Source organism: Thermobia domestica, chromosome 14 (assembly GCF_964235325.1).
Source record: "Thermobia domestica chromosome 14, izTheDome1.hap1.1, whole genome shotgun sequence".
Classification (NCBI taxonomy): Eukaryota; Metazoa; Arthropoda; class Insecta; order Zygentoma; family Lepismatidae; genus Thermobia; species Thermobia domestica.
The window spans coordinates 146,952,026-147,240,383 of record NC_137467.1 but is presented as its reverse complement, the minus strand read 5'-3'; the positions used below and the strand labels follow the sequence as shown (position 1 = coordinate 147,240,383).

At 38.4% G+C, this 288,358-nt stretch overlaps 1 long non-coding RNA gene across 1 annotated transcript; it reads right to left on the bottom strand.

Moving 5' to 3' along the window:
- Positions 1 to 228,078: 228,078 nt before the first annotated feature.
- LOC145670730 (uncharacterized) lies at positions 228,079 to 231,654 on the bottom strand. Its single transcript, XR_014128398.1, has 2 exons — positions 230,719 to 231,654; positions 228,079 to 228,509 (listed from the first exon to the last, which is right to left on the bottom strand). It is a non-coding gene; the product is annotated as an uncharacterized LOC145670730 (long non-coding RNA).
- Positions 231,655 to 288,358: the final 56,704 nt, after the last annotated feature.

Genomic DNA, 288,358 nt, shown 5'->3' with positions numbered 1-288,358 from the left:
GTTGTATTTGATTAACCCAGAAATTGTAAAGTAATCATTTACTGGAATACACAGAACTCACATATTTTTTTATTATTTTGCGTGGAAATCCTGGTTCGATGGCAGCCCGTGTCGAATGGACTTTTTGGTGAACAAACACCGCATGTGTGGGTTGTTCAGTTTCCTCCCACTTTCACTTCATCAATATTCATTTATTATCATAATTGCCGTCTGCTTTAACTTCGGTGCATATTCGTGAGGGGCTAATTTCATTTCATTTCATTTATTGTATGGGACGTTAAACTAAAAATTTAATTTCGTTTCGTTTATTGTATAGGACGTTAAACTAAAAATTTTGTTTCATTTATTGTATGGGATCATATTTCATTTATTGTATGGGGCCCTAACCTAAAATGTTATTTAATTTATGGGACTTAAACTAAAAAAATCATTTCATTCATTGTATGAGCCATTAAACTAAAATTTTCGTTTCATTTATTGTATGTTAATAAAACTTTTTGTATCCCAATTTTTATTGAAACTTTCTTTGTCTATATTAAAGAAAGGTTTCTCTTTAATATGAGACAAAAGCAGCAGAAATTATGGTATGTCTATTTTTATCACAATAGTTAATTACTTACAATTGAAACACTGAGAGGAAAAGGAGAACATTTCACAAAACATTACTTTTAGAAAACGAAAGAAGAAGAAAAAAGGAAACTGCTTAAACAGACACTAAGTATTGGGCATTTGTAGTGTGTGTTAAGAACTATATTTTCCCAAAATACAAAAAGTAATGAGTTCGGATATTCAGTTACACAAGAATTGCTATTGTGGAATATTCTCCTTTCTTCACTCCCTGATTCAATTATAAAGGTTATCAATTGTAACAGTTCATATTCTGACACGGATTAAAAAAATAAGTACAGGAAAGTGACACAACAAGATGTGGTAATAATACAAGTAATCATTCAGCATAGAAAATGAAATGATATGAAATGAAATTTTTGAGTTTGCGTCCCACGGTTATGCCGGTTAGGCTGAAGGAGACGATGATGATGAGAGATGAATGAGGAAGTGGAATGAAGAAAGTGGAAGGAAACGGGAGAACCACGAGAATACCCAGCCACACGGTATTTGTCCACCACAAAGTTCACTTGGCGGGAGCAGGGTTTGAACCAGAGACCCCAAGCACCAGAGGTGAACGCTTTACCACTGAGCCACCGCGGCCCCTCATTCAGCATAGTTGGTACAAAGAGTGTACATTTACAAGGTAGATTTCCTTACCTATAAACGGCTTATCCGGTTTGCTATAAGAATCAGACTGTGTCACGTGATCGGGTCACAAGTTACGTTGCTCGTGCTAAATTGTGTCTAAAGATTTCAAATCCAGATGTGAGATATTTCAAGCACATAACTCCCGCGTTGGGCGCCCTGGATTATTCACAGAAGATGCGTATACTTTATCTTCATTATTAATTTTACTCAACGAACTTGACTTCTGACAATGATCTATCCATATTTACCGTACGTGATATACATCGTTTTCAAGCTCATGATTATGTCTTTCTAATAATCTTGCCATTAGCCATTACCTTATTATAGTTTTTTTATATATGTGGACGGCTTTTTCTTTATTTGCTGATTTTCCATTGACTTTAATGTTCATGTTTCATGATTGTTTCTACTATGTTCCATCAATTTTAGGGCAATTTGCTTTTAAAATATAGAACGTACATAGTTTCTTATATATTTAAGTTGGTTTTTGGGATAAGTTGAGCAATTATTTGTTTGTCATTGATTTTCCATTGACATTAATGTTTGTTGTTTCGTGCTTTCCTATGTTCCATCCATATTAGGAAAATTTCTTTTTGGAATATACAATCTACATAGTCTCTTCTACATTTAAGCTGAATTTCAGCCATCTCCCCCAAAGTCTCTGTTTGCATCATTGCTACCGGATACACCCATTACATTATGTAACTTCTAAAAATTTAATAGTACATTATTTCTAATTCTTCTCATGGGAAGTTGACAGCTTAAAAATAGTTACTGACATATACGCAACAAAATACTCCATAGGTAAATTTGTAATGCTTTATACGTGTACTGTTTATGCACAACACCGTGATATTGAAATATTTAGTTCGATATTCGAATTTAAGCTCATACTTATTTCCTATTACATTACTTGTAAATACTCATTTTGTTTCGCATAATGAATTTCACTTCGGCTCAGTTCTTGATTTGAATATTATAAACATATCATCCCTGATATTTTCAATAAACCCACAAGGGACCATTCCGATTTGATGAATTCAATTGCTGAATATGATTGCTAGCACTGGATTCAGCACCAAAAGAAATAGAGAAAAAGAGGGTATTTATTGGCTGACCGTATACAGGGTGAGAGATAAGTGAGGGCAAAGTGCGAAGATAGAATGTAGAAAGTGTCTAGAAACACCATTTAATTTTGAAACGAGTAGAGGGATAGAGATCAAATGTTGAATACGGGGAATGCGTATAGAGCTCCTCTGAACAGACGTAATGTGAATAGTGTTCTAACTGTCAACTGTATGTAAATGGTTTTGAGAAGGGTCACCAGTGTTACAACCTGCACGTTTTGCTGGAGGGGTCATTAATATATCAGAACCCTGAATTTGACAGGTGTTTTTGTGCAAGATAACACGCCAGCATTCATCCACTGGAACTACTACTCATTACGTTACACGTTGGAAACAATCTTCTTGATTAATCCAATGTTCTCGGGATTGCTGCCAGAGTGAGTGTTGCTGTGCTGAGCTTTCGTTACCATACAGCGGCAACATCTTCATAACTATGTGTTGGAGTGTGCTGCTCGTACAATTTATATTGTGGTCTTTAGGAATTGCTGTGCTTCTATTGGTTGTTTTGTTGGCCAATGGCGTACTCTGATTTTGCTGGTGAAAACTGCTCTCTGATTGGCTTATGGTTCTTTTCGTACTGAGAAGCTGGATCCAGATGTCACATACAGGATCCAGATGTCACATCCAGATGTCTGATCCTGTACATGACAACCTTCGTCTCTGTTGATGGATGGCTTGTATGAACGGATGAATAGAGATTCATGTATTTTCCTGTCCCAGAACTGTTTGCTTTTCTTTGGTACTTCAATTTGGTCTCACATGGCTGTATGATTGTATTGTATGCAGTGTTCGGCTATTGCAGATTTTTCAGGTTGTTTAAGTCTGGTGTGTCGCTGGTGTTCTTTCATTCTGTCTTCAATGTTCCTTCTCGTTTCACCTATGTAAGTGGCGTTACATTCACAGGTGATCCTATAGATGCCTGGTGTCTTTAATCCCAATGAGTCTTTTGCAGTTGGTAATAAACTCCTGATCTTCGGTGGAGGGCAGTGTACAGTCTTGATGTTGAATTTCTTCAATGGTCTTGCTAGTTGATTGGAGGTTTTTCCCATATATGGAATAGCTGCAATATTTTCCTTGTCTGCCATGTTGTCCTCTTTTGTGGTGCCACTTCTGCTACTGTATTTTCTCATGGCTGTCTTGATCTGTTTCGACGAATATCCGTTGAATTTGAATACCGTTTCCAGGTGAGACAGTTTTGTGCTTATATTATCTTGCTCTGCTATTTGGTATGCTCTGTGTATTAGAGTATTTAACACCAGGGAATAGATACAGGAACTTCACAGAAGACTGGAGCGGCACGACAGGGGATTGAAGCATCTACTTCTGTATCTACCAACAGTGCTCCACTCCTGGGACTGGGAATGGGTAGATTCCATTACGTATGCTTATGGTAGCAGGCAGCATGAATTACACACAGTTCACCTTAAGAAGAAATTCGAAACGCTTAACCGAAGTCAAAACCCAGAGCCTTCTCATCCGAGCAGAGAAAAAACAGTGGTGAATCTCTCCAGCAAAAGACTAAGTGAAGCAACTACAAGTCTTCTATGCAAAGGCCTGAAATTCGCTCCAACACCAAAACAGATTCCAATCATGGAAACTGTAAGCTCTACTGAACAAACAATAAAACACTTAGACCAAGAAGCAGCAGACCACATACGCACACAAGCCGTTACGGTCCTTATGAGGGCCAAGCAGCAGAAGCCGAAATACAACCTATCCAGAGAAGAAAGGAAAGCCCTCAATTACCTACGAGCAGATGACCGCATCATAGTATTACCAGCAGACAAGGGGAATGTGACAGTCGTTCTCAACAGGGAAGACTACCACTCCAAATTGGCATGCCTTCTGGAAGATCCAGCATATAGGAAAATTGACAGAGATCCAACCAAGGCCATCGAAAAGAAAACCTCCAGATTAATACAAAGTTCCAGTCTGAATAAGAAGAAAAGAAGAGGCTTAAACCTTCCGGTTCAATACCACCAAGGATTTATGGCCTTCCGAAGATACACAAGAAAGAAGTTCTATTACGACCCATAGTCAACACCATAGGAGGCCCCACGTACAACCTGGCCAAGAAATTAACTGGACTGCTGCAGCCACTAACAGGAGAGTGTACACACCATATCAGAAACTCCTGCCATTTCGTACAACTACTACATAGCATCAAGACAAACGCAGATGACATACACGTCAGCTTTGATGTGGTTTCTCTCTTTACGAGGGTACCAATGGAAGATTCTATTAAACTCCTGGATTCGCATTTCAGCAAGCACATTGTACATCTCCTCAGACACACCCTAACGTCTATTTACTTCAGTTACCAAGACAATTTCTTTGAACAAAGCGATGGTGTGGCAATGGGCTCTCCTCTCTCTCCAGTAATAGCAAACTTCTATATGGAGTATTTTGAACACAAGGCGCTAGAAACAGCAACATACAAACCTAAAGTATTCTACAAATATGTAGACGACACATTCGTTATATGGCCCCATGGCAGACAGAATCTCGACGAATTCCTGCAGCATCTGAATTCTATACACCGCAACATCCAGTTCACTATGGAAACAGAAACAGAAGGAAGACTCCCGTTCCTGGACGTACTCGTATACAAGAAACCAGATGGAAGTCTAGGCCATTGAATCTACAGGAAACCCACCCATACTGATCTCTACCTCGATGCGACCAGTTTTCATCATCCTGCACAGAAGATGGGGATGTTAAATACTCTAATGCATAGAGCATACCAAATAGCAGATCCAGATAATATAAGCACAAAACTGTCTCACCTGGAAACGGTATTCAAATTCACGGATATTCGTCGAAACAGATCAAGACAGCCATGAGAAAATACAGTAGCAGAAACGGCACCACAAAAGAGGACAACATGGCAGACAAGGAAAATATTGCAGCTTTTCCATATATGGGAAAAACCTCCAATCAACTAGCAAGACCATTGAAGAAATTCAACATCAAGACTGTACACTGCCCTCCACCGAAGATCAGGAGTTTATTACCAACTGCAAAAGACTCATTGGGATTAAAGACACCAGGCAATTCCAGGCATCTATAGGATCACCTGTGAATGTAACGCCACTTACATAGGTGAAATGGGAAGGAACATTGAAGACAGAATGAAAGAACACCAGCGACACACCAGACTTAAACAACCTGAAAAATCTGCAATAGCCGAACACTGCATACAATACAATCATACAGCCATGTGAGACCAAATTGAAGTACCAAAGAAAAGCAAACAGTTCTGGGACAGGAAAATACATGAATCTCTATTCATCCGTTCATACAAGCCATCCATCAACAGAGACGAAGGTTATCATCTATCTGACATCTGGATCCAGCTTCTCAGTACGAAAAGAATCATCAGCCAATCAGAGAGCAGTTTCCACCAGCAAAATCAGAGCATGCCATTGGCCAACAAAAACAACCAATAGAAACACAGCAATTCCTAAAGACCACAATATAAATTGTACAACCAGCACACTCCAACACATAGTTATGAAGATGTTGCCGCTGTACGGCAACGAAAGCTCAGCACAGCAAGACTCACTCTGGCAGCAATCCCGAGAACATTGGATTAATAGTAGACGCCAGCAAAGTTTCAAGATCAAATCTTCTTGGTGTTCCATAATTCGATTCTATCTTTTTCTATCCCTCGTGCGTACAACGTACTCATGAAACGTACTGCAAGGTCTCTAGTTCCTTATTCACGTCACCTTTATGACAGTATTGATATATTTCCACTGCGTGGAACGTCTCCTGTTACAGAGGTCTCAAACTGTATTGACAATTATTGATTTCAATAGATGGTGTGCGTTAAGAGCTATAAGTTACATAACCGCTTTCCCGTATATTCTTCTTGCTCTAAGTCCAACTTGGCGGTTTCTCAGATGTCCCCCATGATTGACATTACGCCTATTCAATGGAGCTGTACATGCATTCCTCATATCCAACGTGACCTCAATTCCTCTACTCACTTCAAAATTAACACAGCATTTCTAGGCATTTTCTACGTTCCATTTTCGCAATTTGCCCTCATTTGTCTCCCACTCTGTACACGATCTGCCAATGAACACCCTGTTTATCTCTGTTTCTTGTGATGCTGAATCGAGTGTTAATAATCATTTTCAGCAATTGAATTCACCAAATTGGAATGGTCCCTTGTCATAAAATTTCAAAATTGAATCAACACATAACAACTTTAACTTCCCTTTCTTTTTCAAAGGAGTCCATTTTGTCAACAAATCATGATGTAATAAAAATAAACATTCGCCCCAGGAACAGAACACAACTCTGGCATGTTACAATGTATTTATTTCTTTTACATATATTTTATATATTTATGTATAGATATATCTTAATAATAATAATTATCATAATCATAATAATACAACTACAGAATGCTCTTACTAATAAACACATCACTTGCGTCGCTAATATATATTGCACATTTTTTCTTGATGTGATCATACCTCTATATATATAGATCTACAAATAAAAAAACAAAAAGGCTACCATGCGTATACAAAACACATCAAATAAATACAAATACATATACGCCTTTATAGATATATAATTTCTTTTTGTTAATATTTTTTATTTCCCTGAATAATTGTATAATGTTAGTCTATCAACGTACTTGCTCTTCTTCTGTATAGTATTACACACTTGTTTACTTTCTTAAATTTTTTTATTTTATGATTACACAGCATTAACTTTTTAACATATAAAAAGATTTATATTTTACAAAACTCATTTTGCCTTATAAATTATTTTTTATATATATTTGTACAAGACACTAATATACAAACATTCAGAGAAGTGTGCTCTTTCAAGAATCACATTATGTAATGACTATAGCATTCTTTTATGTTTTAAATATTTTTTAATTGATTACATTCTTTTTTCAATAACTACGAGGGGAGTAAGAAAATAAATTTCCCCAGAAAACCAAACAGGAGGAAATAAGATAGCGGTTGGACGCGCAACACACCCAGACATAAATGGATATCGTTCGTCCACAATCCTGGAGATTTCGCCGTCGCAAAGCAGAGAGGAGTCCCTCAGTCTGAGTCTGGTAGGTATGGAGAGAAGGAAAAATCACTGCTGCGCGTTAACTCTGTCGAAATTGAAGGATGTGATTTGGAATAGGCGGCCTGGCCTTCTCACATATGATGTTCTGTTGTTGGACAACAATGCGAGACCACACTCAGTGATCGCAACGCAAAATTACATTGCAACTCTTGGGTTGGAAGCGCCTTGCTCATCCACAATACAGTCTTGATCTTTCATCTGTTTTCGACTTTGAAAAAGACTCTTGGCGGCAAGCGCTTTGTAAGTAATGCTAAAGTCACAGCTGTTAGACACTTCTTCCGTATGCAGAGCCCTGAATTTTTCCTGGAAGAGTTTCAGAGTCGGTATGACAAATGTCTGAAAGTATGTGATACTTAGGTGAAAAAATAAAGGTACGTCTGATCTTTAAACTAACATGCTGTTTTTTGTCTTGCATTCCCACCTCTGTCCACAGTCCCCTGGAGTGGCTTGTTTTTGGACTCCCCGTCGTATAGTTTAAAAAAATATACAAAACACATATTGTGCTACCATACAGACCCGTCAGATTTTGTTTCATTTTTTCTCTACTTATCCCATCACATTCATATTTTTCTTAACCTGACACGTACCAACATGGAAGTATTTTTTTTTTTAATTTTTAAAAATAATTTTTCATATTTGTTTTGGAATGGATACATCAGCTGCCACATAAGGTTTAAGCTAAAGCTTGGGGAGCCTCAGATACAACATTAAAAACATTATTATTTACTTATTTTTTGGTTATTGTTTTTTCCTGTAATAATAATTACAACTACTTGATTATCAGCTAAACAATAACATAAATGCAGCACATTATCTTAACCACATTGTTTTTCTGTAAAATTTCTTCACTAAGAAAGACTACACTACGAGTCTTTGGAAAGCATATCCTGTAAAAGAGAAAATGTATATCGATTAATGCAGGAATTTGAATTGACTCATGGGGGGTGACTGCGGCTTAGTGGTAGAGTGCTTACGTCTGATGCGTGATGTCCCTGGTTCGATATCCGGCGAAGTAAGATTGTGGTGGACAACATCGTGCTCGTGGGTTTACTCGGGGTACCTCCTGTTTCCTTCCACTTTCTCATTCCACCAATTCTTCCATTATCATTCATTTGCTTTAATCATCGTCTCCCTAGCCTCAAGGGCATAATCGTGGGGCGTTAAACTCTTAATTTTTCATTTCATATTTTTGAATTGCATCAACAAAATGGTACGCTAAAATGTGTGTGAAGTGTTGGGACATGAACTTATTTATCTTTTACAGAGACGTTTTTTTAAATGATTAATATTTTCTTACCAAAGTATATGCTTATTTACTAAAATTAAAATAAGGTGTAGCAGTTCCAATTTTAATGTTATTAAAATTATACAAGCACATGAGAAGATGATTCAAATTAACGAAAAATTGGCTACTTAACAATAATCTCTTGGGAAGCATAAATATTTTTCATACGTTTCGGAACAACACGCTGGTTTTGTCTTTAGTTGCAAGGTAACAAGATAAAAACGGATTAGAGATAAAAGGTGTAAAACAAGGAATACATGCTCTAAATAAATGTAACGCAAAGAATGGATCCTGGAATGTCACGGGCAGAGCAAAGCGCAAAGAAAGTGGACTGAATCGAAGGAAGCCCGGTGTCTATGTTATGTCACTATTGCCCGTTTCATAATATGCATCAAAGGTTGGTAACCAAGTTCTATCAATCTTGGCAGTATCCATATTTAAAATGGGTTTATATTTATGAATAAAAAATGCACTTTGCTCCGCTCGTGAAGTTTCATGATCTATTCTTCACGTTACATTTATTTCGTGGTATGCTCCTCTTGTGACATTTCACGATCCATTCTATGCGTTACACTTATTTAGTGATATATATTATTTGCTTTTACCACTATTACCTCCTATCTGTTTTTTTCTTTTTACTTTGCCACTCAAGAAGGAACCAACGTTACGTTTCGAAACGTATGAAAAATATTTAGGCTTCTCAAGGGAGGGTTGATTCGTAAGTAGCAAATTTTTGGTTAACTTAACGTTATCTTCATCAGACGTTACCTGGAAAAGATATCATTATAATATTAAATTATTGTTATATAATTCTAATTCTTACAATTTATAATTTTAAATTTTAATATGAAACAATCAGATATTGTTATAATTTACTACGGCAGGGATTTACTGTCATAAAAGAAGTTTTGTAGATATTAGCACAAAAAGAAACTTCGTAAGGAGTACAGAGAGGAGAATAGAAGAAATAGATATTGACGAAGAAAGAAGAAAGAAAGACTACATACAGAAATTTCACAATCTACTAAAGAGCAATGGGTACACCGAAAACGAGATAAAGGAAAACGGAATAGAAAAAAAAAAGAAAGGAGACAAGACAGAAGCAGTGACGAACTCAATAAGAAAGAGCAGTGTGAAGCCATACAGAGAAGGAGAGTTCTAGAAGTGGGTACTAAAATGAGAAATAGGGGGAAAGACATGAATGGAGAAGAAGAGGAAGGAGTAGTATATGAAGTGAAATGTAAGAACTGTAATATGATACACATTGGAAGAACAGAAAAAAATAGAGTGAAACAACATGAGGATGATGTGAGGCTTAAAAGAGAGAATAACGCTATATACTAACATGATAAAGAAACGAGGCATGATATAAATCTTGAAGGAAAAAAGGGATAATAGAACCATAATAAGAACATGGAAAGAAGCGCGAAGGATTAAGAAAGAAAGAAATGAAATATTAATAAACTGTACCAATGAACTTCAAAATACACGAATTATTGAATAGATTATTAGAATGAAATGAATTGTAAAAATCAAGGATATAAGAAATTATTAGGAGAAGCAATAGAAATAAAATTATATGAAAGAACACTGAATAGAGACGAAACTTTAAATTTGACTGATATTTGGAATAATTTATTAAAAATAATAATAAAAGGAGTAGCGTGAGAATAATAATGATTAAGGAAACAGTTATAAATTTAAAAGGAAGCAGTAAATTATATCAATACGTAATTGTTTCACATTAAAATTATAAAATGTAACAATTAGAATTATATAAGAACGTGTAATGAAGATTACGTTAAGTTATTAAAATATTACGCCCATTTTAATTCTAATAAAAAATATATATATTAATTACTTACATAATAGTCCCCGAGTCAAAATCAGTGGAGTTACAGATGGTTTTGGTGTCATACAGTAGCAAAATAGATAAGTTTTGACTTACACAGTGATAGAACCGAATACCACCAATGCAAGTGCTAAGCGCCACTGGAGCAGCTAGTGACAGTATCTATTCAGCATATCAACACTATACTTTAAAATGCAACAAATGAGTTCTGTGATTGGTGTAATACTTGGCGACTCGGAATCAACTCCACTAAAACACAGACACTTGTCTTCATACCATCAGGACAAACTAGTTGGTTCGATGCAATAGATCTCTTATACATATTACTATAGCTTTCACACGCATTTCCGTCACACGTACAGCGAGATATTTGGGTGTTATAAGTGTTAGGACCCCTTTTGGGAAACTTTTCGCCCTGGGAATGTTTCCTGGGCACTGGGTTGCTAAGATGAATATCGTAGTTCATGATTGTTTTAAAACGTGTTGGATTCCATTGATTGAACGTAATCTAATAACGGAAGCTTATCATAGTATTTTATAATGTTTTCAGAACATAGGATGAAAATTTGTATACTCAAGTCAACAGGAGGCGCTTTTATTGCCTGTGAAAAGTGTGATATGAAGAATCACATTAACGAAATTATGACGATGATGTCTGTAATGGCTAGTACTTAAAATCACATATACAGAGAATTCAAAGATCAAATTATGTCAACGAATTTGCTGCTCATGTTGAAGCCGTGATGAGATATTGCTTTGAAACACTTTCCCATAGCATGAACAGCTGCATCATCGTAGTATTTATTGTATTTCCTGAGATATTGTTTTGAAACACATTCCCATAGAGATGCCTGTAGAAACAAAATGAAACATGATTTTCCCAAGTTTTGATGTGAAAGGTATTATGTGATGTCTGTATTGAAACCGTGATGAGATATGTTTTCGATGACTAGTATGCGACCCCGATTATTGACACGTGTGTGAACTTGTTATGACATGTTTTGTAGAAGGGATGCAAGATGGTACTGCGCTGCAGGCGGGAAAAGTAACGCGCTGATTTAGTTCCCGTGTGGGCCTAGATAATTTGATGCGATAAGCAATTCGGAAGGCATGGCGTTCTAAAATAAGAAGTTCGTGATAGAATTTGTCTGAAGTGGCAATTAAAACGGTGAAACCATAGGTGAGAGTAGGACGAAGAAAGATTTTGTAGGTGTTCAAGATTTGTGTGATTTGAGAAACCATGTCGTTCCTGCGAGACGTTTAAGAACGTTGAGACGATTGTATGGTTTGGTCGAAATATTTTTAAGTTGTTGCATCCAGGTGGTGTGTGTGTCGAACGTGATGATTAAGTATGTGACTGCTTTTGTAGCTTGCAGGGGAAACTGTTCTACGTGCAGAGGTAGGTAATGTCGATTTCGGCACATTTGGTTGTTTTCTTTGGTGGAATGAAGACGATAGCCTGTGTTTTTGTAGCATTGGTTGTGAGTTTCCAGTGTCGGCACTAAAGGCAGAAGTCAGAGATGGCTGTTTGTAAGATCTTGTTTATATGGTGGATGGATGTTCCTAGAGCGAGAAAAGCAGTATCATGTGTATACTGGAACGAATAAATTTTGTCTGGAAGGTGTGGCATGTGAGTAACAAACAAAATGTATAACAGGGATGAAAGTGCAGTACCCTGTGGAACTCCTGAAAGTAAGAAGATGGGATGAGACAAAGGTTTGTTAATGGAAACATAAGTGATACGACCTCTGAGAAAGATAAAGATAAGTCGTATTTATGCTGGAGGAAGCTCGGGCCTAATCAGTTTATAAATAAGAGCGAAATGCGACACCTTATCGAAAGCTTTCTCGAGATCGAATAAGAGTAGACATGATGGTTTCACTCTATTGTAATGCGTAGTGAAAAGGCTTGTGAGACGTAAGAGTTGATCGTTTATAAAGAAACAAGGACGGAAGCCTAATTGAGCTACAGGAATGATATTTCTGGTGTTGAGGTAAGTATGAAGCCGTTTAACGAGAATGTGTTCGAGAAATTTGCTAAATGTGCTTGTAAGCTTGATTGGCCTGTAAAAGATCTCATAAGTAGGCTTATGTGGTTTAGGAAACATAAGAGTTTTAGGTGTTTTCCAGGGCAGAGGAAAGTAAGTTGTACGCACTACGAGTAATGTAGGTGGAAACTCTTTGATCTGGCGATAGGTGATATTATTAAAGCCAGGCGCTGTGTTTCGTTTACATTTGACAGTATCTGTGACCTTTTCAACAGTGATAGGTGAAGTAACAGGTTGGTTTACACTGAGTTCATGCATGGTGTTGGGTTGCAAGAATGGAGAAGTCTAAGCTCTGTCTGCAACATGGGGTGTAGTTCCAGGTAGCTGTGGTGTCAAGATGTTCTGCAAATGATCTACGAAAGCATTTGCTTTCGCCGTATCTGTTTGAGCAGCAGAATTGTTGATCAGAATTCAGTATGGAGTTCTTGTGAACTTACCTTATAAAGCGTTAAACGTTTTCCAGAATTTGGTAAGGGGACTGATGGTAAACTGGTTATTGCAGGTTTTAACCCAACAACGAAGTTTATATGCCTAGATCTAGTTGTGCACAATTCTCTGCAATTGTTGATGATGGCGTAAGGCTTCAGGATTTCTGGTGCGAATATAATCTCGATAGAGTTGGCGAGAGCGCGAGATCACAATCAGATAATGTGGGAGGAGTCGAAGTTGATATGGGATGTTTTTGCTAGCGTGAATGTACAGAGTGCTAGCTTCCTGTATAGTTTGAGTGAGTGTATCAACCACGGTGTAGAAATCGTCTTCTGTGGTGGGAGATTTCAGGTGCTTGCTGCGTTGAGTGAGGTAAGAGCGATAGGTTAATCCAGTAAGCTTTATCAAATCGGAAGACATTGCGAGCGAGATGATGCTGAAAATGGAAATTTATGGTGAGTTTGACAGGAGCGTGATCACTACTTAGTATATCAAACACTGCAATGCTGCTACGAGCTAGGAGATTGGTAGATGCTATAACGATGTCAGGTGTGGTATTTGACTCTGGGCGAGTAGGTTTGGGCAACTGGCGAATGGCTCCAGTGGTGTGTGTGGTGATAAGAGCTGCAAAATTGGTACGATCGTGATCTGAGCGACTATGCATATTTAAATCTGCCATGATGATGTAATGGTGATAGCTGTTTGAAATGTACTTTACAAATTGTATCGCAAGGGAATGACCAGGCCGGATGTAGATGGTTGCAACAGTAGTCATAATAAATTTGAAATACAGAGTGGTAATGATATATTCGGGTAACGGAGTAAGAGCACAGTAGAACTGGCGATAAGGCAAATGAGGGGAAAACCCAACCGCTACACCCCATTATCTCGCTACTGCGAGTCGAGTCGAGTCGAGATTCGAGACATGTCTCGACTCGTGCGCATCCCTACTTCCGAACACAAACAATTGAAAAGGTACTTGAAAGGTGTTGTTTACTATTTATTACAAGGATGAAACATTTTATGAAGCACGTTCGACCTTCAAAGGAGGAAAAGGTTTTGCTATTGTTAAACGGACACGTAAGAAGTAAATGTTTACTCCTTGCATTAGATTTAGCTAAAGAACATGGTATTCCTATTGTTGTCACATGACGCATAGGTTACAACCTCTAGATATCTGATTCTTCGTACCTCTTAAGAAATATTACAACAGTACATGCCAGCAATATATGTCCGCCCATCCTGAATAATCCTTCACCAATCTTCATGTTGCTAAGCTTTCTAATAGCGTATATCTTCGTGCTGTAAAACTGGAAACTGAAGTGAACGGTTTTTTGCAATGTGGACTTAACCCAATATATGAAAATTTTTTTGATCACTCAGACTTCATGCCATGTCTAGCACCACCTAACACACTCACTGAGAACGAAATTACTCTCCCAAGTGACTCAGCTTCTACGTTTAGGGATCAAACTACAGCAATGAGAACTATCAGGAAAATCATCCGGTTGAGCCTTTTGTACCTATTTCAGGTAGGGATGCTCACGAGACGACGTTTGAAGCTGTCTCGTCTCGAAAATGTGCTATAAAAGTGATCTCTCGACTCGGAAAATATATAGTTCTCTATTGGAAGGGCTGTGTCACGACTCGAATTTGGTCACAAAAATTCCGTCTCGTCTCATCTCGAACGCATCCCTAATTTCAGGTGCGTCAGCTCAAGAAAGTCATTGTAATTCTCCGCTACCAGTCGTCAATGTTGCAGACGTCCCCAGTGCCACGCAAGCTAAAGGCAACATGGAAACATCAGGCAAACTACGTGGAAGTGCTAGCGAGTACTCCTGTGCAGTAGCTTTTTGAAGAACAACAACTCAAACGGACGAAGAAATCTCGCAACGATACACTATGTAATGTAACGCAACTGTCACTTCTACAGATATTGCTTACAATTGTCTTATTTGTGACGAGAAATATGTAGATCCTCCACGTGAAGACTGGCTTCAATGTATGATTTTTCTCCGGTGGGCTCACGAAAACTGTTTGCACATTTGAGATCCTTCCATGATAACTTGTGATTTGTGTAGGTAAATGTAAAGCTGTTGGATGATTCGTGCTTATGTAAAGAGGTAGTTTCTACACACGTACTGCAATTTTACATTCCGTAGTCTTTCGTTTGTTATAGAGATCTTGATATCTTACAGTGTATTATAGTTATGTAATTTCATACCGCCAACTTACCATGCAATAATTGCTACAGTGTGACTTCAATGTATGTTTTCGTTTTAGTGGGATCAAGATAATTGTTCGGAGAGTCAAGATTCTTGAGTAGTAAACTGCCACTTTTAGAATTACGTGAACATAATGAACTGTATTCTGAATATATTTAATGTCGTTTGAATAGACAAATATGGAAAAGCTGCTTGCATTTTCTTTTATTTTTAGTTTCTATTTCATTTCTTATAAATGTATTGTAAACACAGTCTTACAAATCCGTAACTTCATAATTTTGTTCTCCGAAGGTAATAGTTACGCAAATAATTTCTTAATTAAGTTTGCTATATTATCTAAACAAACAGCAGCTTTCATCCCAGTGCATTTTTTAAGAAATCGCTACTGGGTATCCAGGGACAAAAAGGGCCCTTGACACCATAACAAAATTCAAACGCTACACAACGTGAGAAAGGTTTACAATTTGTTACACTTTGTGACATAAAGGATTCTTTTTAACAATTTAACCATCGCAAACTTTCAATCATTTTGTGGCATCTCACTGATCGTAAAATTGCCATAGAAAAGTAAACATTTCTGGCAATATTTAAGAAGTTGAAGAAGAAACGGAAAAATAGACAGTGATCTATAATCTGAGTATTAGAGATCCTAATATCTGAGTATTAGGGAATAAGGAGATGGGCACAAAAGTAATCAGCGACAGATTTAGAAAATATTTTGATAGGGGCTTCTCTTACGAATACTTCATGTTTAGAAATCCCAGAAATTTAGGGGGCGGGGTTTGAAGGTTTATAAGTAACATTTGATTGGTATTCTATACAAATTCTAAAATTTTGGAGAGGTTCAGGCCCTTTCAGGAGTAAATCCGACACTGAAGGTAACTCTACAACAGAGTTAAAAATTGTTAGAAATAGCGCTTTGTACTTAATGGATAATGACTTACTTTCTTATATGTTTGTGCCATCTATTAATTATGTCAGAAAATGTGCCCGAAGAAATCTCAATTACCAATATTGCTCATAACAGACACGAAATGTTTGGTCGCCAGGAAATGTTAGGCCAGGATAAACCAGGTTACTTTAAAGAGAAAAATCTTTGAGAAGGCTGGAATTGGGCGATAATGAGAATTGGGAATCTCTGGAAAGCGAACCAAATTACGAATGCACAAGTTTAGCTCAGGAATAGCTGAAAGCTAATCTCAACAGACTTCTAAAATAACGACTCAAAATTATGTATGTATAATCAATGCACGGAATACTACCCAATCTAAGTAAAACGTCAAAATTAGTTTTATCAAAGTTTGTAAGTTAATATGCATCGCATCAAATGAATATCAGCAATATAGTGCTCAGCAGATCAGTGTGATGGTAGGTTGTGTGTAACAATCATGTGATGTTAAAGAATAAAAAGCAAGGTGACTTTAAAGGAAAAATCGTCTCTGATAGCTTCTTCTAATAAAACGGAAATGGATTCTAGGAAACTAGAAATTCAATTTTCCTCAGAAAACATACAAGCTGCAAAAGAAAACAAACATGGTAAGCCTAACTAATTCGGTCGCTCTAGTGCCTTCCTATTTACCATAGCCTCCTCTTCAAGAGAAAGGTTAGCTTAGCCTCAAATATGTTCTCTAACACGTGGACCTACCGTATTAGGGCGTGTCATTTTTGAGGGTGAAATATACTTTTTGCAATTTTTCATGATGAGGGGTCTTAAAAGTATGTTTTTAGGTATGAGAAATTCAAATCCGTAATTAGTTTCGTGATTAAAGAAATTCTAGCTAGGTAAATCAAGATTTGAATATAGGACCAGAGCAGTGGCGGCTCGTACTGTCATTAACAAAGAGTGCTACAATATATATATATATATATATATATATATATATATCCGTGTATTTACCCACTGAAGGAGGAAGTTGATATCCATCCTTCGATTCTGGCAAACTTTTCTATCACCCTGGAGTTGAAATCTAGCATGTTGTTTATCAAACTTTTTTCTATCGAGAGCATGGCAAGGGCAACCTTCCTGACCTACGGAAATTCCTTACGAATGTCTTAATTCTCTTTAGAGACGAAAAGCATCTCTCAGGCTCTGCTGTGGACATTGGTATGGTCACTATTATTTGCAAAAGGGTTGTTATTTCGCTAAAATTGTCCTGTAAGTTGTTTTTAAAGATAAGCTGACAGAACCAAAAGCTCAGTGCAAAGTCACTGCTTACCTAACATTGGATAGCTTTCAACAGTGTCCAGAATATGTTCCGGAAAATTTACTAAAATTTGCAGAATCCAGAATCCAAATGGTTTGTTTTCTCAAATCGATTTCGCACATCCGCAGAAATGAGATCACATACTTCTTTGGCATTGGGTACTCTGCAAGATATAATCCGCCCACATTTGTTTTCACCAACTGTTGGAAGAAACATATCACTTGTCCTAATATTGTCTGTATCATTCCGAATTTTCTCAATGGCTTCAATGAAATATTTAAGTGCTGTTTGTACTTTAATGGTAGGCCTGCACTGAATTCGATTATAGAAAATATTCACATGTGGCATTATTTTGTGGAAGAATTCTAACCAAAACATGAATTCCCTGTGTTGGATTTCTCTAGTTCTGAAAAGCACTCTTTCGAAACATTTTAATTTTCACAGACGGAATTGACGGTTCGTGACTTGAAATTCCACCGAGTAGCTGACCCACTCGGAATACGTCGTACAGCCACTTTTTCCAAAACAGATATACGCTGTGGGGAGCAGGAGGAAAAATGTGGAAAATCCTGAAAGACTACAGGAAAAAACCCTTGTCGATTGAATTTGAAATGCAGTTCTTTCCATTATCAAATTTAATTGGTTAACAATGGACACAGTGTGCCAAAGGAAAGTGTTCTTTAATTTTAGCTTGTACGCCATTAATTGATCCCTTATTACCGATGCCCCATTAAATGTATTTGCTATAATTTTGCTACGATCTGAATCTGTGTCAAAAATGTTCAATTCATTTAATATACACTCCCGACAATTCTGGGCTCCCGGACCTTTAGGATTAAAGAAAATAAAAAAGAGGAGAAAGGAGAGAACCGAGCGGCGAGTGCCGCCAGTAAGCAGAAGAAAGCGAGAAAGAGGAATACTTGGCGCTTGCGCAGAATGTCTTCGGGCTCAACCTAACTCAGCACGGTGGAAGCTATTCTGGGTGTAAAAAAAGGGAAGTGGACAAGGTATATTGAGTCTTTGCTCCATGCTAGAGATATGTTTGTTGTATAGTTCAAGCGGGCTCCATTCAGTACAGCCCGCTAGGTTCGTTAGTACAACTTTCACACTGCTGAAGGCGCTGATAATCTCGCTCCACGCTCGAAAAAGAAGATCGTCATGGGAAAGTTATGTATTTTGTTAATTGACGAACAGTTTAAACAAATGAATAGATGAAATTTTTTTGAACTAAAATTAGTCTAACACAAATACACAAACATGGGAAGCGTGCTGTAGCCCGGTAGCCCTACGTCAGAAACCGCTACTGGACCAGAGCAGTTTTCGGAATTTCATACTGAGATGCTTTCGAAAATGCCATGCAATGCTATAAAATAAATTATTTTTCCATATGAAACATTTTATTAATCATCAAACATATTAAGAAAGCTAGAGGTACAGTCAGAAAGAGTATATAACCAATACTTTAAGAAAACACTCAATAAAATTTCTCTATACTTAGACGTACGTATTGAAATACTATATTTAGACTTTATATTATTGCATTGCAGTTACTAAAAACAGAAAGCATTATTTTGATTACGTACTATTATACTTTATAATCGTTTTAGTCAGTGTTCGAAGTGGAAAAAAAACAGAGTCGGTATGTTTAATTACGATTTTGACTCAACATACCGGCTATCTAAATGTTGAAATGCAGTGAGGGTATGTTGTCTAAAAGATTGCATTTTTATTCACATAATGTCTGAAAACCACTAGAGAACTTGTTTGTAGTAACGGGTGAAGGATATGGAGAAACTTTGATTTCCTGCCAAAAACTTTCTGAAAAAAAATATTTAAAAAATCCCCTTATGTTGTATTATAGAGAATTATACACGAAAATGCTCAATAACAAAATGAAGATATTAATTTCCTGCGGGAAACCTCCCAGTTTCATACTCGATTGTGGGGTATTCCAACCCCCGGAAGGTCCGGCCCCACAGCAATTAACCCTTAAATCCGCCCATTCTCAAAACATGACATTTATATGCATTAATGGAAAAGGATACATACATATACATAAAAAAGAAACAATTCAATATGGGACATCAAAATATAAAATAGGTAACTTTCTTGAAGATACCTCATTTTAAAAACAAAAGGTAGGAAAAAGATAACAAAAATGTTGGTGCTGTCAACTTAGAAATTATTTTTACATAAGAAATAAAATCTTTTTATGTGCTAAGTTATTCGTCAATTACTATGTATAAATTTGGATTTATTAAAGGTATTTAGCATCTACTTTTCAGTGAAGGTATTTGTCATTTCATTTTCAGTGACGGTATGCCTTCATCACTCAAAAAACAGAAGTGGTATGGCCTACCACCGGATACCGTCTCACTTCGACCACTGGTTTTAGTAAAAACATGTAACATTCTCCATGTTTGAAGTGTGTAGCTTCTGTTTCAAATCTTGAGAAACACTTTTTTCATTGATTTTAAAAATACATTACTCAACCACATTGACAAACTACTAATTTTCAGTTATAATGAATTATTTTGTGACTGCTGCATCATACAGTTCATACACTTCTTACTTACTACTATAGTGTTATTATATATATATATATATATATATATATATATATATATATATATATATATATATATATATATATATATATATATATATGCTACATTTGTGTTACATTTTGTGATAAAGCTGTCCTTGTTTTACTTAATACAAATGTATTCAAGAAACAGCAACAAGTAAGCAATACTATTAATGCACAAGTTATTCACAAAACAAGTTTCATTATGTCCTGTTTTGATTCATTTTCGGACATCATCTGTGGACTTGCTCCTTGAACTATCACGCACCCCTCACGTTTCTCATGCGTATAGACTTTTGCTGCTGCCAGCCTCTGTGGCTTGTTTCATACCTTTCTATAGATTGAGCGTGATTTGGCCACTGTGGTACTTTCATTGGAACGTCTACAAATTTCTTTACTACTACTACTGTTGAAAGTTTTCATGTCAAGGGAGGTTCATTAGAACAGTCGATCATCTCTAGCACAAACGAGGCATTGGGGTCGATAGCAGGTGTTTTTCTCGGACGTACAGAGAGATTTCCTTGTACTGCCTCACTTCTCAAGTTAAGTATCTTTTGAAGTACAGCATCCACAACAATTTTCTGCATATTAAGTCACTGCAGTTGAAATAAGATGTGGCGTCGCCCTTTTTCCCAGCAATGCTTGACTCTGATGTTTAACCAGCAGGGTAATAGACACTAACAATGTATTTCACTATCCGCCTAAGATTTATGAGATATTTGACGTTAAGTTCATGTTTAAAAACCCACAAACGTGGCAGTCTATTTGGTGTAGTCAACCATCTTGAATGACTGACTGGACCAATTTCAAGAAGCGCCAGATCCCATGGAGGTTTTCCAGTGAGAATTTCCTGTGTAATCTGATATCCGTATGCTTGATCTGTAGATAAATCTTTTACGATATTTTCACTCAGCGCAATAAGAGGCTCACCATTCGGGAGTTTTGGTATAAAGGATCGGTTTCAAGTCCAGTAACTGCGTCTAGCATATCTCCAATAGTACCTTTCCACTGATTGCTAGACAAAATTATGCCATCCAGTGTTGTGATTAAGTGTCGCAAAGGTAACCCGCTGGTATGAAGAGCACACACTAACCAATTTAGCTTACGACCGAGTTTGACTTGTACCCAATGCATAGTAGGACCTTCCCAACCAGTGTTGACGTTGGTAGAATCACCCCCAATTGCTTGTAAGATTTTATTAATGCCCTTCTAAAATCTTCAAGATTATCAGCAAAAATTTCATTTTGTTTTTTATTGTCACGATCTTTCTGAGGAGTGAAATGATAAAGATAGCGTCCACCTGGCTTGCTTTAAACAGAATAGTGTTTGTTCTCATATAATCCCAGGGAACTGGTGATTTGAATTTTCTGCTACCAACATAACGTTCTAATATCTTCACGACCGTCAAAGAAGATGCAGTCGATTATACCTTGCTGACAGATCTCATCAAATTCTTGGTCCACGGATTTCATTATTTTTTTCTTGTGCTCTCTTCACTTTATTGTGATCAATCACAAGCCTTTGGTCTTTGTCGGTCTTCAGGCGAACATCCATAAGGGTGGCAGTAGATATGGCAACTGTGACACGTAAGCCGACACCATACCAAATGCTCTGCAAGACAACATAGCTTAATGATGGAAAGTTCAGAGGGTAACAATTCTCTGCCGGTTCCAATCAAATTACCCCTATGTGTAAATGTATTACATTTTGATTTTGTCTTAGAAGTCATTGCAAAGAAACATCAAGGAACCACGATGTTAATATAAAAAGTAGATGAAAACGTTTACACACTCATTTTTTTCTTTTTTTTAGTGCTAGCCGAAGGCTAGCTCCCTTGCGAGGGTTACGCCCTCTATCCGGGGTGAGGAGTGCAGAGACTGGGGAAGGAAGGATATTGGAGGTGGTCTATGGGAAGTAAGAGTAAGCGGAAAGAATCATTTATTTTATTTAGATCATAATTTCAGTTTACTGCTTTTATTGTATTTTATTCAATTTCATTGGACATTATGAACTTTGTTCATAATCATGAGGACAGGGAAAAAAAATGACAATGAAGTGCATATGACAGGACAACACAAGGATATGTTAGTGAGACGAATGCAGATTATCTTCTTGTCCAGGGGCTGCTCTGGACAGTAATGTAGACAAGTGGAGCCCTGTTAGCACAATAGGTTACGGTGCAGCATATGTAGGTGATATATGAAATGGAAGGTGATCAGAAGAATAAGCTGAAGCGACAAAATTATCTGGATGGTCTGGTGGAATGGTTTTGAGATATAAAGAGAAGAGTAGGGATAGAGGGCAAGTAGAAAATTGATATCCTAAATCATAGTGGCGGTCGGCATCCATAGTATCTAGAAGTAATGGATGACGTTGCTGAAACCGGTTTGTGATGAACTTTAGTCGGAACTGTTCAAGATGACGGAGAATGGTAGGAAAAGAGATACGGTCGTAAAGCTCCTGTGTCGGACTGGGAAGCTTGATCCTATAAGCCAGACGAAATGCGTGCCTTTCAAGAACTTGTAACTTTTGATAGAAAAAAGGTAGTGCAGCAACCCAAGCGGTATGACCATAAGTTAGAACTGGAGGTAAGAATACCTTATACGTATTAAGGATTGTAGTGGGTTGCAATCCCCATGTGGTACCAACTAGACGTTTTAGTAAATTGAGCCGAGCATACGCTTTACGAATGATTGCGTGAAGATGCGGCCGCCAAGTTAAGTGATGATCGATTATGATACCAAGATAGGTAACCTGTTTAGTAGGTGATATTCGTGTGCCGTGAACCTCTAGATTAAGTAGATCGGGGTTTTTCTGAACCCGAGAACGTTTTCGAGGTGGTATGAAAACGATAGCTTGGGTCTTAGTCGAGTTAATATGAAGGCGCCACTGAGTACACCATCGGAGGAAAGAATCTATTGCTAGGCGGAGAGCAGAATTGATTTGTTGAATAGTTCTGGCCGTGCAAAGAAAGGCAGTATCATCTGCATATTGAAAAGTATGAACATTGGGAAGAAGGGTTGGCATATCAGCTACAAACAGAAGGTATAGAAGAGGCGAGAGAGCGGAGCCTTGAGGTACACCAGAATGGATAAAGATCGGATGTGATGAGGAACTATTGATGGTAACATAAGATACGTGGTTAGAAAGAAAATGGAAAATGAAACGGAGGTAGCAGAGTGAAAGCCTAAAACGGTGAAGTTTGAACATGAGGGCTAAATGCCACACTTTATCAAAAGCCTTCTCTAGGTCAAAAAGAATGAGGCATGAAGGCCGAGCAGTGTTATAATGATTTGTGATTAGGTTGAGAAGTCTGAGCAATTGATCATTGATGCTGAAATTAGGTCTGAAACCAGCTTGGTGTACAGGCAAGAGATTATATTGAGAAAGATGGTGGTGTAGTCTGATGACAATGATGCGCTCAAGAACTTTGCTAAATACGGAGGTTAATTGTATTGGACGGTAAGAAGCAACAGAATCTGGAGGTTTTTTGGGCTTAAGAAACATGAGAGTGGAAGAAGTCTTCCAGTCACAGGGGATGTAGCCAGTCCGGAGAATAAAAGAATATATATATGAAAGAAGCAGAAGAAGACAATAAGGAGCCTCTTTGATATGACGATAAGTTATGTGGTCGATACCAGGAGCTGTGTTGCGCTTGCGGTTTACGACGGTGGCGATATCAGATGTAGAAATTGGAGCTGTGAGAGGATTGTCGTCTGGAAGAATGTGTGCTGCACTGGGTTGTAGATATGGAGATGATAAGTTCAAGCGATCAGTAGGATGTCTTTGAACAAAATCAGATGGGAATGGGGTGAAGGTAGTCTGCAGGTGGTCTGCAAAGGCGTTCGCTTTATCTTCGTCTGTGTGTAATGGTTGGTTATTTACTAACAGCGGATATGGTGTGCGAGTAAGCTTCCCAGTCAACATATGAAATCGCTTCCAATACTTAGTAGGGTATGAAGTTTCAGCTAAGTTGTTACACGTCTTCACACAGTTGCGAAGTTTATGTGCCTTGATGTAGTTATGCACAGTGCGCTGAAGTTGGCGATGTAGACGAAGAGCTTCTAGGTTACCAGTGCACTGATATTCGCGAAAGAATTCGCGAGAACGATGTATGAGAGGTAGGTAGTTTGGCGGTAAACGTGGTTGGTACCTGGTTATTTCAGTTGTGGGTATATGAAGGTCAGAAGCGTGATGAATGGAATGAGTGATTTCAGAGACCCGTGCGTAGAGATCATCTTCGGTAGCAGGAGGCTCGATGGTAACCAAATCTTCAGCAATAGTAGTGCGATAGTCATCCCACTTGGCTTGATCAAATACACACTCATTTTTTTTATTTTTTTAAAGCTAGCTCGTAAGCTAGCAACCTCTTAGAGGGGTACGCCCTCTTTTAGGAATGGGATGTAAAGAAAAATGGTTGGACTAGGATATTGGGAGAGGATCTAAGGGGTGCATGGTTACAGTTTCAATCTTTATTTTGCTTTATTTCGTCATTTATTTACATCACTATATATATATGATTATGGATGGACATTATGATCTGTGCGATCATAAACATACTGACAGGTGGATGCACAAGTAATAATATAAACATATAAGAGAAATCATAAAGAAAATGCAATCAAAAGAATGGAAATAAATTATGAAACTATAAACATAACACAGACGATAGAGGATGGTAATTATAAGTATATGCTATGAACGTGAAGGATGAAATGAAGTGCTAGCACGCCACAACACAAGGGAAAGGTTAGATCAACGAATGCTGTTATCTTCTGCCTAGGGGCGACGCTAGGCTGATGAAGACTGGGGGAGCCCTGTTAGTAAACAAAGGAAAATCACTGTGCAGTATATGAAGGAAATACGTGAGGGAGATGAGCATGAATACGATAGTCATCCAAAAGTTCTAGGTTGAGATGATTAGGGGGCAATGTATAACAATAGAGCGTGAAAAGGAGATGCAAAGGGGTATAGTAATAACGTGGTCGGCATGGGTGAAGTGAAAGGTAGTGCATAGTGTCGAAAAGTAGTGGGTGGTGACGAGAGTAGCGATCGGTGAGAAATTTACGGCGTAGCGTTTCTAGGTGAAATTGAAGAACAGGAAATGTAATAAGAGAGTAAAGATCACGGGTAGGACTGGGTAATGAAATGCGATAAGCGATGCGAAAGGCGTGTCGTTCGAAAACTGCGAGCTTGGCATAGTAGGATGGTGATGCTGATATCCAGGCTGGAGAACCATAGGTAAGCACTGGGCGAAGGAAGACTTTATATGTATTAAGGATAAGCTGGGAAGAGGGACCCCAAGTAGTTCCGGTTAGTCTTTTGAGTAAATTAAGTCTATTATATGCCTTAGTTTTAACAGAGTTGAGGTGAGGTGTCCAAGTGAGGTGACGGTCGAAAATGAGGCCAAGATAAGTGACAGTTTTAGAAGGATGTATTGGTACGTTATTGACTTGTAATGAAAGAAGAGATGAATTGCGATGGACTTTTGTGCGTTTACGAGGTGGGATGAAAACTATGGCTTGGGTTTTTCCGGCATTTATTGTTAAATTCCATTTCCGGCACCAGTGTGTAAAGCGATTGATAGCTTCCTGGAGTGCAAGATTGATTTGCGGAACGGTGCGACAGAGGGCAAGAAATGCCGTGTCATCGGCATATTGGAACAGATGGACGTTCCTTGGTAGATCTGGAAAGTCGGTAACAAATAGTAAATATAAAAGAGGTGATAAAGCAGATCCCTGTGGAACGCCAGATAACAGAAAAATGGGATATGAAAGCGCAGAATTTATTGCAACGTAAGTAAGACGGCAGACAAGAAAGTGATATATGAGCCGAATATAGGTCAGGAAACCGGAGTCTGACAAGCTTGTAAATGAGTGCTAAATGCCATACCTTATCAAACGCTTTTTCGAGATCGAATAGAAGAAGACAGGATGGCTGAATCGTGTTATAATGGTTTGTGATTAATGTCGTGAGACGAAGCAACTGGTCGTTAATAGAGTAACCAGGACGGAAACCAGCTTGATGGGTCGGGATGAGATGGCGATCGGTTAAATATGGATGTAAGCGTTTGACGATGATCCTTTCAAAGATTTTACTGAGTGTTGACGTTAACTGGATGGGTCTGTAAGATGAGACGGAACTGGGAGGTTTATTAGGTTTTGGAAACATGAGACATTTTGAAACTTTCCAATCAGTGGGGTAGAAACCAGTGCGTAGGATGAACGTAAATATAAGGGCCAGAAGTTGGAGCAGTATAGGTGGGCTTTCCTTGATGTGGCGGTAAGTTATGCTATCAAAGCCGGGAGCAGTATTTTTCTTACGCTGATACACACTCAATTTTTTTTTTTTACAGTCTACCCGTTTAAAGGGTTGCGCCCTTTCTTCGGGGAAGTGTTGCATTGATATTGTGGAGGCTATAACAATTATGGGTGGTCTAAGGGTTTTTCTCTTTATTCATTATTTTTAAAGACATGAACATATATACATTAGAAATAACTTGAACTGGTTATATACATAAATAAAATAATAATAACAGAAAATGTGCAGGGAGGCAATGAGTAATATGAAACAAGAAAATAACAAAATTAGTGCAGTGTATTAGGTTCAGTGCGTGAATATAACAACAAATATGAAAAACATTAAAAGGAATATCAAGTCAATAGCAAAACATAGCAGGAATAATAGAACTCATAGGAATAATTGTTTGAAATGATGATGAAATGAGGATGAATTGTTCTGGACGCCACAACACGAGGTTCTGTTAGTGAACAGATGAGGTTATCTTCTGTTCCTGGGGCTATTCAGGAACTGATGTAGACAGGAGAGGCCCATGTTAGTAGGTATTTACTGTGCATATGATGGATATATGGAAGATGACAGATGACGTGGATGATATATAACAAATACTTCTGGGTCGCGGTCGGCAGGATCTATTTGTAAGTGGTACAATGTAAGATAGTGCTGTAGCGGAGAATCAACGTATCGTGGTGGTGCATCATTGTCTCGGTCATAGCGTATTACGTCCTGAAGCATGGGGTGTTGTAAGTCAAAACGTTGCGTAATATAACGGATGCGAAGCTGTTCTAGATGGGTGAGCAATGGTGGAAAATCTATGAGGTCATAGAGGAGCCTAGTTGGACTTGGTAATTTAATTCGATAGGCCAATCTGAATGCATGTCGTTCCATTATTGATAATTGTTTATAAAATTTGTCGGGGGCAGCGGCCCAAGCTGTATGGCCGTAAGTTAAAGTACTCCTCATAAAAGCTTTGTAAGTATGGAGGACAGTAGGTGGTCGTAAACCCCAGCTGGTTCCAACTAAGCGTTTAAGGAGATTTAGTCTGTTCTTGGCTTGAGTAATAATTTTCTTAAGATGAGGTGTCCAAGTGAGCTTTGTGTCAAATATCACCCCAAGGTAGGTAAGAGAAGATAAAAGAGGAACTGGCGTGTTGTCCACATGAATGTGTAATAGATTTGGATTGCGAAGCACTCTGGATCGTCTACCAGGTGGTAGAAATATAATAGATTGTGTTTTCGCAGAGTTAATACTGAGTCTCCATACGTCACACCAGTGTACAAATGTGTCGATGGCTGGCTGCATTAGTCTGTTGATACTTTGGATAGTACGAGCCGTTGTTAGAAATGCTGTGTCGTCAGCGAATTGATAGACTTGGACGTGAGGAGTGACTCTGAGGTCAGCAACGTAAAGTAAGTACAGCAATGGAGACAAAGAAGAACCTTGAGGTACGCCAGAGTGTAAGAAAATTGGGTGTGATAGAGCGTTGTTGATAGAGATGTATGCAATACGTCCGGTTAAGAAGGCATTGATTAAGCGTATATAAGATATGGGTAGCAGATAATTATGCAATTTGTATATCAAGCCAGGATGCCAGACTTTATCAAATGCCTTTTCCAAATCAAATGTAACTAAACAAGAAGGAAATCCCGTATTGTATTGGTTATAAATGGCAGTGGTAAGTCGCAATAATTGATCTAGTGTGCTGAAACGCGGTCGGAAACCAGCTTGATGGATTGGCAGAAGATTGTATGTAAGGAGGTGTTCGTGAAGCCGTCGAACGAGTATACGTTCGAATACTTTGCAAAGACAGCTTGTTAAATGGATTGGACGATACGACTGGACATCAGATGGTGGTTTCTTTGGCTTAGGAAATAAAAGAACTTTGGAGTATTTCCAATCGAGCGGAAAGAAGCCAGTTCGAAGGATGAACGTGTAAATATGACTGAGAATCAGAATGAAAGAAGGAGGTGCATGTTTGATGAGAGTATATGTAATAGAGTCGAATCCAGGCGCCGTATTGCGTTTAGTTGCTAAAATAGTTCTGATGTCATCTGAGTCTATAGCCTGAGTTAGTGGATTATTAGGTTCCAGAACATGCTAGTCAGATGGTTGTAAATGAGCAGATGAAGGATCAGCGTGACGGTTGATCGAAGATTGAAGGCGTTGCGGTGTGTGCCATCCAGGAAGCGGAGTGAAGATATCTTGAAAAAATTCAGCAAAAAGATTCGCCTTGTCGATGTCAGTATTAGGAGCTTGATTGTTGTGAATAAGAGGATAGGGCGTGCGAGACGTTTTGCCAGTGAGTTGATGGAATTTACGCCAATATTTGCTGGGATGAGTTTCCGTGCTAAGGGTGTTACACGTGTGAATCCACTGTCTTTTCTTGTAGGCTATAATATAGTTGTGTGTTATTCGGAGATATTGACGGTGTAAACGAAGTGCCTCCAAGTTGCCGCTTGTTCGATATTCTCGATAAGCTCGACGTGAAGCAGAAATTAATGTAAGATACCTTGGCGGCAAGGTAGGTTTATTCGGATGGACATGAGTAGATGGAATGGAATGATCTGCTGCACCTTTAACTGCGTCAGTAAGTTCCGTGATGACGTGATCAAGACTATGTTGCGAGGTAGGTACAGTGAGTGCGGTAATGGCATCATCGATGGTAGATCGATATTGATCCCAATTAGCCTTATGATAGAGATAAATCTTCCTAGCTGGTAAGGGATTTGTTGGCTTTGCTGTACATTGTAGTTCCAGCTTAATAGGAACATGATCACTACCGATTGAGTCCAGTACAGTAATGTTGATAAGAGGAGATAAAGAAGACGAAGTTATTACTACGTCAGGAGTCGTGTTACTAGCTGGTCTTGTAGGCTGTGGCAAATTGTGAAATTCCCCAGTAGTGGATGTATGTATAAAATCAAGGAAGAGCTGCTTGTCGCGTTGTGTTCGACTATGGAAATTTAAGTCAGCCATGATAATATAATGCCTAGATTGTGTATCAATGAAACGAAAGAAATCGTAATTGATAATCTTTCCGGGGCGAACATAGATTGTAGCAAATGTGATTGTGCGACCGCGAAAGTAGATAGTTGCTATATTGTATTCAGGCAGATTGAAATCCTGGGGTATTGTAACAGTGCGGTATGGTATACGACTACTAATGCCGAGAGCTGTACCCCCATACAGTCGTGGTCCGGACGGAGCATCATGGCGTAGTATATTGAATTTTGGTATGTAACACCGTAGGTAAGGAGCCAGGTAAGTTTCATTAAGCGCAAAAACTGATATATGTTCTTCCTGTAATAACTGCGTAAACAGCACTTGATGTGTCAACAGAGAACGAATGTTCATAAATAATAAGTTGTAAGTCATCACGAAAATACAGAAATAGTAGCAAATAGGGGCTGCCATATTATACGTAGACTTCAAGAGGTTGAATTTGAAAATGGACTGTCGGTCCAGAATAGGTGGCATGTAGCTGGAGATTAAACAAGATTTTAGCTGCGTGAATGATTTGGTTGAGAATGTGGGTGCGCAGAAACGGATGGATATTCTGTAAACTAATTGTGAGAAAGCGGAGCAGATCTTCGACAGTGATCGGATGAAGTAAAGAATTAGCAGGTGGAGTTGGACGGTCAGCAGATCTTATTGGTGCTACAAGTTCTGGTTTGGATGGCTCAGGTTGTGGCTTAGCCTTACATCTGTAGCTATAAGTTGGATGCTTCTCAGGACATGTACTGCATTGAGGCGGTGCCTTTTGATTGGGACAATCCTTGGTAGAATGTTGTAAGGAACAATATCCACATTTAATATCATTTGTACATTCGGATGTGGGATGTGCATTATAGAGTTGGCATCTCTCGCATCGTAACGGGAGAGGAGGAGGTGTGCGAGAGGGTTCGACCTTATAACGTCGTCGATAAATGTAAGCTCCCGTGGATAGCAATTGGTCTATTAATTGTGGCTGATCTGTGAGTACCCTCACAAGATAAGTTGCACCATTGTTGTTCCTTATCCTGATACATCGTTTTACAGGGAATCCTTCCTGATGTAATTCCTCACAAATTTCCTCATCGGTGAGGTCCGGTTCTACTCCGCGTATAACTACTGAGAGCATTGGCGATCGTCTAGGAGGAGGAGGAGTTTTGCGTGTGGTAGGAGTGAGTGCTGTTAGTTTAGCCTTTGGCCCAAATATTTCAAAAGTGGCCTTGTTACGCACATGCGATACAAAGTTTGAATTGCTAGACTTTATGATTATGCCTCTGCGAGTTTTGACTATTTCACGTATCTCAGGACGAGGTACATATTTTGCAAGCTGCTGAAAAACTGCGCGAACTGTATCATACTTCTGGTCATAATCTGTTAACAGAAAATTGTATACGGGTTCTGGTTGGTTGCGTGTGTTAGAAGTATCGACTGAAGTTGATGCCCAATCCATGTTGGAGCTGCTACTACCCTGATCGATTATAGGATTAATGCGTTGTTTCTTGGGATCCAGAGATTGTTCTCCATCCGAGAGAGACCGAGATCGAATGCGATGGCCTTTACTAATGCAATCAGCGTAACTAAGCGAACCAGAGGTGTTGAGTCCTGATCGTGAAGTGCCGGTAACAATCCGGGGTTGAGTTTTCTGGCGTCCATTTGGTCCGATATTAACAGGAAGTGGTCCGGAAGCGTTGCCAAGGTCAGTCATGATGATTAACGAGCCTAGGGCCGAAGCCCAAATGAAGATGGAAGCGAAAAGGAAGATGATTAAATGATGTTCAAAAAGCAAGCTTGCCCTCCTAAAGTGAAAACTTTAGTCAATCCCCTAAGTGTCCTAATTGTGTTATGCTCACAAGTACGTGTTGCAATACTTGGTCCTCGCTGACACAGTAAGAAACACAAGAGAGGCTAGGCTTCTTGGTTAAGTTGTGTACACACTCAATTTTTTTTTTTTTTTTGAAATGCTAGCCCGCAGGCTAGCTACCCTGTAGAGGGCTACACCCTCTTTAAGGGAAGGGTTGTATAGGAAGTATATGGATGTGGAATAACGGGCGTTGGGCTATGAGACTTTCTTTATTTAACAATTACTACAGATCAGGTCATTATGGTCTTTGCGACCATAATCATCAATGAGGCAAAGGGTACACAAGACATAGGAAAATACATACCATACATACATTATAGATTACAGAACAAGTTGATTAAAAGAATTTTATTTGCAGAGATGATCATGAGGGATGGAATGAGTGCAGATGACGCCACAACACGTAGGAAATGTTAGCAGAACAAATGCGGGTTATCTTCTGCCTAGGGGCGACGCTAGGCCAATGAGGACGAGGGAGGCCCTGTTAGATACAGAGGGTAATCACTGTGCTTGATGCGAGGGAAAAATATGAGGAAGATGGACATGCAAGCGATGATCCTGTAATAGTTCTAGGTCGGGATGGTTTGGCGGCAAGGTATAACAGTATAATGTAAACAGCAAATTTAGAGGGAGATGGTAATATCGAGGGCGAGCAGATGAATTGGCAAGGTAGTGCATAGTGGCGAGTAGAAGTGGTTGCTGCTGCATATATCGGACAGTGATGAACTTCAGTCGAAGAGATTCGAGGTGGTAAAGTAATGTAGGGAAAGTAATGAGTGAATATAGGTATCTAGTCGGACTGGGAAGAGAAATGCGGTAGGCAATGCGGAAGGCATGACGTTCAAATGTTGCAAGTTTGTAGTAATACGAGGTAGGAGCTGAGAGCCAAGCGGTGAAACCGTATGTAAGGACAGGGCGGAGAAATGCTTTATATGTGTTGAGAACCATGGTTGAGGTGGGGCCCCAGGTAGTGCCAGTGAGACGTTTAAGAAGATTCAGACGGTTATATACTTTGGTTTTGATGTAATTAAGATGAGGAAGCCAGGTGAGATGATGGTCAAAAACAATACCAAGGTAAGTAACAGTTTTTGATGGACGGATCGCTGTATCTTGAATTTTTAGAGAAAGAAGTGATGGATTTCTGTGGGTCTTGGAGCGTTTGCGTGGCGGCAGAAATACTATGGCCTGTGTTTTCGAAGCATTTATGGTGAGGTGCCATTTATGACACCAGACACACTCAAATTTGAAGCTCTTAATCTTATACCCTTGGAGTTATTAAGTAATAAATGTGAAAATTTTAGCACCCGTTTAAAATTGAAAATGTAACTAATTTAATGATTGTAGAATATAAATTTGACATAATATTAAAACTGTAATTCAGCAATGTGCAAATAGATAAAACTAACCTTAACAAGCATGTATCTCTGCTCAATAACAGAAATACAACACTGGCGCCATCTATGAACAACAAAATTAAATTTGTAAAACAAAAATCGAAAATGACAAAACTTTGGACTGATATTTACCTAGCAAAACAACATTATATCGAATTTTTAAATATATACTTCGAAATACAATGTCAGGTTTCAACTTTTTAGCACCCCTCATTTAAGGATTTTGAAAGTTGAAAAAATCGACACGCCCTACTACCGTATAGATGATAGACAACAAGCCTGGCTTTGACTTCACTTAGCTACATTATTTATTCGACGTGAGAGATTTTCACTAAAAAGCCATCGGCGTCGAAACTCTGAATCAGCAGCTTTTTCTTGCTGTACATCTCGCCGTTTTTGATCGAAGGTTGTCACGTCAGAAGCACAATTGGCTATCGTCGTAAGGCAGTGTTCCAAAAAGTGTAAAAGTTCTATTCACAATATTTTATCAGAAATAATCATCCCGGCTTTAGGATTTTCATTTTGGGTAGGCCTGTTCCCTCGCTTATGAATACATATAAACATTAATGACAGTAGGAAATTATTTTTACAGTAGTGGTTGATGTTATTTTGTTAAATAATTATCTATCATTAATATAAATACTGGAAAATATATTTACTCTTTATTGTATGTTTTAACGTTTATATATTTATCAAAACTTTTGGGTAGGCCAGTGCCCACCCGACCTACCCGCTAAAGCCGCCACTGGAAATAATGTCTTAATTGTAACGAACCAAAACAATGTTTTAAGCTAAAGATAAGTAAAAATTCCATTACATAAAAATTAAATATACAAATAGCAAGTGTTTTACTTCTGTTATTTTCTCTCAGAGACTATTCAAAAGGTATATAAGCGAAATTTCATTTAGACCGTTACATGTGAGAATTCGGCTTCAATCTTTCTACTATTTTTGTTGGTTTATTTACTTTCTCTGCTTTAGAGTAGAATGAAAGTGCTATCATCTGGAGGTAGACAAATGAGTATGCGAAACGAAGAACAGAGGAATATTTGAAATTTCAAGAATGAAGCTCTCCAATTTTACACTTATCCACAGATAACAAGGTAATACCGGTACATATAGTCACAAAACCAAAATATATTGGAGTAATTTATGTTTACAGTAATTGAAGTAATTTATTGTTCAAGTACTCTTCCTGTAATTTAAATATTTATGAAGTACACTGGGTATCCAAACTGGTGGGCCTGGGTCATCTCTGGCGGGGGGGACGAGAGGGACGCGTCCCCCCAATATTTTGAAGTACAAAATATTACACATGTTATTCTAATTTAATTTATTTACTAACGACCGTATTTGAAATATAATATTCAGGCTGTGAAACGATTATAACACAGTTCGGAGTTCTCAGGTTGTCCGTGAAAGTAACAAATTTAATCGAAGATAATACATAGCTTGGGTTAGGTAGTATCATTTAAATACCTTTTTTTATGTCCCCCCCCCCCAAAAAAAATGTACATGCCAGAGACGCCAGTGTCCTGGGTATCCAAGTGCTGGGCCTGGGTATCCATTTGGATACAGAAAGGTAGCCCTGTTTCACCCTGTTTGATACATGTACATTCCAGTTAAGCGGGCAAAGTAGACTTTCTTGTAACATTAAATCTAGTCTATCATCAATATGTTTAATTGTTTATTTTCGTTCTGTTGCATGATATGTCAAAAGGTCCAAGCTTTCCGTACGTGTATCAAACATTCTGTTATTGTATTTTGTTCCGACAATATTACGCCACATATTAGATCTATTTGTGTGTCACTTTGATCGCCTTTATAAATATATATATATATATATATATATATATATATATATATATATATATATATATATATATATAGGGCCTATTTCAATTGCATCAATTGAATATATATATATATATATATATATATATATATATATATATATATATATTTCAATAGCAATATATATATTTCAAATGCATCTCCTCAGTGTTTGAGATATCTGTCTATCTATTTAGATAGATAGATATTTCAAACACTGAGGAGGTGCAATTGCAGTAATTAAATGGGCTGTTAGCCCGTTTCGAAACTTCAAATGACTACCATGAGGCTAGATTCCAGGTGTGAATTTTGCAGTTTATTTCAGAGATAAAATTTTACAATTTAATTAACAGTCTTATTGCTCAACACTAGGAAATTATGCAAAAATAAATTATCATAGTTTTTTTTTTTAAAAAAAAGCATATTAAAGGACATTTCTACTTATTAATAGTATTATTTCTGTCCCATAGATGGCAGAATGTTTGATTTGGAATAGAATTTTCAAATCTGTAATTTTTTTTACAAATAAAGAATTATTAACTTATTGAAACCGATTTTATTTAATAGACTACGTATAAAAAGATTAACAAAAACATTAATTCATGAGAGTTGTGGAAATATTAGAAATGTCTTTTAAAATAGCCGGTGTTCTAACGAGAAATTGAAGATACTAGTTGCCAGGACATTACTTGGCTACACGTCATACTCTCGATCGATGTTTCATTCGATCTTAACAGCTGTGACGTACCAGACGTCAGAACAGCTGCATTTTGATATCCTTCCTGTCCCTTATCCCGGACTTTTTTCTGCGTCATTCCTTTGAGCACTACGCTCCAGACTAATCAAGCCAAGGGTGTGTAGTGCTACGGGTTTGTCCAGAGAGCTGCTCCAACCTTGGTGGCTATCCAAACGGGTCACCTTACCTACATCAATTTTCATAATCATCACACACTGCATCTCGTTCATTTTTCAATCTAGGGGCTTCGGCCCGCTTCCTGCTCTCCATGGCGGATCCACCTCAGATCACTGAGGCATCGATGGATGGTCGGCATGGCGGACTACCTCCAGTATTCCTCGCTCCACCGGCTCAAGCCACAAAGGTGGAAAAGCGAAAGGATGGCACACGTCATCGCAGAGCTTCTGAACGCTCAACTGCCTCCACCGTCTCGATTGCCTCCAGTCGATCGCGATCGCCAATTCATTCAGAGACCTATGCTGAGCGTTTAGTGAACTCACCGCCAGCAAAGAAACAACATTTAAGTCGCACATCAACTTCCGTAGACATGGACGCCGAAATCGCTCACTCTTCATCTTCATATCAACGTCAAAACCAAGTCATTCCATCATTATCAAAACCAGAGCTTCATTGCTTTCTTCTTCAAAATTTTGATCCAAAATTCGATAACGTCAAATACGTAGTTCTTCAAATTCGTAAATATCTCCCAAGTATTAATCTCACTCAAGTTGTCAAATCCCGCAATGGGATAATCTTGAAATCTACGGACCCACATTTCGCTACTACTGTACGAAACAAGGCTTCTTTCGAAATCTTTGGGAAAACAGCCAAAATTGACACACTCAGTTCCTCTCGCCGTAAACAACCACCACCTCCGAAAAAGCCTCCTCTTCTCTCCGTTGTTATCAGGGGCGTTGATCCCACATACACGGATGAGGAAGTTTCTGAAGAGCTAAAACTAGAAGGCTTCACCATCTCCAAAGTACTCCGCATCCGGAACGATCAAGGACCCACTTACATGATGCGAGTCTTAACAACATCGCAAGAAACAATTGACACCATGCTCGCACATGGCGCCATGATCTATAAAAAACGTCATCGTGTAGAACCCTCCCGATCATCCCCGCCACTTCCAATTCGTTGCGAAAGGTGCCAAGCATACAATCAGCACACCACTACTAACTGTCGCAACACTGCTATCTGTGGCTACTGCACAGGCACCCACCCTACCCGTACTTGTCCGAATTTAGAACTTCCACCCCGTTGTGCTACTTGTAACGAACAACATCCCACATACAGTTACAAGTGCAAAGGGAAACCTCAACCTGAAAGTACTCGACCTGAATTAGTTGCTCCACTTCGCACTCATGATACTTCTACCAACACGGATTTCACCATTGACTCCACTCCTGTTACTATAGATAAACTTCTCGCTTTTACTACACTTGCCTTGCAAAACATCCACCCCTTTATCCGTCCTCACATCCTTCAACAAATCATTCACGCAGCCCGTATCATTTTTCACGTCTCTTTCAATGCAACATACTCGAATACCGATGCTCATTTTCATACGTCACACCTTCCGTCTTATTCTTAACAGCCAACTCTTACAGCATATCATCATGACTTTAGTGTTTCTATTTCTTAATATCCGGTCCTTTTTCAAAAACAAACTTCTCTTCGAAGCGCTTCTACTCGAGGAAAAAGTAAATGCATTTCTACTCAATGAGACCTTTTTCAAACTATCGGATACTTGCCATATAGCACGCTATAACATCCTCCGTTGTGACAACACTCTTCCAGCTCAGCGAGCAAACGGTGGGGCAGCAATTGGTTTTTACCACAACCTACCATATAGACGTCATTCTAGCGCAATACTCAATCTCCCTGAGTATGTAATAACTACATTATATTTCCCAAATATAGCCATCACACTCATTACCATTTACGTCAGACCAGGTCATCCGATTCCATTTCATTTTCTCCAAGATATATCCAATACATACAAACATTACATCATCATGGCAGATATCAATCTTCATAGTCGTACAGACAACGAACGTACCATGTTCACGCAATTTGTTGCATCAAATACAACAGGCATCATCCACGCTTTACCATCCCCATCTCGCCCTATTTCTCAGACAACTCCCGATATAGTCATCACATCCAATACTCTTGCTTCCCATTGCACTGTTGACGTTCTAGCACTACTTGGCAGCGATCACGCACCTATTAAGCTGACGTATCGTCATACCCAGGTCACTAAATCTGCTCATCTACCACCCCCACGGCCAACACTTAGATACGATAAAGCTGATTGGCAAAAATACCGTGACTACATTTCTCAGTCTTTACATCATCACACACCACCTGCTACCGAAGAGCAACTATACGACAGCCTCTCTACCATAAACTTGACTCTTAGCCATGCCTCCGAACTGTATATTCCAACTACCTACTCTACTCCCTATAAACCACATCTTCCACCTCAATATTTATCCATGATCCGTCGCTCCCGTCAGCTATACCGTGATTACCTCCGTACTAGGAACCCTGAAACCCTCCATCATCACACTCAACTACAACGCACTGTTCGCAATTACATCAAAGCGTACAAACTGCGGAATTGGGTTAAGACCTGCAATGACCTCAACGAAACCAGCCATCCAACCAGATACTGGAAACGATTCCATGCTCTCTCCATGCTAGGCAAGTACTCTAAGCCTTCTTACCCTCTTCTTCATAATAATGTACCACTCCAAACAGATCTTGAGAAAGCTAACGCCTTTGCAGACTACTTGCAAGATATCTTTACACCTGCAGCACCCTCCACTCCACATCCAACAGATCGCCTAAATCTCGCATCTCCTCACTTACAGCCCGACGTCACTCATTCACTTCCACATCATCCTCTTACCATATCTGTTACTACTGATGAAATCATGACTGTTGTAAATCGCAAACGAAATTCCGCCCCAGGCATTGATAATATTACATATCGCCACATTAAAGAAGGTCCATTATTGTTTCTCAATCTGCTTGCACTCATCTACACATTCATCTTTCGAACCGGCTTTTTTCCGACAGATTGGAAAACTTCCAAAACACTCATGTTTCTAAAGCCTAACAAGCCTCCTACTGCTACCTCATCTTACCGCCCTATTCAGTTGACATCCACTTTTAGTAAAATCCTGGAGCGCATCTTCGTTAAAAGATTACATCCATATCTCGAAACTAAACATCTTCTTCCCATTCACCAAGCAGGATTTCGCCCTTCATATTCAATTAACGATCAGCTTCTTCGCCTCACCAGTCTCATCACCTCACATTATAATTCCGTCAAACCTTCTTGCCTTCTGTTATTTGACCTCGAAAAAGCATTTGACAAAGTTTGGCACCTGGCACTTTTTCACAAGCTCATTCAGCTCAAATTTCCCGTTGCCTATATCCGTTTCATCTATCACTTTCTGGTTGGTCGCCTCTCTTACGTCTACATTAACGGTCAGTTGTCTCATCCCATTTTTCTTTTGTCGGGAGTACCTCAGGGTTCAGCTCTCTCACCGCTTTTGTACATCCTTTTTGTAGCAGATTTTCCTCCGCTTCCTCCTGACATATATCTTTTTCAATACGCGGATGATACTGCTTTGCTAGCCTTAGGAAAGACTATTCGCCAGATTAATCAGGACCTGCAAGAGGCTATTAATCGTTTTACTCGCTGGTGCACTAAGTGGAGTCTCTCTATAAATCCAAACAAAACACAAGCCATCACTTTCATTCCGCCACGCAAACGCTCAAAAGTCCACCGAAACCCGTCGTTACTCTCCCTCCACATCCACGATACTCCCATAGTTCCTACTCGCACCGTTACCTATCTTGGCATCATCTATGACCAGCATCTCACATGGAAACCATATCTTCAGAAAGTCGCTGCCAAAGCCTACCAACGCTTAAACCTCCTCAAGCGTCTTACTGGCACTACCTGGGGCCTCAAACCAGCTACAGTTCTCAATACGTACAAGGCATTTATGCGCCCCGTTCTTACGTACGGTTTCCCGGCCTGGCTTTCCGCTCCGCCCACCTTTTATGAAAAACTTCGCATACTAGAACGACATGCATTCCGAATCGCTCACCGCATACAACTCCCCAGTCCGACCCGAGCACTCTATGACCTTATCACCTTTCCAAGCATTACCCACCATATTGAATCTCTTAGGCAGAAATTCATCACAGCGCGATATAGTACTCAACATCCTTTACTCATGGATACTATGCGCTATCATGAACTCCATCCTGTCCGCCCTCGCTACGCTTATTCCCCACTATGTCTGCTTTTCACCTTATACTGCTATACTCTGCCACCTGACCATCCGGATTTATTTCTGCTCGAAGACTACCAACTTCATGCTCATCTACCACACATCTTTCCATCCTTCACTGCACAGTAACACCTTTTGTTTCTAACAGGGCTCCCCATGTCTTCATCAGCCTAGAGCAGCCCCTAGGCAGAAGATAACACGCATTTGTTTTACTAATGTACCCTGTGTTGTCTCGTGTATTGCACATCGCCCCATCTCTCACTCTCATTGTTCATTGAATCTCGTTTGGCAGTCTACCATTCCAAGATCACCTACTCAATAACCATATATATGTATTGTAACTCCATTCTTTATCTATTTATATCATCAATCTCCTTGAAACTATTGTGCTTATATTTTGCTTTATCATTTCCTTTTTTCTTTTGTGTACACTTATATTTATATTATGTTATTGTTGTTATGTTCTTATGTTTTTCAAATATTCCTACCATTCCCATATGATTATGATCGAAAAGATCATAATGTCCTCGTTCTAAAATACAAATTAAATAAATGAATTAATAAAAAACCCTTAGCCCACCTATGCCTTACTCCTATATAGATAACCATTCCTTCACTTCTGTCACCTAAGAGAGGGTATAGCCCTCTAAAAGGAAGCTAGCCTTTGGCTAGCACTAAAAAAAAAAAAAAACTTGGCTATAACATACTTCAAACCTAACTCCTCTTGTAGTTGGTTACTGTACTAAGCAGTGAACAAGTATTGCAGACGTACTTGGGAGGACAGTACAGATACTCTACATAGGAGACTGACAGAAGATTCTCATCTTCTGGAGGGTTATACTTAGATTTTTGAAGGTCATTGTGGTATTCATATCCTGACCAACTCTTTTGTTGTTCTCCGGGGATCGTATCACTCATCCGAACTTGCTGCTCGTTACCTGTATAAACCCTACCTTATGCGGTGCATATTCTTTATCGCACCATGCATAAGCTACCGGGATTAGTTCAAGGACCTACACCTAAACCAGTGGCGGATGCCAAACGAGACCCCCGAAGTAATAGGCGTAGCCGACAGCTCTCGGAGGGTAGCTTAGAATCTGTTGAGAAAAGATCTCGTTCTCGTTCTCCTACCTTTATCAAACGTCCGGAAGATCCAGAACCGATGCAGACTACCGCATCCAATCTTACTACATCTACTGTTGCTATGCAACAGTCATATGCAGTCACACTTGCACGACCGAAACTTTACTCATTTCTTCTAACCAATTTCGATCCTAAATACAGTAATACTCGTCACATATTTAATCAAATCATTAAATACCTACCACGAGCCAGTATTCACCAAATTGTTTTCACCAGGGGTGGTGTTATTATTAAGTCTGAAGATGAAAATTTCGGTACAACACTTCGTAATAAGGCGAGTTATGAAATTTTCGGTAAAGCTGCCCAGTTATCTAAACTGCCGGATAAAGTTAAACAAAATCCTCCACCTCCTAGAACTCCTATGATGTCAGTAGTTATTCGAGGTGTCTTACCGGAAATAACTGATGAGGAAGTGCTTGAAGAATTAAAAGCTGAGGGAATTGAAGTTTCAAAATGTATCCGAATTAGAAACAATAACGGCGCAACATACATGGTACGAGTTTTGACCACTTCTCAATCAGCCATTGATATTCTGTTGCAAGAGGGCGCATTTATATACAAAAAGCGTCACAGGGTAGAACCGTCTCGTACCAATCACCCTCTGCCAATTCGGTGTGAACGGTGCCAAGTTTATAATCAACATATAACTGCAAAATGTCCAAATGTTGCGAAATGCGGATATTGTACTGGCACTCACGAAACTAAAGATTGTCCAAATACGGGAAAGGCTCCGCACTGTTCTACTTGTTCCAGTGACACTCATCCGACCTATAGCTATAAATGTAAAGCTAAACCAGCAGCAAATCCAGAACATCCTGAGATGACTGTCCCACTACGGACTACGGACTCAGCAGTACCAGTGTCACAATCCATTACAACTCCATTAATTGTTGAAAACTTTCTCCGTTACATTACGCTTATCCTTCAAAATATATTTCCTTTCCAACGCCAACTTATTCTGGATCACGTTATTGCAGCAGCCTCAGCTATCTTTCAAGTTAATCTGTATGCTACATATTCTGGGCCCTATGTTCATTTCCACATTGTACCGAGAGACACCGCAGTCTAAGTTCATAATGTTTTATGCAATTATGGCTCTTGCGCTTCTTTTCATGAACATTCGCTCCCTACCGTCACATCGCATACTGTTTGAGCAATTACTACTTGAGGAGAATATAGACATCTTTCTTCTGAATGAAACAGCGCTCAAACCAACTACATATATTCGTTTTCCTCGATATAACTTTCTTCGATGTGATTACCCAGACCATAATGCAAGAGCTCAAGGCGGAGCTGCAATCGGAATACGTAATAAAATCACTCATAGAAACCACTCTATTGCACTGCATTATCAGTTACCAGAGCACCTAGTGACAACAGTTTACCTTCCAAATCTTGCACTAACAGTGGCTACAATCTACGTTCGTCCCGGTAATGTCATCCCTCTTGCTTTTTTCACTTACCTGTTTCATCAATTTAGACATCTCATAATATTAGCTGACATTAATATTCATAGTCGCTCTGTACGAGATCAAGAACAGTTTCACGATCATATATCACTTAATTTGCATGGACATGTTTATCAACTACCTAAACATACGCGACCAAGCAGTCAGACGACACCTGACGTTGTTATTAGTACTGTTTCAATTGTCGATAAATGCATCATACAGATTCTGGATTGTATTGGCAGCGACCACCTTCCAATAAAAGTGACTGTTAACCATAAAAGACAACAATCAGAACCAGTTTTAAGAACTATCAAGCTGTACGACAAAGCGAACTGGGATCAATATCGCTCTGATATAGATGTCGCTCTTGCTCCTTTAGAACCACCTACTACTGAATCAGAGCTTGAAGGTACCGTACAAAGCATTGTAGAGGCTATAAAAAATAGCGCTGACCAACATATACCTCAGTATCAAGGTAAAACATACCAGCCAATGTTACCTCCTCACTATTTGGCTCTCGTACGCAAATCTCGCTATTACTTTCGAGAATACGAAAAAACACGAAACCCGGAATACCTAACGCAAGCTCGTAGGTGGCAAAGGGCGGTGCATAATTATATTGTTGCTCACAAGCGGATTAGCTGGAGCAAAACCTGTAATCAACTGAACACAGAGTCACATCCAACGAAATATTGGAAAAAATTTCACCTTCTAACTGGGCAGAAAGTAAGTTCATCTTATCCCCTTATACAGAATGATCAACCTTTACATACGGACAATGAGAAAGCAGATGCTTTCGCCGGCCATCTCCAATCTGTCTTTACACCTCCTACCTGTATTCACCGCAGCAGTCCCAAAGTTTCCGAAGGAACAATAAACCAGCTATTACAGCCTTCCATCCATCACAAGTTAGACAGCAATAATCCTTTAACTCAGGAAATCACTTCTGGAGATATTCTATCCGTCATTAAACGGAAACGTAGCACTGCCCCGGCTTTGACCAAATATCGTACAGACTTCTGAAAGAATGTTCGGCCAACTTTTTCCTTTTTCTGGCTACAATATATACATTTATACTTCGAACAGGTTACTATCCTTCCGATTGGAAGGTATCCAAAGTCTGTATGTTTTTGAAACCAAACAAACCAGCACATTCTGTGCAATCATATCGTCCCATCCAACTAACGTCCACACTTGGGAAAGTCTTTGAAAAAATACTGGTCTTACGTTTACACCCCTATATCATTGAGCATCAACTTTTACCACTTCATCAGGCTGGATTTAGACCCTATTACAGTATAAATGATCAGTTACTTCGCCTAACTACCATCATAACCAACCACTACAATAAATCTCTTCCGTCTTGTCTCATACTGATGGACCTTGAAAAGGCATTCGATCGGATTTGGCACTACGGATTATTTTATAAACTGCTTAAATTGAGTCTTCCTCTCTCATACCTCAGAGTTATTTATTCGTTCATACTTAACCGTATTGCCTATGTCAGCGTCAATAATTCTTTATCCCATCCAGTATTTCCACACACGGGGGTACCGCAAGGTTCTAGCTTATCGCCTCTTTTGTACATCTTGTATGCTTCAGATTTGCCATCTCCAGCGCCTAATACTTACCTGTTCCAATATGCTGACGATACAGCCTTTCTAACACTAGGCAAAACAATACAACATATTAACATACATTTGCAGACTACGATTACAGCTTTTCTGGAATGGTGTCGTAAATGGCGACTATCAGTAAACGAAGACAAAACTCAGACACTAGTTATTCTACCAACAAAGTGTCGTAGTAAAGTTAGGCGTAATCCTAATTTGTTACAGATACGAGTAGGCGATCACCTTCTTCACCCGTCTAAATCTGTTACATACTTAGGTATCATCTTTGATGATAAGTTGCGATGGACACCTCAGTTATAAAAAATTGTTACGAAGGCTAAAAACAGATTACAACTTCTTCGTCGCCTTGTTGGTCAGAACTGGGGACTGAACTCTAAATTATTACTTAACACTTACAAAGCATTCATGAGGAGTGTCCTTACTTTTGGTCACGTAGCTTGGTGTTCAGCCCCACAAAAATTCTACAACAGACTAGAGATTCTAGAGCGACACGCCATTCGTCTAGCATATCGGATCAAACTTCCTTATCACAATACTGACCTATATGATAAAATTGACTTTCCTCCGCTCGTTCACCACATTGCCAACTTGCGTGAGAAATTTATAGCCAAGAATCTCCAGAATCGTAAGGATATATTTCTTGATACAATATTTACAGACTTACAGCAAGAATCCGCATATAAATACTGTTATACACCACTCAGCGTCCTGGTTACAATATATCTCCGCAATATTCCAGCAGATCATCATCACACAGCATTCTTTCGTCACCAACTTATCCAGCAGCACATTCCTCATCTTTTCCCATCATAGCACTGTTTCTCCACACCACTAATAAGGGCTATCCATATGTCTTTCATCAGTCCTGAGCAGCCCCAGGACAGAAGATTAATATGCATTTGTCTGTTCTAACATCCATCTACTGTGTTGTGACGTCCAGAGCACCTCACTCATCAACATTTATTTGTCATAAATTTGTACTATAATCTTTCAACAGTACCTTCTATACATTTCACAAAATTTTATTCTGCTTTACTTCTATTATCACTTTTTTTTTGCACTTATGTTATTTTTCTGCACTCGCACCTTTGTTTGCTAGTTTCATGCTTTGTTTAATATTGTTTTGTTTAATAACATTTTGTTTCATATTTCGTTTTCTTTATGATATTGATATATAAAATTAATCTTTTTCGATATAATCTTTGTATTTTGTTTTTGTTAATGAATAAAATAAATATTTGTTTCACAGCTCCTTGACCGACCATAATATGAATAAAGAATAATTGATGATCTCAAACCCCAGGCCAAGAGAGAGGGCGAAACCCTCTAGTGGCAGATTATATACAACTTATTTTTATTCAAATTTCCCAAAAATAAAGTTTGTTCCACCCATAATAAGATGCCCTCATAATTCCGTATATAGAAATAAAGTGTTAGCTCCAACCACTACTACTTGGCTACAAGAACTGACCACCTGGAATCTCTAACCAGGTAAAAAAATAGGGTATTCGTAGCTGGCGAAGAAAAATAACCAAGTCACTTAGGTATTCCATCCCCATTGGCTTATTTTAGTCGCGATCTTCGTACATACGGTTGGATTACTTATCTCCTAGAGGTGAAGGAAACAACCGTCGAATTATATTGAATACCTCCACGGAGGTTAACGCACCAAATTGATATTTTCTGTTGACGACCTTGCTATTCCTCTTGGTTTAACGATTTATTTTGGTACTCTCCTCTTCGGAGGTAGAGATAACTGAAGGAAAAAATAGTTGACGACTTGGGCACTTATACCGGCGAAAGATTAGTAGTGCTTCCTCTTCGGAGGAAAAGCACCTTCTTAAATTAAAACTTAGAGCATTGCTCTAAGATCATATCATTTATTGGGAACGCCATTACCCTTCTTCTAAGCTGGCGCCCTCCCCCACTCTAACAATAAAAATGCTTTCTCAGAAAACACCGATCAAACCAGAGAAAAAAGCACAATCTACCAAAATTCCCGGTACCAGGGGCAAACTAATAAGAGCGACATATAAACCGGAAGACTTCCTTCTGCCTTTAGGTAAAAAGGGCCAAACAACCACACCAGCAAAGCTGAAAATGAAAACACCTACACCTATGCAGTCAAGAAACTCACAGCCATCAACTTCAAATAAGCCTGAAGACATGGATTTCACAGTAGTGGGAACACTAAAACGACGTAGGTCTTCTTTGGAAAATCTCGACAAGGCAGAAAAACTAATCAATAAAACCCCAGAATTTCCACCTCTTCCCACTAGTAATAAGTTCGATGTACTGTCATCGGAACAAATGGACAATCCTAGTTGTAGTAACAACACCCCACCGCCTAAAAAGCCCTCCAGTTTCAAGCCACCTCCGATTTTCATATACGGGATTACCAACACGTATACCTTTATAAAGACCCTGTCACGTGCATTGAAGGAGCCTCCCTTAGCACAGCCCAACAAAGAACGCATTCGGCTTCAAGCGGCTAACAAAGACGATTATAACTCTATTAAGACTTACTGTGAACAAACGAAGACTCAATATGCCACAGGAGTAGCAAAAACTGAAAGGCCCATTAAGGTAGTTGTTCGAAAACTGCCTATTGATACAGAATTAGACGACCTGAAAGAAGATCTTATCAGATTGGGCTACAAACCGACAAGCATCCATCAAATGTCCCGCAAAAGTAAGACGGATGGCCAGAAAATACTAATGCCATTATTCTTGGTTGCTTTGGAGAGAACTGCAGCTGTTAAAGAGATCTATGCAATTAACAACTTACTACATTACAAGGTCCAAATCGAACCCTATAAGCCTCCGTCCGTGCTGCAATGTTACAGATGCCAACGGTTGGGGCATTCGCAAGATACCTGTCAAGCCCACCCGCGGTGTCTCAAATGTGGGCAGCTGCATTTCACACAGACTTGCAGTAAATCAGATACATCCACACCTGCCACTTGTGCAAATTGTCAGGGAGATCACCCGGCAAACTACCGTGGCTGTCCGGTATTCAAGTCCTATTCTGAGGCTCTTAAATTGCCAGCACAGCAACCCAAGAAACACCCAGATAAAACCAAGAAAAATACCCTAAACCCATCAGATGAGGAACTTTCCATTCCCACTATTGTCAATGTCCAACCTGTGGCTACAGATGGTGACGACGCTGAAGCTTCCACTTCATCCCACACCAATTCAGCTTCTACTCAACAACAGGAAAGCCCTAAAGAAGATCTGGACCTCAAGTCCGTTCTTTCATTCCTCAAGGGCTTAAATTTCCGTAAAATCATAACCCATATCAAACGTGGTATTACACGTTTCCGACAAGCTGCAGACTCAGCTTCCAAGGTTGCAGCAGTCATCGAAACAATAGCGGAAATGGTTGACGATGGCTGTTTCTAACTCCAGCGTCCTACATCACACACTTGTCCTCGCTACATGGAATGCAGATGGTCTCGAGGGGCAGAAACATACGCTGATTAGATTTCTCACACACCACAGAGTTGATGTCATGTTTATACAAGAAACTCACTTTACTGCTCGTATCCCTACTTGGCGACTACCCAATTACATTGTGTACCGACAGGATAGAGTGGGCAGACAGAAAGGAGGATTACTACTTATCATCAAAAAGGCATTCCCAGTCAAGTTGATTACAATACCACCCCTACTTACTTTGGAGGCACTTGCTGTTCAATTAATAACTCCAGGCGTTCCATTAATATTGGTTACCGGGTACAGGTCCCCGGCCACACAACTAGAGCCCACAGACTTCGATGTCATTGCTAACCTAGGGCCAAAAGTCATCTTAGCTGGAGATCTCAATGCTAAACATGGAGAATGGAACTCGATTACTCCAAACACTGCTGGAGATGATTTACATGAATATCTACTTACCTCCAACTTCATCATCAGTGCTCCACCTGACCCAACTCATTATCCAAAATTCGGCGGACAACCCGATGTTTTTGACGTCGCTCTTTGCAAAGATGTATCATTTAGTGTTCATCCTTATGTCATTTCGGATTTAGATTCTGACCACGATCCAGTCATTTTTCACGTCTCGCACCGCAGCATCGCTCATTCTGCCCCTATCTTCAAGCAAATAGAAACTGACTGGCATCTTTTCAAACAAGAACTGAACACTATGATTGATCTACGAGATCGGCCCGCCACCATTGAGGACATCGACCAAGCGGTCTCTCACATCACGTTAGCACTTCGCACAGCAGAGGCAGCGAGCTCCATCTCCATAATCTCTCCAACGCAAACCGGGCAATGTGACAGTTTCCACCTACAACTCTATATTCATCTAAAACGATGGGCTAGACGTCGATGGCAGCATACACTACATCCAGCATACAAAACGCTGTGGAACAAACTATGTGCAAAGCTCAAGTTGCTGACAACGCGACAAAATCAACAATACTGGGAAGACATTTTTCAAAATGTCACAGTAAATGACCGTAAAATTTGGGCATACTCCAAATCATTCCAACGAGCTACAAATGTTTCCAAAGCTAGAGTCATACAAGGACCTCAAGGTCTGACACAAGATCCTCAGACGCAAGCGAACATTTTCGCTGACTCTCTAGAAGAACAGTTCCAGCCTAACAGAGCACGCCTCGATCCCTACCTCAAACAGCACATCCGAACCACACTATATAGCATAAGGACACAAAACCCAACACATGACATCACCATAGTAACACCTCGGGAAATAGAAAAACATATCAAATGTCTGCCAGGAAAGACAGCATCTGGGCCCGATGGGATTCGATCTGAGATCCTTAAACATCCAACCAGAAAACTACTGGTCTTTTTAACCTATTTATTTAACGCCATATTTCAATTATGCTACTACCCCAAGACCTGGAAGGAAGCTCGTGTCATCACCACCCCCAAACCTGGAAAGAACCCACTGCTCCCGGAAAACTATAGACCGATAAGTCTTCTGTCGCATTTGAGTAAACTCTTTGAACGTGTGTTACTCTCGAGGCTGAAACAACATGTAGTTAATAGAGATCTCCTACCTTTCCATCAGTTTGGGTTTCGTGCTCAACATAGCACTACTACACAACTCGTCCGCGTAGTGGATCACTTAACAGCGGCTTTTAACAGGAAACAACACACTCTTGGAGTCTACCTAGATGTCTCAAAAGCCTTTGATAAAGTCTGGTTAGCAGGACTATTATATAAGTTATACACCCAAGGTTTTCCGGATCGTCTTCTACATTTACTTCGTTCATACCTCATTGACAGAAAATTTCATGTGTCTGTTGACGGTGTCAAATCCACGTCTAGATCTATCAAAGCAGGTGTTCCACAGGGTGCTGTACTTTCACCACTCTTATATAATCTATACACGGCAGATCTCCCAACTTTACCGCATTGCTTTCTCGCAACATATGCTGATGATACTGCCTTTTTCACGACCAGTAGCTCACTTGCACAGTGTTACATCTACATGCAACGACAACTAAACGGATTTCCGGAATGGGCAAGTCGTTGGAGGATTAAAATCAATCCAGACAAAAGCTGTGCTGTCATTCATAGTAAGAGACGCATCCGTGCTCCACGAAATTTAACCTATGAGAACGCTCGTATTCCTCACGCTATTCACGCCAAATATTTGGGTGTAACCTTAGACCGTGGTTTAACGTTCGCCGCTCACATCAGGGACATAAAACAAAGGGCCTTACGAAAAATTTCAGCGTTATATTCCATCTTTCGCTGCAGTTCTCTTTCCCATGAGGTTCGAGCTCACATCTTCAAGATGATAGTCCTGTCTACAATCTCTTATGCATGTCCTGCCTGGCAACATGCTTCACCCAGTCATATACAAACACTCGAAAGTGTACAAACTCGAGCTGGTCGTATAATCACTGGTCACGACAGATACACACGAAACAGTCAGATTCTGGAAGATTTAGAGCTACCCACTGTTAGAGAAGTTCTACGGCATTCGCACAGTAAGTTCTGGCGTACCTTACCCAGACATATTAATCCCGCCATAGCTAACATCGGCACTGAATGCACTCTCCGGAACGTCCATCGCACGCCACGTCTTTAATATCTTTCCAGAACTCGTAATGCACTCATAATCAGCTACTCTGCGACAGTTGCAGATGTAGACTTCCATCCATACCAAAACAATAGTAATTTCCAACTAACTACCAACATATCTTTATATATTTTTATACAGTCCTACTCATGGAGTCAGGGGCTTTGGCCCGATACTCTGTACAAAACTACAACATTACCGTGACCGTGACCGTGACCGTGACCGTGGCTACCGAACTCGACTCAGAATTCAGGATCGATTATCGATTCGACGTCTGGGAACGATTACTAACGCTCTGCGAGCATTTACCATCATTTTTGTTTTCGTTTAGGGAGGATTGTTCTGTTACAGACAATCGACATCCCCTTGTTGTCCGTATTGTTGACTCAAGTGGGAGCCCGTGGCCATAATCACATCGTCGTCTCATCACCTTTTTGTGGAGGGCCAGTGCTTGCACTGACCGACATCTCCGCGAGGACGTATTGTTGCCTCAAGTGAGAGCCACAGTGGGTTTCCACTCCGCATCTACTTCGTACGATTGTCTTGAAACACTCAGTTATCTCTACTTCATACACGGGCAACACTCCTTGAGTGACCCGTTTTTGCTATTGTAACTGTCTTCTGTTGTTTCAATCATGCATAAACTACCAGGAGTGTGTCGACCACCTTCTTCAAAACCTGAACCTAAAGAAAAACCTCATTTCACCGACCTCTCCCGCAAAACACGAACCTTATCAGGATCTTCTGAAAAATCCACAAGTTCCGAAAAACGAGCACGCTCAAGATCTCCAGTTTACACTTATCAGGTGCCAAATCAATCTTCTACGACAGACCAACCAACTGATATGGACTTGGAACATGTTCCTAATGAACCATCCGGATCTGCTTCTCTCAAACCTACCATTCATAATTTCCTGCTCACTAAATATGATACTAAATTTAGAACACCAAAACTTGTGTATTTTCAACTTCAAAAATATATGCCGAGAGCAGATATTGCTGACATAATCTTCACCCGGAATGGGATTATTCTCAAATCTCCAGACATCAACTTCCATACCAAACTTCGAAATAAGGCCTCTTTTGAATTTTTTGGCCCACAGGCTACTATGCAACGCCTTTCACCTTCCTCCAAAAAACAACCGCCTATTCCTCGGCGACCTCCACAACTATCAGTCGTCATACGAGGTGTACCTCCAGACTACACTGACGCAGAAATCGAAGACGAACTACGCTATGCTGGACATGAAATCACAAAATGTATTCGAATCATCAGCCAAAATGGACCTACCTATATGGTACGAGTGCTCACCAATTCTAAAGATACCATCGATGACCTCCTTCTTTACGGTGCTTCCATCTATTGTAAAAGACATCGCGTAGAACCTTCTAAAACTCCAGCTCCTTTATCAGTACGCTGTGCACGTTGCCAAGAATACAATCAACATACCACTGCTCAATGCACCAAAACTCCTATCTGTGGATACTGCACCGGCAATCACAATACCAAATCCTGCCCCAACCTACAAGCCGCTCCTAAATGCAATACCTGCTCCGAAACTCATGCTACCTATTCCTACAAATGTAAGGCTAAACCGCAACCTCTACCTGATAAACCAAATCTAACTGTATCTGTCCGTACAAATGACGAATCAACTCCTACCAATAACTCCATCAGTGACCCAATCACCATAGAAGACATGATACGATTTACTACCATCGTTCTTCAAAATGTTCATCCATTTCTTAGAGACCATATCCTACTACAAATCACAAACACTGCCAAGTCTCTTTTTAAAGTCCAGCTTCAAGCCACCTACTCAGGACCTCACGTACACTTCACTTTCCACCCAATTGAACCTCACCATGACTTGGACTCTTAGATTTATGGTTTTCACTTTCTTGTTCTTAAATATTCGATCCGTCTTAAAACACAAACTCGTTTTCGAACAACTCCTACGTGAAGAACAAGTATGTGCCTTTGCGCTCAATGAAACATTTCTTACACCCAGTTCACCATTCAAAATTCCTGGATATCAGTTATTTCGTTATGACTGTGCCAGAAATGTCCTCAGAGCGCAAGGCGGAACAGCAATAGGCTGCTACCGACATCTTCCTGTCCGCACTCATACTTTACCCCACAATCTTCTCCAGCCTCTACCAGAACATAATCTTAATACAATCTACTTTAAATCCCTAACCATAACAGTAGCCACTATCTATGTTCGTCCAGGACATCCAATTCCCTATGACTTCTTTAATTACATCAACAATCACTTTCGCCATTATATCATTATGTCAGATATCAACTTTCATAGCCGGTCGAATCGAGAACGTATACACTTCATAACCTATGTCCAAAATCACCTGACAGCTGAAATCAAAGATCTTCCTTCTGCCTCAAGACCAATCAGCGATACAACCCCTGATGTCATCATAACCTCTACCACGCTCAATATCGCAAACATTCGTGTTCTCCCGCCTTTTGGAAGTGATCACGCTCCAATTTTGATCGATATCACCTCACCTATACAACCCACACGACAGCCTGAGCCTATCAAATACTATGACTATCAGCATGCTGACTGGAACGCTTACCAATCAGATATTACTAGAGTACTGCATTCCGTACCTGCTCCTACTTCTGAACAGGATCTTTACCATCTCACCGACAAAATTCAAGAGACAATCTTACAAGCAGCTCAAGATCATATACCTGTTAAGATGCGTTTCCCCCATAAACCACCTGTACCACCTCAATATCGTCAAATCATTACTGCATCACGACAAGCCTTTAGGGACTATCAACGAACTCGAAATCCTGACGCACTACGCCTCCATCGCCAATGGAACAGAATGGTCTCTAATTATCTCTCTGCCTATAAACGCCGACAGTGGACGCGAGCCTGTAATTCTCTTTCCATTAAATCCAATCCTACTCAATATTGGCAAAAATTCAAATTACTTACTGGAAAATTCCAAAGACCTACTTACCCTATCATGCTCAATACCCATCCTCTTCACACCGATCTCGAGAAGGCAAATGCTTTCGCAACTTATTTTCAGCAAATATTCACTCCACCACCTCAACTGGTTAATAGACCAATGTATCGTCGCATAGCACGATTTTGTGACCCACATAACCGATTTCTCCAACCTGACTGTACACATATTTTGGAACCTGATAATAACCTAACTTCTGAAAATCTTCCGGCAGATATCCAAGCGATCATCCATCGAAAACGCTCCACAGCTCCGGGCTTTGACTCTATCACGTATAAGCTCATCAAGGCGGCTCCCCCAGTACTTTTACAGCTCCTAGCATCTATCTACACCTTCATATTACGCACAGGCTTCTATCCACCTGATTGGAAAGTCTCCAAGGTCCTTCTCTTCATTAAGCCCGATAAACCAATTCATGATGTTTCCTCATATAGGCCCATCCAACTGACCTCTTGCCTTAGTAAAATTTTTGAAAAAATTCTTGTTACACGTCTCCATGCTCATCTCACAGAACGTAATCTCATTCCTAATCACCAAGCAGGTTTTCGCCCTGGCATTAGTCTGAATGACCAATTACTTCGCCTCAGTAACACCATCACCAATCATTATAATTCTTCTCACCCATCTTGTCTTCTACTGTTCGACCTAGAAAAAGCGTTTGATAGAGTATGGCATCAAGGGTTTCTTTATAAACTTCACAAATTTCACTTACCCACTAGCTATGTCCGCCTTATACATTCCTTCCTTGCCAATAGACTCGCATATATCATCATAAATTCTACCACATCTCATCCTATATTCCTCCACACTGGAGTACCTCAAGGCTCTGTTCTCTCCCCGTTACTGTATATACTTTATGTGACAGATATGCCACCCTTACCGGCGAATATTCACTTATTTCAATATGCTGACGATACCGCTTTTTTGACTCTTGGAAAATCTATTCAACATATTAATCGCACTCTACAACCAGCCATAAATGCTTTTATCAACTGGTGCGACATATGGAGACTCTCCGTTAATGCCTCAAAAACCCAAACCCTCATTATTCAAAAACGTCCCTCCAAAATCCGTCGCAATCCTAACTTGCTACGCCTTTCAGTTCAAGGCACTCCCCTATTACCAACCTCCCATGTTAAATATCTCGGAGTGATCTTCGATAGTAAACTGACTTGGAAGCCCCATTTACAGAAGATTCAAACTCAAGCCACTAAACGACTAGGTTTACTAAAAAGCTTAGTAGGTACCTCATGGGGCCTCCATACACAAACTGTTCTTACAACATACAAATCGTTTCTCCGACCGGCACTCACTCATGGCCATACTGCATGGATATCTGCCCCACCACAACTGTATCAGCGACTAGAAATCATTGAACGCCACGCTTTTCGACTAGCTTTTCGCATTCGCCTTCCGTCCCCTACCGCACTACTCTACGAGAGAATTACCTTTCCTACCATTCTTCAACATCTCGAACAAACCCGCTCCAAGTACATCACCAAAGGCATTCAATCAGGTAATCCCCTTATTCTTGACGCCATTCATATTGACATTCTGCTAGACACCCCATCTCAATATCTTGATACCCCTCTTCAACATCTTCTCACGATGTACTCCAATACCCTTGATGACAACGATCCTACTAAACAAGATTTTGCCATCTACCACCCTGACCATTTATCACGGCACATCTATCCATCTTTGCACTAGTACTCATCATTGTGGTTCCAGAGGCTCATCTGTGCTCATTAGTTCTGAGTTGCCACAGAACAGAAGATAACCCTGCATTTGTCTCTACTAACCATCTTCCCTGTGTTTTGTCTTGTCTAATTGCACTGCATCCATCTATCATCTCATTATCCCGTGGATGAACTCCTAGCTACAATCTCTCGCCGATTATAGATACCTAAATGATGCCCTCCATATTTGAAGAGTACGATATATGAAATGGATGTCCTGAATAAATAAAGAAATAAAGAATATGTAAACCCAACTACATTAATCAATGCAAACCCCAAAATAAAATGCACTGAAAATGAATAAATAAATAAATAAATAAAAATAAATCACTTAGCCCTCACCTTCTCTCACCTATTCCTTAACTTTCCCTTCATCCCCTTCCCGAAGAAAGGGTGTACCCCTTGACCGGTTTAACCTTGTAAAAAAAAAAAACTTGGCTACCATACTTCGCTGGTTTCCAGCTTTCCCATTGGAGGCATTGTTTTTCAGTGTCAAGTCCAGGCTGTGATTATTACGTATTTGTGGACGCAAGTACGGCAAGTCTCAGCAACGGGCGAGAGAGTGGGAGAGATTAAGGGTTTCACTCGAGTGGAGACTGCGTTACTGCACACATCAGTGCACATATTTTTGGAAGCTTAGCTTCATCATTCATTCATTTCATCTTTCCATATCGTCACACTGTTTCACTCATTATCTTCACCGTGACTCATGGCGTCCCAACCTGTCATTGGACAACATTCTGGCTTGCCACCTATAGCACCGGAACCTTCTTGCTCCTCCGGGAAACCAATTAGACGGAGATGCCATTCTCTGGAACGCATTTCTACCAGCCAGGCCTCTGCTTCTCGTCCACGTTCTCCTGTCGCATCCACCAAGCTGCCGCCTGCTAAACGTCAGCATAAGTTAAGCGATGCAAGCTCTGAAGCATCAATGATTATCGACATACAGGATGATCGCCAGTTTCCTAACCTGCCTTCTCCGAATCGACCACCAATTTATTCTTTCTTATTGCAGAATTTTGATCCCAAGTTTTCCAATCCTAAGCTTCTTTTGGTACAGATTACAAAGTATATGCCTCGGGCTAATATTACCCAGATTGTCAGAACACGGAACGGCATGATTATTAAGACGCCGGATCCGGAATTTCTCCGTACGACCAGGAACAAATTCAGTTTTGAGATCTTTGGATCTAAATCAACTATGACCAAGCTCAGTGATCAACGCACGAAACAGCCGCCGCCACCGAGAAAAACACCCACACTGTCTGTTGTGATACGAGGGGTAGATCCGAGTTACACTGACGAGGAAGTTTTTGAAGAACTAAAACTCGAAGGTCATAATGTCATTAAATGCCTTAGGATCAAAAACGACCATGGTTTGACCTACATGGTGCGGGTACTAACTAACTCTCAACAGACTATCGATGAGTTACTAACTCGTGGCGCATATATATATAAACAACGTCATCGCGTTGAACCATCACGCACCTCTGCTCCTTTACCTCTTCGCTGCGAGCGGTGTCAAGTTTATGGCCAGCACTCTACTGCACAGTGCAAAAACCCGTTTAAATGTGGTTACTGTTCTGGACCACATCCTACACGCAGCTGTACCAATCTCAAACTACCTCCGACCTGCTCCACGTGTCAAGATCACTCTCATCCAACATACAGTTATAAATGTCGCTCGAAGCCAGCTCCAGAGCCATCGAAACCGGAGACTGTGGCACCCTTACGCATACCAGAACAAATTCAACCCCCGACAAATCCTGCTTTACAACAACCTGTCACCGTTCATCAGTTACTGACGTTTCTAACTCTCTCGCTACAAAACATCCACCCTTTTCTACGAGATCACATCGCTCAACAAATTCAATCCGCGGCCAAGGCAATTTTCCATGCCAACATCTGTCCGACGTATTCAGGCAATAGTGTATATTATCATTCAAATGTCCTTGAAACCGAAGTCTAACCGCTATCCAGTCACAATCCGTACTATTCTGCATTGCATTATGGCGCTCTCTTTCTTGTTTCTAAACATCCGCTCTTTACCACAGCATAAGCCGCCTTTTGAAGCACTTTTACTAGAAGAACACATAAATACCTTCATCCTTAATGAGACTCATCTCACCCCTAGACTGCCCTGCCGCATATCTCGCTTCCAATTGTTGCGCCGAGATAGCACGATGCCAGCTAGACGAGCCAATGGGGGAGTAGCGATTGGGTTTTCGCCCTCTATTCCGTTTCGAAGCCATTCTCCAGTTCTCCCAAATCTTCCTGAATACCTTATTACATCATTATATTATCAAGCACTGTACGTGACTGTGGCAACCATTTATGTTCGTCCGGGTCATGATATTCCACTCAGCTTCTTTCAATATATCTCCAATAACTTCCGTACTTACATAATCATGGCAGATGTAAATTTACATAGCCGGACAGTTACGCAGCGGGATTGTTTCCTCAATTACATTATCAGTCATACCACCGGAGTGATTTTGCCACTACCAAAACCGACTCGCCCCACGAGTCAGACTACTCCTGATATAGTCATTGTTTCGAGCAACCTATCACAACGTAGTTCTGTTAATGTTCTTGACCTCATTGGTAGTGATCATGCTCCAATCAAATTAGTTATTCAGACTCATAGCAATACCACTTCTCAAACGCCGCCGCCCCGTATTACCTACCGCTATGATAAAGCAGATTGGAATGCCTACCGATCATACCTTGAGAATCATCTTAATGATCTTTCTTCACCGACCACTGAATCCGACCTATCTCATGCTCTGGACTCTATCGTCACTGTTATGTAAAACGCCACAGAAAAATACATCCCCAAATCAACAGTTTCAAATTTTCGACCCTCATTACCTCCTCAATACTTACCGCTGATAAAACGATCCCGACAGTTTTATAGAGATTATGCAGCAACTGGCAACCTTGACTCTCTTCAGCATCACAGACAATTGCAATGAACAGTTCACAACTATCTTAAAGCTTACAAGTTGCGATGCTGGGTCAAAACATGCAATAATCTCGGCTCTCTTGCACATCCTACTCAGTATTGGAAACGTTTCCGGCAACTTACTGGTCTCAATACTCATACAACATATCCTCTCATCGACAACAATACTCCGCTTCATACTGATACAGATAAAGCCAATGCTTTCGCCAGGTATCTCTAGGACATCTTTACACCTCTCGCACCTGAATATCCCCATCAATCTCATCCAGTCGACAACCTCAATCTGGATTCGCCTCATCTGCAGGCTAATGTTCATCACACTTTACCCGAAAACAATCCTCTTACTGCACCGATCTCGATTTCTGAAATAACCTCAGTGGTAGCTCATAGACGTAACACAGCCCCTGGCATGGACTCTATTACATATCGACACATTAAAGAGAGTCCGTACGTAGTTTTATATCTTCTTTGTCTCATCTATACCTTTATTCTTAGAACTGGCTTTATACCTGCTGATTGGAAAACTTCAAAAACTCTAATGTTCCTAAAACCACATAAACCTGTTGCCTCTGTTAGCTCGTACCGCCCTATTCAACTAACGTCAACCTTTAGTAAAATACTGGAACGCATCATTGTTAAACGTCTTCATCCATACCTGGCACTACACAATGTCATTCCACTCGAACAAGCTGGTTTCAGACCTTCTTTCAGCATAAATGATCAGCTGCTTCGCCTTTCCAATTCCATCTATAATCACTTTAACACAGGCAATCCATCATGTTTGGTCCTGTTTGACCTCGAAAAGGCATTCGACAAGGTCTGGCATCCCGCCCTCATTTATAAACTCAAACAGCTCCGATTGCCTATTGCTTACATCAGATTCATTTTTAATTTTCTCTCTTGTCGACTGGCATACGTCTGTATCAACTCCAGTTTTTCATTTCCCATTTTTCTCCATTCCGGAGTTCCCCAGGGATCAGCTTTGTCGCCGTTATTATATATTCTCTTTGTTTCCGACTTTCCACCTGTTCCAGCTACAGTTAAACTCTTCCAGTATGCCGATGACACTGCTTTCTTTGCGACAGGGAAAACCATTCACCAACTCAATCTCGCTCTACAGGATTCTATCAATGCCTTTGTTGATTGGTGCTCTCACTGGAGACTAAAAATAAACGCTGGAAAAACTCAAGCAATTCTCTTTCTTGCTCCGAAGCATCGTTCCCGTGTCCACAGAAATCCAAGACTTCTGCACCTCACAGTGCAAGATGTATTGCTCAACCCTACTCGCAGTGTCAAATATCTTGGAGTCACTTTCGATCAGCATCTAACCTGGACAGCACACCTAAAAGATATCTCCAAGAAGGCTTACTCTCGCCTCAATCTTCTGAAACGTCTTGCTGGAACTACTTGGGGACTAAATGCTCATACAATTCTCAACACATACAAGGTCTTTCTCCGTCCTATTCTCACGTACGGATTTACGGCTTGGATATCTGCTCCGATCCTCTACTATGAGAAATTACGCATCCTGGAACGTCATGCTTTGCGAATCGCTTTCCGTATCAAATTACCAAGTCCCACTCAAGATCTTTATGACAGACTTACGTTTCCACACATCTTATATCATTTAGAAACACTCCGGACTAAATACATCACCCAGCGCCTGCACAGCAATCATCCACTTCTCCAGAAAACGTTTGAAGACCACGCCCGAAGCATCTCCCCTACTGCTGCTCTTTTCCCGCCGCTCTCATTACTGTTTGCTCTATACCGTTACACTCTACCTCCAGACCACCCTGACACCGCTTATTACGAACCATACTCTACAGACGCTCATCTACCTCACATATGGCCATCATATGCACAGTAATACCTTCTGTACTAACAGGGCTCCTCTGTCTTCATTGATGCCTAGCGCCGCCCCTAGGCGAGAAGATAACCTGCATTTGTTCAACTAACAGAACCTATGTGTTGTAGTGAGTTTCGCACTTCATTTCATCTTCTCATCTCATATCATATTATAGTTATGCTTTTCCTTCACTGAAGCTTATGTATTTCCTTTACCTCATGATTATGGTTAAAGGCCATAATGACCATCACAATTGAACAATAAAGTTTATGTATCAACCCATATCCCAACCACGGCTTCCTGAAGAGCACAATCTATTTTAAAAATCTCTTCCCCTACAGAGGGCGTAACCCTCTTCGGGTAGTAGCTAGCGTCGGCTAGCTGGCAAAAAAAAAACTTGGCTACCATGCATAACACGACTTACACGTCCGAAATAGCGCGTGTAAATTATTTTTGTAGGAGCAGCAATAGGTAATATATGCCTTTGCTCTGTAAGAGATATTAACATGCCTTGTTGTTAGAGGAACGATATTGTGAAATAAGTAATTTTTCCATAGCGCAGTAAATCAATTCTTACCCATATGCGATGATTTTTAATACTCTAAATTTGCTATTGAATTTCAGAATGTTACTCGTGTGCTTAAAACAATGACCGCAATGTTTGTTACACGTAATCTGTTGGTTCAGGGAAAACTGTGCCACTCAATAGGGAAACGGCTTTCAGAAAGATACTATGCATGTTTTTCAATTGTGTACGAAGTTGTTAATAGACCAAAGAATAAAAAGTACCAGTATTTAAGTTTTTTTTTTAAAAAAAGGAAACTATTTCTGATATTTATTTATTCGTGTATTGATTTATTGCCAGTTACTGAGTACAGTAGAATATTTAACGATAAAATTGTAGTGTACTAATTTAGGGTAACTGTACCAATATTTGACAGTATAAGAACAGTGTTTGACAAATTGCAAGTTTCTTCACCCTTTAAATGAGCCCTTTAAATGAGCCTGGTAGAGGTACGAAGGCATCTTTCCTTCATCTATATAGACCATCATAAAAATAATAGACTAATAATTATTATTTTTTACAATATGTATACGAAAAGTTGATCATTGTTCCAGTAATTGACACCTTGTGACCCAGTAATTGACATCTCCTAATATCTTATTCTAATGAACCATATAATTTTCTACCAACTTATCAAGCTGATTTATAAGTTTCCACCTGGATAAACATGTTTATTTCTTTCGCTAATATAGCTATTATAGTACTATTTTGCACTGTCCATCGATTTTCTGTTTTCTTTGGAGAACTACTACTTAGAGGCAAATATTAACAGTGGTGTGGGATTAACAACACTGCAAAGGAAGAAAAGGTGGCAGCATTTGCTTGTACCTAGTCCCGCAGTCTCGTTGCGTCGGAAAAAAGACGACAGTGACAATTACTGGTACACTGTCAATTATTGGGACAGTTACCCTACAAATGATACAGCTAAGCTTTTCACATATATTACTACTTTGTAATAAAGTCAATGCAGTGATTCAACTCAGTGGTTCTCAACCTAATTGCTATCACAACCTCATTTTAACACATCGTCTTGTCAACGACCCCCGTTTTAATTTCTGGCTTGCAATAAACTTGTGGATTTCAAATACAGATTTCTGTAAACCTATTGCGGATATCTCAGGATATTCATCTATTTTTATATTAGTAGAATCCATTTCTTGTATATAGTGGATAAAGTAATATCCATAAAAGCGAATAGATTAAAACAAAATTTGGTCAGTTCATTCATATTACAAACATCGAATCCGATTCGTCATATCGTTTTTACATGGAGGCTATTTTACAATTTTAAACTTCATAACCATCTTAATTTTGTGCCATAAGGTAACAAAAAACCTGCTGAAAATGTTCAATAGACTTTTCCTGTTTTGTTTTTGTTCTTACCAGTATGTATATAAATAAAAATATGCATATGAAAACAAAATTCAAAATAATATTTTAAAATATTTTTCGGTATTTGAACTTTATATTCACTACTCGCATGAAACCCTTTCGCGATCCCCAAGTTGAGAAACCCTGACTTAACTAAACTATTTAGGGGTCGTCCACATATTACGTAACACGGCAAAGGGCGGAGGTGGCTCGGCCATGCGTTACGAATTGTGACAAGGAGGGAGGAGGAATTTACGTTTTCGTTACGTAACGCATGTACTTTTTGCTGTAATTTTCATTTGTATTCTCAGTTTTGTATGCAGTCCTTCAGGCAAGTACTTTATTGAGTTTTTTTTAATAAATAAATAAATAAATATTACTATTGTTTTGGGAAATTCCGAGCTATAGCCTATATAAATTGAATCATGTAGAAGGGATTAGAAGTTGGTACTATAGTGCTGCCAAAATGTTTTGAGCCGTGGCAAAAATGTGAACTAAAGCTTGCACCCGCTACACACCCACTCATTGAGCCAATAAGTGTTCGCTCTTACTAAGCGAGAGAGCCTTAGCGAAAGGGAGAGGAATTCCTTCAGCCGATAGTAGCGCTTAGAATGGAAGACTAGGTTGTCAAGTCAATGAAGTATATTTACAGGTACCAGCATGACTGGTGATAAACCTTGCGGGTATTACAATGCAATAAAACTACGTGCACACGCTTTTCTGGAATTAGTTGTTAATGATTGTAAAATTCGTTTGAAAATGCCCTCCCGTTCTTACTCATATTGCTATTTCTGAGAATATTATTTAAAACTTTCATTTAAATCATTACACACTTTATTCTTCTAATGGGTTTCGCATGTGAAACAGAAGAAACTCTTTTTCGTGAAATATTTTCCGCAACGGAATGATCCATGATTTGCAGAACAAAATTACATATGAAAAACTTTATTCTTCGGATATTCATCTCTTACTGATTTATTATTATTATTATTATTATTATTTTTGGAGTTGAATATTTGTTAGAAATCGAGTTTATTCGCATTCTTGCACTGATTTAAGACAAAAATTTGAAAAGAGGTAAACTTAAGTGCAAAGAAGATACTCGAAAGCTTGTTCACAAACGAGATATCCCTCCCCCTTCACGTGTGCAGCCACTTCTATTCTCTGGTCGACAAGGAAGAGAACTTCTCTGCAACTTCGCCACTGGCGAACTTCAAATGCATGAAGCCTCCTGGATCCTAGAAAAAGAGGTCCATGTCAGTTCTTTAGGTCTTATTTCACCTGCATATTCGGGCGGTATGGGTGCTGGTCTCTGGGAAAACGACAGTATGCAATTTCGAAGAATTAAGACTGGTTAATTAAACAACTTTATGAGGTTAAAATATTATCACAGTACTACTATTTACTAACACCATTTGTTGGGTAAAAAATGCAAATACAAGCATTTTTGAGTAAATAGTTCTACCATTAAAAATAGCTTTTTATTGTAATAACCCTCAAAATAAGCAAAAATAGTGAAAAACCAAAATCGAAAAGCGTTACGTAAGAAACGGAGGAGGCGTTTGGTCTTGCGTTACAAAGTGTGACAAGGGGGCGGGAGGGGGTAGAGTGGGTCGAAGAAAGCGTTACGTAATATGTGGACAGCCCCTTAATACGCAACTAGTGTTACATTCCTTAGCAGCACAGCACTATCAATACCTACAGAAATTCTTGTTCATGAAGCTATTTTGAAAGTTACAACGTAAGCTACTCGTAAAAGCACACAAAGGCTGTTGTTATAACAAAATCATTCAGTAGATTTAAGGCTGCAGACTACTAAATATTTTTGAAAAAGTAATATATTTTCTTTTGCCCGTTTTTCGTAAGTGGAAAGAGGTAATAAAATGTAACTTACCACAGTAATAGATAATGTTATTCTACACCCGAAAATACGAATCGGAAGAATTTTCACTGTTTCCATCCATAGAAATTACAGTGTGACCAGAATTTGAATTACTCAAAAATCTAGGTTAAGGCAGCGAATAGAAAAATGAACTCAACGGTAATTGATGACTTATCATGCTATGTACGTTCCTTGTTTACTACTTTTTAAATAATATTTCTATTTAGTTTATAAACCTTACATAAATTATTACAAAATAAATAAGTCATTACAAAATAAATAGAAACATTATTTCAAAAGTAGTAAACAAGGAACGTAGACAGCATGATAAGTCATGAATTACCGAAGAGTTCATTTTTCTATTCGCTGCCTTTACCTAGATTTTTGAGTAAATCAAATTCTGGTCACACTGTAATTTCTATGGATGGCAACACTGAAAATTCTTCCGCTTCATATTTTTGGGTGTAGAATAACATTATCTATTATTGTGGTAAGTTACATTTTATTACGTCTTTGCACTTACGAAAAACAGGCAAAAGAAAAATTACTAGTTTTTCAAAAATATTTAGTAGTCTGCCCCCTTAAGTAAATGGACATTGTTTGAAGCCTGAGTTTACACAGTAACAATATGAACAGTGGCGAAGGGTGATAGTTTCAGGAGGGTAGGCCCAGTGTTCTACTACTAGTAATAATAATAATAATAATAACGATAATAATAATGATGATAATAATAATAATACTAAAATGAAATTGATTAGACATAAATATTTTACTACTGAAATACAAGAAGACGAATTCACATAAATTTAATGCAATTGTAGTTCATCGACAGCAATTATTCGATCCGGATCTCAATTTTCATAATGAAATTGACGTATGTGACTCATAGATGATCTTAATTCGCCATAATGCAATTTAATTGTTTTAATTGGCGTGATCGTGTGGGGAAGATGGACTATCACTTTATCTGCGCTTCACAAGAAGCATATGTTGTTTAGTTTACATGTACTGAAACAAACTCTGCTTGTAAAATTTTGTTTTCAATTATATTGTTCAAAACACATGACAAGCATTCAATCAAGATATTTTGTGTGTCACTTAATTCCCCTTTAAAAACAGAATCAGACTTACATAATTTTATACGCTGCTCTTTATTTCAACAACTACAAATATATATATATATACACAGACGGTTGATTAAATCGTGTGTCAATTTCATTTGTTCACTATGCAAAAGTGGTATGAGGTAAAGCCGTGCAATTTGGTGTAACTTTGGATGAAGGACATAAGTTTTGTTTCGCCATAGAAGCATGTCACTCGTACTAAAGATTGAATAGATATAGGGTCAAAGGTCAAATTTCGATTTTTTCCTTATGGGGCTGCAGTGGTAAATTCTGAAAGAGGCTGAAAAAACGTAAATCGAAGTGTTAACAAAGAAAAAGCTGTATGGTATGATTCTATGTCGCAAGCCGACCAAATATGCGTCAATCAAGTGTCATGGTCAGAGGTCACGGTCAGATCTAGGTCACAGGTCACGGACATTGCGTTGTTTTCAGTGTATGGTTTCTCAAGATGACCGGTGACCTTGATCTGACCGTGACCTCTGACCGTGACCGTGAAAGTATTCTGTAAAATTGAAGCGCAGATTATTTGGTTTAAAACAATGTAACACATTTCTTTCGCTTGTGCTACACTTGACTATGTGCTTGAAACAATTCTAATTTTGTTTCGACTTTACATTTCAGTGTCAATTAGCCCCAGAGATTCCTTCATTTTAGTAGTGAAGGCATATAAATATGATTGAACGTTTTCTGCATCCATATGAAGACTCTATGGTTGGTTATATAGAATATCTAGGTGTCTCATAACTAAGTGAAGAAAACAATAAAACAAAAACAAAGAAAAGTTTCCTGGTTTAGTGTTTTTCTGGTGTCTCTTTTCATTACAGGATTTAATTGCTATCAAGACAGTACATAATATAAGCATCAAGGTATATGTATATCTCTTTGGCCTGGACTCCATTTCTAACTCACTCGTTGTAACTGCGTCATCATAGCTTTGACCAATAACTTTACTTTCTTCTTTCGAGATTTGATTAATCTCAGAGAGTATTCATAGCTTCGGTTTAGAAAAGCACCAGAATGATTTGAAACTAACAATTTCAGTAGTGCCGTGCCGTAGAAAATCAGCGTTTGGGGCGAATTATACGACGGCGCCCCCGTACATAATGAGTGAGGTTGACAGACCAACCGCGAAGAGCCACCATGGTTGACCCGAAGCGTAAGAAAATTTTCAAAAATAAACCCTGATTCTCTTTGATTTTGAGCAGTTTTTATTACTTTTTCCCTTCCATGTGTACATATTTTTTGGTTTTCCTTCCGAATTTTTCGCCCCCTTTCTTTCGTGCCGGGACCGCCCCCTCCACCCGTAAGGGCACAGCATTGACCTTAAGACAATAACAAGATGAAACATATCTGCAATGTCAGTTGTCTCATCAACCATGAGACAAGTTTGGCAGCTTTAATATCTTCTATTATGTTTTCGCGGATGTCTTCTACCATACATTGCAATATTTCATTTTGAATTCCCTTTAAGGACTCCCTTCAATTCTGACGAACTGTCAAGATAGAACTTCAATAAGGAATCTAGTTCAGTTGTATATTGAATCATCCCGATGAACACTCCTTGATTTTTCGGACCTTCAGACTCATCATTAACTTAGAAACATAATGATTTAGAACCATGTATTTTAAACATATGATAGCTAAGTATATAAGGAAAACATTCATGTAAATGCGTTAGTAAACATTTAGTATAACCATGGTTATTAAAATATAAATTTGGGGCAAAGTAAACCCTTATATCCTACAGGTGACGATACTTTGCACAACGTCAAAAAATTGTGTTTCATCTACGAACATAATGTTTCTATCCAGTCTTTTCCCTCTAGTATTTACATACTTCCTCCCTGCACAAAAGAGAACGCAGTTTAGAATAACGATACTGGAAGCACTACTTAGTAGTCTATGAATTACCGATATTTGTTTTAAAAAAATGTATATTCTGTTTGTGCCACGGGAAACACATTCTGATAGTTTAGCACATGTCACAGAAAAATGCCAACTCAGGAATAAAAATTAAAATCCGTTCAAGTAATTTTCCTTCGTTGGTTTTTATCTCCAAAAATATGATCCCAATCGTAATCATTGAAGGATTTACAGAGTATGAGGCAATTTGAAGAATACCCAAATTTCAGGGTTTCTTTTTTAGAAAAATCTACAATTAGTCATTTCTATACATATAAGCTTCAAACCTCCAAAATGTCTATTGAGTTTGAAAAAAACGAAGCCTTTTTGAGCGAAGACCTTCTTAAACTATTTTTCTAGATCCGCCACTGTTCGTAGTTTATTTTCCAACATAAGATCCATTCTAGCATATACATAAATAGGAAATTTACCTACAATTAGAAGACAGAAGGTTCCGGTAGTAATAACTTCCAGTTTTAGGGGTTACTTTAGACCGGTGCAAAGTAACTGCGATTAGAGGTTGAAGCCGCCTACTAGCAGTTTTATTTTTTCTATGACTTTTATGCGTTTCACACTTCAGTTTCAACTATTACATCAAAGTCCCATTATACACAGTAGTGCTTTACGAAACTGACTTACTTCGGATGGAAATTCTTGCAGGTTATATCTTTCATATTTTGTCGGCCTTTAAAGTGACTGATTTCCATACGTCTAAAACAACAAACTCCCGGGTAATTAGAACTGATGCTAACAGCGAAAATTATAGCTAAAATACAGATAGATATTCTGTTTTACGATGGCAGTTGAAACTTTCACTTTAAATTTCATGTTTTTTATGACAGAGGACTGTGCTATTCTTTTTCATAATTTGTGCTAAGTAACCTCAGAAAGTGCAAAGTAACTCCATCTTACGGTAGTTTAAATAATATGTAGATAAAATATTTGTAGGCTCTACATGTCATTAACATTAGGTTTCACGCTTTTGTCATTGACGAAATTTTTGTTTTCAAGCGGAAAGAGAAATTTCGCGATTTTGTATTCACTATAGAATCTCTTCCCTAAAATCTTCCATTACAGTTTGTTTGCTGACTTTCGAGAAATGTGTCAAATACAATGCTTGTTCCTTTGAATTATTCTACGCCGTGTTTCTTATATGGAAATTGACATTTGATAAAATGTTGATGAATGTATCGCGCATTGTGCTTGATTCTTTTGTATCTGTATAAAAACTCCCCACACAGTATAACTATATCATATTTACAGATTCACTTAACAGTTGTTGTAGCTTTCTGAGAAATAGAAACCTTTGGAGTTTCAAGTGCGATGTACTATAATAATGTTTTGATTAATAATTTTGCTTGTTAATTCAATTGGTGTATATTCAAAGTGTCTAACAGCGTTTTCTATTCTATCAGTTACTTTGATCGTGAGCGGCTCAGCATTTTTTGCAATGAATACAAACACCTCTACAGTATTTAAACATCAGACTATATCCTCAAATAGTTTATTCGTTTAACACAAGCCAATATTCTAAAGGATATAACATATCTATATCATATATCTTCAATATAATTTCCAGATCATTTTGTTTATTCCGAACTGGTTTCACTATCAATACTTCATTGAATTCTTTAACCCTTTAGGACCCAGTTCATTTTTGAAGTTTTCCTACACTTTCAGTTAGTGACTTATTGCTCAAAAAGTATTTACCCGATTGATACGGTTAACATCTTATTTTCTAGAAGAAGGATATCGATGTTTTTTTGGTGTAAGTTACATTGCAGTGTTGCCACAAGGGGGAAATTATTATGGAAAATGTAAGGGTGAAAATTTACAAAAATTCCATAATCGAATTTCAAGATTTGTGTAGCCGGCACACTATTACCACACGGCTTCAAGTCACTTTTTTTTTTTTTTTGGTATTGACAAAGGACTACCATATAAAGAGAGAAAGAAATATTCAGTGACAGCATACACATGAAATTTTGACACATTTACGCATCAGAAGTAAAATCAAATATGCCGAGGCTACAGCTTATAAACATTATCCTATTGAAACTTTTTATGGTGCGTTCTGTAGATCAAAGAGAAGACTTTCAGATAGTGCGTGAATTCTCCCGTTTCTTTCCACTTTCTTGCCGTTCAACGATAAGCAGTGAGAGCTTCTCTTCGACACAGAAAGATATGATGGATCACCTCCAACCTCCATCATAATATTAGCACCTTCTGTGGGTAGATGTTGGTTTTGGAAACCGTGTTCCTGAAGTGATCACGATCCAACTACTGTCCTGACCGTTTTCAATTGTTGTCTTAAGTCCTGATTGTTTACAATTGCACATCTATTTTTCACAATCTTATGCTGGAAAACTTTCGGTTATTCCATACTCGGAGAGTGGCATACCTTTTAACGGCGATATTAGCCGATGTTACTCACGTAGCGATTAATCCAACTTTTTCTACTTGCTGATTGCGTGAAGCCACTAACGATAGAGTCATGATCTGTATCAAATTCGATTACAATTTTAGGAATACTTTTACGAAGGTCTGCTTTCACAGTTATCCTTAGGAGCTAATCAGAACATGCTGTTGGTCAGTGGACGCGGGGTTTATTTTTCAATATTTTCACTGGCATGAAAGTTCACAAACCAATACCATATAGTGTGTTTATTCACCACTCCTGGTGCAAACGCACTGTTTGTATTTCGCGGATGTGAAGAATGTTTTAACTTGAACTCTTGAACAAAAATACCAATCGCATTTATGCGTTCTCCATGGTGCATTTTCACACGATCCCGTTCAGCGACAAAGGACAGCGTGGCTCAGTGATAGACCATTCACTTTCGGTGCGTATGGGTGTTTGGTTCAATCCCAGCTCGCGCCAAGTGGCCTCTTGTGGTGAACAAATCTCATATGCATGGATTTTCTCGTTCCGTTTCTTTCCACTTTCTTTATACCAGTGTTTCACTTATTCTCGTTATCATCATCTCCTTTAGCCTAACCGGCATAAACGTAAAACTGAAAACTTTCATTTCGTATCTGTTCAACGAAAAGCTACCTCCATGCTTGTTTTCTGAACATGTACACATGATCTTGATTTGTTGATAATTTGAGCTGGAGAGAGTCTTTTTTTGAGCAGACGTAATATCCAATATTTCAATCGCGAGTATTATGTGAAATCTCTATAGTAGATAGATTTTAAAATGTAGCTAAAAGCTTATTACAACCAAGAGAGTCACTGACAAAAGGGTGTAATGAAAGGGTGATATGAAACAAGTTGAAAATTGCTAATCTACACTGAAATATTCTGTACCCATCGCTTTATAGTCTTAACAAGAATAAAATAAATGAAAGCTCAGTTCCAAAAAGTCTTAATAAATATATTATTACACAATTTTGAAATATGTTTAAAATCATGTTTTAAGCTGTTCAATATATTTAAAACTTTTTTCCTGTGTGTTTTAAAACATGTTTAAAACATTTTGAACACCTTTTTCATGTTTTAAACACATGTTTTGTTCTTTTTTAAAAAAATCTGTATTTTTCCAATCACGCTGGCAGAGCGTTCACTTCTGGTGTATGGAATCCCTAGTTCGATATCCGCTCAGGCCAAGTAAACTTTGCGGTGGACAAACCGGGGCTTCAAGTTTCACCTATTCAAGATTCGCCTAATACCTACTAGCTATGCAAACGTCCATGAAAACGATGACACAGAGCTAATTTTCTTATTAGGCGAAAGTTGATTTTTTCTTAAACCTTGGTTTACCTCGCATATGTTGATAGTTCTGCACCTCTTTCATAATTTCTAGTGTATAAAAGACACAAACCAATCCTTGACACTGTGCACTATTGGGACGTGAACGATACGGTTTGGGTTGGATCAGACCCACTGCTGCTTCAGATAAAAAAGGTCATTGAAACAATCCGTTTTAAGGAGAGGGTTTATATTTTAATATTTTAGGTTATATATAATAAACTCTGCCTCTTTCAGAACAGGAAAGGTATCTGTTACCTGAAAAACCAAAAAGAATAAGAAAGAAGCAACTTCGAAAGATTCATAAAAGCTATGCATAATTCGAGGGTAGTTCAACACTAAGATAACGCCAACATATCACTTTCATCTTGTTATTTGATTTCCAAAATGTGATTTCCCTACTATTAATGCACATGTCTGAGTAAAACAATCTCGAACAAGAACAGTTGAACTAAGGGCATAAGGGTTTTACATTTACAATACACTAGCTTCAGAAGAGAACTTGGTACTGATATGTCCAAACAAGTGATTGGTAGCATTCTTCATTTTCTCCTCCGATCCCCAATCAATTGCTGGAATATCTCCCTCCGGCCGAGTTTGCTTTTGATAGCACACCTTCAATACGTGTCGTCTGCTCGCACGCGTTTTTCGGTAGAACTGAGGGAGAGTGACCGGTGTGAAATAAGTCTTCTGTATGTGAAATACCGACAAAATGCCAGTGCCTTACTATCATGCTATGCATAAAGGTGTAATTGGAAAAATTATCCCACTTTTAAGAGTTCTTCAGGATTCATAGTAGATGCATCAATTGACCAAGCACCATTTTGCAATTTTCGAGATTTTTACATGAGTGAGTAAGAAACAGTGTAAATAATGTAAGAAAATGGTTTGAAACCCTATATATTTGTTTAAATGTTCAGAAATAGCTATTTGACCAAGCGCCAAGTACTGGATTGTAATGAGAACATGTTTTTATTTCCTTCATCTGAGAACCGTGTTTTGACGCTTGGTCAATTGAAGCATAACACCGTCCACTTAACTGTCTATCTCTCGAGTAGTTTCTTACAAGTTTTCTTCTCTTTCTGGAACAGACAAAATCGTGTCTCTTCCTAAAAAATTCATGTAAAACTATCACATCATCCATACTTCCCAATGTATTTTCATGGATTCGTTCCTGTTTTGCCTATTCCTGTTTATCCTACTAGCCTCCCAGCAATATTTATCATTATTTCTACGTTATCAAGATTATAGGCGAAATAGGAATTCCTGTTTTGCCTATTCCTGTTTCGCCTACTGTTAAGACAAAGGGAAATTTTTGAGTTTTTTTGGGGGGGATTTTAGCTTTATGTGAATCCAGGATATTGATCTAAAGCAAGTTACCAAAAGGAAGTAAAAACATTTTAGCATGAAATAAAACTAAGTGATCAGGATTAAAAGAAACGAAAAAAAGAGAAAAGCTATGTTATCGTACATGTTTATTTATTTGTATTTTTTTCTGTCACTCAGTTTTTCAAATGTATGCAATAGGATACAGTATCAACGTAATCCATTAAATCTATAGCTCTACATTTTAATCCCTCTTTCAAAGTATTAATTCGTTGATCTAAGCGTTTGTAGTTCAATTTCAGCAGTCTTTCCCGGTTCCCTAGCTCTAGCAACAACATTTTACTTTCATTCTCCTGCTGTTCTTGCTTCAATAACTCCAACTATGTAAATATATTGGGGAGGTCATGACACAATTTTTATTCAGTTTTCAATGTCATCCCTCAACACTGTTAGTTGTTCTTGCCCTTTATAACATTTGTTAATATTTCATACAAAACAATAAAAAGAAATAGGTGAGTTGGGAGACTATGAAATTTTCTTCACTCTTCCATTTGGCTATTCCACTGTTCATTGGTAAAATCTGACAAATCAACTCTGTGCTTATGATAATACAAAAGTCTGTGGCTTGCACTACGATAGCAATAACCCCATAATAAAAATAACGAAATGTCATTATGTTGTGCCTTACAACAAAGAAATGAACTTATCTGTAAATTTTTGGAAGTAGTTGAATTGGATCCTCGATTACCCTGTTCGTCATTTTATCCACAAAACGTCTGACTTCAATTGACGTTGGTTGCGGCTCGTGCGAATGTATACCTGACGATTTATGGGTTCATCTACAAGAACAACAACAGTGGCTTTGCATCCAAATGTACATTTCATGTAAGTCTTCTCACAATTACACCTTTAATTCGATATAAATAATCTTTATATTCAAACAGTTTGCGCCCACATTTAATGTAAACAAAGTTCGACATATCCTTGAGGATAAAGACACTTCTTACAAATATATTCTCACAAAACACTCAGAAGACAATTCTATCTATAATTTTAAAAGATGTGCGTCACGGGCCCAGGACAAAGCCTAGGAAATATCTGAGCTTCCACAATTCTGAGCTTTTGTGCGTACCTTGGCTACATATCTAAATGAATTCTGTCCGGAAAAGGTTAAAAGAACTACCATAAGGAAGCAAAAGTATTGAAACAATATTTAATTCCTATACGCCACATCTTAAATCACAACGGAATATAGTGATCATTTTGAATAATATTACCATCACTATAGAATTACCGACTGATAAATACAAATATAAAACTGTTAAAAAGATTATTCAAAATGATTAAAGCAGCAAAAATTACTGCAAATCAAAACTTGATGATTAATTCAAAGAATAAATGTGCAGCAGCTTGATCTAAAACTAATAAGGAAATTGGGTAACGCGCTGTCCGAGACCCCGTGCTAATGTCCATAAACGAGTTCAATGGATATTTTGTAAATAGTATAACAGAATTAAATGATAAATCAAAGGATGAAAATTGTTCCACCGAAAATCAAAATTGTGACTTGAGAAGTTATTAGCACAGCAAATTATAATTAACATTGAGTCAATTTTTCATGGACTGCAATTAATACTAGAACAGTTTTATTAATCCTTAGTAAACTGAAACCTTCAAACAATGAGGCTTTCTCTGGATTTTCTAACAACTTCTTTAAAAAAAGGTCAGTGATGGTATAATTGAACCTTTAATTTACCCATTTAACTGGATGCTTTTAGGGGAAATCTTCCCGACTGCCTTCAATTGACAACCACTGTGACCATACATAAGAAAAGCGATAAAAGTAAATCTAATAACAATCATCCTACATCTTTAGTGCCAATTATATCCAAAGTTTTTGAGCAATGTATTAAAAATCAATTATTAAACTATCTAGAAACGAGTAAACTGATCGACACTTCTCAATTTGGATTCCAACTAAGGCTGTGGAAAATATAGTAATACATGTTAGACAATTTTGAAAGTAATTTAAATACGTATGCTGTACAACACTGCTAGATCTGAGCAAAGCTTTCGATACAGTATCACACGATTCATTGGTTGCAAAGTTATATTATCATGGTATTAGGGGAATTGAATTGTCATTAATGAACTCCTATCTTAGTAATAGACGATAGGCTGTCCGTATTGCAAATATATGATCAAATTTTTAGAATGTAACATTAGCCGTGGCTCAGGGGAGTGTGATGGGATTTTTACTTTCTCTTATCTATGTAAATTACTTTCCAAGTTTTCTACCTTGTAAATCTGTTTTATATGCTGACGACACAAAACTTCTAAGTACAGATAAGACCTTAATGGGAGCTAAAATAACGAAAAGTTAGAAATGCCATCAATATGGTTAAAGTATAACAAACTTTATCTCAATGAATCTAAGACAGAAACCATTTATTTTTATATTTGGTAATCACGTGGCTGATTTAGATGCATGCGATTCTGTAAAACTTCTGGGAATCTTTCTAGATTTAAAGTACATGTTGAAAATGTATGTAAAAGACTATCTAGAATATTGTTTTTAATTCGCAAACTAAGGACAACTGTTACTGAAACCGTGCTTCTTAAAGCATGTTTTCTTTCATTGTAATTTAAACTACGGTATATTATTATTTGGTAATTCATAGGGTGCTCAAATTGTCTTCCAATGGTAGAAGAAAGCTATGAGAGCAATTAAAAGTTTGCCAGATACTGTATCATGTAGACCATTCTTTAAGGAAATTCAGATCATGACAGTTCCTTCTTTGTACATTTTTAGATGCCTTACGCACATAAGAGAAAATCAGGATGGTATTGGTTATCGCAATAATATTGACTCGTATAATACAAAACGTAAAGATGATTTAAACACCCCACATGTTAGGCTAAATACAACCTAAAGATGCTATAAATATACCGACGTCAAATTGTATAATGTATTACCAATATATTGTATATTCGAAAAATGTGTAATGTCGATTTCGAAAACTAATGTTAAGCATTTTTTGTAAGTAATATTTCTTCTAGTATTTAATGAATTCGAATAAAAATGTCACTTATGACCATCTGATTTTTGTATATTATTGACGCTGTCTATTACAACATTCGTTGTTTAATGGCAATGAAAAAATATTCTATTCTACTTATATGACACACACGAAGTTCAACACAAGACTAGCACATACGTCACATTCCCGTTGGCTAATTAAAAGTTTCTATTCAAACAAAACGCCAATTAGAGCAGAATACTTGTTTCAAATGGCTAGGATGACTTTTGGTAAAAGTGAAAATACGTACATTGACTGTTATTCGTACTGTAGTTGTTTAAATCGCGATTATTGATGCGTTTTCGTTAATATTAAATTATTTTAGGAAATAGGCCTAACTGAATTCACATTAAAAATAAAATTCCCAAGAAGAATCCCAAATTCAAAAATATCCCTTTATCTCAACAGTAGGCGAAACAGGAATTGACATAACAGGAATTCCTATTTCGCCTAAATTTTGATTGCGTAGGAATCCTGAGAAATATTGCTGGGAGGCGAGTAGGCGGAAAAGGAATAGGCAAAACAGAAAGATGCATTTTCCTGGTCATTATTTAAACATTTTGGCTTGTGACAATTACTCGCACACACTTGATTAACTAGTCATATATTAGATTAAAATAAATATTTAAATTCAATTAATGTTGAAATTAAAAAAATATATATATTATTTTGTGTCATTTCTTCTGCAAAGCGAAACCTTTATTTTTCGCAGGTAGAGAATTTTCTTTGCAGTTCAAAAAAAAAAAAAAAGAGAGAGAGAACTATTAAAGCAGCAGCCAATACTCTTCAATTTTTGCCTCTACTCGCTCAAAGACCACCCACTATAGCGCCTCTCGACTCATCGCTAATGGACTGCCATTATTAGTGAAAGTAGAGTTTCGCAGCACATAAGAATAGGAATCTTGTGGATCTCACGCAGTAGACAACCAGGAACCAAAAATTTTTATCTTGCATCTTCGCAAGTGTATATGAAGTTCATCAAAATCACGTAGTAGAAATAGCAAGAAAATGACGCTAGAAAGCAAAGCCACGCCGTTAACCGATTTTTTTTTTGAAAATGGTGTCACGTACCCACGACAACGAATCAGAAACAAAAATTCAAACTTCACAAAGAGAAGAAAAGAAGAGTGTATATCTTTTTTAGAAAACCTTGGAAAACGCCACTGCAGAGGGGGAGAACACTCCAAGATCGTCTTTCGTACCGACAATATCTATAGTACACCCACTAGCAGATCCAGAAGGATCGTTTGGGAGGGGCGGTTCGCTTTGTCGAAGATGAGCGTAGCTTCAAGGTGACCAGTATTTAATTTGCAAGAATGGGACTCATATGAATCCGGGGCTGGGAGGGGTTGGGAAAAAAAGATTCCCAGATTCCACTTTGGGACCCGAAATTGTATTTTATTTCTTTCCTTTTCTTTCTTTCTTTCTTTTTTTCTTTTTTTTGTAATGGGAGTATTTTTTCTGTAGATTTAAATTAAATACGTACTTCCATTTCCGAGACGTGACGGTGTCATGATTCACTTCACACACAGTCACCGCAACATATGAGATGCACTGTCTGGCACAGTACTTGCAGAAAAGAAAATAATGTATTGGCGATATCATTCATTTTAACGAAAGAGTGTACAATTTGCTCTAATGATTTATATTTTGAGTAACTTGCGGGACAGCAGTTAGAAAAATTAATACAAAATTAATCTATCTCTATAATTGTGTGGGGGTCCACGAAACATAGTATAATTATAGTTATGCTTACAACAACAATAAAATTACCTAGGTATATTATACTAGCCTTCGTCTAGGTGGGGCTCGCCCCAGATCCCCAATCTGGTCGACATACGGCCGTAGCAGATGTTCCTACGTGGTACTGTGGCACAATATTTCGCGTTCTTCCTTCTGCCTTTCATATACAATTGGATTGAGCTAAGACTGTGTCACGAAATTCAAACACCTCGTAAGGCATTTTAATGAACCAGCCCCACCTTTTTTCTTTCTCTTCTACGTTAAGTGAAAAAAAAACGTTCAAATAAACGTTGAATTATTTTAAATGAAAAATCAAACTACCAACTTTGATGTTTCTAGCCGCAAGGGATCCCGAGATATGGCATCTTATAATAATAATAATAATAATAATAATAATAATAATAATAATAATAATAATAATAATAATAATAATAATAATAATAATAATAATAAAATTAATAATAATAATCCCACCCCTTTTCTTCCCTTCTAGGTAAAATATAAAAAATGCTGCTATACGTATTGAATTATTTTAAGTGGAAAGTCCAATGCGAAATTTCATGTTTGTAACCTTCAAAGATTCTTAGATATTGATATCTTATAATATTTGCAATCGCCGCCACTTTTTCTTTCCATCTCTTTTTTCTCCGTTTTGCTATAATAGGGCCTATAAAAAAAAAGTTGAAACGCGTGTCAAATTATTTTAAATGAGAAATCCAAATGCCAAATTTCAAGTCTCTAGCCGTAACGGATTCGAAGAGATGGCCATCTTATTAAAGTAATTTCCACCGCATTCTCTCTTCCTTTCTTCGAATTTCAAAAAAAAAAAATCCTTCCTTAGTAATACCCTACGTAACAAATCTTATATACTGTCCTAATTTCAAGTTTCTAGCTTAAGTGGTTTGGCCTGTACGAAGTTACTCACTCAGGATTTCGTCTTTTATGTATGAAATAACAAACTTGTGTTATTTCTCAAGAAAATATGAAATGCCATTTGAAGTCATAATAAATCCCTGGTCCCTTCCTAATATTTCCGTGTTGAACCCCAAAAGTCACGGCTCTCTTTGTTGATCTAGTAGCTAGCGAACGTACCCTTGATCTTTGATTCAAGGGGTTCTGTGGTTTGATTCCCGGTGAGTGAGCATCGAACGTACTACAGTGGTTCAGATCCAACTTTAAACTCTAGTCCTCGTTCTGTAAAGCATCGCTTTTGGCAAACGACGTAAATACATATTAATCAATCAACCAACTGAAAAGTCTCAGTTTCAGAGAGCTTTCCGGTAAGGAGCGCTGAAGATTCTATATTTCTCTTTATTCAAGGTAAAGGTACTTGAAGTTTCAGGACCCGAATTCCATTCCCATATCCTTTTTCTAGGACACAATTTTAAAATATACGTTTTTAGTTCAAAGAGTGAGGCGTCTTACCCTCATTCTTAGAGCTGTTCGTCCAACGAATGAATCATATTCTCGCTCCTTTGGGGCTTATGGTGACCGCCCCAAGGAACTAGGGAGAAACGTATTCACAATTCAAGTATGTCTGTATTAAGTACTATTAAGTACCACACATTTTGATTAGACTCTGCTACGCTTGTCACACATATTGGATCGGTCGGGATAAAGACCATGTTAGTATTTCCCAATGATAAATGCTGAAAGTTCAAAAAACCCTTTGGAGGGGGCGGTCGCCCCCTCCGCCCTCCCCGTGGATCCGCCAGTGAGTACACCACATTATAATCGGGCATACACATATTTTTTTACGTGTTTAATACGGTGACAATGGCAGGCTAACACCTTATTAGATGCCGGTTCAGTGCCCGCACTTTCTCCACGATTACGGTCCGATATCGTTTTTTTGTAAATATTTTATACGTTATTACGGTCATATCATTATTATTATTTAATTGTGACGCCTCCTATTGTTATTTGAACTAAGTGAGTTGCTTGCATCGGAAAAGTTGAACACTATGCAATAAGTGAAAAAGGAATAGGCAAAAGGGTGTGGTGCTGTCGTGCTTAATAAAAACTGTGTTATTTTAATGAAGATTTACATGCAAATGGATAAATACTTGTAAATTCACGTATCGCTGCATCCCAACACCATGGAAATAGAGAGGGATATAGACACGAGTTTGAAGCCCGTCAACTGAGACAGATGCCCTACCATAAGAAGAGATACACGCTCCAGGCAGACGAGGACTTCTTCTCCGGGATTTGAACCCAGGAAACTCAGCGGGAGACGCTTCCGCAAGACTTGGAAATGGACACTAGTAACCACTGTGGTACTCAGGAAAGTAAAGTGCAGCTTTCATATAAACTGTGGATATATAAGCGGAGGAGGAAAGTCTTCATAAGGTAGGAAGTTCTAGTTCTAATATTTTTCGTTTTTGAGGAAAAACACAGGCCAATTTTTCCGGGACTCGCGATCTTCTCCATACCTACATTAAAAAAAAAAACTTTGGGACATTGTGTATCTGCACGTAACTATCCGTAAATTTTAAGAACATTATTATTTTTAAGATATAGGGAAATAACCCAATGCCTTGATTGCATTTCTAAAATTAATTTATTGGGTTAGGAATTATTAATTTAATTCTTCAATGAATTTTTGATTATTTTACTGTTGAAATCCGCACACCTTGATTTAATTTTTAATCGTGCAGTTATTTGAAATTGTCATTTGTAAATATTAAAATTCTATATGGTGCCATTACGATCATTAATATGTAACCGGATATTTATTCATATCAAATGTGAGTAATTTTCCATCTTTTTAATGTAAATTGCGTGTAAGATGTCTGCATATACTATAACTTCCATCTTAATAAAATCATAATCTAGTGTAAAAATATAGTTGTTCAGATTTTTATTTTTTGTGTAGGTTGTGCCATGGAAATTGGTTCTAAAGCATCAAGCAAGCTTAATATCATTTTATTGTAAATCGTCAATTATTATTATTATTAAAAATAACTATTGCTAATTAATTTCGAACGTCGTGCTATTTCAATCAAGTTGTAGGCAAATAAGTGTATGTCTTCTTGTCACGTAATATCTTAAGAATTCCGTAAATAATGTAAACAAGTTAAGATGTTCGAATAAAGTTACATTACATGCCATGCAAAAACAATTTTCTTATGTATTCGCAAATAAAGATGAAATAAATTAATAAAATCGTAATACTCATCTTCAATAGACCTACAACAATTAAATTGATCCTCATGGCCATAGAGAAGGCGTTACCTTCTACAGCCCGCCCACCCACCCAACACAAGTACATACTGATCATGTGTAAAGAATGTTCCTCGAGGTACATTGGAATGTACAATCCGCGGCAAAAAACCTGCAACATGAGCATATAAGTTTATTGTGAAATGACGAAGTCTTTTGCCCCAAAATAAGTGTGCACGGGAGAAAACCGAAGTTTATCCTGGCGTGATTCGTTCCACTTAGATGTTAGGTTCATTCCCTGTGCTGTTAGGCGTAGTTTCACAATAAACTTACATCCTCATGTTGCAGGTTTTTTGCCGCGGATTGTACATGATAGGTACGTGAATAGAGCAATCATGTGAAATACACATGTAAGGAATAAGGTTACTTCCGCCCAAAAGTACGTGCATGACACATACCGAGGAATGTATCTATTATGTGTATATCACGTACCGTGTATGTACTTGACACATTTACTTGGCATTGGCATGTGCCAGGAATGTACTAGGCATGTCAGTAATGTTCCTTAGGGCAGTGCTATGCAACTGGGGGTGCGAGTACTTAAATACTAAAACCTTAACGCTTCATTTTTACGTTCGAATTTAGAAGCTTGTACTTTTAAAAAAAGCCAAGCAACTAACTCTGAAAATATATGCCCTCCTCCGGCATCTGTGTGGCAACTTAACTATCTATTAAAATACGACAGTAACATTGACGAGCGTTTTTTTTTTTTTAAGGGGTACGGGAATAGGGTAACATATATACATCTTTATTCATCAATTTTAGTTTTATAAAATAACTTCCTACTCCCAGCCATTAGAGGGTTACGCCCTCTCTTTGGCATGGAGTTCAAAGTATCACTATTGATTTCAAGGTAATGATATATGGGCAAAGTGCAGTAATCATGAACACATAGATTAGTAAATGCAAAATATATCCATAGATTATTTCTGAAAAGAGAAAAGAAAAAAAAATATATATATATAATAGAAAAGTGCAGATATATGTTTGAGGTGCTAGGATACTAATAGGAATTACAGTACATAAGAAATATAATAGAATAAAGAATAATGATTATGAAAATGAGGTGAAGTGCTTACACGTCACAAACACAGAGTTTGATTAGTGAGACAGATGCAGGGTTAAATCTTCTGTCCCGGGGCTTCTCAGGACTAATGAACACATTGGGAAGCCCTTGTTAGTGATGAGGATATATGTGCTAAGATGGAAAGAGATGAGGAAGATGATGATTAATGACATATAATGCATATATTTCCCTTTCAGCCGCAGGAAGATGTTCGTGTTTTACATACATAGATACGAAGATATTTAATGGGGAGTGCTTGTATCGGTATGCTGCGTCGGTAAGTGCGTCAGTGTGAAGTATATCCAAGAAAAGCGGATGGCCTGTTTGGATGCGAGAGGTTATGTATCTATGGCGAAGTTGTGCGAGATGCTCGGTGATCTTTGGAAAGTCTATGTATTCATACGTGATCCACGTCGGATATGGAAGTTTAATTCGATGCGCCAGTCGAATGGCATGTCGTTCCAGGATGCTAAGCTTTTCATAGAAAGAAACGGAAGCATTGCACCAAGCGGTATGCCCAAAGGTAAGGATCGGACGAAGGAATGCTTTGTAAGTATGAAGCAAAATATCGGCTTTTAGTCCCCAAGTTGTTCCGGTGAGGCGTCGCAAAAGATTTAATCTAAGATTAGCTTTGTCCGTTAGTTTTTTCAAGTGAGCATTCCAACTGAGCTTTGAATCGAAAACCACGCCTAGATAGGTAGCAGTGGTGGAAGGGCGTACAGGGTACCCATCAACACTTAGGCGCAAGAGAGTTGGATTTCTATGGACTTGGGAACCACATTTAGGCGGTAGAAATACTAGAGCTTGCGTTTTCTCGGAGTTGATCATTAAGTGCCATTTCTTACACCATTTGACGAAATTATCGAGTGTTGCTTGTAAAGCAATGTTAAGCTGGTGCACAGTTTTGCCGAGTGCAAGAAAAGCTGTATCGTCAGCATATTGAAAAATAAAGACGTTGCGTGGTACAGAAGGGATATCGGACGCATAGAGGATATATAATAAAGGGCTGAGAGCTGATCCTTGTGGTACACCAGTTAGAGGAAAAATCGGCCAAGAGAGGGCTGTACCAACTGTAACATATGCAATGCGATTTGAAATGAAAGAATATATTAACCTAAGATAGCACACGGGAAGTTTGAACGACTGCAATTTTTTAATGAGGCCATAATGCCAAACCTTATCGAACGCCTTCTCTAAATCCATGAGAATAAGACATGATGGTAAAGCTTTGTTATATTGGTTAGTAATTATTGTACTGAGACGAAGTAGCTGGTCATTTAAAGAAAATCCAGGGCGAAAGCCCGCCTGATGGATAGGTAACAGAGAAGTTGTGTCAAGATACTTATGGAGTCGACAAACGATAATTTTTTCCAGTGGCTTACTGAAGACTGAGGTGAGCTGGATGGGTCTGTAAGAGGATACTGAATGTACAGGTTTATGAGGTTTGTGAAACATGCAAATTTTGGAGACTTTCCAATCTGAAGGGTAGAAACCAGTTTTAAGAATGAAATTGTATATTGTTACTAGGAGTAGCAGGAGTGATGGCGGGGCTTCTTTGATATGTCGGTAAGAGATCGAATCGATCCCAGGTGCAGTATTTCTTTTTCGTGCTAGTGCCGTACGGAATTCATCGACTGTGATGGGTGAAGTAAGAGGATGGTCTGGGTCAATGGCGTGCTCCGTGGAAGGCTGTAAGGCAGTAAGACATGATATGTCTGTCCGTTCACAACGCTTGGAAGCGGCTGATAGTGTAAAAACGGCCTGTAACTGGGTAGCAAATGCATTTGCTTTTTCAGCGTCAGAATAGAGAGGTGTAGCGTCAGCTATGAGAGGGTAGGTTATTGTAGTGCTTTTACCAACAAGCTGATGAAATCGCTTCCAATAGCGAGAAGGATGAGCTTCTTCGGATAAGGTGTTACAAGCTTTTATCCAATTTCTACGTTTATACGCAACAAGATAGTTACGTACCGTTCTTTGCCATTGATGATGAAGCCGTAAATATGAATCATTCCCAGTCCTATAATATTCTCGAAGATGTTTTCGAGCTTGCTGTATAAGTGGAATGTAGGTTGGCGGTAATTTCGGTCTGTGTGCGTGCACTTGCTCTGTTGGAATATGGTTCTGAGCACTTATTTGGATGGCTTTAGTGACATTTGTAACACAGGAAACTAACTCAGTTTCATTAGTTGGAGGCTTTTCACAATGAATAATGCGTTCAAGATCTTGCCGGAAAAGAGGCCAGTTAGCCTTATCATATCTCGGAACATGACGAGGGACGATTTCTTGGCGTGGTCGTTGCCCTCGAGTTAGTGTGAGTTTTACAGGATGGTGATCGCTCCCAATCGAGTCCAAAACTTCTAGCTGACAGTCTGAAAGAAGATTTAGAGAAGTAATGACAACGTCAGGCGTGGTCTGACTGACAGGTCTAGTGTGCGATGGAAGGACATGTAGATGAAGATGGAGATCGTTAATTAAATACTGTTGAAAATCTGCTTTCTCACGATCACTTCTACTATGGAGATTAATGTCCGCCATGATAATAATATTTCGATAATTATTGGCAATGTATCGGAAATATTCTAGCGGGATAGGTTGACGTGGACGAATATAAATCGTACTAAAATTGATGATTATAGACGGAAAGTATATGGAGTAAAGAAGATATTCCGGGAAAGTACTGAAAGCTGGCGGATTGTACGCTCTAGTTGGATATTTTGGAGAAAAGCCTATTGCAACTCCGCCTTGTGCACGAGCTAAGTGATTATGATAGTCTTGGCGTTGTAATTGATAGCCCGGAATGCGAGCTGGCATGTTTGGTTTTAAAGCGGTTTCATTCAGTGCAAAAACATTAATATATTCCTCCAACAACAGCGCCTCTAATAATAGTTTATGTTGCGAAAATGATCGGATGTTAACAAATAAGAAATTAATACCCATAATGAAGGATACTATGCGGATTGTATTAAACAGTAGTTTCCAGTGATCCAATATGAAAATGAACATAATTGTTTGAATAAGTGGCATGGAGATTGATGTGAAAATGGATTTTGCGGCTGTGATAATGTGGTGAAGGATATTGGTTCGCTGAAAGGGAAAGATATTTTGAAGTACCAAACTGATGTAGCGAAGAAGATCTTCGACTGTTAGCGGTGGTAAGATTGATTGGTTAGGTTGAGTTGTTGTATCGGTCGTTTTTAGTGGTACTGTTAGCTCCGGGTGCTCTGGTTTCGGTACTGGTTTCGCTTTGCAACGATAGCTATATGTAGGGTGATCTACACTGCCACAGGTGTTACATTTAGGTGGCCCTCGTAAGTTGGGACATGCTTTGGTTTCATGTAGACCAGAGCAATAACCGCACTTAGATGGGTTGGAACAAGCTGCTGTGGTATGGTCATTGTACGTCTGACATTTTTCGCAGCGAATAGGTAATGGTCCTTGTGTTTTGGATGGTTCAACGCGATGTATTTTCTTGTAAATGGGTGCACCAAAACGTAACAGGTAATCAATAGTGTCCTGTTGCTTAGAAAGGACACGAACCATGTACGTCGGACCATTATTATTCCTAATACGAATGCACTTTTCTACTGAGATTCCTTCTTGCTTTAATTCCTCTTGAATTTCTGCATCGGTAAGCTCTGGAGAGACACCTCTAATAACGACTGATAGAAATGGTGGTTTCCGAGGTGGTGGAGGTTGTTTCTGCCGCTTATCCGTCAATTTTGTTAGTTTTGCGTTTTTACCGAAGATTTCGTAGGAGGCTTTGTTGCGAATAGTAATTCCGAAATTCGGATCTTTAGATTTAAGAATGTAGCCGTTTTTAGTGGGAACAATTTGGACCAGAGTATCCCGTACCCGTGGAACATATTTCATGATTTGCAGGAAAATTAGTTTGGGATTAGTGTACTTTGCGTCGTAGTCTGTGAGTATGAAATGATAGACAGAATCGACATTCGATTGTACTGAGGATGTACCTTGAACCCCAGTAGCAATATTGGTATTCTGTGGAATGAGTTCTACATCCATTGTGACCGTTGGGGACCGTGACCGTATGCGTTTTGCTGACTGTGTTGAGTCATTAGATGGATGTCTTTCTCTAGATGTAGGCGGTAATGGTTGACTTCCCCAGGAGAAGTGACGAGTGCGGTTAGAAGGTGCAATGGGTGCCGTCTGTGCAGATTGAGCGCCTAGATTTGAAGGAACGGTAGCAGGTAATCCGAAATGCTTCCCAAGATTCGATTGCCGGTTAGTGTTGCTAGAGTCCGCCATCTTAATGAAGCTGCCCGGGGCCGAAGCCCAAACGAGGATGAAAAGGATGAACAAGATGATGAGATGAAGTTCAAAAAACAAGTTTGCCCTTCGAAAGTGAAAACTTCCGTCAACCCTCTAAGTGTTGTATGTGTGCTTTGCTCCCAAATGCGTATTGCAACACTTGTTCCTCGCTGGCACACTAACTAGCACAAGAGAGGTTAGGCTCCTTGATTCAGTATGATTTCTTGACGAGCACGGTCACGGTCACGGTCACGGTAATTTTGTGGTTATGTATAGAGTATCGGGCCAGAGCCCCTGACTCCATGAGTAATATGTTAGAAAGAATATATCAAGATGTGCTGGTGGTTTGTTGGATGTTACTATTGTTTTGTTATGTATGGGAGACTACATCTGCAACTGTCGCAGAGTAGCTGATTATGAATTCTTTACCAGTCCTGGAGAGATTTTAAATGCGTGGTGTTCGATGGACGTTCCGCAGTGCGCATTCGGTGCCGATATTAGCTATAGCTGGATTTATATGTCTGGGTAAAGTACGCCAGAACTTATTGTGGAGATGCCGTAGTACGTCTCTGACAGTGGGTAGCTCTAAGTCTTCCAGGATCTGGCTGTTTCGTGTATATTTGTCGTGACCAGTGATTATACGACCAGCTCGAGTTTGCACACTTTCGAGAGTTTGTACGTGACTATGTGAAGCATGTTGCCAGGCAGGGCATGCATAAGAGATGGTAGACAGGATTATCATTTTGAAGATGTGAGCTCGGACCTCATGAGAAAGGGAGCTACAGCGCAAGATGGGGTACAACGCTGAGATTTTTCGTAATGCTCTCTGTTTTATGTTTTATAATCTGATGTGTGCGGCAAACGTTAGACCACGATCTAAAGTTACACCCAAATATTTTGCGTGCGTAGCATGAGGAATGCGTGTGTTCTCATAGGTTAGATTTCGATGGACGCGGATGCGTCTCCGACTATGGACGACAGCACAGCTTTTGTCTGCATTTATTTTGATTCTCCAACGTCTTGCCCATTCTTGAAAACCTATGAGTTGGCGTTGCATGTATATGTAACACTGTGCAAGTGAGCTACTGGTCGTGAAAAAGGCAGTATCGTCGGCGTATGTTGCAACAAAGCAATGGGGTAAGGTCGGGATATCTGCTGTGTACAGATTATATAAAAACGGTGAAAGTACAGCGCCTTGTGGAACACCTGCTTTAATAGGTCTAGACGTGGATTTAACTCCGTCAACAGACACATGGAATTTTCTGCCAATGAGGTAGGAACGCAGTAAATGCAGAAGACGATCTGAAAAACCTTGCGTGTATAGTTTATATAAAAGTCCAGCTAACCATACTTTATCAAAGGCTTTTGAGACATCCAGATAGACCCCAAGGGTGTGTTGTTTTCTGTTGAAAGCCACTGTTAAATGATCCACTACTCGCACGAGTTGTGTAGTAGTGCTATGTTGTGCACGAAACCCGAACTGATGAAACGGTAGAAGGTCTCTAGTAGCTACATGCTGTTTCAGCCTCCAGAGAAACACACGTTCAAAGAGTTTACTTAGGTGTGACAGAAGACTTATTGGCCTATAGTTTTCCGGGAGAAGTGGATTCTTCCCGGGCTTGGGGATGGTGATAATACGAGCTTCCTTCCAGGTCTTCGGGAAATAGCATAAGTGAAAGATGGCATTAAATAAATTCTGTCGGGTCCGGATGCTGTCTTCGCCGGCAGACATTTGATATGTCTTTCTATTTCTCGAGGTGTAACTAAGATGATGTCATGTATAGGGTTTTGTGTAGTTAGGCTATGTAGTGTGGTTCGGATGTGCTGTTTGAGATAGGGATCAAGACGTGATCTGTTAGGCTGGAACTGTTCTTCCAGGGAGTCAGCGAAAATATCCGCTTGTGACTGTGGGTCTTGAGTCAGTCCTTGTTGGCCTTGTATAACTCTAGCTCTGGAAGCATTTGTAGCACGCTGAAAGGATTTAGAGAATGTCCATATTTTTCTATCATTTGGTGTGATATTTCGAAAGGTATCTTCCCAGTACTGTTGATTTTGTCGCTGTGTGAGCATCTTGAGTTTCGCACGCAGTTTATTCCATAATGTTTTGTATGCTGGATGTAGTGTATGCTGCCATCGGCGTCTAGCCCAACGTTTTAAATGGAGATAGATCTGCAGATGTAGACTGTCACATTGTCCCGTGTGTGTTGGAGAGATTTTGGTAGTGGAGCTCGCTGCCTCTGCTGTTCGAAGTGCTAATGTGATGTGAGAAACCGCTTGGTCGATGTCCTCAATGGTAGCTGGCCGATCTCGGAGATCTATCATAGTGTTTAGTTTTTGTTTAAAGATATCCCAATCGGTTTCTCTTTGCTTAAAAATAGGGGCAGAATGGGCAATGCTGCGGTGTGATACGTGAAAAATGACTGGATCATGGTCAGAGTCTAAATCTGACATGGCATAAGGATGGACAGTAAAGGATACGTCTTTACAAAGAGCGACGTCAAGCACATCGGGTTGTCCGCCGAACTTTGGATAATGAGTTGGGTCTGGCGGAGCACTGATGTTGAAGTTGGACGTGAGGAGGTATTGGTGTAAATCGTCTCCAGCGTCGTTAGGTTTAATTGAGTTCCATTCTCCATGTTTAGCATTAAGATCTCCAGCTAAAATGACCTTTGGCCCTAAGTTTGCGATGACATCGAAGTCTGTGGGCTCTAGTTGTGTGGCCGGGGACCTGTACCCGGTAACCAATATTAATGGAACGCCTGGAGTTATTAGCTCAACAGCAAGTGCCTCCAAAGTAAGTAGGGGTGGTATTGTAACCAACCTGACTGGGAAAGCCTTTTTGATTATAAGTAGTAATCCTCCTTTCTGTCTGCCGACTCTATCCTGCCGATATACAATATAATTGGGTAGTCGCCAAGTAGTGATCCGAGCTGTAAAGTGTGTTTCTTGTACAAACATGACATCAACTCTATGGTGTGTAAGAAATCTAATTAGCATTTGTTTCTGCCCCTCGAGACCATCTGCATTCCATGTAGCAAGGATAAGTGTATGATGTAGGACGCTGGAGTTAGAAACAGCCATCGTCAACCATTTCTGCTATTGTTTCTATTACTGCTGCAGCCTTGGAAGCTGAATCTGCTGCTTGACGGAAACGGGTAATACCACGTTTAATATGCGTTATGATTTTGTGCAAATGTAACCCCTTGAGGAATGAAAGAATAGACTTTAGGTCCAGGTCTTCTTTGGGGCTCTCCTGTTTTTCGGCAGATGCTGGTTGGATGTGGGAAGCAGGAGGGGCTTCAGCGTCTTCATTGTCCGTAGCCATAGGTTGGACATTAATAATAGTGGGATCGGGAATTGTCTCTGCTGCTGGTTTGTTGACAGTTTTCTCCGCTTTATCTTGAAGTTTTCTTGGTTGCTGTGCCGGCAATTTAAGAGCCTCAGAATAGGATTTGAATACGGGACATCCACGGTAATTTGCCGGGTGATCTCCCTTACAATTTGCGCAAGTGGCGGGTGTGGAGGAGTCGGATTTACTGCAGGACTGGGTAAAATGAAATTGCCCACATTTGAGACAGCGTGGATGCGCTTGGCAGGTGTCCTGTGAATGCCCCAAGCGTTGGCATCTGTAACACTGTAGCACCGAGGGAGGCTTATATGGTTCGATTTGGACCTTGTAATGAAGTAGGTTGTTGATAGCATAGATCTCTTTAATAGCTGCACTTCGTTCCAGAGCAATCAAAAACAGTGGCATTAGTATTTTCTTGTTATCTGTCTTGCTTTTGCGAGACATTTGATGAACGCTTGTTGGTTTGTAGCCCAGTCGGATAAATTCATCCTTCAGATCGTCTAAGTCAGTGTCAATAGGCAGCTTTCGCACAACCACCTTAACAGGCCTTTCGTTTTTTGCTACCCCTGTGGCATACTCAGTTTTCGTTTGATCGCAGTAAGCCTTGATAGAATTGTAGTCATCTTTGTTTGCCGCTTGAATCCGAATGCGCTCCTTAGTTGGCTGAGCTAGAGGGGGCTCCTTCAATGCTCGGGACAAGGTCTTAATAAATGTATAGGTGTTGTTAATTCCGTAGATGAAAATCGGAGGAGGCTTGAAACTGTGTGGCTGACTTGTCGTTGCAGTTTTAGTGCTAGTACTTGCATTATCTGATTGTGCTGGGGCCAAAACCTCGAACTTATTACTGAGTGGAAGAGGTGGATATTCGGAGACACTATTAGTGAGGTGTTCTGTCTTGGTGTTTGCTAAAGACGACCTTCGTCGCTTCAGCGTTCCTACTACCGTGAAGTCCATGTCTTCAGGCTTACTCGAAGCGGATGGTTGTGAAGCGCTGGACTGCTTAACTGCAGTGGATTTTAATTTCGCTGGGGCGGCTGCTTGTTTCTTTTTGCCTAAAGGCACTAGAAAATCTTCCGGTTTGTACGTTGGTTTTGTTATTTTGCCCCTGAGACCTGGAATCCGGGGTGATTGTACTTTTTTATCTGATTTTGCTGCTGGCTTCTGAGAAGCCATCTTTATTACTAAGGTGGGAGATGGCGCCAGCTTACCACAAAAGGGGTACTGACGGCCCCTGTGTATATTCTGGTGTTAGAGCAAAGCTCTAAGTTTAGAGTTTATTAAGGTGCTCTTTCCTCCAGAGAGGGAGCACGAAAGTAATCGATCACCGGTATTAGTGCCAAAGTCGTCAACTATTTTTTTTTTCTGCAGGTATCTCTACCTCCGAAGAGGAGAGTATCAAAATAAATCGTAAGCCTAGAGAATAGCAAGGTTGTCAACAGTTAAGACCAAATCAAAGTGTCAACCTCCGTGGAGGTATGAAAATACAATTCGACGGTTGTTTCCTAAGCCCCTAAGAGGCAAGTATTCCAACCGTATGTACGAAGATCGCGAATAAAAATAACAATTGGGGATGGACACACTAAGTGACTTGATTATTTTTCTTCGCCAGCTACGAATACCCTATTTTTTTTTACCTGGTTAGAGATTCCAGGTGGCCAGTTCCTGACGAGCGATTTTTTTTTAACAAGAGTTTCATTCCCATCCAATGGATGGGCGGGCCGTAGAAGGCAACACCTTCTCTGTGGCCAGAGATATTTTCAACTTTTGGAAGTAGATGACATGGAGAATGATTTCAGGCTATAGAATAATGTGGATTGAAGTAAGGAACTAATAGCAAATCAAGTTGACGAGGATCTGTAAGAGGTGGCTATTGTGTTAAAATGTTTCTTGGGTACATGTGCAGAGGTTATGAGCAATATATATGTGGATTTCGTTGGTAGATACGGCGGTCAGGATTATACTGATCTATGGCTTCGGTGTATTCGTATATTGCTAACAGATGATCCAGTGGTGGGTAGGCATAGCGCGGTACAGCAGGAACTTGGTCTAACAGCTCATGGACAATGGGATGTGCCAATTGGATTCGTGTCGCTATGTAGCGTTGGCGTAGATGGTAGAGGTGTGGCAAAATAGTTGGAAATTGCGCACGACGATATATTTCAGCAGTGGGAGTATCGAAAGCGAGAGAGTAGGCCAGACGTAAGGCATGTCTTTCGAGAACTTTCAGACGTTCATAGTAAGTTGGTGCTGCTGATAACCAGGCAAGATGTCCATACGTGAGAGCTGGGCGTACGAAGACTTTATATGTTAGCAGTAGAAGTTGTGTATTAAGACCCCACGTGGTGCCTTTAAGGTTTCGTAAAAGGTTCAAACGGCGCCGGATATTAGCTTCCAATTGTTTTAGATGAGGCTTCCAAGTAAGATGTTTATCAAATATTACTCCCAGATATTTGAGACTGTTTTGAATTGGGATTGGAGAGTCAAAAAGGGTTAAATGTAGACGTTCCGGATTGCGACTGTTGCAGTATTTATTGCGTTTGAGCCCAAAGAGAGTCATTTGAGTCTTAGTGGAATTCAGCTTGAGCTTCCATTTCAGGCACCATGTAACTAGTTTGTCCAAAGCTGGTTGTAGGAGTTGATTAATGCGATCCACTGAAGATCCCAATGCGACATAAGCGGTATCATCAGCAAATTGTAAGGCATATAGTGGGGGCTGAGGTTGAGGCATGTCGGCTACATAAAGAATATATAATAGAGGAGATAAAACAGATCCTTGGGGCACACCGGCGCGGAGTTGAAAGATGCGTGACTTTGCACTGTTGATCTGAACGAAAGCCTGGCGCTGATGTAGAAAATTTGCTATTAATCGGACATAGCTGTGAGGAAGCAGACGTTTGAGTTTGTAAATTAACCCCTCATGCCAAACAGTATCAAACGCTCTTTCAATATCAAAGGAGATCAAAACAGATGGTAAACGTTTATTAAAATGGTTGACAAGTAGTGTAGAAAGTTTGAGTAATTGATCAGCAGTGCTATAGAGTGGACGGAAACCAGCTTGAATAGTTGGTAGTTTGTTCGTGATTTGTAGATAGTGATGTAGCCGTTTTACCAGAAGACGTTCTAGGGTCTTGCTAAACACGTTAGTAAGGCTAATGGGTCTGTAAGATGACACAGCAGTTGGATCTTTGCGAGGTTTTAGAAAGACCACAATTTTAGCAAGTTTCCATGTAGTTGGAAAATAGCCTGTAGTTAAAATAGTTGTATACAAAGAAGCAAGTAAGACTAGAAACGCCACAGGTGCCTTAAGCAGTTGACGATACGTAATTGAGTCTGCCCCCGGAGCTGTGTTGCGACGGCATTTAAGAACAGCTGTAATATCATCTGATGTTATTGGAGCAGTGAGCTGATTTGTGGGATCAAGGTGGTAGTTGAAATCAGGTTGAAATGATGGCTGCACTAGAGAACCAGCGTGTGAGATATGGGTATCTGTAGGACAAGTGAACAACGGTGTAGTGTGTGGAGTGAAGACTCCCTCAAGATATGTAGCGAAAGCAGTTGCCTTTTCTTCATCCGTCGTTGGTACTTGGTCAGCACATATGATGGGGTATTGTGGGCCCTGTTTCTGGAATGTGAGACGTTTAAAGGTATTCCAGAATTTAGTAGGATTTGTTTCTTGGCGCAAAGCATTACAGGAGGCACGCCAGTCTAGTCGTTTGCGGGCTACTATGTAGCTCTGTACCGTTCGTTGGAACTGACGATGGAGAAGAAGAAATCGGCGGTCATATGTGCGACGAAACTCTGTTAAATACTCGTGTGAGCGCCGGAGCAGATCGAGGGCGCGTGCTGGTAAACGAGGTCTAGATGATTTGGTGGTACATTTAGGAACTGCGTAATCCGTAGCGTGAGAGACTATGTCAGTCAGAGTATGTGAGAGTGTTTCAATAGATGCAACTGTTGTGAGAGTAGGTGCAGTAGCCGGCAGATTTTCGGTAATATAAGTGCTGTACTGATCCCACCGAGCTTTGCTAAAGTTATATCTGGGTGTACGTGGTGATGCAGATGCAGTGGATGTCAGACGTGGAGTTATAGAGAGAAGTATTGGGAGATGATCACTACCTATGGAACCAAGGACATCTATAGTAGTAAGTGGTAACAGATTATTGGAAATGATTGCCACGTCGGGACTAGTGTCGCTTTCCGGACGAGTAGGATGCGGCAGCTGCAGTAAAGAACTATGGGTAGTTTGGAGGAAATCATGAAAGCGTTGTTTCTGAGCTGCTGTACGAGAATGGTAGTTGATGTCTGCTAAGAAGATGTATGTTTTAAAGTTGAGATCTAAGTATGTCAGAAAACGATACGGAAGTGGCTGTGTAGATCGAACATAGGTGGTAGCGATGGTAATAGTAGTAGCTGGAAAATAGAGCGTCTGTATGACGTGTTCGGGATATTGCCCGGGAGAAGGTGGTATGATATGGCGCCGTGGAATAGAATGCTTAACGGCTATTGCTGCACCACCACGTGCGATGTTTTGTGGCAGATCAGAGCGTATGAGATGATAACGTGGAAGATAGAAGCGGTCAGATCGTTTTAGAAAGGTTTCATTAAGAAGGATGCTATCTGCATTGTGCTGAGTTGCTAAAGTTTCTAGGAGAACTCGGTTGGTAGGTAGCGAACGAATATTGCAGAATAGCAATGTAATAGTCGTCCTTCTCTGACCTGTACTATTCATGATGGGTGTCTGTATGAAAATGGAAGTAGGTTGAGAGTCCGGAATATGTAGCTGCCATGTGGAGCTGGAATATGTCGAAGGCGGCTTTAGTTGCATGATTTAGTATAGCCTCACGCTGGAAGGGAAAGGCATTTTGAAGAACGATAGTGATGAACTTCAAAATACTTTCCACAGTAGGTGGTGGTAAGTAAGATGTTTGTGTGGTCGCTGTGGTACTAGTCGGACGTGATGAGACATGAACGCGTAAAGGTACAACAGTCTCGGGCTTATCTGGAAGTGGTTTAGGTTTGCCCTTACACTTGTAGGAGTAAGTTGGATGTTATCCGTCACAAGTGTTGCATCTGGAGGGTTCGTTGAGCTTAGGACACTCCTTTATTTTATGATCTCCTTTGCAGTGGGAGCAGACGGAAGGATTTGTGCACTTGTTCGTTGGATGCGCATTATAAGTTAGGCAATTTTCACACCGTAGTGAGAGAGGCGGGGGTGTGCGTGAAGGCTCGACCCGATGGTGGCAACGGTAGATGTAGACACCGTTATTTAGAAGATCGTCTACCAGTGCTGGATCATCTGTTAGTAGTCTGACCATATATGTAGGGCCATTAGCATTTTTAATACGGAGAGCTCTAGTAGGTTGAATCCCATCTTGCTTTAGTTCCTCTAGTATGTCTTGTTCGGTATAAGAAGGATCAACTCCACGGATAACTACAGAGAGTAATGGAGTACGCCGAGGCGGAGGTGGTGTTTTGATATGAGGAGTTTTAAGGAGTTGAATTTTCGTGTTAACGCCAAACATTGCTGGTCCCACTTTATAGATTAGATGCTTATAAAGATCGGGGTTCTTTGTTTTTAGGATGATTCCGTTAGAGGTCTTGTTTAATTGATGGAGGTCCAGTCTAGAACAGTATCGTATTAGTTTTTGGTAAAATTTTTTGATGTCCATGAGCTCTTTTTTTTTTTTTTTTTTTTTTTACACTGTTAAACCGCAGACGATAACGTCGTCTCTTCGGGAGTGATATATATGGTAAACATTGGTTATGATTGATACACATATATGGTCTATGAGATTCGACTACAACAATAATAAAGAAAGTCACTTTATTCATACAGAGGTGAATTATTATTGTTGTGAAACATGTGATACAAAACAAGAACACTGATATGGATGGGGAAGGTTGAAATGTAAGTGCTTAAGACAGACAGCGGTCAATGTTTGGGTGAAAGAATTAAAGGTATGCTTATTTGAAGAGCGGAGCGAATGATGAGATGAAGTGCATGGACGCCACAGTACACAGGGAAGTGTTAGTATTAAAAAATGAGCTTATCTTCTGTGTTGGGGCTACTCAACACTGATGGTAGACATGGGGGAAGCCCTTGTTAGAAGGAAACTCACTGTGCAAACGATGGGTATATGTACGGATTGAATTCTGATGGATGATAGGTAGCGAAGAAATGATGATCAGGGTGCTCCGGATGCTTCTGGCCATAGATGGAGAGTAGATATCGCAGTGGAGGATAGTAATACTTCGGCGAGGTGGAAAAGTTACTATCAAGATATATAGTGTCCATAAGCGTATGGTGCTGAGTTCTCCATTTCTTATCTACGTAGCGGGAGCGAAGATCTTCCAGATGGCGTGTGATGTGCGGAAATGTGATTCTTTCGTATAAGAGACGTGTGGGACTAGGCAAGCTTATTCGAAATGCGAGTCGCAAAGCGTGGCGTTCTATAATACGTAGGCGCTCGTAGAAATCATCATTCGCACTAACCCAGGCGGTGTGACCATGAGTAAGACATGGGCGAAGGAATACCCCCAGATAGCACAGATAATTTTTTAAAAGTGTTTAAAAATTTGCAAAGGCAAATTAAAAAGTTTGCAAAAAACTTGCCTTTTCAAATGAGAAAATTTGCCGAAAGTTCAATGCAAATAACGAAGTTGACGCTGGCTGAGTTTGCAGCAAAGTTGCCTCAGAAAACGAAAACATCTGCTAATACAAACGAAATGTTTGCGACTGCACAGCAAGAAAATTTGCCAAGACTTTGCTGCAAATATTTTGTGCAAATTTTCTTTGACAAAATTTCCGAAAATGAGCTGATAAATTTGGTGAAAATATTAAAAGGTTTGCAGCAACATTGCAGAAAGTGTTTTCACGATCGCAAGATCATGTTTGCTGCAAATGTATCAGGTAATGTTTGCTGCAAATTTATAAAGTAATATTTGTTGCAAATTTATAAGGTAATGTTTGTTTCAAACTTATAAGGTGATGTTTGTTTCATATTTAGAAGGTAATGGTTGATACAAATTTAGAAGGTAATGTTTGTAGCAAATTTAGAAGGTACTGTTTGTTGTAAATTTGGTATAAGGCTAAAATATGTATCAAAATTCTGAAACTAGTGATCGAGGTATAAGTCAAAATATTAACTGCTTGCGATTTAATATTATTAAAACATAGGAAATACAATCTACCATTCCGGTTGCATTCATGGAGTAATCACCTGTGACGTTTAGAAGATATTTTTCATTGTTATTTCCAGGTGCTGCCTAAATGTAATCGGAATGAGACATTGTGTTTCGTATGCTGAGTCTTTAAATCCCAAGTAGTTTATATTCTGACTTGTAGCTCACTAGTTTCAGAATTTATCTACATATCTTAATCAAAATTTGCAGCAATTGTCTTGAAACTAGTACAACTATATAAAAAAATCAAACGAGATGGGCTGATAAGGGTCGTTTTTCGCCCATCGAACACCGGAAAAATGAAGAGTTCGATTCAGACAAGTTTGCAACATAGCAACAGTATCAGTAACTCAGTACTTTTAACACAGTCTTTCTCCTGTAAATTTTGAATTTCGTAGAACCACCTTATGTAGTTAAACCAACTCCGACAGCATTGGCAGTTAAAAATCATACTGTAACGGTTCTTAAACTGTATTCTAATAATTTTTCTTGAAGTTCACTGGTAACCAATAATTGACAGTCACGCCAACTGACGAAGAAACTAATCCTAACTATTACCGTATTACTTACGCGAGCGAGACATCGGAGAAACAGCGAAGAGCCAATCACTGTTTGCTACATTGCTCAGCTTGTAACCGCCAACACACTTTTGTAGTTTCGACAACTTTCCTCCGTACCTTTTCGAAATTCACAGCCTATTCAACATGTAAAAATGATTCCATTTAGTAAAATTATCTGCTTATAAGCGAACCCGGCAACAGAAGAAGAGTGAAACCTTACTTTATAAAACATCAAAATTTTTCTAATGTGGATCCGTCTTTTCTTAGTGGCAAGCACGAAACATCTTTCGCTATTTGCCAAAGATAAAAAACTTACGAACGATAAACGTACTTAAATTTCAAATTATACTTAACGAATTCGAAATTCATCTACTTACTCAACGATCATATCCTTGTACTTACTCTCGCACACATTCACAAAATAACGTCAGGCTGCCTGGGTCAATAAAAGCATCTGATAAGAGACCAGTGAGTTTATTCTAGAGTCCTCTGATGTATTGAAATGGGTTCTTAACGATGAAAAATTATGTGAGTTGCACAGAACCTGTACTTACTTGTTTTGTCACAGTTGATGTAGCGCAGTGAATTCTGGGTACGATGCGCGCGCACTTGATAATATCATCACATATTTGCTTTCAGCAAATTTTCAAAACAAATTTTTTAAAGAGTTGCAAACTGTTTGCGAGGACAAACTTTCAACGCTATATTTTCAAAAAAGATGCAAGTTAGCTGCAGTGGTAAATTTAGTTTTACAAATCAGTGAAAATTTGCAGATCATTTTGAAAGCTTTTAATAAATATTCAGAAATTTTGCTTTCGCAAACTTTCAGATTGTTTGCTCCACTAAACAAAGCAAAAATTTGACGAAAGTATTCGTGCTATCTGGGCCTTGTAGGTGTTTAGGACGGTATCCGCGTGCAGGCCCCAGGCAGTACCAACCAGGCGTTTCAATAGATTTAATCGATTTTGTGCTTTCTCTTTAATATATAGAAGGTGAGGTTTCCAAGATAATTTGGCATCAAAGACTACCCCCAGGTATTTAACAGTAGTGCTGGGGTGGATGGGTACACCTTCTACGTTAATAGCGAGTAAGGATGGATTGCGGCGTACTCGACTGCGTCTCTTATTTGGAAGTATTACCAGGGCTTGTGTTTTGGTACAATTCAATTTTAACTTCCATCGATTTCACCAGTTGCTAAAAGCATCTATAGCTTTTTGCAGAGAAATGTTGATTTGGTGCATAGTTTTGCAACAAGCCAGCAGTGCAGTATCATCTCCAAATGTGAAAGTGTAAATAGGCTCAGGCATCACTGGCAGGTCACTAACATACAATATATATAATAAAGGTGATAAGGTTGAACCTTGTGGGACACCAGTACAAGGAAAAATTGGAAAAGATAAACTATTATTAATGGAGATATATGCGATACGATTCGTAAGAAAGTGGTACACCATACGTAAATATGCGGCCGGAAGATCGAAGAAGTGTAACTTATATATAAGGCCATTATGCCACACGCGATCAAATGCCTTTTCAAGATCGAAGAGAAGAAGGCATGAGGGTGCAGTTCTATTATAATGGTTCGTGACGATGGTGCTAAGACGTAACAAGTTATCAAGGAGGCTATGTTCAGGTCGGAAACCTGATTGGTGTTAGGCAACAGATCATGAACTAACAGATGGCTATGGAGTCTCCGGACTATAATGCGCTCAAAGATTTTCCCCAGTGTGGAAGTGAGCTGAATGGGCCGATAAGAAGCTGGATCTGTTTTATCTTTATTAGGTTTCAGAAACATAAGTACTTTAGATACTTTCCAATCAGGTGGATAGTAGCCAGTTCTGAGGACAAAATTGTACAGCGTTGCCAAAATATGAAGTAAAATAGCAGGACCTTCTTTAATATGGCGGTAGGTAATGCCATCAAACCCTGGTGCCGTGTTTTTCTTGTGATTTATTACTTTCGTAATATCCAGGGGCGTTATTGGTGCCGTTAAAGGTTGCTGATCGTCCAGTGTATGGTCCATGTTAATTCCAAGGTATCCATTATGAGGGTTTGTATATCTGGCAACGCGCCTATAAAGAGTTGATCCATCTCGGAAAGAGGGTTCTGGCGTGAAGGTGGCCTGAAGAACTTGGGCAAAGGCGTCAGCTTTCGCAGAGTCCGTAGTAAGAGCAGAATTCTTGTCGAGGAGAGGGTAGTGAGGAGTGCTGGTCTTCCCAATTAGCCGGTTGAAATGTTTCCAATATTTAGTTGGATGACTCTCCTCTGCTAAAGCATTAACTGTCTTTATCCAGTTGCGCTTTTTAAATGCTCGGATGTAATTTTGAACCATGCGAAGATACTGACGATGAAGTCGCAGTGTGGCTTCGTTACGGCTGTGGAGGTAATCCTTGTACGCTGTTCGAGCTAGAGATATGAGAGAGAGATAGTGAGGTGGTAATTTAGGCCGGTAAAGATTACCTGTGGTTTCAGGAATGTGATTTGCACCGCTGGTTTGAATGCTTTGCGTAATGCGATCTAAAGTCATGTCGAACGTAGAAATGTCAGATGGAAGTTGAATATCTGCTAGTGCGTCGTGTATATCCTGCCGGTACATTATCCAATTGGCACGGTCAAAATTTGGCCGAGAACGAAGAGTTTCTTGAGGTGGTTTTGATCGATTAGGAAAAACTATGTCTACCTTTACAGGATCATGATCGCTACCAATAGAATCGAGAACGCTGACATCAAGATATGGGATTATACTAGATGAGGCAATTACCACATCAGGAGTTGTATTAGAGGATGGACGAGTTGCTCTCGGCAGTGGGCAAATTTCGCCGTTCGTGTGGTAAGTAATGAAATCAGAAAATAAACGTTTTTCAGTAGCATTTCTGCTATGGTAGTTAATATCAGCCATAATAATATAGGAGCGAAAATTAGTATCCAAGTATGTGAAAAACGAAGTAGGTATGCGAACATGCGGTCGAACGTATATGGTTGCTACAGTGATAGGCCTTGATTTAAAATAAATGGTGACAATATTATGCTCCGGTAGAGGTTCGGTGAATTTGTGATGAATGGTTTTGATAGGTAACTTATGTTGAGTGCCAATAGCTGTTCCGCCATTTGCTCTCTGCCCCGGTGGTCCATCGTGGTGTGTGAATTGATAACCAGGAAAATAAACGGATTGTTTTGGCGTTAGGAAAGTTTCATTTAAGAGAAAACTATGGACCTTATGTTCATGTAATAAAGCAGTAAGTAGGTCTTTCCTGGTACAGAGTGACTGGATATTGAGGTAAAGAAATGTTATAATAAAGCCCGTATCCATGATGTATGTCAGTTAAACTTGGGTTATAAGAGGGTGAATTTGAAAATGCACAGTCTGTCCAGAATAAGTTGCTTTGACATCCAGGTTATAGAGTATTTTAGTTGCATATACAACTTGGTGGATTATGTGGGCCCGCAAGAAAGGATGGATGTTCTGGAGAGCAAGACTAAAGAAGCGGATCATGTCTTCGACTGTAACGGGTTCTCGAAGAGAATTATGCGGAGGCACTGGCGCATCTGGTGTACGTAAAGGCACTACTAGTTCGGGTTTAGTAGGCTCTGCTTGAGGTTTGGCCTTACATTTGTAGCTATAGGTAGGATGCGCATCATGGCAGGTATTGCAATTTGGTGGCGCTGCTCCGTTAGGGCAGTCTTTAGTAAGATGGTTTTGACCACAGTAACCACATTTAGAGGTATTCGGACAGTTAGGTGTCAGGTGCTGGTTATAAACTTGGCATTTTTCACATCGAATCGGAAGAGGTGGAGGTGTACGAGACGGTTCTACTTTATGGCGGCGTTTAAATATGTAGGCACCATATTGTAATAGATGGTCAATAGCTTGCTGTTCGTTTGTCAGAACTCGAACTAGATAGGTCGGACCAGTATTGTTGCGTATACGAATACATTTTTGAATGTTCACGCCTTCAGCAGTAAGTTCTTCTTCCACTTCCGAGTCAGTTATCTCGGGATCGACACCCTTGATGACGACGGACAACAGCGGTGGTTTCCTTGGTGGTGGACCTTGAGTCTGGCGTTTCGGTTGTAAGACAGTAATGTTTGCATTCTTGCCAAAGATCTCAAAGGAAGCCTTGTTGCGAACGTGTCTATGAAAATCTGGATTCTTGGACTTGAGAATGACACCATTGGTAGTGAAACGAATCTCTGTTATTTCCAATCGTGGTACGTATTTAACAAGCTGTTGAAAAATATGCTTTGAATTCTTGAATTTTGTATCAAAGTTTGTGAGAAGGAAATTATAAATTTGATCCCGAGATGGAAGTGGGGTAGGGTCGGAACTTGTTGAAGGTTGGATGTCCATACGCAAGTCCTGGTCATCATCAGTATTAACATTGGCCGCCTCAGGAGCAGACCCCGAACGGGGACGCTTATCTACAGACTTATCCGAGGTATCCGATTCCCGCCTAGTGCGCCTACGTTGATCCCTAGGCTGGGGAACTACAGGTGGTAGCCTATGCATTGGGCCAGCGGCCCTACAAAGTGATGGAGATAAATGTATAGGTGATGTTCAGAACCAGCCAGCAAGAAATGAAATGAAGTGAAGTGAAATGAGATGAGAACAAAAATACAGGTTTTAACCCTCCAAAAGGCGTATAGACCTTTTGTCCACCCTGTAAAAAGCGTACTTGCACCGATCTCAGAAATACGTATTGCAATACTTCGTCATCGGAAGGTGCAATAACTGCTTTAAGACAGGTTAGGCTTAACCCAAAGTAAGTATGTCCATGAGCTCATTTTTTATTTTTTACGTTTACCCGTTCAAAGGGTTGCGCCCTTTCTTCGGTAAGAGAGAAAAGCATAAGAGGTCAAAGGTATCATTAGAGGGTCTAGGTGCTATTTAATAATCAATTCATTTGGAACTTTATTCATATTTCATATTGCATAGGGAGGGTCATCAATTGTGTGAGGACAAGCCTCAGTTACGGGGGTTGCTGGTCCAGACTGGCTGGCTGGCATACAACTTATGATCTTGCTGGAACTGCGGTGCCTGAAATGAATAGATATAGCAAACATATAGTGGTTAGTTGAATACATGAAGAGCTATGAGAGCATGATTTTTAACAGCTAAGTATATGACAATCATTATATCTGTAATGATGGATGGTATGAGGGTGAAGTGCTACGACGCCACAACACATGGGTGATGTTAGTTAGACAAATGCTGTTATCTTCTGTTCCTGGGGCGACGCAGGAACTGATGGAGACAAAGGCAGCCCTGTTAGTGGATGGTTTTACTGTGCATGAGATGGATAGATGAGTGGTGAAACTGTGCCAGGATGATAAATGTCATAAACTTCTGGATCAATGTTGTCTTGGCCGATGTTGAGATGATAAAGGGTCATCAGATGCTGAAGAGGTGTGGGATAATATACAGCGGGAGTGTCATGGTCTCGGTCATTGCGGAGAATGCTCAGGAATATGGGATGAGCAGCTTCAATGCGTTTCTGAACGTAGTTTGAGCGGAGGGCCTCAAGATGTGATAATAGTGGAGGAAAATTGATGCGTTCATAAAGAAGGCGTGTCGGATGCGGAAGACGGATGCGGAAGGCTAAACGAAACGCATGGCGTTCAAGAATGGCTAACTTAAGATAATATTTAGAGGGAGCTGATATCCAGGCTGTGTGACCATAGGTTAGAATTGGGCGCATGAAAACCTTGTATGTATTGAGAAGGAGAGAAGAGTTTAGACCCCACGTGGTACCTGTTAGGCGCTTTAGTAAATTGAGTCGGTTTTTGGCTTTCTCGATGACAGTAAGAAGATGAGGCATCCAAGTGAGCTTGGAGTCAAATACAACGCCAAGATATTTAAGAGTACTATGGATTGTAACCGGGCTGTTATCAACATGAAGACGTAGCAGTTGGGGATTTCGATGCACCCGTGATCGTCGTCCAGATGGTAAGAAAACGATCGCTTGCGTTTTCGTAGCATTGATTGCCAAGCGCCAGATGTCGCACCAATCAACAAAAGCATCAATGGCCAGTTGAAGGCTATATTGAATAGAAGTAATTGTCCGACCGATAGCCAGAAATGCTGTATCGTCAGCAAATTGGAAAAGTTGTACGTTAGGAGTAGTGGGCAAGTCGGATACGTACAGGAAATATAATAGGGGTGAAAGAGAAGATCCCTGTGGTACGCCAGAGTTCAAAAAGATTGGAAAGGACAGAGCATCATTGATGGAGATGTAGGCAAGTCGGGCTGTAAGGAAGGAATGTATAACTCTGATGTAAGAGCGGGGAAGTTGAAAAGAGTATAACTTGTATATAAGACCCTGGTGCCATACTTTATCGAATGCCTTTTCTATATCGAAGGTAACCAGGCTAGATGGATTGCCTCGATTGAATTGGTTATATATAGAAGTACTGAGGCGTAACATTGGATCTAGAATGCTAAAGTTAGGTCTAAACCCAGCTTGGTGCAACGGAAGTAATTCGTGATTCTGCAAATGGTCATGGAGGCGGCGAACTAATATGCGTTCCAAAATTTTGCTTAGGGTAGATGTTAATTGTATCGGCCGATAAGACGTGAGGTCAGATGGAGGCTTATTAGGCTTTGGAAAAAGTAAGACTTTTGAGTACTTCCAAGTTATGGGGAAAAAACCAGTTCGAAGTATGAATGTATAAATGATACTTAGTATGGTGAAGACAACAGGAGGGGCGTTCTTAATCAGTGTATAGGTAATAGCGTCAAAGCCTGGAGCGGAATTTCGTTTGTTGAGGAGTGTGGCCTGGATATCAGCAGGTTGAATCGGTACTGCAAGTGGATGATCTAACTCCAAGGCGTGATTGAGATTAGGTTGTAAATGTGGTAAGTTTGGGTCAGATCGACTATCGACAGCTTCGTTTAGATGTAATGGAGTATGCCAACCAGGTAGAGGAGTGAAGATTTGTTGAAAGTGTTGGGCAAATGTGTTAGCTTTGTCTTGATCAGAAGATAGTGCTTGTTGATTAACAACTAATGGGTAGGGCGTCCGTTGAAATTTTCCGATGAGCTGATTGAACTGTCGCCAATATTTGGTAGGATGTGAGTTTTCGTTGAGTTTGTTACACGTTCTGGTCCAGATAAGGCGTTTGTATGCAACGATATAATTGTGAGTGATGCGCAGATACTGTCTATGGAGGCGAAGTGCTTCTAAGTTACGACTGCGTGTGTATTCTCTGTAAGCACGCCGAGCTGCAGTAATGAGAGGTAGGTATCGTGGAGGAAGTTTAGGTTTATGCGGAGTAATATAGGTAGTTGGAATATGCTGTTCGGCTGCTGTTTGTAAAGTCTGAGTGAGTCGGATAACGGCGTTGTCAAGGTCATCTTGTGACGTTAAGTCAAAGTTATCTGAGAGTGAGTGTGTAATGGTCTCATGATAGGCTGGCCAGTTAGCCTGATGATATAGATACACTTTCTTCTTGGATATAGTATTGTGTGGAGAAGTATTGGTAGTTAATGATAACTTGATGGGAACATGATCGCTCCCCAAAGAATCTAAAACGTCAATAGTGATGTGAGAGTTGATCGATGTGGAATAAATTACGATATCTGGTGTGGAGTTGCTAGAGGGGCGAGTTGGCTGTGGTAGAACATGAAAGGTGCCGGTGGTATGAAGACTGATAAAATCCAAAAATCGCTGTTTATCATATTGAGGCCTACTATGAAAATTGATGTCTGCCATGATAATGAATTTACGGTAGGTATCGGAGAGGTGTTGAAAGAAGTGGTAAGGTATATCGTGTCTCGGCCTGACATAGATGGTTGCGAAGGCTATTGTATGACCCTTGAGATATAATAATACAACATTATATTCTGGCAGCTGCAATGTGTGTGGTAAGGTAATAGTGCGATGTGGTATGCGATATTGTAAACCAATGGCTGTTCCACCGTGCAGACGTGCACCGCTGGGTCCATCGTGTCTGTGGAGAGTATATTTGGGAACAAAGCAGGTAATGTAAGGAGCTAGAAAGGTTTCATTAAGTGCAAAAGCGGCGATATTCTCCTCCAAAAGAAGTTGCTGAAACAGCACTTGATGTGTGAGGAGAGACCGTATGTTAAGAAATAACAGGTTGTATGCCATAATGTATAGAACAAGAAGAATGGTTGTACTATAGAGATGATAAGCCATGTTGAAACAGTTGTTTCAGTAGGTTGTATTTGGAAATGGACATTAGATCCGCTGTATGTGGCGTGTAGTTGGAGATTATAGAGAAGTTTAGCAGAGTGAATGATTTGATTGAGAACGTGCGGACGTTGAAATGGCAGAATGTTTTGTAAGGTGAGAGTTAAGAAGCGTAAGAGGTCTTCTACTGTAACAGGATGGGTCAGCGAGTTTGCAGGTGGAGTGGGGTCATCGGAAGTTTTGATGGGAGCTACTAATTCTGGCTTATCAGGGGTAGGTGCAGGCTTGCCACGACAGCGATAACTGTAAGTTGGATGTTTTTCAGGACACGTAGTGCATTGAGGAGGTGCGCTTGAATTTGGGCAATTTCGGGTCAGATGATTCCCGCTACAATATCCGCATTTAACAGTGTTGGTGCAGTTATGAGTGTAATGATCATTATACGTCTGGCATTTCTCGCAGCGGATTGGAAGCGGAGGAGGCGTTCGAGACGGTTCTACCTTGTAACGGCTGCGATAGACATAGGCCCCATTAGCTAATAGATTATCAATGATTTGTTGTTGGTCGGTCAAGACACGAACGAGGTAGGTAGGACCAGTGTTGTTACGTATCCTGATACATTTCTTGATTTCGAGACCCTCGTAGCGAAGCTCATCAAATATCTCATCGTCGGTGAGTTCAGGTTCAATGCCCCTGATAACAACTGATAGCAATGGTGGACGACGAGGAGGTGGAGGTGATTTTCGTTGGCTCGGGGTAAGAGGCGTCAACACAGCCTGCGGTCCAAAGATTTCAAAGGTAGCTTTATTTCGCACATGTATGTGAAAATTAGGATTAGGAGATTTTAAGATGATGCCGTCTCTCGTAGGTATAATTTGATGCACATCTGCGCGCGGTACATATTTATTGATTTGTATGAAGATTGCTCGTGCAGTTCGGTACTTAGTGTCGAAGTTCTTTAATATGAAATTATACATTGTATCCTGATTAGTTGGCAAAGTTGGAGATGGTGGGGCATTAGCCCAGTCCATCTCGGTGTTTCTCACTTTCATTGAGGCAGTGGAACCTTCTCCATCAGAGCTATAATGCCGTGGTTTCTTAGACTCTGAGTGCTTGGAGTGTCCGATTGGAGATCGTGATCGAGATCGAGACTCAGGTTGTTTCGAGGTATCTGCTTTAGAAGTCTTCGTACCAGCAGAGTGACCGGATTTGGCTGTACCCTTCGCTCCCGTTGGGGAGGGGGGCATGATGATGGTTTAACCTAGCAGAGTATATAACGTGAATGTTCGAGGCAATCGTATGGAGTAGATGGTAGGGGAAGCCCACTGTGGCTCTCACTTGAGGCAGCAATACGTCCTCGCGGAGATGTCGGTCAGTGCAAGCACTGGCCCTCCACAAAAATAGATGAAGAAAAGAATAGGTGATGATGGCCACGGGCTCCCACTTGAGTCAACAATACGGACTGCAAGGGGATGTCGATTGTCTGTACCAGAACAATCCTCCCTGAGTGAACAAAAATATCAGTTGCTCGCAGAGCGTTAGTAATAGTTCTCAGATCGATGAATCGATGGTCGATTCTGAATTCTGAGTTGAGTTGCCCATGAGCTCACGGTCACGGTCACGGTCACGGTAATGTTGAATTTTTGTGAAGAGTATCGGGCCGAAGCCCCTGACTCCATGAGTAAGATGGAAAGAATATATACAGATGTGCAGGTGGCTTGTTGGGTAGTACTATTGTTTTGTTATGTCTGTGAGGCTACATCTGCAACTGTCGCAGAGTAGCTGATGTTGAAGTCATTACAATCTAAGGAAAGATATTAAAGGCGTGGCGTGCGATGAACGTTCCGTAGAGCGCATTTGGTTCCAATGGTAGCTATAGCTGGATTTATGTCTTGGTAAAGTATGCCAGAACTTATGGTGGAGGTGCCGTAGAACTTCCTTAACAGGTGGCAGATCTAAATCTTCAAGAATTTGGGTGTTGCGTGTATATCTATCGTGACCAGTGATGATACGACCGGCTCTCGTTTGCACACTTTCAAGTGTTTGAAGATGACTGTTAGAAGCATGTTGCCAGGCAGGACATGCATAAGAAAGAGTTGATAGGACTATCATCTTCAATATGTGCACGCGGACCTCATGAGAAATTGAACTGCAGCGAAATATGTGATACAATGCTGATATTTTCCGTAATGCTCGTTGCTTTATGTCCTTGATGTGTGAGGCGAAAGTTAACCCACGATCTAAAGTTACACCCAGATATTTAGCATGTGTGGCGTGAGGAATGTGTGCGTTCTCATACGTTAAATTTCGAGGGGCGCGGATGCGTCGTCGACTGTGGATGACAGCACAGCTTTTGTCTGCATTGATTTTAATTCTCCAACGTCTTGCCCATTCCTGAAAGCCGTTGAGTTGACGTTGCATGTAGATGTAACACTGTGCAAGTGAGCTGCTGGTCGTAAAAAAGGCAGTATCGTCAGCATATGTTGCGGAAAAGCAATGTGGTAAAGTCGGTAGATCCGCTGTGTACAGATTATATAAAAGCGGTGAAAGTACAGCGCCCTGTGGAACCCCTGCTTTGATAGATCTAGACGTGGATTTGACACCGTCAACAGATACATGAAATTTTCTCTCAGTAAGGTATGAACGTAGTAAATGTATAAGACGATCTGAAAAACCTTGGGTGTATAGCTTATATAATAGTCCTGCTAACCATACTTTATCAAAGGCTTTTGACACATCCAGGTATACTCCAAGGGTGTGTTGTTTCCTGTTGAAAGCCGTTGTTAAATGATCCACTACTCGTACAAGTTGCGTTGTAGTGCTATGTTGAGCACGAAACCCAAACTGATGGGAAGGTAGAAGGTCTCTATTATTTACGTGATGTTTCAGCCTCCAAAGAAATACCCGTTCGAAGAGTTTGCTCAAGTGCGATAGAAGACTTATCGGCCTGTAGTTTTCCGGAAACCCTGGATTCTTGCCAGGTTTGGGGATTGTGATGACACGAGCTTCCTTCCAGGTTTTGGGAAAGTAGCATAACTGAAAGATGGCATTAAATAAGTAAGTTAAAAATACCAGTAGTTTTCTAGTTGGATGTTTGAGAATCTCAGATCGAATCCCGTCAGGCCCAGAAGCTGTCTTTGTCGGTAGACATTTGATGTGCTTTTCTATTTCCCGAGGTGTAACTGTGTTGATGCCATGTGTAGGGTTTTGTGTACTTATGCTATATAATGTGGTTCGGATGTGCTGTTTCAGATAGGGATCGAGACGTGCTCTATTGGGCTGGAACTGTGCTTCCAGAGAGTCAGCGAAAATGTCCGCTTGCGACTGAGGATCTTGAGTCAGTCCTTGAGGTCCTTGTATGACTCTAGCTTTAGAAGCATTTGTGGCACGTTGGAATGATTTGGAGTACGTCCAAATTTTACGGTCATTGAGTGTGACATTTCGAAAAGTGTCTTCCCAGTATTGTTGATTCTGTCGCATAGTGAGCATCTTGAGCTTCATACAAAGTTTATTCCACAAAGTCTTATATGCGGGATGGAGTGTGTGCTGCCATCGACGTCTAGCCCAACGTTTCAGATGAAGATAAAGTTGTAAATGAAAACTGTCGCATTGACTGGTTTGCGTTGGAGAGATTATGGTAGTGGAGCTCGCTGCCTCTGCTGTACGAAGTGCTAGCGTGATGTGAGAGACCGCTTGATCGATGTCCGCAATGGTGGCAGGTCTATTTCGTAGATCGATCATGGTGTTTAGTTCTTGTTTAAAGACGTCCCAGTCAGTTTCTATTTGCTTGAAGATGGGGGCAGAATGGGCGATGCTGCGGTTTTTTTTTTTTTTCAAGGTTAAACCGGTCAAGGGGTACACCCTTTCTTCGGGAAGGGGATGAAGGGAAAGTTAAGGGATAGGTGAGAGAAGGTGAGGGCTAAGTGATTTATTTTTATTTATTTATTTATTTATTTATTTATTTATTTATTCATTCATTCATTTTCAGTGCATTTTATTTTGGGGTTTGCATTGATTAATGTAGTTGGGTTTACATATTCTTTATTTCTTTATTCAGGACATCCATTTCATATATCCTACTCTTCAAATATGGAGGGCATTCTTTTAGGTATCTATAATCGGCGAGAAATTGTAGCTAGGAGTTCATCCACGGGATAATGAGATGATAGATGAATGCAGTGCAATTAGACAAGACAAAACACAGGGAAGATGGTTAGTAGAGACAAATGCAGGGTTATCTTCTGTTCTGTGGCAACTCAGAACTAATGAGCACAGATGAGCCTCTGGAACCACAATGATGAGTACTAGTGCAAAGATGGATAGATGTGCCGTGATAAATGGTCAGGGTGGTAGATGGCAAAATCTTGTTTAGTAGGATCGTTGTCATCAAGGGTATTGGAGTACATCGTGAGAAGATGTTGAAGAGGGGTATCAAGATATTGAGAAGGGGTGTCTAGCAGAATGTCAATATGAATGGCGTCAAGAATAAGGGGATTACCTGATTGAATGCCTTTGGTGATGTACTTGGAGCGGGTTTGTTCGAGATGTTGAAGAATGGTAGGAAAGGTAATTCTCTCGTAGAGTAGTGCGGTAGGGGACGGAAGGCGAATGCGAAAAGCTAGTCGAAAAGCGTGGCGTTCAATGATTTCTAGTCGCTGATACAGTTGTGGTGGGGCAGATATCCATGCAGTATGGCCATGAGTGAGTGCCGGTCGGAGAAACGATTTGTATGTTGTAAGAACAGTTTGTGTATGGAGGCCCCATGAGGTACCTACTAAGCTTTTTAGTAAAGCTAGTCGTTTAGTGGCTTGAGTTTGAATCTTCTGTAAATGGGGCTTCCAAGTCAGTTTACTATCGAAGATCACTCCGAGATATTTAACATGGGAAGTTGGTAATAGGGGAGTGCCTTGAACTGAAAGGCGTAGCAAGTTAGGATTGCGACGGATTTTGGAGGGACGTTTTTGAATAATGAGGGTTTGGGTTTTTGAGGCATTAACGGAGAGTTTCCATATGTCGCACCAGTTGATAAAAGCATTTATGGCTGGTTGTAGAGTGCGATTAATATGTTGAATAGATTTTCCAAGAGTCAAAAAAGCGGTATCGTCAGCATATTGAAATAAGTGAATATTCGCCGGTAAGGGTGGCATATCTGTCACATAAAGTATATACAGTAACGGGGAGAGAACAGAGCCTTGAGGTACTCCAGTGTGGAGGAATATAGGATGAGATGTGGTAGAGTTTATGATGATATATGCGAGTCTATTGGCAAGGAAGGAATGTATAAGGCGGACATAGCTAGTGGGTAAGTGAAATTTGTGAAGTTTATAAAGCAACCCTTGATGCCATACTCTATCAAACGCTTTTTCTAGGTCGAACAGTAGAAGACAAGATGGGTGAGAAGAATTATAATGATTGGTGATGGTGTTACTGAGGCGAAGTAATTGGTCATTCAGACTAATGCCAGGGCGAAAACCTGCTTGGTGATTAGGAATGAGATTACGTTCTGTGAGATGAGCATGGAGACGTGTAACAAGAATTTTTTCAAAAATTTTACTAAGGCAAGAGGTCAGTTGGATGGGCCTATATGAGGAAACATCATGAATTGGTTTATCGGGCTTAATGAAGAGAAGGACCTTGGAGACTTTCCAATCAGGTGGATAGAAGCCTGTGCGTAATATGAAGGTGTAGATAGATGCTAGGAGCTGTAAAAGTACTGGGGGAGCCGCCTTGATGAGCTTATACGTGATAGAGTCAAAGCCCGGAGCTGTGGAGCGTTTTCGATGGATGATCGCTTGGATATCTGCCGGAAGAATTTCAGAAGTTAGGTTATTATCAGGTTCCAAAATATGTGTACAGTCAGGTTGGAGAAATCGGTTATGTGGGTCACAAAATCGTGCTATGCGACGATAAATTGGTCTATTAACCAGTTGAGGTGGTGGAGTGAATATTTGCTGAAAATAAGTTGCGAAAGCATTTGCCTTCTCGAGATCGGTGTGAAGAGGATGGGTATTGAGCATGATAGGGTAAGTAGGTCTTTGGAATTTTCCAGTAAGTAATTTGAATTTTTGCCAATATTGAGTAGGATTGGATTTAATGGAAAGAGAATTACATTCTCGCGTCCACTGTCGGCGCTTATAGGCAGAGAGATAATTAGAGACCATTCTGTTCCATTGGCGATGGAGGCGTAGTGCGTCAGGATTTCGAGTTCGTTGATAGTCCCTAAAGGCTTGTCGTGATGCAGTAATGATTTGACGATATTGAGGTGGTACAGGTGGTTTATGGGGGAAACGCATCTTAACAGGTATATGATCTTGAGCTGCTTGTAAGATTGTCTCTTGAATTTTGTCGGTGAGATGGTAAAGATCCTGTTCAGAAGTAGGAGCAGGTACGGAATGCAGTACTCTAGTAATATCTGATTGGTAAGCGTTCCAGTCAGCATGCTGATAGTCATAGTATTTGATAGGCTCAGGCTGTCGTGTGGGTTGTATAGGTGAGGTGATATCGATCAAAATTGGAGCGTGATCACTGCCAAAAGGCGGGAGAACACGAATGTTTGCGATATTGAGCGTGGTAGAGGTTATGATGACATCAGGGGTTGTATCGCTGATTGGTCTTGAGGCAGAAGGAAGATTTTTGATTTCAGCTGTCAGGTGATTTTGGACATAGGTTATGAAGTGTATACGTTCTCGATTCGACCGGCTATGAAAGTTGATATCTGACATAATGATATAATGGCGAAAGTGATTGTTGATGTAATGAAAGAAATCATAGGGAATTGGATGTCCTGGACGAACATAGATAGTGGCTACTGTTACGGTTAGGGATTTAAAGTAGATTGTATTAAGATTATGTTCTGGTAGAGGCTGGAGAAGATTGTGGGGTAAAGTATGAGTGCGGACAGGAAGATGTCGGTAGCAGCCTATTGCTGTTCCGCCTTGCGCTCTGATGACATTTCTGGCACAGTCATAACGAAATAACTGATATCCAGGAATTTTGAATGGTGAACTGGGTGTAAGAAATGTTTCATTGAGCGCAAAGGCACATACTTGTTCTTCACGTAGGAGTTGTTCGAAAACGAGTTTGTGTTTTAAGACGGATCGAATATTTAAGAACAAGAAAGTGAAAACCATAAATCTAAGAGTCCAAATCATGGTGAGGTTCAATTGGGTGGAAAGTGAAGTGTACGTGAGGTCCTGAGTAGGTGGCTTGAAGCTGGACTTTAAAAAGAGACTTGGCAGTGTTTGTGATTTGTAGTAGGATATGGTCTCTAAGAAATGGATGAACATTTTGAAGAACGATGGTAGTAAATCGTATCATGTCTTCTATGGTGATTGGGTCTCTGATGGAGTTATTGGTAGGAGTTGATTCGTCGTTTGTACGGACAGATACAGTTAGATTTGGTTTATCAGGTAGAGGTTGCGGTTTAGCCTTACATTTGTAGGAATAGGTAGCATGAGTTTCGGAGCAGGTATTGCATTTAGGAGCGGCTTGTAGGTTGGGGCAGGATTTGGTATTGTGATTTCCGGTGCAGTATCCACAGATAGGAGTTTTGGTGCATTGAGCAGTGGTATGTTGATTGTATTCTTGGCAACGTGCACAGCGTACTGATAAAGGAGCTGGAGTTTTAGAAGGTTCTACGCGATGTCTTTTACAATAGATGGAAGCACCGTAAAGAAGGAGGTCATCGATGGTATCTTTAGAATTGGTGAGCACTCGTACCATATAGGTAGGTCCATTTTGGCCGATGATTCGAATACATTTTGTGATTTCATGTCCAGCATAGCGTAGTTCGTCTTCGATTTCTGCGTCAGTGTAGTCTGGAGGTACACCTCGTATGACGACTGATAGTTGTGGAGGTCGCCGAGGAATAGGCGGTTGTTTTTTGGAGGAAGGTGAAAGGCGTTGCATAGTAGCCTGTGGGCCAAAAATTTCAAAAGAGGCCTTATTTCGAAGTTTGGTATGGAAGTTGATGTCTGGAGATTTGAGAATAATCCCATTCCGGGTGAAGATTATGTCAGCAATATCTGCTCTCGGCATATATTTTTGAAGTTGAAAATACACAAGTTTTGGTGTTCTAAATTTAGTATCATATTTAGTGAGCAGGAAATTATGAATGGTAGGTTTGAGAGAAGCAGATCCGGATGGTTCATTAGGAACATGTTCCAAGTCCATATCAGTTGGTTGGTCTGTCGTAGAAGATTGATTTGGCACCTGATAAGTGTAAACTGGAGATCGTGAGCGTGCTCGTTTTTCGGAACTTGTGGATTTTTCAGAAGATCCTGATAAGGTTCGTGTTTTGCGGGACAGGTCGGTGAAATGAGGTTTTTCTTTAGGTTCAGGTTTTAAAGAAGGTGGTCGACACACTCCTGGTAGTTTATGCATGATTGAAACAACAGAAGACAGTTACAATAGCAAAAACGGGTCACTCAAGGAGTGTTGCCCGTGTATGAAGTAGAGGTAACTGAGTGTTTCAAGGCAATCGTACGAAGTAAATACGGAGAGGAAACCCACTGTGGCTCTCACTTGAGGCAACAATACGTCCTCGCGGAGATGTCGGTCAGTGCAAGCACTGGCCCTCCACAAAAAGGTGATGAGACGACGATGTGATGATGGCCACGGGCTCCCACTTGAGTCAACAATACGGACAACAAGGGGATGTCGATTGTCTGTAACAGAACAATCCTCCCTAAGCGAAAACAAAAATTTGGTAAATGCTCGCAGAGCGTTAGTAATCGTTCCCAGAGGTTGAATCGATAATCGATCCTGAATTCTGAGTCGAGTTCGATGCTGCGGTTTTTTTTTAATATGTTATACCGCAGACGATAACGTCGTCTCTTCGGGAGTGATTCAGATAGACATTGGTTATGATTTAGCACATATATGGGCTATGAGGTTTAACAACAATAATAAAGTAAGTCACTTTATTCATACACAGGTGAATTATTATTGTTGTTGTAAAACATTGATGGTACAAACTAGAAACACAGATATGAATGTGGAATATTAACATGTAGTATGGAGGACAGACAGATAGCAGATAACAGTGATCAGATGTAAGGATTGTGAATTTTAGAAAGAGATGTTTATTTAATGAGCGGAGCGAATGATGAGATGAAGTGCTTAGACGCCACAGTACACAGGGAAGAGTTAGTATTCACAAATGAGCTTATCTTCTGTGTTGGGGCTACTCAACACTGATGATAGACACGGGGGAAGCCCTTGTTAGATGGAGTCACTGTGCAGACGATGGGTAGATGTGCGGATTGAATTCTGATGGATGATAAATGTCGAAGAAATGATGGTCAGGGTGCTCTGGATGCGTCCGGCTATAGATGGAGAGGAGATGTCGCAGTGGAGGATAGTAATAAGTAGGTGAGGCGAAAAGTCGACTATCAATGTGTATGGTGTCCATAAGTGTATGGTGCTGTGTTCTCCATTTCTTGTCTATGTAGCGAGAGCGAAGGTCTTCCAGATGTCGAGTGATGTGCGGGAATGTTAGTCGTTCGTATAAGAGACGTGTCGGGCTAGGTAATCTGATTCGAAATGCGAGACGTAAAGCATGGCGTTCTATAATACGTAGGCGCTCGTAGAAATCATCACTCGCACTAACCCAGGCAGTGTGACCGTGAGTGAGACATGGGCGAAGAAATGCCTTGTACGTGTTTAGAACAGTATCGGTATGCAAACCCCAGGTAGTACCGACGAGCCGCTTCAGGAGATTTAAACGATTTTGCGCTTTCTCCTTGATGGAAAGAAGGTGAGGTTTCCAAGATAACTTGGCGTCGAAGGTTACCCCCAGATATTTAGCAGTAGTGCTAGGGTGGATGGGTACACCGTCTACATTAATGTTAAGTAATGATGGATTGCGGCGTACTCGACTGCGTCTCTTGTGTGGAATGATGACGAGAGCCTGGGTCTTAGTACAATTTAATTTCAACTTCCATCTACTGCACCAGTTGGTAAAAGCATCTATGGCTTTTTGCAGAGAGATGTTGATTTGGTGCATAGTTTTGCCACAAGCCAGCAGTGCGGTATCGTCTGCAAATGTGAAGGTATAAATAGGCTCAGGCATTACAGGCAGGTCACTGACGTACAAGATATATAATAGTGGCGATAAGGCTGAACCTTGCGGGACACCGGTATAAGGAAAAATAGGGAAAGATAAACTGTCGTTGATGGAGATGTATGCAAGACGATTCGTAAGAAAGTGGTACACCATACGTATATATGCGGCAGGAAGATTGAAGAAGTGTAACTTATACACAAGACCATTATGCCACACGCGATCAAAGGCCTTTTCAAGATCGAATAAAAGTAGGCATGAGGGTGCAGTTCTATTATAATGGTTCGTAAGAATAGTGCTAAGTCGTAAGAGGTTATCAAGGAGACTATGCTCAGGACGGAAGCCAGCTTGATGTTTGGGTAACAGATCATGTATTAGCAAATGCCTATGAAGTCTGCGGACTACGATGCGCTCAAAGATTTTGCCGAGTGTGGACGTGAGCTGAATTGGCCTATAAGAAACTGGATCCGTTTTATCTTTGTGGGGTTTCAGAAACATTAGTACTTTAGAGACTTTCCAATTAGGTGGATAGTAGCCGGTTCTGAGAACAAAATTGTAAAGCGCTGCCAAAATATGTAGCAAAATAGCAGGACCTTCTTTAATATGGCGGTAGGTTATACCATCAAACCCAGGCGCAGTGTTTTTCTTGTGACGTATCACGTCTGTAATATCCAATGGCGTTATTGGCGCCGTTAAAGGATGCTGGTCATCCATAGTATGGTCTACGTTAATTTGAAGATATCTATTATGAGGATTGGTATATCTGTCAATGCGTCTGTAAAGTGTCGACCTATCTCGAAAAGAAGTTTCTGGTGTAAAGGTGGTCTGAAGAACATGGGCAAAGGCATCCGCTTTCGTAGAGTCCGTTGTAAGGGCAGTATTCTTGTCTAGTAGAGGATACTGAGAGGTACTGGTTTTCCCTATTAGCCGATTGAAATGTTTCCAATACTTAGTTGGATGACTTTCCTCTGCTAAAGCGTTAACTGTCTTTATCCAGTTGCGTTTTTTGTATGCTCGGATGTAATTTTGAACCATACGAAGGTACTGACGATGAAGTCGCAGTGTGACATCGTTACGGCTGTGTAGGTATTCCTTATACGCTTTCCGAGCTAGAGATATGAGCGAGAGATATTGAGGTGGTAGTTTAGGGCGGTAAAGATTACCTGTGGTTACAGGAATGTGGTTTGCACCGCTGTTTTGAATGCTTTGCGTAAGGCGATCTAAAGTAGTGTCAAACGTAGGAATGTTAGATGGAAGTTCAATATCTGCTAGTGTGTCATGTATATCCTGCCGGTAGTCTAGCCAATTAGCACGGTCAAAATTTGGCCGGGAACGGAGAAATTCCTGAGGTGGTTTTGATCGATTAGGAAAAATTATGTCTACCTTTATAGGATCATGGTCGCTACCAATAGAATCGAGGACACTGATATCAAGGTATGGTACTATACTAGAGGAGGCAATCACCACATCAGGAGTTGTATTAGAGGATGGACGAGTCGCTCTAGGCAGTGGACAAATTTCGCCGTTCGTGTGAGTGTTAATGAAATCGGAGAAAGAGCGTTTTTCGGGAGCACTTCTGCTATGATAGTTAATGTCAGCCATGACGATATAGGAGCGGAAATTATTATCCAGGTAAGTGAAGAACGAAGTGGGTATGCGAACATGTGGTCGGATATATATGGTTGCTACAGTGATACGTCTGGAGTTGAAATAAATGGTGACAATATTGTGCTCCGGTAAAGATTCAGCGAATCTATGATTAATAGTTTTGCTGGGTAACTTATGTTGAGTGCCGATAGCTGTTCCGCCATTAGCTCGCTGACCCGGGGGTCCATCGTGGCGTATGAATTGATAGCCAGGAAAATAAACAGATTGTTTGGGAGTCAGGAAGGTTTCGTTCAGGAGAAAACTATGAACCTTGTGCTCATTTAATAAAGCAGTAAGTAGGTCTTTCCTGGTACAGAGTGACTGTATATTGAGGTAAAGAAACGTAATGAAACCTGTATCCATGATATATGACAGTTAAACTTCGGTTGTGAGAGGATAGATTCGAAAATGTACTGTCTGTCCGGAATAGGTTGCTTTGACATCTAGGTTGTAGAGTAGTTTAGTTGCATAGACAACTTGGTGGATTATGTGAGTCCGTAAGAAAGGATGTATATTCTGGAGAGCTAGACTAAAGAAGCGGATCATGTCTTCAACTGTAACTGGTTCTCTGAGAGAATTATGCGGAGGCACTGGTGTATCTGGTGTACGTAAAGGCACCACCAGTTCGGGTTTAGTGGGCTCAGGTTGAGGTTTGGCCTTACATTTATAGCTGTAAGTAGGATGCGCATCATGGCAGGTATTGCAATTTGGTGGCGCTGCTCCATTAGGACAGTCTTTAGTCAAATGATTTTGGCCGCAGTAACCACATTTAGAAGTGTTCGGACAGTTAGGTGTCTGATGCTGGTTGTAAACCTGGCACTTTTCACAGCGAATCGGAAGAGGTGGAGGTGTGCGAGATGGTTCTACTTTATGCCGGCGTTTAAATATGTAGGCCCCATATTGTAATAAATGGTCAATAGCTTGCTGTTCGTTTGTCAAAACTCTAACTAGATAGGTCGGACCAGTATTGTTGCGTATACGAATACATTTTTGGATCTTGACGCCTTCAGCAGTAAGCTCTTCTTCCACTTCCGAGTCAGTTATCTCGGGATCGACACCCTTGATGACGACAGATAACAGCGGTGGTTTTCTTGGTGGTGGAGCTTGCGTCTGACGTTTCGGTTGCAAGATAGTAATTTTTGCATTCTTGCCAAAGATCTCAAATGAAGCCTTGTTACGAACGTGGCGATGAAAATCTGGGTTCTTGGACTTGAGAATGACACCATTGTTAGTAAAACGAATCTCGGCTATCTCCAATCGTGGCACGTATTTAACAAGCTGTTGAAAAATATGCTTTGAATTTTTGAATTTTGTATCAAAGTTTGTCAGAAGGAAATTATAAATTTGATCCCGAGATGGAGTTGGTAGAGGGTCCGAGCTAGTTGAAGGTTGGAAGTCCATACGCAAGTCCTGGTCATCAGCAGTGTTAACATTGGCCACTTCAGGAGCAGACCCCGAACGGGGACGCTTATCAACCGACTTATCCGAAGTATCCGATTCCCGCCTAGTGCGCCTACGTTGATCCCTAGGCTGGGGGACCACAGGTGGTAGTTTGTGCATCGGGCCAGCGGCCCTACAAAAGTGATGAATATGAATATGAATGTAAATGTACAGATGATGCTTAGAACCGGTTAACAAGAAATGAAATGAGATAAAATCAAAAATACAGGTTTGAACCCTCCAAAAGGCGCAGAATCCTTTTGTCCACCCTGTAAAAAGCGTATTTGCACCGATCTCAGAAATACGTATTACAATACTTCGTCATCGGTAGGTGCAATAACTACTTTAAGACAGGTTAGGCTAACCCTGAGAAGGTGCGTTTTGATGCTGCGTTTTTTTTTTTTTTTTTTTTTTTTTTTTAGGTAAGGGATTAGGTTTGGGAGATTTCTTTAATCATCTATTTTGTTTATTTCAGTATACTTTGTTTCATATCAAACAAACTAACCCCAGCCATTAGAGGGTTACGCCCTCTCTTTGGCATAGGTTTCCATACATGTTGATGGTGCTAGAACAGGTACAATAGATGGTCTAAGTGCAATGCAAAATAACAATAGATTGAGAAAAGAAAAAAACGACGTAAAATTAGTCTTGAAAAACAAAAAAACAATATAATGTAGTGCAAGATATCATACTAATGGTGCAAGTATACATATATAGTTAAAGGATAAATGTAACTAGGTATATGATAAATATATATAAGCAGGTATGATAATGATAATGATATGAAGTGCAATTGACGTCACAAACACATTGGGGAACATTAGTTGAGACACATGAGCGTTAGATCTTCTGTCTCGGGGCGACTCGAGACTGATGTAAGACGTGATGATAGCCCAATGTTAGTGATGAGTGAGAAACATGTGCTAAAATGGAAAAATATGAGGTATATGATCTCTGATGACGTAAATATCAAATATTGCTCTCTCTGCGGCGTCCAAATTTGTTGTCTTAACATATAGTGTGGTGAGTATGTTGAGCGGTGAGTGCTGGTATCGATACGGAGCATCCGTAAGAGCATCAAGTCTTAAAGTGTCCAGATAGAGTGGATGAGCATTTGTAATGCGTGACTGAATGTATCTTGTCCGGAGTGTAGCAAGATGGTCGAAAATGGCTGGAAAGTCGATGTGTTCGTAGGTCATGTAATTTGGATATGGCAAGCGAATTCTATATGCCAGGCGAATAACATGGCGTTCCATAACTGCTAACTTCTCGTAGAGTTTAGGTGAAGCGTGACACCAGGCAATGTGACCAAAAGTGAGAAGAGGTCGGAGAAAAACTTTGTATGTCTTTAGCAAGACATCCGCACTTAGTCCCCAAGTTGTGCCCGTAAGGCGGCGTACAAGATTTAATCTAGTAGATGCTTTTTGCGCCAGTTTTTGAAAGTGAGGTTTCCAGGTGAGTTTGGTATCGAATACCACACCCAGATACGTAGCAGAGGCGCTTGGTCGAAGAAAATGCCCGTCAACTGATATAGTAAGATTAGCAGGATTTCGACGTACTTTAGTTCTACGCTTAGGTGGAAGAAATACAAGAGCTTGTGTTTTCTCTGAATTGACAGTTAATTTCCATTTCCTGCACCAGATGAGAAAATTATCGAGTGTTAGTTGTAGGCTTCTACTGATCTGATATATAGTTTTCCCAAGCGATAAAAATGCTGTGTCGTCAGCATATTGGAAAACATAGACATTAGGCGGTGGTCGAGGCATATCTGAGGCATATAAGATATATAATAATGGACTAAGTGCAGATCCCTGAGGTACGCCTGTGTGCGGAAAAATAGGTCTAGATAGGACATTTCCTATTGAAACATACGCTATTCGATTACTTAAAAAAGAGTAAATGAGACGAATGTAGCAAGTTGGTAAACGGAGTGATTGTAGTTTCCGCAGCAAGCCATAGTGCCATACTTTATCAAAAGCTTTTTCTAGGTCCATAAGGACTAAACATGATGGAAAGGCTTTGTTGTATTGATTGGTGAGAACAGTCGTGAGACGTAGCAGTTGATCGCTAATAGAAAAGGCAGGCCTAAAACCTGCTTGATGTATTGGTAACAGATCGTATTCTTTAAGATGAATATGTAGTCTGTTGACAAGAATCTTTTCAAATAGCTTACTGAAGACAGAAGTTAACTGAATGGGCCTGTAAGAACTAACATCATGAACGGACTTGTGCGGTTTATGAAACATGCAGACTTTTGAGACTTTCCAATGTAACGGATAATATCCAGTGCTGAGAATGAAATTATAAATAGAAATTAATAAAGAAATAAAGAGAGGCGGGGATTCTTTTAGCATCCTATAAGAGATGCCATCTATTCCTGGAGCTGTGTTTCGTTTTCCTCGGAGAGCGCAATGTAATTCGGGAGTAGTAATTGGTCTGGTAAGAGGATGATTTAAGTCGATTTGATGTGTTACAGAGGGTTGTAGAGCAGGTACACTGGAAATATCAACACGTTCGCTCTGGCATGGAGACTCAGTTGGAGTGAATACTGCTTGTAGTTGATCTGCAAAAGCATTTGCTTTGTCTGTGTCTGAAAGTAGTGGAACACTATTGAGATGGAGCGGATATGATGTAACAGTATTCTTTCCCGTTAATTGATGGAATTTCTTCCAGTAGCGGGTAGGATGTGCTTCGTCTCTCAACTTATTGCAAGCACTAATCCAATGTCTCCGTTTATATGCAATGATATAGTTTTTCACTGCTCGTTGCCATTGTCTATAGCAATGAAGATGTGCCTCGTTTCCAGTACGATAGTATTCACGAATGTGCTGCCGTGCACGTTTTACAATGGCCAGATAGTGAGGCGGTAACTTTGGTTTAGAGGGACAGATTTTGTCCGTAGGAATAGATGCTTCAGCATTAGAAGTTAAGGTATCTGTGAGTCGTGAGATAGTGTTATACAATTCAGATTCAGTAGTTGGTGCTGTAAGATCAGTAATATCTTTTTCAATGGTTGTCCTATACGTATTCCAATCTGCTTTATCGTAACGTTTGACGGTACGGAACACCGGAGTGTTGTTGCAGTAACGGCCTTTATTGATAGTTAGTTTTACTGGGCAGTGGTCACTGCCTATGGTGTCAAGTACCTGGATATTACAGTCGCCGACCAGATTAAGTGACGTAATTACAACATCTGGCGTTGTTTGACTGCTTGGTCTGGTATGACTAGGTAAGTCATGGATATGTAAATGTAGTTGTTGCGTTACGTAGTCGATAAATTGCTGTTTTTCTCGGTCGTTGCGACTGTGAATATTGATATCAGCCATAATGATAATATTCCGAAAATTCTGGGCAATGTAATTGAAAAAATCAAATGGTATTTGGTGTCTCGGCCGGATATAGATTGTAGCAACGTTGATAACAATGGATGGATAGTAAACGGACAACAGAAGATGTTCTGGATGATTGCCAAAAGCCTGTGGATGATATTGTCGGAATGGTAATTTTGGTGAAAAACCTACTGCAACTCCACCTTGAGCTCTGGCGGCTGGTCTCATGTAATCATGTCGGTGAAGGTGATAACCCTTGATGCGAGCTGTGACATTAGGTTTGAGTGCAGTTTCATTCAGAGCAAAAATATCAATTTGTTCTTCCAGTAAAAGATGTTCTAACAGAAGTTTGTGTTGCTGGAAAGATCGAATATTAATAAACAACAAATTCATAATCAGAAACAGAAGAGACATGGCTTTAAACGACGGTTTCAAGAGGCGCAATTTGAAAGTGAGCATACTGTCTTGAATATGTACCATGCATATTGATGTTAAAGAAAGATTTTGCAGTGGTAGTTATGGTACGAAGTATATGATCGCGTTGAAATGGCAGCACGTTCTGAAGCACTATAGTGAAGTAACGGAGAAAATCTTCGATACTAAGTGGATGCAGAATAGATTGAGCTGGAGGTGTAGTTTTATCAGAACTTCGAATGGGTGCAGTAAACTCCGGACGAGTGGGTTCTGCCGGGGGCTTTGCCTTGCAGCGATAGCTGTATGTGGGGTGCATTTCACCACATGTGGAACATTTTGGAGGTTGTTGTTGATTTTGGCACAACCTGGTTTCATGTTGGTTTCCACAATATCCGCATCGCGGTTGATTTGGACAGCTGTTTGTGAAATGAGAGTTGTAGGTCTGACATCTCTCGCACCGAAGAGGCACTGGCCCAGGAGTTTTTGAAGGATCTACCCTATGAATTTTCTTATAAATAGGTGCACCGTGTGCCAAAAGATGATCGATGGCCTGCTGGTTTTGGGACAAAACACGAATCATATATGTTGGCCCATTATTGTTTTTAATGCGTATGCATTTTTCAATGTTAATGCCCTCTTGAAGAAGCTCTTCGCGTACTTCGTCGTCCGTAAACTCTGGAAGAACACCACGGATAACAACAGACAACATTGGCAATTTCTTGGGTGGTGGTGGTTGTTTAGGCCTAGAATCAGACTTTTTTGTTAATTTTGCGTTTTTCCCGAAGATTTCGTAAGATGCCTTGTTGCGTAAATAGGTTCCAAAATTTGGATCTTTTGATTTTATGATGTATCCATTTCTAGTTTGGACTATTTGTTCTACATTCGCACGTGGAACGTATTTAATGATCTGGAGAAAGATCATCTTTGGATGTGTGTACTTCGCGTCAAAGTCAGTTAGCAGAAAATTGTAAACGGGATCTGGAGTCATATTGAGAGGTTCGGATAACGATTCTGACTGTGGCGATCCAGTGTCCATAGGTTGGACGTTTGAAGATTGTGATCCCCCGCGAAATCTCTTTGCAGACTGGACTGACTCACTGGATGGATGTCTCTCTTTAGACGTGCTTGCGACTGATTGACTCCCCCAGGAAAAGTGTCGAGTGCGACTGGTAGTTCCAGTGGATGTAGATTGAACACGCGAAGTGTTTGAATTTGTAGAAAGAAAAGCTGGTAGTCCTGTATGTCGACCGAGAACCGATTGTCCATTAGTATTGCCAGAGTCCGCCATCGCAATGAAGTGTCCTAGGGCCGAAGCCCAAATGAATGTGAAAAGTAATGAAAAGATGATGAAGATTCAAAAAGCAAGTTTGCCCTCCGAAAGTGAGTACTTCCGTCAACCCTCTAAGTGTTGTATGTGTGCTGTGCTCACAAATGCGTATGCAACACTTGGTCCTAGCTAGCACATTAACAGACACAAGAGAGGTTAGGCTCCTTGGTTCAGTATGTGATGCTGCGGTCTGAGCTCTAACCTATAATCTTAGCATCAAACCTTTGATTTACGGTTATTTGTGATTTCACGTTTATAACAAAGACAAATATTTTTAAAGGGTGTAGTTTAAATAAATTACTGAAACAAATATTTGTCACAAAGTTTATCCTTGTAAATTATTGTTCAAAGGCCTTTGCCTTTAGTAAGCCTTCTCCGAAATACATGCAAATGAATTGTGCTGCCATCTTTGGAGCTCTTTTAAAATACACATATATGTTTCTCGACCATGAGATCTCAGAAACTACAGGCTCTAGAAAGATGACGTTTTCACTGATCGATTGCAAATTTCATGTAGATTGTCCAGTTCTAATTGAATATTTAAAAAACATGGGCACTATTTCTTTAGTACATTTTTACGGGTACATTGGAAGTGTTGAACTTTCAAAAAAATAAAATAAAACATCACATCCTAATCATTACACATTCCAACACCACACTGTTGTATATAGCGGTTGTATATGTCTCCGGCATTTGTTTCATAGCCAAATAATAATGGAAAAGGAAGGATAACCATTTCCTGAAGGATGTCTATATTATCAGGCTGAATTTCTTTAAGGAGTTAGTTTATACTTAAACTTACGTCTTCCCGAACATTTTATTTAACGTCTAGTTTTAACGTACAGGTTTTGAACTAATTCTCTGGTGTGTAACGTCACAATATAACCATCAATGCTACTTTTATGAGGACAATTCTGCCAGTGGGGTTTAGAATGTTACAACCTAGAGAACGCATCAAACGTCAGAAAATTGCAAAATGACACACACAATATATTACAATGTGGCTAAACTCAGAAAGTGGCTATAGAAGTGAAAAGCATATGGCTAAAAAGCCACTATTGGCTCTTTGGAAATTATGTGACTAACGACGTTCTCAAAATGGCCAGATCTCGTCACAAAGTGGCTAAATTGGCAACCCTAGTCGCAATACGAAGCAACTTACGCACAACCATGCCATGGTACATGGGGTATGTTCCATTCACATTCCTCACATTCCAGTGAAGCATGTAAAAGTACCTTTCAAGTGTCAGAAATTCCTCGAAAGGCACGTACCTAGCGACACGTGCTATGCATATGAAATGTACATTTTTCAAGTACCAGGTACGTAAACGGTACATATGGAACTTAAATGGCACGTTCCTAGAATGTACCTGGTTGGGTGGGCATCTCGGATGGGAATATAATTGCTCTTTAAAAACGAAGTGGTGGGGGCAATTGCAGTAATTAAATGAGCAATTGTCCCTCTTTGAAGCCTGAAATGACTCCAGTGTAAGGAAAGGTGAAATTTACATCGCAAAATTTTGACGAAACTAGATTTGCCTTTCGAAGTTTTAGAGTAGAATTTTGCAGTTTAGTGTGGTACACATAAAATTTCATAGCTTTATTAATAATCTTATTGTTCAAAACTACAAATTGAAGAAAAAAATATTAATTACAATTTTAAAACTGCGTATTTCAAGTTGATTCTTAATAGTATAAGTTCAGCGCTGCAGATAGCAGCACATTTGATGTTTTAAAAATTCTCAAACTTTTCATCAACTTTTAGAGGTAGTAAAATATTAATTCATCCTTGTGTTTTGCCTTAATAGAGTCCTTTAGAAGATACAAACAAAATGTCAGTTTGCGAGTGATGTGATTAAATATTAGTTATGTGACTTAAAATACCCACTAGTTTCCTGAGGGCGTTAGGCTACTTATTTCCAGCGTTGATGGTTTGAAGTTTCCTTAACCAGTCGACAACAATTACAAAAAAAACTTTTTGAAGGAGCGGTAATAGGTGACAAATGCCTTTGCTCTTTAAAGTGATTAGAAATACCTCCCAAGTATCGTTATAAAAAAAAGTGGGTAATAGTTTTAGTATCCTTGACTGCGTTAAAGAAAAGTTTTTCTATTTCGTTATGAACCACTTACTAGTCGAAATTTGCGACTGAATTTTAGCCTAACTCATGCGCTTAAAACAACGAACCTCATGTTCATTATTTTTTATCTATCGGTTGAGCGGAAACTCTGCACTCAATACGGAAATGGTTTTGACAAAAATACGATGCATGATTTTCAAATGTGTACGTAGCTACTAAAACAAAAAATAAACCAGTTGAAAATGTTCCATGAGCATTGCCGAAACTAACTTTAAAAGAATTAATTTGTCTTATTAACATCTACAGATTTTATACCAATTGTTCTATGTATTTTATTATTATACTCAATAAACATTTCTGATAAATATATCTATCCATTTATAATTTCCTTGAGTACTAATTTTTTCCACATGTTTTCTTGAAAAGTTCTGTTAAAACGTTCTACGATATATTGTTTTACGAAGACACATGTTCAAAATGTAGGTGCTCCAGATTGGAAAAATCACAAAAGATCATCTGTCTATGACTACTGATCCCCAGGTATAGCCCTAGGTCCTAAAATCCCCTAAAATCGGAAATTTTTTGGCCAATATCTCAGGAACGGTAAAAGTTGCGCGAAAAATGCCATCGCTTTTTTCAAACAGATTTTGATGCTCTATCGAATGGAGGACTCAAGATTGAAAAAAAAAATCCAAAATAACATTCACACAGAGAGAGAGAGAGAAATAGACATAGAGAATTTAGTAACGAACCCTTAAGGTTCGTTGAAAAGTAAAAGTATTTAAGGCGTCTTTGAATTCTTTTTACAATGCTAGCAAAGGCTAGCTACCATTTACAGGGTTACGCACGCCCTGTTTTAGGGAAGTGATGTGAAAAGAATGAGGTTTCAAAGTCTGGGGATGGTGTAGGTGCTGTAGTATAGGCTACCTTTATTCATTTAATTACTGGACTTAAGGAACTTTTCGTTCCCTAACATTAGGCGGGGATAAGGAATGATCACAATTGGCAAACATTGAATACAGTTATACATGTTCATACATACAGGCATGCAGTTGTTATGAATTGAAGAAAAAAATAATAAAAATAATGAAAGTGAGGTTTTCCGTATGTATGATAGTTACGGAAATAACATTCATAATAAGAAACATAATAGGAAACAATTAGAACATGTATGAAAAGAGAAATTTTGAAATAAAATTTAAAAAAAGTATGTTTTTAATATATGAGTTGGTAATTAATGATGATGGAAGTGGAAAATGAAGTGACGTGCGATGCACAGGACAAAACAAAGAATTAAATGTTAGCAGACGAATGAGGTAATCTTTTTGCCTAGGGAGACTCTAGGCTATCGTGAGAGACGGCCGGAACCTAAATTAGTAGACAGAAGAAATCACTGTGCATGAAATGATGGGAATATGAGAGGACGATGAACATGAGTAATGTAATCATTGATAAGCAAAAGTGAGGGATCATCGGGTAGAAGTGTGTAATGATATAGCGTGAAAAGAAGATATAATGGAGTTTGTACGTATTGTGAAGGTGTGGGATGTAATGCTAAGTAATGCATTGTGTGAAAGAGTTGGTGAGTTTGAAAGTGGATTCGGATGTAGGAGAGTCGGAGAATTTCAAGGTGATATTGCAACGTTGGAAAGGAGATACGGGAATAGAGGTCACGTGTTAGGCTAGGCAATGCCATAAGAAAAGCTATTAGAAAGGCATCAGCTTCAAGGACAAGTAGTTTATTGTAGAATGTGTCAGAAGCAGAAATCCAAGGTGTGAAGCCATACGTTAAGTTAGGGCGCAGAAAGACCTCGTAGGTGTTTAAGACAGCAAAAGGTGTTAGGCGCCAAGTCATACCCATGAGACGTTTAAGCAAATTTACTCTTTTGTAAGCCTTTGTCTTTATGGATTTAAAATTGTGCATCCCTCTAAGGTGAGTGTCAAAAGGGATGCCTAAATAGGTTACTGTCTTGGTAACTTGCTACGAACCTGATCCACATACAGATAGAGAAAACGGCGATTTCTGCGTACTTTAGATGTTTTCTTCTTCATGGGATGAAGATATTGGCATTTGTCTTAGCATTAATTTTAAGTTTCCAGTGGCTACACCAGCGCCAAAACTCATCTATGGCGGTTTGTAAGATGTGGTTGATATGTTGAATGGATGTGCCCAGAGTGAGAAAAGCAATATCGTCTGCATACTGGAAAACATTAACGGAATCTGGAAGGCATGGCATGTCAGCGATAATGCACTCAAACGGGTCGGGTCGGGTCAACTCGGGTTTTGCTGTCGGGTTGGGTCAGTCGGGTCGGCTCTAGTCGGGTACGGGTCGGGTCGGGTTGTCGGGTCAGGCTACTCGGGTCGGGGTGTCGGGTCGGGACAGTCGGGTGAACTCGGGTCGGGTTGTCGTGTCAGGTTATTCGGGTCGGGTTGTCGGGTTGAGTCAATCGGGTCAGCTCGGGTCGGGTCAGTCGGTTCAGTTCACTTTAATCAACTGAGTTTAGGTTGATCTTAAACTTGGCTGGAGTCGAAAGCTGCTGTTTTTCACTAGCTGCCTAATTAAAAATAGCAATTTTCAATTGATTTTATAGAAACAATAAATCTATTTTGAACACTTGCAGCTAGTGTTTTGATGATAAATTTTTATTTTTGTACTTGTGTGCACTTTAATTTTCAAATGTGGAAGATTCATTTTACCAATCGACTGTAATATTCTACGCCAACATGGAGCCTGGATTTAAAACAGAACTACAAGTTGTTTAAGCAAGGCCAAAAGAAAGATTGAATATGGACGACCAAGCCCAAGCAGGGCCGCGGTAGATCAGTTGTAGATAATTCATCTCTGGTGCATGGTGTCCATGGTTCGATCCCAGCTTGTGCTAAGTAGGCTTTGTGGTGGAGAAACGCCGTGTAGGTGGAGAAACGCCGTGTAGGTGGAGAAACGCCGGTTTTCTCGAGGTTCTCTAGCTTCCTCCCACTTTCTTCATTCCACCGTTTCATTCATTTCTCATGGTCGCCATATCCCTTAGCCTCGGTTCAGAATCGAGAGACCTTAAACTGAATATTTCATTTTATTTTACCAAGCCCAAGAACATCGATGCAGGAATAAGATAAAGGTTGGATATGCAAGACGAAGGGCATATTAATCTTGCTCTTGGCCTTGTTTTGGTGATCACGAAGTAGCGATGAGCATATTTTCTTGCTTTCCGTGTATTATGAAAGACCATAATCAAAATCACACTTTGTCTTCATTTGTACCGATAACGCGAGCATTCTTGGCTCTTGTATAGCATGAAAGACTACCAAGACTACGAAATGCAGGACCAAGACTTGACTGTGCAAGACAAAGAATAAGACGCAGTATTGATGACCAAGACCCAGGGTGTGAATTGTTTGAATTTCATTTGTTGGGCTGAAAGTGATGAAATAAAATTAGTACTTTATAATTAATTATCATAATGTATTTTTAAATTTTAAATTACAAAATTCATATTATGTATCTTCTTACTTGCAACTATATATACTGTAAAACACTTTTTAATTACCGAGAAAAAAAATCAAAGTGGCGCGGGTCCCGGAATCATAAGAATCTATTTTGGAATGAAAGTTGAAGGGTTGGAAAAAATCACAGGTGTTCTCCCGTTTCCTCAACCCTTGTCATTGTAGTTAAACGATTTCCTTTTGTCTCCGCCAAGAGACTCTTGCTACTGCCTTCCGAGAAGATCCCCTGCCGTTCGAGCAGATGAGAACACTGACCTTTAATAAAAATTTCGTCACATAGAACTAAAGCAAGAAAAAAAATAAATTTCTCCCACGTCGGGCACTGGTATCACTTATAAAAAGAAATAACCAAACCTCAAAAGTGCCAAATATTCATTAAGATGCATATACAAATTCCCCGCTTGATCTAGCTAGTGGTTAACGTGTAAGACTTCGGTACACGTGGTCCGGGTTTAATTCCCAATGGGAGTGCATTTTGGCGTTCACCCAGTGTCGCGACCATAGTGCTCTCAAACGGGCCGGTTCGGGTCAGTCGGGTCAGCTCGGGTCGGGTTGTCGGGTCAGGCTATCCGGGTCGGGTCAGATCGGGTTGGGTTGTCGGGTCGGGCTATTCGGGTCGGGTCAGATCGGGTTGGGTTGTCGGGTCGGGTCAATCGGGTCAGCTCGGGTCGGGTTGTTGGGTCAGGTCAATCGGATCGGATCACGGGTCGAGTCACTAGGGTCAGGTTGGGTCATCGGGTCGGGTCAGTCAATTCGGGACAAGGGTTGGGTCGAGTCGGTCTTCAAGCCGACCCAATCCTACCCGTTGAGAGTACTAGTCATCGACTAACAGAATGTGGAATACAGGTGAGAGCAGAACCTTAAAGTACTCCTGAGAGCAAGAAGATCGGATGTGATAGACAATTTCGGATGGCTACATATGTAAGACGGCCGGAGAGAAAGCTAAAGATGAGGCGTATGTGTTCGGTAGGTAGCCGAAGCTTGATAAGTTTGTAAATAAGGCCAAGTTCCCACACTTTATCAAATGCTTTTTCCAAGTCAAAGAGGGCAAAGCATGATGGATGCACTAAATTATAGTGTGTGCGAATTAGGTTTGTCAGGCGTAAGACTTGGTCATCTATAGAAAAGGAAGGACGGAAACATGCTTGACTGAGGGGTAGGATGTTTCTATCTGAGAAATAATTATGAAGGCGTTTAACGAGAATGCTTTCAAGAATCTTGCTAAATGTTGTTGTGAGTTAAATCGGCTTGTAAGAAGGTAGTTCATGAGGTGGTTTATGTGGTTTCGGAAACATTATCGTTTTTGAAGTCTTCCAAGACATAGAAAAGTATCCAGTACGCAGAATGAAAGTGAAAATGTTTGTAAGAAGAAGTAGTAATGTAGAAGGACATTCTCGGATCTGGCGATACGTTATATTATCGAGTCCTGGTGCTGTATTTCGTTTATATCGTATGGTATCGGTGATCTCCGTGACGGTGATAGGTGCGGTAACAAGTTAGTTTGCATTGAGAACATGTAGATGACTAGGCTGTAAGAATGGAGTGGATGGGTTTAATCGATCAGAAATGTGTAGGCAGCCCTCAGAGGGTGGTGGGGTGAAGATGGTCTGGAGGTGATTGGATTTGCGGAGTCTGTATCTGTAGAAGCAGCGGAGTTTCCGATCAGTATAAGGTATGGAGTGTTGCTGGACTTGCTGCATAGAGCGTTGAACCTTTTCCAGTATTTTGTGGGATGGCTGGTGTTTGATAGGTTATTGCATGTTCTAACCCAGCATCTGACTTTGTACGCATTGATGTAGTTGTGCACTGTGCGTTGCAGTTGTTCATGATGATGTAAAGCTTCACGGTTTCCGGTGCGAAGGTAATATCTGAAGAGTTAGCTGGAACAGAATATAGTAGTCACATAATGTGGTGGTAGACGTGGTTGGTATGGAATGCTTTTATTGGTTGGAATAGAAAGTTTACTGACTTCCTACATTTTAGTGGTATAGCTTCCATTGTGGCGTAGCGTTCATCTTCAGTAGTGGGTGATGTGAGATGAACCGTATGTTGAGTCAGATAGCTGCTGTGAGATGGGTCCAGTTTACTTTATCGAAGCGATAACAAGTAAAAGAGGGCATCTGCGATAGAGGTGATGCGGTAGTTTGTAGTTGAAGCGTAAATTGGAGACGGGCGTGATCGCTACCTATTGTATGAAGAACATTAAAGAGGCTATGGGTTTAGAGATTTGCGGAGGTGATGACAATGTCAGGCGTTGTGTTGGAAATGGGTCGAGTAGGCTTTGGGAGAGGATGTATGATCCCAGTTGTGTGTGTAGTTATAAAAGCTTTGAAATTGACACGAGCAAGTTGTGAGCGACACCATGCCGTAAACGTCGCCAATACCTAGTGGCCCACTTGCCAGTAAATGTCGATCGTCGGTATAGCGACGAGTCGAAAGAGATATCTAGACTCAGAGTATTGAAGTTAGCACCGCAAAGCAGCGAGGACTTCATTTTTGCCTGCGCTTCTTTGATTCGTCGCGGAGAATCGCGAAGGGACCAGCACCAACTATCGCCAATCATGTGCACGCGGTTATTGTTATATATTATTTTTATTGACGAATTGTTCCTAAAGTTAGCTACGGGGATCATGAATAACCCCTGCTTCTACATCATGAAGTGAAAAATCTTGAGATGAGTGCGTATAATTGTATGAATTTAGAAGACAACTGTAGATGATCATTTGAAAGTGAATACCTCTGGTGCTTGGGGTCCCGGGTTCGATCCCAGTCCCAGCCAAGTGAACTTCGTGGTGGACAAACACCGTGTGCGTGGGTTTTCTCGGGGTTCTCCCGTTTCCTCCTACTTTCTTCATTCCACCATTTCATTCATTACTCATCATCACCGTCTCCTTTAGCCTCACCGGCATAACCGTGTAACGTAAAACTCAAAGATTTCTTTTTTTTTGAAAGTGAATATGGGAGAACCATGAAATAAAGTAAATAGACGCATGTCATTTTGTTATAAAATTATATGGCGAGCGGATTTCATCTAATCTCAAACGGTTATCGTCGAATATACACGGTTACAAAAGCACTCTGATTACCTCAATTAGAAATACCTCAACGATTTATGCCTCTACAAGCGTCGCTCTTCCCATCGTCTCCGTGGCCAAGTCGGAAGAACACGCCCTTAGTAATCCGAAGATTAGTGGTTCGCGCCTACCCTCAGGCATATATTTTCTTTTACTTTTTAAAACTCTCCTTAATGTAACAAATTACGCATATAGGAGATTTAACATATTTTTGAAGAGTAATTTGTTGTTCATTTTTGCTTCGTCGCGTCTCTGCCGCTGGTGATATAATTTTCAAAACGGAAGTGGGGTCACCGCGAATCGTCGCTGCAGGGCCGCCAATTTTTGGCGTGATATATCTAGTTGCCCATCGTTCGTCCTTCGACGCCTACGGCATGGGGGACCGTGTACATTAAGATCGGCCATGATGATATAGTGACGGTATGTGTTTGAAATATGCTAAACAAACTGAATCGAAAGGTGATGACCAGGTCGTACGTAAATGGTTGCAAACGTGATGCTGAGAGATTTGAAATATAGAGTGGTGATGAGATACTCAGTTAAGAGATTGATGGCATAATGATGCTGACGATAGGTGAGATGCGGAGAGAAACCAATTGCTACATCACATTTGCTGGTTGTGCTGGTATGTGACTGTCTGCCCTAAGGATGGTGTAGTCTGGTATGCGACATGGAGTTTTCATCTTTGAAAAGGAAGCTATTTTTATTTATTTACTCGTAGGTATTGAGTACACTTGAATATTTAAGGACAAAATTGTAGTATCCAATTTATAATATTATACAAACATGCATTTAACATACATAGTATTATATTATATCTATCTATTCTATTAAAATGCTACAATAGCAATTAAAAGAAATTTTTTTGGGGGTGCGGGAATAGTGTTAACTTCATAATTCTTTATTCATCATTTATTTTATAGGAGCAAAGAGACCTCTACTCCCAGCCATTAGAGGGTTACGTCCTCTCTTTGGCATAGATTATTGAAGGATATCTATTAATGATAAGATAAATGAAGATATGCTAAGTGCAGAAAGTATGATCGTAAGGATAAGTAATCATATAACAAATCACAATTTATATTGAAGATTAATGTAAAGTTGAATTAAAAGAGATTTTTTAGGGTTAAGCCGGTCAAAGGGTTACGCCCTTTCTTCGAGACGAGGACGATGGGTATAGGGATTTTTTCTTTATTTATTCGGGACATTGTGGGTTTGGAACATTGTTTTATTTTATTTTATTTTATTTTATTCTTACATGTTAGTTGTGGGCATCATTTTTTTAATACATCCTTCGAGACATCAATTACTCACTCTTGCGGTAACTAGAGGCCGGGCTAGTGTTATGTTATGAGAGATGAGGTTAAGTGCAGGTGGACGTCACAAACACAAGTGTAATGTTAGTATGGACGAGTGAATGGTTATTTACTGCCCTGGGGCGTCACAGTGCTGATGAAGACATGTGAAGCCTGCTGCTATCAAGATGGATAAATGCGTGGACTAAGATGAGGTGTATGGTAAATGGCGAAGTCGACCTTTTGAGGGTCATTGTCATCTAAAGTGTTATGGTATAGAGTGAGAAGATGTTGTAGAGGGTTGGCGTGGTGACTTGGGGGCGTATTATTTATTATGTCCTGTTGAAAGGTGTCTAGTAATATCGGATTTCCTTCTGCAGTGATTATTGTAATATATTAATGTAATATTGTAACATTTGATATGATTATTGTAATATGTGCACCTGCAAAAATATTAGAGCAAATAATATATATGCGTATTTTTAATCATATCAAATGTTTTGTTTCTGAAAGCCACATGGTCTCTACCCGGGTAGATCAACATTAACTAATTTAATAAGTTTTACCCAGGATGTTTATGATGCATTTCATAGAAAAATACAGGTGGATACTATATATATAGATTTCGCTAAAGCTTTTGATAAAATTAACCATGATATCTTATTACGAAAACTTTTTCACTTTGGTATGTCTAGTGAAATGTTAAATCTTGTGGCTTCCTATCTTAGTAATAGGAAACAGTATGTAATATATAAGTATGTAGAATCTTTTAAATATGATGTAAACTCAGGAGTTCCACAAGGTTCCAACTTGGGACTATTATTTTTCTTGTTGTTTATACGATCTTCCGACCAAAATTAAAAGTTCAAAATGTCTCCTATGTGCTGATGATATCAAAGTATATAAAGAAATTAATAGTTACGAAGATACGTTGCTACTACGAGATGATGTAACTGCTATATACAATTGGAGTGTAGATAATGACCTCCCATTGAATTTCAGAAAGTGTTACTACTTAAGGTATGTAAGTAAAACAGACAATGAAAGACGTACATATACAATTAATGGTAATGCTATATCAAGAGTATATTCAATAAAAGACCTGGGAGTTACAATGAATTTTAATTTGTCATTTCATGACCATATACGAAACATTATAAAAGATGCGTATAAACGATTAGGGTTTGTAATTAGAAATTCAAAATATTTTCATAACTTGTATACCATTATTGTAATTTACAATGCTATGGTTAGATCAAAATTAGAATTTTGCTCTCTCATATGGAATTCATACTAGAAATTTCTCCAGGGACAGCTCGAACAAATTCTAAAGAAATTTTTAAGATGGTTATATTTTTAAAAAATACAATATGACTGCCTATGAAAATAAAATACCGTATGTTGCACTATTGAAAGAGTTTGACTTTACATCGTTAACTAACAGGAGAGAATATTTTGAACAACTATTTCTTTATAAAATCATAAATGGTGTAATACAAAACAGTTCCTTTTTACATAAAATTAGTTTTAATGTAAAACAAAATCATTTAAGAAGTAGAGATCTATTTTATTGTGAGGTAGCCAGAACAGAAATGTATAGAAATTCGCCACTTATAAGAATGTGTTTGAAGTATAATTTAATAATTTCGACAAAGAAAGAGATAGATTTGGATTTTAGCGAAAATATCATGAATTTTAAGAAGAAATTAGACAAGTTTTATAAAATGTAAAATATTTTATAACTGATTTGATAAAATGTTTTATTTGTAAATGAGTAGATAATGATTTTATTAACATCAAGTGAATTTTTAAATTTATTTTTACTTAGTTTTTGTAGAAGTGAGAAGTGAAGCTCTTTAGATGTTACATTCTTACAAATAATATGGATATTTTAGTTTGTTTAAATTTATATTTCTTTTTCATTTCATTTCATTTTTTGTATTTGTGTGTTTGTGTTTTTTGTATTTTTATGTTTGTGCATAATATGTATACAAATGTACCTTGTGTAAGCCTCCTGTAACTGGAGCTTGTACTCTGTTGGTGGTAAATAAACAAATAAACAAATAAATAAATATTTAGTGCGAAGTGTTTCTAAGTGTGGAAATATTGTTGGGAAGTTGATTCGGAGATAAAAGTCGGCAGTCGGCGCTGGCAGTTTGGTACGATAAGCAAGTCGGAGAGCATGTCTTTCAGAGAGGGCAAGTCTATTATATGGTTCATCAGGGGCAGAGATCCAGCAGATATGGCCATGTGTGAGAGCAGGTCGGAGGAATACTTTATAGGTCGTAATGACTGTGTCGGTATGTAAGCCCCAGGTTGTGCCAATTAGCCGTCGGAGTAGATTTAAGCCTTTCGTTGCCTGTGATCGAATCTTCTGTAGATGGGTTTTCCTACTGAGCTTAGAATCAAAGATGATCCCAAGGTAGGTATCGTGTGACGATGAGCGGATGAAAGTACCATTTATATGAATGTGAAGAAGTGAAGGATTGCGATGAATTCGTGAGCGGCAACGAAGTAGGAGAAAAATAAGAACTTGTGTTTTGACAAAATTGATGGTGAGGCCCCATTTTGAACATTAGGAAGTAAATGCGTAAATTGCCTGGTGGAATGTTCTATTTATGCTTTGAACAGTATTAGGAGAAGATTTGACGGAAAAGTAAGATTTGGGTAACTGTGGCTGGTCTAAGTAAGGTAATTTATTTATTTATTTACTTTATAAACATTTTATATCATTTGCGAAAGCCATTATGATCCTTGCGATCATAATCATTCGAATGTGAGGAGGGAAACTATAGATATAGATATAACTATAGATATTACTTAACAAACACAAATAAATTACATAGTACAAAACGACAAAACAAAAATATGAATGATATGAACAAACACACACACACACACACACATATATATATATATATATATATATATATATATATATATGTACAATAGAAAATGGAATTATATTAAGATATCTGTATGGAGATGCAGGTATAGATCATGGGTGACAAAAGAACAGAGTGGCAGAGAAAAGGACGTACGTAAAAAGCAATGATATTATGATAAATATTTATATAGTGATAAAAGGATGAAAGTGAAAGATGAGATGAGGTGCATGCACAGGACAACACGAGGGTGATGTTAGGATGACGAATGCAGTTATCTTCTGCCTAGGGGCGAGGCTAGGCTAATGAAGACAGGAGGAGCCCTGTTAGTTACAAGGGGATTTACTGTGCAATATATGAAGGAAAAACATGAGGTAGATGAGCATGCAGACAATAATCTTTCAGATGATCAGGGGGAAACGAGTAGCAATAAAGGGTATAAATAAATGTAACGGTGTCTAATAATATCGGGGTCGGGTAGGATGGAGTGCAAGATGGTGTGTAGTGGCAAGAAGAGGATGATCTTGAGTGTAACGGGTGGTGATAAATCTTTAACGGAGTGTCTCCAGGTGAAATTTGAGAATAGGAAATGTGATGAGTGAATACAGGTCAGGAGTAGGACTAGGTAGAAATATGCGAAAGGCAATACGGAAGGATGCCGTTCGAAAATATCAAGTTGCATCTAATAGGATAGTGGAGCGGAGATCCAAGCGGGAAAACCATATGTGAAGACTGGTCGGAGAAAAACTTTGTAAGTATTAAGGACAATACTGGGAGATAGGCCCCAGGTAGTGCCGGTGAGACGTTTCAATAAATTAAGTATGTTTCGTACTTTGGTTGTCACTGATTTTAGATGTGGGGTCTTAGTTAGACGGTAGTAAAAAATATCCCAAGATAGGTTACGTTTTGGAAGGCCGGAGGGGAATCTGGTTAACTGTAAGGGAAAGTAAAGAAGGATTTCGATGGACTTTGGTGCGTTTGCGTGGCGGGATAAAAACTATAGTTTCGGTTTGGCAGCACTTATTGTCAAATTCCATTTGCGACACCAGGCTATGAAGCGATTAATAGCTTGCTGAAGACAGACATTGATTTGTTGGATAGTTCGGCAGAGTGCCAGAAAAGCTGTGTCGTCGGCATATTGTAACAGGTGAACATTGGGAGGTAATTCGGGAAAGTCTGCGAGAAAGGGAACATACAATAAAGGTGATAAGGTAGATCCTTGTGTAACACCGCATAGAAGAAAGATAGGGTGAGACAGTACATCATTGATAGCAACATAAGACAAACGACAGACGTGAATATGATAGATGAGGCGGATGATTGTGGTAGGATGCTTGAGTTTAAGTAGTTTGTAGATAAGGGAAACATTCCAAACTTTATCAAAGGCTTTTTCAATATCAAAGAGAATCAGACATGACGGCTGAACGGAGCCATAATGATCGGTGTTGAAAGGTGGAGCAATTGGTAATTTATTGAATAGGAAAGTCGAAAACCAGCATTATGAAAGGGAATAATGTTTCGATCTGTTAGGAATGGATGTAAGCGCTTGACGAGAATGCGTTCGAAAATCTTGCTGAATGTGGAGGTTAACTGAGTCGGTCTGTGGGATGAAATTTCGGAGGGTGGTTTATTCGGCTTTGGAAACAAGGGTTTTTAATAACTTCCAATCTATCGGGAAAAAGCCAGTGCGAAGTATGAATGTGTATATCAGTATAGAAGCATGAGTAGTGTGATGCGGCTTTCTATAATATGGCGATATGTGATAGGTCGAATCCTGGAGCTGTGTTGCGTTTTCTCCGTTAAAAGAAGCAATTCTTCGAATGTATTTTTAGCAGTAAGAACATGTTCAGGAAATCTATGAGCCACAGCAGATTGAAGGGAGTTAGATGGAGTATTTACTGCCTCAACAGGATGAAGATGGAACATATGATTGGGTGGAGATGGTGTAAAGAAAGCTTGCAGATGATTGGCGAAACCGTTCGCTTTATCCTGTTAGGAATGAATGGCTGTATTATCTAGTAGATTGGGGTAAGGAATCTTAGTGACTTTTCCACAGAGTGTATTAAAGCGTTTCCAGTATAGCGAGGGATACGATGTTTCAGCAAGATGATTACATGTTTTAATCCATTGGCGTTGCTTATAAGCTGTAATATAGTTGCAAACAATTCTCTGGAGTTGATCGTTAAGACGTAACGTATCAAGGTTTCGAGTGTGCAGGTATGCACGATACCACTGACGAGAACGACGGATCATAGCGAGGTAGAGATGTGGTAGTTTAGGCCGATAAGGTATTGATTCAGTTTATGGAATGTATAGAGCTGAAGCTTGCTGAATAGTATTGGTTGTAGTGGCGACTTGCATCGAAAGCTGGTCAGGAATGGTGGTTGAACGATAATGGTCGATGGTAGAAGAGATGTAAGTGCGATAATTGGCCCAATCTGCTTTATCATAGCGTGGTGTGAGATGAGGCGATGATATTGCTTGTGAAGGGACAAGACCAGTATGATATGTGATTTTAATGAGAGCGTGATCACTACCTAGTAAGTCTAAGACTGCCACAGAACAACGTGTAAATATTGTATTGGAGGTAATTGCAATATCGGGTGTGGTATTGGAAACTGGACGCGTGGGCGAAGGAAGGTTGAGAAGAATTCCTAAAGTGTGAGATGCTATATGATCTTGAAATTGGGTGCATTCATGACTGGAGCGACTATGAAAATTTATTTTGCGAGGACGAGAAACTGTTTAAAGTTATTGGAGATATGAGGGGAAAAAATTAATGGGATTGGAGTGGCGGGTCTGACGTAGATGGTAGCGAAAGTAAGAGCAATGGATTTAAAATACAAAGCAGCTACGATGTGTTCTGATAAGGCTAGTGCACGGCAGATAGGTTGTCTGAATGGTAGATTATGGCGAAAGCCCATAGCAACTCCACCGTTCGCTCTTAACGCTGGTGTCATGTTATCATCGTGAGGCAACGTGTAGTTGGGAAATCTGCACTGCATGGAATTAGTCAGAAAACTTTCATTCTGAAGAAAAGCAGTAATGTGCTCCTCTTGTAATAGTGCTTGGAAAAGTGTTGTATTTTTGGTGATTGAACGAATATTTAGAAACAGAAAGCTGATATCCATGACGACCAAGATACTAAACAGATGTTTCGAGTGGTGTAGTACGGAAATGCACGTAAATGTTTGAGTAAGTTACATACAGAGCTACATGGAAAGTCGCTTTAGCAGCAAGAGTGAGTTGCTGAAGGATGTGTGGACGATGGAAAGGATGAATGTTCTGCAGTGTTAATGTGAGAAATTCTAACATTTTACTAACGGTGACTGGATCATTAACGGAAGTGTCTGTCTTGGTGGAGATAGATTGAGTACGTAATGGAACTACTAACTCTGGGTGTGTTTGGTCTGGTGATAGTTTGCGTTTACATTTATAATTATAGGTAGGGTGGCGCTCCGCGTACGCAGAACATTGAAGTGGTAGGTTCGTATTGGGGTAAATACGAGTTTAATGCGGGCCGGTGCAATACCCACATACAGTGGGGTTTGTGCAATGCGCTGTTGCATGATTGTTATATGATTGAAATTTTTCGGATCGGACGTTCGAGAGGTTCCAACGCGATGTTTGCACTTTCAGGTGAAGGCACCATGGGTAAGAAGGTGGTCGATCGTCTCTTGAGATGTGGTTAGGACTTGCACCACGTAAGTAGCCCCAGTATTATTGCGAAAGCAAATAATTTTATCAATGGTGTGCCCTTCTTTGAGCAATTTCTCGTGTATTTCATCATCAGAATATGATGGATCGATTCCCCTAAGGACTACAGATAACATCGGGTAATGTTTTGGAGGAGGAAGTGTTCTACGGCGAGTAGCATTCAAAGTTTTGAAGCAAAAAGCAGTGAGGTGAAGGAGAAATAGGATGAACAGATGTTTATGGTCGGCATGCTGTCGGTGAAACGTAGGATTCCATGTCAGGTGATTCTGAAACACCAACATGTTGTTTCTTAGCAGGGATCGAGTTTTTGACACGAGCAGAGTAACTTGTTGGCTCCTCGGAGATCAAGATCGAGAACCAGTGTAGACGTAGTGGAGGCTGTCGAGAGTTCAGAAGCTCGTTTTTGTCTCTGAGCATAGTCCTTCCGCTTCTCCACTTTCCTGGAAGGAGCAGATGGGCTAGCGAAAACTGGTGTTAGGCCTCCATATCGACATTCTAAAGGTGCTCCACTGCCTGAGCCTGGATCTGTCGTCGTAAATAACGAGCTATTGTCACAAGACCTAAACTATACTCGAGAAGACGGATGATGATGATATGTGTTGATGTGTAGGTGGGACAACCTGTTCGGATAAGTTGCCCAGGGGGAGCAGGTCCCCTGCCTCGGTCTGTAGAACCGGCTGCCCTTCGCTTGATCAGTCTGACAGACTGTTCGCGCAAAAGAGACAAAGCTCAGGATCAGGAAAAGGAAGGATTTTTACAAAACTCGTCACTGTTCTCTCAGTGGCGCTTTAGAACAAGCTCTCGGAAAGTATATTAAAAGATTTTTTAAGGGTAGCTAACAGCTAGCCGCCTCTTAGAGGGGTACACCCTCTTCTAGGAAAGGAAATGAAGGACTGAGGGTAATGAGAAAATGTTGATGGTCTAAGTGGGGTTAAGTTATTAATTGTTAATTTATTCTTTATTATTCATTATGCCATAGGGACATTATAGCATATAATCAGACATTAATTAATAATATGAATTATAACAAAACTCAGTAATACAAGAAAGTAAGGAGAAAGAGAAAATGACGAAAATGCTTATAGATGGGAAAGTACAGGTTCTGAATTAATAATGTATAATGAGAAATATAAATAGAGAGAATGAATTATAGTGGGCATGAAGGATGAGGTGAGGTGCAAAGTACGGCACAACACTTAGGAGAAGTTAGTAAAACAAATGCAGTTATCTTCTGCCTAGGGGCGACGCTAAGCTGATGAGGACATGCGGAGCCCTGTTATTTAAAAAGGTAGTCACTGTGCACTATATGTTGGGAAAAGATGCGGAAGATGATCACGCAAATGATAGTCCTCGAGCAGGGTAAGGTCCGGATGATGAGAGGGAAATGTGTAACAGTTTAGCGTAAAGAGGAGATGTAACGGTGTGTGATAATAACGAGAGCGGCATGGATGGAGTGCGATGTAGCGCATAGTCTCAAAAACAAGAGGCTGATGATTAGCGTAACGTCCAGCAGTAAACTTGACGCGGAGTGCTTAAAGGTGAAATTTGAGAATCGGGAAAGTGATGCGAGGGTACAGATCATGAGTAGGGTTAGGGAGAGATATGCGAAAAGCAATACGGAATGCATGTCGTTGGAAAATGTTCAGTTGTTTATAATAGGAGATTGGAGCGGAGATCCATGCAGGAAAGCCATAGGTGACTATTGGGCGAAGGAACGCTTTGTAAGTATTCAGTACAATATGTGCAGATAGTCCACAGGTAGCACCGGTGAGGCGTTTCAACAGATTTAGTCTATTTGTGACTTTGGTCTTGAGAGATTTTAGATGAGGTGTCCAAGTGAGATGATGATCTAAAACTATTCCAAGATATGTTACTGTTTTAGTAGGCTGAATGGGGGTATTGTTAACTGTTAATGAAAGCAAAGATGGATTACGATGAACTTTGGATCGTTGTCGGAGCGGTATGAAAATAATACTTTGATTTTTGCCTGCATTGATTATCACATTCCACTTGCGACACCAGCGAGAGAAGCGATTAATGGCTATCTGAAGAGAGATATTGATCTGTTGGATGGTTCGGCAGAGAGCAAGAAAATCTGTATCGTCTGCATACGGTACTGAAACAGTTGAATATTCTGAGGCAAGTCTGGAAAATCGGGTACAAAAAGTATATGTAACAGAGGCGATAAAGCTGACCCTTATGGTACATCTCACATGAGAAAAATAGGATGAGAGAGTGCATCATTGATGGCTACATATGACAGACCGCAAATAAATGTTAAATGAGATGGATGTATATAAGAGTGAGTTTCATCTGGGTAAGTTTGTATATAAGAACTATATGACAGATTTTATCAAATGCTTTCTCTAGATCAAAGAGAATGAGACAAGATGGGTAAACAGAGTTATAGTGGTTGGTAATGAGTGTAGTAAGACGAAGTAATTGGTTGTTTATGAAGTACGAAGGTCGGAATCCAGCCTGATGAGCGGGGATTATGCTTCGAGAGGCTAAGTATATATGTAGACGTTTAACAAGAATCCTTTGAACGATCTTACTGAAGGCGGATGTTAACTGTATTGGTCTGTAGGATAAAATATCAGACGGCGGGTTATTCGGCTTGGGAAACATAAGAGTTTTGGAAACTTTCCAGTCCAGTGGATAAAAGCCAGTGCGGAGTACGAAGGTGTAGATCAATGAAAGAAGAGTAAGTAGTGAATGGGGACTTTCTTTTAATGGCGATAGGTGACAACATCAAAATCTGGAGCGGTATTGCGTTTCTGTTGAACAACGGAAGTAACCTCTTCTACTGTAATGGGAGTGGTGAGTGCGTGAGTAGGTAGTGTATGAGTATCAGCAGGTTGGAGATATGAAGACTGAGTATTAACCGTAACGAAAGAATGAGCGCCAATGGCAGGATCTGTTGCTGGTGGAGTAAAGATAGATTGAAGATGAGAAGCGAAAGCGTTGGCTTTGTCTTCCTCAGAATGGGCAGGCGTATTATTGATAAAAATTGGATAAGGTTTCTTAGTGAACTTACCACATACTGCATTAAAACGTTTCCAGTATAACGTGGGATGTGCTCTGTCTGCAAGGTTATTGTATGACTTAATCCAATGGCGTTTCTTGTATGCGGTAATGTAATTGCGAACGGTTCGTTGGAGTTGGTGATGAAGGCGTAAGTAGCAGGATTTCTAGTGCCCAGATGTTACCAATAGTATTGGCGTGAACGACGTAACATAGCAAGGTATTGCGGTGGTAATTTAGGCCGAAAGGGTATGGTCTCAGTTTGTAGAATGTAGAGTGTGGAGGCCTGTTGAATAGCGGTGGTTATAGTATCAACCTGGATAGTTAGTTCGTCGGAAGTTGAAGGTGAATGAGATGGTTCGATGACGAAAGAAAGGTAAGTGTTATAATTATTCCAGTTGGCTTTATCATTGCGTGCAGAAAAACGAGGTATTGGTGCGGATGGCGAGTGAGCAAGACCAGTATGGTAAGTAGGTTTAATTGGAGCGTGATGACTGCCAATCAAATCCAGGACTGTAACTGTGCAATGCGTAACTATTGTATTGGAAGTAATTCCTACAGCGGGTGTAGTATTAGAAGCTGGGCGAGTTGGTGAAGGTAAGTCAAGTAGAACACCTGTAGTGTTGGCCAGTATGAAATCTTGGGAGTGTGTACGTTCCTGATCAGTGCGACTGTTCATATTAATATCTGCGAGAATGATGAAATACTTATAGGTGTTGGAAGTATGGGAGAAGAAATTGTATTGTATGGGTACGCTGGGCCGTACATAAATAGTAGCAAGAGTGATAGCAATACATTTCTAGTAGAGAATAGCAATAACATATTCTGGTACGTTTAGTACAGGACTAGTATATTGTCTGAAAGATGATGCTGGAAACCTGTGGCAGCTCCGCCGTTTGTACGTGACGTAGGCAAAATCTTATCATGTCGAAGTAGAGGGAAATTGGAATTCTACACTCTTTGGATAAAGTGAGGAAAGTTTCGTTCAAGAGAAATGGAGTGATATGTTCTTCAAGGAAAGGTGCATGGAAAAGGACTTTGTTTTTTTGGAAGAGAATGGATATTCAAAAACAGAAAACCTAAATCCATGATTAGCAAAGAGTTACACTGGTGTTTGAAGGGGAGTAGTATGAATATGGACATAATTGTTAGAATACATGGCTTAGAGAGCTACATTAAAAGATGATTTGGCGGCTAGAGTGAGCTGTTGAAGGATGTGTGGACAATAAATGGATGAATGTTTTACAATGCAAGGGTGATAAATCCTAGCAATTTACTAACGGTAACTGGATCATTGACAGTAGTCTCGTTGTTTGTGGATGTAGACTGAGTGCGTAACCGAAATACTAGCTCTGGATGTGCTTCGTCTTGTGATGGTTTGCTTTTACATTTATAACTGTAGGCAGGATGGCGCTCGCTGCAAGTGGAGCATTGAGTTGGATGCTGCATGTTTGGATAAACTCTAGTGAGATGTGATCCAAAGCAGTACCCACAAACTGTGAAGTTTGTGCAATTTACTGTTGCATGATTGTTGTAGGTCTGGCACTTTCCGCAACGGAGTGGTAGAGCCGGAGAGGATAGAGAAGGCACAACTCGATGCTTTCTCTTGTAAATGAATGCACCATGAGTAAGCAGGAAGTCTATCGTATCTTGCGACATAGTCAGCACTCGTAACATGTAAGTGGGGCCAGTATTGTTACGTATGCGAATTACTCTGTCAATGCTGTGCCCTTCCTGCTTTAATTCCTCGAGTATTTCTTAGTCAGAATACGAGGGATTGACTCCTCGGATAACCACAGATAGCAGCGGAGGACGTTTGGTTGGAGGAACTTGCTTACGACGAGCAGTGTTGAGAGAAACCAGTGAAGATTTTTTTTCCGAATATCTCAAAAGGGGCCTTATTACGGACGGCAGTTAAGAAATTTGCATCAGTAGATTTGAAAATGAAGCCATTGTGTGTCTTGACAACTTGAGTAATGGGAACACTGGGAAGGTATTTACGTAGTTGAAGAATGATGAACTATTAGTTAGTGAACTTGGCGTCAAAATTTTTAAGTAAAAAGCAATGAAGTTATGAAGAAGCTGAATGAGATGATGTTGATGAATAATGTGCAGTTGGTGTAACATCGGCTTCCATGTCGGATGAAGCTAAAGCGTTATCGATATGGTGTTTCTTGGCGAGAGGCGAGTTCTTGACTCTATCAGAATATTTAATATGGCTCCGTGGTGATCTGGATCGAGATCTAATAGAAGCTGTTGACATAGTGGAGGCAGTCGAGTGTTCTGAAGTTCGTCGGTGTCTTTCAACATAGTTCTTCCGCCTCTCCACCTTCGTGGAGGGAGCCGATGGGCTTGCGAAAACTGGGGGTAATCCTCCATCGCGACATTCCAGAGGTGATCCACTCACTGAGCCTGGGTCGGTCATCGTAAAGGCCAATTACTGGCACAAGCCTTCGCTATTCTGAACTTAAGAACTTCATTTCTGTGTAATGACAATGACAATGATGAAATGTATTGATGTAGAGGTGGGACAACCCGTCCGGATAGTTGTCCAGGGGGAGCAGGCCCCTCCCTCGATCTGTAGAACCGGGTGCTTTTGGCTTGATCAGTCTGACAGACGGTTCGCGCAAAGAGACAGAGAAAAAGCTCAGGATCAGGAAAAGGTAGGATTTTTACAAAACTCGTCACTGTTCTGTCAGTGGCTCTTCAGAGCGAAACCCTGGGAAAGAATGTTAGAAGAGATTTTTTTTACCAGCTAGCCAAAACGGCTAGCAACCTATGAGAGGGATCTGCCCTCTGTGAGGTGAGTGACGAAAATGATTTTATGTGCAAGATTTTATTTTATTTGCTTTTTATGAAAGAACAAAACTCTATTCGAAGCACTTTAGTTGAAGAACACGTCTCAGTTTTCTTGTTGAACGAGATCTTTCTTACGAAAACCATTCCCTGTAACATTAGTCGTTATACGCTTGTAAGTCACGACAACACGGTGCCAGCATTATGGGCAAATGGTGGCGTAGCGATCGGTTTTCGTAATCATATACCTTACCGTCAACAACTTTGTCCCATTCCTCACCTACCCGAGCATCTCATTTCTACATTATACTTCAAGTCTATCTTGATCACTTCTGCCACTATTTACGTTCAACCTGGTTACCCTATCCCTCTTGTTTTTTTTTTCAGTCACATATCCCATAGCTATAAACATTATATCATCCTTGCCGATATCAACTATTATAGTCGCACTTCAACAGAACGCACACAGTTCTCTGGCCATATTACCATTCATACTACTGGCATTCTCCACATTCGTCCGACTCCTACTAGGCCTATATCAAATACCAGCCGTGATGTAGCTATCACGTCCAATACACTTGTTGCTCACATCACTCTTACAGTTCTCGACCTCCTCGGCAATGATCATGCTCCACTCAAGCTTTCCTATCAAATGGGCCCTGCTCGACCCCATGTAGTCCCTCCACCGATTTGACAAAGCCAACTAGGAACATTGTCGCACCTATCTTACAACTGCCATAGTACATTGGCGTCTTCCCACTACATCAGAAGAGCTTTTCGCCCGTGTTGACACTATAACTTCAGAAATTACCCATGCATCAGAGCTGCATATCCCTACTACTAGTTCAACACCAATAAACCTAAATTGCCTCCGAATTACCTTGCTCAAGTCAAACGCTCCCGACAAGCTTATCGAGACTACATAAGAACATAGAATCCCGAAGCTCTTGGTCTCCACCGTCAGCTGCAACGTTCAGTCAGAAATTACATCCAAGCGTACAAACGCCGTCAGTTGATCAAAACTTGCAATAACCTTGCGAAAAGTGCCCATCCTTCACGTTATTGGAAACATCTTAATGCGCTCTGTGGAAAGTAAAGCAAAACCTCATACCCTATCATCATCAACAATAGCCACGCACCTTCTGATCAAGATAAAGCCAATGCCTTTGCCGATTATCCGAAAGACATCTTTACACCATCCTCTCATGCTCACAGCTTTGGTCATCCAGTCGATCATGTAAACATCACAAATCCTATCTTCCAACCAAATCTTAATCACCCTTTGCCGCCGCACGAACTCACATCTCTCATCACCATTACTGACATCACAACAGTTGTTCAACATAAACGCAACTCTGCTCCTGGCTTTGATTCCATCACATATCGCCATATTAAAGAAAGTCCTATTTGTCTACTTCCTCTTGCCTCCATTGACACTTTTATTCTTAGAACTGGCTTTTTTCCTGCTCAATGGAAAATGTCCAAAACCTTTAACCGAACAAACCTCTTAGCGACGTCTCTTCGTATCGACCAATACAACTAACTTCCACTTTCTATTAACGATCAGCTTTAACGTCTAATCACCCTCATTACAAATCACTATAATTCAGTCCGTCCCTCCGACCTTGTTCTATTTGACCTAGAAAAAAACATTCGATAATGTCTCGTACCTTGCACTCATTTTCAAACTCATCAAATGTAAATTGCCCATGTCTTACATCCACTTTATTTTTATATTTTTGACCTGCCGTATCACCTATGTTAATATAAACAATCATCTGTCACATCCTGTATTTTTGAACTCTGGTATTTCTCAAGGCTCAGCTCTGTCTCCTTTGCTCTATTTACTGTTTGTTTCCGACTTCCCTTCTCTTCCAGACGATGTGATCCTTTTCAATATGCAGATAATACCGCCTTCCTTGCCCTTGGACGCACCATCAGTCATATCAACATCATCTTGCAAGAATATATAAATCTTTTCTCTGTATGGTGTAGTAAATGACACATCCCAAGACACAAGCCATAGTATTGCTGCCCCCACGCAAACGTTACAGGAGTCACCGGAATCCTACGCTTCTTTCTTTGTCAGTTCAAGGAACGCCGATCCGTCCATCTAAAACAGTCACGTATCTTGGTATTGTTTTTGACCAACACATCACCTGGCTTCCTCATCTTAACTACACGAAAACCAAAGTCTATAATCGTCTGAATCTTCCTAAACGTGTCACTGGAACTACTTGGGGCCCCAGCTCCAAACTCATACTCAACACCTCCAAAGCCTTTCTCCAGCTTGTGCTCACAGACGGTTTCACTGCCTGGATATCAGCTACCGTCTCCTACTACTACAAACTTGCCACATTTGAAGGCCATAGTAGAATAGAGGGGGTTCATAAGCGTGAGGAAATTTTGGTCGTGGGAACGTTCCCACGGGGCTTAAACCGGTGTAAACCAGTATGTTGCTAAGCTAGTATAAGGAAGTATACTCTTGGACGCTTACCAGATGTAGAAACAAGATGAAACATGCCTTTTTCGTGTTCTTGTCGTGTATTGGCTAATAATTTGAATCCCCAAGCCCCCATCCCTCCTGCGAAGAGCGTAAGCGGAACGTATGTGCTTATGTAGATCATTCTGTTAGCAGCTGGTGCAAAGGAAGAAACGTCAAATTTAAAGATGTCATCGTCAATGAGTTTATTAGATAAGCTTAATAAGCCATCAATGGTACCCTTTACAAAAATGCGAGATTTGGAGATTGGAGTACCATTTCGTATTGTAAACTGTGAGATAATTACAACGGTATATGGTAGGAAGGCATGTGCGACATTTGAAGGAGGCGAAAAAGTGATTTTACCAGGACATTGTACTGAAAAATTGGAAGCAGATAATGGTGCATTATTAACGTATTTACAAAGTGGGAATGTCTGTTTAATATATAAAGAAATGAAGATTAATGTATCTGGACGTAACATGCACGATCTTGAATTTACTGAACTGGTTTACTCATCGTAAGTGTATGGTAGCATGTACAAACAAGATGAAACATGAATTTTCCTCTTCGCCCCCCTTCCTCTTCATGCATGCGCAGTCATCTGTATGCATAGTGTCGTTATTCTGTGCTGGCCAGCGACTGGAGTAACATGTCTTAGAGTGCTTGTGCATCAAATGATGACACCAATAAAGAGTACTTGTTAAATGTTGAATATGGACTTAATTCAATGTAAACCCAATTAATTTGTATTGGACTGGATAGTGATACATTTGAACCAGTGATTCGTGTTGGCAAGGGACTTGTGTTTGGAGTGGAGTTAAATTTGACAGAGTGGGAGAAACTTGTACATTTGACCCCATTTGTTACGGACTATTTAAATTCTCAAGTGGAAATTACATTTATAAAATCTCTTGGTCGAAAAAACGAACTGGTGGTGCGAAAATTAATGGGTGAAAAATTAGTAATGTTACAGAAGAAAGGAACACTTCATGCTCCTCGAAACACTGTGTACTTAACTTCAAGTGATTGGCTGTATTTCTTGGAAATATTAACGTGTATTGAACATGCTGTGAAAAACAGTAAAGTTTGTAGTGTTGTGCTACGTGAATATTTTGACTTGTGTACAGATACTATTCGTAATCATGTACAATTGCAGTGTCTTACATGCAGAGGACTTGCCGGAATACATACCTGTGTAGATGAACAGAGTATTATTAATGGTATGAACATCAGTTTTCCAAGTGTCTCTCTTGATAAGAACAGTGATGTGAACAGTGATGGAAAACGCTTAAAATTGGAAATGAAAGTATTTTGCAAACAAAAACTCATAGATTCAATTATGGCTGATTTATTTCATAGTGTATTGACACAGCCATGGTGGGGGGAAACCGATACTCAACCTTCGGAGGGTATCAATGAAGTAAACGTCTCTTCATAAAGAAGAAAATTGATTTGTTTTTTCTTCATGTATGCTAAACAACGTAATATCAAATGTAATAAAATATATAGTGATAGTGAAATGTTTTATTTGTGTGTTTTGTGATCGTTTCATACACCTCAATATGATAGGATTTTTAATTAGTATACTAATTATTATAAGAAAAAATCCTAACATATTTTTCCTCGTATACTATAAGTGATACGTATAATAATAATAATAATAATAATAATAATAATAATAATAATAATAATAATAATAATAATAATAATGAATTCAAATTCTTGCAATGAATGTTAAAATAAAATTAGTATTTGAAATTATTATTATTATTATTATACAACTTTGTCTTAAGTATGATAGGACTTTTTTATTTTTTTAAAAAAGGAACTAAAATAATTAATATTAAAATTTTAGAAACAAAAGTCCTATCATAATAATATTGAATTCACATACTTGATTTAATTTACGAAAGAATAACTGATTAAGTATTTGAATTCATTATTATTATGTAGCTATGTGATTACATCATTGAATTTAAAAAAATAAGTTTTAGAATCTTTTTTTAAAAACGACTATGAAATTCTTTAATTCAACGACTTAAAAATATATTTTATGATATGTGTATTTAATTACATAATTCATCATAAAACATATATATTTATTAGGAAAAGAAGAAAATAAGAAATAAAATATTTGTTTTCAAAGAGAAAAAATAATACAAAGTGTTTATTGCTGATGAAACTAATTACACAATTTAAACGACGGTAAGTATAGTACAATTTAAAAGAACGTTAGATTTTTTTCATTGTTTAGGTGATGATAACTTCACAGCTGCCATATACTGTTCACTGATGCTGTCTATACCCAGTTCAATTAATGATACTAAGTTCACAGATGATACTACTGCTGTTGATGATGGTGAAACGTAGATAGAAGTCATACTGTACAATGATGATGTCCATACACACGATGACGATCTTTTACTCTCTGAAATGAAAAAATTGAAAAACATAACTTAAAAGTTATTTTATCTATAATCATGAACAAATAAAACAACAAATGATAATATATACAAACACATTATAATAAATAATAATAAGAAGAAATGACTACCTGCAATAATATTAAAAGAAAGTAATCAAAACAAGCAAAGAAGAAGAATGAAGACATGATTACCTGTAAAAGTAAATACAGCAAGCGACGATCATTTTTTCTGGAGTTGATGAGAAAGTGTAATGAAATTCATTTAAGGACTTTCCTTTAGCTTTGAAGCATAGGAAAAGATATGAATAATGCCCACATAGGGACGATTTCACACTTTGAATTTGTTTATTTTTAAATGTATAAGAAGTGGAATTTCTACGTAGAAATTGAATATGTTGCATTACATATGGAGGAAATCCAAATGTATCGAAGTAGTGGGCAAGTCCGTCAGTATGAATATATACGGAAATCCAGTGTGTGCCAAGTTTGTTCGAGGGATCTGCATTTATGATGATAGCTGCAGGTAGTGGAACATGTGCTGGTAATTGGTTGGCTGCATATACGCCAACGAAATGATTCTGAAATAAAGAATTTAATGCAAAGCATTCAATAAATCTAGTGTAGAGGACATCATGCATAAAAATGCAGACATGTACATATATGATATGATATTTAAATAACGTACCTTTAAAAATCCATGATGATGTTCCTCTGATGATCCACTTCTAAGAGAGATTGGAATTCTCCATACACAATGCATGAGATAGGTGCTGGTAGAGGCTTCGTAAAATGAACCTCCAGACGAACACAGCAGTGACGTATAAGGTTCCAATGCTGCACAGCGCTGGCTTCTCCATCTTGAGCAATGTCGAAAACAAGGATAGTGTATCCTTGAGGAAAGTCAAGGCGAGGAATATTGTTGCCATGATTGGAAAAGTGAATACCTGATCCACAGAATAAGGTATGATATGAGTAAACATAGAGGTTGTTTTCGAAATTTGGTTGTAATGGTTTTGAAGGTACAGGTTTTCCATCAATGTATAGAGAGAAGAAATTGATGTCAAAATGTTTGAAATGAAATGGATTTGAAGTTATTGTTCCTGTATAGGCATCATTTTGTGTAAACGCCACAATCACTCGAGTTGGTAATACTCCCATAAATAAATTATCAATTGTTTTTGATTGAAGATCCTTTGGAATGACGAATGACTTCATTTGCACTCTTTTGAGAGGATATTTGGCTGTTGTTGATTGTAGAAGCTTGTTATGTGCTAGTTTTATTATAGGACTAACATTAATCTTTTTAATATGTAAAGCAGCGTCTAAAATATTCACTTTAGCCTCAACAGACGAATCACTAGCGATGAGACAAAAGTTTGGCTTTGTAGGAATTAACTTGAGACGTAATTCTACTCCTTGGATTAAAAATTTATCTTGATTAAAAATATCACAATGAAGATGTCCAAGCATGTCGAATTTTGCACTTTTTTTGTCAATTCATAATGTTGTTGAAATCCTCTATTACCACTAGATGTTGCATCCATATGTCCAGCAGTATCTTGAAAGCAGAATGCACATTGAAGATGAGTATTTTTAGCAGAATCATCATAATTTAACAGTTTTTCAATGTATGATCGATATGGATGATTATGAGATGGAAATGAAAGCAGTTTGTTATTTAAATACACTTCCACTTCACTAAACATAGAATTTAAAAAGTCATTAATAGGTGCCACAGCTTTATCACTTTCAACAAATGCTGATCCATCAGGCTTACGATTTGAGCTTCGATGTAAAGAAGAGTATGTGGTAGATCTATGTATTCATCACTTGTTCCTGGGATGACAAATTCTATAGGAGCATTATCAGCTACTGAACTGATTGGTTTGTATGTAACAACATGATTATCCAATATACTGGTTTGCGTTGGTTTTATAGAAAAAATATCTGGTTCGCTTTTTACACACTCGCAGGATTGATGATGTAAGAAAGCCATGATGGTAATGATTTAATCAAAGATATCGTGTGATAACTTCCTCTTCTTATAAGACTGATTTTTCTTTGTTTTCTGTGTACGTTTCCTCTTGCCCTTCTTCTTCTTGCGCTTGATGATGTGTAATGATGAAGGGTTAAAGATAGAATGATGTGTAATTCTTCTTTTCCTTCGTTGATATCCAGATCCTAGCATAGATTTCAGTTTATTTTTTGCTTTGTCTTGCAAGACGGATCTCGCTTCACCCATTCGTTGATGAAAGGATTCGTTAATAGGTTGATTATCGATGATGACATCAGTAATAACGTTTGCTCCAGATTTTAATAATTCCTTTCCTACTGTTTTAGCTGCTTGTTTTACTAGTGCCATGACAGAACGAAATAATCCTCCAAGGAAACTTCCAATACCATGTCCAACTTGATGAGGGGATCCAACATAAACGTTTCCAGTTCCAGAAAGACCTTGTTTTTGATAATATTGTAAATATGGATTATTAATATTTGTCGATGTTGACGCACTGGTCGAAAATGTAGTTTAACGCATACAGTTCCGAGAGTGAATGCCAGTGGAGAGCCTGTACTATCTCTTATATCTATTTTGATGTGTTCAAAATGCATCTTCTCTATGGGCACATAATTTGGAGGATTAAAAATTTCTATAACACTACTTCCAAATGTATGATTCACAGGATTCATATTTATGATACGTAATAATGGTGCTACTGTATCTCCAACAAATACAGATTGAATTATATCACAATACACATACATTGTGGATGAAGTCCTGAACGTAAATTTGGAATGCTTTGGCCTTGTTGCATATCCTTTAAATCAACGTTTGGATCAAACCCCAACATCGCACTAACACTTGGTGATAATGCAACGTCTACATCTATGTCTTTATGAAGACGTCGTATAAAACAGGTATTACTCTCACGAGTATAGGAAATATGTAAATTTGTGAATCTGTTGTACGTATTTATTATCTTTATCAATTCTGATATGTCAGTGTAATAACGTACAGGAATAGTTATAAATTTCCATTCGTCACTTTTTGCAGGTTTCTAAACAAATTATTATTTCCTTCATTAATATTTAATATTGAATGAGGATAATGAATTTCAACAATAGCCACTTCCCACTTTTCATGGAATTCCATTCTTTGATGAAGTTTCGTAGTGTATGATGTTAAGGTGTTGTCAGGAAAATATTCCATAGAACTATTACTGGGAAGCGTAACGTAAAAATCTCCATCAGGTTCCATTGTACTTCTCGATCTTCTTTACGGATGATGCAGGTATCCAGGAATCGAAAGAAGAAGTATATCCTTTGCAGTGAAGAAGATATTCTTTTCTGCTGCCTTTTCTTCTTGTACGTATGATTTTATCTATGTAAAATGTCTTTGATAACGTCACAGGTTGTAATTACTCTCTGTAAAATAATCCATCCAGTGGTTCCTGGTTTAAATCTTCAATTTCATAAACAGGTGTATCTCTTGGCATTATCTTCTTCACTTTAAATATTTCGCAAGTAAAATTTTGCATATATCCTTTATAAAATGTACGTTTAGTTTTACTAATTCGTACTGTATCACCAATCTTAAGATGTTTTGAGAAATTTTGATTCTTCTTCTTCTTCTTCTTTATTTTATTATCATATTGATTATGCCATACTTGTAATAGGTTATTTTGAGAAACATTTGCAGGTGACATCTTTATGCTTGAATGATAACCTTCATTGTATGATTTCACAAGAAGAGGTAATACATTTAAATAATTATACGTTTGATACTTTGTAAAATACTTCCACATTTTTTCTTTTAAAGTTCTGTTAAAACGCTCTACAATACTAGCTTTTATATCATGATTTTTAGTTGTAATATGTTTTATTTTGTTGTCCTCTAAGTACTTCTGTATTGTTTTCTTAGTAAACTCACTTCCTTTATCTGTTCGGAATGTAATTGGTTTTCTGTCTTTGAACACAATTTGCAATGCTTTTAAGACATCATTTGTACTTTTAGATTTTAATGGCACAGCCCATGCATATCGACTGAATACATCTATCACTGTAAGAATATAACGATATCCATCATTAAATTTATGAAGAGATTGAAGATCATTAATATCACTTTCCCACTCATCATCAATGTTATTCACTACATAGAAATCTCTTTTAAAACGACGACGTACAGGTTTGTGTAATGTATATGCTGTTTGTTGCAGTAACCATCTTCTTATACAATGTATAGGAATTTTCTTCTTTGTAGCTATCCACAATTTTCTAACAGTTGTAAACGAGGCAGGATGTGAAGGGTTGTAGTAAATCTTGCTTAACTGTTTGTTTACGATTTCCACCTTGACAATACTGGACGTTTACAGGCACGTTTCCTTTTCCTTATAGGAGATACTACTTTTTCCTTTTCTTCTTCTTCTTCTTCTTCTTCTGCTTCTTCGTCGTCTTCTGGAAACGATTTCAGAGGTATTTTTTCACTTGACGATGATGCTGTTGGTGATGCTTTAGTTCGTCGTAAAATATATGACAAACGTTTTGGATTTCCAATAAGTTCTTAAGGTGTGTTATTAGAAAATAAATAATTACAAAATTTCTCCCATCCGGGTGGATTTGTGTGTTTCCGGGGTCGCGACACATCAGAAATTAAATCTACAATGTGAGGTCCTTCTAGTTTATCACCTCTTATGTAAACAGTTCCTTTATTATCCCACGTGATATTATCATCATGTTTCATTCTATGTAGTAGTAATTCAGCTCTTTTACGAAACATTTTGGGTATAGATAATAATATTTCTTCTTCTACTTCAGGCTTCTCTGATTTAGTTGACGTAATTCAAAGTGTCACAGGTTCTTCTTGTTTTCGTATTAAATGTAAATATTTTTGAAGAATATTATTATATTGATTCCACTTTTCTTCGTCACTAAGCGATGATAACTGTAAAATCTGTTGCATTTCTTGATCCAAATTAGATTCACGTTTCTCCAGGGCTGATGATGATGATGATGGTGGTGTTTGTATACGATTAAGAACTTCAGGTAGAACTAAAATCATCTTCTTTGCGTGTTCCATTGCACTAACGGAATAGTAAACTTGATAATGCACCAGTTAAAATAGGAGCTAATAATGCCGGTAGGAATCCACCCTGCTGTTGCACTAATAAATGCTTCTTCTTCTTTTGGATGGAGTTTCCTTTCTTCACAAGATATCGAAGCGTCCCCTTGTATCGCTTTAATCTTGCTTTCTGTGTCTTTGTAAGAGGTACATTCCCTTTTAATATATTATAACAACATTCGCAAATACTTCGAATCACTGAAGAGTCTGCATTGGACAGTACAGTTTACGTAATTTAGGATTTGCTTTGCTGAGCGTACGAAGAAGATCTCCGTGTTTTACTCTTGGAGACATATTGTCAAAATGAAGAAACACAGTTTAAAACTAAAATTATAAACACATCTTCTTCTATTTCGTTGGAACATAAATGTAATGATAAATATCATCAGGAAAGATGTTTGTTTGAAAACGAAGTTCATCTGGCGTATCCTGTTTTAAATCAATAAACAAATATCCATATGGTAACTTTGTTGCGTCGTTGAAACTTTCTTGAAGAAATTTTGAATTCTCAGGAGTTAGTTGATAACTCAAATTTTTAATTTGTGATTTATCTCTTGGATATTTAAATAATACGAGATAAGAACAATTCAAGCTCATATCTCTGCTTCCTTTTTCCCTGATGAAATATGTTTTGTGTAATAAATAGTACACTAAGATTTCTATGATGAGAACCCTTTGTAAAGAAATCAACTATATTGCGGTTCACTTCACACATTTGATCATCAATAATAATAAGATGTGGTCCAGTTTCAGGTTAAGTCTTTTGTTCGAGGTAATCCTTCAATAAATTGTACTTTTGTCGAAATTTCTCTGTATGCATTTTGCCATTCTGCATAGTACCAATAAATATGACGAAACGATGTATTAACCATACGTGATAAATTGGACAGGAATGGTACTACAAAGGAAGTTTTTCCACATCCACTTGGTCCGGCAAAAATACATGGAAAGGGATGTTTCCACGTCGTGTCCATGTTAAAGAGTATGATCATTCTTTCTTCATACGTATATTTATAAAGATCCTTATTACATTTCTCTTCTTCTTTTGTTGGAAGTAGTGTAACCATATGGAAGAGTATCGTATGAGTTTGGTATTCTACGTCGTTTTATATAATTTATCTTATAAATTTTTGTTTCGGGCATGCTGACGATAATATGGTCTTTCCTACGGCAATTTTTTTTTCTCATTGGTAATTTTGACTTCAGTGGGACGAGATTCTTCATCTTCTTCTCCGGCCTCCTCTTCATTATCTACTATCATTTTCTTCATTACATCAAAATTTAGGTATTTTGAAGATTCATAGTTTAATGAAAAGCCCCGTATCTTGCATACTTGAAACTCCTTCTTCGTATTGGGATCAAAAATACGTAATCCATAGTTCTTGTGTCCAGCCGAGACGTATTCTCAAATATAGGCCTGTTTACCATACTCGAGTACTTCATTTTTTAAATCGCCTAAAAAGTCACCAGTTGGGATTGTAGTTTCACCAGGTTTTTGCGTATAAATGACTGAATCTGTATCAAAATACAATACTCTTTCTTGCAGTTGATCTAAATACGTGTACAATTCTAATCTTGCTTGTGCTGTTGTGTATGCGGCTATGACGACGTTTACTGTTGGTAGTGAAACAGGAACTTCATCTCTTTATTGCCAATATACATATAACATATTATCATTTACTGGAAATATTTGATGAACGTCTATATCATGAGATGTTAATTTCTCATATAATTCCTTTGGACCATTAATAATGCTTACATGACCCATGTTCTCACGATGTCCAAATTTTTGCCCAAAATGAATTTAACATTAATTTAGCTAAACTCCTAAGTGCTGGATTATGTTGAATTTTATTTTCATCGAGACGTATTCCTTCCTTTTCATAAAATTGCTGAATGTACTTCCCCTTTAGCTCATCTGTTTCACACCATGTTGGCCATCCACTAGCTTCCGTTTTTGCTTTCAGGAAGGTGTTTATGTACTCTGCAAATAAGCCGCCACTTTTTGTTTCTTCATCATATTGAACAACATCATATGCCCAAATTTCATGAATATCTATTATTTTGTATCCTTTTTCTAATGCTTTTCTTACTTCATCTGCTACCCATGTACCATGTAGAACTCGGTCTTCATCGCTGTGATTACAAGATGACTGGTTTAATTCATCACATCATGTACGACAAAGTGGAAACGTCAATCTATCATTTGATTTGTAAGGAAGTACTGCGTGTAAGAGGTTTTTTGGAGGTAGAATACTTAGTTTAATCCTTCTACTTCTTCAATGGTGGGAATATTTGAATCTCCAGGCAGATAGATAGTAGGATGACGAATTGGAAACTTCTTAGTCTTAGAGATATATGGATAAAGTGATATAACATCTTTATATTGAATTGTTTCTCCTTCAGATTCTTGTGCTTTATGATACAAACGTATGGCATTCACACGTCCTCCATAAAAAGCGTCACGAGGATTTAATGGTGATTTCTTTGTATACGGATGATTACTTACATACTTCTTCATCTCTTCATTTCCTGCCAATTGTTTTTTAAATTCACAGCCCCATATTTCATGCACTTCATAGCCAAAATCTTTTAATTTTTGAATTTTCTTCTTTGTTGCTTCATATCAAAATTCCATGGTATCTGTAGCATTGTTATAGATGGGTTTATCTCTGTCGTTAGGGTTACAGTAGATAGATCCATGTGTGAAATCGCCTTCATATTCCCACACGTGTATTCTTCCTGTGTTGGGATCTGTCCATACACCATCTACTTTCATTCATGCAATTCGTTTTTCCTTACTACGTGCAGCATTGGTAATTTGTATGTTTCTTGTTTTTTCTTCCCAAGCTATCCATTGTACTGCTTCAATTGACTGGATATCTCTCCATCGATACCCGTTCTTTGGTATGATACCAATCGTATTTTCCTTTAAGAAATTTCTATGATACATCAAATTACATGCACTGGCGATTGTAATGCATTCAAGTAAGGGATTTACATTTGTTTTAGATTCAAATGTATTCATAAAGGAAATACATGCTTGACGTAATACTTCAACATCCTGTACACAATATTTGATGAGTTCTTCTTTCATTTTAAAGGTATCGTTTTGATGTTCAGTATACCAGTGGAGAAACTTGCGTCTTTCGTATACTTTCGTGGTATCTGCTCCATAATATCTAATGTCTGGAAGTGTACCTTCATATGTTTGGTTCTCACGTCGATTGAAAAAGTGTGGAAAATATTCTTTGCACGATTGAAGACCAAATGCACCACTTAATTTATTTAAGGGCATAGGAAGAAAGCTTAGTGAATCAATGAATGTTACGTTCCCTATTTTAAGATTTTTGCCCTAATTTTTGCCCCATTCATGATTACTTCTGCAGTACAATTCCTCTTCTCAACCATGGTCTTAATGATGAAATGTGCATCATACCCCTTAGAATTATGGGCCACACATGTTACTGATTTAATGTTTGGACGACGTTGATGAAGATGTTTTAGAAAGTCTTCTATTACATTTTCTCCGTCAAATATATTTTCTCGTTTTCCACAAACGATACAATTATTTTTGATATCATTGTCTTCATAACATTCTGTAACATGTATGCTGACTAACCAAGACATTAGGTATATGCTCATATATGTTTGCATCCTCATTTTCGTGTCTTGTGTACATTCAATATCATAAAACACAATCATAGCTTTCTTCTCCATGATAATTTTTTCATTGGCTTTTTTTGATTTTCGTCTTTCATTCACTTTCATGTAACATTCATGATTGAGTGGTACTATAGCATAGCAAATGTTGCAATAAGTTTCCACATACGTAAGAATCTTTTTCTTTTACTACATAAATTTTCAAACACTGGACACAACATTTCACAATGGAACATAAAGGCTTTCCATTTTGATACGGCGCTGACTTGTGATAGTCATAGCATGACTGGCCATAAAGTTCTCGATTACAATCATTGCAAGTAATATGGGTTTCTTTAAAGTCGCATGGTGGCTTCTGATGACAACGATAACATACAGCTGTACAATGTTTCAAATGTGCATGCTTGTTTTCATATTTCTTATGACAACTTTCGCAATAATAACTACAGCTAAAACATGCTGTCAAGCTTTCAATGACATTGTAATGGTTATCTACGAAGAGTAAGTTTAAAGGTGTTCTTTCATTATCACTTCGTGGTGCTTCAAACATAACGTCACTCCCTGAAAAGCCCCTATATACTGTAATTGTATAATCCTTTAAATATTCCTGAAATTTACGAATTTCAGGAATTCCACCACCATGACTGACATCTACATCAGCAGATTCACATAGGTCTTCTGCTTCTTTTTCAATTATATATTTATATTGATTTACATATCTTCTGTATTCGCCTTGATTTCTTCCCTTGTATTTTTTAATCCAATGGGAACGACGATTGCATGTGCTAAACACCTTGTACCTTTGTTCTTAATTGTAACAATACCACGCTTTGCCTTTACGTATTCGTCGGTATTCATAATATGTTGTTTCAATCCACCTTGTCCTCTCGGCATGCGTACATGATGAAAATTTACCATGCTATCTTCATTTATAAGAAAAGCCGCATTACTTTGCAGTACTTTCTCATAACTTGTCCATAGAACTTCTGCTGAGAGATTTCTTGCTTCTCTGAACGATAACCAACAAGGGCGAAGTCCTTCTCTTTCATTTGTAATTGTTATTCCTACGTAATCATGCTGATCCACATTACGTAGCAGATAATCTATTAAAGCCCGTAGACTTGTTTCAATTGCAGTAAAAGGATTTTCACCTGCACCGGCAAGGCGGAATCTTAACATTGTACCCTGCATATTGTATCTTCTGTATTGTCTTCTATTATATGAAATCTATTGTCTTCATCATTACGTCTGTTATTTCCAAATCCTACTTGCACATTTGAGTTTCGTTCTGCTGCAAATACGGATAGCAACTCGTCCATTCTTTTTTCTATTTCCTCTAAATCGATTTCTATTTCTATATGTTCTGTATTAGCCTCTGCTAATATTTCCATAATTGATGGATATATTACTTCTTGTTGTTGTTCTTCTTCTTTTTCAGGATTAGGAAATAAATTGGTAATCCATTTTTCTAGCTCAGTTTCGTAGAATTCATCTTCTTCTGTCTTCTTCTCTTCCTCATTGTAAGTCTCTCCTATTATTTGGGAGAACATAAGATTTAGCAATTCTTCTTCTTCTTCTTCTTTTGTTCTTTCTTCGGTGTCTTCTTCTTCTTTTGCTCCTTCTTGTAACCATTTTTTATTTTGGGCAATACGGTCGGATGCTTCCTCCTCTTCTACTTCTGTTATCATTCTATTACCTGCAATTTCCAATATTTCTAATAGTTCTTCATATTCTTCTTTTTCTTCTGCAATTTGAATTTCACTAACTGCATCTCTTTCTTCTTCTTCGGTATTCATGATCATCTCTTCTTTTTCTTCTTCTTCTTCTTCTTGTTCTTCTATGAGTTCTTCTTATTTTTGTGTACCTTTCTTCATTTCATCTTCTTCCTTTCTTTCATGATGATCTTCTTCTTCTTCTATTCCGAATACGGCATCTATTTCTTTTAGAAGAACTTGCGTCTCTTTATTTATTGCGATGTCCTCTTCTTCTTCTTCTATGTCATTAATAAATGCAGTAATCTCTTTTAATAACTCTTGCGTACACTATTTTTCCATTTTTACTCCCCCAGATGTACATACGTAATGCAAAAAAAATTCCAATATGTATTTGTAAATAGTGAATAGAGAATATAAGTATTATTTAAAATGAAATATAAATAAATAAAAGTGCTTTAAAACAATATATGAATAAATAAAAAGGGCTATATATAAGTAATTAACAAAGGAATAATAATATCAGGAAGGATAAGGAAAGTGTAATACACGTATCTTTATTTCTATTCAACCTAAAATAAAAAGAAATGCATCTGGTTACTTATAACCATATTCCAAATAAATATACACAATATATACATAGATTTCAATTCGTTATATGAAAAAAGCAGAAGTTTCAAGGGAAAAAATAGCATACCTTTTAAGTAGTTAAAATGAATTGTAACTTTTTTCGTATTCCCTGGGAGTGAAACAAATGTAGTTCACAGTTTGCTTCAAGTGTGTTGTCAAATGTATAAACGTTCTATACGTGAATTTTATACTTATTCTTTCAGAGTTTCAGCAATCACGAATAATATGTATTTGACATTAATATCGTCCGTTTTACAACGCAAGGAGCATATTTGTGAGACGTTAAACTGAAATATTTCTCTCTCTCTCTCTCTCTTTTAACATGGTATGATTTAACCCTTTGGGGATCCTATGGTACAATTTGTACCATACGCGTTTTTCATGGTACATTACGTTATTTCTCTTCTATTTGAGCTTTTTCGTCCGGGTTTTTTGTTCTCCAAGACCAGGGGCCTTGTAGAAGACATTACGTATGGTTTCAGACCATCCTGCGTCCAAACATAGGAGGTGATGACGTCATAAGTCAAATTTTTTTTCTCATTTTCTAAGCCTATGTTCAATATTTTTTGGCGGGCTTATTTTTCTACGTAGAAGATTGAAATTTTGCACAAACATTCAGTCCACCGAGTAGTATTTACCAGATTTTTTGTTCCGATGTCAGTGCTAAAACAGGGGGGAACCAGAGGGGCAAATGTGTAAAAAAATGGATTTTTTACCCCCAAAATCCCATTTTTCCTCATTTTCCCGCCTTACATACATGATAGGACCACGTGAGTCATACCGTCGGAAAGGCAGTTCCATTCTGAAGAGAACGACGGTCGAATTATTATTCTAGGGTAATTAGAGCCGTCTCAGTGAATTTTTATCCAAATATACTTCTGTATAGGGTAAAAGTGGGGCATCGTAGGGAAAGTTTTTCTGGCGGGCCTATTTTTTCGCGTAGAAGATTGAAATTTTGCACAAACATTCAGTCCACCGAGTAGTATTTACCATATTTTTTGTTCCGATGTCAGTGTTAAAACAGGGGGGAACCAGAGGGGCAAATGGTTGAAAAAGGGATTTTTTACCTCAAAAATCCAGTTTTTCTTCATTTTCCCGCCTCACATACATGATAGGACCACGTGAGTCATACCGTCTGAAAGGCAGTTCCATTCTGAAGAGAACGACTGTCGAATTATTATTCTAGGGTAATTAGGGCCGTCTCAGTGAATTTTTATCCAAATATACTTCTGTATAGGGTAAAAGTGGGGCATGGTAGGGAAATTTTTTCTGGCGGTCCTATTTTTTTCACGTAGAAGATTGAAATTTTGCACACACATTCAGTCCACCGAGTAGTATTTACCAGAAGTTTTTTTCCGATTTCTGCGTAAAAACAGGGGGAGTCCAGAGGGGCAAAAGTTGAAAAAAGGGAAATTTTGCCCCAAAAAATCCCTTTTTTTTAGGAATTTCCCGCCTTAGATACATGATGGAGACATGTGAATGGTACCGCCTGAAAGACAGTTCTTTTCTGAGGAGAATGATTGGCGGATTATAGTCCTAGGGTAATTAGGAATGTGTCAGGATTTTTTTTCCCTGAGATCATAGTGTTTTATGGTAATTTGGGGCATTTTGGGAATTTTTGATAAAAATTCTCCCGTCGTTACTGTTCAAGATAGAAACTTGAAATTTGGCACACGTATTCAGTATACCAAGTACTATGTATCAGATTTTTCTTAGATGACTACGATCACACAGGGGGGTCCAGGGGGGCCAAAGTTCGAGAAAAAAATTTCCCTCTGAAATTTTCACTTTGACATTTTTTCCCGCTTTTGGTATATGGAATGAGCATGCAAGTGGTACCATTTGAAAGCAAGCTCTATTCTGAAGAGAATGAGGTATGAACCAATATCCTAGGATAAATAGTGACGATACAGTAGCTGCTTGACTGAAAGTCTAAAAAATAGCCCAAAAAGCCAGGATCCTTTAAGGGTTAAATGATTACGAAAGCTAACACGACACTAGTATCGATCATTTTAAATTATTTTTACGTGTCTCGATATCAATCCTGGAGACCCCCCCAATTTCAAACCCCTTAGATGATGTGATATTGAGTTCAGAGTATCATCATTGAACACAGCGACCCCGAAAACTATGTATTTGACACTAATATCGTTCATTTTAAATTATTTTTACGTGTCTCGATATCAACCCCGGAGACCCCAAGTTTAACCCCCCTTAGATGATGTGTTATTGAGTTCAGAGTATCATCATTGAACACAGAGGCTCCGAAAACTATGTATTTGACACTAATATCGTTTATTTTAAATTATTTTTACGTGTCTCGATATCAACCCTGGAGACTCCCCAACTTCAACCCCTTACAACAGTACAACAGGTTTGACAAGTGGACTGCTGCACCTTGACTATTATCCGAACTTGTAGTCAAACCTTCTAATATATCATCTCATCTCATCACATCACTTAAAATCACGTTCACCTACGCTGCCGTATAAACACCATTTTGCAGTCGCCCACGGATGGATTTTCTCATGGCAGACAGGCACAGTCGGAGGTCGTAAGATCAAGGATAAACACCAAGGCCTTCCACAAGTCGTTCATGGACCATCGGAGAGCTCTACTAAGACTAGATCACGCAAGGACAAATCTTCACCTCGTCCTCAGAAGCCTACTAAGAATCACCATCAACGGGCAGATTCCATAGGATCCATCGAATCAACAACATCTCTAATATCTCATGCCTCCATGCGGTCAAGGTCACCGCAATCAGAAAAGAGTACCAGCTACGCCGGCCGTCTGCAACAATTTCCTCCTGCAAATAAGCACCACCTAGATTCATCCAGAGATTCAGATTCTGGCCGAATGGACACGCACACTCATCATCCCGCACCGACAACAAACTACCAGCTACTACTCATTTCATGCTTCTTACAAACTTCGATTCCAATTTCACCTCTCCAAAGATGGTTGAAGTTCAACTTCGGAAGTACCTACCACGTGCATCATTGCTCACATCATCCACACCAGAAATGGCATTATTGTAAAGACAACGGACCCCGCACTGTACAGCACGAACAAGAACAAGGTGCCGATAGACATTTTTGGCAAGCATGCAAAATTCGAAATCCTCAACACGCCTCGTCAGAAACAACCAGTACTACTTTCAGTGGTCTTATGTGGAGTTTATCCATCATACACCGATGAAGAGATACAAGAAGAACTGACCCTCGAAGGGCAAACGATTATCAAAGTAATTAGAATTCGAAATGACCGGGCCCTACTTATATGGTCCGTGTGCTCACTTCATATCAAGACACGATTGATGCCCTGTTAGAATCCGGAGCCTCCATCTATAATCACACGCACCGTGTAGAGCCTTCATGATCTACTGCTCCTATGCCAGTATGTGAACGTTGCCAGATATATAACTCACACCACACGACAGATGGCAAGAATACAACTAAACGTGGTTACTCTGCTGGACCTCACAACACGCGCCCCTGTAACAATCATACACAACTTCCAAAATGTGTTAAGTGTAATAAGCAACACCCAACGTACAGCTACAGATGTAAAGCGAAACCAGAACCTGCTCACGAGCGTCCTGAGTTGATCGTTCCATTAAGGCCTCCGGCCCAAGCGGATAGCACACCACATCGCTCGATTCTCCTATTAATCTAGATCAGCTACTTACTTTCTTAACACTGGCACTACAAAACATCCGCCCATTTATCAGACCTCATATCCTTCAGCAAATTATATTAGCGGCAAAAAATACCTTTCACGTTACTTTCACTACCACCTGTTCTGGCAATACTGTCCACTTTCATAAATCTCAATCTTCATCCATAGATTAAATTCTTCCTTATTATGGCTCTAGTCTTTATCTTTCTTAACATCCGATTCCTACCAAAAACAATTATTTGAGCATCTTCTCCTTGAACACCACGTCGCAACATTTTTAATTAACGAAATTTTTATTACTTCATCTCACTCCTGCCGTTTACTACACTGTACAATGCTTCATGCTGGAAACCCCGTTCCGGCACTCAGAAAAAATGGGAGAGTCACCATTTGCTTCTTTACCATATCGACAGCACCACTACACTACGAAGCCTCTGCCCGAATATCTCGTTAGTACAGTCTACTTTAAAACTATAGTTCTTACCTCGGTTAATATATATATTAGACCCGTCCATCCACTACCATCAGTTTGTGAAATATATTCCAAATACATGCCGTTCGTATCTCACCATGGCGGACTTCAATATGCACAGCCGCTCAAATCAAGAGAAAACAACTCTTCAGAAGTTCATCACATCTAACACTACGGGCATTGTTGTCCATCTTCCGAAAGCTACTCGCCCAATTTCAGACACTACTCCTGACATTGTTATAGCTTCTGGTAATCTCATACCTTATTGCACCATCGAAGTTATCGATCTCCTCGGTAGCGACCACGCACCTATTAAATTGACATACCAATCACGTGCAATAAATTCTATTCGTTCAGCAATACCGATACGCACTAGTTTACGATTTGATAAGGCTAATTGGGAACAATACCGCACTCACATTTCCAATCGCACCATAAATCTTACGGAGCCCAGCACCGAGGAAGAGTTACATACTACAGTCGACAAAATCACCATTGCCATTCAAGAAGCAGGTAACTTTTACATCCCAACCTCTAAATCTACTTCATACACACCTCACCTTCCACCACAATACCTCACACTGATCAAGCGCTCACGTCAGTCATACAGAGCATTTCTACATACTCGCAATCCCGAGGCATTACGCTATCACCGACAACTACAGCGTATTGTCCATAACTATATTAAGGCCTATAAACTTCGTTGCTGGATTAAAGCTTGCAATAATCTCTCAGACACTACCCATCCCAGCAAGTATTGGAAACGTTTCGATGCACTTTGTGGCAAATTCTCCAAACCAAAATACCCTCTCTTACTCGGCGACATACCAGCAACTAATGACACGGACAAAGCAAATGCCTTTGCTGATCATTTACAGACGATATTCACACCTACCATAATGGGCAACACCCACATGTGGTCGATAGACTTAACACTTCATCAGTACAACTCCAGCCCAGCAATAACCATATGCTTCACGCCAATACACCTTTAACGACACGAATTACAATCCAGGATATTACTGCAGTTGTTCACAACAAACGTAATACTGCGCCTGGCTTAGACAATATTACCTATCGTCATATTAAGGAATGTCCTGCCACTCTGTTAATCTTACTTGCACATATCTACACGTTCATCTTCCGTACTGGATTCTTTCCAACCTCTTGGAAAAACTTCTAAGACGCTCATGTTCTTCAAGCATCATAAACCACCACAGGATGTTGCTTCATATCGACCCATACAACTCACTTCTACATTTAGCAAAATCCTGGAACGTATCTTAGTAAAACGACTACACGTTTATTTGGCCGATCGTCATCTTCTTCCTATCACACAAGCCGGTTTCCGACCATCATTCTCTATAAATGATCAGCTTCTTCGACTTACCTCACTTATCACTCAACATTTTAATTCCGCACAACCATCCTGTCTGGTACTATTCGATCTGGAGAAAGTCTGCGATAAAGTATGGCATAATGGTCTCATATACAAACTCCTTACCCTACAGCTTCCCATAGTATACATCCGTTTCATTTACAGCTTCATTTCCAACCGCCTCGCATACATCTCTTTTAACTCCAGTCTGTCACATCCTATTTTTCTACTATCAGGCGTACCACAAGGTTCGGCCTTGTCTCCATTAATTTATTTGCTCTATGTTGCTGACCTGCCTCGGCTTCCAGAGGGAATCTATTTATTTCAATATGCCGACAATGCGGCTTTCTCTACCTTGTGTAACACCATACAACAAATAAACTCAGTACTACAGACTGCAATCAACTGCTTCACCTCATGGTGTACTCGATGAAAACTCACCATAAATGCGAGTAAAACTCAAGCTATTGTCTTTCTTTCACCACGCCGAAGATCAAGAGTCCTTCGAAATCCTCGCAATTTCGCACTCCATGTAGATGACGAACCTATACGAATCAGTAACACAGTCACCTATCTTGGGATTACTTACGACCGTTACCTAACATGGAACAAACACTTAGCAACTATCACAGCAAAAGCCTACAATAGACTCAATTTGTTTAAACGCTTAACTGGTACGACATGGGGACTTAAGGCACAAGTAATTCTAAATACATACAAAGTTTTCTTACGGCCAATCTTAACATACGGATTCACGGCGTGGATAGCCGCTTCACCTAAATCTTCTGATCCTAGAACGACATGCTTTCCGCATAGCCTTCCGTGTCCGATTACCTAGCCCCACCCAGGAACTATACCAACGCATCACTTTCCCTACATTATAGTATTACATCGAAAAACTACGTCTCACCTATATCAACAAACGTTTCCAAAACCAACACCCTTTACTTTATGACACTATGCGATACCTGGATTTGAATCCCACACCACATCGTTATTATCATCCACCCTTATCTCTCCTGTTTACGCTGTATCAATATATTTTACCCCCGAGAGATCCTTCGTTTTTTATCATCTCTGACTATATTATCCACGGCCATCTTCCACTCATTCATCCATCATATCCTACACAGTAATTACCTTTGTCTACTCACTTGGGCTTCCCCTGTTCTTCATCATCGCCAAAAGATAAATTCATTTGTCTGATTAACAAAACCCACGTGTTGTCCTGTGCTTCGCACCTCGTCTCATTCTTCATCCTCATAAGCTTATCAAATTTCAATTACTTTTCATTTTATTTTCTTGTATATTGTTATTGAATCTCACCATTTAAATTAATTATTTGTTATAGTTAACACTTACTATTTATGAATATGTTTCATTCCTTTCATAATGGTAAGGGTCAAAGTTCCTTACATCCAATTTAGTTATTTTCATTTTGTTGTCTTGTTATTTATGATAACATTTTATATTAATAAGTTCAATAAAGCACATAGGCCACCCATTGTCCTCTGCACCTAAAGTCCTTTCTCTCACTCACCTTGCAGAGGGCGTAACCCTCTTAAAGGTTGCTAGCACTTTGGCTAGCCGGAGAAAAACCTGAACAACGTGGTTATGATTCAACCTTCTAACGGCTGCTGGCTTTTCGCTGTCATACGAAAAAAAAACCTGAAAACCACATCAACTTAGCTGTTTCCAGCTTTCTCATTGGAGGCATTGTTTACAGTGTCTAGTCCAGACTGAGGATATTACAAGCTTGTGGAAGCAAGGTCGGCAGTTGTCAGTGGCGGGCGAGAGGGTGAGAGAGACAGAGGGTTTCACTCGAGTGGAGACTGCCTTACCGTACACGCTAGTGTGCATAGGTTTGGAAGCTTAGCTTCATCATCCATTTCTTCATTTTTCGTTCCACATACTACGGTCCGATCATTGGTTTTCTATTCACCTTCTTCTTTGGCCACTATGGTCAGCGGACAACATCCGAGTCTTCCTGTGGCTGCTCCATCCGTCTTAGCTCCTAAAGTAGAGAAACGGAAGAGCTACAAGGATGCATTTGAGTCACCAGTAACTGCTCCAAGATCAGACGAGAATACCAGGACTAACGATGACGGCAACGTAGCATCTATTTCTACATCTCCACCTCACAAAAAACACCACGACGATAACATCAGTATTGCTAATTCCAAAGACAGCTCCCGACTCTTGATAGTAGACGGTACCCAGGAACTATCTCACAAACCTCAACCGGAGATACATAATTTTCTATTACAAAATTTTGATCCAAAACTCTGCAACGCCAAACTGTTACTTCAGCAAATTCTTAAATACCGACCACAATCAGATATCTTACAAATTGTCCAAACACAAAACGGCTATATTATAAAGTCACCTCTACCGCATTTTGCCACAACAATCAGAGACAAGCTTAGTTTCGAAATCTTCGGCAAGACTGCAAAACTTACGAAACTCCAGGACCAACGTACCAAACTACTACCACAACCAAGACGATCTCCTACGCTATCTGTGGTCATTCGCGGAGTGGATCCATCATACAGCGACGAAGAAATTGAGGAGGAATTACGTCTAGAAGGGTATGCGTTCAAGAAATGTCTCCGCATCCGTAACAACCAAGGAGCTACATACATGGTCCGGGTGTTGGCCGAATCGCAAGATACTATTGATGATCTCTTGGAACATGGGCATACATCTACAAGAAACGACACCGAGTGGGGCCTTCGAAAACTCCAGCCCCTTTACCAATTCGTTGCGACCGCTGCCAGGAGTATACACATCCAACATCAAAATGCACAAAGTCTTTCAAATGCGGACACCCTGACCTGTCCAAACATGCAACAACCACCTGACTGTCCTACCTGTCACGAACTTCATCCTGCTTATAGTTACAAATGCAAATCGAAACCTGTTGCTCAAGAAGCACAGCCTGAATTAGTTGTTGCTCTCCGCATGCACGATGCACAAAATCGAACCACTGAACACTGTACTACATTCGATCAACCTATAACTATTAAGCAGCTCTTAGCTTTCATCACTCTGACGCTTCAAAACATACATCCTTTTGCACGTCCTCTAGTTTTGCAACACGTTCAACTCGCTGGGCAATCTGTCTTTCACCTCCAATTCCACGCCACTTACAATGGACCAATAGCGTACTTTCATACATTTCCATTACAACCAAGTCTCTAAACTCCATCATGTCATGAGCATCATGGGTTTAATTTTTCTCTTTCTTAATATTTGTTCAATCTTCGCTCACAAACTACTTTTTGAACAACTCCTTCTGGAAGAAAAAGCAAATGCCTTCCTACTGAACGAAAACCATCTTACTCCGAAACTGCAATGCAAAATTCCAGGCTACACTTTAATCCGTAAAGATAGTATGCTACCAGCACGACGTGCCAACGGTGGCGTTGCAATTGGTTTCTCACCTCATATTCCATACCGCATACACACAAGCCCAGTTCAGAATCTACCGGAATATCTAATAATCACACTCTATTACAAAACAGATTACATCACCATAGCAACAATCTACGTTCGACCAGGCCACCCAATTTCACAGGCCTTCTTTCAGTACATTTCAAATTCCTTTAAGCGCTATATCATCTTAGCTGACATCAATATCCATAGTACTTCCAACAGAGACAGAACAGATTTCTTGAACTTCATCACCACTGCTACAACGGGCACATATCACCAACTGCCAAAACCAACACGCCCAGATTTTAACACGACTCCTGACATAGCTATCACTTCAGCTACCTTAACACAGCTCACAATAATTGAAGACTTAGACTCTTTAGGAAGTGATCATGTACCGATCAAGCTATGCATTCAAAGTCGCACTCCACGACCTGTTGACGCAACTTCACCTCGCATGATCCCAAGGTATGATAAAGCAGAGTGGGAAAAGTATCGCTCATATCTTTCAAAATACCTAGAAGGCCTTGATCCACCTACTACAGAAGATGAACTATATCGTATATTGGATACTATTATACGCCATATGAATCACGCCTCTGCACAACCTATCCCACAATCGCAATATACACCACATAAACCTAAACTTCCGCCCCAATATCTTGCCATGGTGCAGCGATCCCGACAATTTTTTCGTGACTACATTCATACAGGAAGTCGCGAGGCACTTCGTCATCACAGAGCCCTTCAACGTACAGTACAAAATTATGTCAAAGCGTACAAATTACGCCAATGCGTAAAAACCTGTAACTCTCTCTCCGAGACATCCCATCCTTCAAGTTACTGGAAGTGCCTCAATGCACTTTCTGGCAAATTTAACAAAACTTCCTATCCACTCATTCTTAACGACACACCACTACACTCTGATATCGATAATATAAATGCTTTCTCCCCATATCTTCAAGATATCTTCACACCACTTACTCCTGATCGACTTGTTCATAATCATTCGGTAGATCGCTTTGATTTTTCATCCGCTCATCTTCAGCCAGACGCTAACCACCCGCTGAATATTCACAGACCACTAACAGTGACTATCACACCTGACGATATCACTTCAGCCATAAGAAGGAAACGTAACACAGCTCCAGGCATAGACTCCATCTCTTATCGCCACATCAAAGAGAGTCCATACATAGTTCTGTACCTTCTCTCACTCATCTATACTTTCATCCTCCGTTCTGGATTTATACCATCCCACTGGAAGACGTCTAAGATCCTGATGTTCCTTAAGCCTAATAAGCCAGCCGACAGTGTCTCTTCATATCGCCCTATCCAACTGACACCTGTATTCAGTAAAATTCTCGAAAAAATCTTAGTTCAACTTCTACACGTCCATCTTACTAATTATAATCTTTTACAACGTTCACAAGTCGGATTTCGTCCAAACTGCAGCATTAATGATCAGTTATTACGTCTCCTCAATCACATCACCAACCATTATAATACATCACGATCATCTTGTCTTACCTTATTTGATTTGGAGAAAGCATTTGATAAAGTATGGCACGTCGGACTTATGTACAAACTTTTGAACTTTCGTCTTCCTATCACCTATATCCGATTTATCTATAACTTTTTGCACTGTCGCCTTGCATACGTTTCTATTAATAACACATTCTCTCATCATATATTCCTTTACTCTGGCGTACCCCAAGGATCTTCACTCTCTCCTCTGCTTTATCTTCTATATGTAGCCGACTTACCAGCATTGACTCCTAACGTTCATGTTTTCCAATATGCAGACGACACCGCCTTTCTAGCACTCGGCAAAACTGTTCATCAACTTAACATTTCAATGCAGTCCGCAATAGATTCCTTCGTTAACTGGTGTGAAAAGTGGAGCCTCAAAATAAAGGCTCTGAAGACCCAGACTATAGTTTTCTTGCCGCCAAAAAGCGCACGAAGGTTCACTGAAACCCCAACCTACTTCATCTCACAGTCGATGATACCCGTCTTCAACTCAGTAAATCTGTGAAATAACTCAGCCTAACCTTAGACACACATTTCACTTGGAAACCACATTTACAGGACGTCATTGCCAAAGCTTCAAACCGTCTCAATTTATTAAAACGTCTCACAGGTACTACTTGGGGTCTCAGTTCCACAACTGTGCTAAATACCTATATGTTTTTTTTTTTGCGTCCAGTTTTGACATATGCTAATCTGACTTGGATCGCTGCCTCTCCTTTCTTCTACAACAAATTGAAGATTTTGGAACGCCATGCACTTCGCATTGCATACCGGATAAAACTACCCAGTCCAACATTCGAATTGTACGAAAGGACGCCTTTTCCACATATTCTTTTTCATCTCGAATCTCTCCAGCTCCACATTTGTCCATCATTCGCACTGTAATACCTCTGTCACTAATCTGGGCTTCCTCTTGTCTTTCATCAATGCTTGGAGCGGCCCCCAAGCGAGAAGATTAACCAACATCTGTTAACTAACATAACCCAGTGATGTATTGTCTTTTGCACTTCACAACATTACATTTCGCCTTTTTCATCTTCATCTCATGATTGTGATCTAAAGATCACAATGTTCAACCTGACAATATTAGAAATAAATAAATAAATAAATAATCCCTCTCTCTAATTATCCTACCGTCTTTCCTTATTTTTTCTTTACCCCTCCTAACTAAGTATGATACTATCCCACAGACCAGCTACAACTACTTCTATATCTTCCTATTATGCCACCACAATCCGTCCCATAGAGGGCGTAACCCTCGAGCGGGTAGCTAGCTCCGGCTAGCAAAAAAAAACCTGAACAACATACTGAATCAAGGAGCCTAACCTCTCTTGTGTTAGTTAATGTGCCAGCTACGATCAAGTGTTGTAAAACGCATTTGGGAGCACAGCACACATACGACACTTAGAGGGTTGACGGAAGTTTTCACTCTCGGAGGGCAACCTGCTTTTTGAACCTCATTCATCTTCATCATCTTTTCTTTCCTTTTCATCTTCGTTTGGGCTTCGGCCCTAGGCTTCTTCATCACGATAACGGACTCTGGCACCACAAACGGTCAAGCGCTCCCTGGTCGACACTTAGGACTACCACCAATCATTCCGACGAATCCAAGCACTTCGTGCGAACTAACTACATCTATCGGATCTCGCAGCAGGACTCGCCACTTTTCTTGGGGAAGTCAACCGATAGGAAGCACATCTAGAGATAGGCATCCTTCTACTGAATCCACACAATCTGCTAAACGTGTTCGATCAAGGTCCCCTATTACATCAATGGATATCGAGAGCAATCCACAACATACAAATACGATTATCGGGCCTATTGATCATTCCTTAACACGTTCAACTTTCGATCCTATCTATAGTTTTCTATTCACAGATTATGACTCTAAATTCACAAATTCCAAAATGATATTATTACAAATAACGAAATACGTTCCTAGGGTACGGGATACTCTAATCCAAATCGTTTCTACTAGGAATGGCTACATCTTGAAATCCAAAGATCCAAACTTTGGAATTACCATACCGAACAAAGCTTCCTACGAAATTTTCGGGAAAAGCGCTAAAGTCACAAAATTGCCAGTTAAACGTCAGAAGCAGCCTCCACCACCGCGACGATCATCTTTTCTATCTGTTGTCATTAGAGTTGTCTCGCCCGAACTCACAGATGCAGAAATACTCGAGGAACTAGCGCAAGAAGGGATATCAGTCCATAAATGTCTTCGGATTCAAAATAATAATGGTCCTACACACATGGTCCGCGTTCTTTGTAAGCGTCAGGATACCATTGACTACTTATTACGATATGGTGCGCCGATCTATAAGAAAATCCACAGAGTTGAACCATCCAAAACTCAAAGACCATTACCAATTCGTTGTGAAAAATGTCAGGTTTACAACGATCATACTACCGCTAACTGTTCAAATCCCTCTAAATGCGGATACTGCTCAGGGCTGCACGAAACCAAAGCGTGTCCCAATCTCCAAGGACCGCCGAAATGCAATACTTGCAGTGGGATTCATCCTACCTACAGTTATCGCTGCAAAGCCAAACCAGCACCAACTCCTGAGCATCCAGAACTAACGGTACCACTAAACACGGCCGATAAAGCAACTCAACCGACTCAATCCATATTACCTCCGGTAACAATATTACCTCCGTTATATCAGTTTGGTATTACAAAATATATTCCCATTTCAGTGAGCTCATATCTTACACCATATAATCTCTGGCGCAAAATCCATCTTTCACATCAATCTCCATGCAACGTATTCCAACAATTATGTTCATTTTCATCTTGGGCCTCTGGAAACTGCTGTTTAAAACCATGCATGCGTTACTCTACATTATGGGGATTACTTTCCTATTTGTCAATATTCGTTCATTTTCACAACATAAGCTGTTATTCGAAACATTATTATATGAGGAGCATATTAATGCATTTGCACTTAACGAAACCGCCTTAAGACCGAACGTGTTAGCCCATATTTCTGGTTACCAACTACAGCGCCATGATTATCCCGATCATATGGCACATGCTCAAGGAGGGGTTGCAATAGGTTATTCTCCCAAATATCCAGTAAGAGCATATACTCCTCAAGTTTTTGCAGATCTCCCGGAATACTTACTTTACTCTATATACTTTCCATCATTAATAGTTAATTTTAGCACAATCTATATTCGACCACGCCAACCCATACCATTACAGTATTTTGAATATATAGCCAATAACTTTCGTAATATTATTATCATGGCGGATATCAATATCCATAGTTGTAGTGCTCGCGAAAAGGCAAATTTTCAACAGTTCTTAACTGACAATCTCCAGCTGAATCTTCATGCCCTTCCTACTCACACCAGACCAATCAGTCAGACTACAGCAGATGTCGTCATAACATCTATAAATCTTATTATCGACTGTCAGCTTGAAGTTCTCGATTCCATCGGAAGCTATCATCATCCAGTTAAATTAACATTAACTCGAGGATAATCGCCACGACGGGTAATTGCACCGCGACGTGTTCCTAGATTTGACAAAGCGAAATGAAGATGATAGCCTGTGTTTTTGTAGCATTGATAGTGAGTTTCCAATGTCGGCACTAAAGGCAAAAGTCAGAGATGGCTGTTTGTAAGATCTTGTTTATATGCTGGATTGATGTTCCTAGAGCGAGAAAAGCAGTATCATGTGCATACTGGAAAGAATAAATTTTGTCTGGAAGGTGTGGCATGTCAGCAACAAACAGATGGTTTCATGATGGTGACATGATGGTTTCACTCTATTGTAATGCGTAGTGAACAGGCTTGTGAGACGTAAGAGTTGATCGTTTATAAAGAAACAAGGACGGAAGCCTGCTTGAGCTAGAGGATTGATATTTCTGGTGTCAAGGTAAGTATGAAGCCGTTTAACGAGAATGCGTTCGAGAATTTTGCTATATGTGCTTGTGAGCTGGATTGGCCTGTGAAAGAAGATCTCATAAGCAGGATTGTGTGGTTTTGGAAACATAAGAGTTTTAGATGTTTTCCAGGGTAGAGGAAAGCAACCTGTACACACTACGAGGGTGAAAAGATTGGCGATGAGGATGAGTATGTAGGTGGATACTCCCTGATCTGGCGATAGGTGATATTATCAAAGCCAGGCGCTGTGTTTCGTTTACATTTGACAGTATCTGTGACCTTTTCAACAGTGATAGGTGAAGTAACAGGTTGGTTTACACTGAGATCATGCATGGAGTTGGGTTGCAAGAATGGAGAAGTATCAGCTCTGTCTGCAACATGGGGTTTAATTCCAGGTAAGCGGTGGTGTCAAGATGTTCTGCAAACGATCCGCCAAAGGATTTGCTTTCGCCGTATCTGTTTGAGCAGCAGAATTGTCGATCAGAATTGAGTATGGAGTTCTTGTGAGCTTACCTTACAAAGCGTTAAGAGATCACAGTCAGGTTTTATGGGAGCTATGGAAGTTGATATGGGATATTTTTGCTAGCGGGAATGTACAGAGTGCTAGCTTCCTGTATAGTTTGAGTGAGTGTTTTAACCATGGTGTAGAGATCGTCTTCTGTGGTGGAAGATTTCAGGTGCTGGCTGCGTTGAGGGAGGTAAGAGCGATAGTTGATCCAGTCAGCTTTATCAAATCGAAAAAAGGTACGGGAGGGCATTTGCGAGCGAGATGATGCTGAAAAATTGAAGTTCATGGTGAGTTTAACATCAGCGTGATCACCACCTAGTGTATCAAACACTGCAATGCTGCTATGAGCTATGAGATTGCTAGATGCTATGACGATGTGGGGTGTGGTATTTGACTCTGGGCGAGAAGGTCTGGGCGACTGGCGAATGGTTCCAATGGTGTGTGTGGTGATAAGAGCTGCAAAATTGGTACGCTCGTGATCTGAGTGACTATGCATATTTAAATCTGCCATGATGATGTAATGGTGATAGGTGTTTGGAATGTACTGTACAACTTGTATTGGAAGGGAATGACCAGGCCGGATGTAGATGGTTGCAACAGTAATCATAATAGATTTAAAATACAGAGTGGTAATGATATATTCGGGTAAGGGAGTAAGAGCACACTAGAACTTATGATAGGGCAAATGAGGGGAAAACCCAACCGGTACATCCCATTATCTCGCTACTGCGAGTCGAGATTCGAGACATGTCTCGACTCGTGCACATCCCTACTTTCGAGCACAAACAATTCAAGTAGTATTCGAAAGGTGTTATGAACTATTTATTACAAGGATGAAACATTTTATGAAGCACGTTCGACTTTCAAAGGAGGAAAACGTTTTGCTATTGTTAGACGGACACGTAAGAAGTAAATGTTTACTCCTTGCATTAGATTTAGCTAAAGAACATGGTATTCCTATTGTTGTCACATGACGCATAGCTTACACCCTCTAGTTGTCTCATTCTTGGAACCTCTTAAGAAATATTACAACAGTGCTTGCCAGCAATGGATGTCCGCCCATCCTGAATAATCCTTTACCAATCTTCATCTTGCTTAGCTTTCTAAGAGCGCATATCTTTGTGCTGTAAAAATGGAAAGTGTTTTGAACGGTTTTGCACAATGTGGAGTTAACCCAATAAATGAAAATGTTTTTGATCACTCAGACTTCGTGCCACGTCTAGCACCACCTAACATAGTAACTGACAACGAAATTACTCTCCCAAATGACTCAGCTTCTACGTTTAGGGATCAAATTACAGCAATGAGAACTATCAGGAAAATCATCTGGTTAGCCTTTTGTACTTATTTCAGGTAGGAATGCACACGAAACGAGATTCGAGGCTGTCTCGTCGCGAAAATGTGCTGTAAAAGTGATGTCTCGACTCGAAAAAATATAGTTCTCTGTTGGAAGAGCTGTGTCTCGACTCGAATTTTGTTACGAAAATTCTGTCTCGTCTCGTCTCGAACGCATCTCTAATTTCAGGTGCATCAACTCAAGAACGTCATTGTGATTCTCAGCTACCAGTCGTCAATGTTACAGATGTCCCTAGTGCCACGCGTGCAAAAGGCAAAATGGAAACGTCAGGCAAACTACGTCGAAGTGCTAGCAGGTACTCCTGTGCAGTAACTTTTTGAAGAACAACAACTCAAACGGACGAAGAAATCTCGCAAGGACACACTATACAATGTAGCGCAATTGTCACTTCTACAGATATTGCTTACAATTGTCTTATTTGTGATGAGAAATATGTAGATCCTCCACGTGAAGACTGGCTTCAATGTATGATTTTTCTCCGGTGTGCTCACGAAAACTGTTTGCACATTTGAGATCCTTCCATGACAACTTGTGATTTGTGTAGGTAAATGTAAACTGTTGTATGATTCGTGCTTATATAAAGAGGTAGTTTTTACACATGTACTGTTTTACAATTTTACATTCCATAGTCTTTCGTTTGTTACAGAGATCTTGATATCTTACAGTATATTATAATTATGTAATATCATACCGCCAACTTACCATGCAATAATTACTACAGTGTGACTTCAATGTATGTTTTCGTTTCAGTGGGATCAAGATAATTGATCGGAGAGTCAAGATTCTTGAGTAGTAAACTGCCACATTTAGAATTACGTGAACATAATGAACTGTATTCTGAATATATTTAATGTCGTTTGAATAGACAAATATGGAAAAGCTGCTTGCATTTTCCTTTATTTTTAGTTTCTATTTCATTTCTTATAAATGTATTGTAAACACAGTCTTACAAATCCGTAACTTCATAATTTTGTTCTGCGAAGGTAATAGTTACGCAAATAATTTCTTAATTAAGTTTGCTATATTATCTAAACAAACAGCAGCTTTCATCCCAGTGCATTTTTTAAGAAATCGCGACTGGGTATCCAGATATGAAAAGGGCCCTTGACACCATAACAAAATTCAAACGCTACAGAACATGAGAAAGGTTTACAATTTGTTACGCTTTATGACATAAAGGATTGTTTTTAACAATTTAACCACCGCAAACTTTCAATCACTTTGTAGCATCTCACTGATCGTAAAATTGGCAAACAAAAGGAAACATTTCTGGCAATATTTAAGAAACGGAAAAATAGACAGTGATCTATAATCTGAGTAATAGAGATCCTAATATCTGAGTATTAGGGAATAAGGAGATGGGCATAAAAGTAACCAGCGACAGATTTAGAAAATATTTTGGTAGGGGCTTCTCTTAGGAATACTTCGTGTTTAAAATTCCCAGAATTTTAGGGGGAGGGTTTGAAGGTTTATGAGTAACATTTGATTCTTTTTCTATAGAAATCCTAAAATTTTGGAGAAGTTCAGGCCCTTTCAGGAGTAAATCCGCCACTGAAAGGAGCTCTACAACAAAGAGAGTTAAAAATTGTTAAAAATAGTGCTTTGTACTTAATGGATAATCCCTTGCTTTCTTATATGTTTGTGCCATCTATTAATTATGTCAGAAAATGTCCTCGAAGAAATCTCAATTACCAATATTGCTCATAACAGACACAAAATGTTTGGTTGCCAGGAAATGTTAGACCAGGATAAACCAGGTTAGGTTAAAGAGAACAACCTTTGAGAAGGCTGGAATTGGGCGATAATGAGAATTGGGAATCTCTGGAAAGCGAACCAAATTACGAATGCACAAGTGTAGCTCAGGAATAGCTGAAATCTAATCTCAACAGGCTTCTGAAATAACGACTCAAGGTTATGTATGTATAATCAATGCAATCAATATAAGCCAATCTAAGCAAAAAGTAAAAGGTAGTTTTATCAAAGTTTGTAAGTTAATATGGGAACCGGTCAAAACCCCCACACTCAAGAAATGTCAAAACGCCCACACAAACGGTCATAACTCCCACACAAATGGACAAATGTCCCAAATACACGAACGGTCATAACCCCCACAGCCAAAACCCCCACACTGGTAATCGCTCATAACCTCCAACGGTCATAACTCCCACACAAATGGACAAAACAGCCACACATAGCAACGGTCACAATCCCCACATAAATGGACAAAACCCCCACACAAATGGACAGCACACCCACTGCAGAAATTGTCACAACTGCCACACAAATGGACAGAAACCCCACACAATCGGTCAAATCTCCCACACTCTGAAATGATCCTGGTTGTATGTCTTGCCCTTGTACTTTTTAATAACATTTTTTATTCCACTTAAACTGATGTTGCAACTATTCTTCTTGCACTGTTTTGTAATGACAGAAACACTAAAGTGGGCGTCGTAAAGAGCCGCAACAAAGACGTGCAATCACGATATTTTCAGAGTGTGGGGGATTTGTCCGATTGTGTGGGGGTTTTGTCCATTTGTGTGGCAGTTGTGACAATTTCTGCATGTGGGAGTTTTGCCCATTTGTGTGGGGGTTTTGTCCATTTATGTGGGGGTTTTGTCCATTTATGTGGGAATTGTGACCGTTCCTATGTGTGGGAGTTTTGTCCATTTGTGTGGGAGTTTTGACGATCATGTGGGTGTTTTGACATTTCTTGAGTGTGGGGGTTTTGGCTGTGGGGGTTATGACCGTTCGTGCGTTTGGGGGATTTGTCCATTTGTGTGGGAGTTATGACCGATTGTGTGGGCGTTTTGACATTTCTTGAGTGTGGGGGTTTTGACCTAGACCCGTTAATATGATTCGCATCAAATGAATATCAGCAATATAGTGCACCGCAGATCGGTGTGATGGTAGGATATGTGTAACAATCATGTGGTGGTAAAGAATAAAAAGCAATGTGACATTAAAGGTAAAATCGTCCGTGGTAGCTTCTTGTGAATAAACCGGAAATTGATTCTAGGAAACTCGATATTCAATTGTTCCCAGAAAACATACAAGCTGCAAAAGAAAAGAAACATGGTAAGCCTAACTAATTCGGTCGCTCTAGTTCCTTCCTATTTACCATAGCCTCCTCTTCAAAAGAAAGGTTAGCTTAGCCTCAAATATGTTCTAACAAGTGGACCTACCGTATAGATGACAACAAGCCTGGCTTTGACTTCACTTAGCTACATTATTTATTCGGCGTGAGAGATTTTTATTAAAAAGCCATCGGCGTCGAAACTCTGAATCAGCAGCTCTTTCTTGTTGTACATCTCGCCGTTTTTGATCGAATGTTGCCACGTCAGAAACACAATTGGCTATCGTCGTAAGGCAGTGTTCCAAAAAGTGTAAAAGTTCTATTCATAATATTTTATCAAGAATAATCAGCCCGGCTTTAGGATTTTCATTTTGGGTAGGCCTACTCCCTCGCTTATGGATACATATACACATTTCATTTATTAATGACAGTAGGAAATTATTTTTACAGTAGTGGTTGATGTTATTTTGTTAAATAGTTATCTACCATTAATATAAATACTGGAAAATATATTTACTCTTTATTGTATCTTTTAGCGTTTATATATTTATCAAAATTTTTGAGTAGGCCTGTGCCTACCCGACCTACCCGCTAAAGCCGCCACTGGAAATAGGGTCTAATGTCTTAATTGTAATGAACCAAATAATATTTTAAGCTTAAGATAAGTAAAAATTCCATTACATAAAAATTAAATATACAAATAGCAAGTTGGTTTCTTGTGTTATTTTCTCTCAGAGACTATTCAAAAGTATATAAGCGAAACGTCATTTAGACCGTTACATGTGAGAATTCGGCTTCAATCTTTCTACTATTTTAGTTGGTTTATTTACTTTCTCTGCTTTAGAGTAGAATGAAAGTGCTATCATCTGGAGGTAGACAAATGAGTATGCGAAACGAAGAACAGAGGAATATTTGAAATTTCAAGAATGAAGCTCTCCAATTTTACACTTATCCACAGATAACAAGGTAATACATATAGTCACAAAACCAAAATATATTGGAGTAATTTATGTTTACAGTAATTGAAGTAATTTATTGTTCAAGTACTCTTCCTGTAATTTAAATATTTATGAAGTACACTGGGTATCCAAACTGGTGGGCCTGGGTCATCTCTGGCGGGGGGGACGAGAGGGACGCGTCCCCCCAATATTTTGAAGTACAAAATATTACACATGTTATTCTAATTTAATTTATTTACTAACGACCGTATTTGAAATATAATATTCAGGCTGTGAAACGATTATAACACAGTTCGGAGTTCTCAGGTTGTCCGTGAAAGTAACAAATTTAATCGAAGATAATACATAGCTTGGGTTAGGTAGTATCATTTAAATACCTTTTTTTATGTCCCCCCCCCAAAAAAAATGTACATGCCAGAGACGCCAGTGTCCTGGGTATCCAAGTGCTGGGCCTGGGTATCCATTTGGATACAGAAAGGTAGCCCTGTTTCACCCTGTTTGATACATGTATACACGACTCCAAAAGTGCATTACCACCTGCAATTCTCGTTTTCCTGCAATAGCAGGCAACCCAAATAGCTCGGCGGTTGGGTTGGTTCCGAATTCGAAAGGCGCTGGACCAAACCTCAATTTTGTAATAAATATATCAGTGTGGCAGACTGCAAATGAGAGAATAAAACAAATTGTTAAAAATAACAATAATATTATCATGACGGAGATGGATGACATCAAAAGTTACAAAATGATCTTACTTAAGCAGTTCAAAAAAGATGAATGGCAAAAGACACATATCAGAGGAAAACATTTCTCTCCTCACCTCCGAAAAAAGAATCTCATAAAAAAAGAAAAAGTTACATAAAGTTACGTAAGTTTTAATATAAAAGCCCCACTCTATATTGTGAAAGTTGACACCCGAAAGGCAAGAACAACTGAACCAAAGTGAATAAAATTGTGCACAGATATTGTAGACGTAAAAGGAGGGAATACGAGTTTCGTATTTTCCTGGAAAAAACGGTTGGGTGGGGCACGGACCCCTCCAAACCTTTTATCACGAAATATCAAAACTGCTAGTAACAGTATGTCAGAAGTGTGTAAAAGACATGAATAATTGCAACGGAACATTTTGTATTGAAAATACGCAAAAACTAAAGGAATACGGCCTTTTTAAATTTTCTGCGGAAAAACGGATTTAGGGGCAAAAGCTCCCACCCAAAATTTTGAAACTTGATGTCCGAAAGGCAAGAAGTGAACCGAAGTGAACGAAATTAAGCGCAGATATTGCAAACGTAACATGAGGATACGAGTTTCGTATTTTCCTCGAAAAAACGGTTAGGTGGGGCACGGAAAATCAAAAGTGCTGGTAACAGCATGTCAGATGTGTGTAAAGGACATGAAGAATTTAATCAAACTGTGTCTATGGAGAATACGCAAAAAATAAAGGAAACATTTATTTAAATTTTCTGTGAAAAAAACAGTTTTAAGGGAAAAAAGCTCAAACCCAAAATTTTGAAAGTTGATGCCCGAAAGGCAAAAGGAAGTGAACCGAAGTGAATGAAATTGTGCACAGATATTGTAGATATAAAATGGGGGAATACGGTTTTAGTATTTTTCTGGAAGTAACGGTTCGGTGGGGCACTAACCCCTCCAAACCTTTGATCACGAAATATCAAAAGTGCAAGTAACCGTATCTGAGATGTGTGTAAAGGACATGAAGAATTGCAACGAAACTTTATGTGTGGACAAAAAAATAAATGAATATTGTTTTCTTTTTATTTTCCGCAGAAAACGGTTTTAGAGGGAAAAATTCCCACACAAAATTTTGGAAGTTGACGCCGGAAAGGCAGAAGAAAAAATGAAATCTTTCAGTTTTACGTCTCACGCTTATGCCGGTTAGGCTAAAGGAGACAGACGTTGATGATGAGTAATGAATGAAATGGTGGAATGAAGAAAGTGGGAGGAAACGAAGAACCCCTAGAAAACCCACGCACACGGTGTTTGTCCACCACAAACTTCACTTGGCGGGGGCTGGGATCGAACCCAGGACCCCAAGCACCAGAGGTGAATGCTCTACCACTGAGCCACGGCGGCCCCTGAAAACCAGAAGTAAACCGAAGTGAATAAAAATTTTCACAGATATTGAATACGTAAAATGAGGATACGAATGTCGTATTTCCCTGGAAAAAACGGCCGCGTGGGGCAAGGACCCCTCCAAACATTTGACCACGAAAAATAAAAGTTCTTGTAACAATATGTCAAATGTGTGTATAAGACATGAAGAATTGCAACGAAACTTTGTGTATGAACAATAGGCAAAAAATGGAAGAATACGTTTTCTTAATGTTCTGCAGGAAAACGGTTTTAGGGGGGCAAATGAACCCACCCCAAAAGTTTGAAATTTGACGCCGAAAAAGGAAGAAGAAGTGAACCGAAGTGAATGAAATTTTTCACACATATTGTGAAAATAAAATGTGGGAATTCTAGTTCCGTATTTCCTGAAAAAACTGTTAGGTGGGGCACGCACCACTCCAAACATTTGCTCAGGAAATATCAAAAGTGCAAGTAACAGTATATCAGATTTGTGTAAAGGACATGAAGAATTCCAATGAAACTTTATGTACGGGCAATACGCAAAAAAAAAATGGAGAAGGGTTTTTCTGCGGAAAAACGGTTTTAGGGGCAAAAGCTCACACAAAATTATGAAAGTTGACGCCGGGAAGGCAAAAAGAAGTGAACCGAAGTGAATCAAATTGTGCACGGACATTGTAGACATAAAATGAGGTAATATGGGTTTGCTATTTTCCTGGAAAAAAAGGAGTGGGTGCGGCACGGACCCTCCATAACGTTTGATCACAAAATATCAAAAGTGCTAGTATGTCAGATGTGTGTCAAAGACATGAAAAATTGCAACATAACTTTGTGTATGGACAATACGCAAAAAGTAAACGAATACGGTTTTTTTCTAAGTTCTGCAGGAAAACGGTTTTAGGGGGGCAAAAGCTCCCACCCTAAATTTTGAAAGTTGAACTCGAAAGGCAAACAGAAGTGAATCGAAAAAAATGAAATGAAATCTTTAAGTTTTACGTCCCACGGTTAAGCCGGTTAGGCTAAAGGAGACGGTGATGATGAGTAATGAATGAAATGGTGGAATGAAGAAAGTGGGAGGAAACGGGAGAACCCCGAGAAAACCCACGCACACGGTGTTTGTCCACCACAAAGTTCACTTGGCGGTTGCTGGGATCGAACCCGGGACCCCAAGCACCAGAGGTGAACGCTCAACCACTGACCCACCGCGGCCCCAAGAAGTGAATCGAAGTGAGTGAAAATGTGAACATATATTGTAGACAAAATAAGGATACGGGTTTCATATTTTCCTGGAGAAAATAGTCGTGTGGGGCACGGACCCCTCCAAACCTTTGATCACAAAAAATTAAAATGCTAATAACAGTATGTAGAAAGTGTATAAGGGACATGAAGAATTGCAATGAAACTTTTTGTATGGATAATACGCCAGAAATAAAGCAATACGGGTTCTTTTATGTTCTGTTGAAAAATGGTATTAGGGGGCAAAAGCTCCCACACAAAATTTTGAAAATTGACGCCCGAAAGGCAAAAAGAAGTGAACCGAAGTGAATGAATTTCTACACAGATATTGTAGACGTAAAATGCGGGAATACGGTTTTCTATTTTCCTGGAAAACAGGGTTGGGTGCTGCATGGTCCCCTCCAAACCTGTAATCACGAAATATTAAAAGTGCTGCCAACAGTATGTCAGATGTGTGCAAACAACTTGAAGAATTCCAACATAACTTTGTGTATTAACAATACGCAGAAAAATGAATACTTTTTTTTGTTCTGCGGAAAAACGGTTTCAGGGGCAAAAGCCACCACTCGAAATTTTGAAAGTTGACGTCCGAAAGGCAAGAAGAAGTGAGCCGAAGTGAATGAAATTGTGCACAGATATTGCAGACGTGAAATGAGGGTACGAGCTTCGTACTTTCCTGGGAAAAACAGTAGGGTGGTGCACAGACCCCTCCAAACCTTTGATCCCGAAAAATGAAAAGTAGTAATAACAGTATGTCAGATGTGTGTAAAGGAAATAAAGAATTGCAACATAACTTTGTGTATGGACAATACGCAGAAAGTAAATTAATACGGGTTTTGTTATGTTCTGCGGGAAAACGGTTTTTGGGGGGCAAAACCTCCCAAACAAAATTTTGAATGTTGACTCCCGAAAGGCAAAAAGAAGTGAACCGAAGGGAGTGAATTTGTACACAGATATTGTAGACATAAAGTGAGTGAATACGGGTTTCGTATTTTCCTTTAGAAATCGGTTGGGTGGGGCACCGACCCCTCCAAAGTTTTGATTACAAAAAATGAAAAAAGCTAGTAACAATATGTTAGATGTGTGTAAAAGACATGAAGAATTGCAACAAAACTTTCTGTGGACAAAAAATAAAGAATATGTTTTTCTTTTTTGCGGAAAGACGGTTTTAGGGGCAAAAGAACCCAAAACCAAAATTTTGAAAGTTGACGCGCGAAAGGTAAGAAGAAGTGAACTGAAGTGAATGAAATATGGACAGATATTGTAGACACAAAATTAGGGAATAAGTTTCCTTATTTTCCTGGAAAAAACGGCCAGGTGGAGCATGGATCCCTCCAAACCCTTCATCACGAAATATCAAAATATCTAGTAACAGTATATCAGATGCGTGTAACGGACATGAAGAATTGCATCAAACTGCGTGTATGGGTTGAGTTGAGTTGATTTTAGTTTAGCGTCCCTTTCAGCAGCGAGACTATATGAGACGTGTACCTACTGATTAACGTGGAATCCGAACCACATGAGCTCCCGCCGGGAATCGAACCCGGGTCTCCCACGCCAAAGGCGCATACGCTAACCGCTTAGCCACGGAGGAGCTCTGCGAGTATGGGCAATACGCAAAAAATAAACGAATACATTTTTTTAATTTTGGTTAAAAACGGTTTTGGTTGGCAAAAGCCCCCGTCTACAATTTTGGAATTTGACCCCAAAAGACAAGAAGAAGTGGACCGAAGTGAATGAAATGTCCACTAATATTGTAGAGGTAAGGTGAGGGAATACGTGTTTCGTATTTTCCTGAAAGAAAAAAAAATGTGAGTGAACCGAGGCGTTGAGTCGCGGGAGAAGTGGACCGAAGCGAAAGCAATTGTATGTAGATATTGGATATGTAAAATATGGCCTCTCGTGTTTCACAAGTGTCGTGTCTCCATCCGATTTCTTCAAATTTGGCGGATCAAGTAACAGCAAACACAAACAGTATAGCGTATTTTATAGTATTTCAGGAGGCACTTTTACCCTTGCAATGTTTTTTCAGCATAAAGAAAAACACGTGTCGATTTATTTCCAGTTTGCTATTGGTATGCCAAATTTGAAGCAAAACGGATAGGAACACTTGAGAAACACGAGAGCCCTTATTTTACATATAATGTCTACACACAATTTGATTTGCTTGGGTCCACTCCTTTCTGAGCTATTACGGTAATATTTCCTTTTTTTGGGGGGGGGATGGGACCTAGGCCCCAACACTGTTTTTCCGCAAAAATTAAAACACGTTTCATATACTGTTTTTCAAATAGTCCCTTTACGAAGTTTCGTTCCAATTCTCCATGTTCTTTAGGAACTTTTGCGTATGCTTATTTGCACTTTTGATATTCCGTAATCAACGGTTTAGAAGGTCCGTGCCTCACTCAACCGCTTTTCCCAGGAAAATACGAAACCCAATTATTTCGTTTTTCGTCTACAATATCTGCGCACAATTTCATTTAATTCGGTGCACTTCTTCTTGCATTTTGGGCCTCAAATTTCAAAATTTGGGATGGGGGCTTTTGCCCCCTAAAACCGTTTTTCCGCAGAAAATAAAAGAAAAACCGTATTCGTTTATTTTTTGCGTATTGTCCCTACACAATGTGTCGTCCCAATTCGTCATGTCCTTCAAACACTTCTGTTATTAGCAGTTTTGATATTTCATGATCAAATTTCTGGAGGTGTGTGTGTCCCATCTAAACGGTTTTCTTTTTTTTTTTTTTTTTTTAGGAAAATGAGAATAACGCATTCCCTCATTTTATGTCGACAATATCTGTGCACAATTTCATTCACTTCAGTTCACTTCCTCTGGCCTTCCGGGCCTTAACTTTCAAAATTTTGGGTGATAGCTTTTGCCCCCTGAAATCGTTTCTCAGCACAAAATAAAACGTGTGCCTTTATTTTTTGGTATGTTGTTCATACACAAAGTTTCGTTGCAATTCTTTGTGTCCTTTACACACATTTGTCATATTTCTATTATCACTTTCGATATTTCGTGATGAAAGTTTTGGAGGGATCCGGTCCCCACCTGACCGTTTTTTCCAGGAAAATACGAAACACGTGTTTCCTCATTTTATATCAGCAATATGTGTGTAAAATTTCGTTTACTTCGGTTTCCTTGGCTTTTGCCTTTGGGGCGTCAACTTTCAAAATTGTGGGTGGGGTCTCTTGCCCCTTAAAACCCTTTTCTCCGCAGAAAATAAGAAACACGTATTCGTTTATTTCATGTATAGTATCTACCTTCCAAATTTTATCAAGATCGGAGTGTTACACTTCAGAAGTGTTGCTTGTTAATAATAATATTTCTCTAAAATTTTATGAACAAATAGAGGGAATTAAAGCGAAAAATTGGGATCAATTGGAACTTCGGCTCCTACCAACATTGAAAGAAATGACAGCACAAGTATTTAGATGCAAGGTAGACATAAAATTTAGAACTGAGATTTAACTATATTTCTGTCATGATTTTAATGCAGACTTCGAAGTCTTAAATGCTAATTAAGTCAGGATTTCACATCCAAATTAAGTTGCAACATAATAATTCTTGTTAGAAAACCCGAATCGGCAATGCGAATTTAAGATTAGCCGATACTTTAGATAGCATGGGAAAAAGGTGAAGAGTGTAACCTAAGTGTGCTGCCAAGTGAGTTGCGAGGCGGTTTAATAAATTGGATGTCTTCTACTCGGCAGAGTCCACTTCAACCGTTTAATTTTGTTTTAAAACAAAACATTTTTGTCATGAGTTACATTTAGGGATGCGCACGAGACGAATCGAGACAGGATTTTCCTGACAAAATTCGAGTCGAGACATGGCACTTCCAATAGAGAAATATACATTTTTCGAGTCGAGACATCACTTTTACAGCACATTTTCGTGACGAGACAGCCACAAATTTTGTCTCGTGCGCATCCCTAGTTATATTAGCACACACTACATGAGTGACAATTTATATTATGATAGAATATACTATGAGCTTTAATAGAAAAAGTGTAGACACTCGATAATTATTTTATGTAGTAAGATTTCAATAGATTCAGTGCTTGATCGTGCCGTGTATGAAGTTATGAAATATGAATTGGTTTCAACAGGCGCGGATCCAAGAGGAATTTTATAGGGGATAGGGATACAGACCCCCCCATGACGCTCAGGTGTACACTGGATAGAGTGGGTTTCAATCCTACTTTATTTACACTGGGTAAAGTTGGAAACTATGGTTTAGTCCACCGTTTCCCAACCTTTTTCAACTTGCGGCACACTTCAGGGTAACTTGAATTCTCGCGGCACACATATTATTATTATTATTATTATTATTATTATTATTATTATTATTATTATTATTATTTGAAAATATAAAATACTGTAGTATTTTTTTCTGATTACTGACATCCTTCTCACAGAGAAGAAAGCTAGACCACTGTTTTTTCCCCGTGGTAAATCATTATGCTTATTTTTCATTTTAATTTAAAAATAGAAAACAATTACAATCAGATATAGGGCTCAAGTTGTTAAAAATACACTTTTTTTCGAAAACTGTATCCAACCTTTCATTAAGAAGGAGGATCACTAAATAACGAACGAACAAACGAATCTCTTTTACTTTTAAAACACAAATATAGGTAATTCGTATGCATGTTTACTTTGCCGGAAGGATTGAATAATATTTTAAAATTTCAAGTTACGAAATAGTCTGTAACAATAAAGAAGCAATAATGGTCATAACAATGATAACAAATACTTTTTTCAAAATTAGAAATGTACAGAAAAATGTTCTACAGAAAAGTAACACAGTATGAAACTTTAAATTTTAGATTCATAGTAGTAATTTGAAATACAAATATACCTTTTTCTGTATGTCTTGCAATTTGATTGCTATAGAATTACTAATTTTGTTCCGATTTCCTCGCGGCACACCAGCGACCCATTCGCGGCACACCACTGTGCCGCGGCACACCGGTTGGGAAACGCTAATTTAGTCCATCCCTTGATCATATTCTGGTTCTGCGGTGTTAATATCTGGTCAGAACTTGCTATTCTAGAAGCCTTAAGTTCATACGCGATAAAATAGTATTTCCGCATTATGCACCTTTTTAAACTATTTTCAATATTTGTATGTATCTTCAGATAAACCCTCCGTGAAAAGTTTTATTTATTGGATACTGTATTTCTGACGATGCTTCCATTATCAAATAGTGTATGTAGTTTTATTTAACATAGAATTGCATACGACAAAACAGTAGAAAACATTCTCATTGTTTTAACTTTTCTTGAGTTGATTTTGAACTTAACGTCCCTTTCAGCAGCGAAGCTATATAAAACGTGGACCTACTAATTAACGTCGAATCCGAATGACATGAACTCCCACCGGGAATCGAACCTGGGTCTTCCATGCGTTAACTTTACTTGAATTTGGACTCGAACGCTCTGCAGCAGATTTAAAACGGTGGACTTGCCACCCCTGAGCTTTTCAATGAATGTATTTCTTAGTAATTATTTTAATTTTACTTTTGAAAAGGTGTAAGCATTTTGCTTTAAAAAAATCCTTGAATTATACGTAGTCAGTGTTGAATACAGGTTTCATTTTTGTACGTGGCAATAGTAACTTCCATGGTCCCCTCTCTTCTACCTCTAGACACAGAAATTTTGTTTTTAATAACGCCAAATTACGATTTTTATCAATAAAGAGTGGCTGTCCTACTAACTCTTGTATCGATTTCCTGCTAAGCAAAGATAAAGTGAATCTGAAAAGGTAGGGGAACGGTAGGTAGCGGCATGACATCACGCCGTCCCCCATGCCTATCTTTGCCCATTGTAATTTCTTAGGAACTGGGGGGACGCCGTACACATTTTTTGCAGGTGGGGGACGGCGTCCCCTGCATTTCCAAGCACTTTTACCTCTGCTGCTAAATATTAATTGCTGTAAGGACTAACGAAAAATATTATGTGGTAATTCTACTACTACTACTACTACTACTACTACTACTACTACTACTATTACTACTACGACTAATAATAATAATAATAATAATAATAATAAATGATCTGAATGATAAAGATATTTTTTTAACTTTCTAATACAATCTCTGTGGGCTTTCGCGAATCTGGATATATTGTTTTTATGAGGAATAAAGAGGCTTCAAACAACGACGATTTGTATAAAAGTCTTATCAGTTGTCTGACAGCTGACCTTGTGTTTTTTTTACCCAATGTTACAAGGCACAGAAGCGTGCGGGCATTTTGCTTTTTTCTTTTGCCTGAGTGTAGTTTCAGTACTAAAATCAAGACTTTCGTTCTGTCGTTGTCACGTGTCGAAGTAGCTTGTTTGCTGTGCGATGTTTTGCCTTCAGGCGATCGACTAGATCGAAGAGTCAAGAAAGAAAGAAATAAAAAAAAGGATATGCTTGTTTCATGGAGATATGCTTGCTTCTTGGCATTAGTGTTTGAAAACCAAAACTGTTCTGAGTATCCATTTTGTTATGTCCATAATAACTATAAAGGGAAATGTTAATTCTCATATATAGTAGGAGTAAAACTGAGGGGGAACGCGAGGGTAACGTTATATATATTAGGGATGGCCGGATCCGGATCTGGTCGGATTCGAAGATCCGGATCTGGGTCCGGATCTCGGATCTGGATCCGGATCTCGGATCTGGGTCCGGATCTCGAATCTCGGATCTGGATCCGGATCTGGATTCGAAATTCGGATCTGGGTTCGAAATTCGGATCTCAGATCTTGATTTTTATCCAAACCCACATCCCACCCAAATTGTGATAAACTTGAATATAAAAAATTCGCCGAAAGAAATTTCACGAAGTCCTGACAGTGAAGAAGAAAACAGAAAATTAAGAAGAATACTGGCAAGTCTATTTGTCTCCTTCAATCTACACTAACGATTAAATGCTTGCCTAACTAAAAAATAATCTGATTGGATCCGGATGAGAGTTCGAAAGTCGAATCTAAGTCCACCCGGTTGCAGGACCGAGATGAAATACATACATATTTATATTTGAAACCGGAATACAAAACACGAATATTTAAAATTCCTCAATACACCTATTTCATTGACAGTTAAGAAAACATAAACAGTTAAGATAAGTATTGACTAGTTTTTACGTATATTTATCTTGCTCAGTCTGCTCAAAATATCAAATGTATAACTTGCAATTAGATTTAATAATTATTTAATAAATCACAATATGAGCACCGAGAATAAACTATGAATTTTGGTGCCCCTTATCTAGATTTGAAATTTCGGATTCATACATAGAATCAGGCTGAAAGATAAATATTTGAGATCTGGAAACCGAAACAAGTGCTAGTACCAAGATCGTAGCCGTTTGTACCTAGGTAGTGCGAGCGGAAGGCACTTGCACTAAGTCCGGGTGTACTTTGGGGAACACGAGAAACTAAAAACAGATATATATTCTTTTTCAGGGGCAAGTCGCGCTTTAACATGACTTTTCATGAGTGTTGTGTTTAAATACGAAAACTGTAATGGCGACTTGTTTGAAATAAATGCCATTTTTTTTAGCAATATAGTTAGGTACTTTCACATTGAATAAAAATTACCAAAGGACATTTCACTGATGAGAGTGCTGGTTCTTATGGAAGCTTTCACACTGAACCGAAGATTTCCTCATGTGGGTATCGGATTGCCACAATTCACCTTTCTGAAAGACGTGGTTTATCAGGTCGGCCAAGATTCTTTTGGACTTAGCGTGTAGACTGCTTCTGGTCTCAATTATTCAAATATAGTAAGACTAACCGTATATAAAGTTGGTTCGAAATGATTTAAAATGAAGGGTGCGGTGGCTCCGTGGTAGAGCGTTCACCTCCGGTGATTGGGGTTCCTGGTTCGATCACAGCACGCGCCGTGTGGACTTTGTGGTGGACAAACATCGTGCTCGTGGGTATTCTCGGGGTTCTCCCGTTTCCTCCCACTTCCTTCATTCCACCATTTCACTCATTTCTCATTATCACCGTCTCCTTTAGCCTAACCGGCATAACCGCGGGACGTTAAACTTAAAGATTTCATTTCATTTCATGATTTAAAATATCACTAATTGACCTTAAGGGTATAATTGCGATTTAAATATTCGTAAATTAGAAGAGATGTAAAAATTAAGCGTTAAAATAAATCCGATAATTCCTAATGCAACCTAATAATAGCAATAAAACTCCTTATGTAACATTTTCAAAGCTAAGATTAACAGTTATGTTCTTGAAGAGGGTTTATGGCAACATAGATTATAAATCCAATTATCATAAGTAGTACCTCTGACAGCCCCGCATTTCACATCACCATCGCCCTTCATCCTGACAATTCCGGACATCCGGGCAATTCACTTACCCACAATGACTTTTCAGGCGTTCCAGTGACATCAATATCTCAGTTTGGGTTTGGGTTCATGCTTCGGTGAACCTTGACTATCACCATCAGCAGATATTAGAAAATCAGAACTTATTTCTGTATTAGATAATGTGGGTAACTATAGCTTTTCGTCTATAGAAGACTGAAAGCCTGCCTTCGGTGCCCGTGGTCATGGGTTCAATTTCCGGAGAGGCACTCAACAATTTCGATGTTGACCCAGCATCGTGGGGGAGTTATCTTAAGTAAGAGGTAGCGGACTCCAGTCTAGAAAGCCGGCATAAGGACTTCGGATGTCGATGCGTTGACTACACATCCCCACTTTGAACGTAAGGCCGCTGGTAGGAACCAAAGGACTGTCGTGCCAAGAACTTAGTTTGTTTTAATTATCATAAATGCCTACTTTATTATTAAATTTTATCCAATATTTTCTTTTCAACTAGTTTGCGAAACTCGGAGCTAGCTACTTGTTTTCTTTTTAATTCATGTTCATAGTTAGAAGAACTAATCACTAAGGAAAAACAATCTTTTCAATAAAATTCGTCTCGCGTCTTTCGTAGCTCTAAGTTTACTTATTTTTAGTTTTTTTTAAGTTGAAGGGCGGTTTATCATTTCCCCTCGCTTTCCCTATTTTTTTTTCTAGTTTTACCTATATTTCTTTGCACGGACATTGCACCTATACCCACGTGCTTAGTGTGTTCGTTTACAAAAGCGGGCCATTTTCCTGCCACTATAGAAAGTAAGAGTGCACTGTATCAGAGAAATATTAATTGACGTATGTAAGTGAATATATCTGTGACGAAGTCATAATTACTCAGTTTTTGCATCGTACATAGTTTCCTCATCCTCATTAATCTCTTTACCCCCACTTCCTGAATTCCAGTTCTAGTATTCTTTCTTGATAGCGGACTGATGTCTCATGTAGACTTATTAACTATAACATCAGCAATAAATAAAGTACGGTTTAATTTGCACTAATTTTAAAACATTACATTAATTAAATAATGATAATAATAATACGGAGCGAGCTCAGGCTACTTGTTATGATTCTTGCTTCGCAATTGGGTAATACCGGATTCGAATTCGGAGACCAGCCATCCTGACTGAGGATTTTCCAGGGTTGTTCCTCAGTTATACTGGGCAAATGCTAGGTTAGTACCTTGATCTAAGGCTCTGGAGATCTTCCTTCCATTCCTTTTCCAATGTTTTCATCTGTTGATTACTACAGTGTAAAGTAGCCTCTGAGGATGTATCTGGTAGCTTATAGTGAAAAAACAATAACGACGTAATTTATCTTCACGAAACGTGTGGGTTAATTTAACTACAGCCTTACAGTCCCAATATATAGCTAAAGTTTTAATATCAATTTCCTGACTTTTAAATACTATTTTCATATTGTTTCAGCTTTCAGTTTTCTCATGTATGTTTCCAGCGAGAATTGAACCTGAGATCACATGAACAAATGCGAATATGTTAAATATTTTTGAACACTTTAATATACAAAACACAAAACGCTTCAATGATACGACGCATGGATATGTTTTGGTTACCTCCTGCAATGTATGTTTAAAGAAACATGGAGGGTGAAGAAAAAATAATAGAAATCTCTTTTATATTTACTCCTTCAACAAACGACCGACCTCAGAAGGGCAAGCCATAAGTTAGGTAATAAAGTCATACAACGAACACAACCATATCGCTCTCCTGAAATTCTCACGCCAACCAGTCTATATTTTTTGTTGTATATACCTTCGAAGTGAAAGATATTCATTATTACATTTGTTGATGGTTGGACTCCAGTGAGTCAGAAACTACTATTAATAAAGAGTTTGTTTTGTCTAGTATTCCTGCGATTAAAAGGGCCTTATCTAAAAGATATTTCATTTGTATCTGAGAAAAGGAGAAAGTTTATTTTCTAAGAATAAAATAAATATTATCAATGTGAAGTTAACATTAAGTTTCGAAGAGGAGCTAAACAGAAGAGTTTGTTACCATTTACATCAGTTTTCAGACATTTCACTATACTCTGAAATGGGAAGAAATCAAACTTGGAAACATTTTACTAAAGCGACTTCGACAGAAAGTGCAACATGTAAATATTGCAAGGTTAAAATAAAATAAAGAACAAAGGTAGCACAAACGTGTTACGGAAACATTTAAAAGCACAGCAACCTACTATATCAGTGAATCCGAAAAAAGTTTTAACGAATTTTAGATATTCAATTTTATAAGATCACAATTTCAGATGTAGGTTTGGATACGAATCAAGATCTGAGATTCGAATTTCGGATCCAGATCCGAGATCCGGATCCGGATCTCACTGGATCCGGGATATCCGGATCCGAACATTTTTGTCCATCCCTAATATATATAATAACATAGCATATTTCTTTCCAAAATTTTATAAAAACTATTTATTTTATAGAGTTCAAAATTCGGCCAAATGTTTATTAGTATTAATATTGCATGTTCACTTTTACTTTTTCTTGCTAAGGTAATATTATAGCGCGCTAATTAAAAATTAATTTTCTTCCATTTAAAAGCTGTTTAAGATATTGGCTGCATTTTGCAACAGTGCAGAACAGCAGATAGGAATCTAACCAGGTAAATTTCTTTCTCTCTCTTCCCTCGCTAGGTCACGTGCGTGAACTTAGGATTGTCCGCGGAGAAAAAGAAACCGATGGAATGCAGATTGACAGCAAATAAGAACAAAGTCTGTTTTCTTTCTCTTCATAGATCGTAAAGATTTCCTTGATTCTATGTAAACATCTCCGCGAATAATTACCTGTACAGGAATATTGCAGCTAACAACGTATGAAAGTTTCAGAAAATCTATCTATGTTGTTTTCAAGTGTGGGGAGTCTGTTCATCTTATAAAATCAGTTTCGAAATGTAGAGCTTAGAACAAACTCACTTATATTTTGCATCAACTGACAAAAGTTTACATACAGATCAAAGAGAAGTCTTAGTGCGTTTGCACACGGCAACGATAATATCGGTGGAAGCATCGGTAATGTCGGCGGTGAAATCGACTTCAATGTACTCAAATCGTAGCTTACACACGCCACCGGTATTATCGGCCGATCCTCCGACACGCAGATGCTGTCGGCCAAGCCCCAGATAATGTCGGCGGTATCGCCGACACCGATTTTGTCGGTGGCAATGTTTTCTTATGATTGGATGCACATGTGGCCGATAATGTCGGCCGGCCAGTGGGTTAGATGAAGAGAGTGAGTGACAAGGCGCTGTATATTTTTGTTTCGTTTCTTGTCTTTGGAATTTTGTTGTTTCCATTTTTTCTATTATAATTGTATAATAATAATATTATTATCTTGTTCTATAAACAACTTCGGAACCGCTTATTATTTTTTTACAGTCTCTGTTTTGGAATAGCTAATTCCCTTTATTAAATAAGTATAAAATGTGGTAAGTTTGAAGAGTACTGGTTTCCCTCTAAATAGCTATTACCAAATAGAATATAGAAAATTTAGATAACCAAGTTCTTGATTATTTTCCACTAATTTTTAATTTTTGTTCTTTCTCTCTCTGTCTCTCTCTCTCTCACACACACACACTCTTTGATGGTATATTTTTTAATCTATTAATGCATTTAAATTTCAATACATTCTGGAAATTAATTTAAGCGTAATTTTCAAATTTTGATACACTGTGAACATAAGCATATGGAAAAAATCCTGATTATTATTACTTCCTTTTATTTTCATTAGAATTGTGTGCAGATCACTTTTCCCGGTTCCACTCAATAAGTAGTGATTGAATACAATATTTTTTGACAAGTCAAAGTAGAATTATTATTTTGAAACGAAACCAACACAATCAAACACTCTTTCCCAAGCTCCAAGGACAAGTTACTCACTTGCCATTTTCTTGATTGTGATCTCAACAATAGGGATGTGACTTCATGCTTCACTTGTTACCGATTTTTTCTCTCACTTCCAAAACTATCCCAAATCTCCCATTTTAAAAAATAATGTGTAGAATGGCAATTGAAAACAAAAACCAAACCTATGTATCCAACTTTTCCCTCTCCCCTTTCTACCGGGATCGACCCCCTGATAGAGTTCTGCATTTTAGCTACAGTGACTGGATCAAATGGTTGTGTATTATTGCATTCTTACCTTTCTAGTTTTGCTTAGATTTTTAGAGATGGCAGGAATTTTTCCGTTCGATATTTTAACCGTTATTGAACTTGTGGAAGGTAGACTTTGCATATGGGATAAGATAACAGACTCTTTCAAGGACAGGATTGAAAAGCAAAAAGCACGGCGAGAAATTTATGCAAGCCTTGTCCAGGATTTTGAGTTCATGGACAAAAAGAAACGAGAAACGACAGGTATGTATACAACAGCGCAAATCTGTCTTCAACATTAGGGGGGAGCACGGGTAAGATCGTTCCCATATTATATATATACATATATAGCGATGTTCAAAATATTTCTGTAGCCGAGAAACAATGCTGTAGAGGATCAGGGGAGCAGAATTGTCTTCAACATTGAGAGGCGGGCAGATTTGAGGCTTATTCTGAGTGGACATTAATTTCATCTCACTTTCCTTTCTAGCGATCGGACACAAATAATCAAATTTCTCTCCCAAAAAAACACATTTCCAATCGGATTATTGGGGAGGACAATCTCCCCAGTTCCAAGATTGGAGGGGACATGTCCACTTCATCCCCCCGGGATTTGCTCCAGTGTATGTATGGAGCAATGTAAAATAGAATTACTAATTCGAATTTTATCATTTAATCTACTATGACATTAATGTTAACTACATGGAAAACAAAATAATATATATACATGTGTTTTCATTGGGAAGGCCGATGGGGGCTGAATTTGAACGTAAACACTATCGGGGTTGTCACTATACATCTGAGCAATCTAGATAAATATGGATTCGACACAAATATTGGTCATTTTCTACTACTTTTACATGTCCCGGTAAACGCCCCCTGAGACCCCCTTGGTTCGAATTGTGAAAAAATCGCCTCTGGCCTCCAGCCGATACCGCGAAAACTATGAATGTGACACTAAAATCTGCCATTTTCTACTACTTTTACATATTCCGATAAAAGCCCCTATGATCCTCTGGTTCCAATTTTAAAAAAAAAAACATGCCTCTGGCCAGCAGCCGATGGGGGCAGTATTTGGAAGTCAACGCCTGTGTGAGTATCACCATTCATCTCAGCGACAGTGAAAACTATTGATTTGAGACTAATATCGGTCATTTTCCATTATTTTTACATGTCTCGCAATTCTCCACCCCGGTGACTCCCGGCCCACATACAATGGTGGCTGAATTAGAAAATCATCGCTAATGAAAGTATCACCATTGATCTCAGCGACCGCGAAAACTATGAAATCGACACTAATATCGGTCATTTTCTACTACTTTTACATGTCTGGGTTAACGCCCTCCTGAGACCCCCCTGGTTCGAATTTAGTCAAAAACGCTTCACCTTGGTCTGGGACCTGAACCAAGGTATCCGTGTCCAAAATTTGGTAACTCTCGGCCAACTTGTCTGGTTCACAGGCCGATCCCGGTTGAAAAAAAAACTCTTCGTCTTGATCTGTGGCCTAGACCAAGCTACCCGCGACCAAATTTTAAAAACTTTCGTCCGGTCCACGGGCCGCACACAGATAGAGAGACAGACACTCAGGCAAACTCTATTTTATTTATATTAGAAAGGTCAGATCCACCGTTATTGTAATAGAGCGGTGCTTGAGTGATTGATTTTAGAAATTTAAAATCCAATGAGTGATAATTTCATAGCCTTGTTTTATTACAAGTTTAAACTCTTTAGTCAGTAGAGAAGAGGGCATGATTCGTGGGTCAGAGTTGATGACAATGGGTTTCGGTGGGTCTTGGGTCACAGTGTGTGACAGTGGTTCATGGTGGGTGGTGGGACAGAGTGGGTCACGGTGGGTCATGGGTCACGATGGGTGGTGGGTCAGTTGGTCGTGGCTAAAGTTTTCATTGCCCCACACTCTCTCTGAACTACAGTGTTGAAAATTAATCAGTGAAAATCAATTGCAATTGATCAATCAATTGAAAGTAATTGCTGTGGAAATAAAAAATTGCAATTGAATTAATTGCTAATTAATTTCAATTGCAATTACTTTCAATCGATTGATTAATTGCAACTGATTCTCCTTTATTAATGGGCCACTGCAATTAACAATTAACCATTACTTACTTCCGTTGTCAATTGCAATTAACAATTAAATTTACAGATTAATTGTTAATTGTCAATTCAATTGAAATTTGCCCAACACTGCCTCTCCTCTCTTCACTGTCCCGATCCGGCCCTTCAAACTTTTTTTTCCTTCTATCGAAGCCAGTACTGCCTATTTGGGAAAAGTCTCAATGTAGAGTGGTAGTGGTAAAAACGATGCATATTCGCCGTTCTGTTGGAAGGGGGGCTGGTGGAATGTGCCGTAAAATTTTACGTTGCTCCCATAGGAAAAAAATCTAGATTCGACACTAGTAATATATATATATATATATATATATATATATATATAATTGAGAAACACTATGTTTGTGACTATAACTCTCCCGAACCGCCCCACTGATCTTAATCAAATTTGAAACATGGATGAGTTTTACGGCTGGGCTGGTTTTAGGCTATTCACTTTGATGGTACAACTTAGGGGGGGTGAAATAAATAAAATTTAATAACTCCTGAACCACTCGGCCAATCTTGATCAAATTTTCAACATAGATGAGGCTCAGGCCTGGGATCGTGTTATTTAAATTTGACGAAGTAACGTGGGGGCGGAGAAGGAGGAGAGATATATATAAAAATCAATTTATATAAGACTGAAAGCCACTATTTTTGTAACTTAATAACTCTTGAACTATATCTTGAATATCCGACGATCGCAATCAAATTTTCAAGATGTATGAGGTTTGGATCTGGAAACATTTTTGTAATTTTACTTTAACGGTACATCCTAGGGGGGAGGGGGGAACGTATAAATATAAACTAATAAAACCTAATAACTTTTGAACCACCCAACCAATCTCGATCTAATTTTCAACAAATATGAGGGTCGGGCCTTGGGTGTTTTTTTTATCATTTCACTTTGACGAGCCAACGTAGGGGAGGGAGAGGGGGCAGATATATGTAAAAAAAATAAAAATAAAAATGCCTGTCTCTGTGACTTCATCACTCTTGAACCACCCGACCGATCTAAATCAAATTTTCAATATACATGAGTATAGGGGCAGGGATTACTTTAGGCTATTTACTTTGACGAAACAACGTAGGGGAGGGCGAGAGGGAGAGAAATTTAAAAATGATCAAAAATGACCGATATTAATGTTGAATCCATAGTTTTCGGGCCCGAAGAGACAAACAGTAACACTTCTGATGCTGTTTCAATCCAAGTTCAGCCCTAATAGTTGGGAAGGTGGAGGGTACAATGGAGGAGAGGGGGATAAACGTTTAAAAATGATCGAAACTGAGTAATATTAGTGTCGAATCAATAGTTTTCGGAGTAGCTGAGATTAACAGTGACAATTCTGATTTCGTGTGCCGCAGCACGGGGGAGGGGGAGCTATATATAATAATAATAATCGAAAATAAACAATATTAGTGCCTAATCCATAGTTTTCGGGATCATTCTGATGAACTGTGACATCTTCGATCCGGTTTAAATGCAAAATCAGCTCCGCCACTTGCGGGAAGGGGAGAAAGTGATATATAAAATGATCGATAATGGCCACTATCAGTGTCAAATTTATAGTTTTCTGGGTCGCTTAGATGAGCAGTGGTACTTTCGATCATGTTTAAATTCAAATTCAACCCCACAACTTGGGGGAAAGGGAGGAATAGATATTTAAAGATAATGGAAAATGACCGTTAATTAGTGCTGAATCCACATTTGTGGGGGGTCGCTGAGATGAACAGTGACACTTTCGTTGCCATGGCCCGCAACATAGGGGAGGAGGAAATATATATATAAATGACCGAAAATGACCATTATTGGTGTCGAATCCATGATTTTTGGGGTCGCCGAGTTGATCAATGATCTTTCCGATGCTGTTTAAATCGATGCCATTAAAAACGAAAACAGCATATTTCACGGGTAATAAACACATGAAATACGGAGTTGTGCTTTAAAATTTTCATTTTAACTTAGCAAAGCGGGTAATATATGCTAGTAATACTAATAAAGCTCAGGTACTGTCCTTTCTCTATTTCAAAACCACCTATTTTTTAAATCTCTTTGCTATAATATCTATTACTGGAGCTATCAGTATATTTTTGTTTTTCGTCTTTATACAACACCAAGGTTATAAAGGAAGGTCTTTTATATGTGGGTTCGGAACTTGAATCTGATAGGTCGTTCCCAACCATACTATCTCGCCTCCAGAAAAACTGGATTACAGGGCAGAGTCTAAAGCAAGAAATTTATCTCTCTTTTGCTAAAAAAAACTTTAGTTCGCATACTAGTCATAGCACATGTTTAGAGGTTTTTCAACGAATCTGTATGAGACGAGACCTGCAAATGACACAATACTGAAAGTTGAGCTTACACCAGGAGTCGAATCTGGTATCATCCTAAAACAAAAAAAATCCCTCGGAGTTATATCTCCTATGGTGCTCAATATGAGTTGAGTTGATTTTGTCGTCCCTTTCAGCAGCGAGGCTATATAAGACGGGACCTACTGATTAATTGACAAACCCGAACTACATGAGCTCTCACCGGAATCGAACCCGGGTCTCTCACGCCAAAGGCACGTACGCTAACCACTTAGACACGAAGAAGCTCGGAGCTCATATTAGAAAAGAAGAAAGCACATTATGGGAATTTCAGTGCAGACAACTAAGTACGACGACTGTTAAAAGAATATTTTTCATCTTGAATATATTGTAATAATGGTCAATCTTATTCGATAATGTCATTTTTAAAAAAATAGCATTCTCTTTTCTGTAACTTACTACAGTATACAAGTTAAATTTCACAGAGTGTGCAAAAGAGGGGAGGGATTACAACGTTCGATCGGCTTCGTTCGCTTCCTATCCGATGGACAAAACCTTTCTTGTAAAATTCAGCGTTTCAAAAGAACCTGTGTGGTTGCTGATAGCTACACATAAATTGACAGAATTTTAGTACTGTCTGCCTGAAGCAAAGTCAATTTTAGTACTGAAGCTGCGTGAGGCAAAAAAGCAAGCACACCGCAGGCGTGGTGGCTTCTGTGACTCGTAACATTGTGTTTAAAAAAACAGACACAAGGCCACTTGTCAGTTCTTGCAACTGATAAGGCTTTTTTTCTTTTACAAAAATCATATTGTTGTTTGAAGCATCTTTATTCCTTTCAAAAACAATATAACCAGATTCATGGGAACCCACAGCAATTGTAATAAAAGTTGAAAAAATATCTGTATCATTCAGATACTTTATTATTATTATTATTATTATTATTATTATTATTATTATTATTATCATCATCATCAGATAATATTTTTCGTTAGTCCTCACTGCAATGAATACTTAGCAGCAGGGGTTAAAATGCGTGGGAACGCGGGGGACCCTATCCCCACCTCCAAAAAACTGTGTACGGCGTCCTCCCACTTTCTAAGCAATTACAATGGGCAAAGATAGACATGGGGGACGGCGTGACGTCATGCTGCTACCTACCGTACCCCTACCTTTTCAGATGATTCCATCCCATCTAGCCTAATCCCACCTCGCCTAACGATTTATCAGCCACTTATATCTCCAAAATAAGAATGTCTACCATTTTAGGCGAGATGGGAATTTCCATCTTACTTAATCCCATCTCGCCTAAAATGGCGATAGGATGCAAGGAGGGAATTTCTGTACTGAAGAGGGAATTCCTCTAATAGAATTCTAACCAGATATTTCAATCAATATTGGCAATCTCTATCAATTACAATATAAATATATAATAAGTACTATACAAGAAGAAAGCATAGGGGGAAGGCGATTTAGTGAATTTAGTTCACTTTTGGTTTATTTTGGAAATACTGGAAATTGATTGGCAAAGAGAAGCTAATCAGAAACAGGATAGAAATATAGAGGGTGTTTCAAAACAACACTTACAACGTTTGAAAGGTCATTCCTGACACCGTGATAAGACAACCTGGGTGCACAATGCTTCCTTTTGGCGCTATGACCAGCAAAAAACCAATAGAAAAATGCCCAAAACAGCCGTAACTCGAGAACAAAATGTCGGATCGAAGTCGGGGGAAAGGAAATGTATATTATTTTTAGCCATGGCTTCCATTAATGCACAACCCGATATGGTACAGAGGCAGCACAAAGGTCACCTCAAATAAATTGAAGAATTATGGGGATATTTTATGAAAGGGGGTTATAGCCCCACACAAGTTACTGGCACATGCAAGGAGCATTAGAATATTAATTCTGTGACATTTGTGAAAAATCTGACGCTCACTGGCATTTCCGGAACAAAATTTTGAATTTTTATAAAGGTACATCATCTAATGCTTCGTCCCCTGTGCCCCCCTAAGGCGGTGCGTTACCAAAATAGCATTCCATATTTCAAAAATGCATACTCTTTTGCTACAATGACGCCAAATTTCACACTAATTAACAAAAACACCTTCTTCTCGTATGTCCCTACTAAGGATATTTCTGGTGATTTTCTTACTTTTGAAAGGGGGCTGTAGCCCCATTATCAGTCACTCTTACATGTAAGGAGCATTGGAGCATTAATTATGTGACATTCATGATTAATCTGACGTTTACTGGCACTCCGAAAATAAATTTTGGGATTTGGTAACACATCACCCACCAGCTTTTTACGGCCCTTGCCCCCCGAAGGGGGGCCTTCCCAAAATAATTTTTGAGACGGCTTTACTAGCTTTGTGAATGAGTGTTTTTGCATTTCGTAACAAATACAACTCATTTGCCCCAAAATCTTTACAAATAATTATTGGAGAAAACTGCTTCCAAAATTTAACATTGAACCTCCCATAAGGAAAATGAACTTCTGTGTTTACACTTCCAAAAGGGGGGGCTAAACATTAATTTTCTTCTATTTCCTTTAGAAATTCGAAAAATTCAGATCTTTCTCAATAAGAGTGCCAAATTTTATATTAATGGTGTGAAAACTTCATCTTCTCCCAGTGCTGTAGAAAATTACACGAATTGTATAACAGTCTGTATATATATATATATATATATATATATATATATATATATATATATATATATATATATATATATAATTCAAAATCACGTTTTCAGTCAAAAGAAAAAAATATTTCATTTGTTTACCTTTGGAATACCAATATCTAATCTAAATGATCTAGACCCTCAAAAGTATTGTAATATTTATTTTGTATATTACTGTTACGCACACGCCTAAAATGCCATGATTGTTCTTTCATTTTAGTACATATTTCTTTTAAAGTTATGTTTTTTATGTAACATTCCGTATTTTGGAATGCAAAATATTGATGATAATGCTTCTACAATAACTTTGTTTTCCTTCTGTCGTATCTTCCTTTCTCACCTCGCAAAAGTCGATTTATGGTCAAAAATGGTTGGAAAATGAAAATAGGGATATTTCACCCTGTTTGACAAGTCTTGTTATAAAATACTGTACTTAGAAGGTAAATTCTGTACCACCATGTACAACAGACATGTCAACTCTGACGCGAAATCGTAGCAGTTATAGTAGTATTAACTGTGGTCGTAGTAGTAATAATAGAAGTAGTAGTAATATTAGTAGTATTACAGTACTTTGCAGTCTTGAATAAAGAGTCAGTTTCCCAAACACACTACGATTAACATAGACTGACAGTAAGACCGTACGAACACGGCAAAGGCAGGGGTAGTGGAGGACATTTAAGGGAAAAAATAACAACATTAGTTTCCAATCCGTCCTTGAGTGCCCGGTTCCAACCCGGAAATACGTGCGTCCGGTTCGGCCCTATAGCATTTGTGTCCGGGCCGAACAGGACACGCCCAGCCCGTGCAGGGCAGAGCCCTGCAAACCCAGGCCCGAAGACGGCCCGGCCCGACCCAAATGGATCTGAATTCTGTGCCCGGCTCGACCCGGCCCGGCCCGAATCTCGAGCCGGGCTATAACCGGGCCGGGCACAAATCGGGCCGAAACGGGCGGAGCCGGGCCGGCCCGACTCGGCCCGAACACTGTGAAAGACGGATCGGAAACTAATGTTGGCAGCCTGTGTTTATCGTAATGTGTTTGGCATGGGCGGCGATTAGGGGGGGCAAAGGGGGGAGTTGCCCCCGCACTTTTTTAAGTAACCAATTAATGTATATAGTTTCATTTGGAAATGTAACGATTTTGTATGTGTTACTGATTAATAGGAAAAAATGCTGCCATATAATATTTGCTGTTGCGTGAATACGTATTGGTTGTCTTCCCGTGGAGTAAAGAAAGCTACAGTAATTGCGTTTTAATCGCCACAGAAAATAACCCCAAAAAATAACCTATTGGAGCACAATTTCAGCATACTTTCATTTCTTCTTACAAGGGCTCGATATGTTAGTGAGCCGTTTTGAAGCTAATCGAAAGAACATTATGCAAAAAAGTAGGGCCTATTTCACAAGTTATTCTTTAATTGCACAAAAATTGACAGTTCCTAAAATGTCTTTTCTTCTTTCTAAAGTAAGGAATATCGATTAAAAAGAGCGTGATAAGAAACAACTTCTACCTTTTCCATTGTTTTGTAGTGTAATATACGAGTGAAGTGTTGTGTTTAAGGATGTACGAGTGTATATACAATAAAATTTAGTAAATTGAACATAATTCTAGGTTTTAAGTTTATTTTGTATAACTGAAGTGTGGATTGTAAGTATTGTTGTGTTTTGTTGTGTTCCAAGAAAGTGAAATCTGCACCTAATCGCAACGAACATATTTCAAGAAGTTGCAAAAGAAAATATTTCTTTAAATGTCGTAGCATATGCTTGTAGTATTTACTGTCTTTCATTTTCTAAGAGTAATAACATACATTTAATATCATGTGTGGAATTAAATATTAAGTTTTTCATTAATCCTCAATTTCAATATAACTTTTGCAAAACAAGCATCATTGTTCATTACTATGATTAATATTATCCTTTCTATTTATTTGTTTTGCAAATTTATTAAATAATCTGATCACACAATTTTCCAGACAGAATTTTAAGATGTTCATGAGCAAAGAATCAAATCTCTTCTTACACTTTCGTTGTTTAAGAGTACAAAGGGCTAGTATCAACTTGCGTTGTTCTTCTCAATTTACTTAATAAACTATTATATACGATATACGGTATTTTAACTGAAAATATAGTATCCTATTAGTTATACAACCCTTCGTCAACCAAAATGTTAGAAACAACCAGGAAAACTAACATTTATATACAAATATTCAGATCATGTCTTGCCCCCTCACTTTTAACGTCCAACCGCCGCCACTGGTGTTTGGGAAATTAACTCTTTATTCAAGACTGTAAAGTACTTTACTTCTACTACTTTTATTACTACTACTACTGCTACTGCTATTATTATTATTATTATTATTATTATTATTATTATTATTATTATTATTACTTCTACTACTACAACTGCTACGAGCGTCAGAGTTGACATGTCTGGTGGTACATACTTTACAATCTAAGTACAGAAAAAATCGAAGAAATACTAGTTATTATGGCCAGTCTGCGTAGTCTGGCCAGTAAAATGCATTCACGTCTGGTGCTAGAGGTCGTCGGATTGATCCCTCCTCGTGTTATGTGAGCTTTGTTGTAGACAAAAATCGTGAACGTGGGAGTTTTTGGATTAGACCGTTTTCGTCCACTGTCTTCATTCCACCAATTCATCCATCATCATTCATACGTCTTGAGCCGTAATTGCCTAAAGAACATATGAGAAAGTCAAGTCCTTGACCTACTAATTAGAATTTGTTCCGCTACGTTAGACCACGGAGGCCGAAACCATGAACTGGCGTGTTCATAAGATTAGCGCAATTTGTAGTAATGTTCAATTAGCACGGCAGATTCCAAATCATATTACATGTTCCTGTATTCTTTATAATTCGATGCTACAATAATAATAACAAAAAACAATGATCAAATAAATCACCCAGACCCCAGGATCGATGAAGTGTTCCTGGAACGGTGCGTAACAAGTAAATAACAGAGCTATATGACGGAATGCGAGGCAGTAAATCAAAACAAAATCCACACATATCATTGTTGATCAAAAAATACCTCAAAAGTCCCCTGAATGAAAAATGTATAGATATCAGCTATCAAAAATGCCTCTTAACATCACATATAATAGAAGGGATAGTTGATATTAAGAAAATGAAAATATAAGGTTTCCTAAGAAACCAATAGTGCAAAATGAACATCGCTTTACTGTATGTCCTTGTACGCATCGAATAGCACGGAAACAGATTCAACAGTTTCAGGCTTTAGAGCATTTCTCCGTTCCTGAGTACTAAAATCTCTTTCAGTAGACGCACTAGAAGCAGGGATGACGAGATACTGACGCGTTAATTTCACAATTTTGGTAATGTTTGTTCTTGTTGCTTCCACCACTGCAGTATATCTAGTTCTCTTACACATGATGACATGTTGAGGTAGATGTCTACTTCATCATCAAATTCACCAGAGACTGAATGTCTATCTTCCCAATCCATTAGTTTATTCTTCTTGGTAGGTGGTTCCAAGTTATGCCAACTAGCCTAAAGGAGACGATGGTGAGAAATAAATGAAATAGTGGAGTAAATAAAGAGGAAGGAAACGGGAGAACGCCGCGAACCCCCCACACGGTGTTTGTCCACCACAAAGTTCACTTGGCTAGAGCTCGGATCAAACCAGGGACCCCATACACCAGAGGTGAACGCTCAACCGCTGAGCCACCGTTCCAGGAACACCTAATCGACCCTGGCGATTTGGTGATTTATTTGATCATTATATTTTGTTATATTTGTAGCATCATACTATAAACAATACATGAACATGTAACACCATTCGATATTTGCCTTGCTAATTGAACATTACTACAAATTGCACTGATCTTATGAGCACGCCAGTTTATGGTTTTGCCCTCCGTGGTCCAATGGTAGCGTACCAAATTCTACTTACTAGGTCAAGTACTTGACTTTACCATACGTTCTTTATGTAACTACGGCTCAGGCTGAATGGATGATGATGGGATGAATTGGTGGAAGAAAACAGTGGGAGGAAGCGGGACCACCCCAGAAACTCACATGCACACGATGTTTGTCCACAACAAAGCTCGCATAGCATGAGCAGGGATTGATCCGACGACCTCTAGCACCAGATGTGAGTGTTTTTTCTATTGAGCCACTATTCTCCCTCGTAGATCAAGCATCGGTTCACATTCTACGCAGACCGGCCACAATAACTAGCATTTCTAAATTTTATTCTGTACTTAGAAGGTAAATTCGGTACCATCAGACATGTCAACTCTGACGCGAAGTCGTAGCACTTGTAGTAGTATTAGCAGTGGTCGTAGCAGTAATAGTAGAAGTAGTAATAGTAGTAGTAGAAGTAGTAATAGTAATAGTATTACCAGTACATCACAGTCTTGAATAAAGAGTCAGTTTCCCAAACACATTACGATTAACATAGGCTGACAGTAAGACCGTACAAACATGGCAAAAATAGAGGTAGTGGAGGACATTAAAAAAACAAGTAGGCTGACAACATTAGTTTCCGAACCGTCTTTCAGACTATAGGGCCGAGCCGGGCCGGCCCGGTTCGGCCCGAAGTGTGCCCGGCCCGTTTAGGGCCCGGTCCAGTTTGATATTACTTGAAACGGTCGGGCCGGGCCGGGCCGGGCACCGGACCGAATCGGGCGCGCCCGGCCCGTGCAGGGCTCTGGTGCAGGGCTCTGATTCATATCCACTGCAAACGCTGTTTTTGTTCCATTTTGACTTTTATTTTAGTACTCAGACGAGAATTGTGTTCCATGTCTTAATTTTCTGCATTCTTTCACATATGGAAAGATTCGTTTACGTATCTAAATATTTCATTACGTATGGAGAGCTAAATGACAAACAGTCATGTGCTGATATTAATACAAAGTTTCGAAATATTGAATTATTAAGTATTTCAATCAATGTTGCTTTTTTATACAATTAATAACAAGTCTTATTATATTTAAAAGAAGAAAAACACATCTGCAAAATTTCTCCCGATTGCAAAGGGTGACTTCGAGGTTCGAACCTGGTTTACTTTTTCCCGAAGATACCCGAAGCTGGACTTAGAAATTTTTTTCCTTAAAATAGCAATAAAGAATGCCCTCGACCTTTGAGACAAAATGTACCTTTCGGGAGTCAACTTTCAAAAGTTTGGTGTGGGTTCTTTTGCCCCATAAAACTGTTTTTCTGCAGAAAATAAAAAAGCATTCCTTTATTTTTTTTGCGTATTTGTCCATACAAAAAGTTTCGTTGGAATTCTTCGTGGCCTTTACACACATATGACATACTGTTACCAGCATTTTTTATATTTCGTGATCAAAGGTTTGGAGGGGTCCGAGCCCCCTAACCGTTTTTCTCAGAAAAATACGAAACCCGTTTGCCCTCAATTTAAACCTACAATATCTGTGCAATATTTGATTCAATTTGGTTCACTTCTTCGCGTCTTTCGGGCGTCAACTTTTAAATTTTGGGTGGGTCTCTTGCCGCCTAAAACCGTTTTCCCGCAGATCATAAAAAACCCGTATTCCTTTATTTTTTGCGTATTGTCCATACAAAAGGTTGTGTTGCAATTCTTCATGTCCTTTACACACATCTGACATACTAGCACTTTTCATATTTCGTGATCAAAGGTTTGGAGGGGTCGGCGCCCCACGTTTCCGTTTTCCCCAGGAAAATACGGAACTCGTATTCCCTCATTTTATGTCTACAATATCTGTGCACAATTTAATTCACTTCGCCTCACTTCTTCTTGCCTTTCGGGCATCAACTTTCAAAACTTTGGGTGGGTTCTTTTGCCCCCTACAACTGTTTCTCCGCAGAAAATAAAAAAACGTATTCCTTTATTTTTTGCTTATTGTCCATACAGAAAGTTTCTTTGGAATTCTTGGTGGGCTTCACACACACCTGACAATCTGTTACTAGCACTCTTGATATTTCGTGATCAAAGGTTCAGAAGAGTCCGGGCCCCAACTAACCGTTTTTTTTAGGTAAATACGAAACTCGTATTCCCTCGTTTTATGTCTACAATATTTGAGCAAAATTTCATTCACTTCCGTTTACTTTTTCTTACTTTTTGGCGTCAAATTTCAAAATTTTGGGATGGGGTCTTTTGCCCCATAAAACCGTCTTTCCGCAAAAATAAAAAACCCGTATTACTTTGTTTTCAGTGCATTGTCCATACAAAAGTTTCGGTGCAATTCTTCATGTCCTATACACACATTTGACATACTGTTAGTAGCACTTTTGATTTTTCGTTATCAAACGTTTGGAGGGGTCGGCGCTCCACCCGACTGTTTTCTCTAGAAAAATACGAAACCCGTAACCTCATTTTCTGTCTGCAATATCTGTGCAAATTTCATTTACTTCGGCTCATTTCTTCTTTTCTTTCGGGTGTCAACTTCATGATTTTGGGTGAGAGATTTTGACCCCTAAAACAGTTGTCCGCAGAAAATAAGAAACCAGTATTCATTTTTTTTTTGGTTATTTTGCATTCACAATGTTTCGTTGCAATTCTTCACGTTCTTTACACACATCTGACATACTGTTACTAGCGCTTTTGATATTTCGTGATCAAAGGTTTGGAGGGGTCGGTGCCTCACCCAACCTTTTTCTTCAGCAAAATACGAAACTCATATCCTCATTTTACGTCTGTAATATCTGTGCAGAATTTCATTTACCTCGGCTAATGTCTTTTTACTTTTCGGGCGTCAACTTCTAAAATTTTGGATGGGGTCTTTTGCCCCCTAAAACCGTTTCTCGCAGAACATTAGAAACTCATATTCCTTTATTTTTTGCGTATTGACCATACAAAAAGTTATGTTGCAATTCTTCGTGTCCTTTACACATATCTCAAATACTGTTACTAGTACTTTTGATATTTCGTGATCAAAATGTTTGAAGGAGTCCGTGCCTCACCCAACCTCTTTTTCCAGGAAATTACGAAACCCGTATTCCCTCGTTTTAAGCCTTCAATATCTGTGCAATATTTCACTCACTTCGGTTCACTTGTTCTGACCTTTCCAGCTTCAAATTTAAAATGTTGGGGTGGGTTCTTTTGCCCCATAAAACAGTCTTTCCGCAGAAAATAATAAACCCGTATTCCTTTATTTTTTGCGTATTGTCCATACAAAAAGATATGTTGCAATTCTTCATGTCCTTTACACACATCTCAGATACTGTTACTAGTACTTTTGATATTTGGTGATCAAAGGTTTGGAGGGGTTGGCGCACTACGGAACCGTTTTCCCCAGGACAATACGAAACCCGTATCCTCATTTTACGTCTGCAGTATCTGTGCACAATTTAATTCACTTTGGCTCACTTCTTCTTGCCTTTCGGGCTTCAACTTTCAAAAGTTTGGGTGGGGCTATAGCCTTTAAAACCGTTTTCCCGCAGAACATAAAAAACCCGTATTCCTTTATTTTTTGCGTATTGTCGATACGAAATGTTTCTTTGGAATTCTTCACGTCCTTTACACACATCTGACATACTATTAATAGTGCTTTCGATATTTCGTGATCAAAGGTTTGGAGGGGTCGGCACCCCACGCTTCCGTTTTCTCAAGGAAAATACGAAACCCATATTCCCCCATTTTATGCCTACAATATCTGTGCACAATTTCGTTCACTTCGGCTCAATTCTTCTTACCTTTCGGGCATCAACTTTCCAAATTTTGGGGTGGGTTCTTTTGCCCACAAAATAATTTTTCCGCATAAAATAAGAAACAAGTATTCATTTTCTTTTTGCGTATTCTCCATACACAATGTTTCGTTGCAATTCTTCATGTCCTTTACAGACATCTGACATACTGTTACTAGCGCTTATGAAATTTCGTGATCAAAGATTCGGAGGAGTCCGTGCCACACTTAACCGTTTTTTTTTTAGGTAAATGCGAAACCCGTATACCATCATTTTATGTCTACAATATCTGCACAAAATTTTATTCACTTCGGTTCACTTTTTCTTCCCTTTCGGTGCCAAATTTCAAAATTTTGGGGTGGGGCCTTTTGCCCCATAAAACCATTTTTCCGCAAAAATGAAAAACCCGTATTTTTTGTTTTCAGCACATTTCCCACACAAAAAGTTTCGTTGAACGTCTTCATTTCCTTTACACACATCTCACATACTATTAATATCATTTTTGATTTTTTGTTATCAAACGTTTGGGAGGGTCGGCGCCCCACCTAACTGTTTTCTCTAAGAAAATATAAAACCCTTATCCTCATTTTACGTCCGCAGTACTTGTGCAAATTTCATTCACTTCGGCTCATTTCTTCTTGTCTTTCGGGTGTCAACTTTCAAAATTTTGGGTAGGAGTCTTTGACCCCTAAAACAGTTTTTCCGCAGGAAATAAGAAACTCGTATTGATTTATTTTATAATTATTTTCCATACAAAATGTTTCGTTGCAATTCTTCATTTCCTTTACACACACCTCACTGTTACTAGTACTTTTGATATTTCGTGATCAAAACTTTGGAAGGGTTCGTGCCCTTTCCAACAGTTTTTTCCAGGAAAATACGAAACCCGTATTCACTCATTTTACGTTTACAATATGTGTGCACAAGTTCATTTATTTCGATTCACTTGTCCTTGCTTTTCGTTCGTCAACTTTGAAAATTTTGGGTGAGTGCTTTTCCCCGTAAAACCATTTTTACGCAGAAAATAAAAAAACAGTATTCGTATGTTTTTCGCATATTATCCATACATTAAGTTTCGTTGCAATTCTTCATGTTCTTTAGACACATCTCACATACTGTTACTAGCACTTTTGATATTTCGTGATCAAATGTTTGGAGGAGTCCGTGCCTCACCGAACCTTTTTTTGCAGGAAAATACGAAACCCGTATTTCCTCATTTCAAACCTACGACATCTTTGCAATATTTCACTTACTTCGGTTCACTTCTTCTTATCTTTCTCGCGTCAACTTTAAAATTTTGGGGTGGGTTCTTTTACCCTATAAAACTGTCTTTCCGCAGAAAATAAAAAAAACGTATTCCTTTATTTTCTGCGTATTGTCCATACAAAAAGTTTCGTTGTAATTCTTCATGTCCTTTACACCCATCTGACATTTGTTACTAGTACTTTTGATATTTCATGATCAAATGTTTGGATGAGTCCGCGCCCTACCCAGCCGTTTTTTAAAGGAAAATAAGAAACCCGTATTCCCTCATTTTATGTTTATAATATCTGTGCAGAATTTCATTCAGTTCGGTTCACTTCTTCTTACCTTTCGGACGTCAAATTTCAAAATTTTTCGTGGGGGCTTTTGCCCCCTAAAACTGTTTTCCGCAGAACATTAAAACCTCGTATTCCTTTATTTTTTACGTGTTGTCCATAGAAAAAGTTTCGTTACAATTCTTCATGTCCTTTACACACATCTGACATACTGTTACAAGCATTTTTGATATCTCGTGATCAAGGGTTTGGAGGGGTCCGTGCCCCACCCTACCGTTTTTTTTTTCAGGAAAATATGAAGCCTGTATTCCCACATTTTACGTCTGCAATATCTGTGCACAATTTTATTCACTTGGGTTCAGTTATTCTTGCCTTTCGCGTGTCAATTTTCAAAATTTTAGGTGAGTCTTTTATATTAAACCTTTACTTTATGTAACTTTTTCTTTTTTAAAATTATTTTTTTGGGGGGAGAAGGAGAGAAATGTTTTTTCTGATATGTTGATATGTGTCTTTTGCCATTCATCTTTTTTGAACTGCTTAAGTAAGATCGTTTTGTAACTTTTGATGTCATCCAACTCAGTCACGATAATAAAATTGTCATTCTTAACAATTTGTTTTATTTCCTTATTTTTCAGTTTGCCACACTGATATATTTTTTAACAGAATTGAGGTTTGGTCCAACGCCTTTCGAATTCGGAACCAACCCAACCGCCGAGCTTTTTGGGTAGCCTGCTATTGCAGGAAAACGAGAATTGCAGGTGGTAATGCACTTTTGGAGTCGTGTATACATTCCAGTTAAGCGGGCAAAGTAGACTTTCTTGTAACATTAAATCTAGTCTATCATCAATATGTTTAATTGTTTTTTTTTTTCGTTCTGTTGTATGATATGTCAAAAGGTCCAAGCTTTCCGTACGTGTATCAAACATTCTGTTATTGTATTTTGTTCCGACAATATTACGCCATATATTAGATCTATTTGTGTGTCACTTTGATCGCCCTTATATATATATATTTCAATAGCAATATATATATTTCAAATGCATCTCCTCAGTGTTTGAGATATCTGTCTATCTATTTAGATAGATAGATATTTCGAACACTGAGGAGGTGCAATTGCAGTAATTAAATGGGCTGTTGGCCCGTTTCGAAACTTCAAATGACTACCATGAGGCTAGATTCCAGGTGTGAATTTTGCAGTTTATTTCAGAGATAAAATTTTACAATTTAATTAACATTCTTATTGCTCAACACTAGGAAATTATGCAAAAATAAATTATCATAGTTTTTTTTTTTTAAAAAAAAGCATATTAAAGGACATTTCTACTTATTAATAGTATTATTTCTGTCCCATAGATGGCAGAATGTTTGATTTGGAATAGAATTTTCAAATCTGTAATTTTTTTTACAAATAAAGAATTATTAACTTATTGAAACCGATTTTATTTAATAGACTACGTATAAAAAGATTAACAAAACCATTAATTCATGAGAGTTGTGAAAATACTAGAAATGTCTTTTAAAATAGCCGGTGTTCTAACGAGAAATTGAAGATACTAGTTGCCAGGACATTACTTGGCTACCATACTCACGATCGATGTTTCATTCGATCTTAACAGCTGTGACGTACCAGACGTCAGAACAGCTGCATTTTGATATCCTGCCTGTTCCTCATCCCGGGCTTTTTTCTGCGTCATTCCTTTGAGCACTACTCTCCAGACTAATCAAGCCAAGGGTGTGTAGTGCTACGGGTTTGTCCAGAGAACTGTTCCAACCTTGGTGGCTATCCAAACGGGTCACCTTACCTACATCAACTTTCATAATCATCACACACTCCATCTCGTTCGTTTTTCAATCTAGGGGCTTCGGCCCGGTTCCTGCTCTCCATGGCGGATCCACCTCAGATCACTGGGGCTTCGATGGATGGTCGGCATGGCGGACTACCTCCAGTCTTCCTCGCCCCACCGGCTCAAGCCACAAAGGTGGAAAAGCGAAAGGATAGCGCACGACATCGCAGAGCTTCAGAACGCTCAACTGCCTCCACCGTCTCGAACGCCTCCAGTCGATCGCGATCGCCAATCCGTTCCGAGAGCTATGCTGAGCGTTTAGTAAACTCACCACCAGCTAAAAAACAGCATTTAAGTCAAACAACTTCAGCTGTCATGGACGCCGAAATTGCTCAATCTTCATCGTCATTTCACCATCCGAACCATCATCAAGTCATCCCGCCAGGACCAGAGCTTCATTGTTTTCTTCTTCAAAACTTTGATCCGAAATACGACAATGTCAAGTGCGTAGTTCTTCAACTTCGTAAATATCTCCCAAGTATCAATCTCACTCAGGTTGTCAAATCCCGCAATGGAATAATCTTGAAATCTACGGACCCACATTTCGCTACTACCGTACGAAACAAGGCTTCTTTCGAAATCTTTGGGAAAACAGCCAAAATTGACACCCTCAGTTCCTCTCGCCGGAAACAACCACCACCTCCGAAAAAGCCTCCTCTTCTCTCCGTTGTTATCAGGGGCGTTGATCCCACATACACGGATGAGGAAGTTTCTGAAGAGCTGAAACTGGAAGGCTTCACCATCACCAAAGTACTCCGCATCCGGAACGATCAGGGACCCACTTACATGATGCGAGTCTTAACAACATCGCAAGAAACAATTGACACCATGCTCGCACATGGCGCCATGATCTATAAAAAACGTCATCGTGTAGAACCCTCCCGATCATCCCCGCCACTTCCAATTCGTTGCGAAAGGTGCCAAGCCTACAATCAACACACCACTGCCAACTGTCGCAACACTGCCATCTGTGGCTACTGCACAGGCACCCACCCTACCCGTACTTGTCCGAATTTAGAACTTCCACCCCGTTGTGCTACCTGTAACGAACAACATCCCACATACAGTTACAAGTGCAAAGGAAAACCTCAACCTGAAAGTACTCGACCTGAATTAGTTGCCCCACTTCGCACTCATGATTCTTCTACCAACACGGATTTCCCCATTGACTCCACTCCTGTTACTATAGATAAACTTCTCGCTTTTACTACACTTGCCTTGCAAAACATCCACCCCTTTATACGTCCTCACATCCTTCAACAAATCATACACGCAGCCCGTATCATTTTTCACGTCTCTTTCAACGCAACATACTCTAATACCGATGCTCATTTTCATACGTCGCACCTTCCGTCTTATTCTTAACAGCCAACTCTTCCAGCATATCATCATGGCTTTAGTGTTTCTATTTCTCAATATCCGATCCTTTTTCAAAAACAAACTTCTCTTCGAAGCGCTTCTACTCGAGGAAAAAGTAAATGCATTTCTGCTCAATGAGACTTTTTTCAAACGATCGGATACTTGCCATATCGCACGCTATAACATCCTTCGTTGTGACAACACTCTTCCAGCTCAGAGAGCAAACGGTGGGGCAGCAATTGGCTTTTACCACAACCTTCCATATAGACGTCATTCTAGCCCAATTCTCAATCTCCCTGAGTATGTAATAACTACATTATATTTCCCGAATATAGCCATCACACTCATTACCATTTACGTCCGACCAGGTCATCCGATCCCACTTCATTTTCTACAAGATATATCCAATACATACAAGCATTACATCATCATGGCAGATATCAATCTTCATAGTCGTACAGACAACGAACGTACCATGTTCATGCAATTTGTGGCTTCAAATACAACAGGCATCATCCACGCTTTACCATCCCCATCTCGCCCTATTTCTCAGACAACTCCCGATATAGTCATCACTTCCAATACTCTTGCTTCCCATTGCACTGTTGACGTTCTAGCACTACTTGGCAGCGATCACGCACCTATTAAGCTGACGTATCGTCATACCCAGGCCACTAAAACTGCTAATCTACCACCTCCGCGGCCAACACTTCGATACGATAAAGCTGATTGGCAAAAATACCGTGACTACATTTCTCAGTCTTTACATCATCACACACCACCTGCTACTGAAGAGCAATTATACGACAGCCTCTCTACCATAAACTCGACTCTTAGCCATGCCTCCGAACTGTATATTCCAACTACATACTCTACTCCTTATAAACCACATCTTCCACCTCAATATTTATCCATGATCCGTCGCTCCCGTCAGCTATACCGTGATTACCTCCGCACTAGAAACCCTGACACCCTCCATCATCATACTCAACTACAGCGCACTGTTCGCAATTACATCAAAGCGTACAAACTGCGGAATTGGGTTAAGACCTGCAATGATCTCAACGAAACCAGTCATCCAACCAAATTCTGGAAACGATTCAATGCTCTCTGTGGCAAGTACACCAAGCCTTCTTACCCTCTTCTTCATAATAATGTACCACTCCAAACTGATCTGGAGAAAGCTAACGCCTTTGCAGACTATTTGCAAGATATTTTTACACCTGCGGCGTCCTCCACTCTCATCACTCCACATCCAACAGATCGCCTGAATCTCGCATCTCCTCACTTACAGCCCGATGTCACTCATTCCCTTCCGCATCATCCTCTTACTACATCTGTTACTACCGCTGAAATCCTGGCTGTTGTTAATCGTAAAAGAAATTCCGCCCCAGGCTTTGATAATATCACATATCGCCACATTAAAGAAGGTCCATTATTGCTTCTCAATCTTCTTGCACTCATCTACACATTCATCCTTCGAACCGGCTTTTTCCCGACAGACTGGAAAACTTCCAAAACACTCATGTTTCTGAAGCCTAACAAGCCTCCTAGTGATACATCCTCTTACCGTCCTATTCAGCTGACATCCACTTTTAGTAAAGTCTTGGAGCGCATCATCGTTAAAAGATTACATCCATATCTCGAAACTAAACATCTTCTTCCCATTCACCAAGCAGGATTTCGCCCTTCATATTCAATTAATGATCAGCTTCTTCGCCTCACCAGTCTCATCACCTCACATTATAATTCCATCAAGCCATCTTGCCTTCTGTTGTTTGACCTGGAAAAAGCCTTTGACAAAGTTTGGCACCTGGCACTTCTTTACAAGCTCAATCATCTTAAACTTCCCGTTGTTTATATTCGTTTCATCTATCACTTTCTTGTTGGTCGCATCTCCTACGTTTCCATTAATGGGCAGTTATCTCATCCCATTTTTCTTTTGTCGGGTGTACCTCAAGGTTCAGCTCTCTCACCTCTTTTATATATACTTTTTGTAGCAGATTTTCCTCCACTTCCTCCTGATATATATCTTTTTCAATATGCAGATGACACAGCATTGCTGGCCTTAGGAAAGACTATTCGCCAGATAAATCAGGACCTGCAGGAAGCTATTAACCGTTTCACTTGCTGGTGCACTAAGTGGAGTCTCTCTATAAATGCGACCAAAACACAAGCCATCATTTTCATTCCACCACGCAAACGCTCCAAAGTCCACAGAAACCCATCATTGCTTACTCTTCACGTTCATGATACTCTCATAGCTCCTACTCGCACAGTTACCTATCTTGGCATAATCTATGATACACATCTCACATGGAAACCATATCTTCAGAAAGTCGCGGCCAAAGCTTACCAACGTTTGAATCTTCTCAAGCGCCTCACCGGCACTACCTGGGGCCTTAAACCACATACAGTTCTCAATACATACAAAGCTTTCCTGCGCCCGGTTCTTACGTACGGTTTTCCTGCTTGGATTGCTGCACCACCCACCTTTTACGAAAAACTGCGCATACTAGAACGTCATGCATTCCGAATCGCACACCGCATACAGCTCCCCAGTCCGACCCGAGCACTATATGATCTTATCACTTTTCCAAGCATCACACACCATATTGAATCTCTTAGGCTGAAATTCATCACTGTCCGATATACCTCTCACCATCCTTTACTCATGGATACTATGCGCCATCATGAACTCCACCCTGTCCACACTCGCTATGCCCATTCTCCACTCAGTCTGCTTTTCACTTTATACCGCTACACTCTACCACCTGACCATCCGGATTTGTATCTGCTCGAAGACTACCAAGCCCATGCTCATCTACCTCACATCTTTCCATCCTTCACTGCACAGTGACACCTCTTGTTTCTAACAGGGCTCCCTCCGTCTTCATCAGCCTAGAGATGCCCCTAGGCAGAAGATAACACACATTTGTCTTACTAACGTACCCTGTGTTGTCCTGTGTATCGCACATCGCCCCATCTCTCATTCTAAATTCCATCAATTTGGTAGTCTAACTTTCCATGATCATTTCACTTAATCAATAATCATATACCTGTATAGTAACGTTTTACTCTTTGTCTACCTATATACTTTATCTCATCCTAATCTTTGTGCTTCAAATTTTCTCGTGATTTGCTCTCTTATCTCATTTATGTATATTTCTATCATTTCCTTATTTATGTTCTGTCCAATAATATGCTATGTTCTTTATGTTATGTTATTTACGTTATGTTCATATGTTAATGTAGAACTCCTCCTACCATTTATATATGATTATGATCGTAAAGATCATAATGTCCTAGTTCAGGAACCAAAATAAATAAAATTAATTCATTCCCCTTAGCCCAGCCATGCCTTATTCCTCTACCACAATTCCTCCACTTCTCTCACCTCAGAGAGGGTGTAGCCCTCTAAAAGGACGCTAGCCTATGGCTAGCACTAAAAAAAAAAAAAAAAAAAAAAAAAAACTTGGCTACTATGCATAACACGACTTACACGTCCGAAATAGCGCGTGTAAATTATTTTTGTAGGAGCAGCAATAGGTAATATATGCCTTTGCTCTGTAAGTGATAATAACATGCCTTGTTGTTAGAGGAACGATATTGTGAAATAAGTACGTTTTCCATAGCGCAATAAATCAATTCTTACCCATATGCGATGATTTTTAATACTCTAAATTTGCTATTGAATTTCAGAATGTTACTCGTGTGCTTAAAACAACGACCGCAATGTTTGTTACACGTAATCTGTTGGTTCAGGGAAAACTGTGCCACTCAATAGGGAAACGGCTTTCAGAAAGATACTATGCATGTTTTTCAATTGTGTACGAAGTTGTTAATAGACCAAAGAATAAAAAGTACCAGTATTTAAGTTTTTTTTTAAAAAAAGGAAACTATTTCTGATATTTATTTATTCGTGTATTGATATATTGCCAGTACAGTAGAATATTTAACGATAAAATTGTAGTGTACTAATTTAGGGTAACTGTCCCAATAATTGACAGTATAAGAACAGTGTTTGACAAATTGCAAGTTTCTTCACCCTTTAAATGAGCCTGGCTTACTGATCTCTCGTAGAGGTACGAAGGCATCTTTCCTTCATCTATATAGACCATCATAAAAATAATAGACTAATAATAATTATTTTTTACAATATGTATACGAAAAGTTGATCATTGTACCAGTAATTGACACCTTGTGACCCAGTAATTGACATCTCCTAATATCTTATTCTAATGAACCATATAATTTTCTACCAAGTTATCAAGCTGATTTATAAGTTTCCACCTGGATAAACATGTTTATTTCTTTCGCTAATATAGCTATTATAGTACTATTTTGCACTGTCCATCGATTTTCTGTTTTCTTTGGAGAACTACTACTTAGAGGCAAATATTAACAGTGGTGTGGGATTAACAACACTGCAAAGGAAGAAAAGGTGGCAGCATTTGCTTGTACCTAGTCCCGCAGTCTCGTTGCGTCGGAAAAAAGACGACAGTGACAATTACTGGTACACTGTCAATTATTGGGACAGTTATCCTATAACATGATACCGCTAAGCTTTTCACATATATTACTACTTTGTAATAAAGTCAATGCAGTGATTCAACTCAGTGGTTCTCAATCTAATTGCTATCACAACCTCATTTTAACACATCGTCTTGTCAACGACCCCCGTTTTAATTTCTGGCTTGCAATAAACTTGTGGATTTCAAATACAGATTTCTGTATACCTATTGCGGATATCTCAGGATATTCATCTATTTTTATATTAGTAGAATCCATTTCTTGTATATAGTGGATAGAGTAACATCCATAAAAGCGAATAGATTAAAACAAAATTTGATCAGTTCATTCATATTACAAATATCGAGTCCGATTCGTCATATCGTTTTTACATGGAGGCTATTTTACAATTTTAAACTTCATAACCATCTTAATTTTTGCCATAAGATAAAAAAAAACCTGCTGAAAATGTTCAATAGACTTTTCCTGTTTTGTTTTTGTTCTTACCAGTATGTATATAAATAAAAGTATGCATATGAAAACAAAATTCAAAATAATATTATAAAATATTTTTCGGTATTTGAAGCTTATCTTAACTACTCGCATGAAACCCTTTCGCGATCCCCAAGTTGAGAAACCCTGACTTAACTAAACTATCTAGGGGTCGTCCACATATTACGTAACGCGGCAAAGGGCAGAGGTGGCTCGGCCTTGCGTTACGAATTGTGACAAGGAGGGAGGAGGAATTTACGTTTTCGTTACGTAACGCATGTACTTTTTGCTGTAATTTTTATTTTTATTCTCAGTTTTGTATGCAGTCTTTCAGACAAGTACTTTATTCGGTTCTTTTTTTATAAATAAATAAATATTTCTATTGTTTTGGGAAATTCCGAACTACAGCCTATATAAATTGAATCATGTAGAAGGGATTAGAAGTTGCTACTATAGTGCTGCAAAAATATCGAGCCGTGGCAAAAATGTGAATTAAAGCTCACACCCGCTACACACCCACTCATTGAGCCAATAAGTGTTCGCTGTTACTAAGCGAGAGAGCCTTAGCGAAAGAGAGAGGAATTCCTTCAGCCGATAGTAGCGCTTAGAATGGAAGACTAGGTTGTCAAGTCAATGAAGTATATTTACAGGTACCAGCACGACTGGTGATAAACCTTGCGGGTATTACAATGCAATAAAACTACGTGCACACGCTTTTCTGGAATTAGTTGTTAATGATTGTAAAATCCGTTTGAAAATGCTCTCCCGTTCTTACTCATATTGCTATTTCTGAGAATATTATTTAAAACTTTCATTTAAATCATTACACACTTTATTCTTCTAATGGGTTTCGCATGTGAAACAGAAGAAACTCTTTTCCGTGAAATATTTTCCGCAACGGAATGATCCATGATTTGCAGAACAAAATAACATATTAAAAACTTTATTCTTCGGATATTCATCTCTTACTGATTTATTATTATTATTATTATTATTATTATTATTATTGGAGTTGAATATTTGTGGAGAAATCGAGTTTATTCGCATTCTTGCACTGATTTAAGACAAAAATTTGAAAAGAGGTAAACTTAAGTCCAAGAAGATACTCGAAAGCTTGTTCACAAACGAGATATCCTTCCTCATTTACGTGTGCAGCCACTTCTATTCTCAGATCGACAAGGAAGAGAACTTCTTTACACCTTCGCACTGGCGAACTTCAAATGCATGAAGCATCCTGGATCCCAGAAAAAGATATCGATGTCAGTTCTTTAGGTCTTACTTCACCTGCATATCCCGGCAGTATTTCCTCCTTGCCAATCATCGGTGATCTAAAAGCATGGGTGCTCTCTGGGAAAACGACAGTATGCAATTTCGAAGAATTAAGACTGGTTAATTAAACAACTTTATGAGGTTAAAATATTATCACAGTACTACTATTTACTAACACCATTTGTTGGGTAAAAAATGCAAATACAAGCATGAATATACCATTAGAATGAATAGTTCTACCATTAAAAATAGCTTTTTATTGTAATAACCCTCAAAATAAGCAAAATTAGTGAAAAACTAAAATCGAAAAGCGTTACGTAAGAAACGAAGGAGGCGTTTGGTCTTGCGTTACAAAGTGTGACAAGGGGGCGGGAGGGGGTAGAGTGGGTCGAAGAAAGCGTTACGTAATATGTGGACAGCCCCTTAATACGCAACTAGTGTTACATTCCTTAGCAGCACAGCACTATCAATACCTACAGAAACTCTTGTTCATGAAGCTATTTTGAAAGTTACAACGTAAGCTACTCGTAAAAGCACACAAAGGCTGTTGTTATAACAAAATCATTCAGTAGATTTAAGGCTGCAGACTACTAAATATTTTTGAAAAAGTAATATATTTTCTTTTGCCCGTTTTTCGTAAGTGGAAAGAGGTAATAAAATGTAACTTACCACAGTAATAGATAATGTTATTCTACACCCGAAAATACGAATCGGAAGAATTTTCAGTGTTTCCATCCATAGAAATTACAGTGTGGCCAGAATTTGAATTACTCAAAAATCTAGGTTAAGGCAGCGAATAGAAAAATGAACTCAACGGTAATTGATGACTTATCATGCTATGTACGTTCCTTGTTTACTACTTTTTAAATAATATTTCTATTTAGTTTATAAACCTTACAAAAATTATTACAAAATAAATAAGTCTTTACAAAATAATATATACACCAATGCATGCAGAACTCTCTTGCCCTCTGTTTGTTCTATTTTCAAGACAGGCGTTAGTCTTCTTTCCTTAATAAGGCTAGTTTTAGACGGAAGCATTTATCGTATATCTCGTAAGAAAAATCGTATCATCGATATCCTACAGTGTAAAGTAGCAAATTCTATAGCATATCCCATGCCATGGCATATCCTATGGCAGTTTTTGTCGATAGAACCTGCTCTATTTCGTAGCATTTTCCCCAGCATTTCTGGTCCGATTGCAGCGCCATGGTGTGTTAAAAAGAAGCGAAAGATTTTGTGCCAAATATCCATGCTCTTTGTTTTGTGTGGGAAATTGAATTGTAGTAAAGAAAAATGAGTTGGAGTAGGGATGCTCTCTGTCTACATACTTCTTTGTGATTTTCGTTTTTTTTAATATGACCAGTGAGAACTGTTGTGACAATTACTATAGCTTTAGCTACCTAATGCTTAATTTCGGAGCCATAATTGCGCTCTTCTCCAGTGATTTGTTTACTACATCAAGACAAATGCTTATGAAAATGCTACGTTTAAAAACACCATATACTTTTGATGCCATAGAATATTGTATGAAAAGCTTGGCAGCACATTTGCTACGATAAATGCTTCCGCCTAAAACTATCCTAACACATTAATTTTCAAAAGACCACTGACATAGAAGGTTCTTTAATGGGAATTATATTACGTATATTCATATTCTCCATTTACTGACATTTTCTCTCATTCACTTTTGCAAATGTAAGGGAAAAAATAACTCACAATATCTCAAAAACATACACTCTTTCTAATGAATTCAACGAGTCTGATTTCGTACAGGTTTGCGCCAACGCAAGGGAATAAAGGGGCATTAGTTTGCGTTAATAGGCGTAGCGCCTTTAGAATTTCTTGTTCCAGTTTTTGCGTTGCGTTAGAGTCCGCAAAATTAAGCAAAGTTGGAACGGAATGGAGCCCACGTTATCTTGCTCTTTATTTGTTTGATATATCGAATCAAAATCGAAGGTCTCGAGAGAAACTAGTAGGTAGAAACGAAAGTCGATAAGCGCTGAGGCCGGTCTCTTTCGCAGGTTATACCTGGTGAAGAAAACGTCATTTCCAACACGTTCTCTCACGGGATTTTCTGAGTAGCTTGGCGGTAGTTCTACTGTAGCCTGAGACACTGCTCGGTGAGCCACCCAGCAGTGGTGCCAACCAAGATTTCTTTATCGAACAATTTTTTTCAACTTAGAAAATATCATGCATTCTGTGCAAGGAAAAGAAATTATAAATTACAATTTCTGAAAGTAAATGGGTAGGCCGGGTATCAGGGCCTCTTACCACCCTTCGCCACTGAACATGAAACATCTATCTATCTATATATATCTATCTCTGTCGCTATATATATATATATATATATATATATATATATATATATATATATATATATATGTGTGTGTGTGTGTGTGTGTGTGTGTGTGTGTGTCTGTGTGTGTGTGTGTGTGTGTGTGTGTGATGGAGTCTAATTGCAATACTTTTCAAATCTTAAAACTTGAAAAATTATAGGCGTATAATTTTCGGTTTAGAACATACATCCACAAAACTCTGTAGCTGTAGCGAGATATATTCTAGTTGCATAGGTAATTTGAGAACTTCGACACACTTGTACTTTTGTCGAAAATTTAAAATTTCCAAACACTAAACTTTTGTGGCAAAACACAGAAATACAAATCAAATCATGAACGTGAAATACATTTATGTAACAAGTGATACAAGGAACAATTAAATATTATGTTAGACACAGATCAGCATATGCTGACATAGTGGTTAACGCCTACAGCGGAAATTGTCTTTCTAACCCAACTAAATAAAATGTTTTTATTCTTTAAAAAATATAATATTATTATTCTAATCTGCACTGAGTATATCATGTGGTGCCATCATCTTACACATCCCAAGCGGCACACCGACGTCGAAAAGACGTGTTTTTTTTGGTGTAAAACACCGTTAAATACACCGAACATGACGTTTTTTACACGTCTTTTCCCACGTGGAAATGTCCGGGAATATGACGTGATTTTTATGACGTCTTTTACACGTCATAGAATATGACGTGATTTTTATGACGTCTTTTACACGTCATAGAAATGACGTGTAACACGTCTTTTTTACGTGATTTCCACGTGTAAATCACGTCTTTTTCACACCCTTCATGTGAATTGGGGGAGGGGGCGTTCTCGAAATGAGGCGGCGAGAAGCAAAGGGGTGTAGGTGATATTTGCAATAAAGTATGGATGTCTTAAAAATGGATTCTGCACAGCTAAATATACAAACTGGATGGTGAAGCTCGTCGCAGTCCAATAGAAAGTCTACCCATGAATGCTCTACTCCGAACTTCATTATGCAGTTTGTATATTTTGCAATGCAGAATCCATTTTAGAGACATACATACTCTATTGAAAATGTCACTTACACCCCTTTGCTTCTCGCTACCTCAAATGTCATGGAAGTCTGACAGGATTGTTCAGTTCCAAATGTCAAAACCATTAGAAATTGATGTGCATCCGCAGTTTTGATATTAGGAATTTCAATCCATGTACTACCTCGATTATTCGCCACACTTTTGAGGCTATTTATCAGCCCCTATTCAATCGTTTTGCACCAAAGTTAGGGGTTAGGCTACTAGGGCTACCTAGTTTTGGCCCCGTAAATTTTGAAATAGATCGGTTGAATAGTGGTTGAAACAAATAACCCTGAAACTGTGTCGAATAATCGAGATCCTACTATACATAGATTGAGATTCCTAATGTCAACACTGGATACACATCAATTTATGATTATTTGGACATATGGAACTGAATAATAATAATAATAATAATAATAATAATAATAATAATAATAATAATAATAATAATAATAATAATAATAATAATAATAATATCTACTCTAAAACACACAGCTTACAACACATTTTTTTAAAAAAATGATAAAAAGAAAAAATCATACTTTTTCTTAACTGCGTTTTTTTTTCTTGACAGTTCTGAACTGATCTCTGGCCGCAACACTTTTCTTGGGTAAAAAAAAGTCTACGAATAACAACTTGACAACGATTATTATAAGTAAAAACAATAATATGAAAATAAATTTATCCTTGTGGCTGCTGCTTGATTTTTCACCATTGTGTTGTAATTTGCATAATAATTTACAAGCTCCTATACCAGATAAGTAAGACCACTGGGTTATTGTAATAAATAACTGATCAGGATCGACCCTAGAACCCTAGATCTTGCCACAGCGAAATACATCACCACCCTCTCTCGGAAGCAAACATTGGGGAACGTCAAAGTATTGTGGTCTATTTGATTGGTCTGTACGAAGAATTTGGAAATTTCGCTTCTCCGAAGGTTCGTATTATATATGGATTGGGGATTTCCATATCCAATTGACCACCTCTAGTGTTGTTGATTTATATTTTTTTAGTATTTGGATAGTAACCTATTGAAGAGTATATATTCGCCTCTTAGTGTGTGGTATATTTACCTACACATTAAGAAGCGAATATACAATAGCTGTCAAGGAATAATTATATACGTAGTGCTACAGGAAAGAAACGGCAGCGCTTGCTCCGCGAAAGGATAAATTTAAAGCCATACATTAAAAAGAAAACCGAGACGCATTGGATCGACTTGAAAAACATAAAAAAAAAAGCCCTCGAATGTAAGACTCACCCTTGGCGAAAAAAAAAAAAAAGCCCTACAAAACTTTTAAGAATGAGAAAAGACGAATAAACATGGTAAAAACAAAGAATGAAATGGAAAAATAAAGGAACATTGTACTTACAGTCCTAAGAAAATGAAATCTTTGAGTTTTACGTCCCACGCTTATACCGGTTAGGCTAAAGGAGACGGTGATAATGAGAAATGAATGAAATGGTGGAATGAAGAAAGTGGGAGAAAACGGGAGAACCCCAAGAAAACCCACGCGCACGGTGTTTGTCCACTACAAAGTTCACTTGGCGGGGGCTGGGATCGAACCCAAGCACCAGAGGTGAACGCTCTACCACTGAGCCACCGCGGCCCTTAGTACTAAGAAGAATCCACTCATTTCGTCACTGGAATTTATTCATGTGAATTTACTAGTACCTTCTTCTTAATGAAATTACGGTACAACACGTGCTTCCATAAATTTTATAGCTATCCATTATTACGCTAATATGCGCACACATACACACAAACACAACCACCCACATCCAACACACACTCAGATACACAAGATCGAAGAACAATGGGTTTTATTGACAGTGCAAAATTTAGGACTAAACTTTTATAACTCCAATTTAAGAAACCTTTATTTTGGAGGTGAAAAATCGAAAAAGAAAGTACATTTTAAAATTAATTAATCTCTGAGGGATGAAAGCGAAAACACATAACCATTAATTTGAATTCTACATTTATTAGTTATATGTACAATGTGCACGGTTTGTCGTTTAAAATAATATTCATACTAATTGTAAGGCAACAAGAAACACTGATTGTCTATATTATTTGTAATACAAACAAGAAATATGTAGACAATGCAAATCTGTTGGTTATAATCTAAAACTTACAGAGATCTTTTAATAATATAAAATAAAAAGAATTAAATTTTCCTATAAATTTCGTATGAAGGAAAACACCTTTCATAGTTATTGAAAGTACAGAAATGCAGCATCATATCAAAAAAGCATCACGTGCTTAAGTAGGTTAAAAATGGGGACTGCGGTAAGTATCCCACTTCTTCATCTATTATACCAGTAGCAGTTTCTTCCATCTTTTAGTTTTCGAAAGAGATGCCTTTACATTGATTTCCAAACAAAGCGAGGAGGAACAGGTCAACATGTTTCAAGCATGCCGAATCCTTTTCATCCTCAAACAACAAGGCAGATGGAAGTGAATATCTTTCTACTAACGTTTTGAAGATTTGTGTGGCAATTGTTCATGTGAAGATCTTTATTTTTACTCACTAATGATAAGTGTCTTTAAGGCTAGTTTGCACAACGTGAAGTATGCTCTTTTTTCCGCGGGAGTTAAATTTCATCGCCAGCTCTTTGGAAACCAAGCATCAGAGAAAGGTCCCTTTTCCTCCCAACGATGACAGATAGGAACACTGAAACAGAAAAAAAAAAAAATCATGAACAATCATAGTGCAATTTTTCAGGTCGGGAGAAAATTTTAAAAAATAATTGCAATACGTCATGTGTAACTACAATCAATACGCAATAAAACGATTAGTTACTGCACTTGCTTGCATGAAGTCCCACTTTTAACGGCCTTCCATACAGCGAAATTAAACTACCATTAATTCTAGTTATTCTGTAATAGCTTAACTTTTGATTTTATTGCAGTTGTTAACTCTGATTGTTCAGGAGGATCAAACAAGTTGGGGGATATAAAACTTTGTATATACAGATACATGACAAATAATTCTGAAACACTCATAGAAGGCTACATTACGTATGTGCTCACAATATAAAATGACACTCCAAGACCAACTTTAGGATGTGAGCTAAAAGTGACGATCAAGTATATTGATACGATATTACAACTGATGCAAAAAAAAAAAAAAAACTTTGAAATGAAATCTTGAGTTTTACGTCCCACAGCTATGCCGGTTAGGCTAAAGGAGACGGTGATTATGAGAGATGAGTGAAATGGTGGAATGAAGAAAGTGGGAGGAAACGGGAGAACCCCGAGAAAACCCACGAGCACGGTGTTTGTCCACCACAAAGTTCACGTGGCGGGGGCTGGGATCGAACCCGGGACCCCAAGCACCAGAGGTGAACGCTTTACCACTGAGCCACCGCGCCCCCCCAAAAAAACTTTGAGTTTTACGTCCTACAGTTATGTCGGTTAGGCTAAAGGAGACGGTGATGATGAAGACTGAATGAAATGGTGGAATGAAGAAAGTGGGAGAACCTCTAGTAAACCCACGCACACTGTGTTTGTCCACCACAAAGTTCACTTTGCGGGGACTGGGATCATAACTGATGCAGACTCATGCAGTAAGAATAGTTTTTACGGTATGAAACAAAGAACTTTCTAATAATAAAATAATATAGCTACTCATTTATCAAACACAACTAGACAACGATAGAAATTACATGTATTATCTTTCACTACTGCTGTGTAACCCCCAAAATGAAGTAAAAATTCCGCATTTACATATCGTGACAGAACTGCGCTATCGGATGCAGCAATCTGACAAGCTGCAAACAGGTTGAACTAACCAGTAAAGTTATCCTTCTACTGTCATAAGAAATTTCATCCTGATTGGATACGATTTAGTATGTTAAATTTATGATGCAAGACGAAACATATATTAGCATTTCAAAATATGACAAAAAATAAAGTGAAAATTACAAACAAAATGGTGCATAACTTATGTATTCCGATAAATAAAAAATTGTGAGCAAACGCCCCCTTAGTTGTTACTGGAGTATTTTTAAAAAATAAGACTTCTAGAACCAGAAGTCTGTCACAAGCAGTAGGGTGAAAATCGTCACATTATTTGTTCTGAGCAGGGTTAGAAGTTGCGGCAGACATTATTATTAGTATTATTATTTTTATTATTATTATTATTATTATTATTATTATTAATAATAATAATAATAATAATAATAATAATAATAATAATAATAATAATAATAATAATAATAATAATAAGATAATAATAATAATACTTCTCTTTGGTGAAAATTATATTTTACCCCTCTGTTGAGAAAAATATTTTCGGAAGGAGTACTTTTATCCATTCAAAAAAAAAAAAAAAAAAAAGCGCGAACACTATAACATGTGATACATTCCATATTAAAGCTTTGCTTATATATAAATACTCAAGTCAAATAAAATAATTGCTGAAGGAATAAAATTTTATAAACAAGGAAATCTTTAAAAATCTAAAGTAATAAATAAATAAATAGAGTGTATTTGAAGAAGACAAAGGTAGTTGCTGAAACAGTTACATTTAAATAAAATTGGCGCAGCTGTGGCTCGGTGATAGAACGTTCACCTCTGGTGCTTGGGGCCAATGGTTCGATCCCAGCTCACTTCAAGCGGCTTTTCTTGGAGTTCTCCAATTTTTTCCCACATTCTTCATTCCACCATTTAATTCACTTCTCATCATCACCGACTCCCTTAGGCTCAGTGCCTGATCGTGGAACGTTAAATTGAATATTTCATTTACATAAAAGTATTGCCTTGTTCAACAATTATTTAATTTTAGTTAAGTACTAATAAAATATTACTACTTTCTTTCTTTTCTTCTTACTCGGCATTTTCTTACATGGGTATTATAAAATAACATGTCAAAAACTCACCTGTCGCATCTTTGGTATGTATATCATCCTCCACAGTGATATTTCTAGAGCAGCTCGACGAGCAGAAAGGGGTCAGGGTAACGGCTTCAAGTTCAGTTAAGAAAGATTCCGTGCTAGGTGGTCTGCTGTTGATCAACTCATCATTTGCAGGAGCATTGGCCACACGCTCTGGAAAGTGGGAGTACATGCAAGGCTTATTTTGGGAAATAACATGTATTTACACCTAGGCTTATTACAACGACTAAATACATTTAACATGAAATGAAGCAGTGAGTTTTTACTACATTTTGTATCATAAAAAAAAGAGCTTATAGAAAGAAAAATGAGTTCGCAGGAAAATATCAGCCATAAATTTCACATGCTTTCTGTTCTGGATATTTTCAGCGTAAAGGACGGTGTGAAGAAGAGTCCGAAATCGTCCCAACCTCGGTGCAGGAATGGCCACTTCTTAAATGGAAAGATACGTAAAATAAATATTGACAAACTTGTGGACAGATAGATTTTATGGATTATTGTCTGCCCGTTGTTAACAAGAAGCAGGGATCAGAAAATCTTTGAGTTTTACGTCCCACGCTTATGCCGATTAGGCTAAAGGAGATGGTGATGATGAGAAATGAATGAAATGGTGGAATGAAGAAAGTGGGAGGAAACGGGAGAACCCCGAGAAAACCCACGCACACGGTGTTTGTCCACCACAAAGTTCACTTGGCGGGGGCTGGGATCGAACCAGGGACCCCAAGCACCAGAGGTGAACGCTCTACCACTGAGCCACCGCGGCCCCATAAGTAGTAGGGATCGGATTTGAGAACGGAGTGACAGCGTAAAATATCGCATCTTGAACACAAAGAACACAAATGACTACCTGCGTTTTCGAACGCGGACATTGTCTGACCAAAAACACCAAGGCAAGTAATTTCTTGCTATGTGTTGTTTCATTTAAATTCTGCAACGTGTAAAAAAAAAAAAAAAAAAAAAAAAAAGTTTTTATTTTAAATTTATAATACAAGCTTGAAAAAATCAAGAGCTCCAATTCTGGGGTAGGTTTTATTTTTTTAAAAAAAAAAATTTACTGCTCTGGATCCGCCCCTGTTGTGTACACACCTTCCTTTTGGTGGCAGCAGATATGTAAGCCCCGAAGCAATGAGGTATGTTTTTTTTTTTTTTTTAACTGATGGGGCTGCAGTGCCTCAGTTGTAGAGCGTTCACTTCTAGTGCGGGGGGTTCCTGGTTCGATCCCAGCTCGTGCCAAGTGAGCTTTGTAGTGGACAAACACCATGTGCCTGAGTTTTCTCGACACTCTACCGTTTCCGCCCACTTTCTTCATACCACCATTTTTCACATTTCATTATCACCATCTTCCTTAGGCTCGGTGCTTTTCCTGGGGCGTGAAATTAAATATTTAATTTCATTTCTTTTTAATGATGAGGAATTGGTGTTCCACCTGAAAGCAGGTTTTTGACCCAAAGAGACTTCCGTTGTTAATGTGCGCATAAACATTAGGAGGATATTCCCTATGTCAAGAGCTCTCTTAAACACATCTGACTGGAACCACCACCAGCCCCCAACCACGGTCCCTTAATAAGACATTTGGTTTCCTTTCAATCGTTTCACGATTAGCAGTGGAAATCATAATATAGTCATGTTGAGGATATTTAATTGAGCTGGAATATATTTTTTTGAACTTCAGTGGCAACATTGATAAGTATCCATCACCACATGCTGGCACTGGAGTAAGTACTGTAATCTAAAATGCGAGGGAGCTGTCTACTCAATTAATGAACAAAATATTCGAACAGTCAAAAATCCGTTACATTATTATGATTTCCACACCGAATTCTGTAGCACAGTTACGGTAGCCAAGTGTCTTGTGAGGGTGTGTAGGTGCAGCAGGGCGATGGTTGCAGTTTGAGAGTGCTCTCAACTGGGGTAATATCCTCCCACTGATTATGCACATATACAATGGGGGCACTACTTTAGCAAACGGGTCTACCAAATATTCATCGATTTTGTTGATTTTTTCACTAGATTTAAGACAGTAGTGCTACAAAAGGCTAAACAAAACATAACTGAGTGAGCGAAGGGGTTAGAACTTCCATAGGGCTCGTTGTTTCTAACTTTGAAGTCATACACGATTGGCATTGCAACAATTGCCGAGGGTCATTTCCCAAAGAGGTTCACTAGAGCAGTCGGTTCTACCTAACAGAAAATTCATAGGTAACATACGATGTGAAACATATTTTTGTGAAGAAATAAAAGTGTGAATGTAAGTAATTAATGTCAGTACACAGCAAATTGAAATGAATTTTGGGCATTATTCGAGCAGACAGTTCTACCAAATTTTGACATACAGTATTTCTTACAGTTTCATATCAGATTAGAACAATGCATTTCTTTTAGCAGAGCATGAACTAAATGAGAAGCTCCATTAGTGCTTGCAGATTGACTTCAGGCCTCAGTACAAATACAGCGTGGACGTAAAGCGTAACAATTTCAGTGAATAAAACACGATCCAATTTATATCAGCTCCCCACTAAAAAGCAGGAATACTATATAACCGAGTCAGGGTAGGAGCACAGCAACAGGGTCCGAGCGGCAGCGACGGGATGCGTCCGTAGGGAGCAGGCGCGTCAGCGACGGGGAATATACGTCTAAAAAAGAATAGTGGAAGACCACACTTACAGTAGTAATCGCGTCACTTTGCCGAACTTTTTGGCCCCTGGGTCCCTGCCCCAGGACCCATGGTCCCTGGCCGGGGTCAATGACCTAGGGGTACATAGGACCACCCCCTCTAAATTTTGGCAGGGTTACCATGGCCCACCCCCTAAATTTTGGCAGGGGTACATAGGACCACCCCCCTTAAATTTTGGAAATTGCCAAATCTAAAAATTTGGTATGGTAGCCTAGGACCATAGTATGTACCTCTATCAGTATTGGGGGTCTATGTCGTTCCCTTTCATGGGTAAAAAATTGCCAAAAAGTCAAATTTCGGGGGTTTTTGACCTAATTTATCCCCTTGGATGAGGTGTTATTACCCTATATAGTTATATGGGCGTATACAGGGGTCCATTTCCTTTCATAAGACATGGGTATATTAATGCACTCCTTGAAAAATTTGGGAGGGGTACCTTGGCCCACCCCTTAAATTTTGGAAATTGCCAAATCTAAAAATTTGGTATGGTAGCCTAGGACCACAGTATGTACCTCTATCAGTATTGGGGGTCAATGTCGTTCCCTTTCATGGGTAAAAAATTGCCAAAAATTCACATTTCGGAGGTTTTAGACCTAATTTATCCCCTTGGATGAGGTGTTATTACCCTATATAGTTATATGGGCGTATACAGGGGTCCATTCCCTTTCATAAGACATGGGTATATTAATGCACCCCGGGGAGGGGTACCTTGGCCCACCCCTTAAATTTTGGAAATTGCCCAATTTAAACATTTGGTATTATAGTACTGCACCCTAATATGTATCACTATAAATTTGGATGGTCCACCTCGTTCCCTTTTAGGGGTACCAAATTGCCAAAAATATAAACGTAAGCAATACGTAGTACCACGTGTTTGGTTTTGACCTAATTTATCCCCTTGGATGAGGTCCTATTACCTTATATGTTTATATGAGCGTATACAGGAGTCTATTACCTTTCATAAAACATGGATATATTGGTGCACCCCCGGGAGGGGTACCTTGGCCCACCCCTTCAATTTTAGAAATTGCCCAATTTAAACATTTGGTATAATAGTATAGAGCCCTAGTATGTATCACTATAAATTTGGGTGGTCCACCTTGTTCCCTTTCATGGGTACACAATTGCCAAATTTTAGTACAACCACGTGTTTGGTCTTTTGACCTAATTTATGACCACCCTTTAATTTTGGAAATTGCCCAATTTAAACATTCAGTATAATAGTATAGGACCCTAATATATATTACTCTTACTTCGTTCCCTTTTAGGGGTACAAAATTGCCAAAATATAAATGTAAGCAATACGTTGTACCATGTGTTTTGTTTTTTTACCTAATCTATTCCATTGGACGAGGTCCTATTACCTTATACGTTATATGGTCACGTATGGGGATTCATTTCCTATCATAAGACATAGGTACATTTGTGCACCCGGGAGGGGTACTTTGACCCACCCCTATAATTTTGGAAATTGTCCCTTTTATATGTTTGGTATTATAGTATAGGACCCTAATATACATTACTATAAATTTTGGTGGTCCACCTCGTTCCCTTTCATGGGTACACAATTGCCAAATTTTAGTACAACCACGTGTTTGGTTTTGGCTCAATTTATCCCCTTGGATGAGGTCCTATTACCTTATATGGTTATATGGTCCATTTCCTATTATAAGACATGGGTACATTGATGCACCCTTTAAATTTTTGGAAGGGGTACCATGGCCAACCCCTTAAATTTTGGAAATTTTCCAATTTGAGCATTCGGTATCATAGTACATGCCTCAACATGTATCATGATAAATTTGGGTGGTCCACCTCGTTCCCTTTTAGGGGTACAAAATTGCCAAAAATATAAACGTAAGCAATACGTTGTACCACGTGTTTGGTTTTTGGCCCAATTTCTCCCCTTTGATGAGGTTCTATTACCTTATATGGTTATATGGTCATGTATATGGGTTCATTTCCTATCATAAGACATGGGTACATTGACGCACCCTTTAAAAAATTTGGGAGGGGTATCTTGGCTCATCCACTCGGTTTTAGAATTTTTTTTAATATAAGCATTTGGTATCATAGTACAGGACTTCAATATGTACCACTATAAATTTGGATGGTCCACATCGTTCCCTTTCATGGGTAAAGAACTACCAAAAAATCAATTTTCGGAGGTTATTGACACCTATTTAGCACGTTATATGGGTATGTACAGAGGTTTATTACCTTTATATGTTTATGTTCCCTTTTAAATTTGGGAATTATCAAATAACAAAATTCGGTAAACGTTTTCTAGGACCCATTGGTGTTCCTCTTATGACCAAATATTCAAAATTTAAAGGTTATTGACCGGCTTTATTATTGAATAAGTACAGGATTTATTACTTTTTTCATAAGACACAGGTGTATTTGTGTACCAATCTTAAATTTTGGGAGGAGGTACATTTCTTATTGTCATATCAATAATTGGTAATTGGATAGTATCTCATTCATTGGGTAAATCATTGTCAAATATGAGTATGATCACGTGATCAGTTATTAACCTATGATGGGATTAGGAGTCCAGAACATTGGTACATTGAAACTTTGTAGGATAATTTGAGAATGCGTCATTGGTTTTGATTATTCCCGCCAAATATAAACGTAAGCAAGACGTTGTACCACGTGATTGTCCTTGATGAGGTAGTGTACAGGGATTCATTTCCTTTGTTGTGGTACTTCTTAAGTTTAAGTACACACACACTTCTAGAAAACAGTTGGTTCTACTCAGGTAAACAATTGACGGACATTATTGACCTTATTGAACATATAATGATATGATTAACTCTAAAACTTAGGTATATCAAGAGAAGTATTCTTTAAATTTGGGAATGGTGATAAACAGAATTTTAACATAAGGTGCGAAATTTGAAACAATACATTGAACTTTAGTCACAGCTCATAGTCTAAGATCATTGGTGGTGATTGATTTGAAATCTGATAGCTAACCTTATTGAATCTTATGACTCATAGACGAAAGGCAATACATGCTACAACAGTTTGAAATTTAATCATAAGGTGATGTAATCTGACACTAGCAAAGTTATTGTTAATGCAATTTGATTGGATGATCACTATCTTTCCTGCAATCTGATTGGTTGATCACTATCTTTCGTGCAATCTGATAGGTTGATGAGTTTTAAATCTTTTTCTGCATTTAGTTTTGTTTTAAGATTTAAAAAGTTTTTGAATTTTTTTTTGTTTGAAACTTTGGTTTGAAATTTTTCGTTTTAAAAATTTTTTGTTTGAAAATTTTCAAAATTTTGTTTGGGATTTTTTCGTTTGAAATTTTTGTTTGAAAATTTTTTTCGTTTGAAATTTTTTGTTTGATAATTTTTGTTCGAAAATTTTGTTTAAAATTTTTTGTTTGAAATTTTTCGTTTCCAAATTTTTTGTTTGAAATTTTTTGTTTCAAAATTTTGTTTGAAAATTTTTTCGCTTCAAAATTTTGTTTGAATTTTTTCGTTTGAAATTTTTTGTTTGAATTTTTTTTCGTTTCAAAATTTTGTTTCAAAGATTTTTTGTTCTAAATTTTTGTTTCAAAGTTTGGTTTGACATTTTTAAAAGTTTGTGCACTCATTAGTAAAGAACCGGAACTGTTTAGAACAAAAACCTCTGACAACATTGTGGTGCAATAGTACACGTCAGAACCTGGGGCTGTACTTGAAATGAAAAAACACAAATCATTGAAATGGATCATTTTATTACACTCCACATACATCCATACCAGATAGTGGTTCTGGATATTGTCGATACAATGTATTTTGAACTTCTTGCACTAGTTTGTCTTTAGCATATAATTTTAATTCCAATTGAAGTCTTTTAAGGTCTATTGCAATATCAATTGGTGGAAACTCAATGTCCATTTGATCACAAATAAACTGTTTATCAATACAGGTATGCACCCACGAACGATGTTGACAACCATCACAATATCTAGATACATGTTGTACAATATGCGTAACACATTTTTCAAAATAGTACTTTTTCAGAAATATACTAGTTTTGTTGCACACTTCCACTGCATGTTTCACACACTGGAATACGTTTATAAATTTGTTCCATTCTGTTTCCGTTAGATACACCATGTTGCGATGGACATGGAATGTACTCTTCTTACGTAACAGCACCATCTTCTCTTCGAGGACTGTACGCAGCACCACTTCATGATTTGAGCCTAATGATTTGACTATGGTCACATTTAGCTCATCATGAAAATAATCGTTCATTTGGTCGATTCGTGAACATAATATTTGCCATTCTTCACAGGTCAGTTGTACACCAAATTGTTCTGCTTTGCCCAATCGAATCACAGGTTCAAATGTTCTAGCACTGATACCAATCATCACATGTTTTGTTTGAAATATATTTATTGGATAATAGCTTGCGAAGATGAACTCTTTATCGTTAGAAGTACACATCTTTCCTCATGAAAAGCACTTGCTCAAATGATTTCACGGTATTGGTTGATTTATAGAACTACGGCTGCCGTCATTGGAAAGGAATGTGCTGACGTTTGAATTCATGGTTTCATCACAGTTGCTGACGTCATGCTGACCAACCAAATTCATACAACTATGTCTGACGTTAAAGGAATGTGCTGACGTTTGAATTCATGATTTCATCACAATTGCTGACGAATCTGGCTGTGTACTAAATTCAAATTGATGACTTCGACCCAAGAATCCTTTGTAACATAAAGATACAGATCCAGTATTTAAGAAACGCAGCAGTTCTTCTTGTTTTGATGCTTCCATGGGAAAATATCTTGCTGGTAAAATTATATTCTTATCATTTTCAAGCTTCACTACGATTCTTAATCCAAACTTTGTAGGGATCGTTTGGCTAGCTAAGATTTTATAAGGTACATTCTGTTGTAAATCAGTAATCTTGGTAAATGATTTCATCACATCACGTGTGTTTAGAAACTGCAGACAAGTAGCCATGATGATGTTATCATGAATACTAACTCGAACGATACTTATATATGATGCAAAACTGATGACGTTGCATCATGTTCTGACGTGTACTATTGCACCATAATGTTGCCAGAGGTTTTAGTTCTAAACAGTTCCGGTTCTTTACTAATGAGTGCACAAACATTTAAAAATGTCAAACAAAAATTTCAAACAAAAAATTTTCAAACAAAAATTTTCAAACAAAAAAAATTTGAAACAAAATTTTCCAAACAAAACTGTTCAATCAAAAATTTTTAAACAGAAAAAATTTTGGAAACGAAAAATTTCAAACGAAAAAATTTTAAACAAATAAAAATTGAAACAAAAATTTACAAACAAAAAATTTTGAAACAAAATTTTCAAACAAAAATTTTCGAAACAAACATTTTTAAACTAAAAATAAACGAAAAAATGTCAAACCAAAGTTTCAAACTTTTTAAATGTTAAAAAAAACTGGATGCAGCAAAGATTTGAAACTCATCAACCAATCAGATTGCACGAAAGATAGTGATCAGCCAATCAGATTGCACGAAAGATAGTGATCAACCAATCAAATTGCATCAACAATAACTTTGCCAGTGTTGTAGCATGTATTCCCTTAAGACTATGAGTCATAAGTTTCAATAAGGTTAGCTATGTATCCCTGTACACTACCTCATCAAGGTCAATCACGTGGTACCCCTTAAATTTTGGAAATTGCCCAATTTAAACATTTGGTATTATAGTATAGGACCCTAATATGTATCATGATAAATTTGGGTGGTCTACCTCGTTCCCTTCTAGGAGTACAAAATTGCCAAAAATATAAACGTAAGCAATACGTTGTACCACGTGTTTGTTCTTTTGGCCCAATTTATTTTCTTGGATGAGGTCCTATTACCTTATATGATTATATGGTCATGTATAGGGGTCTATTCCCTATCATAAGACATAGGTACATTTGTGCACCCCCGGGAGGGGTACCTTGGCCCACCTCTTTAATTTTGGAAATTGCCCAATTTAAACATTTGGTATTATAGTATAGGACACTAATATAGATCAATATAAATTTGGGTGGTCCACCTCGTCCCCTTTCATGAGTAAAAAAAATGCCAAAATATAAAGATAAGCAATATGTTGTATCACGTGTTTGGTTTTTGGCCCAATTTATCCCGTTTGATGCGGTCTTATTACCGTATATGTTTATATGGTCATGTATATAGGTTCATTTCATATCATAAGACATGAGTACATTGATGCACCCTTTAAAAATTTGGGAGGGGTATCTTGACTCATCCACTCAGTTTTAGAAATTGTTTAATATAAGCATTTGATATCTTCGTACAGGTCTTCAATATGTACCACTATAAATTTGGATGGTCCACATCGTTCCCTTTCATGGATAAAGAACTACCAAAAATCAAATTTCGGAGGTTATTGACTCCTATTTAATACGTTATATGGTTTATTATCTCTATATGTTTATGTTCTCTTTTAAATTTGGGAATTATAAAATAACATAATTTGGTAAACGTTTTCTAGGACCCATTGGTGTTCCTCTTATGGCCAAATATTCAAAATTTAAAGGTTATTAAACGGCTTTATTATTAAATGAGTACAGGATTTATTACTTTTTCATAAGACACAGGTGTATTTGTGTACCAATCTTAAATTTTTGGGAGGGGTACATTTCTTATTGTCATATCAATAATTGGTAATTGTTTTTTGGGTAAATCATTGTGAAATATTAGTCTGATCACGTGATCAGTTATTGACCTATGATGGGATTAGGAGTCCAGGACATTGGTACATTTAAACTTTGTAGGATAATTTGAGAATGCGTCATTGGTATTGATTATTACAGCCAAATATAAACGTAAGCAATACGATGTACCACGTGATTGACCTTGATGAGGTAGTGTACAGGGATACATAGCTAACCTTATTGAATCTTATGACTCATAGTCTTAAGGGAATACATGCTACAACACTGGCAAAGTTATTGTTGATGCAATTTGATTGGTTGATCACTATCTTTCGTGCAATCTGATTGGCTGATCACTATCTTTCGTGCAATTTGATTGGTTGCTGAGTTTCAAATCTTTGCTGCATTTAGTTTTAAGTTTTGTTTAACACTTATTTGAAAATTTTTTGTTTGAAAGTTTTTGTTTGAAAACTCTTGTTTCAAATTTGTTTTTGAATTTTTTGTTTCAGAATTTTGTTTGAAATTTGTTTCAAAATTTTGTTTGAAATTTTTTTGTTTGAAATTTTTTGTTGCAAAATTTGGTTTGAATTTTTTTCTTTGAAAATTTGTTTCGAAATTTTTCGTTTCCAAATTTTTTTTGTTTAAATTTTTTTGTTTCGAAAGTTTTGTTTGAAATTTTTTGTTTGAAACTTTGGTTTGACATTTTTAAAAGTTTGTGCACTCATTAGTAAAGAACCGGAACTGTTTAGAACTAAAACGTCTGGCAACATTGTGGTGCAATAGTACACGTCAGAATATGATAATGCAACGTCATCAGTTTTGCATCATATATAAGTATCGTTCGAGTTAGTATTCATGATAACATCATCATGGCTACTTGTCTGCAGTTTCTAAACACACGTGATGTGATGAAATCATTTACCAAGATTACTGATTTACAACAGAATGTACCTTATAGAATCTTAGCTAGCCAAACGATCCCTACAAAGTTTGGATTAAGAATCGTAGTGAAGCTTGAAAATGATAAGAATATAATTTTACCAGCAAGATATTTTCCCATGGAAGCATCAAAACAAGAAGAACTGCTGCGTTTCTTAAATACTGGATCTGTATCTTTATGTTACAAAGGATTCTTGGGTCGAAGTCATCAATTTGAATTTAGTACACAGCCAGATTCGTCAGCAATTGTGATGAAATCATGAATTCAAACGTCAGCACATTCCTTTGACGTCAGACATAGTTGTATGAATTTGGTTGGTCAGCATGACGTCAGCAACTGTGATGAAACCATGAATTCAAACGTCAGCACATTCCTTTCCAATGACGGCAGCCGTAGTTCTATAAATCAACCAATACCGTGAAATCATTTGAGCAAGTGCTTTTCATGAGGAAAGATGTGTACTTCTAACGATAAAGAGTTCATCTTCGCAAGCTATTATCCAATAAATATATTTCAAACAAAACATGTGATGATTGGTATCAGTGCTAGAACATTTGAACCTGTGATTCGATTGGGCAAAGCAGAACAATTTGGTGTACAACTGACCTGTGAAGAATGGCAAATATTATGTTCACGAATCGACCAAATGAACGATTATTTTCATGATGAGCTAAATGTGACCATAGTCAAATCATTAGGCTCAAATCATGAAGTGGTGATGCGTACAGTCCTCGAAGAGAAGATGGTGCTGTTACGTAAAAAGAGTACATTCCATGTCCATCGCAACATGGTGTATCTAACGCAAACAGAATGGAACAAATTCATCAGCGTATTTCAGTGTGTGAAACATGCAGTGGAAGTGTGTAACAAAACAAGTATATTCCTGAAAAAGTACTATTTTGAAAAATGTGTTATGCATATTGTACAACATGTATCTAGATATTGTGATGGTTGTCAACATCGTTCGTGGGTGCATACCTGTATTGATAAACAGTTTATTTGTGATCAAATGGACATTGAGTTTCCACCAATTGATATCGCAATAGACCTTAAAAGACTTCAATTGGAATTAAAATTATATGCTAAAGACAAACTAGTGCAAGAAGTTCAAAATACATTCTATCGACAATATCCAGAACCACTATCTGGTATGGATGTATGTGGAGTGTAATAAAATGATCCATTTCAATGAATTGTGTTTTTTTTCATTACAAGTACAACCCTATGTTCTGACGTGTACTATTGCACCACAATGTTGCCAGACGTTTTAGTTCTAACAGTTCCGGTTCTTTACTAATGAGTGCGCAAACTTTTAAAAATGTCAAACCAAAGTTTCAAACAAAAAATTTCAAACAAAACTTTCGAAACAAAAAAATTTAAACAAAAAAAATTTGGAAACGAAAAATTTCGAAACAAATTTTCAAAGAAAAAAATTCAAACCAAATTTTGCAACAAAAAATTTCAAACAAAAAAAATTTCAAACAAAATTTTGAAACAAATTTCAAACAAAATTCTGAAACAAAAAAATTCAAAAACAAATTTGAAACAAGAGTTTTCAAACAAAAACTTTCAAACAAAAAATTTTCAAATAAGTGTTAAACAAAACTTAAAACTGAATGCAGCAAAGATTTGAAACTCAGCAACCAATCAAATTGCACGAAAGATAGTGATCAGCCAATCAGATTGCACGAAAGATAGTGATCAACCAATCAAATTGCATCAACAATAACTTTGCCAGTGTTGTAGCATGTATTCCCTTAAGACTATGAGTCATAAGATTCAATAAGGTTAGCTATGTATCCCTGTACACTACCTCATCAAGGTCAATCACGTGGTACATCGTATTGCTTACGTTTATATTTGGCTGTAATAATCAATACCAATGACGCATTCTCAAATTATCCTACAAAGTTTAAATGTACCAATGTCCTGGACTCCTAATCCCATCATAGGTCAATAACTGATCACGTGATCAGACTAATATTTCACAATGATTTACCCAAAAAACAATTACCAATTATTGATATGACAATAAGAAATGTACCCCTCCCAAAAATTTAAGATTGGTACACAAATACACCTGTGTCTTATGAAAAAGTAATAAATCCTGTACTCATTTAATAATAAAGCCGTTTAATAACCTTTAAATTTTGAATATTTGGCCATAAGAGGAACACCAATGGGTCCTAGAAAACGTTTACCAAATTATGTTATTTTATAATTCCCAAATTTAAAAGAGAACATAAACATATAGAGATAATAAACCATATAACGTATTAAATAGGAGTCAATAACCTCCGAAATTTGATTTTTGGTAGTTCTTTATCCATGAAAGGGAACGATGTGGACCATCCAAATTTATAGTGGTACATATTGAAGACCTGTACGAAGATATCAAATGCTTATATTAAACAATTTCTAAAACTGAGTGGATGAGTCAAGATACCCCTCCCAAATTTTTAAAGGGTGCATCAATGTACTCATGTCTTATGATATGAAATGAACCTATATACATGACCATATAAACATATACGGTAATAAGACCGCATCAAACGGGATAAATTGGGCCAAAAACCAAACACGTGATACAACATATTGCTTATCTTTATATTTTGGCATTTTTTTTACTCATGAAAGGGGACGAGGTGGACCACCCAAATTTATATTGATCTATATTAGTGTCCTATACTATAATACCAAATGTTTAAATTGGGCAATTTCCAAAATTAAAGAGGTGGGCCAAGGTACCCCTCCCGGGGGTGCACAAATGTACCTATGTCTTATGATAGGGAATAGACCCCTATACATGACCATATAATCATATAAGGTAATAGGACCTCATCCAAGAAAATAAATTGGGCCAAAAGAACAAACACGTGGTACAACGTATTGCTTACGTTTATATTTTTGGCAATTTTGTACTCCTAGAAGGGAACGAGGTAGACCACCCAAATTTATCATGATACATATTAGGGTCCTATACTATAATACCAAATGTTTAAATTGGGCAATTTCCAAAATTTAAGGGGTGGGCCAAGGTACCCCTCCCAAATTTTTCAAGGGGGGCATTAATATACCCATGTCTTATGATAGGTAATGGACCCCTGTATACGTCCATATAACCATATAGGGTAATAATACCTCATCAAAGGGAATAAATTAGGTCAAAAACCCCCGAAATTTGAATTTTTGGCAATTTTGTACCCATAAAAGGGAACGACATAGACACCCAATACTGATAGAGGTACATACTATGGTCCTAGGCTACCACACCAAATTTTTAGATTTGGCAATTTCCAAAATTTAATGGGGGTGGTCCTAGGTACCCCTGCCAAAATTTAGGGGGTGGGCCATGGTACCCCTGCCAAAATTTAGAGGGGGTGGTCCTAGGTACCCCTAGGTCATTGACCCCGGCCAGGGACCATGGGTCCTGAGGCAGGGACCCAGGGGCCAAAAAGTTAGGCAAAGTGCAGCCAATACTACTCTTACATATGCAATACTTTCACTGATCACTTAAAATTCATTTCAATATGCTGTACACTGACAGTAATTACTTATATTCACACTCTCATTCCTTCACGAAAAATGTTTCTTATAATATTTTACCTATAAATTTTCTATTTGGTAGAACCGGCTGCTCGAGTGAAGCCGCATTTTGAGTGATAGTGAAATCATTGTAAGCGTAAGTGTGCTTTTCCATTATCCTTCTTTACGCGCATAGTCCCCGTCGCTGACGTGCCTGTTCCCTACGAACGCACCCCCTCGTTGCCGCTCGGGCCCTCTTGCTGTGCTCCTGCACTGATTCCAATAGAATGCATTTGTGCTTTTTAATGGGCACCTAGCAAAAGTTGTTTCGTGTTTTATGCACTGTACTTAATATGCCACGCGTCGGGAAGGTTCTAGAACACAAGTCCCCCCATATAGGTTAACAGCTAGATTGGTTCTTTTCTGTACCAAAGTTTAACATTTAATTCACATAGTATTGTTGAGCGAGCGTCAGCGAGTGAAGGCGGGTTAGAGCCCCGCACGGCACGTTGTTTTCTGTCTTTGTTACAATTAAGTGGAAAGGGGGAACTGTGTTCTAGAACCTTTCCCCATGCGTCTACTCTATATTTATACTAACCCCCGTGAAGTCAATCTGCAAGTAGTAATGGAGCTCCTCATTTAATGCATATTCTGCTATAGGAAATACAATGCTCTAACCTAACCTGAAAATGTAAGAAATGTATCAAAATTTAGTAGAACCGTCTGTTCCAGTAATGCCTCTAAAAGCATACACTTACTGTCATCTCGTTGTTTGCTTGTATTTAGCAGTCTTTCGCCTTGGCAAATAGTACCACAATGCGTGCAGCTTTTATTATACGGATTCATAGTATAAATAGTAGTAGTAGGAACGGGTTAGAAGCCCCGCGGAGGTTGGTTGGTCCTGTTCTCGACATGAAATAGGCAAATTAAAGACTTGTCCAATTTTTTTTCGTACATTTTACAATCTATGGATCTGTTTAGTAAAACTGCACCACAGAATGACATACTTTCCCATGCATACTCACTCCCATATACTGTTTATTGAGAATAAAAACACATACATTATCATTTTACTACCTTCACTATTAATATTTTATATAGTATTTTACCTAAAATATTTAATTTGATACAGGCGTCTGCAAATGTTAACCTAATGTAGGTATCCTCGTTCTTTCTACGGTATTTTAATACACTGTAATAAGAAACCGTAGGCAACGCTATACGAGGAGCTAATCTTCACAATTACAATGCTCAATCTGCTGAATTTTACACAGAATGCACCTAGATAGGAATAGGATAGGAATTATACTTACTTGTCTTAAAGCTGACCTTTATCACAAGTGTCTTTAACAAAACACATTATTTATATTCACAAAGAATACAATCAAAACACGATTCTGCAAATGGCTCACGATTCCCAGCATGCACTGCTCAAACTGCAGTTACAGTACGGGGAACGTCCGCGCTTTTTAGCACCTAAAAAAGACGTCTATTTTTGGTGTTGTTCGACACGTGATTGTTTGTACCATTCTGGCACGTGATAAACACGTACAATTTAGGTCATGTTTGACACGTCAATTTTGTTACCATTTTGGTACGTGATAAAGACGTTCCAAATTTTCAAAAGACGTCATTTTGAATTCGAACCCCCAAAAAAGTCGTGTTTATGACGTGACTGTGCTACTTGGGATAGACCTACCAAATAGACTACATAATATTTTGAAGTTTAGGTAGGCTTACACCTAAAAGTTTCATAAACTATTTGTAGGTTACAAATGTAGGACAGAAAAATAATATACACAAACAGAAGAATCACTTCGATTAATTTCAGAAACAATGATGACAAACATAAAACTGATCCTCTTTCGCACATTTCTTAAAATGAGCCCACCCGTCACACTTCAAGCACTGTAGTCTCTGTCTTCCATTATCTTCACATGTTTTGAGACATACTAAACATAAGTACTCATCATCATCCAACGAATTATCAGTGCTTTTACAATGAGATGTTTTCTGTCTTGTTTCTGTTCGGACTGTCTTTCCGTCTTCTTTTCTGGGTCAGTCCTCTCTGTTTTTCATAATGCTTCTATTTAACTTTTGTTTCATTATACCAAGGCATGTTTCGATACCTGTTGGAACTCACCCGTTACCAACCTTACTTCACAAAGGGAAGAAAATGTCTTCGACATAAACCTCACTGAAAAAACATGGCTGTTATTATTACACAAGTAAAAGTATATCTGTTTCGTTAGTAACAAGATACTTAAATAAAAGTTACTTGTACTAGGCGCCAGTCACTTCAAAATACTTTCTTTATCTTTTACTGACCTACTCTGAAAACAAATATTTTTCTCTCTGTCAACAATTACAAGTTCGCAACAACCAACACCCCACCACGCTTGTTGCTTCACAAAATGTGCATGCGTCAAGAGCTGGGCCGTTCTCGTAACTGTTCGCTTTGGGAAGATATTAACAGTATTGGAACATGTCCCTGTGTCAACTAGCCTCCGCTTCCCCTATATATAGATGTACAGGAAGGATAATTAGATAAAAAAAAGTGCTAATTTCTGGTATACAAGTTCGCCATAGATTCGGCCGAATTCAATAAGTTTCGCATTCAGCAAGTTAACACGATAATCATGTCTGTTAGTTCTCTTGGAATTGTCTACTGCCATTGTGGAAGTATTTTATACACTACAATATGATTTCACTTTTGTTTTCCTTAGCCAATGAAAATTAATCGTTAATTTATTATATTAGTGCATGAAATATATATAACCGACACAATTTGGTAGCAATTGAAGTGCTTTGAACACAAGAGTTAACAATTAAATAAAATACTAAACAGATATAATGAAACAGTAATGATAAAAAAAATAGTTCTAATTGGCTAATTACTGAATGAAATGAAATAAAATTCCTAGTTTTATGTGCCACATTTATACCCTGTAATGATAAGAGTGACGGATAACTAATGAGGGTGAATGTTTGGTGAAATAGTCATGTGGGAGGAAATAGCATAACAGAAGAAAACTCACGAACAAGATGTTGGTAATTATAAATTTACATGGTCTGAGATCGAACCGTGATCTATCGAACCAGAGGTTTGAAGTCCACAACTTATTCACTGTGTCCCCTGGTTACTAAATCAGTACAAACGCATGTGATATTTTATAAAGAGTAATATCCACAATATTCTGTTCTAGTGATTGAAGTAATGTAAAAGGAACCAATGCATGTTAACGAGACTTAAACATAGGATTTTAACTCTTCATCCGCTTGGTTTTCTGATTTTTTCCATGTCGACCTGAGGAAATGTACAAAACACAAACGCTTTCATGATCTACCCTTTGTAAGTATGCGATCATATTCCAACATTACTCAAAATCAGAGCTGATAAAAGAAAAATTATTATAAAGAAGAAGAAGAATATGTCTGTTTGTTCAGATCACTATTTCCTGTAAGGGAGTTGAAATAAAATAAAACACACCTTATTTAAAAATGTAATTCCGCACGATGGTTCTTCCTTGAAGCAAACTTGTGGATAACTCTATCATTGAAGATAGAGATCTTTCTGACCATTTCCTTGTCTATTGATACTATGGCAAGTGTCGCTAACCATTCCTTTCCCATTGTATTTCTTAGAATATTTTTCACTCTTTTAAAGATAGAAAACGATCATTTAGTCTCACTTATAGTTAGAGGCAGCGTTGTGAATATTCTCAAAAATTTTAATACTTCAGAAAAAGTGAAAGCAAGACTCGTTCATAATGTACTGGAGGAAATTCACAGCACCAATAAGTTTTTTGAACTCTTCTCTCACATAAACTCCACTAAGTTTAGTATTAAGTTTGACAGAAGCAGAGAAGAACTTTGTAGATTTATAGAAAGTTTATCAGGAAAGGATGTACTAAACTGATCAAAGTAAGATTAATGTAAAAGTGGAGTTACAGGTAAGTATTCTGTAAAATTGAAGCGCAGATTATTTGGTTTAAAACAATGTAACACATTTCTTTCGCTTGTGCTCCTCTTGACTATGTGCTTGAAACAATTCTAATTCTGTTTCGACTCTACATTTCAGTGTCAATTAGCCCCATTGATTCCTTCATTTTAGTAGTGAAGGCATATAAATACGATTGAACGTTTTCTGCATCCATATGAAGACTCTATGGTTGGTTATATAGAATATCTAGGTGTCTCATAACTAAGTGAAGAAAACAATAAAAGAAAAACAAAGAAAAGTTTCCTGATTTAGTGTTTTCTAGTGTATCTTTTAATTACAGGATTTAATTACTATCAAGACAGTACATAATATAACCATCAAGGTATATCTATATCCCTTTGGCCTGGACTCCATTTCTAACTCACTCATTGTAACTGCGTCATCATAGCTTTGATCAATAACTTTACTTTCTTCTTTCGAGATTTGATTAATCTCAGAGAGTATTCTTTGCTTTGGTTTAGAAAAGCACCAGAATCATTTGAAACTAACAATTTCAGTAGTGCCGTGCCGTGGAAAATCAGCGTTTGGGGCGAGGTTATATGACGGCGCCCCCGTACATAATGAATGAAGTCGACAGAGCAGCCGCGAAAGAGCCACCATGGTTGTCCCGAAGCGTAAGAAAATTTTCAAAAATTAACCCTGATTCTCTTTCATTTTGAGCAATTTTTATTACTTTTTCCCTTCCATCTTTACATATTTTTTGGTTTTCCTTCCGAATGTTGCGCCTCCTTTCTTTGGTGCCAGGACCGTCCCCTCCGCCCCGTAAGGGCACAGCATTCACCTTAAGACAATAACAAGTTGAAACATGTCTGCAATGTCAGTTGTCTCATCACCCATGAGAGAAGTTTGGCAGCTTTAATTTCTTCTATTATATTTTCGCGGGTGTCTTCTACCATACATTGCAATATCTCATTTTGAATTCCCTTTAAAGACTCCTTAAATGCTGACGAACTGTCAACATAGAACCTCAATACGGAATGTATTTCAGTTGTGTATTTAATCATCTCGATGAACACTCCTCCATTTATCGTACCTTTAGACTCATCATTAACTTACAAACATAATGATTTAGAACACTGTATTTTAAACATATGATAGCTAGGTATATAACGAAAACATTCGTGTAAATGCGTTAGTAAACATTTAGTATAACCATGGTTATTAAAATATTAACTTTGGGGCAAAGTAAACCTTTATATCCTACAGGTGACGATACTTTATACAACAACATCAAAAAATTGTGTTTCATCTACGAACATAATGTTTCTATCCAATGTTTTCCCTCTAGTATTTACATACTTCCTCCCTGCACAAAAGAGAACGCAGTTTAGAATAACGATACTGGTAGCAGTACTTAGTAGTCTATGAATTACCGATATTTGTTCTTTAAAAAGTGTACATTCTGTTCGTGGCACGGGAAACACATTCTGATAGTTTAGCACATGTCCCACAAAAATGCCAACTCAGGAATAAAAGTTAAAATCCGCTCAAGTAATTTGCCTTGGTTGGTTTTTATCTCCAAGAATATGATCCCAATCGTAATCATTGAAGGATTTACAGAGTATGATTCAATTTGAAGAATACCCAAATTTCAGGGTTTCTTTTTTAGAAAAATCTACAATTAGTCATTTCTATACGTATAAGCTTCAAACCTCCAAAATGTCTATTGAGTTTGAAAAAAACGAAGCCTTTTTGAGCAAAGACCTACTTAAACTATTTTTCTGGATCCACCACTGTTCGTAGTTTATTTTGCAACATAAGATCCATTCCAGCATATACATAAATAGGAAATTTACCTACAATTAGAAGACAGAAGGTACCTGTAGTAATAACTTCCAGTTTTAGGGTTACTTTAGACCGGTGCAAAGTAACTGCGATTAGAGGCTGAAGCCGCCTACTAGCACTTTTATTTTTTCTATGACTTTCATGCGTTTCAAACTTCAGTTTCAACTATTACATAAAGTCCCATTACACACAGTAGTGCTCTATGAAACTGACTTACTTCGCATGGAAATTCTTGCAGGTTATATCTTTCATATTTTGTCGGCCTTTACAGTGACTGCTTTCCATACGTCTAAAACAACAAACTCTTCGGGTAATTAGAACTGATGTTAGCAGCGAAGATTATAACGAAAATACAGCTAGATGTCCTATTTTACGGTGGCAGTTGAAACTTTCTCTTTAAATTTCAGATTTTACTGACAGAGGACTGTACAGCTCTTTTTCACATTTTGTGCTAAGTAACCTCTGAAAGTGCAAAGCAACTCCATAAACGTTCCAGGTAGAAAAACACGTCCAGAAAACTATAACTTCTTTCATTGTGCAAAAGCAAGGACGAATATCCTAAATAAGTCGCCAACATGGAGGATTAGTGCAACCTACAACAGACTCTCAAAAATGACAAATAATGTAGATATTTACGCTGATTGCCTCACAAGGTATAAAAGGTAAATTGTAAATATATTACTTCATGAAAGATGAGCACTGTAATTGTGTATAAAACCTGTTGTGTTCTGTTTCAATAAATAAATAAATAAATATAAAGATAAAATATTTCTAGGCTCTAGATGTCATTAACATTAGATTTCATGTTTTTGTTATTGAAGGATTTTTTTTTTTTTTTTTTTTTTTTTTTTTTTTTGCAAGCAGAAAGAGAAATGTCGGTATTTTGTATTCGCTATAAAATATCTTTCCTAACCTCTTCCATTACAGATTGTTTGCTGTCTTTCGAGAAACATGTCAAATACACCGCTTGTTACCCTTAATTATTCAACTCCGTGTTTCTCATTTGGAAATTGAAATTTGATAAAATGTTGATGAATATATCGCGCATTGAGTTAGATTTTTTTATCTGTATAAAAATTCAGCAAAAAGTATATCTATATCATATTTACTGATAACTTCACTTAACATTTGTTGTAGCTTTCTGAAAAATAAAAACCATTTGAGTCTCAAGTGCGATATACTATAATAATGATTTATTAATAATTTTGTTTGTTAATTCAATTGGTGTTTATTCAAAGTGTCTATCAGCGTTTTCTATTTTGTCAGTTACTTTGGGCGTGAGCTGCTCAGCATTTTTTGCAATGAATACAAACACCTCTACAGTATTTAAACATCAAACTATAACCTGAAATAGTTTATTCGTTTAACACAAGCCAATATTCTAAAGGATATAACATATCTATATCATATATCTTCAATATAATTTCCAGATCATTTTGTTTATTCCGAACTTGTTTCACCATCAATAGTTCATTGAATCCTTCAACCCTTCCGGACCCAGTTCATTTTTAAAGTTTTTCTACATTTTCAGTTAGTGACTTATTGCTCAAAAAGTATTTACCCGATTGATATGGTTAAAGCCTTGTTTTCTAGAAGAAGGATATGGATGTTTTTTTTGGTGTAAGTTACATTGCAGTGTTGCCAACAAGAGGGAAATTATTTTGGAAAATGTAAGAGTGAAAATTTACAAAAATTCCTTAACCGAATTTCAAGATTTGTGTAGCCGGCATACTATTACCACAGGGCTACCATATAAAGAGAGAAAGGAAAATTCAGTGTCATCATACACATGAAATTTTGACACTTTTTACGCGTCAGAAGCAAAAATCAACAAATATGCCGAGGCTACAGCTTAAAACATTATCCTGTTGAAACTTTTTATGACGCGTTCTGTAGACCAAAAAGAAGACTTTTAGATAGTGCCTGAATTCTCCCGTTTCTTTCCACTTTCTTGCCGTTGAACGATAAGCAGTGATAGCTTCTCTTCGACACAGAAAGATATGATGGATCACCTCCACCATAAAACATCATAATATTAGCACCTTCTGCGGGTAGATGGTGGTTTCGGAAACCGTGTTCCTGAAGTGATCACGATTCAACTACTGTCCTGACCGTTTTCGATTGTTGTCTTAAGTCCTGATTGTTTACAATTGCACATCTATTTTTCACCATCTTATGCTGGAAAACTTCTCGGTTATTCCATACTCAGAGAATGGCATACTTTTTAACGGCGATATTAGCCGATGTGAACTCACGTAGCCATTAATCCAACTTTTTCTACTTGCTGATTTCGTGAAGCTACGAACGATAGTGTCATGATCTGTATCAAATTCTACTACAATTTGAGGAATACTTTTCCAAAGGTCTGCTTTCACAGTTATCCTTAGGAGCTCATCAGAACATGCTGTTGGTCAGTGGACGCGGGGTTTATTTTTCAATATTCTCACTGGCACGAAAGTTCACAAACCAATACCATATAGTGTGTTTATTCACCACTCCTGGTGCAAACGCACTTTTTGTATTTCACGGATGTGAAGAATGTTTTAACTAGAACTCTTGAACAAAAATACCAATCACATTTATGCATTTTCCATGATGCACTTTCACACGATCCCGTTCAACGACAAAGGACAACGTGGCTCAGTGATAGAGCATTCACTTTTCGTGCGTATGGGTGTTTGGTTCAATCCCAACTCGCGCTAAGTGGCCACTTGTCGTGAACAAATCTCATATGTATGGATTTTCTCGTTCCGTTTCTTTCCACTTTCTTTATACCAGTGCTTTATTTATTCTCATTATCATCATCTCTTTTAGACTAACCGGCATAAACGTAAAACTGAAAACTTTCATTTCATTTCTGTTCAACGACAAGCTACCTCCATGCTTGTTTTCTGAACATGTACACATAATTTTGATTTGTTGATAATTTGAGCTGGAGAGAGTTGTTTCTGAGCAGACGTAATATCCAATATTTCAATCGCGAGTATTTTGTGAAATCTCTATAGTAGATGGATTTTAAAATGTAGCTAAAAGCTTATTACAACCAAGAGAGTCACTGACAAAAGGGTGTAATAAAAGGGTGATATGAAACAAGTTGAGAATTGCTAATCTACACTGAAATATTCTGTGCCGATCACTGTATAGCCTTAACAAGAATAAAATAAATAAAAGCTCGGTTCCAAAACCAAAAAAAGTCTTAATAAATATATTTTTACATGATTTTGAAATATGTTTAAAATCATGTTTTACGTCTGGTGTATGGGATCCCTGGTTCTTAAACCTTGATTTAGCTCGCATATGTTGATAGTCCTGCGCCTCATTCATAATTTATAGTGTATAAAAGACACAAAATATTAACCAATCCTTGACACTATGCACTATTGGGACATGAAGGATACGGTTTGGGTTGGATCAGACCCATTGCTGCTTCAGATAAAAAAGGTCATTGAAACAATCAGTTTTAAGGAGAGGGTTTATGTTTAATATTTTAGGTTTCATATAATAAACTCTGCTTTTTCAGTACAGGAAATGTATCTATAACCTGAAAAACCAAAAAGAATAAAAAAGAAGCAACTTCAAAAGATTCATAAAAGTTATGTATAATTCGAGGGTAGTTCAAAACTAAGGTAACGCCAACGTGTCACTTTCATCTTCTTATTTGATTCCCAAAATGTGATTTCCCTACAATTAATGCATATGTCTGAGTAAAACAATCTCGAACAAGAACAGTTGAACTAAGGGCATGAGGGTTTTACATTTACAATATACTTGCTTCATAAAAGAATTTGATACTGATATGTCCAAACAAGTGATTGGGTAGCATTCTTCATTTTCTCCTCCGATCCCCAATCAATTGCTGGAATATCTTACTCCGGCCGACTTTGCTTTTGATAGCACACCTTCAATACGTGTCGTCTGCTCGCACGCTTTTTTGGGTAGAACTGAGGGAGAGTGACCGGTCTGAAATAAGTCTTCTGTATGTGAAATACCGACAGAATGCCAGTGCCTTACTATCATGCGATGTATAAAGGTGTAATTGGAAAAGTTATCCCATTTTTACGAGTTCTTCAGGATTCACAGTAGATGCATTAATTGACCAAGCGCCATTTTGCAATTTTCGAGATTTTTACATCAGTGGGTAAGAAACACTGTAAATAATGTAAAAATGGTTTGAAACCCTACATATTTGTTTAAATGTTCAGGAATAGCTATTCGACCAAGCGCCAAGTACTGGATCGTAATGGGAACATGTTTTTATTTCCTTCAATATCTGAGAACCGTGTTTTGACGCTTGGTCAATTGATGCATAACACCGTCCAATTAACTGTCAATTTCTTGAGTTGTTTCTTACAAGTTTTCTTCTCTTTCTGGAACAGACAAAGTCGTGTCTCTTCCTAAAAAATGCATCTAAAACTATCACATCCTCCATACTTCCCTACGTATTTTCATGGATTCGTTCCTGTTTTGCCTATTCCTGTTTAGCCTACTAGCCTCCCAGCAATATATATCAATATTTCTACGTTATCAAGATTGTAGGCGAAACAGGAATTCCTGTTTTGCCTGTTCCTGTTCGCCCACTGTTAAGACAAATGGAAATTTTTGAGTTGGGGATTTTTGGAGGGGACTTTAGCTTTATGTGAATTTAGGATATTGATCTAATGCAAGTTATCAAAAGGAAGTAAAAACATTTTAGTATCAAATAAAACTAAGTGATCAGAGTTAAAAGAAATGAAAAATAGAGAAGAGCTATGTTATCGTACATGTCCATTTATTTGAATTTTTTTCTGTCGTACATTCATACTCAGTTTTTCAAATGTATGCAATAGGATACAGTATCAACGTAATCCATTAAATCTATAGCTCTAGATTTTAATTTCTCTTTCAAAGTATTAATTCGTTGATCTAAGCGTTTGTAGTTCAATTCCGGCAGTTTTTCCTCGTTCCTTAGCTCTAGCAACAATATTTTACTTTCATTCTCCTGCTGTTCTTGCTTCAAATTTTCCAACTATGTAATTATATTGGGAAGATCATGACACAATTTTTATTCAGTTTTCAATGCCATCCCTCAACACTGTTAGTTGTTCTTGCCCTTTATCACATTTGTTAATATTTCATACAAAACAATAAAAAGAAATAGGTGAGTTGGGAGACTATGAAATTTTCTTCACTCTTCCACTTGGCTATTCCACTGTTCATTGGTAAAATCTGACAAATCTACTCTGTGCCTATGATACTACAAATGTGTGTGGCTTGGACTACGATAGCAATAACCACCTAATAAAAATAACGGAATGTCAATGTGTTGTGCCTTACAACAAAGAAATGAACGTACCTGTAAATTTTTGGAAGCAGTTGAATTGAATCCTCGATTATCCTGTTCGTCATTTTATCCACAAAACGTCTGGCTTCAATTGACGTTCTTTGTGGCTCGTGCGAATGTATACCTGACGATTTATGGGTTCATCTACAAGAACAAAACACTGTGGCTTTGCATCCAAGTGTACACTTCATGTAAGTCTTCTCACAATTACACCTTTAATCCGATATAAATAATCTTTATATTCAAACAGTTTGCCTCCACATTTAGTGTTAACAAAGTTCGACATATCCTTCAGGATAAAGACACTTCTTACAAAAATATTCTCACTAAACCCTCAGAAGACAATTCTATCTATAATTTTAAAAGATGTGCGTCACGGGCCCAGGACAAAGCCTAGGAAATTTCTGAGCTTCCACAATTCTGAGCTTTTATGCGTACCTTGGCTACATACCTAAATGAATTCCGGAAAAGGTTAAAAGAACTACCATAAGGAAGTAAAAGTATTGAAATAATTTTTAATTGGTATATGCCACATCTTAAATCACAACGGAATATACTGATCATTTTGAATAATATTGCCACCACTATAGGATTACCGACTGATAAATACAAATATAAAACAGTTAATAAGATTATACAAAATGATTAAAGCAGCAAAAATTACAACTTGATGATTAATTCAAAGAATAAATGTGCATCAGCTTGGTCTGAAACTAATAAGAAAATTGGGAAACGCGCTGTGCGAGACCCCGTACTAATATCCATAAACGAGTTGAATGGATATTTTGTAAATAGTATAACAGAATTAAATGATAAATCAAAAGATGAAAATTGTTCCACCGAAAATCAAAATTGTGACTTGAGAAGTTTATTAGCACAGCAAATTGTAATTAACATTTAGTCAATTTTTTCATGGACTGCAATTAATACTAGAACAGTTTTATCAGTCCTTAGTAAACTGAAACCTTCAAACAATGAGGCTTTCTCTGGATTTTCTAACAACTTCTTTAAAAAAAAAAAAGTAAGTGATGTTATAATTGAACCTTTAATTTACCCATTTAACTGGATGCTTTTACGGGAAATCTTCCCGACTGCCTTAAATTGACAACCACTTTGACCATACATAAGAAAAGCGATAAAAGTAAATCTAATAACAATCATCCTACATCTTTAGTGCCAAATATATCCAAAGTTTTTGAGCAATGTATTAAAAATCAATTATTAAACTATCTAGAAATGAGTAAACTGATCGACACTTCTCAATTTGGATTCCAACTAAGGCTGTGGAAAATATAGTAATACATGTTAGACAATTTTAAAAGTAATTTAAATACGTATGCTGTACAACACTGCTAGATCTGAACAAAGCTTTCGATACAGTATCACACGATTCATTGGTTGCAAAGTTATATTATCGTGGTATTAGGGGAATTGAATTGTCATTAATGAACTCCTATCTTAGTAATAAACGATAGGCTGTCCGTATTGCAAATATAAGATCAAATTTTTAGAACGTAACATCAGCCGTGGCTCAAGGGAGTGTGTTAGGATTTTTACTTTTTCTTATCTATGTAAATGACTTCCAAAGTTTTCTATCTTGTAAATCTGTTTTATATGCTGACGACACAAAACTTCTAAGTACAGATAAGACCTTAATGGGAGCTAAAATAACGAAACGTTAGAGATGCCATCAATATGGTTAAAGTATAACAAACTTTATCTCAATGAATCTAAGACAGAAACCATTCATTTTTATCTTGGTAAGCACGTGACTGATCTAGATGCATGCCATTCTGTAAAACGTCTGGGAATCTATCTATATATAGATCAAAAGGTAAACTGGAATGTGAAAATTGATGTAAAAGGCTATCCAAAATATTGTTTATAATTCGGAAACTAAGGACAACCATTACTGAAACCGTGCTTCTTACACTGTATTATGTTTACTTTCATTGTCATTTACACTGAGGTATATTATTATGGGGTAATTCATAGGGTGCTCAAATTGTCTAACAATGGTAGAAGAAAGCTATGAGAGCAATAAAAGGTTTGCCAGATACTGTGTCTTGTAGACCATTCTTTAAGGAAATTCAGATCATGACAGTTCCTTCTTTGTACAGTTTTAGATGCCTTACGCACATCAGAGAAAATCAGGATGGTATTGGTTATCGCAATAATATTCACTCATATAATACAAAACATAAAGATGATTTAAATACCCCACATGTTAGACTAAATACAACCTAAAGAAGCTATAAATATAACGGCGTCAAAATTGTATAATGTATTACACATATACTGCATATTCGAAAATTTTGGAATGTCGATTTCGAAAACCAATGTTAAGCATTTTTTGTAAGTAATATTATTTGTTATATATAATGAATTCGAATAAAAATGTCAGTTATGACAATCTGATTTTTGTATATTATTGACGCTGTCTATTATGCTGCTTGTAGACGATCCAACAAAGCTTGAACAAGACCATTCAATACCTCAAATTTACACGTTCAAAGGAGTATTGTTCGAGACACTTGAACAAGAGTCTCGAACGGACTTGAAACAACTTTTACACGATCATAGAGGTATTGAATCTGTTTTATATTCTTGTTAATAGATGGCAGTCCAAAACAAGAGACTGTAACTAAGAAAACAAATTAACGCGAAACTGCGTAGTGATTTAGTTCAGACCTGTGCATGAATAGCTATAATATTAGCATATTTTTCGTAACTTTCTGCAGGCATTTGTAATTTAATAGATTATATTAAATAATTTAGAAAACAAGTCAATTGATTTTGCAGCAATCCCATCGAATTTTCACTAAGTAGTTTGTCCCTTTTACATTAAATACGAGTTAGGTCAGGTGACGTTAAAAAAGTAAAGTGCTGCTTAGGTATAAAATCGTTCCCTATACTAAGTTTTTTTTTTTTTTTAAAAAAAATCTGATTCTTCAAATGGCGTGCTGATGACGGAACCACACACAGAAAGAAAAAATCAAACTGTTTTCTAAAATTGTGTGTATCACGAGGCAATGACTGCCTTTTGATGTTATTTATGCTTTGGGATCGAAGACTGTTTAAAGAAAAGGCTGAAATCACAGAAAACCAAACGAAACAATGATAATATTTTTCAACTACAGGACGTACTGCCCATATCTGCATCAGACTTTCTTCACAAATTTAGCCCTGTTAAGAATAACCCGTCAAACGAATAGTAATTTTACTGTTAAAATGTGTTAGTGTGTATGAAGGAGAATTATCTGAGATACCGTAATAATTCCCCGTGTCGGAACACGCCTGCATAATGTATGAAACCAGTATTTTATGTTTAGAAGTTTAATGTTGCCAGTATCCAATCATAACAAGAGCTATAGTTCAGTTCAAATGAGTGAATACGATGTCAAGGGTTTGTTGCACTATTCTAATTTATACATGATTCTTATTCTTGTACTATAACCTCCATCGATTACGCGCCAGCTCCGTACGGACTACTCTCCCATGGACCCCCTTCATTGCTCCTGCTCCGACAGTGTTAAATAGCATCTCGATTTTATTTATTTATTATTATTTTTGCACAGTCTTGTATGTAGCATATGTTAGGATGCGCATTTGAACCTTATGGGAAAGCATTAGTAAAATTAATCTGCACACGTGAAAGCAACCTCTACCTTAAGCAATAACTTCTCAAATACTACGTGTGGATTTCGTGATAAAATAATTAGATTACAGTAGGATAACATGTAATTATTTCCAGGATACTTCAGTTTGCGAGCATATTATCAATCTGTACGCAATTATTTGATATTATTAGAGATTAATAACAGTACAAAACGTCTTATTAAATCAAGAAAAGTCAGTTATATATTTTTTTTATTTAATGGACTCTTCTTTCTTAATCTACACGCGGTATTCTTGTATATTAAATTTTCAAATTAATACTTATACTTCTCATTGCCTCAAAATTTAACAAAAGTTATGGGCATGCAAGGATATATAACTATATAAATCGCGAATATTATCAACAAAAATACTAACAATATCTTCCGGCGCAAATATTAGCTTTGTTTATTATAATACACACTTGGAATATCAGATAATTATGGAAAAGAGTAACGAAAAGATATTTATTCAATTGCAGCTGTGTCTCACGACGCCATCATACCTGTTTTGTATTTTCCTGCACTTAAACTCGAACGCTGATTGGCTCTTGAATGCTCTTGAATTGGATTGTTTAGAACAGGACCGAAACGAAATTTCTTGAACGAAACTATTGAATTCAAGAGAAAAATGACGTCAGTGCTGACGTGTTTTTCATCAAATAGTCTTGAATGGTCTTGAACAAGAGTCTTGTTCAAGCTTTCTTGGATCGTCTACAAGCAGTATTACAACATTCGTTGTTTAATGGCAATGAAAAAATATTCTATTCTACCTATATGACACACACGAAGTTCAATACAAGACTAGCACATACGTCACATTCCCGCTGGCTCATTAAAAGTTTCTATTCAAACGAAACGCCAATCAGAGCGAAATATTTGTTTCAACTGTCTAGGATGACATTTGGTAAAAGTGAAAGTACGTACATTGACTGTTGTTCGTACTGTAGTTGTTTAAATCTCGACTATTGATGCGTTTTCGTTAATATTAAATTATTTTACGAAATAGACCTAACTGAATTCACATTAAAAATAAAATTCCCAAGAAGAATCCCAAACTGAAATATATCCCTTTATCTTAACAGTAGGCGAAACAGGAATTGGCATAACAATAATTCCTGTTTCGCCTATAATTTTGATTACGTAGGAATCTTGATAAATATTGCTGGGAGGCTAGTAGGTGGAACAGGAATAGGCAAAACAGGAATGCGCATTTTCCTGGTCATTATTTAAAAATTTTGGCTTGTGACAATTTCTCGCACACACTTGATTAACTAGTCATATATTTAGATTAATATAAATAATTAAATTCAATTAATGTTGAAATTCAAGAAACATATTTTATTTTATTTCATTTCTTCTGCAAAGCGAATCCTTTATTTTTCGCAGGTAGAGAATTTTCTTTGCAGTTCAAAAAAAAAAAAAAAAAAAAAAAAGAGAGAGAGAGAACTATTAAAGCAGCAGCCAATACTCTTCAATTTTTGCCTCTACTCGCTCAAAGACCACCCACCATAGCGCCTCTCGACTCATCGCTAATGGACTACCATTGTTAGTGAAAGTAGAGTTTCGCAGCACATAAGAATAGGAATCATGTGGATCTTACGCAGTAGACAATCAGGAACCAAAAATTTTTATCTTGCATCTTCGCAAGTGTATATGTAGTTCATCAAAATCACGTAGTAGCAAGAAAATGACGCTAGAAAGGAAAGGCACGGCGTCAACCGTTTTTTTTTTTTTTTTTTTTTTTTTTTTTTGAAAATGGTGTCATGTACCCACGACAACGAATCAGAAACAAAAATTCAAACTTCACAAAGAGAAGAAAAGAAGAGTGTATATCCTTTTTAGGAAACTTTGGAAAACGCCTCAGCAGAGGAGGAGAACACTCCAATATGGTCTTTCGTACCGACAACATCTATAGTACACCACATTATAATCGGACATAGACATATATTTTTTCTAAAGTGTTTAATACGATAACTATCGCAGGCTAACATCGTATTAGCTGCCTGCTCAGTGCCCGCACTTTCTCCACGATTACGGTCCGATATCGATCTTTTTGTAAATATTTTATACGTTATTACGCTCATCTATTATTATTATTTAATTGTGACGCTTCCTATTCTTATTTTAACTAAGCGATTTTGGTGATTGTGAGCTGCTTGCATTGGAAAAAATTTTAGCACTATGCAATAAGTGAAAAAGGAATAGGCAAAAGGGTGTGGTGCTGTCATGCTTAATAAAAACTGTGTTATTTTAATGAAGATTTACCAGCAGATGGATAAATACTTGTAAGTTCACGTATCGCTGCATCCCAACACCATTGAAATAGAGAGGGATATAGACACGAGTTTGAAGCCCGTCAACTCAGACAGATGCCCTACCATAAGAAGAGATACACGCTCCAGGCAGACGAGGACTTCTTCTCCGTGATTTGAACCCAGGAAACTCAGCGGGAGACGCTACCGCAAGACTTGGAAATGGACACTAGGAACCACTGTGGTACTCAGGAAAGTAAAGTGCTACTTTCATATAAAGTGTGAATATATAAGCGGAGGAGGAAAGTCTTCATAAGGCAGGATTAACAGTTCTAATATTTTCGATATTGAGGAAAAACTCAGGCCAATATTCCCGGGACTCGTGATCTTCTCCATACCTACATTTAAAAAAAAAACCTTGGGACATTGCTTATCTATACGTAACTATCCGTAAATTTTAAGAATATTATTATTTTTTAAGATATAGAGAAATAACCTAATGCCTTGAATGCATTTCTAAAATTAATTTATTGGGTTAGGAATTATTAATTTAATTCTTGAATGAATTTTTGATTATTTTACTGTTGAAATCCGCACACCTTGATTTAATATTTAATCGTGCAGTTATTTGAAATTGTCATTTGTAAATATTAAAATTCTATATGGTGCCATTACGATCATTAATATGTAACCGGATATTTATTAATATCAAATGTGAGTAATTTTCCTTCTTTTCAATGTAAATTGCGTGTAAGATGTCTGCATATACTATAACTTCCATCTTGATAAAATCATAATCTAGTGTAAAATATAGTTCTTCAGATTTTTATTTTTTGTGTAGGTTGTGCCATGGAAATTGGTTCAAAAGCATCAAGTAAGCTTAATATCATTTTATTGTAAATCGTCAATTATTATTATTATTATTATTATTATTATTATTATTATTATTATTATTATTATTATTATTATTATTATTATTATTATTAAAAATAACTATTTCTAAGGAATTTCCAAAGTTGTGCTATTTCAAGCAAGTTGTAGACAAATAAGTGTATATCTTCTTATCACGTAATATCTTAAGAACTCTTAAATAACGTAAACAAGTTAAGACATCCGAGTAAAGTTACATTAAATGTCATGCTAAAACCATCGTCTTATGTATTCGTGAATAAAAATGAAATAAATTAATAAAATCGTAATACTCATTTTCAACAAACCTACAACAAGTAAATTGGTCCTCATGGCCATAGAGAAGGCGTTACCTTCTACGGCCCGCCCATCTCGGATGGGAATGAAATTGCTCTTTAAGAACGGGGGGAGGCAATTGCAGTAATTAAATGAGCAATTGTCCCTCTTTGAAGCGTCAAGTGACTCCAGTGTAAGCGAAGGTGAGATTTACATCGCAACGTTATGACGAAACTAGATTTGTCTCACGAAATTTTAGAGTAGAATTTTGCATTTAAGTGTGGTATGCATAAAATTTCATAACTTTATTAACATTCTTATTGTTCAAAACTACAAATTGAGGGGAAAAATTATTTATTACAATTTTAAAACTGCCTATTTCAGGTTGATTTGTTAATAGTATTAGTTCAGCACTGTAGATAGCAGCACATTTGACATGGTAGAAAGTTCTCAAACTTTTTATCAACTTTTACAGCTAGTGAAATATTAATTCATCTCTTCTCTTTTCCTTAGTAAAGTTTTTGAGAGTATACAAATAATGTGCCCGTTCGTGAATGTAGTGATTAAATAATAGTTATGTCATTTAAAATACCCAGTAGTTTTGTGCGGCATTAGGCTACTTATTTTCAGGGTTGGTGGTTTGAGTACATGCTCACCTTGCAACTCATAACCTACTTCCTATTCACCAAGCCAGTTTTCGACCTCATTTTAGCACCCTGGATCAACTATTAAGACTATCCACGGCTATTTATAATCAATACAACACAGGTTTTCCTTCTTGTCTGTTAGCCTTTGATCTAGAGAAAGCTTTCGACAAAGTTTGGCATCCTGGTTTACTTTACAAACTCCATAACTATCTACTACCATCTTCATATATCAAGTTCATACATTCCTTCTTATTAGGGAGGCTAGCATACATCTCCATTAACGGAACACTTTCTCATCCGATCTTCCTACAATCTGGCGTTCCTCAAGGTTCGCCACTGTCTCCTCTCTTATACTTACTGTATGTTGCCGACCTTGTTGTCCCACACAACATAAGCATATTCCAGTTTGCTGATGACACCGCCTTTTTCACGACGGCCCGCACAGTGCAATCAATCAGTAAAAACATGCAAACGGCAATTGACGCATTCGTTCACTGGTGTAATATATGGCGGTTAAGTATTAATTCTACGAAAACTCAGGCTATTGTTTTCCTGCCACGTAGACGCCGTTCACGAATATACCGAAATCCAAGTCGATTAAACATTCAAGTAGATCATACACCTGTACTGGCGTCGAATACACTGACTTATCTTGGTGTAATATTTGACTCCAAACTTACCTGGAATCCACACCTCACCAAGATCGTACGCCAAGCACAAAATCGGCTCAACCTACTCAAGCGCTTAGTCGGTACAACCTGGGGGCTAAAACCATTAACAGTACTTAATACTTACAAAGCCTTTATGCGCAGTACATTAACATATGGACACACTGCCTGGACATCCGCACCGCCAAAATTCTATCAGAAATTGGCTATCCTAGAGCGTCATGCTCTACGTCTAGCACATCGAATCAGCTTACCGCATCCGACACGGTTACTGTACGAGCTGATTGATTTTCCACCTTTATTGCATCATCTTGAACAGCTTCGTACTCGGTACGTTTGCAAGCGAATTGACCAGCAACATCCCATGTTACTTGATATCCTACGGTACGATCGGGATCACGACGCACCTTCAACTTACGTCGATACTCCTCTCCAGCACTTCATGACCTTCTATCATTTACAACTAGATGATGCTGTAGTGGATCCCGAAATCTTTCACATCTATGAACCACGTGAACTTTCATCATTCATCTACCCATCATATGAACCGTAACTACCTATTAACATGGGCTTCCTCTGTCTTCATCAGTTCCTGAATCGCCCCAGGAACAGAAGATACCTTGCATTCGTCAATACTAACAAAACCCTGCGATGTGGCGTCTAGAGCATTGCATTCCATCTTCATCTACTTCTCTGCTCACTGCACCCTGCTCTATATTCATTCCAGTATTACATTCGTCATAACTCAGCATGGCATACTAATAAATGTATTTTTTTTCTATAATATTACTGTTGCACACTTGGTCTTCCATTATATTATGCTTGTACCTTATTATATGTTATTTCTCACCCTTCAATCATCCTTCTATATGTATATGTGCTTAATGAATGAATAAATATTAAATATATGAACACCTCTTAGACCAACCACATTAAAGTGCACTCAACTTTTCTATATATGAAGCACTTACCCGAAGAAAGGGCAAAACCCTTTAAACGGGACGACGGACAAAAAAAAATTTGAGTACATACTGAATCAAGAGGCCTAACCTCTCTTATGTGAGTTAATGTGCGAGCGAGGATCAAGTGTTGCAATACGCATTTGTGAGCAAAGCACACGTACTGCATTTAGAGGGTTGACGAAAGTCTTCACTTTCGGAGGGCAGCTTGCTTTTTGAACCTCACCTTATCATTCTTTCTTTCATCTTCATCTTCATTTGGGCTTCGGCCCTAGAATACTTACCTACGATGGCGGACTCAGGCAACACCACTGGACAGACGAATCTTGGCAGACATTCTGGCTTACCATCTTTATCTCCTTCAATTCCCAGCACTTCAGTAGCACAACCATCCACTCGCACTCGGCATTTTTCTTGGGGTCATGAACCGATCAGTGCATCTAGAGATAGACATCCATCAAGCGAATCTACGCAATCCGCGAAACGCATCCGGTCTCGCTCACCAATAACATCCATGGCTATCGAGGTTGAACGACAAAATTCTAGTGTATCTTCTGCAGTTTCATCAAATCACGCTTCTCTTTTCCATTTCATACTTACTGATTATGATACTAAGTACACAAACCCTAAAATGATATTTCTACAAATTGCTAAGTATGTTCCTCGGGTTCGAGATACCCTAGTACAAATCGTTAAAACCAAAAATGGCTGCCGCGGATTGTACAATATATTATAAAATTCTCCCTATAAAGTCTCCAGTACCGGTTTTATTATAAAATCCACTAGAAACAGTATTCTACAAGAATAGTACAACAATGTAATTTCTTTAAATACAAGGTAGAAAAAGGTGACAGGACAGGATAGTCGAACCGAGGTTCAGTGCCGCGAGCAATACACTAAAGCCTCGTGCTACATATTCCCTCAAGCACGTGCTGGGCAATGGCCTCTCCAACATTGTGACTGAAACACACGGTCTCTCCCTCGGCATGGCTGGCCTTCCTTTGATCAATATGCGGCCAGACTAAAATACTAGAGATCATGTCCATGTACCATGTATCCTAGACGCTAAGCAAGAAACAGTTAGAATTTCTTAAATATTTTGAGACAAAAACAGGTTCAACTAAACAGGATGTATCCTTACCGCTGGATAAAGATCAAAGTGGTCGAACACTTCCATAAGTTCCTGGAGTCAATAAACGATAAGTGATTCACTTTCATGCTTAAAATTTTTGCTCCGTTCAAGATCAAAGTAGGTTTCAATTCATGTTCTTCCACTAAAGATTTAAGAATAAAATGACCATCATATCCCTTACAGTTATGTGCCAAAGATACAATAAGTTTGATGTTGGGTCGTGGTTGACGTAAATACGCAAGAAAGGCATTGATCGGATCATCTTGAAAAATATGTTCCCGCTGTCCACAAACTTCACACGGATGATGTATATCTTCATCTTGAACACAGTTGTAACATACTTGTTGGGCCACCAGTAAATTGGGCTTATGAATGAACGTGTCTTCATCGAAGAAAGTATCCTGTGTGGCTTCGATATCATAGAAGACAATCATAGCTTTCTTGGCATGTAACACTGATGGAACTCCAGGTTTTAATTGAGTCGTATCAGGCTTCATGTAGCATTGATGGGTAGACGTAACGTGTTTATGGCACACATTACAAAAATAATCAGTACAATGATGTTGTCTTTCCCCTGTATGGACAAACGAATAAATGCGTAGACATTTGGCACACTGTTTCACCATCTTGCATATTGGTTGGCCCTTATGGTATGGTACAGTCAGATGATTTGTATAACATGTTTCACCATAAAATTCACGATTGCATTCTAGGCACTGCTTCTCCGTATTGATCTTACTGCATGGCGGTTTCTGCAAACATTTCTCGCACATGGCCGAACAGTTCTTGACGTGTCTATTAAGATGATCATATTTTTTGTGGCATGCAGCACAATAATACACAGTAGAAAAAACGGCTGTTAATGACGTGATGATGTCATAATGTGAATTGATGCACATTAAATTGATTGGAATCTTGTCTTCGCCACCCGGTCCTTCATACAGAATATCTTCTCCGGAAAAGCTGGTGTATACGGTAAGTTTATAATTTGTCAAGTAGCGTTGCAATTGTCGTAATTCTTCCACGGATCCCCCATGATCTAAATTCACTGATGATCTGGACAAAAGTTCATGTACGGCTGGAATAACAACACATTTGCTCTGGTTGTGATATTGTCTGTACAGTTTCTTGTTCGTATCCTTATATTTCTTTAGGCCAATAGCAATCACAATTGCATACGCTAAACATTTCTTGTCGGTGTTTTTTACACGTAAAATGCCTTTCTTGCACTTTAATAATTCGTCGTTTGATAAAAGACCTCGACGCATTCTTCCAAATCCACGGGGCACATCCACATGATGAAAATGGACAATGAACGGTTCGTTCATGAGAAAACTATCGTTACTTTGAAGGATGCGATCAAAGGAAGCCCATAAAGTCTCCAGTGTCAAATTACTTGCATGCCGGAAAGATAAATAAAATGGCTTGTTCTTCTCATCGTGGGATAAAATCGATAATCCAACCATCGATGATTCGTCGACGTTTTCCAATAAGTAATCCAACATCTGTTGAAAGGAGGCCTGAACCCACTCCACAATATCGGTGCCACTGGTCGGAGCATTAATTTGAATTTCCAGCATTCGTCCTTCAAGATTAAAACGCCGATAATGTCTATTGATTTCTCGCAAGACAGTAAAGCCAGAAGTAGCCATATTCAAATAGGGAAAAAAGGTAAGGTAAGCAAAAAAGGAATAGGCAAAGAAAACAAATATCTAAAACGAGAGAGAAAAAAAAGCACGAATTAAAAATGAATTCAGAGATCACTACATTATCAAAATGACTACACGATTAATCCTAAAAGAATGATCATATCTCAAATAGTTTTACTGTTAAAATTTTTATTGTCGTCATACTGGAAATCAAACCCGGGACCAACATGTAAATGACCTAAGTTTCTGTAGTGATAAAAAGAATGAATGAAATTGTTTTTCTAACTGTGCTGAAAGAATCATTGTAGTAGTAAGCATTTTTCCTCTGACACTGAACTTTAAAACGTATGACGAACATGAAACGAAAACAAAATCTCATGCGCTTGCTTTTCTCGAGCTAAGACAAGAAAGACTCGAATTCGTTTCTCGGCGGGAGATCAGATCCCACATTAAACTGCAAGTCCACGTCTCACGTTGTAGGGAACAAATTCGTGCGTAGTTTCTTTGTTTACTTTCAGAAACTGAGCTAAGTGGTTAGCGTTACGCAACTCTGGCCCGGGTTCAACACCCAGTATGCGCTCAAATTCAACATTAAGCTGTATTCCTAGCACCCCACTACTGAAGGGACGCTAAACCAAAATCAACAATTTTCTCGCGCCTACTTCTAATGTGCGGGATTCCTAATTCGATCCCCGGTCAAGTTATTCTTCCATTTGCTAAATATTTCATGTTAAAATAAAAACAGTGATAACAATGTTATCCTTATGCAAAAGCACTCCATTGATATTAAGAAAACGCGGTTGATACTTACCTCAAATTCAAGGAACGGAGTAAAGTCACGCTGACACAAGAGGTACACCTACGTTCATTCAAGATCTTCGTGGAAGTAGGATTTGAAAATGAAATTAAGAATTTTATTTAGGTCTGAAACGGTTCAACTATAAAGTGACAACACTATCAGCCAATCAGAAACGAGGAAAATGAATCAATGACATCACGGAGAACCAATGAAAACACAGCTTTCATCATGTATCATGAGCCGAAACGTGATGTAAGAAGCAATCTGATTGGTTGTGACATTATTCACGTTTTTTCTCCTTACACATCAATCGTTACGACATCTAGTATCGCAATTTTGATAATGACATCATACCGTTGACTCGTTAGTTTCTTACGACATTCAAATTACCACATCTAAAATGTGATTCATTTTTCTTAAACTTGATTGAAAAAATGTAACACTCATCGATATGTTACGAAACTGTCTTTGACATAAATGTAAAGTTGAGCTTTAAAAGTCCGTCAGCTGAGAAAAAAATGCTGATGTAGTATAAGCAGATTCTGCAATTTCACAATAACAAGCTTCTATGCGTAACAACGAGCAGAAATGTGTAGTAATGTAACATAATCTGTTCATGTTCTTTTTCATACGCAAAAATTGCTTGCACTGAAATTGGCATGGTGCCTCAGCGTTTTTTTTTTCTGATGTGTGAGGTCTCTGCTTCAATCCGCTAGCAAGTAAGTTTATGATGTTTTCTCATTTCTCATCATCGTTTCAAGTGGGACGATAACATTTCCTGAAACTAACACCAAGAATCAAACTCGGGACCATTGCATAGTAATCAACACACGTGTACGATGGCTCAGCGATTGTCTCTAGTGTATGAGGTCACTGTTTCAATCCTCAGTCAAGTAAGTTCATGTTTCGTCCTATCATTTCTCACCGTTTTCGCGGGGACGTTAAACTCAACATTTCCAAGAATCAAACTCGGGACGATTGCAAGGTTCACTCCTAAAGCGGAACAAAATGCCCCCTAAAAGGGAACGAGGTGGACCACCCAAATTTTGTAGTAATATATATATATTAGGGTCCAGTACTATGATACCAAATGTTTAAATTTGGCAATTTCTAAAACTTAAGGGGCGGGCCAAGGTACCATTCCCGGGGTTGCACATATGTACTCATGTTTCATAATAGGGAATGGACTCCTATACATGGCCATATAACCATATAAGGTAATAGGATCTCATCCAAGGAAATGAATTAGGTCAAAACCCAAACACGTGATACAACGTATTGCTTACGTTTATATTTTGGCAATTTTGTACCCCTGGAAGAAAACGAGATAGACCACCGAAATTTTGTAGTAATATATATTAGGGTTTTATACTATTATACCAAATGTTTAAATTGGGCAATTTCCAAAATTTAAGGGGTGTGCCAAGGCACTCCTGCCGGGGTGCACAAATGTACCTATGTCTTACAATAGAAAATAAACACCTGTATACACCCATATAAGGTAATAGGACCTCATCCAAGGGAATAAAATGAGCCAAAAACCCAAACATGTGGTTGTACTAAAATTTTGACAATTTTGTACCCCTAAAAGGGAACGAAGTGGACCACCGAAATTTATAGTGATCTATATTAGGGTTTTATACTATTATACCAAATGTTTAAATTGGTCAATTTCCAAAATTTAAGGGGTGGGCCAAGGCACTCCTGCCAAATTTTTAAAGGGGTGCACAAATGTACCTATGTCTTACAATAGAAAATAAACACCTGTATACACCCATATAACTATATAAGGTAATAGGACCTCATCCAAGGGAATAAAATGAGCCAAAAACCCAAACATGTGGTTGTACTAAAATTTTGGCAATTTTGTACCCCTAAAAAGGGAACGAAGTGGACCACCCAAATTTACAGTAATACATACTAGGGTTCTATACTATTGTACCAAAATGTTTAAATTGGGCAATTTCCAAAAATTGAAGGGGTGGGCCAAGGTACACCTCCCAAAAATTTCAAGGGGTGCACCAATATACCCATGTCTTATGAAAGGTAATGAATCTCTGTATATGCCCATATAACCATATAGGATAATAATACCTCATCAAAGGGGATAAATTAGGTCAAAAACCCCCGAAATTTGAATTTTTGGCAATTTTTTACTCATAAAAGGGAACGACATAGACACCCAATACTGATAGAGGTACATACTGTGGTCCTAGGCTACCACACCCAATTTTTAGATTTGGCAATTTCCAAAATTTAAGGGGTGGTCCTATGTACCCCTGCCAAAATTCAGGGGGTGGTCCTAGGTACCCCTAGGTCATTGACCCCGGCCAGGGACCATGGGTCCTGAGGCAGGGACCCAGGTATATTAGGGTCCAGTACTATGATACCAAATGTTTAAATTTGGCAATTTCTAAAACTTAAGGGGCGGGCCAAGGTACCATTCCCGGGGTTGCACATATGTACTCATGTTTCATAATAGGGAATGGACTCCTATACATGGCCATATAACCATATAAGGTAATAGGATCTCATCCAAGGAAATGAATTAGGTCAAAACCCAAACACGTGATACAACGTATTGCTTACGTTTATATTTTGGCAATTTTGTACCCCTGGAAGAAAACGAGATAGACCACCGAAATTTTGTAGTAATATATATTAGGGTTTTATACTATTATACCAAATGTTTAAATTGGACAATTTCCAAAATTTAAGGGGTGTGCCAAGGCACTCCTGCCGGGGTGCACAAATGTACCTATGTCTTACAATAGAAAATAAACACCTGTATACACCCATATAAGGTAATAGGACCTCATCCAAGGGAATAAAATGAGCCAAAAACCCAAACATGTGGTTGTACTAAAATTTTGACAATTTTGTACCCCTAAAAGGGAACGAAGTGGACCACCGAAATTTATAGTGATCTATATTAGGGTTTTATACTATTATACCAAATGTTTAAATTGGTCAATTTCCAAAATTTAAGGGGTGGGCCAAGGCACTCCTGCCAAATTTTTAAAGGGGTGCACAAATGTACACCTTGTCTCAAAAAGGTTGAGCGCATTCTTTATTGGTGTTTTGAGGCAAAAATTTTCAAAGTCCAACTTCGGGTATCTTCGGGAAATAGTAAACCAGGTTCGAACCTCCAAGCCAGCCTTTGTAATCGGGAAAAAGTTTGCAGATGTGTTTTTCTTCTTTTAAATATAATAAGACTTGTTATCAAGTGTTGAAAAAAAGCAACATTGATTGAAATACTTAATGACACAATATTTCGAAACTTTGTATTAATGTCACCACATGCTTGTTTGTCATTTAGCTCTCCATACGTAATGGAACATTTAGATATGTAAACGAATCTTTCCATATGTAAAAGAATGCTCAAAGTTAAGACATAGAACATAATTATCGCCTAAGTACTAAAATAATAGTCAAAGTAGAACAAAAACAGCGTTTCTAGTGGGTATGAATATCATAATTTTCTTGAGAACCGTTATACATCGCTAAAAGTACCTTAGCAGAAGTCCTTGTGTTAGCTCAGTGGTAAGCTGTTGGATTTCAAATCATAAGGTTGTGAGTTCGAATCTTATCTGGGTCAATGCTCTTTTAAAATTATATTTTTCGCAATGCATGAAAAATTATATAAAATAATGACATTAAATACATCAGTTGTATATATATATAACATAATCATTGCAGAATGTAGTAATTATTATGTTTAAAATATAACATCTGAAATAGGTAGGTGTCCACAGTAGGTCTGTATTATATATATGATAATGTTAAATACAAGTTAAGAAACTCGTTCACTAGCAATAAATAAATCATGTAGTGTATTTATTTGCAGCTATTTGTCATATAGAGGGTAATTCTCAACATTCATAATACAGCATGTCATTTATGTTCTTGAAAACTTATTCGATGCACAAACCGAAGGTTTAAACAGAGAATCTAAAGTCGCAACGCTCGCAAGAAATTCATGAACCCCAAAGGTCACGTGAGCAGACTGGAATTGTCCTTATGAAGCACGCCACAGCAGAAAGTCTTTACATAGATTTTCAATTCAATTCCTGATATATGCTTTTGCAATGTGGAAGTGGTGATGCCTTTAGTCGCTCTCTCTCGCTCGCTCGCTCACTCTCTATTTATACAGAATATAAAAGTGGATGTATGTGTGTGTTTCAACATAATTCTGATATATCTAGCGCAATTTTAACTATATTTCTTACAGTCTGGAAAAAGAATACTGTCGGGATACATATCAAAAATGCTAGAAACGGGTCGATATTAGTATCGAATCCATAGTTTCGTGGTCGCTTAGGTGAATAGTTCTACTTTCAATTCAAGTCCAATTAAGCTCCCATTAGCACCCAGGGTGGTTACGTAGCGACATAAAGATATCGAAATCCTTCGATATTAGAATCGAGTCGTAAGTTTTCAGCGCCGCTAACAGTGCAGCATTTCCCATTAGTCCACATTTCACATTAGTCCCATTGCCTAATTATTATTATTATTATTATTATTATTATTATTATTATTATTATTATTATTATTATTATTATTATTATTATTATTATTTGTAGTAATAGTAGTATAATTGATGATAGAATAATTATTGTCTATGTATTGTCTAGGTAGGGCTACACACAAGATTTTACTCGTTTTGGTTCGGCTTGACTCTAATCCGAGTCGAGTTGGAAGATATTTTTCGCGCCGAGTCCAAGAGTAGACCTCAAAGATGTCTGTTTCGAGTCGAGTCGAGTTTCAAAGAAAAGTCGTTCGTGCCCATCCCTATTAATGAGAGCTTAATCGGAGTTAAGCGAAATTGAAAGTCTCACTATTTATCTAAGCGACCCCGAAAACTATGAATCTAATATCGATCATTTTCTAGCAATCTTTTATATGTATCCCCCTCCCATTCACCATAGGTAACCCGACAGCACTCTTTTCGAAACTATAAGAAATGTGGTTAAAATTACTCTAGGCCAGTGGTTCTCAATCTAATTCCTATCATGATCTCCTTTTATCACACGCTCTTGCCAGCGACCCACAACTTCCCACAACTTCTTGAGCAAATAATAGAACGATCATGCGACAAGTCTTTGCAACTGTTTTTTTTTTTTTTTTTTTTTTTTTGTAACGAAGACTTGGACAAGTTCTGCCTGATGAGGAGAGAAGAATATTCTGGTCTGGGGATTGCTGCTTTAAAAGTAATAATTCCATTTGCTATATCGTACTTGTGCGAAAGTGTGTTTTTTATGGTAAACATTAAAACAAAGATAAGAAATCGCTTATCAGTTGAAAATGGCTTGATAATGTTCGTCATGAAGATTGAACCGGACATTGCTGAACTAGTGAAATTACACCATGCTTAGGTGTCTCATTAGGTTTTAATTTTAATTGTATTTCAATGTGCAGGTTTTGTTGCATGTGTATTTTTCTAGTATTTCTATATACAGTTCTCATTAGTTTTATATCATACCTCTTTGATTTAAATTCATTTTTAAACAACTCTACTAACTAACTAACTCTATGGCCTATGGAACCCGGAGGTTCAATGCCGCGTTCACAAAAGCTCTACACTGACTTCTATCCTTAGCCAATTGGATCCAGTTTCTACTTTGTATTCGTATCTCAGCGAGATCCATCTTAATATTGTCCTTCCATCTGCGCCTAGGTCTTCCTAATGGTCGTTTTCCGATTGGTCTTCCAGTCAAGATTTTGAAAGCGTTTCTACTTTCTTCCATTCTAGCTACATGACCTGCCCACCTAAGCCTTCTAGACTTGACGACCCTAACAATGTTGGGTAAACCGTATAAATTATGTAGTTCCTCGTTATGAAGTTTCCGCCATTCCCCATTCCCGTTCCTCTTGGGTCCGAATATTCGTCTAAGGATCTTGTTCTCAAATACTTTCAGTCTATGTTCTTCCCTCAAAGTAAGCGACCATGTTTCGCAACCATACAGAACAACAGGCATGATTATCGTTTTGTATATTTTAAGCTTCAAATTTCTCGACAGAATTCGTGACGACAAGAGACTTTCAACCGAATAGTAACCCGAATTCTACACCCTTTGAAAATGTTCAGTAGACTTATTTTTTATTGTTGAGTTGAGTTGATTTTGAGTTTAACGTCCCGTTCAGCAGCGAGGCTATATGAGACGTGGACCTACTGATTAACGTGGAATCCGAACCACATGATTTTTTATTGTTCTTTACAGTGTGTATAAAAAATAAAAGTATGCCTATCAGAACAAAATTAAAAATAATATTTAAAAATAATTTCTGGTATTAGATTCTAACTATATTTATCTCTTCCGCCTATCTTCGCGATCCCCTAGGGGCCGCGACTCCCAGGTTGAGAAACCCTGCTCTAGGCATACATGAGTTATGTTGGAACATACATACATACACTTTTATGTGTATAAATGCAGATAAGAGAGAGTTGAGAGAGAGCGATTAAGGAATTACCGCTCTCAATCTCTTCACTTTACTTTTGCGATTCGCGAATTTCTTACGTGACAGTTTGGGGCTAGCTAGTTTTTTGTCTTGGACCACGATCCGATTTTCGATATGCTCTACCTAAATGCTGTAATGCGAATATTGAGAAGTTATCTGCGATGAAAGTAGCTGCAAATAAATACATTACATAACTTATTTATCGCTATTACACGGTTTTTTAAATTTGTATTCAATATTCACACATAACACACCGACGTTCTGTCAATACCTCAGACGTTATATTTTAAAGATAAGAATTACTTATGTCGTGAAATGATATGAATATATATATTCAACTGATATATACAACTGATGATATGAATATATACATTCAACTGATATATACAACTGATGAATTGTAATGTAACTATTTTACATAATTTTCATGCATTGAGGAAAAGTAGAATATCATAAAAGAATTTCACCTGAACGGGTATCGAACTCACGATTTAAACGCTCGGTGGTGTACCACTGAGCTAACATGACCGCTTTTCGGAAGCTGCTTCTGAAATATAATTGAGCTCATACGTAAATGCTCTTTTCCGTATGGAAATCACAATGACGAAACGAGAGTGTGAATACATAGTCTCGAAATATTGTATCATTAAGTATTTCAATGTTACTTTTTTCTACACTTAATACCATTTCAACATGTCTTATATTTAACAGAAGGAAAAACATATCTGTACATCGTTTCCCGATTACTAAGGTTGGCTTTGGAGGTTCGAACCAGCAGCTTTAGTTTACTGTTTTCCCAAGATACCCGAAGTTGGACTTCGAAAGAGTTTGTCTCAAAACAGCTATCATCATATCGCTCAATCTGTTTGGTATATGGTATATGTTTTTATACGCGTAAAGTCAGTATAACAATTCATTCTTTAAACAGCTTTTCGTATGTATTAATATTCCTTTATAAAAACTCTTTTTGATATTATTATTACGGCGCACCATTTTCAGATTTCTTTCGCGAGTCGTTGACCAAGTCGCTCCCCACCAGCGTTGCCAGACTCACAGCTCGGAATTATTCCAAAACCTGATCGAACTTATGCTAGATTCGGTCAAATTATGCTAGATCTTCATAATTACTAATTCAGGAGTTTAAAAAAACGAAGTTGAGATACGATAACGTAACTTAAAATACACAGAGAGCAAGAATGCATGGATAGAACTCAATACTTCACGCACCAAAATTTTAACTCAACTAAATTAATGCAGTCGTTGCCAGACTCAATGGCGTATATATCGTATAAATGAATGCAAAGTTTTTGTTTACATATTTTGAAAGACAATTACTTCGCAGCATAAGGGGAGTTGGGAATCGTCTGCTGGGGGGGCGGCAGATTTTTGGTCGGTCTCGGAGCTGTCATTTCAGGAATAAATATGATCATGAAGTCAGAAATAAAGATGGTGAAGTTGTCAAAAAGTTGGGGGGGGGAGAATGGCCCCCATAGCTCCGCCCATGCCTCGGAGTTGAAGGATTAGAAAACCCTGGGTGGAGCCACAAAAAAGCCCAAAGACGTTTCGAACTTACTTCGGAAAATAAGACTGCCTGTATGGTTTACCGACTGTATGAATCAATGGAAGAGGATACATTTCTGCCGTTCTTTTTCTTCCCACGACCAACTTCTTTCTCATCTCCAGGTTTTACGGCTTTTTGATAAACTTGCTGAAATTGTGCTAGATTTGGGCAGGATGCTAAAAGCAAGCTGCTAGATGCTAGAGACATGCAAATTATGCTAGATCTAGCATCATTATGCTAGATCTGGCAACGCTGTTTCCCACAGTAGGCGTGTCGTGCAAGTAACCAATCACACGTCAGGTACTAGCTTTTACCTATTGCTTCCTTCTCACAGCTCAGAACATTGGTAACTATGGATAGACGTACAGCAGTAATTACTTTATGGGAGTTGGAAGGTTATTCTGCAACTGCAGCTAGCAGGCGAGTAGGTGTCCCGGCCTCTACAGGAAGGCGATGGATTCGGAAATATGGTGCTACAGGTCAGACTGATAATTTACGATCTCCTGGTCGTCCGCATGTGTCAACCGAAGCCCAAGATGCGAGATTAGTAAACGAAGCCCGGTTAGACCCACTAAGGACGTCTAGACAGCTAAGGGAAGTTTCTCTCTATTCTGGTAGTAAGTATACAGCTCTGCGAAGGCTTCGTCATGCTGGGTTACGTGGCCGTGTTGCTGCCGTGAAGGAAAAACTCTCAGACGACCACAAAATTTACCGTCTCGCGTTTGCACAGGTGAATGTGGGTCTCAATTGGGAAAACGTAGTTTTCTCAGATGAATCCATATTCACAACATCAAAGGAGGGACGCCGTTTTGTGTATCGTCCGAGAGGCACCCGATATGACCATGGATATGTGGCTGATTGCAATCGCAGTGGCCATGTATCTATTTTATGTTGGGGTTGGATTTCCAGTCGCGGAGCAGGACAGTTTCATAGAATTGAAGGACATCTGGACAATGCTCAGTACTTAGACATTATCAGTAATATCATGGTGCTATCTGTACGAGTATTTCAGCCTGATGGTGTAATTCAGTTCCAGCAATACCAGTCGCCAATACATACTTCCCGTGTGATTCAGGAATGGTTCGCAGGGCACCCTGAGATTGATTTAATCGACTGGCCGCTCGTGGAGCAGACCTCAATCTCATGGAAAATATGTGGGCAGAAATGAAGCGTACTCTAAGGGAAAGTTGGCCTGAGGCAGATCCACCAAGAACTCAGGATGACCTGTGACATCTTGTTTCCGAAGCATGGCTGGAGGTAGGGGAAGGAGATAGATTTGTCACCCATGTAATAGATTCCATGCCCAGAAGAATGGAGCGTGTAATAAATTCAGAAGGGTCTTGGACACAATATTAATGTCCCCGCCTTAACTCCCGAAAACAGCCCTTTTCAGGGCTACCTAAACGCTTCTAAAAATATTTCTAGAAGTAAACCACTCCTTGTATCCGATTTCTGTGCAATCCTACTAACAAAAGAATGATAATTAGCTGTAGGCTTTGAACTCAAGACCTCTTTATTGGCAAGTCCGTACTCTACCAGTGAGCTAACATGAACACGCAAACCCAACCTGAAGAAACACGACTTTCTATTTCTGGTATTCGATGACAATGATGCTCATATACTTGGCAAATGTTGTATTCAACTTGGGATATTCCGCAACACACACACACACACACACATAAACAAAGCGAAAGAGAGAGAGAGAGAGAGAGATGAATATACAAATGCATATTCAACGTATTCGAATGAGACTCTAAGTAACGACATTCCGTTCTAAAGAGAGTTTGTGTTTCTTCCCGTGACGTTAAGGGGATCGGGAAAAGTTATGTGTCTTGAAGCAGGATACGACTTTGGATACTTTGTTTATACACTTTCTATATCCGTAGGAATATATTGTATTTCACGAATGTAAATGACATGCTGTAATGAGAATATTGAGAAGTTACATCTGTATGACAAATAGATGCAAATAAATACACTACATAACTTATTTATTGCTATTAAATGATTTTCCTAACTTGTATTTACATCCTCATATATAATACCGACCTACTGTGAAAATTATTTAAGATGTTATATTTTAAACATAATAATTACTATGTTCTGCAATGATTATGTTATATATACACAACTTATGTATTCTAATGTAATTATTTTATATAATTTTTCATGCATTGCAGAAAATATAATTTTTAAAAAAATGACTAACCTAGACGGGATTCGAACTCTCAACCTTATGATTTGAAATCCGACAGCTTACCAATGAGCTAACACAAGGACTTCTAGAACTATGCTTCTAGCGATGTATAACGGATCTCAAGATAATTCTGACATTCATATCTATTACAAACGCTGTTTCTGTTCTACTTTGACTTTCATTTTAGTACTCAGGCGATAATTATGTTCTATTTCTTAACTTTGAGCATTCTTTTATATATGGAAAGATTCTTTAACGTATTTAAATGTTCCATTACGTATGGAGAGCTAAATGACAAACAAGCATGTGCTGACATTAAAAAAAAAAAAGGTTTCGAAATATTGTATACTTAAGTATTTCAATCAATGTTGCTTTTTTAAACACTTGGTAACAAGTCTTATTATATTTAAAAGAAGAAAAACACATCTGCAAACTTTTTCCCGATTGCAAAGGTTGGCTTCGAGGTTCGAACCTGGTTTACTTTTTCCCGAAGATACCCGAAGTTGGACTTAGAAAATTTTTGCCTCGAAACAGCAATAAAGAATGCGCTCAACCTTTTTGAGACAAGGTGTACCTATGTCTTACAATAGAAAATAAACACCTGTATACACCCATATAACTATATAAGGTAATAGGACCTCATCCAAGGGAATAAAATGAGCCAAAAACCCAAACATGTGGTTGTACTAAAATTTTGGCAATTTTGTACCCCTAAAAAGGGAACGAAGTGGACCACCCAAATTTACAGTAATACATACTAGGGTTCTGTACTATTGTACCAAAATGTTTAAATTGGGCAATTTCCAAAAATTGAAGGGGTGGGCCAAGGTACACCTCCCAAAAATTTCAAGGGGTGCACCAATATACCCATGTCTTATGAAAGGTAATGAATCTCTGTATATGCCCATATAACCATATAGGATAATAATACCTCATCAAAGGGGATAAATTAGGTCAAAAACCCCCGAAATTTGAATTTTTGGCAATTTTTTACTCATAAAAGGGAACGACATAGACACCCAATACTGATAGAGGTACATACTGTGGTCCTAGGCTACCACACCCAATTTTTAGATTTGGCAATTTCCAAAATTTAAGGGGTGGTCCTATGTACCCCTGCCAAAATCTAGAGGGGTGGTCCTAAGTACCCCTAGGTCATTGACACGGGCCAGGGACCATGGGTCCTGGGGGGTGGTCCTATGTACCCCTGCCAAAATTTAGGGGGTGGTCCTAGGTACCCCTAGGTCATTGACCCCGGCCAGGGACCATGGGTCCTGAGGCAGGGACCCAGGGGCCAAAAAGTTAGGCAAAGTGCAGCCAATACTACTGGTATATATTGCATACACGTATCGAACCCCTCCCAACACACATTTCTGGGTGTAGAACTGTCAGTGCTGTCTGTTTTGATGTTCTTCGACTTTACCTTTTGTTAGGTATACATGCTTATCCTACATCTGGCGAGTTTCGAGGTTTCCTTTGCAGAACATATGACATTGATAAGCATTGTTTCGCATCATGTGGAAGTATATTGTGTTCATCGTGCATTGCGCAACAACAAAGACGGATGATTTGGAATGTAGTTTTTTCTTTTACGCACATGTGTGTGTGTTGATGTATGAATATGTGACATTCGGAATTCATATACCAGTACCTCTTTTGTATCACTGTTTTGTTTTTTATTTATTAGATTTAATTTTATTGTGTGTGTTTTAATTCTATAAATAACCTGCAAATTCTGAATGAATTGTATACCGTGACTTATGTAAATAACTTACAAAAAACATTGACCAGCTTTCAACTGAGGAAAAACTTGCAATTAAGGCTTAGACAAAACAAGAAAAGGACAATTCAGGAGAGTGTTTTAAAAAAAATCCAGTTTAAATTTACAGGATGTTTTATGGCAGTAATGTTGCTTGCACTAGATACATTTCCTCAATTTATTTTAAAATTTCCTGGATAAACTGTGAATAAAGTGTGCTCAATGGACATTTTATATAACACAAATCTCTGTTACGAACTTTCTTCAGTCAACGCTGAAGAGGAATTCGGATCACTGTCAGGGACTGAGTTTGCTAGAATGAATCGTTCGCAATAATCTAGTAAGAATATTTAGTGAATCTATAAAGCTTCTGAAATTAATATCAACTGTACCTATGGCGTCAGCAAAAGGCGAAAAGTATTTTTCTACATGAAAAAGAATTGACAGTTTCAAGGAATTGAATGTCCCAAGAGAGATTATCACCACTGGTCATGCTTTTCATCGAAAAAGGCCTGACAGTAAGAATACCAGAGTTCATCTAGCTTGTATTAGACAGATTTGCTCCAATCAACAAGAGGAGAATGAACTTACTAATTAATTAAGGTGATTAATCGGATAAAATGTCCTGCAATTTTTTATTTTTTAAAAACAGAATTTTATTTAGTTGCACATGTCACATAGCATTTGCATCTAAAGTTATGTTAATTAGTCAATGAGTTCACTTTATATCTTCTGTCTCTTATCGTTCGTACTGCAACACCCGAAACCACAATCCACTGGCCGCCAATGGTCACATCTCTTATGCTTGCTCCTCCATAGCTATCAAACACTATGTGGCAACTTCTGTAATGCTCCATAATGTATGTCATATATTGCGTGCAGATATTTCTGTAAGTAGCTGGGTGTTGCCAAGTAGCTCTGTGCAACAAATAACCACCTTCAATTGTATACGTTGCATTGCTTAGGATAGAAAAATCGCTAGATATTGTATTAATAATTTGAAGGAGAGATGATTTATTGCCCTTTCTCATCGAGATATCGTCAAACAGTGCTACTGGTTGTGCTGCCAGTTGGTAAGACAAAAAGTTCTCCAAATTTTTTCACTATGCACAATGCACAACATTAAGTGAAAAACCTGGTTTGAATTCACTACAATGTCTTCGTTGTTTATTTGAACAATTCTTGTTCATTGTAGTCGACAACCTGGTCATATTTTCCCTCTGGAAAAGAACTTCGTTGAAGATCTTACCAACATTATTCTTAAGAAAAACAGATCCAATTACGTTAGCTCGATCTCAGTTACCAACAATAATTACGTTGGAAAGGGACACAAGTACAGTAGAAGCTCTCTTGAATGAATGGTGGGCAAGAAGTCACTCTAGCAACTTGTTTGTATCTATCTCCTGTCTTGACAATCTTACATTGATGTGTTGTTCTGAAGATGTGGTATGAACTCTGGCTTCTTCTTCAATATCCTCTACTTCTCTCAATCTTACTGGCACTGTTTGCAACCATTTTGCAACTGTAGATGCGGACATACCATGGCCATGAATCAGTCTTCCCACGCTCTTCATTGAACGTCCAATACCTGCTTTATGGTCATATCAGAACAAACACCAACCCAACATTTGCTTGATCGGCGAATTGTAAAGAAACCGCGTGCAGAAAATTTTGATATTCATATTGATTTATTTTCTGCTCCAGAGTAAGCATTTCTTGAACATATACATGTGCACTCTTTGTATGATTGAATTGGCCAGAGTCCTGAAAATACGGCAACATTTGTTGTACACAGTAAATAGTGTTTCCTCCGGACCTGTTTTATGAGGGGGCACTGCCACCCCGAAGGAGACCAAAATAATACGTCTACAATATAATAATAAATATAAAAGTACCAGCAATGCCCCCCAGGAATACTAAGTGTGCCCCAGAACATTTTTTTCTGAAAGAACGACTGACTGTAAAGATGTACCCTCCAATTACCATAGCGCTCAGCTCGAATGAACAAACATATAATTTTCACTATGTTTATGTACTGAATCAATAGTTTAGCTGTTGGTCCCCATTTCGCTTCAACTTCTTCCATTCTTTCCTTTAGTAGATCGGTACATGTTTTGACAACTTGGAATTCAGCAGGGCTTTATACGTTAGTTGTGCCATTCAAAACTGAATTGTAACATCTCTTAAACTTTGAACAAAATTATTATCTTCAGTGCTTTCTTCAAGTAGAAGAGTAGCTCAAGCTTGAAGGGTCAACAAATGAGCATGAACAGCTCTAGAGTATGCTCATTCTCTTACACTGTTCTTTGTATAGCCTACACTGTCTGCCACAAAACTTCCAATCCACTATCGCTCATAATTATACGAATGAAGGCCAGAGAAGAGAGAAAAAACTGTAATCTACCAAGTTGTACTTCAACAGATTTAGGAGGGCTTACTGGAGGAGAATCTATATCCCGAAAATCCATTATTTTTACAATCTTAATAATGCTATATATAATTAATTCTTTTAAACTTATAAGTGCTAATTTTATATAGTTATAATAAATGTAATTCACTATAAATATTATTAAAATATTGGTTAAATATTAAGTAAAAACTACGTCGTAAATGATACATTTTCTTCCGCCATCTAGTGACCTACGTTGCACCACATTACTTCTCCTTTACATGAAGAGGATATTCCTTGCTTCTATGTGTTTGTTTCGGTTCACGTACCTCCCTTACTTTTTGCGATTAAGAAATAAAACCAGTGTCGTTTTAAAGCTAATAAAGTGGCCTACAATATTATGGAAAAAACGTGTATTATTAATCTATAGTCAGGGAGGTATTTACGTGCAAACTTCTAAACCAGTATTCAAAAAAAGGAATTTTTGCAGTTTATGTGGAAATATTTCAAAGGAAACCTTCGATTTAACCATTGTATTTTATTCTAGAAATTTTCCAATCAGTTCTCTTCAGTTTGCTACAAAAATGAACGTCTTGACTTAATTAAGTGAAAAGTTATACGCAATCAAAGATTTCGCTATGAATTTTGACGGCAGCCATATTGATGACGTCATAGCCCCAAAACCCGTCACAGGATTCTTGGGCATTGGGGATTCTATAACTAGTACTACATAACTCAGGAAGTTTCGTTTTGTAATTTTACATGTTCGGGTTCGGCCCCAAAAATGTCAAATTTGACTGGACTATAAAAAGAGTACCTTAAAATCTAGAATAATTTACAGAAAATGCCTTCTTAATTCTGCAACCTTTGGCCTCAGGCGTGATAATTAATAGGCGTGAAACTTAAGAGAAACTAAGCAAAAAAAGTAAAATTCTACTATTACTGAAAATTAGCAGCAAATTAATCAATTTTAAATACATTTGTTTTCAGCACCTCATAACAACTACAATAACAGTCTTCCGGAGCTTTTATGTCTGCAATATCTGACAATCATATCCTGTCGAACTCAATAGACATCACGGAGACTCTCACAACGCTCTTCTGGCACATAATACAAAGATCTCTAATTTTTAATTAATTTTAAATTTTAGAATTTTTTTCATTTTTTTGCCTGAAGCTATGCTGACAAGATGAGTGAGGGCAAATCTAAGTGCAATTGATAAATTAGTGAAATTTTCATTCAGTTGTTTACTCTTAAAGTATTTTAATTGTTCAATGGGGCTTTTAGCACTTTCATCTGGTAGTAGGGATAGTAAAACCAATAATAGTTCCTGTTGAAGTTGGAAACGCTCAATATCACAATGCGCTTCATCTGTTATAGCCACCTGAAGGTCAGTACTTTTCTTCATCAGGGAATCCTTGTCTTTATTTTTGATCCTGTATTAAAACCCAAATAGTTCATGATGGTAGTTTAGTTGAAAAGACTGCTCTTGTAGTAAGTTTATGACTTGATCCAAAATGTGAAAATTTTTGAAAACTACTTTTGAAAGAAATTTTGGGATCCGATATGCGCTCATCAGGGGCTTCATATTCAAACTCACGTTTGGTTCTCCGTGGTCGTAATTATGACTCCCTTGAAATTATTGGGTCGATTTCGAGAGTCTCTGCAATTTCTCTTGCATCCACTAATAGCTCTTCGAACCCTCTATCGATTCGCATTGATTTGAATTGAATTTTGGAAAAGTTGACATTACCTCGGAAAAGTTCACAAAGAACATGACCTGCTATAAACAATAACAAATCTCACTCTTTCTTCTAGGGTAACGTCGGCCGAATATTGTCAGGAGAAAGATGAAGAAGAATTACTCAGAATTATCATACGTTAATTTCTAGTTTTTCCTTGTTTTATACACATATCCTTATCTGACATCTCTAAACTCGTTTGGTCTTCTTATTCATAATTCTTAAAATAAAAAAAAAAAAGTTGTGCATGACCCTATTCATCCACACCGTGTCGGATGAAAAGGATCAAGGCGTAGGGTGAAAGGGGTTATCAAAAATACATTAAAATACATACAAATGAAAGCATTTTCAATCAAGCCACACGTAATAACACTTCTGCATTATACACTGACAGACCGATAACCCACTATAGTAGTCTATAATTATTCATTGATAAGGAGATTGTAATATATTTTAAAGGTTGGATACACATTGTAAGAGGCACATAAATTTAAAAAAAATAAAAGATTTTTTTTAAAAGTAGCTAATACAAATTATATTATTTTCTCAAGATATACATTAGTTTTATAACGACACCCAAAATATTTATTGTTGAAAAAAGTAATGTTTTGATAAAGTCTTACGCACTTTATTTCACTACAAATGTTGATGAATGTAATTAGTCTCTGGTAGATCTTACGTGAGTACACTTTCGTCACGTAGAAATTCCAAGTCTAGGTATACCAACACTTGTAACAAATAAGACTTTTGCCATCAGCTCCGACGAAGACTGCATGATACAATTCTTTACCTTTATCTTGACATCTGATCCAAGAACCCAAACTTGTGAACGAGGATCGTAGTATTACATAAAGCAAAATTTTCACACTGCATTGTCTTCTGATTGCTTAGAACTCTGCGTTTCCACATTTTCTAGATCATCATCAGGCAATGAAAATGTTCGATCGATTGCATGTTACTAGTCGGTTGTGATTTCATTCATTTGGTTTTCAGTCTAGCACTTTGTAGATTTTCAGGTGATGTAAGAAGACCGGAAAGCTGGGACTTTTCTCTGGGTTACAGCTCTTCGTGTGTTCTTTTTCTTCGGTGTCGGCAAAAGTTGTTGGAATTAATTGGAAGCTATTGAAGATTGTGTTTCACTAACAAGCATTATTGTCATTCTTAGCAATCTTAAGTTGCTGAATTTCTAAATTATGAATTTCTGGGATCATCCCTCCGTTTCCATCCTTTTGATTTCGATGGTAGAGGGTAAATACTCATGTTCTTTAACGTCTGTGTCGTTGAAAGGATACAAGCCAGCAGAAGAAATTCCTTATACTGCTATACGTGGTGTGGCAGCTCACATCCTCGCACCGCTAAAATTCTGCCCGAATGAAAATGTAATTGTTTTCCTTAAAACACCTCATTTTGTAACAAATAAATCGTACTCGTGATCATAATAGGATTTGACGGGTTTGAAGAAGGATCGATCAGGAGGCTGGAGTCTGTGGGTGGCGTGAGGTGGAAGTCACATCAGATGTAATTCATTTTTTCAAAATAATCCAAAATTTAAAAACTTTTGTGTGCACTGTAGCCATCTAACACAAATAAACATTTGCTGGGTGTACGGTGAGCCAGGAAATGCCGCATGCAACTTGGAAATGTTTTCTGGGTTATCCAGCCAGAGTCACTGACTCTTACAGGTGTCCCGTTGGGAAAATAATCTTGAAATTCTAAGTGAAACTTCTTTCCATTACAGATTGCAATTGGTGGAATGAAATAAACACTTACGTTAGCACATGCAACAATTTTTACAATTTCTCCACTTTCAACACAGGTTAAAGTACACACAGACGATGTTCCTTTCTCGGTTAATAGTTTTTTTGAAGCCCCATTATTATTTAATTGAAGACCACTTTCGTCTAAATTGTATATACACTAAGGCTTATTTGTGAGATTGGGATCAACTAGTGTCTTTTCAAGCAAAGAAAAATATTCAATAACGGCTTCTTCGTTCAAACCGTCACTTCTAGCAATGGATCGCCCTTCTGGTTTGCGCAAGGACATCTGAGAATTTTGCTTTCGAAATAGTTATAAGCATTCAATACCAGCCTGTCGACTTCCGCGTGAAAAGGTATGCTTCAACCCGTTACTTTCTGCAAATAAGTACGCAGGACGTCATACCTCATTACGTCTTAACCCAGAACCACAACTAGATAGCACCAGAATTCTTGATACTAGTTCCTTTTCTTGCTCTTTAAAAATACTGTCACCGTTGCTTTATACTTGTCAATTTATCACATACCTGTTGTTGTAGCCTTCTCTGGAGACAAGAGTATGGTACACTTAAACAAATCTGTCGCATGTGTTTGGCCCCTTCCTTCTTTATGTGCTTTTATTGCCAGATGTATCTGTTGTTCTGCCCATTGTTGTTGAGTTTTTCTCTGATATCTCCATCTGAAAATAAAAACAATATAAAATAAAATTAATTAGTCCTAATTATCTTTTACGATTAAGTAACTACATTTAATAAGTTAATGACTGTGGTATGTTACAGTACGGTTAAGTATAATTAGTAGCTACTGTAACTTTAATAAGTTAATAACATTGATATACTCGAATTGGCGAAAAAATACATAAAACCAAAAATAGTATTCTAAATACCTGTAGCAATATATATTTTGTCATCGAAAAATGTGTGACTCCTTTCATCCATATTTTACAGACCCTAATCACCCATATCGCTAACGAACTGTTTCATGAGTATTGTCAACACTGTCACGCATTTGCATCGCATAACACCACTACCTTAGGCTACATACACTATAAATAGGGTGGATATAAAATTTTCAGCTGAAAATGTAACAGATTCCTTCCAGGGGCGTTATTGGAAAGGGCAGGAGTAGGCAAGTGACCCCCAAACGTTTGAGGAATACATATACTTTAATAGATTGTCTACTAATATACTAGTAAAAAACATGATTGTTATGTCAGTGGTGCTCTTGCCCTCCCCAAACGAAGTTTGAAAAGACGCCTCTGGTTCCGGCTTTTTAAAAATCATGAGAAATGAGAAACAGGTTAGTGCGTAAATTAGTTTCTTAGTAATAGTGTACCTAATACACTTATGGTGTTAATATAGCCTATAAAATATAAACGTTTTAGAGACTTTTACAGTGTTGCCAAAACATCCTTGCCCGCCAAGTGTCAAGCTGGCAGCATCTGTCACCATTGCCGTAAGAAATTTGGCTTTAAAATCTCCCCTAGCTACTTACAATTTATTTATAATGGCTATATTTTTAGAGACAAAGAAATGAATATGAATTATGGCTATAAAATTGCTAAAAGAGAGAAGATTGTGGCTATAATTGCTAGAAGAGGTAATCCTCAACTTTTAGTGCTACCTTTGTTCTTATCATCGTCCTGATATCAGAGATCTCCCTGCTCTCTCTCTTTCTTTGTTACAGGACGGGGTTAAGTAATCCGATACTTACGAAAAAGGAAAGACACGTTGAAGTTTGTTCAACACACAACCAACTGCTAAAACTTCTGCTGCCTTTCGAGCAGTACTTCCAACTATAGAGTATGTTTAATATTGGGAATTTCAATTCAATTCTTGCCTCTTTGTTATTATTAATTATTAATAACGTCACAAAGATTAAAGGTACT